Raw genomic sequence first — 288,358 nt, forward strand, 5'->3', positions numbered from 1 at the left:
CATAAGGGCTCATAGAATATTCATCTAGACGCCCTCTCTGGAAAACAGAAGAGTACACAGTTTTACCTGGCTCAGGATCCAGGCCCTCACCAGGCTGCAGAATTCTCACATCCTCAGCTCTGGTTGTTTACTATTAGGAAACACACAGTGCTCCTAAAGGCCCTTCCCTTGTTCTAGGGAGACACGGTGGAAACCGCGGCAGAAGGCAGCCCGATAGGCTCAGGCCCTGCAGCCTCCAGCAGGTTAAAAAGTCTCCTGGTAGAGGGGACTGAGCAAGCCTTCCAGAAATTCCTTGGCCCAATTTACAGAGCCAAGTAGATGATGTCCAAAGGATGAGCAAACCATTGGGAAAAGAGCTTAACCGAAGTCTGACAGAGCTCAGACCTTAGCTACCCGCCCCGGGAATGACGTGCTTGGCTTTATGTAAATAAAACTCAAGGACATCTGAACCCAGGACAGAGTCTGCCAAGGTCTTCACTTCCTCTGTCTGGGGTACATCCCTCTCTGCCACTTCCGCTCCCCCTGAGATCTGTGCCTGCTTTCTGTCCACCCCAGTTCCTTTCTTATCCAGGCCGAGCAACTCGTCCGAACAGCACTTATTGACTATATGATTATTGTATGCCTGCTGTGCGTTGGGCTGCCAAGACCTTTCCCAGGTTTGGAGAAAATAGCAATAAAGTTAACAAAACCCCACCTTTAAGGGCATCCATTGTGGAAGAGGGAGTGGACAGGCGGTATGTGTCTGCGTCAGAAAGAGATCAGAAGGGGGAGGCTAAAAAGTTAAGGTGTCGGGGCTGGGGATTTAGCTCAGTGGTTAGAGTGCTTACCTAGGAAGCGCAAGGCCCTGGGTTCGGTCCCCAGCTCCGAAAAAAAGAGCCAAAAAAAAAAAAAAAAAAAAAGTTAAGGTGTCATTTTGTAAAGGGTGTAGCAAGTACAGCTTGTAGGAGAGGAACCAAGACTGGACCACACTGGCTAGGAGGCAACTGGGAGAGGGCAGAGGCCTCTTTCAGGGGTGGATGCCCCAGGGCCCTCTCCAGGGCAACTAGGCTGGAGCTCAGAAAGGCAGCAGGCCAGTGGGTGCGGCTCTACAGCGCCCTCATGAGGATGTAGGGTTCTTTCGGACCCCGATATGGGGGACTGGGAGGGTGGGAACCACCGCTGCTCCCCTGCCTCTGCGCCCCGGGGGCGGGGCCGGGTCTCACTCGCGTCACCCTTGCAGGCCCCTGCAGAGTCGCTGTGCAGTGCAGGTGCGAAAGCGCGGACGCCGCCCGGGCCGCCCCGCAGCGCGGCTGGGCGAGCGGGGCCCGAGGTGGGGTTCCAGCGGCGCCCACGCGGCCGCGCCGCCGCCCAGCTGCCGGATAACGGGCATCAGCCTTTCTGTTTTAAAGCAGATCGACCCTTCTGAGCAAAAGACTCTGGCCAATCTGCCGTGGATTGTGGAGCCGGGGCAAGAAGCCAAGAGGGGCATTAATACCAAGTATGAAACCACGATTTTCTGATACCCGCCGCCCCGTCCTCGCGGTGCCTTGCTCGCCAAGCAGTCCCCGCAGCAGGCTTTCCTTCGCGCCTCCGTGTCCACCCACCCCGGGAGGAAGACCGCTCCAGCTCGCGTGGCCTCGTCACGGGCGGAAGGGCGACGGCCATCCCTAGGGAGCCTTCTGCCAGCGAGACTTTGACGCCCCTTAGAGGCGCGAGGGGGGCTGCGCGGGGCGCCCCAACTCCGCTACCACCGCCTCCTTCGAGGTACTGCTCAACTGCCCCGTATTTGCTTTGCTTTAGTTGGGGGGAGAATACCTTTTTAAAAGTGAAGGGTGGGGAGAGGGAGGGTCTCCAGTACTGCCTAAAAGTCTAAACATCTTGGGTTAAGTTTTCACTGTCAGCCATTTCGAAGGGAAAGTCAGAACAGTACTACACACCCCTCCAACCCCCCCAAAAGCATCTGTAAAATCATTGTATTACTGAGTACAATTTCATGCAAAAAGACAAAGCAACCCTCACCAGGAAATTCTGCCCCCACCCCACCCGATTTCTATATTTGTGGATTTTATATGTAATCAACTATGTCAGATAAAGGAAACCTTTATTGAATGATTCAAAAATTTAAAAAGTGATTTAAAACAGAGGAATTTATTATGCACAGAAAAAATGTGTCTTGTATTAAATATTTTTATTAAAAGAATGTTTCATTAATGCATTCATATGAAAACTAGGTTTTGTTGTGCGGGATGTTTCTGGTTTCGTTTCAAATGACTACATTCCTACAGCTACTTGCCCTGAGGACCTGGCTTAGTTGTGGTGAAACCCTGTTGTCCTTGCCTCCAGAGCGGAAGAAAAGGCTAGGCTCAGGGGTGACCCGAAGTGCTGACTCACCCATAGCCTGCATAAGTGGTTTTTTTGGGGGGGTTGCTTTGGGTTTTTTTCGTTTTGTTTTGTTTTGTTTTAGCCTTTGAGGTGTTTTAATGAACATGTTTAACGAAAATAAAAGCTAGGGCTCCTGCTGTCAAGATTTCTGTCAAGGAAACCTTGTTTGAGAACGGTGTTAATAAAATTCTATTGCAAAATTCTTTTCTAGAAAAAAAAATAAATAACACAAAAAAGAAGAAATTCCAAAGTAATAAAAACTTTTCTTGAAACAGATTTAAAAAAAGATGTTTGCTTACTATTTGATTAAATAAATTTACTTACGTTTCTTTAAGGTATTTTAATTTTTTTAATGTCTCTGTGGAGTATTTGTATGATACCATAATGTATATTTCTGTAGAAACAAATTATATAAACAGTATCAATATCATTATAGAAAAATAACATTTTAATGTATATTGTTCTAACCAATCATATTGTGAATCATTTTGAAGTTCATTATAGCGATATTGATAAATTGTGAACTTGTCTTAATGTTTTTTTTTTATTAACCAATATCATTTTAAACCTGAGATTATCACATTCATCAGGTGGTGAGTTTTAAAGACAAACTAAATTTCATTTCAACTGACAAATGTATATGGTTTTAGTTCAGTATTGAAGAATTTTAATACAATATTAAATTACTTGAACTGAATAGTTCCTTGTATATATTTTGCCTATTCCCTGTTGATATGTATGTAGTAAACAGAGAAGAGAATAACGTTAAAATATGGTTACCAAAAGGAACTTGTATAGGAGGAGCAAAGCAGCCAACAGCTTTGCTGGGACACAAGCATATGTGTAAACAAGCTTGGGCTTCCAGATATAAATTTTGTAATTTTTGTCATTATTTATATCCTATATTAAAAAAAAGCACACAAAATAAAACAGAAGTTGTACAGTGGCTGGTGCCTGGCATCGTGTTGTGAGCACCTCCTCTCTTCCACTGAGGAGCAGGACCAAAGGCCCAGCCCTCTTCACAGATAGAGACTTGTTTTTCAATTGGCGACATCAGTGAGGGGGGAAAAGAAAAGGCTTGCTCATTTCCAAGTTCACGCAGTCTGAAAAAGGAATACTGTCTTCCGAAGCTTGAATCTCAGCCATAAGCCACCAGGTCTTTGCATTGTCTCTTTAAAAGTGGTGTATAAGGGGGAAATTGGCAAGACAGACATTTCTAAACAGAGGGGAACACAGACAGACAGACAGACAGACAGACACACAAACACACACACACACACACACACACACACACACACACCCCAGACTGCGTATGTGGCATAACATACAGCTTGCATGGGAAGCAGCCCCCTGCACATTGCTTATACATCCTCGAGTCCTTTCATCTTTTTTCCTAAAACGTGTGCACCCGCTATAAAGTGGGTGATGGGCTCGTCAGAGCTGGGCTGATTCTGTGGCCGGTGACCACCATGCCTCAGGTCCCTCAACCTCCATCACCCATGGCCCAATCCATAACTGCCACCCTTGAAAACCCAAAGCAGTCTGAGGGTGCTCTCTGCCTGTCACTCAGAGGCCTGGGACGTTGAACCCAAAAAAGCTAAACTTATGAAAGCCGGGCTGAAATGGGGCCCGGGGCCTGGGATAGCTCAGGCAGGGGTTTTCCACTCTGATGTTTCCACTGGGCCAGTTTGTTTCTTTGTCTCTATTTTCTCTGTTCATCCCGCTGAGTGTTTGTATCCATGATGATTCCAGCATGAAGTACGTAGCACACTCCAGTTAGGAGAAATTTTTTAAAGATACAAGACTAGCGTGGTGGTGAGATGAGATAGTCTTCTCGTGCTCGCAGCAACCTGAAGGGGCAATAAGGACAAAGAAGGCCATGTGGCAGGGTTAGCCCCCTCCAGACCAGGGGTACAACGGACAGTTGTGGTGAGCCTCGGAAAGGCAGGGGTAACCTTCCCTCTCCGTTCTTCACCCATGGCCAGAGCAAGGCAGGTAGTGAAAGGGATATGCCTGATGCAGAAAAGCCAGCTCAGGCATGGCAGGTGGGATTTATAGCTGGTTTTGTTTAAAGCGAAGGCCTGATATTTGATAAATGCAGTAACCAGCGGTTGAGAGTGACAAGCCCTTAAATGCGAACATTAATCAAAGGAGAACTTAAACGGCCCCCTTTACAGAAGGACTTGAATTCAATCGATCCATTTAATTTTTTTCTTATTAAACCGTGCTCTGTAATAAATCTGAGTGAATGGACCCTATGAAAACTCTGCTGGGCTTATTAATAAGTCATGGAAGTGGTTTTTCTCAAGTCGGACTGCTTGGGAATGTTGCCAGCCTATCTGATGTTTGGATGAGACGGAATAGACGTTTAAGCATAAAGGGCATATGACCACAGTCTCGAAAATCAGTCAACATTTGCACTTGGACTCCAAGTAAATGTTACTCCTACTTCTAAAATGAATTGAAGATTTGGGGAGTAGTCTAGTTTCCGGTGAGCTAGAATGTAACGCCTACGTTCAGAAATCTGTACTGGAATAAAAGCCTCTTTGCTGACATTGCATCTCTAAGCTCTCTTTGTCTACTGGCCATTCAATGAGTTAGCAACCTTTCCTAGGAAACACAGCATGGTGGTTATAAGCATCGTCTGAACAGAAACAATGACCAACAACACAGGCCAGCAGCACCTCTTCAGCCAGACCCAGCTAGACCCAGCCAGACCCACCCAGCCCCTGCCAGCCCACCCACCATCAGGCTCCCCACATTGGCCTCACACATATTTACAGCAATTGGCCCCAGGAGCAGAGCCGTTTCCCACAGAAGTTCTCAGACAAAGCAGAACTTGTGTATGGGGTCAGGCCTGTTGCCTAGTTGCTGTCCAGCGTACAGACCTGTTTCCCTGTACCCACAGGACTTGACTGAGTTTTTCTGGCTTCCTCTCAGGTCACTCTTCTTACTGGGAATTCACACCTTTTTCCTGTCTCCTGCTCCATACATTGCTCACTCCGGACTGAGCACACTGTCTTCAGTGTGTACCTCAGAGATCCGTAGCAATATGTCACAGCTACCCACTGTCAAAAACAGTTTTCCCTTTCTTCTCCAAGCCCCGCCCCCCCGCCCCCCAGAGACCTGTGTTTATAAAAGCTGTCTGGGCCCTGAACTTTCAAGGCGCAGGGAAGGAGGGGAAGGAGGAGAGGGAGACATAAGGCTAAACCATCCCATGCTGCTCACCTCCAGTAGGGGCACCCAGCTGTCTCCTGGAGCTGCAGCGGCTTCATGAGTGGCCTTACTTGATTCAGCCACCAGAGAAAGGTGGAGTCAGCTGATTGACATGCGAGGTCCCCAGAGTTCAGAAAACTTCTACATCATCTTACTGACCTAGTGGAAAAGCTGAGACAAGGCAGATCAATCTCCTCTGTGCTAAGAACTTGGTCTGAGAACTTGGCCTTGGGGGTCGTGAGTCGATACTTTTCCCTTCAGTTATTCTTCTCCATCCTAAGTCTCCTCTATATTCTTGCACTGCCAACCTGAGCATGTGGCCTCTATCCTCGGGGAGCCTTCAATCTTACTGTGGCCCACACAGCACTGTTCTGAGTGTTCACATTCCGGGCAGGAGAAAAGACAGCAGGACTAAAGAGTGGCATCGTTGCCTTGATGACTAAGCTTTTAAGAACTTTCCAGAAAGTTCCACCTCCAACTTCATAAAGTTCACTGGCCACCCCACCCCCCCAACCCCCGTTACTAGGAAGCAAAAAAAAAAAAAAAAAGATAGTTAAGCAACATAAGGGTTGTTAATGAAGAAAGGGGAGGAGACTGGATTTGGTGGCGACAGCACAGGAATAGGTAAAAGGCAAGCTCACACAGGTAAGAGGCTGGGACAGAGAAGGCAGGACTACAGGGGGCGCTGGTGAGGATCCTAGCAGAGTTGCTCCTTGAAACCCAACTGGGAAAAGTCCTAAGCCCCGCCCTGTGCTGACGCACACCTGTGCTGCCTGGCTTCCGGGGCTGTGAAGGCAGAACAAGTTTAAGGAGCAGCTCACACAAGACAGGAGCATTCGGCTGTAGTGCCGAGGGGACAGGCCTGGTCAAGCATCACCGCCAAGGGCAGGAGGGATCCACCTTGACCTCCACTATATACCAGAATCACATGGGAACTTTGAAAGCTATTGCCTGGGTCTGGTCTCCCGGGGCATGGTGACGATGTTGGGTTGGGGATGACTCTAGATACTTCAGTGAGGGAAATGAGAAGAAGCAGGACTGTCCCAGAACGGGCCGACACCCGCGGTTCCCACCGAAGCAGATCCTTAAGAATGTTAAACCATTTGCTGGGGTCACACAGCTGAGAAAGAACATTAGTACAGACAACACTGGCCAACACTAGCCAACCTAGTCAATCTGTGCTGGCACCCCCAAGCCATGTGCCAGGCAAGCCCAGAGTCTTGAGCGCCCCTCATTCCCAGCCCTCCTTGACTGCTCTGTTGAAGTGCACAAAGCCCAAAGGGAATGGAGTTTAGAACAGTTGGCAAGAGGGCAGATAACAGCTTTCCTGATGAGCAGAGGCTCTCTGGAAAGCCAACAGCCTCAATGGGTAGAAGCATGAGCTGCTTAGACGAAACTGTGTTTCCTGGTATAGAAGCAGCAGGAGCCTAACCCATAGATGAGGAATCCTGGACAGGACAGGAGTGAAGTTTGCAACATCAGCAAAGAGAATTACTGGGTCATTCATCATGACCTACGTCACATGCCTGACACGTTCTTTGCTTCCCGCAAGTCCTGTATCCCTGGCACATTTCCTATCTGATGGACGAGGAAAGCAGGCTCTGAAAGGCTGCAAACAGAAGGAAAAAATAAATAAATAAAGCGGGAAGTTCCAAAGCAGAGGCTGGGGAGAGGGCTCAGCTCATAAAATGCTTTCCTTGAAAGCTTTGAGGACCTGAGTTTGTGCCCCAGAACCTAGGTAAACTACCAGCCATGGTGAATTAACCTGTAATCCCCCTGTAGAGGAGGGAGGGATACATAGATCCCTGAGAGGTCACTGGCCAGGCAGCCTAGGCTTGTTGGCAAACTGAGAGAGAGAGAGAGAGAGAGAGAGAGAGAGAGAGAGAGAGAGAGAGAGAGAGAGAGAGACCCTGTCTCAAACAAACAAATAAAAACTAGATGGCTGGAACCTAAGAAAGGACATTTGATACTGATTGTCCCCTTGCCTATTCATTCAAGCATGCATGCCCATGTGCATATATGCTGTGCACACAGGAACATGTGCACACACAGGTTTCAAATTAGAAACAGACCCCTCAAAGGGAGAGCCAGGGTTATGGCTAACAACTCCCCATCCTCAATGTCACAATGACCTGAGCACCAAGAACAGACTAGGTAGGTGTCAGGTGCTGGCAATTCCAAAGCCTCTGTTTTGGCTCCTATCAGAGTGGTCAAAGAGCATCCCAGTGAGTGCCTAGAGGGGGAAACCTGACTACTGGAAACTCCTTGGGAACAGGAAAAGTCATCTAATATTGACTGTAGGAGCAGGGAGCTGACACATCGCTCCTGCTGCTTGGACAAGCGAAATGCCCGAGTGCAGAACTGAAATGATACTTTAAGACCCTCCTGCCGCACCCCAGCTTCTGCAGGAGGGCCAGGCTTGAGTTATCATGGGAGGCAGTTAGATAGCCAACCTCCTGTGCCCCATGTGCAAGCATGCATGTGTACACGTGAGCATGCATGTGTAGCGTGCATGTGTACACGCGTACTTGCACGTGTTTCCAGACAGGTAACAAGCGCCTTGCAACACTGTCTTGAGATTCCGTTAGATGGTGTGTGGAGACCACCCTGCCCCCAGCAGAGCGCTGAAGGCACTCTCAGAAAGTCCCGCTATCCACTCCTTCTTCCTACACTGTATTTGTTAGTCTCGGGAGTTGGTCCACATGGCTGGAGAGATGGCTCAGTTGATAGAGTGCTTGCCTATTATGAAAGAAGTCCCTTTTTTAAAAAAAATAAAATCTCTAGTACTGCATAAAACAAGGATATATACCTGAAATCCCAGCACTAAAGCAGGAGGTTCAGAAGTTTAAGGTCATCCTGGACTCTGTGAGTTCGAGGCCAGCTTGGGCTACTGGGCTACATGAAACCCTGTCTTTTAAAAAGCGGTATGTTTGTAGATGATGAGTCCGTGGTGAGGGGAATGGAACCACTACAGTTCAGGGTAAGGAGGCTAGCATCCCAGTCCCCAGATACTGAAACTCAAGCCTGTGCCCACACCTACTCCCCACGCCCAGGCTAATCATCTCCACGAAACCCAGTCAGGTCCCACCTGAAACCACAGATGCTCAGTCCAGTGGAGCTGGGCTTCCCACAAAAAAAAAAAAAAAAAAAAAAAAAAAGGAAAGCCAGGGTTGGATGCTAGCCCCAGCTTCTTCGCTGGCACCTGGGGTTAGTTCCTCTTCCAAAAGCTGGATGATGTACCAATGTAATTCCCAACATGGATGATAGAAGCAAGAGAATTGGGAGTTTGAGAAAGGCTTGGAATGAGTCCTTGTCTCAAAAAACTGGACGTGGGCAGGGGAGTGGATAAGGAATAGCAAGATGGCTCAGTGAGGAAAGATTCTTGCTACCAAGCCTGATGAGAGAAGTTCTAAATTCAGTACCCAGGACCCACTGGTGGACTGACTCCTGTCCTCTGACCTCCACACTCACCCACGGCATGAACACACACACACACACACACACACACACACACACACACACACACACACACACACACACCGGTTAGCACACATGCACACATCCCTGCAGGAGCACACGGGCACACACACCAATACATAAATTTAATTTAAAGACTGGGGATGTTTAGCTCTGTGGAGATGAAGTGAGGGTGGTCCATGCCTGGAGTGAACAGGAAGTGCTTCTGAGGGCAATAACGTGATGCTCTTTAACACCTCAGAGTATCTGCCAGCCCCCAGCCAAGTCCTCCGCATCTATGGAGTGCCCTGAAGTCCGCTTGGCAGCTCAGACTACACACCCAGAGCCGGGCCTTGGATGCTCCTAGTCCCAGGTGATGGAAAATGACAAGAGTACATCCTCTATTCACCTGTACACTGTGTGCCATCTGCTGTATTCCCAGCTCTGACATGCTGACCTCATACATGAATTTACAAAGGACGCCGGCAACTCACTTTCTGGAATTGTAAATGAAAATTCCCCAAGTTTTAGTTTCCTCATACTAGCAAGGAGACCCAGGAGCAAATTGCCGTCCAAGTGACTTCAAAGCCCTGGTCTCTGATGGGCATCACCTTTGATCCAATTCTTCAGCCCCTTCCCTTTGAACAGATGCCTGGAAGACTATTTCTTCTGCAGTTAACCTCATAGCCCCAGAGTAACAGGTTCTCATTCAGGTATCTTAATAACTGCTTAGCACATCCGCAGACCTGCAGGGAGGAGATGTGAGCAAGGAATCTTTCCCAGTGACCATCTTCAGAGACTAGGAACTATTAGAAAGGCAGTTCTCCTTCTCTAAAGGTCACCGGGAAAATTATAATATAGAGCATTTGTTGAATAATAGATGGCCTCTCCTGCAGGCTTCGACACTCTGGGGATATGTTTATTCATTCCCTATAATTTAATAGCAAACCTCTTTTATCCAAGTGAAGTTTTACAATCCCCTAATGACGTTTCACAGGAAAAGGATAACGCAGGACCATAAAGAAAATTCTAGTGCTGTGTTACAACACAGTTCATCACCTTTGCAATAACCTCGTGGATGGGGGAGCACAGAGACTCTCTTGCGCATCCAGGCACTTGGGAGCGTCAATCATGCAGCATTCACTAAGGCTCTAATTGCAGGACAAGCTACATTAGATCCCGGTGTTAAATAAAGCACATCTGCCTTTTGAGAGTGTATGATCTCACAGGGGGCCCAATATTCAAATAAGCAACATCAGAATGAAGTGATGACAGAAAAAAGATGTCGAGAGGTGGGACAGACCATCAACCTTTGAAGGTTGTTTCAAAGGATCTACAAAAGATGATGTCAGGAAAAACTAAAGTAGGGGCTTGGAAGGGAAGAGGGGATGAGAGAAGAAGAGGGAGAGGGGGAGGGGGAAAGGAGGGGAAGGGGGAGGGGAAGGGAAGGGAAGAGGTGATGAGAGGAGAGGAGGGGGAGGAGGAGGGGAGGGGAAGGGAGAAGAAAGGAGAGGAGAGGAGAGGAAAGGAGAGGAGAGGAGAGGAGAGGAGAGGAGAGGAGAGGAGAGGAGAGGAGAGGAGAGGAGAGGAGAGGAGAAGAGAGGCCACACAAAGCCATTGAACCAAGAGAGCACCCAGTACACAGGCCCAGGGTCACAGATTAAAGTTTATTCAGAGATGTTTAAAATTAAGATTAGGAAATGCCATGGAAAAGAGCACAAATGGGGGCCGGGGGAGATGGCTCAGCAGTTAAGAGTGAATACTGCTCTACCAGACAGTCCAAGCTTGGTTCCCAGCTCCCATGACAGATGGGTCCACAGAGAGCATTCTGTACTGTGTGTGTAGAGGAGAGCTTCCATGCAGCAGATGTTCCTTGCTCTCTTCTCGCTGTGGACACAATGTGACCAGCTTCTCCAACCTCCTGCTGCCTTGACCTCACCACTATGGTGGACTATACCCTGAACAGTGAGCCAAAGTAAACACTTAAGTTGCTTTTGCCCGTATTTTCCCACAGCAACAAGAAACGTAACCAATACCGGCTAGATTCAGTAAGAGGGGATTCAAGTCAAGGAGGAAAAGGAGTCTCAAGAATGAAAAACAGATTTTTGGATAAGAGTTTGTGCCAGCAGAGAGTGTGGGCATTTGCGATGGTTTGTGTATGTTTAACCCAGGGAGTGACACTATTAGGAGGTACAGCCTTGTTGGAGTGGGCGTGTCACTGGGAGTGTGGCTTTAAGACCCTCATCCTAGCTGCCTGGAAGTCAGTCTTCTCCTAGCAGCCTTCAGATGAAGATGTAGAGCTCTCAGCTCCTCCTGCACCAGGCCTGCCTGGATGCTGCCATGTTCCCACCTTGATGACAATGGACTGAACCTCTGAACCTGTAAGCCAGCCTCAGTTAAATGCTGTCCTTATAAAATTTGACTTCGTCATGGGGTCTGTTCACGGTTGTAAAACCCTTAGACAGCAGTGCATACTAGTGGTAGGCAAAGGCTCCAAGAAAGATTTCCCAGGGTGAACAAGCTAAGGGACTGCCTCATGCATAAGGAAGCACTGAGGTCAGAGAAAGAAAATAAACAATCAGAGTTCAATGCACAATACGCACATAGAAAACTAAGCAAAAGATGGAAGTCAGAGGTGTTGTGGCTATTCCTGTTGTCAACTTGACTCTATCTGGGATGAACTACAATCCAGAATTGGAGGGCACACCTGTGACCCAGACCTTGAGGCTGGAAGATGCAAGTTTCTGACCTGGATTTTGACATGAAGATCTTGAGGCACAGTGGCCATGAAAAGCTTAGGCCCAGAAAAGGTAGTACATTCCTTTAATCCCAGGAGACTGAGGCAAGGCTCTCAGGATCTCTGAGTTCAAGGTCAGCCTGGGACAAAGCAAGTCCCAGATCTAGGCGAGGTGGTGCACGCCTTTAATCTGGGCTACACCTTCTGCTGGAAGAAGAAAACTTCTTTACCTGCTTTACTTGCCAGCACATCTGTTGGAACCTATTTCTGCAGGAGACCAGCTTAAACTATAGCCTCATGGGACTGAGCATCTACTAGACTCTTGGACTTCCCACTCACGGCTGACCATTGTTGGGTTTTTTAGACTACTGACTGTTAAGTCATCACAATGAATTCATTCAAAATAGAGAGAGATTCCATATGTTCTGTGACTCTAGAGAACCTTGACTAATACAGGAAAATAAATATACACATGTGTACACACACACACACACACACACACACACACACACACACACACAGAGTATAACTTTTTCAAAGTCACAATGTTTTTGTTTTCAGTCACAGTGTTTTTACAGCCCAAGAGCCCGCAGTTCTAAACCAGGGGAAACAACTGGCTGGTTTCTACGAATGTGGTTTAACCCTGGCACAACTATGCAAACCCTCTAAGCTCCTACAATAGCTAAACTGTTTTAGAACTTCCTTTTTGACTGAAGACTCAAACAGCGGAAATACCTCAGCTTTCAAAGTCTTAGGCCCAGCTCTCTTAGACATAAGCGTGGTCTTTTATTTCCCTCCGTACAGAAATCTGCCTTTATTTCTCTGCTGGGGGTGATGTGAGAACCCCTGGTCCTCAAAAACATCTCAACAGCCTCAACCACTTACAGAACAGGAAAATGGCTAAGAAGTCGTTTTGGAAATGTTCAGCATCCTTAGACATCAGGGAAATGCAAATTTAGACTACACAGAGAGTTCATCTCACCTCAGCACCAGAAGAGCTATGTTCAAGAAAACAAATAGGAACAGATGCTAGTGAGGATTGGGGAAAGGAGGGTTCTCGTCCACGGTTGGTGAGGGTGCAAACTGATACAGCCACTGAGGAAATCAAAGTGGGGCGTCTCAAAAAAGTATAAATAGAACTTCCATATGACCCAGATTTACCACTTCTGGGCATATATCCAATGGATTCTATGTCCTATAAAGGAGCTTCTTGCTAAGCCTTGTTGGCTGCTGCTTTATTCACAGTTAGGAAATAGGAGTGGCCTAGGAATCCATCCATCAACTGACGGATGGGTCACGAAAATGCTCATATAAATGCACAGTGGGATTCTTTTTCATTTTCATATTTTAAAACTTCATTTTACACATACGAGTGCTTTATCTGCATATACATCTGGGCGTCACATGTGCGCCTGGTGCCCACAGAGATCAGAAGAGGGTGTCGGGTCCCCTAATGCTTACGTGCTGGGAATCAAATGAAAGGCTTACGTGCTGGGAATCAAACGCAGGTCTTCTCAAGAGCAGCAAGGCTTATAACCATGGAGCCATCTTCTCATCTGCGAACTAGAAGTTTACTCAATATAAAGAGAAATGGAATTACTAAACTCACAGGTAAATGGAGCTGGAAATAATCATTTCGAATCTGGTAACCCAGACCCAGAAAGACAAATACCACATTTTCTCTCCATGTGGATCCAAGCTTTGAAAAGTTCAGAGGAGGAGAGACAGGGAGAGACATGTGGAAGGATAATGACTCTTTCAGACATCACAGCTTATCAATCAAAATGTCCAACACCAGGGCGTGCGACTTCCCCCAGAGTTGTTGGTCAAGGGGATTCCATAGAGTCCCCAAACAGCCCATCAGAACTTCATGGTAAGATCACTTACTTACTTGAGTCACATGACATGAAAAAAAAAAAATCCAGCTGGCAGAGACCTGAAAGTTTCCTCCCTACTGTTAAGAGTTCACAGTACTGGGAGGTGCTATGCAGGTTTCTGGGAAGGCGGAAGGGTTATTAGTAGGGGAAAGGAAAGAGAGAGTCAAACAGTCTCACCAAGGTGTAGACTGCAGGCTACAGTCATGATAACATAATAACTCGTCTGGCATGCCAGACATTGATACCATAGTGACATGGAATGCTGTAGGATTGGCCAATGCTTTCTAGTTGGGTCTCAGAACTATTCCACAAGACAAGAACTCATGCTTGGTACTGTTAACTGAGCCAAGAACCCTTGGTTAAGTAGGTCGAACCAACTATTCTTTGGCTAAGTGAATCAAACCATCTTCTAAAAACTTACCTTTATACTCATAGATTTGTATATTCATTCCTATTGCAGCTCTCAACCCTCATCAGCAAAGGTTCCTTCGGCAGAGGTTGGTGGTTAATATAAAGACCATAGAGTGCTGGGCTCCAAGTGGAACGCATACATCATGCTCACCACCTGCAAGACTCAGAGGTCATGAGAAAGTGGCAGAAAGATTGCAAGAACCAGAGGTTGGAGAGAATTTCTGGACGTGACAGTGCATTTGCACACATGAATTACCAACAGCTGTGGTTGCGTGCACAAGACCTGCACAAGAACAAGACAGTCAAAACCCTAGCATGGCTGGAACACAGGCTCACAGCGCCCCATCCCTTACTGAAGTGCTGTTGGCAGGTGATTGCTGCTGGGGGAGGAAGAGTCAGTTTTTTTTGTTCTGGAATGTGGCCCCCAGTAAGTTGCCTATGTTCTCGAGCACGGCCCTGAACCCATGCACATACTAGCAGCTCTACCTAGGTTAGGTGGACTTTAGAAAAAGTATATAAAGCGGGTTATAGTGGCACAGGCCTTAAGTCTCAGAACTTGGGAGAGATCTCTGGGAATTCAAGGCCACCCTGGCCTATGAGCAAGATCCAAAAGAGCCAGGAAGACACAGTGAGACCCTGTATCAAAATGAAATGTAGGTTAAGTTAGGGGAGGGACATGGTAGGGTGGTTTTGGTAAGAGCTGGTTGGGAGGGAGTGGGAGTGGATTTGAGTAAAAACATTATATGTGTCTATGAAATTCTCAAAGGATTTTTAAAATTTTTTAAAGTACTTTGGTCGGGCTCACAGGAGATTAGGATATTTAGGGTTCTGACTTTCTGGTTGGAATAAGGAGATGTACTACCATAACTTTTGCAAAGCAAACTTAGCTAAATATAAGTAAGTTATAAGTGTTCCCAAGACTGTATTCGATTTTTAGTAAGTATTATTGGTTTATAGTGCAAGAAGTATTAAAGGTATGTTAATTAATACAGAAAAGGGTTTCATAATTCCCTAACGTGACCAAGCAAAGACAATGATTCTCCTTCAGATTTTTTTTTTAAGATATGATTTAAAATGTTTTCTTGGGAACATGGACTGTTTTTTAACTTTATGAATTATTCATCTGAAAATCAGTTTCCGGTTGCCATTTAGGGCTCCAGCAATAAGAATGCCAAGAAAATACATGTCATTGTCCTAATTCAGTGTTTGATCTTTGAAATGTTAAGAAAATGGATAGTAATATCATTACTTCTGGTAGTTTTGTGATATGCATTTGAAAATCTCAGAAATAAAGGGAAGATACCAAAGGGAAATGCACACAACAGGAAAATCCTTAATATTACCACTGTTTATGAGTAAACTGAATAAGAAGTACCCACCAGGGAGAGAGAATAAGCTAAGAGAGTCAGAAAGTGGAGTTCAAGACTGCAGAATGGCTAACAGGGACAAATACCACTAAAAAAAGAGAGGCTGAGGAAGAATAATATCAAAAAGAGAAAAACTAGAGGGAGAAAAACAGGTTGCACAATAAGGAACATGTCAATAGATGGCCCTGGTCACAAAACTGTATAAAAAGACATGAATCTGAGAAAGGTATTTGTAAGGATGGGGTGAGAGAGGAGGGAGATTTAAAAAAAAAAATGAAGCCAGGAGGTGGTGTCCATGCCTATAATCCCAGCCCTTGGGAAGCAGAGGCAGGCAGATCTCTGAGTTGCAGGCTAGCCTGGTCTACAGAGTGAGTCTACATAACAGCCAGGATTACACAGAGAAACCCTGTTTAGAAAAATCGAAAACAAGCAAACAATCAATCAAACACCCAAAAGACAAAAAAAGAAAAAAATAAAAGAAAGGAGAACAATCAGAATGCATATTTACCTATGTTTGAAATTGTCAAAGAACAAACTTACCTAATTTTTTTAAAAAAGGAGTCAAAATAATACTGAAAGTATTTTTAAAGGAGACACAAAGTAGGGTTAAGAAAGACAAAAATAATACAATCATCTCAATATATTCAGACTTTTCATTTGATGAAAACCCGGGTCTTTCCTCATAATAAAGAAATAAATGACAGGGTAGGAATAGACGAACCAGGCCTCAACACAATAAAACATGTCAATGACATTATATTATACATCGTCATGACACTGAGAACCGGGAGTAGGCCTGTGAGACTTAAGAAGAAACACATACTCGGGTCATTCGTCTTAAGAGAATGCTGTCCGGGCTTTACTAAGATCTCCTTATATACAAGAGGCAAAAGCAGTGGAAAAGTACTAGAGTAGGTGGAAAGTCCCCAACCAGGAAAACAGGAAAAATCTGTGTCCAAGAGCAGCTGCCAAAGGGGTAAACAACTTCTTACTACAACAAGCTGAAAGACTCAGGGAGGGGGGAGGGAATCATGGAAAGTCCCAGCCCCAAATCAGGGGCCCCTGAGAGCAGCTGCCAAGGGTGTAAACAACTTCTTGCCATAGCAGGCTAAAAAGCTCAGCGAGAGGTAAGGGAAACACCCCAAGGTAGGGCCCAACATGGGAGAAAATTCAAAATATGTCTAACAAAATCAGGACCTGAACAGGGGTATCCGTTTTCTCTAATTCACTGTGGTGCTTGACGTCTCGGCTGGAGCAATAAGACAAAAGAAGAAAGAAAAAGGGATACAAATGGGAAACAAAGTCAAAGCACTCTCATTTGGGAGTGAAATAACTTCACCAGAAAATTCTCATATCTAATAAACACCTTCAGCAACATGGAATGATACGAGATCAACGCAAGGATTAGTAGTCTTCCTCCACACCAGTAATAAATGAACATTCATGAGACATGAACATGAGAAAGAGATCATGGAATGATTCCCATTCGCAATTGCCTTAAAATAAAGAGAGAAGTAAACAGGCTAGTGAAATGTACAGTTTTCAAAGAATGAAATATGTAACCAATCCGTATATAAAAACGGTCAACCCTGTCAAAACACTATCTGAGAAAGGAGTCGTGTGAGAATTCTCGGTGCTTGTGAGGAAACTCTGAAAGAGCCAGAGTTGGGTCAATGTAAGGCCAGTGGGAAAATTCCACCACAAACCTCCAAGCACAAAGACCCCTCCCTTCCAGGGAGGATAGGGCTAGTTTGGTTCCTGGAGCCAAACTGTCAAACAAAGCCACCTGTGACTCCCAACTGACCTCCCCTTGACTCCTAACCGTCCCCCACCTTGGAAAGTCCAAAATGGTCCACTGACCATGAGTCAATGGTAACCTTGCCTAGTTACCATTGTTTGAACTCTGCCCAAATTGTTTGCAAGGTATATAACTCCCTGTTAGTCTGCTCAGGGTCGTCTCCCCTTGAAATGGGAGGACCCCAACATGTCGGAATTAAACTCCTCTTGCTTTTGCATCGATCACCACCTCCATGAGTTTCGCTCAAGAGGTTCTGGAAGAGGTTCAGTTTGGACCTCACGACTCCAAGAAAACAAGAATCCTGAGACCTCAGTTTCCTCAGGCACCCAAAATTGTTCTTGAAGTGTGCTCGCGTGCCCCTCCCAGGTGTAGCGGATAGAACTGAGTTTACTTCAGACTACTCATTACAACTGACTGTCGGTATCTATTCATGTGCCTCCCGTTCATGCCACGTGTGGCTTGTCCGTGTGATTAGTCAGTTTACACATGTGACCTTTCTTAACCCCCAGAGTACACACTGTCTGATACTCTGCATAAAGTTATCTATTGCATGAGACTTCAGCCTGCCTCATCTATAGGCTCCACTCTCTCAGGTACCACCTTTAGATTGGTGACAGTCTCACTAGCCATCAGAGAAAGAAGATTTTTAAATTTCAATGAGATTCTGCCTCATTCCCAGTCAGAGTGACGACTATTAAGAAATTCTAAACAACACACCAGGTGTGATGGTGCAACACCTTTAATTCTAGCATTTGGTAACGAGGCAGGTTAAGTCTTTGTAAGTTCAAGCCTAGACTACACAAGGAGTTCCAGGGCTACATAGCGAGACCCTTGATCTAAGGCTAAGCAAAACAAAACAACAAATTCTGCTGAGAATGTGAGCAAAAGAGAACTTTATACTCAGCTGGAGGGAATGTAAACTAAACCAACCACTATGGAAGATTCTCAAAAAGACTAAAACAGTAGGTAGGTCACAGACCAAACCTAGATGTCCAAAAACGAAGTAGATAAAGAAAATGGGGCTATGGAATTCTTCACAGCACCAAAGAAGGAAAACTATGTTTATAGAAAAGTTGATGCACCTGGAGATAATCATGCTAAGTGAATTAGTCTCAGGGCAAATGTATGTTGTCTCTCATTGTGGTACCTATATTATATATGTAATGTATATGTATATGTACATATATAGACATTATATAATGTAGATATAAAGATAGTAAATATATTTAACGTGCTATATATTTGCATATATGTGTAGAGATAGATAGATCGCAAATCACGTATGTAGCAAATCCATAAATGGCATACTAGTTCTAGAAGAGAAACTTCATAAAAGAATGAAGACGACTGACATGAGAGAACAGAGGTGGTGAAGGAAGGGCAAGGGGTCTGCAGTGAATGTTCAACGCACACTGAATACTTGTATTAAAATGTCCTCGGATAACACAGCATCAATTATAATCAACAAACATGACCACGATTTCCATGAACTCTAGAATATGACTCAAGAGACTGACCTAAGAATACAAGGAGTAAAAGTTGAGATCAAAAGCAGACAAACAAAGCAAAGTATTTAAAACACGTATTTCATCTATAGAAAATTCCCCAAACCTAAGGAAACAAACGATGTTCAAGCACCAGAGCCATTCAGAACTCTAAACAGACATGACCAAAGAACAAAGAAACATGTGAGAGAAAACAGCTCACACAGGGAACCCAATCAGAACAAGAGCTCTCAAAAAACAAACAAACAGAAAAAAAAAAAAAAAAAAGCTAGCACGGAACAAAAGGCCATCCAACCAAGACCGCTTCATTCAGCAAGGCTGTGTTTTATAATTGATGGAGAAACAGAGACATCTCCAGAAACACACAAACTAAAGCCATTCATGGCCACCAAGTAGGGGAGGTATGTGTGTGTGTGTGTGTGTGTGTGTGTGTGTGTGTGTGTGTGTGTGGGTGTGGGTGTGGGTGTGGGTGTGTGTGTGTTAACATGCAGGTATGTTCATGTGTGAGTGGAGACCTGAGGACAATATCAGGTGGTGTCCTTGGTTGCATTTACTTTACTTGTGGAGACAGTGTCTCTCTGTCAACCTGGAGTTCCTCGAGCCAACTACACTGGCTGGTCAGTCAGCAAACTCTCAGATCTTCCTGTCTCACCCTTACCAGGGCTGAGACTTGAGACTGTTCTGTGTGGTTCTGAGAATCCAACAAAACTCCTCATGGTCTTTTGATTGCTTGCTTTGGGTCGGGGTGGGGTTGCTTGTTTGTTTGCTTTTGGAGGGCTTTTGTTTGTTTGTTTTGAGATAGGGTTTCTCCCTGTAGCCCTGCCTGTCTTGGAAGTCACTCTGTAGACCAGCTTGGCCTCTTAACTCAGAGATCTGCCTGCCTCTGCCTCCAGAGTGCTGGGATTAAAGGTGTGCACCACCACCTGGCTATTCCTCAAGTTTGTAAAGACTGCTCCCATCTCCCCAGCCCACCCCTGAAGGCTATTATCAGTCTCCAAACAGCAGGGGAAAAAAAGGCTGAAACCAAAATGTTTTTCCAAAGATTTCAGGAATTTTATTTTTGTTTTTAAAATTCATGTTTAAAGTATTCCAAGGCAAAAAATAATAATACATGTAAATTATAAATACAAAGTCTTCAAAGCACATAAAACATGATACAAAACCATCTTCACATATACAAAGTCCAATGTAATCTTTCACATAAAAAATTCAGCAAGGAACGGGCCACAAGTGGTCATCCAGGCTACAAGGGCTACAGGCCAGGCCTTCCTGGTCAGCCCTGAGAGCTGTGGTATGAGCCACAGCCGTCTCATTCCTCAAATTACTTTGTCTTTCTCTCCACTTTAAGACAAAGACCAAGACTTTTTAAAAACTGATGGTTACTGGTTCACTTCAGCCTCTAATATCTGGAAATTGAAGTCTGATTTATTCTCAGCAAGTTCTAAGCAAGACATACTTCTTTTTTTTTTTTTTTTTTTTTTGGTTCTTTTTTTTCGGAGCTGGGGACCGAACCCAGGGCCTTGCGCTTCCTAGGCAAGCGCTCTACCACTGAGCTAAATCCCCAACCCCGACATACTTCTTCTAATATTTATTTTATAAAATTAAGATTTCCACTAATCACATTGGCTTATATCACAGTAAGTAGGTAAAGTGGTTCCTCAACCTAACAAAAAAGGTTAGAAAAGAACAAACTTCCTGAACTCTATACAAGATTTTGTTCACTCTATTTACAGCTCCTGAAAACGCCCTGGGAATATCTAATCTGAAATCCACCTAAGGGCCAGGAGTGCAGCCGGGTGGTAGAGGGCTTGTCTAGTGTGTGCAAGGCCCTGGTTTCAATCTTCAGCACCATAGAGAAGTAAACTCTAAAACACACTTGTGCTTCCTTCCCTCTGCCCACACCACAGCTGGCAATATGCACGACCACACAAACAGCTTCACTATCGACTACTATTGCTAAGACACATTAATTCCTATTGCAAAATGAAGATATTTGATTTTTTTATTTATATAAAAACTACATCTACTACTAATTTATCTCTATTGCCCTTAGTAATATTTCAGGGGACAGTGATTAAACAAGCTTCAATTAAAGACCCTAAAAGGAGGTTTAAAAAAAAAAACTTGGTAGTGGTGTTGCACAGTTTTGTTTTGGTTTGGTTTTTTTCTGCATCAAAAGACACCTCTCCCAGATACTTAGGAGTCTGATGCAGGAGGATCAAAATCACTGCATAACGCAATGAGCTCTCATTTCCCAGGGAGACATGGGTGTATGGGGGGAGGGTTTTCTGTGACTCTTGAAAGTCATAAAGAGTACGGCCTTGGTGATGACATACAAGGGATCAAAGGGGAATGTGTGGTACTATTTCACTGGCTTACTAACACCTAGCTATGGAGAAGAGGTTAAAAGAGGTCAAGCTTAGTAAAGTAGTAAGTATAAAACTGAGAGAGAAAGGCAGTGGTGGCCCATACCTTCAATCCCAGAACTCAGGAGGCAGAGGCAGGCTGATCTCTGAGTTCAAGGCTAACCTGGTCTACATATTGATGCCAAGATAGCCTCTCTTTAAAGACCAAACAAAACAACTAAGGGAGTGCAGGGTGGTGTCCAGTTCAAAGACTCTGAGGGCCAGAGTCCAGCCAAATGCACAGCTACCTTGTGGTACAGAGAGATCTCTCTAACACATGACTCGCTCAGAGAAAGAACTGGGTTATCAGAAATCATGCCGCAGACTGTGCACCAGGATGCAATACCTTAAAGCAAATTTAAAGAGTGTGAAGACGCAACACAATTGACTGATTTGGAAAGCCAGACCCCTGGGGTAAGCATGGGTCAAAAAACCCACCCACCATACTGACCACTATCACCCTGCGGCATAGCCTGCATAATGACAGCTTCAACATATAGAATCCTTCAAACAATTGGCATTAATTTTGCCAACCAATCTGAATGCATCAAAGAGTTTACCCATAGCCTAACAAGGTACATATTTACATTCATTTGCATGTTGAGGACAAACTGTTAATAACAATGATTGTATTTAAAAAACAGTAAAAGCCTGTGTGTTTGTGGAGATATACTATTATACTATATGCATTATTGATCCGGCTGTAAACAATGTTTGCAATACTGCAGTACAATTCACAGCTTTATCGAAAGTTGATGCACAGTTTCAATTTTTTTTCAATTTAAAATTAAGGGGCTGAGCTACATTAAGGCTCAGTCACTTTACTCTAAAACCTGTAAAATATATAAAATACCAAGATTATCAACGGTCACATATGTTCTGAAGTCAGGGGACACATGTATTTTCTTGAGGTTTGTTCCATTGGTGTAGAAGGTCTGTGAGGACTCCCCAGTAACAACATTCCACCACTGTTCAGAGAAAAAGAGAACTTTCGTTAGACTGGTGATTCTGCTGCATGGTAATTTGGAAAGCCAGCTTTATCCTTTAGCAACCATTCCCGGTTCTTAGGCCAAGCAGTAAGCAGGGAATGATACCTGAGCAGGATTCCAGTCGTTCAGCCTTGGTGATCAGCCCTGGTGATGACCTCACGGCCAAGTCTGCTCCCAGAGCCAATGCACCCAGGGCCACTACAAGGCATTCAAGAGAGACAATAGCCACTAGAGGCTGGTTACACAGAGTGCATTGTGGAGGGTCTTCTCCGTGGCATGGGCATGTGACTGCTTCTCTTCACTAAGAAGCCCTTTCACTAGGAGTCACAGAAGTTATTTATGAGGTAATCTATGCTGAATGCTGATCACATCAAATGAAGCAGGTGCTCTGACCACATCCTCCCTTTCCATCACTGAATTCATCAAGAGTATATAACACTACTTTTACCAAATGGTGCTCAGGGAACTTATGATTCTATCCCAGAGCTAAAGTGGGGGCAAGAGACAGTGCACACAAACTTGGTTTAGAAAGGCTTACAAAGCACTGAGAGTTTGAGCACTTATGTGCTCAGGACAGAGTCTTGCCTGTGAGACAAGGTTCAGTTTTTGTCTTCGCCCTTTGGAGTAGAATTTGATAGAACATATATAGCACCGAGTTTGTAAAGCTCACTAAAGCAGCATGCACTTCCTGAAACTGCACCGTAACCAAAAGCATGAAGAACACATCCAGCCCAAGGAGACTCATCTCAGAGACTAAGGCTTGTACAGTTCATCCCCTAGGACAACTGCCTCATTTTAAGGAACCTGGGCTCCTGAGAGAATCAAGACTTAGGGGACAGTGGAAGTGGACAGCAAAAGTGGGACATATCTGAGTCTCAAATGCAGTTTCTCCCCAACACACACACACACACACACACACACACACACACACACATATACACACACCATTATCTGGAAAAACTACAGTAGCCAAGGGATCAGTATGAACTGTAAACACACGATTTCATAACAGCAGCTAACACACAGTTTTCAGGGTAATGAACTTCTCAATATGACTCTACAGCTGTAGATACAAGTTATCAGAGATTTATCCAAACTCACAAGATCTATCCGTTGTAACAAATGTGAGTATCTGATGCTGATAGTGGAAAAAGCCCAAGTATGCATAGAAGCAAAAGGGATATAAATATTCTATGAACTATGATACCATTATCATGACACCCATCTTACAGATGGAAAAACTGAGGCAAACAGAACAAACCTAATGAGTGGCAGAGCTGGGACCTGAACTCTGGCAGTCTGCTCCCACTCCTAAATCATGACAGTGCTCTTCTGCCTCTGATATAAAATGTCTTCATTTATGATCACGTGTTCCACATGCTAAATTAGCCTTTGCTTTCCGGTGTATGAATTATTATAAACCTGTCATTCTAGCAGCCTAACTGATAATATGTTTTCATTACAGTAATTTGAAAGGTAGGAACATTTTAGCTACTCAACACCTATTTTCTCTTATAGGCACTCAACTTATACTGCTCAGATTTTAAAGTAAACAGACCCAAAAGGCCTAATTTCTTGGCCATTCTAGCAGCTGTTTCTTCTTACTCCTAATTTGTTCTGTGCCTTTGTATGGTCTCATTAACATGCTGGAGAGTAGCAGGCTGGGTTATAACATAATTAGTTTAACCATGCTAGTAATCAAACCAGAAGGCAAAGCACTGATTGTCACTTCAATATACCGACCACACGGACAGCCTATGGCTTCCTCCACCCTCGACATAACCTTTACAGTACAGTAGCAGATCCAGCCTGCTACTTTATTTCAAGGTTTGCCAAGATCTCTGAAAAGCTGATCTTGGTCTTTGAAACATCATAACAGCAGACACGGTTATGTGGGGCAGTCTACAGAGCCCAGAGAATATAGAAGCTTGGTGTCAAAGCTGGGCAGTTAAGCTTTTAGCAATGAAGGACTCTCAGCTTCCAACACAAACACAGCAACGTCTCTCCTCTAAGCGCCATCTTTAGAGCCCAGAGTTTTTATCTTTACACTAATGGGGGGAACTTGGCATTAATAGTCCAGGAACTCTTGAGGACTAAATGAAAGTGTGCCCCAAAAGGTATACATTACTGCAACATTAAGAGACTTCATTTCCAATGCAAGCTGCAGAAGCATCATTTCACACATTAGAAGCATCCCCTCACTTATCTTTTATAAGCTGGATATTTATGTTGAGTAAAACTGCAATAATGTGGGACCCTCAGAACCAAAGACTTTGTACAAACACAGCCGAGCAGCCACACTGTGAAACAACGCGAATCAGCTTCACCCAACTGTTTCCAGTGAACAGCAGCCAGCTCGCAAAATCTGATGGAATCCGATGTAAATGACAAAGCTTACCGAATGCCCAAGTGCCACCCCTTCTACACTTTGCTCTTGCAAACTTCTCTCAGGCTCCTTCCACACTCTAGGCACTCTGCTTCCCATTTGCTTCCTGTATGAAACATTAGCCACCACCGGGAAGGGACAAACCTGAATATGTGCCCCAGCATACAACAGGCTCTAAACTCTGCCTTACTGAATGGATAAATGGGTCAGTAAATGACCTTGGTGTCCTATAACATGCTTAAGCCTTGGCCTCGCAGTCACCATTGAGTATGAAGAAGCCAACTTGTTAGAGACAACTGAAGAAACAGAAGACCTGCTGTGAGACTTGGCACTCGCAGTTACTTATCACAACGTTTTAGGAAAGTTAAAACCATCATGAAAACCACTTTTGCTCATCTATAACTCAAAGGTAGTAAAACTTTGGCATGAGAAAGCTGATGAGTGGGCTAGTAGAAATAAAACTCTTCAGATTATAGATTAATATACTGCTACTATTATTATCAAGAAAGAAAATTTCACAAACACATTTTTCAAATAATTCCAACCAAAACATTTACTAATGAGTGCCATTGTAGAGGAAGTTGGGTCGTGGAGGTTCTGATGCGAGAAGAGAGCTCTCACATGGCTACCACCATCACCAAAGACTCTGAGACCTGGAGAAAGTGGCCTTGCAGACATCAGCCTCACCACTGCAAAGTAGGGGTAACAACAACGTCTCTTCTACTCTGCTGGGTTATAGAAAACCTGAAGGAAAAGCAGTACGTGAAAACTGCTTAGATATGACAGAGATTGCCCTTTCACACTCTGGAGTAGCTTACCTTAAGGTATCCTCCGGCAGAGACAAGCATTTTTCTGTCAGGAGAGAAGCAAACATCAGTCACCCAGCCTCCGTGGGTAGCCGTTCCTTCTTCTATGGAAATCGGAGCACACAAATGAAGAAGCTGGCCATCTGAGACATTCCATATCTACATAAACATAATACATAATTCATTAACAAGGTAACCCTGAAGGTTTACCAGTTTCCAAGTACACATACACATCATCTGCGGTATATCCGGAAAGCTCTCTTTAAAAACAAAAGGAAGGGGCTGGGGATTTAGCTCAGTGGTAGAGCGCTTACCTAGGAAGCGCAAGGCCCTGGGTTCGGTCCCCAGCTCCGGAAAAAAAAAAAAAAAAAAAAAAAAAAAAAAAAAAAGGAAGAGTGTGCTGGGTCAGTGTGCTATCTATCCATTTCCAATGAGCTAAGAGAAAAACGCAGGCATGGTGGTGAACACCTGATTTTAGCTGCTCCGGAGGCAGAGGCAGAAAGATTTTGAGTTCAAATGACAGGTAACATGCACTGAAATTCTCGGCAATGTGTGAATGAGACAGATCAAGAATTATACGACTATTCCTGGAAAGCACAACAGAATCTCTACTCCCACACATCCAAACTCTCCTACTTCTCTGCAGTACACCTACCCCTCTCCTAGGTCCAATGCCTCTGCTGAAAAGCAAACAAAAACAAGAAACCCACCACCGGAAATAAAAATATTCTCCTCAAAAATACTGGTTACCAAGGCTGCAGAGATGGCCCAGCAATTAAAAGCACTGGCTGCTCTTCCAGACGACCCAGGTTCGATTCCCAGCACCCACATAGTGGCTCACAACCATCTGTAACTTCAGTGCTGGGAGACCATACACCCCTCTGACATTCTCAAAAATCCAGGTATAATTTGAACCTCAGTAAAGCTTCCTTAACAAGGACAGACAGTCCAAAGAGGACTGTGACAAACCCAGGAAGAAATGCTGACTAATACGTAGAGTACTAAAAAGATCTCTACTTTGAATGATGAGAAAAATCAGAATTTGCAATTCATTTGTGACCCAATGGTTAACAAAATAATTAAGACGAATCATTCACAAACTAACAGCAGGGAACCAAATGTAAATATCTATTCACAAAAACATAAAATGTCTACCTGACATTTATTTTTAGTTTTACTTGTTTAGTTAGTTTGTTTCTTTATTTATTTGAGACAGGATCTTACTATGTAGCCCTGGCTAGCCTGGAACTCATTTTAAGTGGATCAAGGTGGCTTCAAAGTCAGAGCTGCGCCTGCCTCTGCCCCCAGAGTGTTGGATTAGAGATGCGCGTTGACACAGCACCTGACTTATCTGTCCAATATAAAACGCAATCTTTCCTGGGGTGAATGAGGTAGCTATGAATACAGTGCACACAAGAAACAAGAGTACAGAATGCTCTATCCAACCAAACCCCAGAGCCTGTGCATTCCTCCCAAGAAAAGAGGTCTCTAATGGTAAGGTGCTGTGATCCCAGCTAAATCAACAGGAAGGGCTGGAGTCAGGCCTATGAGTGAGGCCTATGAGTTGAGGCCAGCCTAAGCCATACTGTAAGACTGTCTTTCAAAAACCATCAAATGGGGGTTGGGGATTTAGCTCAGTGGAGAGTGCTTGCCTAGTAAGTGCAAGGCCCTGGGTTCAGTCTTCAGCTCCAAAAAAAAAAACAAAAACAAAAACAAAAAAAAACCATCAAATGACCAACCTGAGTATGGGGAGGATTGCCAGCCCTAGCTAACAGGGAAATGCTACCTGAGTCAGCACACGCCTACCCTGATTTCTCCATTGTCATCTCCAGTTGCTAACAGGATGCCATCCAGCGAGAAGGCAGAGCAGCGGACACAGCTGTTATGGCCCTTCAGCTCATGAAGAGGGGAAGGGAGTTCAAAACTCCAGATCTGGAAAGCAAGTAGGATTGTTTAGGAATGGTAAATACTCTAAACATCTATAAGACCTGCCCCGGTGCTACACAGCCAAGATGTTCATCACGCACAAGTGAAAACGTCTGGTGGTGTGTAAGCCTTCACAAGATGCCCAATCTCTACCCCTAACCTTGTTAATTTGGGGGCTTTCCCTTTAATTAATTACGCAGGTTAAATGTAGCTCCTTTGTACCTTTGTATTCATGTTTAACAGGAGGAGGAGCGGAGAATCAGGGTGAGACAGAAGGTCCACTCTACTGAACAACCAGCAACTCAGTTTCTCTAGCTTCAGTTTCTGCACTTGTAAAACGGGGACGGCTCCCACAGTGTGGTGGTTACGTGGGATTACAGATGAATGCTGGCACAGGACACGACACACAGGCAAAGCTCTGTACAGAGTCGTCACCACACTGCCCTACAATATCACTGCTGGGCAAATGAGGTTTTAGGGGGGAGAAGGGGGAGACAGGGCCCCAGGCTGGCCTTGAGCTCACAGAGATCCTCCTGCCTCTGAAGTAGTGAAATACTGACCTGGCTTGTTGTCTCCCCCCCGCCCAATATTCTCTCTGTGGTTCTGTTATCGCCATTTAGCCAGGACCCACTGAAAACTACAAGGCACTCCCAACCAAAAAGTTACGGGATGAGGTGAAGCAGACATAGTCCCCTTCCTTGACTTTGAACAGAAAGCAGGCTCAGGAATACTGTGTGAGCACCTGAAGAGCTCTGAAGAGCACAGAGAAAATGTAAAGAAAACGCTAAAACAGAGCGGCTAATGCTGCCTGAGAGTCAGGACGGACTTCACTGAAGAGCCAACAGGAAACAGAGGTCTAAAACGTACAACCAGATGGAGGTGGGAACAGGCAGAAACAGGAAAAGGCTAAAAAGGAAGCGGCGATGGGTCACAGAGCTTGCCCCCACAGCATCACATGCTGGGGGCTCCGAGCAGCCCTCCGTGATGACAGAGAGGGTAAAGTGAAGGCGGTGCCCACCAGTCAGTAGGCACGGCCTTTGGGGACAAGGATGAGCAGCTGGAACCAGAGCACTGAGCCATGAGCGAAAGCACAAAGACAGCTGCATAACGATGTTGTTAACCAAGATGGAGGGACACAGAAGGAAGTGTAGTGCTGGGAGTCCCCAAAAGTGTCGGCTTATACCAAGTGAACAAACACCGTGTTTACTTACACCCCTTTGTATTAAGAAATTGAGAATTTGAGAAATTAAGAACTATTTCTTAATTCTCTCATAAAGAAGAATCACAGTTACTAAATATTATTTATTTAAACACCAAATGAATGCTAATGGGCATTCTCCAAAAGCATGTGACCTAAGACAGCTCATCGTCCTCTAGCTTTAGTTTCTATATATGTGGGATTGGAACAATGACACCTATATACTTCTATATTCTGCAGGGACAATGACACCTATATACTTCTATATACTGCAGGGACGATGACCCCTATATACTTCTATATACTGCAGGGACAATGGCACCTATATACTTCTATATACTGCAGGGACAATGGCGCCTATATACTTTTATATACTGCAGGGACAATGGCACCTATATACTTCTATATACTGCAGGGACAATGGCACCTATATACTTCTATATACTGCAGGGACGATGACCCCTATATACTTCTATATACTGTAGGGACGATGACACCTATATACTTCTATATACTACAGGGACGATGACACCTATATACTTCTATATACTGCAGGGACAATGACACCTATATTCTTCTATGTACTGCAGGGACAATGACACCTATATTCTTCTATGTACTGCAGGGACAATGGCACCTATATACTTCTATATACTGCAGGGACAATGGCACCTATATACTTCTATATACTGCAGGGACAATGGCACCTATATACTTCTATATACTGCAGGGACAATGACACCTATATACTTCTATATACTGCAGGGACAATGACACCTATGATGTGATCAAGATTTGAGAGAGTGAAATTCTTAGCACTGCATGTCCTAAAATATGAGACAGGCAGGGCTGGGACAGAGAGATATGACTCAGTCAGAGCCCTAGCCTCACAAACCCAACAACTTCCTGTAAAGAGCAGATGGGTGGCCTGCATCTGCAGCTACAGCACTCCTGTGGCAGGGAGGTGGGGACAGGAAGACCACCTGGAAGCCTCTGACCTGGAGCACACAGCACAGCAAAGGCAGCAGAAACAATGAGAGCCCTGCCTCAACAAGGCGGAAGGAAAATCCCACTCCCCAACAGTTGTCCTCTGACCTATACACATGCACAGTGACTCACACAGGCGCCCCCTCTCTCTCATGCACACAAAAATAATAAACAAAATCTTAAAAATACATGATACAGGTATGTAAACCAAACCTGTGATCTCCTCCCTTATACGTTATTTGTACTCATAATAAGAACCAACGCTCTAAGTCTTACACATGGGCACTTCAAGAGACTAACTGACCTTGGCGGTCTTATCAGCTGAGGTAGATGAAAACTTGGTGGCATCAGAAGAGATAGCACAGGAAAGCACTGTGCCCTGATGACAAGTAAAGTCTCTTTCAATTCTTCCGGTAATGACATTCCACACCTGAGGGGGAAAAGTTAGGTGACACTTTAAAAACATTTTTGTCATGCATGATGGAACACAAGTGTAGCCACAGGTAAGGGGAGCAGAGACAGGGGACACCAGGTTCACGGCCTGGGGGTATAAGGTGCTGGCAGAACACCTGTTTAGAGTGTGCAAAGCCCAAAGTTTGATTCCCAGAATCACAAAACAAGGGGAGGGGAGGAGGAGGGAAGGAAGGACGCCTTGAACAGAGAAGGGTCAGTGAGAGGGAACTAAGAGGCTCAGTGGCCAAGAGCACTGGCCACTTTCCCAGAGGATCCAGGTTTGGATTTCAGTACCAACAAGGTGGCTCACAACCACTGATCTCCAGTTCTAGGAGATCCCGTGCTTTCGGCTCCCACAGCCGCAGTGCACAGACGTAAATGCAAGCAAAACACCCACACAAATAAAAATTTTTAAAAGAAAAAAATCAGCTACAAAACATGCCCAAAACTCAAGTTTTAGAACAGTAGCTGTCCTGATCACTTAAACTTCCTTTAACGTAAATGCTTACAAACACACAACAGACGAAGGTGACCACACTGAATAGAAAGCAGGCATAATACTGATTTTTTTTCATTTAATTACTTAACATTCATGTGCACTAAAGCTGTCACACTATAATTACTGCAACATCAGAATGTTTTCTTTAAAAGAACAATCTGGGGCTGGGTATGGTGGCGCACATGCCTTTAGTCTCAGAAACTCAGGTGGATCTCTGTGAGTTCAAGACCAGCCTGGTTGGTCTACATAATCAAGTTCCAGACCAACCAGGGCTATATAGTGAGACCCTGCTTCAAAATAACAGACAGATAGACAGATAGGCAGGCAGGCAGGCAGACAGACAGACAGACATTTATATCTGGTATTTAGGTCTGGAAAGGTGACCTACTAACTGTTCTTCAAGAGAACCTGAGTTCAGTTCTCAGTACCCAGCTCACCAGCATCTGTAGTTCCAGTTCTAAAGGATCTGATGCTCCCTGCACTCTTCTGGCCTCTGAGGACACCAACCACACATACACAGGGTGCACAGACAAATTCATGCAAGACAAACACTCATACTTATAGTAAAATAAAATATATTTAAAGAATATTTTCAAAATAGTTTAAAAAACAACAAAACATTTTTTTTAAATCTGATATGCAAATTACCTTCACCGTTCCATCGAATGACCAGGAAAGCAATCGTGAATCTCTCAGGAGTCTGAAGTCCTTTACTGTTTCCTGATGGGCTTGCAGAAATACATACTCCTCTGTCTGCCAATTCCACACCTTAATATCAAAGAGATAAGTCTGTCACAAACCTTCCCCAAGAATGCCCCAGGGGAAAGAGTGTGTATTCTGCTCTCTAGGCTTTTATCGTCATACAAACAGAGTAGTAACAAGACTATTGTCTCTGTGTTCTACAAAGAGAGAAAGTTGAAGCTAATTAGCTTGAGAGGGGGGCAAGATAAAACACTTTCCTCCTAAATAAAATTTGTTTTCTTCAGTTGCTTAGAGAATAGTTAATTAAACCACAGGATAGAAAAAACCTACAATATGCCAGTGAGCTCACCATCTGATTAAATTTTCCAGGGAAAATTGTCCCAATTATGTATTTGCAGATTTTCAAGCATCGGGTAACGCTACAGACTGTCACCAGTAAAGCTGCTCTACTGCCCAGAAAGGTCAGTGAGCCAGAGAAGTGCAAAACCAGGTCATGGAGCTTCTGAGCTTCCAAAGTCTGAGATAGCCCTTAACGTAGTTCTTGGTATAAAAGAAGAAGCAGTAGGCACTGTTAGTCCCGTGCAGCTTGGGAAAGACGCTCTTAGCCACAAGGGAGAGGGGAGAGTTGAAGCAGTGCCAGCAACTGGGACAAAATAACAAACAAGAACGTGTGAGGCACAGCAGTGAACAGAAATTTCTATGTCGTGTCAATAAGCGGCACGTCCATTACTAAATCCAAGCAACAGTGTTTGCCGGCTTTTAAATCCTTAACTTCAATTAATTTAATAAACATGTCTCCAAGTAAAGCAAATGTGAATCAAACAAGGGCCTACCATGAACAAACCTAAGAAATAAGACATAAAAAAAAAGCCTTCACCAAGACATTAACTACTGAAGTAAAAGCATATTGTGAAATTCAAAATGGTGATTCCTTCGAGGCTATTTGGTGAGGCCAGGACTCAAAGGAGTTGGGGTGGAAAAGTGAGTCCAGCAGTTAAGAGTACTGGCTGTGGGGCTGGGGATTTAGCTCAGTGGTAGAGCGCTTACCTAGGAAGCGCAAGGCCCTGGGTTCGGTCCCCAGCTCCGAAAAAAAGAACCCAAAAAAAAAAAAAAAAGAGAGTACTGGCTGCTTTTGCAGAGGACTTAGGCTCCATCCCCAGGCCTACATGATATTTCACAACTAATCCCATCTCTAGTTCCAGGAGATCCAATGCCCTCTTCTGACTTCCAAGGGCACCAGGCACACACAGAATGCATGCATATATATATATATATATATATATATATATATATATATATATATATATGTATATATATATATATATGTATGTATATATATATACATACATATATACATATATATACAGACAAACACTCATAAAATAAATAACTTTTTAAAGTTTTTTTTAAAAAAAATTCACAAATGAGAATGCATACTGCATTCACAAATGCAGTGACTGAAAAAAGCTGGAAAAAAATTGCAAGAAGCAGTCTTGAGAGTCAGAGTCCAACTGATACGGGTGATCAAACAGCTTGGGAAAGAATATGAAGGCTTAACAAAGCACCAGCTACCACACAGTATATATATAATTAGCATTCTGGCTCTGGTCTGAGCAAATGCAAGCAGTGGAAGCCCTTTCCTATTGGGTTAGGCAAAACTAGAAAAACAATGTCACGCCTTATTTGCCTTTAGGCTCTACCACACACACACACAAGCCATCTTCCCCACAAGGTCTTGGTTTGGGATCTCTTCCTGTCTTCCAGCTTGGGGCATTCATTCAAAGAAGCAGGCACACTAGGAGTAGGAGCTGCTGTGTGAGAGTCACTGTAAAAGAGGACCTGGAAGTGACAGATGGTGCTCTAGAGGAGCATGGGTGGGTGAGAAAGTTCAGTAGTCTAAGAGCTCACTGATATAGAGGAGTTGTGGTGTGATGCAGTCTTGTGGGCTTTTCTGCCTTCCCAAATCATACTAGAAGGTCAATGCACCCTGTATGGCAAGGCATCAACATACTAAGCCGTCAATACCCCAAGCCATTTCCACTAGGAATATGCTGCCTCCCTCCTTCACTTTCTGGGCTTGAGCAAACTTAAGGATCAATGGCTACTCTTAACTCTCTTCCAGTCTTAATAGCCTGGGCTGTGCCTGATTCAAAGGTCATCCTGACCGAGGTTCTTGCTGCCTTCTACCTCAGGAAATCAAGAGAGCCTTACTGAACATGTGCTACAAAGAGTCTCCGAAAGGCGATGACAATGGTGTTTTTGATTGGACTCAACCATACGGTGTTAGTTGAATCATGTCGGTATAATAGATAAAGTTCTCGTAGCATTAATCAAATGCATTGAAGTTGAACTTGCAGATGCCTACATGAGCAATCATTCTTGTGAGTAAACCTACTACACAATTTCTTCAGCTGCATAAATACAATTCAAGTTTTTAGGAAGCATGTCTATGGTCCCAGCACTGGAGAAGATGAGGAAAAAAGATCACGAGTTTGAAGCGAGACTCCAACAGAAAACTACAAAAGCGGTAGTAAAGACTTAATTTCTCATATCTATAAGAACCAACATATTTTTATGCATCAGGTAAACACAGCTAATACATGCATGCACTTCATTTACCTCAGGGAAGAATGACAAAAGCTACCAAAAACAGAGCAGTTTTCACAAGATTCAATGCTATCCTTGGGTGGATATATTCTTCTAATTCTGGCAATAACTTTAGCTGGACAGAGATTGTCTCAGGCTGGTGATACAACCTGCAATACTACCCAGAACTGGGGCAAAAGGGGCAGAAAGATTAGGAGTTCAAAGCCAGCCTTGGTTACATAGTGAGTTCAAGAACAACCTAAGCTACATGACAAACAAAACTTAACAGACTTCACAAAAAACACAACAGGCAAAGAAAGATAAATCAAAAGTCTCAATCCATCTTTTTTTTTTTTAGAAAGAAATGGCTTCTTTACATGAAACACTAAAACTCTTTACATGGTGCTTGCTTTGGCAACACACATACTAAAATTGGAACTATCCAAAGATTAGCGTGTATCCTGTGGAAAAATGACCGGCAAATCATGAAGCAGTCGATGGTAGTCTTGGAACTCACCACTATAAACAAGGCCGGCCTCATATCTACCCTCCCCTGCTTCCCAAGTGCCTGGATTAAAGGTGTGCACCACCACACCCAGCAGCGGCCCATATTTTTTAAGAGAAGCCTTTCTTGCACACTGTACTCTGACCCCCACATGACCCCATAAAGTATGAGCGCCCACATAAGGGAAGCACATTTTAAAAGCACTGTACATATAAAAATCATTCTGTACATATAAAAATCATTCTGTGCATATAAAAATCATTCTGTGCATATAAAAATCATTCTGTGCATATAAAAATCATTCTAAGCAGTCCACAAAAAGAAGACAAAGCATAACTTGTATTTTTTTAAAATAACTCCTATTCCAAAAATATTTCTAAAAATTATTTCTCCCTCTGGCTGAGAATACCTCCAGACAAGTCATAAAACCCTATGAATTTAAGTTCCCACCATATAGAATGTCCCGACAGGATTTAGCTGATGTAGTTAAATTTCCTCCATTTCAAAGACATCTGGAGAGGAAGAAATGTGACTACTATATGAATTTCACAGTTAATAAAGAAGCATCGTGGGAGCCTACAATAAAGTGTTTGTATTAAAGCCAAATTTCATCTCAGTCCTACACCTTCTCAAAGACACAACACAGCAAAATTGGTTTTCTGAGATAGTCTTTACTGGGATAGTTAAAAGCTGCTATCGTTAAGAAATATGAACTAAATAAAACTAGGAGTGTAGGCCAGTAGAACACTTGCTAGGATAGGGAGGAGTGATGCAGGCCTTTAGTCCTGGGGCTCAAGAGGCAGAGACAGGTGGATCTTTCTGAGTTCGAGGCCAGCCTGGGCTACACAACGAGTTCAAAGTAAAGCCTGAGCTATATAGTGAGAGCCTTATCCCAAAAACAGGGAGGGAGGGAAGGAGGGAAGAAGGAAGGAAGGAAGGAAGGAAGGAAGGAAGGAAGGAAGGAAGGAAGGAAGGAGGAGGGAGAGAGGGAAGAAGGAAAGAAGGAAGGGAGGGAGGGAGGGAGGGAGGGAGGGAGGGAGGGAGGGAGGGAGGGAGGGAAGAAGGAGAAAAAGAAAGAAGTTCTTGGCCATTACAACTGATATGATAGAGACAGAAAAAAAAAATCAGTAAGAGGGTTGGAAATATAAAAGCTGAAGAGAATTCTGGAATATAAAGCACAGTGTAGAAAGTTTAAACCCAGGGGAGAGACTACAAGTGCTATGGTACATGCCTAGCCCTAGGAAATGGAGGCAGTGGTCATCCTCAGCCACGTAGTAAGTTCAAATCCAGCCTGGGCTATAAAGGACCCTGCCTCAAATAATAAACCAAAACCAAGGACAAGAAGATTAGCCTGGGAACCAAATATATGACTAATGAGTTTGACAAAAGGAGAATCCATGTGGATGGAAAAGGAAAAAGAAAAAGAATAAATAACGTTAAGCGAAGTCTGAATAAAGAGTAAGTCTCCTTGAAAGAGACCCCCGAATGAACAAAATAGACAGCAGCAAGTGCACACAAGGCACACCATCACGAAATCTCACAGCTCTGAGGCCACAGGGAAGATTTCAAAATCTTCCACAAAGATCTAAAGACATGAATGGTGGCGCGTGCCTTTTGTCCCAGTACTGGGAGGCAGAGGCAAGAGAAGTGCTGTGAGTTCAAGGCCAGCCTGGTCTACAGAGTGAGTTCCAGGCCAGGCAGAGCTACAGAGTCAGATCCTGTTCCAATAACAAACAAACAAATAAACAAACGACTTTAGACTTCTCAATAGAACTTAGGGCAAAAAGTGAAGTAATACCGTTAAAGTTTTAAGGTAAAATAATTTCCAGTCACACGTATTTCAAAGATTGAATTTTTCTAAACTATATTACGACTGGGTTTCCAACCATGAGATAGGGGTGTGTGTTTGTAATCCCAGCATTCAAGAAGTTGAGGCAAGAGGTTAGAGTTCAAACCAGTAAGCATATGCCATAGAGAGAGGTTCAGGACAGCCTGGCTACATGGGAAGAGCCTATCTTAACATAAAAATGAAAGAAAGAAAGAAAGAAAGAAAGAGAGAGAGAGAGAGAGAGAGAGAGAGGGAGGGAGGGAGGGAGGGAGGGAGGGAGGGAGGGAGGGAGAGAGAGAAAGAAAGAAAGAAAGAAAGAAAGAAAGAAAGAAAGAAAGAAAGAGGGGGAGGGAGGGAGGAAACATGGGAAGAGCCTATCTTAACATAAAAATAGAAGAAAGAAAGAAAGAAAGAAAGAGAGAGAGAAAGAAAGAAAGAAAGAAAGAGAGAGAGGGGGAGGGAGGGAGGAAACATGGGAAGAGCCTATCTTAACATAAAAATAGAAGAAAGAAAGAAAGAGAGAGAGGGGGAGGAGGGAGGGAGGAAACATGGGAAGAGCCTATCTTAACATAAAAATACAAGAAAGAGAAAGAAAGAAAGAAAGAAAGAAAGAAAGAAAGAAAGAAAGGAAGAAAGAAAGAAAGGAAGGAAGAAGGAAGGAAAGAAAGAAGGAAAGAAAGAACGAACAGACAGGAATTGCATTCATGAAACCCTTACGTATTCTGTCTCCTTGGTCACGGTGATGATATTGAGGAGCTAAACCTCCCACCAATTGTCACAGCGCTGTGACGGCAGGTCTGATGAATGGCTCTGGGCGCGTGTATGCATGCACGCGTGTTGGAGACCAGCAAGGTGGGAAGAGGGCAAACGCTGAGCCCTCACTATTGGATTCAGCAGTTCTCCAAGTGGGAAATTAAGACGAGCTGGGCAAGCATGCCATATGGAGGCATGGAGGTAAACATCGGAGACACGAACTCTTAGATCTAAAGATACCTAAGCATCTAAAACCTACCAGGGGTGGTTCTGAAGAACAAGCGGTGGGTGGGTCTGTTCTTCTCGGCGAGCCTTGTAATAAGTGGCATATTAACTTGAGTGTGTGGACTAGGACTTAACGAAAATTAAACGAAGTTTAAAAGAATATAGAGTAAGCTCAAAGTCTCCATATATGTAATTTTTTTCTTTTTGGCAGAAGTTTATCACCACAACAAGTGTTATTCTTAATAGGACAGGATAAATGATGTAAACTGGAGCCGGGCACAGTGGTCATCCATGTCTGTCATCCCAGCACTCACATGGCTGAGACAGGAAGATTGCCAAAGGTTCAAAGAAAGCCTGGTCTGCACAGAGCAAGTTCTAGGCCATAGAGGCCAACAGAGCAAGACCTTGTCTCAGGAAAGAAGAATAAAGACACAAAAAACAAAACAAAGCAAAATTTAGGACAGAATTCAGTTATGAAAATAAAAGAAATTACATAAAAATGGCAAAAATATGTTTATACATACAAATATCAATAGCAAGCCAGGATAAATACATGAATGGACTCTGTAAAGCGCATGCGTACAGTTGGAATGTAGACCAAAATACTGTCTTTAAGTGACCAAGCTTTAGCACAGAAGTGTTCTGTTGCTCCTCTCTCCAACAGTACAGTGTTAGTTCGTATTCATCCACTACCTGAATCACAGAGTCTTCAGAACTTGAAATCAGTGTCTTCCCATCAGCTGTGAACTGGATGTGCCGTACAGCTTTCTTGTGCCCAATCCCAGAGCTGAAAACTCTGTTGTTTGGAAGTTCTATAATCTTCAAAACAAAAAAAGAACACAAGAAATTAGCACAAAGAAATGAAGCAACACGTAGGTACTCTATCACAACAATGTATATACATGTAGATGCTGTATCCCGACAATGTGTATACATGTAGATGCTCTATCGCAACAATGTATATACATGTAGATGCTCTATCCCAACAATGTATTTACATGTAGATGCCGTGCACACGCCTGCCCCCACCCCCAGCCCCAATCAAGTATTCACTGGAAAGGCCAAATGCCAAGAGGAACCAATGGGTCTATTCGGCACTCAAGTCATAAGAGCAGTTGACAGTCTAGGCTCAGTGTCCATAATAAAAGCGACACTTTGGGGGCTGGAGAGATGGCTCAGCAGTTAAGAGCACCTGACTACTCTTCCAGAGGTCCTGAGTTCAATTCCCAGCAACCACATGGTGGCTCACAACCATCTGTAAAGACATCCCATGCCCTCTTCTGGTTTTTCTGAAGACAGCTACAATGTACTTATATATAATAAATGAATAAATCTTTAAAAAAAAAAAAGGCGGCACTTTATGGTGAGCGAGAAAGAACAAAGGACAAACTCCCTGGACAATACAAGGCAGCTCTTCAGGAGAACAGAAATGAGGAGAGACAAAGGGCACCAGGAGCACAGGAGTGTGGAAGGCTGGAGAACAAGTGGGGACTCAGAAGGTGATCGCAGGCCTGGTGAGATGGGCCGGTGGATAGGTGCTTGCTGCATTAGCAGGGAACCTGAGTTTGACTGCTAGGATTACATGGTGGGAGGAAGGAACTGACCCGTCCCCCCAAAAGCTAGCCTTAGCTCTCCACACCAGTACTGTGGCCTGTAAACACACACATAGAAAACGGTGTTGTAGCACAGACTCAAACCAGGGTGACTATACCAAAAATGCTTTCAAATGAACTCATATGGGTGTGAGGATGTGTGTGTGTGTGTGTGTGTGTGTGTGTGTGTGTGTGTGTCTATTTTTATTTGCCCAATTAAAATAATATAGAAGACGGTGCTGTAATTTAAGACTCTAGAAATCTAACCTCTAAAACGGATCCTCAAAAAGCAAAGAGAAATGTGACTGGGGCCTTCTCAGAAGAGTGGAATGGTCAATATCTCTACAGGGGAGGCAGAGTGGCACTGACTGCTGAGCAGTTCATTCAGAGACCTCCATTGGAATGCTAGGCTCTGCCACTTATGAGAGCTGTGGGACTTAGGAGAGCAAACATCTGTAAAACAAGAATCACAGTACCCAACATCCAAGACATTGGATATCTGAAAGGATCCAGAACAGTTAACCAGCAGCTACTGGGGTGGACCATTTAAAATTGCCATTTTTAAACACTAAAAGACTTTTAAAATACATAAATGTTGGCATTTTTAAATAGTTCGATGCATCTTTATATTACGTGAGAATTGCGAGGAAGGTAAGGACGTAAAAAAGATAGGTACGGGTTTGTTTGGTTTTCTTTCTTACTTTTTAAAGGTTTGCTTTATTTTACATGTTTAAGTTTGCCTGCATGAGTGTTAAGTGTACCACACGTGTGTCTCATGTGTGTGGAGGTCAGAAAGCAGCCTTAGATCCTCGGGAACGGAGTTATAGGGGGTGGCTTGTCATGTGAGTGCTGGGAACCAATGAACCAACAGAAACCATGGACCCATTCAAAATAAATAATACGAAAAGACGGGGCTGGGAGAAAACTAAGGAAACATCTAGTTATATGACAATCCTGTGCTTAACCACTTGCTCGCATGTTAGCAAAGACTCCACAGTTCTTAGCTGACTGCACCCTGCTATTAGCTGCTAAGGGAGACCTAGCAGCACTGACATCACTCCTTCCACACTGTGTGTGCAAGCCTTTACTCCCGTAAAGTGATGTGACCTGGAGACTGTGTGTGTAATCCCTTATGAAAAGGGCCCCACGGTAAATAAACGTGGCTGATGCCATGGTTCCCAAGAGCCTAGGAGAGGAAAGGGGAGAAGAGCCAGTGTTCCCTGAGTTCCACAGCTGGACGCCAGGGGCTCTTGTGATGAACTCGGCATGTGATGAAGGTCAGGTATCTACATACAAAACGATTTCCACTGCGATAGCTTTTCTGCATCAGTGTCTGAGTCTTCGTTTGTACTGGTTGTGCTAGAGGAGTGTAGAATGTCTCGTGGTGACAGCTAGTGTGCTAGAGGAGTGTAGAATGTCACTCGGTGACAGCTATACACCTAACAGTAACTGTAGGAGAGCAGTGGGCAGAGGGTCCTGGACTGACAGTCTCGAAAGTCTAGAAATGACATCACATGGCTAGTTCTAAGAGAGGGGATGCTTTTTGTACAGTGGGCTAAACATGTTTAGCTTGTTACTATGTATAAAACAGCAAGACAACTAGATAATGACAAACACAGAAAGCCCGAGAAGCTGGAGTACCATGAGAAGACACTAATGGAGGTCTATGGAACGTGACCAGTAAATCCAGAAAGATCTGCTTAGTATACGGGTGTGCGATGCCAAGCAAATGGTTAGTCAGCTCCCAGACTAGAACTGAGTACCTTAATGGCTCCCTCTTCATCTCCAAATGCAACGTACTCAAGATGTGGACTTAGGCAGCAGCAACTCACTTGGGCTTCAGGCAGGTAATCAATCTGGCCTGTTTTTCCAGCAATGAGCTAATGAAAAAAAAAAAAAAACAAAAACAGGCCAGTCAGTTATTAGGTTGTGTATGCATCTTTCTGTTGTTATTCTTCAGAGGAGACGCACAGAAAATAGCCAAGAATTCTCGGGGAGACAACGAAAACGGATCCTAAACTCGGCAGCTGTATTTAGCACTTTACGGTTTCATCTTCTTTCACTTATGTGGCTCAAATCCATTTTCATAAAATAAAACAAGCTTTAAAAAGGTCTGAAAAGTAGCTGCTGTGCCCCTCCACCTGAGACACATCTGTCTGATACGCAGTCCCACAGCTAGCCCCACATCCTGTCTTTTATTCCTTCTCAAAGCCTATTTTAATAGGGTTATCATTTGCTATAATACGCTTTTCTGAAATCTTCAAAGGGACTGTGAAACAGGCCAGAGACAGACATTACACACAATGATAACTCAAAATTGAAATTTATATACTCCGAGAATCACTCACAAAGCAGGATAAATTAAGATTCTTTCCTTCTGAGGGTAGGAAAATAGATCTTACAGAAGAAAGTTGAAAGCATAATTCGTGTCACTGAACTTGTAATACTTAAACTAAGATTATCCAACTTCATAACCTCTACCTAATGCTAATGGTTTTTTTTTAAATAAAAAAAGGGTACCTCAATTAAAAGATATAACCTCAGGAAATAATTCTTAAGCTTAAACCAATTATCAGATACCTTTCTAACTTATGATCTAAAAATCTGAATTATTTCTCAGCATGGCACACACAATGAAATTATTTCCACTACACTGATTATAAGGTTAATTAATAATATGTAGCTTTCCCTTTATAACAGTTTGCCCAAAATTCTCGGATCTATTAGATATTTAAAATCAAGACTAAATTACTTCAGGCTGAGGGAGAAGAAGAGTAGTTCATGCTCTTACCTAACTGTGGCCACTTCATGATACAATACAGACCTGTTAAGTAGAATGGCTTCTATCCGGTGGCCTAAAGATGCTTGTATTCTAATGCTAATTTGGGGGACCCAAGACTGGGCCCAGAGAGCAGAGAATCAGCAGATGCTAGGTAAGTGGCCCTGTCACCACTTAATTGTGATTGGTAAATAAAGATGCCAACAGCCAATGACTGGGCATAAGAGACAGAGGTGGGGTTGAGGTTTTGAGGGCTTTAAGGAGGAGGAAGAAAAGGCCACCATGAGGTAAAAGAAGAAAGCGCACGCAAGAGAGAGAGAGAAGATGCTATGGGTTAGCTGAGTCATAAAAACATGGCCCTGAGGGCTGCCCAACTGGAGATAAGGGCAGCCCAGATGGAGCATAACAGTAAGTAATAACTCAGAGCTATCGATAGGAAAGGAGATTCTCACAGCTTGAAGGGTAGGCAGCTACCCAGCTATTGTGCTGGTTAAGGCTTGTTGGAAATATAAAGGCTATGAGTGTGTCTTCATCCAGGAACTCCATAACCAAGGTGGTGCAGAAGCCCTGGGTTGGGATTTTAAGTATTTACTACAACAGATAACCAAGCTCTTTCGATTGGGTTTATGGATTGGTCCATAAAGGGAATTCATGCTTGGTACTGGAAACCTAGTGGTCAAAACCCCACGGCTTAGGAGGTCACGGGCTCTAAGCAGGAACCTACCTACTGTTATTTTGCTAAACAGAAGTGTTGTCAAACTGCCTTCCAAATAGTCTAAATATGTATTTTTATACCCACACCTACATTTCCTCCTCCAAGGCTCAGAAAACACCATGGACTACAAGAGTGTAAAAGCTAGATAATAAAGAAGTGCGTTATAAAACAGTGTCTCCTGGATATGATGTAACTGTTGCATGCATGAAATTACAGTAACTATGGTCACCTCCATAATCCCTCTACGTGAGACTAGGCCCTTTAACAAATTCATTAATAATGGGCGAGGGCCTTAGGAGGTACTACCCCTCCATGAGGACCTGTCAGCCAGTTAATGAATACTGGGAGAGAGGAAGTCACCTTCTTCAGCTGTGTCACCACTGACTGATTGCCATACCCCAGTAACTAACCCCTAATCCATACTAACCTCAGTAGGACACACACATGACACACACGGCACAGTAGGTAAAAATCTGTTGGAAAAAGGAGGGGTTCAATCGAAGTGTAAAAGAGACGAGAGACGGTAACGGGTATATACGGTCAAAAGGGTCTATTCAGCTTACACTTCCACTTTGCTGTTCATCACCGAAGGAAGACTGAACTACTGGAAACTGCTGATCTTCCTCCACAAAAATCAAATTCAACACTTCTTTTAATCAATAAATTAAAAATTCTGCATTTACTCTAATGGAACTACAATTGTCGGTTAAACTGACCTCTAAACTCTTGACAACTGTGACTGACATTCAACAAAATAACATTTTTATAATCAGGCAACCTTCGTCATCCTCTCGTTATGACAACTATCACTGAAAGGTTGTATAGGTTTGATTTTAATTAATACAAGCAAGGATACAGTGATCTTGGAAAGAACTATGATAGAAATATCCCAAGCAAAAGACTCTGTCTATAAAAAAAAAGTAAGGAGGGAATTCACATTCAATTTCCTGTCCAAATTCATACCATAAATACAGAATATTGATCAACGTATTGAGAAGGTGGTGTGCGAACTTATGAAATACAAATGAAGACAAACTTAGAGATGTTTTATAACTTCACTCTGAAACCAGAACAGTGGAGGACAAGTTCCTAACATGTTCTCTTCAACGCAGACTGCGCCTTAGCCTGGATCAAGCTCACACACTGCTGAAGGTGGAAGGTGACAAGTGAGCTTCAGAGAAGTGACATGTTTCAGTTATCCTCGCAGACCCACTTGTCTTAGTCAGGGTTCCTGTTCCTGCACAAACATCATGACCAAGAAGGAGGAAAAGGTCTATTCAGCTTACACTTCCACTTTGCTGTTCATCACCGAAGGAAGTCAGGACTGGAACTCAAGCAGGTCAGGAAGCAGGAGGCAGGAGCTGATGCAGAGGCCATGGAGGGGTGCTGCTCACTGGCTCACCTCCCCTGACTTGCTCAGGTTGCTTTCTTATAAAACTCAAGACCACCAGCCCACAGATTTCTTAGTTCCAGCCAACCAGCATCAATAGTTCCAGTAATGCAAAGGTTTCACTTTAGTAGTTCTGGTATCTTATTAATCACAGCTGATTCTTCAGCCCCAGCTAAACCACAGAATCTTCACAATCAAAACAGCAATGGCCCTGATAAAAGTCTTTAATCTTCCCTCTGAAATTTCACAAGCCAGGCCTCCACCGTTTGCATTGTTCTCAACAATTGTTCTCTTCCAAGCTCCTACAGAACATCCCACAGAGCTCTTAACACCCAATGGCTCTTTAGGCCAAAGTTCCAAAGTCCCTCCATAGTCCTCCCCAAAACACAATCAGGTTGTCGCAGGAATACCCCACTCCTGGTACCAATTTGTCTTAGTCAGGGTTTATATCTAAGCTCAAGTACACTGGGTTCTCTGTGCTATACCAGCCTGAGTGCTGGAGCTTTAATAAACCAGCTCTGCCTGCTGTCTGCTGGTCTTTCCCTAACTCTCCATGTATGTGTCCTCTCCCGCTCCTACCTCACTTTTTTGTCCCACCCTTCACATGTTCTCTTGCTCCCTATATTAAATAAAAACAGATGTTCAAGAAAAAATAAAATCTGGAGCTAGAGAGATGGTTCAGTGGTTAAAAGCAAATACTGCTCTTGAAGAGAACCAGGGGTCAGTTTCCAGCACCTACATGGTAACTCAAAATGGTGTGTAACTCCAGCTCCAGGAAATGCAATGCTGGCCTCTGTGAATACTGCACACAGGGGTATTTAGGTAGACACACACGTATATATCAAAAATAAACAAAAAATTGACAAAGGAAAAGGAAATCCAACAGGGAAGATTGCCAGTGCTAAATCCTTCCCTAGAAACTCGTAAGGTCTTGAAAAGGCTGGGGATTTAGTTCCGTGTTCAGAGTATTTGCCTCACACGCACAAGGCCCTGGGTCTGATCCCTATTACCACCATGGGGGCAGGAGGGTGACGGATATGACATTAATACAGATTGTTTTTTATCTAAGTATTAATGAAAGGCTCAAAGATAACATAAGAAATCATCCCAAGAATTATTAATCCTCAGCTATGACAGGGTTTCTGTCCTCTCCAGGCCTCTCTCCCTCAAGAGAATCTCAGGAGGGAAGGGGATCATTGGCTAGTTTATGTAAGAGCCACACTGAGTCCAGGGACATATTGTCTCTGGCTGCTGCCCTTACCACCCCTCCTAACCACAACTCAGTCACCCAGCTCCTCACAACAATAACTGCAATGAAGGTCTAATGACCATTCTGTATGGCCTAGCCACCATAAAGACAATGGCTTGTATCAAGTGAGCACTCTTCTTGCTGCCAGCACCTCCAATGCTGCACCTCCTTCAGTTCAGAGGCCACTTTACTTGGGCCACCCACTCAGTGGTGGTGACCTGCTAATGGCAATGTCCCTTAGGGTATCTGCTATTATAACCACTCACAGGCTCAAAGATACTGTTCCTATCAGAGGATCTCTGGGACTATTGTCTGAAGCCACAGGGAAATCAGCCTCAGGTAAGCTGCTTGGATCCCTAACAACATAGATATTCTAATATTATTAACACAGCCCATTCCTTCTCCAGGACTAGCAAGTATTCCAAACTCTTGAACAAATGTGTGACTAAGTGAATTAATAAGCAGGAATGACTCAGTATGTACAGTCTAGCTCCCTGCACCTCAGCTCTGATGACTAAGACTCCTCCACTTAAGATGATTTGTGTTCCTAAAGACACTATTTTCCTTTCCCTGAAAAAAAAAAAAAAAAAAAAAAAAAAAAAAAGCTTCAGTTAGTATGTTCAGTTGGAGACTGCGGTGAGCAAGTTCAAGCTTGTCTTTGTGGAGGGCCCAAGATCCTGTGCAAATCAAAAGACGTGATTGCAGACAGTCTCAAGAGAGAAACGAGGTTAAAGAAGGGGAGGTAGCACCTTAATTCTAAACTGGCATACTCAATTCTCCAAACCTCAGCCCAAGAGCCACGCAGTTACTCAGTTACCATAGGCACCTGGTAGGCTCACACAATTATGCCTGATTCTAAACCCAAAACAAACAGGAAGAAAAGGATGAGTTCACCCAAACAATGTTTCCAATACTTTTTAAATTATACTCACTTGTAGGCCTCTTATGTTGTCAACTGCAAGGACCATCATTTCGTTTTCTTGAAACACGACATCTATTTCCTGCTTTAACACAATGGCAGAGTTCTTGCACACCTTTCTTGTCTCCCAGACCTGAGTAAGAGATAAAGGAACTAAAAATAACTGTGTGCTATCAGTCATCCCTGAGATATTGTACAGACAACTTAGCCTTAAAGCAAGATAACAAATGATGAGTAACATTTAATGCAGAAGATATAAATATTCTTAGGCTACAAAACAACAATAAACATGTATTACTACATCCTATACTAAGAAATAGTTACTATTACATGAGTTGTGGGCTCTGCAGTCAAAATGTCTCGGTGAATTCTACTTTAACAACACCAACAAAAAATAAAAAAAACAAAACAAAAGAGCTGTGACATTAGGGAGCTTAGCCCAGGCTCACACCCATCTACAGTACAATACAGAGTGCACAGCAGAATATAAATCATAAGTCACTAAACAACCTGTGCTTTGGCATAGTTTTCTTTCTTTCTTTTATAAACAAGACCTTCTTGATGAGGGAAGCCGTGAGTTGATTTATATTCTAGGTCAAGTCTAGGAAGACAGTACATATAGAAGTAGTCTAGGAAGACAGTACATATAGAAGTAGTCTAGGAAGACAGTACATATAGAAGTAGTCTAGGAAGACAGTACATATAGAAGTAGTCTAGGAAGACAGTACATATAGAAGTAGTCTAGGAAGACAGTACATATAGTAGTAGCACTGGCCTTTCTGGGCTTTTCCTGCACCCAATGTTTCATGCTCTTTTCCTTTTGTGAGAATTAGTAAGTCCAACATGCACAGTACTTTACACAATGTGTGACATATAGTAACAATTATTTTGGCTATGATTTGTATAAAACACTGTATTGGATGTTACCAGCACCAACTAGTATTTCTGGATTCAAACAGCTGCATGTAATCCTAAAATATACAAATAAGTCAAGGGGCAGTGGAACATTAGACTATGGAAAAAATCATATTTATATTTTAAGTCAGATTTTGATAGGCATCAATCAAAAGTGACACAGAATTATATAACATGAAAGGAGACAGGTATTCCCCTAAACAAAGACGGCCTGAGTAGACCTTAAGATGGTGAAGGTTCTAAGTAGAAAGCCAAAAGTAAGGTTCACCAAACATAAGGAGCTACTTAAGAACAGAACAAGCAGGGTGTCTGGGAATGCTATCTATGGGAATAAACTGAAGGACAGTCTGATCGTATGGTGGAGGAGCTGGACAGCAAACTTAGAAGAGTCTATTAACTGGGATGAGCAAAGAAGCTGCTGTCTGTTTTGGAGCAAAAATGACATAATAATCCCCAACACCAATAAAACAAAATAAGAGTGAGACTGTAGTGTGTGTATTGTGTGTGTGTGTGTGTGTGTGTGTATGTGTGGTGTGTGTGTGTGTGTGAGTGTGTGGTGTGTGTGTGTATTGTGTGTGTGTGTGGTGTGTGTGGTGTGTGTGTGGTGAGTGTGTGTGTGTATATTGTGTGTGTGGTGTGTGTGTGTGGGTGTGTATGTGTGTGTGTATTGTGTGTGTGTGTGGTGTGTGTGTGTGTGTGGTGTGTGTGATGTGTGTGTGTGGTGAGTGTGTGTGTGTATATTGTGTGTGTGTGGTGTGTGTGTATTGTGTGTGTGTGTGTGGTGTGTGTGGTGTGTGTGTGTGGTGAGTGTGTGTGTGTATATTGTGTGTGTGTATGTGTGTGTGTGGGTGTGTATGTGTGTGTGTATTGTGTGTGTGGTGTGTGTGGTGTGTGTGGTGTGTGTGAGTGTGTGTGTGGTGTGTGTGTGTGTGTGTGGTGTGTGGTGTGTGTGTATGTGTGTGGTGTGTGTGTGTATTGTGTGTGTGTGTGTGATGTGTGTGGTGTGTGTGTGTGGTGAGTGTGTGTGTGTATATGGTGTGTGTGTATGTGTGTGTGGGTGTGTATGTGTGTGTGTATTGTGTGTGTGGTGTGTGTGTGTGTGTGGTGAGTGTGTGTGTGTATATTGTGTGTGTGTATGTGTGTGTGTGGTGTGTGTGAGTGTGTGTGTGGTGTGTGTGTGTGTGGTGTGTGGTGTGTGTGTGTGTGGTGTGTGGTGTGTGTGTATGTGTGTGGCGTGTGTGTGTATTGTGTGTGTGTGTGGTGTGTGTGTGTGTGGTGAGTGTGTGTGTGTATTGTGTGTGTATGTGTGTGTGTATTGTGTGTGTGTGGCGTGTGTGTGTATTGTGTGTGTGTGTGGTGTGTGTGTGTGTGTGGTGAGTGTGTGTGTATATTGTGTGTGTGTGTGTGGTGTGTGTATTGTGTGTGTGTGGTGTGTGTGTGGTATGTGTGGTGTGTGTGTGTGGTGAGTGTGTGTGTATATTGTGTGTGTGTGTATGTGTGTGTGTGGGTGTGTATGTGTGTGTATTGTGTGTGTGGTGTGTGTGTGGTGTGTGTGTGTGTGTGGTGTGTGTGTGTGTGGTGAGTGTGTGTGTGGTGTGTGGTGAGTGTGTGTGGTGAGTGTGTGGTGAGTGTGTGTGTGTGTATATTGTGTGTGTATGTGTGTGGTGTGTGTGTGTGTATTGTGTGCGTGTGTGTGTGTGGTGTGTGTGGTGTGTGTGTGTATTGTGTGTGTGTGTGGTGTGTATGTGTGTGTGTGGGTGTGTATGTGTGTGTGTATTGTGTGTGTGTGTGGTGTGTGTGTGTGGTGAGTGTGTGTGTGTATATTGTGTGTGTATGTGTGTGGTGTGTGTGTGTGTGTATTGTGTGCGTGTGTGTGTGTGGTGTGTGTGGTGTGTGTGTGTATTGTGTGTGTGTGTGGTGTGTATGTGTGTGGTGTGTGTGTGTGTGTATTGTGTGCGTGTGTGTGTGTGGTGTGTGTGGTGTGTGTGTGTATTGTGTGTGTGTGTGGTGTGTATGGTGTGTGTGTGGTGTGTGTGTGTGTGGTGAGTGTGTGTGTGGTGTGTGTGGTGTGTGTGTGTGGTGAGTGTGTGTGTGTATTGTGTGTGTGTGGTGTGTGTGTGTGGTGAGTGTGTGTGTATTGTGTGTGTGTATTGTGTGTGTGTGGTGTGTGTGGTGTGTGTGTGTGGTGTGTGTGTGTGGTGAGTGTGGTGTGTGTGTGTGGTGAGTGTGTGTGTGTGTGTGTGGTGTGTGTGTGTGTGTGACTGTGTGTGTGTGTGACTGTGTGTGTGTGTGTCCCGGCCACATCAGTGAACGGGTGAGACATGAATAATGGAAGGTGAGACACATGAGCTCAGAGAACTCTCATGTAATTATTATGAGAACCCGAGAGGAAGACGACAAGACGTCCCGGAATCCGTGCCCGGCTCAGCAGTCGCTGAGATGTCGGGATGAGGGAGACATGACTCACGGAACAGCACATTTCCAGGATACACATGCACCTAGTAGCTCTGTGTTTGACCTCCCTTAGTACTTCCCAAAACTTTTCTTTCTCTATAAATTTAGTTCAAATGTTTGAAATGAAAAATCTCAGTATTTCTCACCCTTATTGTTTGGTCATCAGAAGCTGTCAAGAACGAGGAGCCATCAGGAGAAAACATCACACCGTGGACCCAACTTAAATGTCCCCTGCAGTCAGCCACCTTTACCCGGGAGTCTATGTTCCACAACTACAGAGTAAGCAGAGAGCACAGGAAGTCACATTCACAAACACTTGAATGTGGCAAACATACCAGAAAGAACGATAATGACCCAGTGGTACTATTCTACAGATAAAGCCCCAAAACGCATTATCAAAATTTAAAACTGCATTATACATAAATGATTCATTATACAATCATAGTTTTAATAGTAAATAAACAGAAGTAACAAGAATTGCTATGTTGGTACAGGTCAGCTGATACATTTTATATTTAGTGAGCACACAGCCCTGGGTACACACACACACACACACACACACATACACACACACACACACATATTCTCTCTCTCTCTCTCTCTCTCTCTCTCTCTCTCTCTCTCTCTCTCTCTCTCTCAAAAAAAAATTATAGAGTGTTCATAAGGAAAGTACCTAAAAAGTGGTAGGAAAACTAACAGAATATACTATAAGTAGTCACATGCAAAATGAGATGAGAAAAACATTCCCCAAATAACTAAGCTCTATGATAACTGTTAAAAGAAAAAATAAAGAACATACACTATTTTCTACTTAAGAGTTAGATGTAGGAAATGCTCAAACAATAAATCGAAGCTTTTTTTTTTAATTACAAAGTCTGGGGGTGTGGTTTGGTTGGTGGCAGAAGGATCAGAAGCTCTGAGTCATCCTTGGCTACATAGTGAATATGAGCCTAGCCTGGGGTTAACCCCAGCACCAAGTGGGAGACACAGAGACCCCTGACCAGCCAGCATAGTCAAAACAGTGAGCTTCTGGTCAGTGTGAGATTGTCTCAGAGCAGTAAGAAGGCAGGGGATGGAGGAAGATGCTCTCAGGTCTCTGCATGTTCACTCTGTCAGATGTATATACCACACACACATCTACACCAAACACACACACACACACACACATCCGAGAAGGCAGCTTGTATCTATACCGCTTATGAGGTATCACATGTCTATACATGCATCAAAGTGCATGCATGAAAATTAACAAATTGTATTATTTCATACAATACATAGGTATTACTTTATATGCCAATTTTAAGACATTGGGTGGAGGGGACAAGGGAAGGGGCTCAGTGAGTAAGAGCATTTTCTCATAAGCATGCGGACCTGGGTTCAAATGCTCAATACCCATATAAAAGACCAAACATGGCTGTGTGTGCCTGTTATCCCAACAACTAGGGGCAAAAGTGGACAGACAGACTGACACACACACACTTACAGACACACAGACAGACACACAGACAGACTGACACACACACACACACACACACACACACTTACAGACACACACACACACACACACACACACACACACACACACACACACGGAAGGGGTTAAAACGAAAAGAAATGCCTCAGAAACCAATGATCATTCCACAGTTTCCTCAGTCCTAAGCACACACTAGATATTCAATAAATGCAGGCAAACGGTCTTGTCCTCCCATCATTGTACAATCACGTCTTCACTCACATTAAAATAACAAAGCTAGTCATATAATTGGCTACCCCAAGCTTCATGTTATCAGGCTATGAGGGAACACAATTTTCCGAGAAAGGCGGCCACTCTTGTCACCCTTGGATCCCTGGGGACCCAGAAGGCACTGAATTCAACTACTCACCTCCACACAGTACTGAGACAGGGCAATCACTGCCAAATGGTCGTAGGGGGAGAAGTCACAGTACTGGATGGTGCTGTGATGACCTGTGTGGATCTCAGTCAGCAGGCCACTAGTATGAATATCAAGAAGCTGTCGAAATAAAGAGATATCTATGAAAAACAAAGCATTGTAAATTATACCTGGCTGAATCTGAACTTATTTTTAAATAGATGCTCCCCTATCTCAAATATAAACTACAAGTCCTGAAATCCTATTGTTAGCTGATGGCCGCATGGATGTTGACAGCCATAAATAAGATGCAGGGACACCCTAGGCATCGTTTTAAAATATAGCTCATCTTGAAAGCTATCTTCTGTAGAAGAAAATTCATCACAGATGAGCTGGCCTGAAGAAAGCACAACCTTTGTGCGTGCACGAACGGGCCAGTCAAGTTAACAGGCAGAACAGTTCTTCTCCCTGACGCTACTGATTCAAGAGAGAAAATGCATACTCATGAGCAAAGGTGCTCAAAACAATACACAGCAAAGCCCCGCCGAAACGAAATCAGCTGAGTCAGTTCCAGTTCTCTCCAGGGCGGCCAAACTACTCCACTAGAATTAACCATAAACAGCTAATTTTTAGTAAAACAGCCTTCACTTCAATTCTTCAAAGATTATCACATATGGAGTATGTTCTTTCAATGGTTTTGTCAAACAGTAAGAGTGTATATGCTTCATATGCACATGGTAAGTTGATTCGGTCTACTTATTTAGGACTGTGGCAGAGACAGTCTTCAGGGCGAGAACAAGGGCTTCCAGTGGGAGCTACGATGAGGTTTAGTGAGTGCACAGCGCAGGGACACACACAGAGGCTCAGCAGCAAAGTAGGGAAGGCCGGAAACCAAGCACAGGAAGTCATATTTAAATGTTTCCTGGGGAAGGTTGTTCTTAAGAGTGTTGGGGGAAAGAAATGGCAAAAGTGAAATAGAAAACCATCCCAGTTGGGGAATGACAACAGAGAAAATGACCGAGGACAGGAGGAGGACAGGAGCAGAGAAAGAAGAGCAGACAAGAGTGAAGCAGACAAGAGTGGGCCGGCCACACACGGATGAGGGGTCCCAATGTCACTACCTCAGCAGGCTACACAGGATCCTCTATAGGGTAAGGGGATCCTAAGGTCTCTAATTCAGCAGGCTACTTAGGAATCTGTCTATAGGGTTTTAAAACAAGGTGTTTTATACAATATGTATTCTTTTCCTTTTCCACCAGAATAGATCTTCTGAGTGCTTTAAAATGATCTTCCCCTGGGGTTGGAAGTTTACCTTAGTGGTAGAGTGTGTGCCTAGCACTGGGTTCCATTCCCAGCACTAGCCAGGGAGAAGGAGATGCTAATCTGGAAAATGTAAATGAAGCCACCGCCTCACACCTACTTCAAAGGCTATAAAATTTTAATGAAAAATAAATAAAATTTTAAATGGAAAAATAGCGGTCAGTGCTATCGGGGATGCGGAGACACTGACAACCTCATACTCCTGCTAGTACAAATGTAAAATGGTGCCAGCCACTGTGGGAAAGTCACCCCTCCTCAAAACCATGACACAAGTTCACCGCAGCGTCCTTCACAATAGCCAAGAGGTGGGGAAAGCCGGCAGCCTGTACAGAGGAAGAAGGTGCTTTTCAAATGTAGTGACTACTCACGTACACATACGGGGGGAGGGAGGGGGAACGGGACAGGACATGGGACAGAAACAGAGAGACAGAGAGAGCAAGACTGTCTAGTTCTGATATATTCTATAACTCAAGTTAAAACAGTATGCTCAGTGAAATGAGTCAAGCATAAATAGACCGGCATTATATAACAGCACTTGTACAATTTCCAGAGCAGACAAATTCATACATCATGCTATTAGTCACCTGGGCGTGGGGACAGAGAACGGAGAATTATTAGTGGTAATGGAGTTTCTCTGTGAGTGATGGCATTTTTTAAAAACATAGAGTGGTAGCCAGGTTGTGGTGGCACATGCCTTTACCCAGCACTCAGGAGGTAGAGGCAGGGGGATCGCTAGTTTGAGGCCAGTCTGATCTACAGAACAAGTTCCAGGACAGCCAGGGCTATACAGAGACCCTCTCAAGAAAAGAAAGGCAAGGCAGGATAGCTGGATGGAGGGACGGAGAGAGGGAAGGAGAGAAGCGGGGAGGAAGGAACAGAGGGAGGGAAGACGCACGCAGTGGTAACGGTTGCGCTGTGTTACGACTATGATTATAATGCCAATGGTGTGCATTTAAAAACTGGGAACATCTTTAATTCCGGCTACTAAGGAGACTTCTGGAGTAAGAGACTGCAAGTTTGAGGCAGGCCTAGGCTACACTAGTGTGTTCAAGGCTGGCCTAAGCAATTGAGCAAGATGCTATCTCAAAGTAAAAATGAAAAAGAGCTGCGGTTGTAGCTCAATGGTAAAGTGCTTGTCTATATCTTATAAGACCCTAAATTCACAGCCTAGATATCAGAGAAAGCAAAAAACACTTTAAAATGGCAAACTGTACATTATATATATATATATATTTTTTTTTTTTTTTGGTTCTTTTTTTCGGAGCTGGGGACTGAACCCAGGGCCTTGCGCTTCCTGGGTAAGCACTCTACCACTGAGCTAAATCCCCAGCCCCTACATTATATATTTTTATTGCAACAAAAATCAAGTGTTGAATCTTCAAATTTTTACAAATTCAATTGTTTATATTCTATTTTTACAGACTTTAACATACTTAAAACAAAAGGACATGCTTTTCTTCTTAGTTTCCTGCTAGAGGGGCCTAAGTCCGCAAGTAACCAAAAAGTCAGGTTCGCAATTACTAAATCAGGAAACAAACCCATACCCAGTCCCTCGATGACTTTATATATAAATATGATGGTACCACTGACTTATAATACCTATGTGTCATGCCTTTTAAAACGAGAATTAGGGGGCTGGGGATTTAGCTCAGTGGTAAAGCGCTTGCCTAGCAAGCACAAGGCCCTGGGTTCGGTCCCCAGCTCCAAAAAAAAAAAAAAGAAAAGAAAAAAGAAAATAAAATGAGAATTAGGACAGAATGTCCATGAACTACAGGATTTGGTTCTCGCAATCCAGCTTTGAACAAACCATTGTGTCTCTCAGAGCCCAGCTTCCTGTTAGACCACAACATCATTTTAAATTACACATGTCGGGGGCTGGGGATTTAGCTCAGTGCTAATCCTTGCCTAGGAAGCGCAAGGCCCTGGGTTCGGTCCCCAGCTCCGGGAAAAAAAAAAAAAAAAAAAAAGAACCAAAAAAAAAAAAAAAATTACACATGTCGATGAGTACTCAGACCATGAAGACAGCGTGAGACCTACCATTTACTTTTTTGTCTATCTTTGTTTACTTTATGAAAATCTCGGGGTTGGGGATTTGGCTCAGTGGTAGAGCACTAGCGGGCGCAAGGTCCTGGGTTAGGTCCCCAGCTCCGGAAAAAAAAAAAAAAAAAAAAAAAGAAAGAAAAAAAAAATCTCACTGTTTCATTCAGTTCTTTTTTTTTTTTTTTTTTTTTTTTTTTTTGGTTCTTTTTTCCGGAGCTGGGGACCGAACCCAGGGCCTTGCGCTTCCTAGGCAAGCGCTCTACCACTGAGCTAAATCCCCAACCCCTCATTCAGTTCTTAAGGAGTACTTCTCTCATAAGAACCATCAAATTGTCAAAGGGATTTAAAAAATATATTCTGAGAGGCTGAAGAGATGGGCCCGGCAGTTAAGAGCACGCACGTCCTTCAGAAGGACAGAAGTTCGTTTCCCAGCGCAGGATCCCAGTCACTGTAGCTCCAGCTTCAGGGGAGCCAATGCCTCTGTCTTTAGCAGGTTCCTCCACTCTCTCATGTGCGAACACAGACGCAACCCATAGACATAACTAAAAACAACTTTAAAGGTAATTTGAAAATCACCAAAAATCAACCTATTTTAAACGTGTGTAAGTGATGAAGAAAGTATTCTCTTTTAAATAATCTTTGGGGTGGGGTCAGAAACACGTCTCAGCAGGGAAAAGCAATGGCTGCTCTTCCCGGAGGACTGGGTTTCCACTCCAAGTACACACTCATGACAGCTCACAAGCACAAGCGTCTGTAAGTACAGTTCCAGGGTATCTATCCAGCGCCCTCTTCTGGCTTCCACAGGCATCAGATATGCAGTACAGACATCTATGTAGCCAGAGCACCCATGCACATAAGATAAGAAGTTGAAAATCATAAACTGGAGGAACACTGGACTTGGCATGCCAGTCTGCTTCTGTCGTGTGCAACTTTACTATGCTGTTTCACACCGTGTGCCTCGGGAAAGTACAAAGTCTTTCTGACTAGTGTGACTGTGACCTTTCTCACAAGGCCTCCCACCCACATCCCCCAGAGAGCAGTTAGGAAGCCCACTCCACATCACAGAGCTAGACTAGAGAGGAAAAAACGTAACAGAGGTTGAAACTTTGCGTCTTCAGGGTGGGTTAAGATGGCAGGACTTACGAGGACTTTGTTTTTTGCTGCCACTATTATTCTGTCGCCATCTGCAGACCAGGAGCAACATTTCACGATCACCTCCACGTCCTCTGGTGGGTCTTCTGAACTCAGGAAGAAGCGCTTCACATTAATGCTTTTCTTCTCGTTTGCTGATCTCACATCCCAAAGCTGTTTAAAAAAAAAAAAAAAAAAAAAAACTAAAATTGCTTTACTCCCAACACACACCTCTAGAATTCCAACTAGATTAAAGGCCATGCAAACACGCTCCACCTAACGGATGTTCTTTGTAGGCCTGACTTTTTGATTAGTTTTTAAATTAAGAAATCCAGCTTCCTGCAGGAACGAAACCTAGGTCCCCTACGCACTTGTAGCAAGTGCACGGCTTGGTCTTCATGTGGGTCCCTAACAAGCACATCGGGGGCTTAGTCTCTGTTCCCTGCCACTGGATCCCCTTCCTCTACCTGCACTGCCTGAGGCTGGGCCTCAGTGGGAGAGGGTGTGCCTAATCCTGCTGGGACTCGATGTCTGAGGGTGAGGCGGTACCCAGGGGGAGCTCCCTCTTCTCTGAGGAGAAGTGGGGGGAGCAATGGAGGGAGAAATTTGCCAGAGTGGAACTGAGAGGAGAAGAGAAAGGGGACTGTGGTGTGGATGTAAAGTGAGTAAGAAAAAAAGAAAGAGAGGGAGGGAGGGAGGAAGAGAAAAAGAAAGGAACAAAGGAAGGGAGGGAGGGAGAGAGGAAGGCAGGGAAAGGAGGGAAGGAAGTGAGGAAGAAAGAAAGCTTCCATTTTGCAAAAAACAAGCAAACAAAACCCCACAGTCAGTAAAATTAAATAAAAAGTTAAGTGACCTGCACAGTTTGACACATTAGAATGCTAGTACTTTTCAGCTGAGGCAGGAGGATCAGGTGTTTGAAGCCAGCCTGGGCTACCTGAGAGCTCATCTCAAAAGAGAGAGAGAGGAAAAAAAAAAAAAAAAAAGAAAAAACTGTGAACTGGGCCTTGCAGCGTGTGGAAGAGGCTAAAGATTTGTGTGGACAGTAAGGACGGGCGTGGGAGGGACTCACAGCTGTCTGCTGCTGCCCTCTGCTGGGACAAGCCGGGGACGCACTTCACATCTCCCTCAAGTACAGCAGGAAACTGTGCTGGGCCGGGTGCCTGCTGGGCATCCAGTGATAATGAGACCCCTAAAGGAGAAACTATACTGAAAGCTACACTGGGAGGAACATGGCTTCCGCTGTGACAGCTGAGGCTTGGCAGCGCTACAGAACTAACCAGCTCTGAGGAATGGGATACGAAATACTCTAAGCCTTACTCTGGAACAGCCCCTGAAAAGATGTGCCCTCACTCTCTCAGACCTGGAGCAGTGTTCTGGCTGCCATGCCCTGGAACATGATACCCCCAAAACACTCCAAAAAAAGCTGCCAAACCCTAACACGTTCCCCTTGGGACAACTGTGTCTACACTGTGTAAAATAAAGAGGCAACAGGAACTAGCATGGCTAGCCTTCTCTGACACAGAAAGAAGGCAGGCACGATGGGTCAGTGGTCAGTGGTGGGTGAAAGCATCTGCCACCAAACCTGGTGGCCTGCATTCAATCTCTAGGACCCACATGATGAAGGGCTAGAGTAACTTGGCCAACTTGTCCTCTGACCTCCAAACATGTCATGAAACACACACACACACACACACACACACACACTAAATAAAGTAATTTCCAAGTTTTAAAAAGAAACAACCAAGTATCGGACTCTTTGGTCCTAACATTCAGAATCAATGGGAGATCATACTGTTAGTAGGACAAACTCAGGTTTAGGAACTAAAAGCAAGCTGACACAATCTAATTTTACTACACCTACCAACCCTGGATGTGCTTCTGCACCTGACTGAGCCCCTAGCAAGCAACAATAAAGTTTCACACATCAGGAGATGACTCAACCACACCACTGCATTCTGAGGAGGAGGTCACTGCACTGTACCCAGGGCCCCTGTGCACCCTAAGCCCTTGTGTGCTTTAAGTAACAATCTTTAACTAAAATGCTTTAAGATCATTTCTCTCTGAGGTCCAAAAAAACCGCATGCTTATCTACATGATATCCTACAACAAGCTTAGAAAATCCCAGAGCCTTTGGGGCATAAATAATTTTACAGCTCTTATTCTCTCAGACGGTAAAAGCCTTACAAGGCTCTGACCTTGACACTCTGTTATCTAACATCATTTTGCAGGACCTCTATTTTCCACATGTCGCTGTGCAAAGAGCCAGTGACACTGGCTTAATAGCTCTGTGGGAAAGCCACCATCAACACCATCCCTGAGTGGAGTGATGCCTGTCCCCCACTGCTAGTGACCAACATGACACAAATATTTCTTAGCTCAGGACTGTGCAGTGGCCACGCCACTGGCTGGTAAACAGAATGAGCCTGAGTCCATCAGCTGAAGACTGGTAATAAAAGTGTCTACATAGTCACCATGAAATGACGGGGAATGCAGAGACCCATGTCTGACAACGCGCTGGGAACAGTGATGTCCTAAACAAGAAAGACATTCATACCGTTCGTCCAAGGCCCAGACAACACCACAGCTGAGGGTGTGGAGAGGATGCACGGGCTAGAAGATAGGAAGATAGGCAGCAAAGCGCCATCTTCTGGGCAAGCTAGGGCTATGCTCTATCACACACTCACACCCGCTGGACTGAAACCTGAGTGGGCCCCGAGGGCTAATGAGACGGCTCGGCAGGGAAAAGCACAAAGTCTCTGGAATCCACCACAGTAGAAGGAAGCAGAGATCCAACTCCTGCAAGCTGTCCTGGGGCTCCATACTCATGCTGATCATGTACACACTCACATGCAAAAAATGACACAGACAGACAGACAGACAGACAGACAGACAGACAGACAGACAGTGTAACTTAGGAAAGGGAACCTGGAATCGGCCAGCCATAGATGGAGAAGAGGCTCAAGGGGCGAAGCCCTCACTGCTGAACTACTGATACTGAGTTTCAGAAGGAGGAGGAAACATTGCCTTTGGTTTGTAACAACTGGCAATCCACAAGCATGGTCAGTCATACACAACGTTACACATACGCATTTAAAAATAAAATCTTTAAAATAAAAAGAAGAGAAATCAATCTTGCACATAATTTTGTCATTCTGTTTATCCACTTACCACCTCCCTAACTTCACTCTCAATAACCAGACTATGGAGCACACTTTTCTCTTCCAGTATTTAAAACCCTAGGATAGGGTTAAAAGCCTAGTATAGTACCTAACACATAGTGAATGTCAAATGCACAATCTTTAAAATCTTATAAGTGAAAATACAGATTGTGTAGAGTTTTAAGCACAGATGTATAGAAAGTTACTAAAAGAAATAAAGCTTAGCTTTATTTACTTAGGTAAAAATACATTCACCTGAATGCCCTTCCCCAAACCCATGTAAAACAACAGTAAAAGGATTTTTTTTTCTTTAGCCATAACCCACAAGATAAAGAAAATGGTGAAGGGATAACAAAAGTGTGGTAAAGGCTGGAAAGAAGAAAGGTAGGTGGGCTCCTAAAACCTGAATCCTGAGCCCGCAATGGGGTATCAGCCAAACGAACTCATAGCAGGAATCTAAGTGGATCTGAAAGTGCAGGCCAGTTCCTTCTAGAAAGAGAGTCTAAATCAGAAGGGCTTTTTAAAGATCCACTGAGACCCCCTTCTCCCTCTGCAGTCCAAGAAGGACATAAACCTAAGAGTGAAGGGTCTATATGCCAGACACTACGCTTACCCCAGTTAGGGCAGGGTCAGTAACGAGGAAATGAGGACATTAGGATAAAGCACATATTCCATCTGCCGTCTCTGCCTAGATACCACGGTATGTCCCAGTGACTCTTCTCAGGACAACCAGAAAGTGGAACAACGTTCTCAGAACACTCAACATGATCAGGACAAAAGATTACCACAGGAGTTCACCCTCAAAGCATGAAAGCCGAGCCTGCAGACGGCTGGGGGGGGGGGGGGGCTGGCTCCTGACCCCTGGGCATTGTCCTCTGTCTCCACATGCACACCACGGCACCGCCACTCTCGTTCTCATGCACAAAATATTGTTTTCAAATACAAAAAGAGGAGACACAATACCACGTCAGCGTCTCGGTATTACAGTGCCACCCAGGAGCAGATAGCAAGGGATCTGATACTGAAGACAGATTTCTAAAAGGTATGCAGAAACTAAAAATGTATTCATATTGGCAAAAAGAAAAAAATATAGTCATGAAACAGCAGTGTAATATTTAAAAAAAAATCTAATTCTAAGCACAGGTACTGAAAAATCTGAGAACAAAGTTTTAAAATACTGTTGTGTTTAAAATACCAGGAAATGGAGCAAAAGAAACTTCCAGAAAGGGAAAATGATGAAAGGCGAGGGAAAAAATAAAAATCCAAAACCAAATATTCCAGAAAAAGAAAATACAGGAGAAATGAAACCGTTTGAGAAGACCCCAAAGGTGACAGATAAAACACCAAGCACACCCCCTTTCCCGCCACTGTGGCGTTCCCCAGACTCTTCTATAAGACTAAACTAAAAACAAGACCGGGTTTTACACCCTTCAGGAAAGCCAGAAGCAGAGTTAACCTGCCTCTTGACTACAGTTCTAAAAACACAAGATGAGTACATGTTTAAGACATAATATATGCTTAAAGTTAAGAATTTAAACTCTAGTTATAAAGCATTCGAAACTAACAGTATGACAAACATATAAAATGCTGCCACGGTTTAGATCTTGGAACTCTGCAAAGGGCTTAGGAACTGAAGGTGTGCTTCCCGGTCTGTGGCACAGGCACAGTAGGTTTTAGGGCAATGGTTCTCGACCTTCCCAATACTATGACCCTTTAATTCAGTTCTTCATGCTATGGTGACCCCCAACCATAAAACTATTCCCTTGCTTCTTCTCAACTGCAGTTTTGTTCCTCTGTTACTTTTGGAGACAGAGGTTTGCCACCAGGGCCATGACCCACAAGTTGAGAACCAGTGTTTTAGAGCCTCAAGGATAAGGGCCTAGAGAAGCCAAGTTAGGCCATTAACAGGTAACCCTTGAAGGGAATAGTGGGACCCCAGTTCCTTCCTATGTCCTGCTTTGCATCCGAGACACCATTAGGTAAGCAATTTCTTTCACCACACGCTCCTTGCCACAAGACACTTGCCTCGGCACAGGCACAGAGACAGGGTCCGCTTAGAACCTCTGAGACTGCGAACAGAAATAAATGACGCTTCCCTCTGTATAGGCTGTTTATCTCACGTTTGTATCACGGCTTTGGAACACTAGTCACACCGACAGAAACTCCTACTCACCCCAAACCATAAGGGCTTCTCCAAAGTTGAAGCCCTCTGGCTCTGCTCAAAAGCTTACCTTTAAAGTCCCGTCGGCTGAGCAACTCGCCAAGAGCTCATCGTCTGGTGAGAACCTGCAGTGGGTGACTGAGTTCGTGTGACCGAACATGGTATTTCGGCATTCTTTTTGATTCAAATCCCAGAGCTATTTGGAAGGGGGGAAAGAAATGTTAAAAACATCAAGAGGCAGCACTGGAGACTGGGAGGTGAACACCTGTAGCTCCAGGTACTTTGAAGGGTGAAACCGAAGGATCACTGAAGCGCAGAGGTTCTAGACCAGCCCGGGCATGGCCCCTCTGAAACTGTAACCAAGATGGAAAGAGGAGGTGCAGGCTGGGAATGGTGGGACCAGGGAACGTGAGAGGGAGAACTGGGTTGGAGAGAATCAGGATACACTGTATATGTAAATCAAACCGCCAAAGGGTATATTTTAAGATCTATGCTAAACGGGGGCTAGAGAGCATCTGCTGCTCTCCCAGAGACCCAAATCCAGTTCCCAGCACCCACATCAGGTAGCTCACAACTGCTATAACTCCAGCTCCAGAGAACGTGTGGCTTCCATGGTGACCCACACAATAGCATACATGCGCACAGACACAAGCGATACATAAATAAAGACTGATTTAAAAAAGGAAATTAACCTAAGCTAAACGGGAAAAGTGAAACTCATGCTAAGTTCTTCCTTTTCGTTTGCGCTCCTGGTTACAGAATGATCTTCAGTCCATAGTAACAACGTTGTCAAATACGAAGATAAGCCTGTGATGAGTGACAGGACAACCTTCAGACCAGCGCCTCAGTCCTAAGGGACTTGACTTCCCCACTAGGCTTTTATTCTGAACACTCAACTAAGTGAACAATTGTTGCTTACTTTTAACTGAGTGGTTTAGAAACACAGTATTTAAATAGCTACAAAAATCAGTAATATGTAAATTATCTCCATATTTTTTACAAAAATGGTCCAGGGAAGCTTTTAATTTTTCTAAGACTTCCCAAACCTTGAGATAAGTAATTGTGTAAAAGCTATTAATGGCCTATAAAACTCAACGACCTCCACTGATAGCAGATTACAGGAACCACAGCTCAGGTCAAAGAGCAGTCCAGCCACCATCAAATCAGATTGGCATAGTCGTCGGGACAAGCAACTCTACTTTCTAGTAAACCAACACCATGAGAAGGAAAAGGGAGAAAAAGAGAGTTTTTAACAGAGTAAAAGAGACAACCACCAAGAGCCAAGTTTTTTTCGATTCTGAATCTAATAAACCTATGGGTTTGAGACCACATATGGGAAAATTAACACAAGCCAGGTACTTTGGGTGGCTGAAGTATTTCGGGTGAAATGACATATATTGATTTTTGCAGTGCTGAGGATTAACCCTGGAGCCATTTACACACCAGGGTAGCTCTCTCTAAGGCAGGGTCTGCGTGCCTTCTGAGACGTCATAAAACAGCATTTGTTTGAGCCACAGTTTTACTCTGTGGCCCAGGCTATACAACTCGGGCTCCTCCTGCCTCAGTCTCCGGAGAGCTGGGATTCCAAGTATGCATCGCTCTACTCAACAGCCTGGAGTTCTCTAAAATGTTTCACATACACCTCCTAAAACTCTGGTATCCCACTGTAAAAGTGGTACGACACTGGATCAACGATTTGAAACAATTAACTTTTTAAAAAAAAAAATCCAAAAGAAGAGAACATCTTTCTAGAACACCAGAGAATTTAATCTACCTATACTTATCTACTTAAAGAGACTTAAGGAGTAGATGCAATCTTTTATAATTCCTAATTACAAGTATTATCAAATATACATGAGGTGAACACTTAGGTTTTGCTTACATTCCTACAAATACCTTTTCCTCCTTCATCTGCGTCTGACAGCAGCACCTTCTTCTGAACTGTTACAATTCAAACACACCAGGCCCGCCTCCCTTTCTCCCCTTTACACCATCACACTTGTGATCTGTGCCCAAGCATGCTGGCACTGCATTTACGTAACAACGAGTCTGAACTGAATGGGGAGAGGTAGGGACTTCTCTGAAAATCTCATCTATAAGCTCTGGGAAAGGTCCAGTTGCTCTTCCTCTGAGAGTACAAGCTTTGGGACAAACCTGGAGCTGCAGTATCTCCTGTCATATAAAGACAGGTGACTGGAGCATCAAAGACAGCAGAGACCAATGACAGAGACGGAGGGAGGGAGGGAGGAAGGGAGGGAGGGTGGACGGGCAGGCCTGAGAACACAGCTGACGTATCTGGAATGCCAGCAGCAGGGTCCATGCTCACTGTGAACTTTGCAGTTATATAAACTACTGATGTCTCTTTTTCCCTCCATTTTCTGCTTATGGATATGGAATTCAGAATGTGGGCATCTCAAACGCTGCGACGATAAACCAGAAAGGAGCTGGAGATGCAGCCCAAGGATAGAGCATTTGCTTAGCGAATGTGAGGCCCTGGGTTAGTCCCTACCACAGGGGTTAAAATAGGTGAAGAAAATAAACAGCCAGGTGCACATGACTTTAATCCCAGGACTTGCGAGGCAGATGTAGGTGGCTCTCTATGTTTGACACAGGCCTACAGGTCTACAGAGTGAGTCGTGGGACAGACAGAACTACATAATGCCCCCATCCCCCAAAAAAACCCTGATAATACAATACGCATGAGGAAATCAAAAGAGAGATTCTATTGTCTCATGGGTTCATCTGTGAAATGTTCGACACCCACACTTACCTTAAGGAAGGAGTCATTTGACCCGGTGGCCAAAAGAAGGTGGTTGCTCTTATTGGTGAAATGGCAGCAATTGACCTGCTCTGAGTGTTCTTCGTAGGTGTGCACTAGCTTCCCAGTCCCAGAATCCCAAATCTGAAGAGAACAAGAAAATAAAAATGTAAGCAGCCGCTATTTCCACGGAGGAAACAGAAAGCAAGTGTTCATCACTGTGCGGATGCTATCTGTCTCCTGTGAGGACAGACTTCCCTACTGAGCACGACTCTAATGCCAATCCACTCCCTAGTCTCTAAATACAGAAATTCTGCCTCACTTTAGAAAGTTAAGCCCAAAGAGTCGGGCATTGTGGTGCCCACACACCTTTAGTCCCAGCACTCAGGAAACAGAGGCGGACAGATCTCTGTGAGTTCCAGGCCAACCTGGTCTACACAGTGAGTTCCAGAGCAGCCAGGGCCACATAGTAGGACCCCATCTCAAAAAGACAAACAACAAAAGTTAACCACAAGATTTCCCATGTTTATATAAATGACAGCACAGAGAAGTGGTGTTCAGAGGCTAGATCGGAACTCTGTATACTGTCAGTAACCCACGCTTGAAGCTCCCAAGGTCTACTTCCCTGTTTTTCTCTTAGGCCACTTCTGCCTTTGTCAGAGCACTTATGAAAATTAAGAGAATCTCCACGAGATTCGAAGAGGTTGGCGTTGTGAGCTCTTTAGTGAGTATTTCCGCCTCCTGCTTTACGTTTTCAGTCCTGAGAAAGAGACTTGTTTCTTAGGGTAACCCTCGTTCACTCTGGTCATTCTGACGTTAGAACTTGGGACTGCCCAGCAAGGCCAGCCTCAACACTGACTCCAAGTGGAAGACACAGAGTAACTGTTGCCTGGAACACCACTGAGCCTAAAACAAAAGGAGGGAAGACGGGGAATCAGGGGGACTGGACAGTGGGCAAGGGAGAGGAATGGGACTATAATAAAAACATCTGGGAGACAGATGTTGAAATAAATTATGTACATTATGAAATTTTCATGATGGAAACAGTATTATATAGTTAATATACACCAATAATTTAAAAAAGAGAAGGTTGCTATGGTTTGTATATGCTCAGCCCAGGGAGTGACACTATTAGAAGGCACATGTTGGAGTAGGTGTGGCCTTGGAGTGGGTGTGTCATTGTGGGTGTGGGCTTAAGACCCTCTTCCACTAGCAGCCTTCAGATGAAGATGTAGAACTCTCAGCTATGCCTGTACCATGCCTGCCTGGATGCTGCCATGCTTTCTGATGATAATGGACTGAACCTCTGAATAAGACTTGCATTGGTCATGGTGTCTCTTTCTAAATGAAATCCTACGCCAATAGTTTTATCAACATCTTAGTCTTAGTCTAGTCATCCCACAGACCTCTTTAGGGGCTAAAATTTCCTGAAGAAAACCAAGCCAACCCTTCTTGCACACTCCCTTTACCCAGATGCACTACTCTACACCTCTGATGAAAAGCTTTTGGTGAAGTAGGGTATGGTAGCACATGACTAATCCTAGTATCAAGATGCCTGGGTTAGTCAGACCCTGTCTCGCCCCCTGAAAATAGAACACACACACACACACACACACACACACACACACACACACACACACACACAATCTATCTACCTACTACCTATCTCACACACATAGCCTGAAGTGAGGCCTCCCCTCTACATATTATTAACAAAACATCTCTTTATCTTTCAGTTTCTCTTAAATTCCTCATTAGTAGAAATGTTCCAAATAAAAAGTAAAGTTTAGAGGGAAGTCTCAAGAAATAATAACAAACAAGGTTGTCCTTGCTTATTTTTTTATACCAGTGACCTTTGCACTGATTATATAAATCAGCCTATAAGGTTAAAATAGAATTAAGCTAAAATTGACAAATTATATACTTTATGATAAGAATTATATCATTTTAAAGTATTACTTCTAATCAAAGATGTCAACTAATATAAATATTATGGACCTATAAGTAGGTCCATAGGTCTATCCATTGATGACAGGCAAATTCATTAATTTATCTAATTTTCCTTTATTGTTGGCTAAATACTTCAGGCTGATCAGCTTAAGCATTTTTTTTTCTTTTTTGGTACATAAATATTATAAGAAATAAGGATTTGGAACTCCTGTCCAGGAACCAGGGAGGCTGACTGCAAATCTACACTTCTCTGTCTATTCCACCAGATCCAATCCCCCAGTTTCATAGCCAGCTCTGTAACAGAACACCTGCTGTGTCTCCCTTTCATCTCTGACATTAACCACAACAGGTGGATCTCTGTGAGTTCAAGACAATCCTTGTTTACAAAGTGAGTCCAGGACAGCTAGGGCTTTGCTACACAGAGAATCCCTGACTCGAAAAACAAGCAACCAACAAACAAACAGATAAATAATAACCAAGCCACAATACATAGACCCAAAGGAGTTAGGAAGGAGGCTCATGGAGCTCCCTGGGAGAAGAGAAGAGAATAGATTTTATGGGTGACCTGGAAGGTTGGAACTGAAGGATCAGGTAGGGAGGTAGAAGGGATATGGGGTTGAAGGACAGAATTCAAGGAAAGACAGCTAGAATTGAGAGACATCTGAGGGATGGTATGGAAACTTAGTTCAGTGGAAACTTTCTAAAATATATGAAGGTGATCCTAATGAAGTCTCTAATAATGAGAAGGTTGGAGTTCCACATGGCCATGTCTTGCATCAAACTTTCTTCTAGGACTAGGACTGGGTTATATCCAATCAAGTTGGCCAAAGGAGTCCCATAGATATCCCCAAACAAGGCCAGTCAAGACAACAGGTTGTTCTCCACAAACTGACCTCAAGGCCCCATTGCCAAAAATGGCAGCCACACAACTCATTGAACACAGAGAGGCCAAGCTGCTGCCTATATAGAACCTTCATCCCCATGTTTTAGTGTCTGAGGACAGGAAGGTACTCTTCAGGCTACCAAAAAAAAAAAAAAACATGAACACCAACCCAGGCACACAACCTTTGATCTACAATCTGTTCTGCCTGCAAAATATGCTAGGGCACAAACTACAGTGGCACCAAGCTCGTAGGAGTAACTACTCAATGTCTGTTTTGACTTAAATCCCATGCCACGAGATAGAACCCACACCTGACACTGCTTGGATGACAAGAACCAGAGACGAGATACCTCAGAGACCTAGAGCAAAACCAACTACTACTGAACTCAAGTAAATAACAGTGAAACGACTCATAACGATGTTCTGCTCTACTCGTAGATCATCAGAGAGGCTTCCCCCCTGGAAAAGATAGGAACAAATACAGAGGCCAGACATTACACAGAGAGAGAGAGAGACCTTGGAATGCACATCTCTAAACAGGGTGTCTCCATCGAATCCCACCCCTCAGAGCTCACAGAAGGAGGGTGGGAATGGAGGACACCAGAAGAAAAGGACCCTCCAAATCAACTGAACAGAGCACATAGGAATGAACTCATGGAGACTGAGCTTACAAGGGTCTGCACCAGGTCCTCTGCACATAAACATCACAGCTTTCAGTTTAGTGTTTCTATGCACTCCTGAGTGTGTGCAGGTCTGATTTTGGTGCCTGCTCTTGGACCCTTTTCCTTCTGTTGGTTTGCTTTGTCCAACTTCAAAGGGTTTTGCTTTATCTTATCATATTTTATTTGTTAGGTTTTGCTGTTATCTCTTAGAAGCCTGCTCTAGTATAAAGAGAGACAGAAGAGCAGTGGATCCAGATTGAAGATAAGGAACTGAGTAGGTTAGAGGAAGGGTAACTGTGATCAGGACACACGGTATCAGAAATAAGTCTATTTTTAGTAAAAGGGGGAAAACATTCTTTAAACAGTAAGAAAGAAAGAGAGAAAAGGAAGGGCAGACGGACGGATGGACTTGGGCTTAATGGTTAAGAGAATATAGTGCTCCTCCAGAAGGCAGGTCAGTTCCCGGCACCTAATTTAGGAGGCTGGAAATACCTAGTGACTCCGGCTCCACGGGACCCAGCACCTTTTCTGGATTCTGCAGGCACTGCATTTACACTTGCACACACACACAAGCACACGTGCACATATGACTAAATAAAAAGAAATCCTTTATAAAGTAATAACGGAAATAAATAAACTTTCCAGATAGTGTTCACTTATAATGCTATTTATATGTGTCCAACCTCAACACAGGATCGGAGTTCTCAACTGGAAACAGGGCTATCTGGAAGGTGCATAATAAACACACACAGATGACTTTACAGGGACAAGCTGACGGGAATTCTTCAAGGCTTGAGATTTCGCTTGTGCGCTCTCTCTCTCTCTCTCTCTCTCTCTCTCTCTCTCTCTCTCTCTCCTGTCTCTCTGTCTCTCTCTGTGTGTCTGTCTGTGTGTCTGTGTGTCTGGTGTCTGTCTGTCTGTGAGTCTGTCTTTCTCTGCTGGCTCGAAGCTTGAGGCTGCACACACCCTGCTTTTCCCCTGTGTGCTTTTCTTTCTTGAACTCCCACACACCTCTGTGTGTTTCCCCTTTCACTCACACAAACACATTCTTCACACACACCTCACACATACCACATGCACACACACTCCCTCCTCACATTCTCTCTTCTTTCACTCACACACACACACACACACACACACACACACACACTCTCTCTCTCTCTCCCTCCGTGTTCCCCAGTCTTTAACTTGCCCCAGTCTTTTATTGATTCTCCAAAAGCAGGTTAAAAAAAAAAAAGACATTGTATAATCATGGACAAGTCAAATTTAAATGAATAGCCACATCTCATCAAGAATTAAGAACTAGAATTGTTCCCCAAAGTTTCAAGCTTCCCCTATTCCCAGGCCTGTGGCCAAAACAATAATAATTGCAAACTTATCATTATTTAAAACTTTAACCTTTGACTTATACTTCAGAGCTCCGAACTCTGAGGTCAGCTACTTGCATTTTCCTGTGAAGCTCTAATGATAAAGGACATGGGCAAAGCTGCCAGGCAGTGACCAGAAAGAATCAAGTTAACCCTTAATTCAGTAGTTCTGCCAGCTTTCTGCTTCTGCACATTGTACACCATGGCTCTCCTAAGAGTCCCAGTGTTTTGACTTAGTTTTACTAGTATATAATTTTATGTAGTCTATACTTTCTTGTCCATACATACCCAAAGGAGACCAGGAACTACTCTCAAATGTTGTCAAAACTCATTTCATAACTTCAATAGTTTTTTCCTTTCTTGGGGTCCCAATGTTGGCTTTAATTCATTTTCTAATAATTTCTTCAAACTTTCTTTGCAAGTCAAGAAATAATCCAAAACAACCATTGCATTGTTTCCAAGATGAGAACGCACAGCATGCACCTGGGCCATTAGTGCTGTGCTATGCCTCAATTTTTAATTGTTTAAGAATCATTACATCAAGGACCATTTAGTTTCACAGAATTCGCCAGAGCAGGAGAAGGGAATAGGAAAGTCTAATATAATAGAATAATTATTATGCACACCAAGGCCAACTGAAAGGCAGTCACGCACAAAAAAATCTATACAGCTGTTGTCCAGGGCTAAGGTTAGGAGAAATGGGAACAGCTTTTTTTTTTTTTTTTTACAAAGAGCTGCCACAGGCCACTGAGATGTGTCCATCCTGGCCTACTGCGGGCAGTCTCTGTCACGGTTGCTGTCCCCCGCAATAATGGACCAAGTTAGTAGATCATCAGGCAAGGATCCTTTAACCCCACTCACTCCTGCCTGTTACAGAAAAGAACTGTTGTGATTTCAACTCATGAAGAAAATGTTTCCCTACCTTAATTTTTTTTCTTGATGTATTTTCTTTTCTTTTCTTTTTTCTCATTAAACTTGTTTTAATGGGTCTCAAAATTCTGCGATAGTGTTTTTGGTCAAGTTGTTTCCATTAAAAAGTACTGATTCTGGGGTTGGGGATTTAGCTCAGTGGTAGAGCGCTCGCCTAGCAAGCGCAAGGCCCTGAGTTCGGTCCCCCCCCCCACCAAAAAAAAAACAAAAAAAAACAAAAAAAAAGTACTGATTCTGAAAACGAATAACTTAAAACTGCCACACACACAAAAAAAGTGGTCCACAAAACCTTCTTTCCTGCTGAAGGTTTTACAATGCATTGTTATCATTAACCAGTCTTTTACTATTAAACTTAAATGGCCAACTGAGACAAGCAGTTCTGAGCCCGCTCCTCCACCGCTGATTAAAACCGGGGTGGCAGGCGTTAGGGATAATATTCATTTAGCCTTCCGAGCTTTCTGGGCAGCCCTGGTGACTTTGCCAGCTCCTGCAGCCTTCTTGTCCACGGCTTTGATGACACCCACAGCAACTGTCTGCCTCATGTCACGAACATCAAAACGACCAAGTGGAGGACAGTCAGAGAAGCGCTCAGCACACATGGGCCTGTGAGTATTTTGCCTGAATCTACGAGTGTGCTCCAGGAACACTGGGTGTTGACAGAGGTCAGAGATATGTGTTGGATGCCCTGGAACTGGGGACGTAGGGGTTGTGTGCAGCCACACGGGTGTTCTGAGGAGGGGTAAGCGCTCTCTCTCAAGCACCGAGCCACTGCTCCAGCACCTTACCTTAACTTTCTTATCCACTGAGCAGGTTGCTATGTAACTGTCATCTGAGGAGAACGCACAGCAAAGCACCTCATCTTCATGAGCTTTAATGTCAAGAAGTTTCTCTCCTGTCTCGGCTTTAAACACCTGCATGACAACAGCAAAGTCTTTCTTACTATACACCACCTACCCATAGGACACCATCTAATCAAAATACATCTCTGAAAGTTCTTTTTTTTTTTTTAAGATTTATTTATTATATAAGTACACTGTCACTGTCTTCAGACACACCAGAAGAGAGCATCAGATCCCATTACAGATGGTTATAAGGCACCATGTGGTTGCTGGGATTTGAACTCAGGACCTCCGGAAGAGCAGTCAGTGATCTTAACCACTGAGCCATCTCCCGAGCCCCTCTCTAAAAGTTCTCAACCACTGTTATTTTCAAAACAAAAATGAAATTTAACAAAATGACTTGCAAATCAGAACTTGTCAGATTTCCTAAGTGTTTATGTAAGCATAAACAGAGAAGCGCCCACTGTTAAGGCTTGCTAAGTCTCACCAAAAAAGAAAGGTGAAATGCAGCTTCATTTCTTGGGATTATATTGACAAATTCTAAACAGCGAATATACATTCTTTGGGGGCTCCAAAACCCCAAATTAAGGCTGCAGATATAGTTCAGGGGTTGAGTGCTTGCCCAACATGCACATGACCCTGAGTTCAATCCCAGCACTACTGGGGGAATTAAGGCCAAGATTCACGTAATTAGTAATCAGTACTAGAGAAATGAGTATACAATTAGGATCTCGGAAAGATTCAAATATCCTAAATATAAAAGTATGGTGAAAAAGTACTCTCCGAACTTCCCAAAACCACAGTGAGAACGGAGGTACCTTTGGAACCAATCTATCCGATCCCCACAGACAGTCAGAAATCTCTCGGCCTCTCACAACTTGTTCAACCATTGTTTCTTCAGCAGCAGCAGCAATGCTTGTCCTGCATGCTGGAGTCTGCTTGTCTGTTAACGACTGCCATTTTCTCGTCACCCGTCAATGTTAGATGGATGGACAGTAACTGCCAAGGAGAGCTCCTCGATGACCCTGGCAAGTTTGGACTACTGAAAATAGCTACATCTTTAATATGCTACAGAAGCATCTACGAACGTTCAAGGGTTTACATTTCTTTACTTCTAAACCATCGTTTTCCTAAATTTTAGTATTTAAACATATTCTAATTTGCAAAAATAGGTCATGTGCCTCTTCCAGTGTTTTCCAAGAGATAAACCTTACCTGCAAGGTTTTATCAGCTCCACAAGAAGCTATTCTCTGACCATCCTGAGAAAAACACGCATGGTACACGGCGTCTGTATGGGGGCGAACGACTAAGCGGGACAGATTCTTGATGGTTTTTTTGTTGCTAAGTACAAGTGAAAGATGAAGAGAAATTCAATGATGGAGGATAAAAGCAACATTTCCCTTCAAATAATAAGTCTTTTAATACGGCTGTATCTCTCCCAAATAAAAAACTATCGAACTACTAACATGCAAATGACAGTAGAGACCGCCTAAAAAAGTAGTCTAACAAAAGTGACATGGTATCTTATATCAAGCCACCTAGCATGTGTTACATATGTCACTGAGTTAAGAGAAATCTACTTAATCACTTTCTATTTTCCCTTTTAAAAAAAAATGCATTTTTATATGTTTTGTCTCACATGCATTAGGAGCACCATGTTATGCAGTGGCTACAAAGGTCAGAAAATGGCGTGATATCCCCTGGAACTGAAGTTACAGATGGTTGAGAGTCACCGTGTGGGCGCTGGGAACTAAGCCAGGTCCTCATAGCCAGTGCTCTTAGCCACTGAGCCATCTCTCTAGCCCCTCTATTTTTTATATACATTAATATAACATATTTAAGCGTATCTTTTTTTAAAAAAATACAATTTTAAGATTAAAGAAACCACTGCAAAAGAGAGCTTACACTACACATGATATTGCACCTACCACTAGATGATATACTTTTAAAATGTTCTCCTCTAACGCTACTCAAAATGGGAGTGGGGGATGGGAGACGGGGATAGATAAAGCAATATTATTCTTCTCCTATATGAATTCTATAGACTGACAACTATGCCACGAGTAGGGATATTGTATTATTACCCGTAGCGGGTTGGTCTGATGCTACTTATATCCTAATGCTAAATTCTGTCTCCTCAAGATGTGGCTGTACCTGACATCAGATCCTCGTGCACTGGTCAGTAGAAGGCTAGAGCCTGTGACTGGACAGGGGAGGGAGACGATGGGGTTGCAGATGGAGAGAGAGGGAAGAGAAGAAGATGGAGAAGCTGCCAGGGAGCAGAACCGCACGGACAGGAGAAACGGCAGGTAACACGGGACTTAATAGCTGGGGAATGCTAGCACAGCCCTAGCCCTGCCCGATCTAGGCTTGTACGAAAAATACCTGGATGGCGTGTGTTTTACATGGGCTTGTTTTACATGAACTCCTACAATAACTGCCCTCAGGCCCAAGGGTAAAAGACTATACATGCTCTAAAAACAGGACCAAGTACTGGAGAAAAGCCTGTGTAAAAACAACTACACTTCACTATTAGCAATAAGGAGGCATCACCCAAGAAAAAAAATTATGACAATCCGTAAGGACATATGTGAAGGACATATGTGTTACTTGCAAAGTTAAAAGGGCTACGTTAAGACTACAATCTTTCCATCTAGATACAGTGGCACACACGTCCCGTGATCCCAGATAGCTGGGAGCCTAAGGGTAGAAGGAGCACTGTCAAGCCCAGACTGTACATCTCAAGGTGCTCTGTCTTTAAAACAAGGCAAATAAAACCTGTCTTTCCTTTGATCGTCGACTCCAATTCCTCAGAGTACAGAGGTAACAGATGGATGTGTGAAAAAGCCACTGCTTTGAAAATTTACACTCAAATTTAGGTTGATGCCAATGAGAACCTTTTCCATCTAACGGGGACGGTGTCTGGCACTGAAATAAATCATTCTTTAATGGTCTGGTCCAAGCAAGGTAAGGAAAAACAGAGCAACAGCTGACTAACCGCTCTGTGACAGTGTCACAGGCTGGAATGTTGCTGGTGCAATGGGAGAAAAGACAGCAAAACATAGTAAAAATGTAGCATCTCATGGGGTTGGGGATTTAGCTCAGTGGTAGAGCACTTGCCTAGCAAGCACAAGGCCCTGGGTTCGGTTCCCAGCTCTGAAAAAAAGAAAAGAAAGAAAGAAAGAAAGAGAGAGAGAGAGAAAGAGAGAGAGAGAGAGAGAGAGAGAGAGAGAGAGAGAGAGAGAGAGAGAAAGGAAGGAAGGAAGGAAGGAAGAAAGGAAGAAAGAAAGAAAGAAAGGAAGGAAGAAAGAAAGAAAGAAAGAAAGAAAGAAAGAAAGAAAGAAAGAAAGAAAAAAAAGGAAAAATATGTTGCATCTCAGTAACTCCTGAGGGAGAAAGAGCTGAGTCTTTGATCAGACCAAGTGTTAAGAGTCCATTTAAGAGCCTGAGACAGGGCCCTGTTGTTGAAGTGCTTCTGACACAAACATGAGGACCATGGTTCAGGTTTCCAGAACACACATAAGTCTGAGTGGCAGCTTACCCGTAATCCCTCCACTCAAGAGGCAAAGTGGAGGTAGGATTTTCCTTAGAGCTAGCTAGCCAGACTAATACTACTGACCAGCTCTGACTTCAACTAAGAGTAATGGGTAAGGTGGAGAGATAAGGAAGACTTCAAATGTCAATCTCCGGTCTACACACACACACACACACACACACACACACACACACACACATACACACACACATACACACACACATACATACACACACATACATACACACACACATACATACACACACATACATACATACATACACACACACAAACACACACATACACACACACACACACACACACACACACAATGCAAACAGCATACACACATCCAAACATGATTCCACAAACAATACCAACACATGTTTAAAAAGGGTTTCATTCAGTCACTAAGTGGGAATTTATTCAACGTTCCTGCTATGCTATGAGCATGCTATGATCTAGGATAATTAGGCAAGAGAAGTTGAATAAGTTTTCCCTAATGATACACAACTGTACCTGAGAGCTGGAATTCAAACCCAGACGATCAAGGGCGAGAATCTTATTCTAATCCCCAAACTATTGTGCACTACAGAATAGATGCAGTAATACAGAAGAGAACTGAGTAAAGAGATGGATGAGAGAGAGGCTGAAAGGTGGTTAAGAGAAAAAACAAGGAGTATTCTAGACCATCAACAGATCTATCGGAGCCTCCACAAGTCAGAAAGGCTGCTACCCTCGGTGGAAGCAAACTTCCATGCTGCCTTAACGGAAGTAAAACCTCACTTCTGAAGAAAATGTTAAAAGATAGTTGAGTCTGGGAAAGGGGGAAGAGGGAGTATGAACTTTCATTTTACATCTCTAATCTTTTAACTAAAAAAAAAAAATGTAATTAATGCGAGTCTAACAGTGGGTATGTTCATGATAGTGCACTGCCCAGAAAGGCCAAAGACACCAAATGCCCCTGACGCTAGAGTCACTGGGGGGTTGGAAGCCACCCACTAGAAACTGAACCTGGTCCTCAGTAAAACCAGTAAGAGTCATCGCAAGCATGTGACGAGCTGGCACGTCTGAGGACAACCTGAATTCAATCCCAGGGACCCACACAGCAGAAAGGGAACCGATTTCTGCAAGTTGTTCTGACACCACAGGTATACTGTCGCATATCCACCTACACCTAAAAACATACAGACACAAACACATAAACGCCAAGTAAACGGACAAAGGTGATTTTCAAACATGAGCAATCTCTCCTGCCCTGTGAACAGCCTTTCTTTAGGACATGGAAGAATGGGGCTGAAGAGCTGTGTCAGCAGTCAGAGCACTCACTGCTCTCACAGAGGACTCTCAGCACCCAGATCAAAAGGCTTACAATCACCCGTTAGTCCAGTTCTAAAGGTCCAATGCTCTCTGACCTGTCCAGGCACCTACATGCATGGATACACATAAACTTAACCAGACATACACCACACATAAATATGTAAAACATCTTTAAAAAAATTATAGGATCAGCCTGGGGAAATGCCTCAGCAGCAAGATGGCAGGAGCTTGGATCCCCGGAGCCCATCTAAATGTTAGGTGGGCATGGCTTCTTAGGGCTTCCACATCGTCATAACCACACATGCGTGCACGCTGCACACCTACAATTCCAGTCTGAGAATGCAGAGACACACAGGAGATTCTCCAAAGCAAGCTGGTTAACAAAATCAGTCATACTGGGGAGCCCTTGCTTTGACTGAGGGATCCTGCCTCAAAGAATAAGCAAGGAGAGCTGTCATGGAAGATTCCTGATATTAACCTAGGGCTCCCACATCCACATACCCACACATACATGTGCACTGTACACATACTTACAAACATGCATACATACAGAGGTGCCCACCATACACATATAAATATGAAGAGAAGAAAAAGACTGTAAAATGCTTTTTTAAAAAAGACACAGAAGAATTAAAATTCAGTGGCATTAAATAAAATCTCTATGGCAAAGCAAAGTAAAAGTGACTTTATAGACAGTATTTCACGTAAATTTTCACAAAAATAGTATTTACCTCAAAAAAAATTATTATTTCCGGGGTTGGGGATTTAGCTCAGTGGTAGAGCACTTGCCTAGCAAGTGCAAGGCCCTGGGTTTGGTCCCCAGCTCCGAAAAAAAGAATAAAAAAAAATTATTATTTCCATTTCACACATAAGGAAGTAAAGTACAGTATGTTAAAAAAAATCATTAAAAGTCTAAGTTTTAATATGGAGACTCAAACCTAGGACTATGGCTCCAAAGTCTGTGGTCATCACTACTATATTAGATCATAGTAGCATTTGATAATATTGAGGATGGATTGTTTGTTTCTATGGACTGTGACGATATAATTATTTTCTCCTCTGCTTACTTCTCTAGAACTTTCTACCGAGTAGGTGTGGTGGTTTGAATACGTTTGGTTTGAAAATGTGTCACTGTGGGTGTGGCTTTCAGAGACCCTCCCTCCTCCTGGCTGCCTGGAAGCCAGTCTTCTCCTGTTTGCCTTCAGATGAAGATGTAGAACTCTCAGTTCCTCCAGTGCCTGTACTGACACAAACATGCTTCCCACCAAGACAATAATGGACCAAACCTCTGAACCTGTAAGCCAGCACCAATTAAATGCTGTCCTTATAAGAGTTGCCTTGGTCATGGTGTCTGCTCACAGCAGTAAGACCCTAACTGAGACAGTGAGAATACTTTCTATGTTTCTAAAGTCATTAAATCTCACCGTGTGAGCTCACTGACCACCTGGAAAGGAACAGTTAATAACGGAGTCTCTCTGGTCTCTCTAGCAACTCACATCCATTCCAGGTAAAGCCGCCCGGTATCCACCTCCTGCTTGGCCTGCAGCTTTGCTTGTTGATAAACTTCGGAAGTCTCTGGTTCACAGAGGCCCAGTTGCACAATGTTAGGAAATGGCTGTCGTCCAAGAAGGTGTCCGTTTAAAGATAAAAACTCCTGAAAATTCTCACAGACTGCACAATCCTAAGAATAAACTGAAATTTGTTAGACACAGAGCCAAAGCAAAACCTGACATCTCTTTGTTTCTGTGATCTTAACATTTTAAAGCTTAAGTGAAACACTCTACATGAACTAAAATGTAACAGTCAACTACTAGGCAATAAATACAGTGTTCTCATTCTCTCTCTCTCTCTCTCTCTCTCTCTCTCTCTCTCTCTCTCTCTGTGTGTGTCTCCCTGTCTCCCTCTGTCTCTCTGTCCTCTGTCTCTCTGTCTCTCCCTCCCTCCCCTTCCTCCCCCCCCCCCCCCCCCCCGCTCTCTCTCTGCTTCCTAGCTGTTGTCTCAACATGCAAGCTCATAGCTACTGCTTCCGTGGCCAAGCCAGCTTGCATGTTACCATGCTCCCCACCATGATAGTCATGGATATATCCTCTAAAACTGTAGGCAAGCCCCCTGTTAAATGCTTTGTTTTACAAGTTGCCTTGGTGTCTCAACAAGAGAGAAGTAGGTAAGACAGAAGTTGGTACCAGGACTGGGGTACAAGAATATGCTGGCCCATACTTGTTTTTTTTGTTTGTTTGGAGGTGGGGGGAGGGTGGTGTTTACTTTGTTTTTGTTTTTGGAGAAATATGGAAGACATTGGGACTTTGGACTAGAAAAGCAGCTGAGTTGTGTAAGTGGGGCTTAACAGGCCATCCATCCTACCAGGACCTTGGAAGACACAGAGCAGCGAGGACTACGGAGGCCCAACTCCAGAGGTTTCACAGTAAAACAATATTAGCAACTGGGTTGGAGACTAATTGTGTGATATTTTGGCAAAGAATGTAGTTGTTTTGTGGCCATGTCCTATGAATCTGCCTAAGGCTAAATTAAAGAGTTTCAGATTAATTTCATTAACAGAGGTGACTTCAAGAGAAAGAAGAATAAAAAGAAATGCTAGATCCATAGATAGATAGATAGATAGATAGATAGATAGATAGATAGACAGACAGACAGACAGATAGATAGTAAGTAGCTGGGTAGACAGACAGACAGAGGAAGAGACAGAAATCCTCTACTGACTTTTAGACTCAGGTTAAAGATCTCATTATCACCAGGTCTACCTTTTATGCCAGCACTTGCAAGGCAGAGGTAAGCAGATACCTGTGAGTTTGAGGCCAGCCTGGTCTATATAATAAGTTCCAGGATAGCCAGAGCTACATAGGGAGACCCTGTCTCAAAAACCAAAAATCAAATAAACAAGAATATCTCATTACCTACCACATTTCTCTGCACATACAGGAAAAAAAAAAAAAAAAAAAAAAAACACTGAACCAATTTTTAAACTTCAATCCTGTTGTGTTCTCAGGGGGCCAGGAAGCAATTAACTAAGATCAAAGGTCAGAGCAAGACGATCTCTATTCTGCTCATTCCCACCACTAACCTCAGAAGTAAATGTCAAAATGAGACACTTGATAGATCACACTTTTCATCCAATGCATGCCTAAGCCATAAACTCACGAGTCGGAGGAGACCTCCCTGAAATACTGAGCTTTCACACTAAGCTTTCACACTGAGCTTTCACACTGAGCTTTCACACTGAGCTTTCACACTGAGCTCTCACACTGAGCTTTCACACTGAGCTTTCACACTGAGCTTTCACACTGAGCTTTCACACTGAGCTTTCACACTGAGCTTTCACACTGAGTTTTCACACTGGTAGATACCTTTTCATCCAGTATATGCCTATATTCCACGAACTCATGAATCAGATGCGCAGGGCCGACAAGTTCTGTTTTTGCTTTAATCCAATCCAGGGAAAACATTAAAGCACAAAGTTCCTTAAAAATAAAGAAGAATAGTAAGATGGGGGTACTGTGTGAAAAACGAAAATCAAAAATTTCAAATAGAGCAGCATCATCTGAAAATCACTTTGCAGATATCTAAAATTTAAGAAAGGCAGTAAAATAAACACATAATTCAAAATAAATATAAAATAGGGCCCACTTCTTAACTCAAAGTAAAACATCAGTTATACAAAAGATTTAAATATAAAACAGAAAACTTCCCCGGGTTCGGTCCCCAGCTCCGAAAAAAAGAACCAAAAAAAAAAAAAAAAAAAAACAGAAAACTTTTTAAAAATATAAGGAAATCTTTGCAACCATGACGAAGTAAAACAAGCAGATGTGCATGTGCTCACATGTGTGATCATACACAAACATACATATACATGTGCATGTGCGATCATACATGAACATACACAAACATACATATACATGTGCATGTGCTCACATGTGCAATCATATACACACCAACACAAAACACATAGCATATACACATTTAACTAGATAAAAATCCAAATACCCTATACATTAAAAAGCAGCATCTCTAAAAGTTTTTGAAATACAAAAACATTACTGTAAGACATAATTGAGTAGGGTTTAATGTGATCCTTTATAGAAAATCATAGTAGAACTAAAACAATAAAAAGATAAACTCCAACAAGGAAAAAGAAAAGATAAAAGCTGAGAGGCCTCAGATGTGGTGGCGTACACCTGAATTACTAGCACACACACGAGGCTGAGGCAGAAGGACCACAAATTCAAAGCCAGTCTGGGTGGCAGAGAAGGACATGGTGTGGCCAAAGCAAAAAGAAAAGAATAACAAAATACCAATAAGTAAACAAAATATCTCATTACCAACCACATTTCTCAGCACGGAGAAATAAAAAACCACTGAGAACCACTTTCCCCAATTTTTAAACTTCAATCCTATGTGTGTTCTCAGTGGGCCAGGAAGCAATTAACTAAAATCAAAGGTCACAGCAAGGTGATCTTATTCAATTCACAAAATAAAAGCATATGTAGCCAATAATCACAATTTCACAAGTAATCAAAGTGAAAGATTTACCACTCTTATGTTGGCCTGCTAAGAATAAAGGAATGGTAATACTAGCTACATGGGGTTGGGGATTTAGCTCAGTGGTAGAGCGCTTGCCTAGCAAGCGTAAGGCCCTGGGTTCGGTCCCCAGCTCCGAAAAAAAGAAAAGGAAAAAAAAAAAAAGAATACTAACTACAGCTGGACAGTGGCAGCATACGACTTTCATCCCAGCACTCCAGAGGCACTGAGTTCAAGGTCAGCCTACAGAGTGAGTTCTAGGACAGCCAGAACTACACAGAGAAACCCTGCTCAACAAACAAACAAATGTCCTCATCCACTAGTGTTAGCGACATATTAGAGAGCATTCTTCTACAGAATGGTTCATTTTTTAACACTAGATTCTTTTCAAAGTGTCCTGCATCTATACATGTATCTCAATCATGTCCACTTCCCACTCCTTTTGGGTGTCTATAAACTCATTTGTTCTACCTTCTGTCCTCTTTGTTGTTGTTGTTGTCCTTAACTAACTCACTAAATCCAATGAGTCCTGCCCATATGGGTATGAGTATAGAGCAACCCACTGGGGTACAGGCAACCTACCAGTGGCCATACCCCCAAAGAAAAGGGACTCTTTCTCCCTGGCAGTCATCAGTTACCAAGAGCTCCTCGGTTAGGGGTGGGACCTTGTTAGCCCATCCCTACCCTGAGATGAAATTTCTTTTTTTTTTTAAGATTTATTTAATTATTACATATGAGTACACTGTCACTCTTCAGACACACCAGAAGAGGACATCAGATCTCTTTACAGATGTTTGTGAGCCACCATGTGGTTGCTGGGATTTGAACTCAGGACCTCTGGAAGAGCAGTCAGTGCTCTAACCACTGAGCCATCTCTCCAGCCCCCTGAGCTGAAATTTCTAAATGTCTTGCTCTTGTGCAGGTTTCATGTAGGCAACAGCCATGTCCTATCCAGTAGCCAGCAGTGCACAGTGTTGTAGGAAGTCAAGACTTCAGACCCCGTCTGTGTACTGATCCTATTTTTTATCTTTTGTCCACAATTCTTAAACTTCCACATCTATTATCCAGCAGCTTACTCCGTGTCTGAATCAGATGTTTTAGTAGCTGTATTAGGGTTGAGATAACAATGTCAACTCTTAACCTTCTCTTGCCTTGCACGTTCCACGGCACACGCCTGCAGTCGTCTTTGACTTCTCTCTGTGTCACAATGCACATCAAATTTATCAGAAACTCCAAGGCACTCCCTTCTCATCCCTTCCGACTCTTTCCCAGTCTCTCTTCCCTAAGAACATAAGCTAAACGAGAGAAGACACTCCGGCTACGATCTAGACTCAGGACTCAGGAAGTCCCGTTTCTCTGGCACCGTGGTTCTCAACCTGTGGGTCTCCCCCTCTTTTGGAAGGAGGGTCCCATATCAGATATCCTGCATCTCAGACAGTTACATTATAAATCACAACACTAGCAAAATTACAGTTATAAAGTAGCAACGAAGTAACTGTACGGTTGAAGGTCACACAACATGAGGGAATGTACCATAGCATCAGGAAGGTTGAAAACACTGCTCTAACAAGTACTCAATAAATATTCAATAAGTAAATTAATAAATATCCTTTCCCACCTTCCACCTCCACAGAGAACATACACAAATCCATACTACAGATAAAGGAAAGTTACAGCAAAGAGGAGAAACTGACTATTTTCCACAGTCACTAAGACTCCCCACCCCCTTTCTTTACACAAGATATATTTTCACTAACAGTCTAGCCAGGCAGTGGTGGTGCACACCTTTAATCCCAGAACTTGGGAGGCAGAGGCAGGTGGATCTCTGATTTTGAGCCCAGCCTGGTCTACAGAGCGAGTTAAAGAAAGAAAAGAAAGACCTCAGTTGCCAACAAGATGAGTCAGATGATGCCACCAAACCTGTCATCCTAAATTCCACCCAACACACAGAGTGGAAGGAGAGAACCAACTCCCACAAGCTATCCTCTGACTTCCACATGCATAGCATGCCATGCACACACCCACACATAAGCAGACAAAATAAACATGTAAATGTAATAAACAAAATTTTCCAAAATTCTAATAGGATAAAGCATGACACCAAAGAAAAATTTCACGTGCCATTTAGCTATGTAAAAATTTAAATTTCTGGTAAAGTAGAAAGTAAGATTAATAAAACTTAAGGATGGGGTTGGGGATTTGGCTCAGTGGTAGAGCGCTTGCCTAGCAAGCGCAAGGCCCTGGGTTCGGTCCCCAGCTCCAAATAAATAAATAAATAAATAAATAAATAAATAAATAAATAAATAAATAAATAAATAAAACTTAAGGATTATCTCCAGGGGGCTGGAGAGATGGCTCAGCAATTAAGAGCCTGGCCTCCCTGGGTACAGCACACACCTGGTTACATACATACACACTCATACACAACATTCATACACATAAAATAAATAAAATCATTAAGAAAAATAAATAAATAAATAAATAAATAAATAAATAAATAAACCCAAAGTGGGGGAGGGGCGATGTGTACACTATATAGAAACAGGAAAGTGAAGTAAAAGAATTTTCCAGTGTGTCGCCTTACTTTGTGCATACCGGCACTGGCCATATGATAGGCCAGGAAGTTGTACCAGTACATGCAGTCCTCCTGACCTGGAGACAGCGTATGCGGCTGGTGATACCTCTGAAATTGAGTGACCATCTTCCTGTGCAGATCCTGAAACCCACACCAAGCACATCAGAGGACACGATAGGACAACCTGAGCAGCACAGTATCCCCCACTTCTAAAGCTCTCACGAAAATCTCCCCCACAAGCTGCTTATGAAGGGGAGAGGTGCTTTACAGTGGAGCGATCGTGGAGTACCCTTAAACCAATAGTCAACATCTACATTACCCAGGAGACACATCAGTCCCTGATAGGGTGTCGTAAAGGCACGGCATCGCTTCTGTAGAATTCTTTAAAAAAGTGTGTGTGTGTGTGTGCGTGTGTGTGTGTGTTAGTGCACATAGAATCCGGGTACCCAAAGGGGCCAGAAGAGACTGTCAGACCCTCTGAAACTGGAATCACAGACAGCTGTGAGCTGCCTAGCATGGGTCCTCTGGAAGAACGGCAAGAGTTCTTAACCACTGAGCCATCTCTCCAGCCCGTGACAAATAGGCACAACCTCAACCCACTCAGGAGACACCAGACAAAACCAAATTCGGGAACTGTATTTAAACTAACTGCTTAGTGCTCTTCAAAACTACGGAAGCTGGGCTGGATATACAGCTTAGTGTAAAGCACTTCCTGATACGCGTGAGGTCTGAGGTTTAATCCCATTAAAGACGAGCACCGAGAATTTTCACAAATTTGAGGACAACAGGGAAACCACAATTAGGGAAATCAGATGCCGACATCACCAGATGCTTCGTGGGATCCTGCATTGGATCTGGACCACAGAAAGAACATTGGTAGAGAAGGTGGTAAGTTGTGGATTATTAGCTCATAATAGTTCATCGATGGAAATTTTCTAATTTTGACAATTGTATTATACTTATGCAAGATTTACACAGAGAAATTCTGCGGTGTATTTTTATATAGCAAGCCTAAAACTGTTTCAAAATCAAAAGTAGAAGCACATATGACATTTAAATACCTGGAGCTGACTTCGATTCTTCTCTGTAAGGAAATCTACTTGAAGATCGTGTAAATAATAACAAAATGACTTCCCATTCCGATTACAGAATAAGAGAGACTTATTAACGAACTCCTGCAAGATGTCTTCAACTTCTTCCGTTTCCAAGTCCCAGAGAACACACAGCACCTAGAACCATTTGAAGCACTTAGTAGAGCGTAGAAGTACAATGAGCAGTAAGTATGGGAGACCAAGTGTTTGATCAGTACGATACTTCAAGGATGTCTCTGTGTTTTAAGAGGTTTAACTAGGGGCTGGACAGGATGGCTCAGTGGTTAAGAGCACTGACTGCTCTTCCAGAGGTCCTGAGTTCAATCCCCAGCAACCACATGGTGGCTCACAACCATCTGTAAAGAGATCTGATGCCCTCTTCTGGTGTGTCTGAACACAGCTATAGTGTACTTATATATAATGAATAAATAGATTTTTTTTTAAAGGTTCAATGAGTTCTCAAGATAAAAAAAAGAAACTGGATGCTTCTTTAGAACCACTTCCCTAGAACCACTGAGAAGTAAGAAACGCACAAGCTCAACACAGAGCGTCTTATGGAGACCAAGCACCTCACCTCTCACCTCAGTCCAATTATCCAAGTCCGCATGCCATAAACACCCCGTGATAAGGAGTGTGGTCGGTCCCTTACCTTCGTAGGCACCTTGACATCCTTCTGAAGGATGGAGAGGTCTGTGTAGTAGTCCTTGATGTCTTCTCTGAGCATCTCCACACTTATGGACATGGCTTCATCCAGAGCCTCGTAGTCATAAGATGAAGATTTCCTTATTCTCTTAAACTGCTTATTCTGAAGCTGCCTGAGGTAGTATGCCCAGCGATTGGGAAAATCCCGTAAAAGCGCACCAACTAAAGACACGACGAGAGGAGAGCCTGGCAGGGGAAGGCGACTGTGTTAATACCATCTTACCATAGTTCAAAATCACCACTCGATGACCTTATTTCATTGTTTTAAATCTCTCCCTTGGGGCTGGAGAGATGGCTCAGTGGTTAAGAGCACTGCCTGCTCTTCCAAAGGTCATGAGTTCAAATCCCAGCAACCACATGGTGACTCACAACCATCTGTAATGGGATCTGATGCCCTCTTCTGGTGTGTCTGAAGACAGTGACAGTGTACTCACATACATAAAATAAATAAATAAATCTTTAAAAAAAAGGGGGGGGGGGTTGGGGATTTAGCTCAGTGGTAGAGCACTTGCCTAGCAAGCGCAAGGCCCTGGGTTCGGTCCCCAGCTCCGAAAAAAAGAAAAGAAAAAAAAAAAAAAAAAGAATTAAATAAGGGACATGCAGTTGGTAAACACTGCAAAATTGGTTATTCACGAGCTGTCTGGTAAATATATCTGTATTTGTGGTATCAGAGTGATCTGTGCTGTCCAAGTCTACTAAGAGAAACTAAGTCTGAGATTGTGGTTTTTTTTTTTGTTTCCCTCATCCTCAGAACAAGTAAAAATTTTGTTCCACACGTGTTGGAAGATAACAGCACTTACTTACCAAACTGAAACTTTAATTTTATAAAAGCCCACACCAAGTAACTTTAAATGATGTTCATGGTATGTTCCGCTCTTCGACAGCCGAGGTCTTAACTTTATCAACCCTTCTCCTGAACATACTCTTTAACACGTGGTGGGTGCATGCGACGGTGTTTGAAGAGTTAATAAATACCAAGTGTATTCGCTTAAGGTATCGAAAGTGCCTAACCATAACCACCATGAAGCGGGTCCTAGCGTTCGTGTGCCAAGTGACCACGGTCATCAGCTTGCTTTATACCAGAGCGTCAGTGTCCCCCACAGCGCCCCATTCGCAGGCAGCCATACCTTTGCACTCCTTTATAATACTGTGAGCCTCCACTGGCAGATCTTCTTTCTTCATATTAACAAAAAGTGACAAGATTTCAAGTCCCTTCTCTTTCCCTAGACCACTCTCCACAGGGATAACATACTTAGGACCTGAAGCAAAATCATGGCACAAAGTAAGCAACTTGTCATGTCACATGTGTACATGTCCCGGTGCCTTCCGCCTTGATAGCTTCCCCACAGCATTAAAAAGTCAGTCGACACTCCTTACCCATTACTGAATCGGTAACACTCTTATCTCTGGTGGTAAGAAGAATCTGACACTGGTTGTCAAAAGCCTTTAACACCCAAGGATCCCAAACGTCATCCAAGATCAACAGAGACCTAAGAGAGAAAAAAATAAGACTAATGACACTTATTTTTTTTTTTTTTTTGGTTCTTTTTTTCGGAGCTGGGGACCGAACCCAGGGCCTTGCGCTTCCTAGGTAAGTGCTCTACCACTGAGCTAAATCCCCAGCCCCTAATGACACTTATTTTACACTTCCTTTAAAAAACATCCTGAGACAAGAGTAAACTGGCAGACTAGAAGTTTCTTCCATGTATCCATGGACAAGAGTCAGGGTAGCAAAGAAGAGATGATAGTTTCAAGAGAAAAAGAAAGAAAAAAAAAGTGAGGAACTGAGGTGGTCTGAATAAAAATGGCTCCCATGGGCTCATGTATTTGCATGCTTAGTCCCCAGTTGATGAACTGTCTGGAAACAATTAGGAGGTGTGGCTTCGTTGAAGGAGCTGGGTCACTGGGAGTGGACTCTGAGGTTTCAAAAGCCCATGCCAGGGCCAGTGCATTGTTCTCTGCCTGCTGCCTGTGAATCAGGGTGTAAAGCTCTCAGCTACTTTCCCAGTGCCATGCCTCCTGCCAAGACGATGACAAACTCTGAAACTGTAGTCAAGCCTCCAATGAAATGCTATCTTTTTTAGGAGCTGCTTGGGCATGATGTCTCTCCAGAACCTTATCTAAGACGGTGGTCAGTCAAGGTTGGCCACTGTACAAAAATAAATAAAAGTATGTATGTGTGTGTGTGTGTGTGTATATATACACAAAATAAATTTAACTTAAAAAAATAAAATAAAGTAAAACAGGACTGGAAAGATGGCTCAGCAATTAAAAGAACTAGCTAGCCACTCTTACGGAGGATCAGGTTTGGCCCCAGAACTCACAGGGTCGCTAACAGTCTGTAATTCTAGTTCCAGGCAAATCCAAGCCCTCTTCTAGCTTCCAGAGGCACCAAGCACACACATGTTGCACACACAGTATTTACAGGAAAAATACTAATACACATAAAACAATAAAATAATTTTTCAAAAGAGCCAAAAAAAACAAACCAAACAAACAAAAACCAGAAGGTTTAACACAGAGACAAAAAAAAAGGAAACAGTCCACATTCCAACACAGCTTCCTAGGCAGGAAAAGAGACAAATCACGAGGTAAGCCAGACAGGCCTCTAGATAAGACTGCCAATCAAGAGTCAAGGGAAGCCCACAGTTTCTCCCAAGCCTGAAAACTGGTATAGGGATTCGGTGTAACAGCGACACACCACAGAAGGCTGGCACTGAAGAAACTAATCCTCTCATTCTCACTAACGTATGTGCTTATGTGCAGCGATCCTGCTATGTCTAGAAGAACTGTGTGTGTGGTGTCCTTCATTATTCTCAAAGGCTCTTGCGATCTCTGTTCCCTCTTCCACAGAGGTCCCTGAATCCTGAGGGGAGGGATTTGATGGATACACCCCATTTAGGAATGAGTGTTCCAGGGTCTCTCTCTGCTGTGTCTCTGCACAGTGAGTCTCTGATTTTGTTCCCATCTGCTGCAGGAGGAGTCTTCTCTGATGATGGCTGAGCAAGGCACCGATCTGAGTATAGCAGGTCATTAGGAATCATTTTGCTGCTATGTTCTTGGAGCAGAACGGTAGTATTTGATTTTCTCCTAGGCCCCTGTCCTGGGTGCTTGGTCATCTAAACAATGTCAGGGACGGGTTCCCTGCTTTCTTTTATAAGGGCTGCCTAAAAGAACTCCTAAAAGATGCTTGGTTACAGTTTCAGAGAGTTTGGTCACCGCTCAAACGGGTGTGGCACTGGGAGAGTAGCTGAGAGCTTTACACCCTGATTCACAGGCAGCAGGCAGAGAACAATACACTGGCCCTGGCCTGGGCTTTTGAAACCTCAGGTCTGGACCTTAAATCCAATGAGCAGTGGTCATCCCCACGGGCACCACTAGTGTCACTAGTGCACCCGTGTACCCTGCAGGCAGGTCACCCCTGCAGACCAAACGCTTTGTAGCTGGGTCGTTCTCCCTTGTGGTGTGTTGATTTTCTTTCCAGTTGCTGCTCCACCAGTGAGTGGTGTGCTTTTGCATGTTTCCATGAGACAGTTATCCCTTCCCATCTAGTGCAGGTCTGCCTTGAGAAGCTGTCTTGTAGGGCCAGTCTGGTCGTGCTAATAAAGTCAGTTCACTTGGAAAGAATCTGTCTTTCATTGCTGAAGAACGGCGTCTCTAGGAAAGTTCTTTTTCTTTTTATTTTTAATACAGAGTCTCTCTACGCAGCCTTGGCTGTCCTGGAACACTAGACCAGGCTGGCCCACCTGTACGCCGCCTTCCAAATTCTGGGATGAAAGGCATGCACCAACCATGTCTGGCTTCTTGTTCCTTTCTGAAATCAGTTTAGCACATTTTTTTACTTAACTATTTATTTATTTGTTATATTTGTGTTTACTTAAAATCATTATCTTAATTCATTTTCAGAAATTTGTCAATTTCATTTTCTCCTGTGTCTGCTGCTAAAAAGACATGGTGGCACGCCTTGGAGGCATCATGTCACCAAGCGTTTTCATGGCTTTTGTGCACCTAAGTTGGTATTTGTGCCACAGTATGCACATAAAAGTCAGAGGACAACTTGCAGGAGCCAGTTCTCTCCTTCCGCCGCGTGAGACCGAGGGATCAAATTCAAGTTGTCAAACTGGGCACCAAGCTCCTTTAACCACTGGGCCAAACCTCATGACCATTTTACCTCTGCCTTTCACAGTCTTGCTATACAGTCTAGGCTATCCTCAGACTCCCATCCCCCATCCTCTGGCATCTGGGGTTACATGTGTGCGTCATAACAGCTGGATCTGCCGAGTTACTCCGAAAGACTGAGCTTGAAGCTAAGAAATCCTTCTTTCTGCCTGATACAGTTTGAGACTCTCAATTGTACCTTCTTAAAGATTTTTTTAAAATTTATTTTTACTCCATGTGTGTTGGTGGTGTTTTGTCTGCATGTATGTCTGTGTGAGGGTGTTGGATCCTCTGAAGCCAGAGTTACGGACGTTTGTGAGCTGCCATGTGGGTGCTGGGAATTGAACCTGGGTCATCTGGAAGTACAGCAAATAAGCTGTCTCTCGCAGCCCCCTCAGTTTTATTTTTAATCATTTTATTGACTTCAGTGGATTCAACACTATCTTCTATCTATTACATTTCTTATTCAGATCATGTACTTATTCTTAATTTCTTAATTTTACTCTGTATTCTCGCCTATCTCGCTGGGTTTCCTTAGAATGATTATCTTTAATTCATTTTCAGGAATTTGTCAATTTCATTTCCTCCTGGGTCTGCTGCTAAAAGGCTGTTATATCCCTCAGGAGGCATCATGTTACCGTGCTTTTTCACGGCCTTTCTATGCCTAAGTTGGTATTTGTGCCTCTGGCAGACCAGCTGCCTCTAGCAACTTTTACAATAGACGATGTCCTCCTGTGTCTTCCCGTGCTAGCCAGGTGGGCTACCCTGCCTCTGCTTCGTGTGGATTAATAATGCAGCGTGTGTATAAATGTCTTCAGCTATAATCAAACTCTGGACACATCTCCATAACGAAGGTTATAGGGTATGGTGGGTTAAGTGAGAATCACATGTTTGAATACTTAGCCCCTAGTTAGTGGGACTCTCTGTGAAGGATGAGGTGTGACCTTGTGGAGTAGGTGTGTCACTGGAGGCCACCTGTGAGGTAGCGAATTGTAAATCCCACTGTGCCGCTGTCTCCTGTTTTTGGTAAACTCTCAGCTGTGCCTTCTGCTATGCCTTGACTCTGACGTCGTGGACCCTAACTTCCTGACACTGTAAGCACTACAAGAAACTCTCCTCTACAAATCACCTTGCTCATGGAGTTTTATCACTGAAACAGAAAAGTAACTAGACCAAGGGTCTGTAGGATTATTGTTCCTACAAATACTAAGATAGAGCAAAAGGGATGTGACCACTGGGATCTGCCAGACACAGCCCTGGCCAGACAAACTACACGACGTAGGTTCTGTAAGAGGCGCTGCATCGTGGTAATAAGGCACAGAGCTCGAGAGGAAGACACCCCACAAGTGCCTTTGACCTCCTCATATGCACATATGGGTACATATGTACACACACGCATACACCACACACAGTTCTCAGGCCAGTGGGAGGACTCAGACCTGAGTTCAGATCCCAGAAGGCACGGGAGAAAGAAAGAACCAACTCCTGAAAGTTGTCTTCTAACCTACACACAACCGTAAAAAGACACACACACACACACCCTACACACAACCCTAAAAAGACACACACACACAAAGACACACACACACACACACACACACACACACACGCACACAAATACAAATGATAATAATGGGTTTTTAAATAAATCCTTTTTGCATGGGATATGGCCCAGTGGCAGAACATGTGCATAACATATATGAAGCCTGTGTTCAATCCCTAACCCCACAAAAAGGAGAAATATTTCCTTCTTTCCTTTCTCAATCTTTATCTGGTTGCTTAGATTTTTTTCCTTGTTCTATATTTATCCAGAAGAAATAGGATATTCAAATCGGAAAGTTTGTATTTTCTAACAAAGACCACTCACCAACTATAAATTGTAATTCTTAAAACCGGTGCAGTGGCCCATAAGAAACAATGCAACCAATAAGATGCAAAAACAGGCAATTTAGACCAGGTGGTAGCCACTTTCTTTTTTAAGTTACGAGAGAGAACCACAGGAAAGCAGTGGCTCAAGGGAAAGGGCACACTGCTCTCAGGATGCCAGCCAAGTCCTGCTCACCCTCCATTTGATCATCCGTACCTTGGGTGTTTTCGCAGCATCAGAACACGGAGACGGTCTTTGGCCTCCTCAATGTTAAGCGGGAGCCTCTGAGAGAAACTCTCTTCTTGACCCAACCGCGTGCAAAGATTCTGCAGCTTCATTAGAAGCCCGGACTTGTCTTGTTTTCCGATGGAAACCCAGTGTACGCCCCCTGAAAAACAACCTGAGAAGGGAAAGACAGAAATGTGAGGCCTCTGAACCAGAACCCCTCAGAACTGTTTTACTGTTAAATGCCGGCCTTCCATGTCATATCTTTACCTTCTCTGGAGTCAAGCTATGGATTCTGATAGGCATTCACTGCCGAGCTACAAACCTGAATCTAAAAAAAAAAGGTAAAATTGAAACTGATGATTTTAAGTTAGGACTGTATCTGAGGCTTTCAGGGAAGTGGTTTTTCTCTACCAAGCAAATTCTCATAGTCTTTGTTCCCAGAGATCACTGCCAGGACCAATCTCACAGTCAGTGTCCTTGATGGACAGATGGGGCTGAGTTATTTGTTGGGAGGGATTTTCCCATGTAAACCAGGATGATTAATAGGCTCCTGGTCCCCACTCCGGGCAGGATACTAGTAGGATTCTCCCTATCAGTACTGATAATCGAAAACATCTTCAAACCATGCACAATACCCCTATAGAGAGTGTCCAGTTAAGATCAAATGACACCAAGGCTGAAGAGAGCTGGCTCGGTGGTTAAGAGTGCTAGCTAGCTGTTCTTACAGAGGACCCAGGGATGCTTCCCGGCATCCACATAATGGCTCATAACCTTCCTCAACTTCACTTCCAGGGGCTCCGACTCCCTCTTCTGACATCTGAGGGGTAGACATGTGGTACATACACGTACAATGTAGGCAAAACACACAAACATAAAATAAAAACAAACATTTTTTTGAAGAGAACACAACATCCATGAGCATAATGCCTCTCTAAGGTTCTCTGAGGGCTCTCAAGTGTGGCTCCAGTGCTTACCAGGTCTGTACTTCCGGCACACATTTCTCAGTCCTCTCTGTTACACTGGAGTGACACTACTCTACCTACTGCAGAGCTGCCTAGAGAAATCCAAAATATAAACGATGATAGACATGATGGCACAGGCATTTAAACCCAGCACTCAGGAGGCAGAGGCAGGCAAATGTCTGTGAGTTTGACGCCAGCCTTATCTACGAAGGAAGCTCCAGGACAGCCAGGGCTGCACAGAGAGACCCTGTCTCCAAAAAGCTAAATAAATAAACAAATAAATAAATAACTGAATATCAGGCAGAATTAGTGGTTACACTTCTGAAAGTTCCTTATAAATATAAAGCTTTAAACTAGTAAGCACTTACAAAAATGTCTGTGATTATTATTATTACTTTTAGAATTATTGCTAATTAAACAACATATCTTAACGTATGTATTTTATTTCTATGTATCCAGAACAAAAAAAAAAAGTCTTAAATCTTTATAGAGTATACTTAGGTGATTAAATTTTTTTTTTAAGATTTATTTATTTTATGTATGTGTACACTGTAGCTGTCTTCAGAAACACCAGAAGAGGGCATCAGATCTCATTACAAATGGTTGTGAGCCACCATGTGGTTGCTGGGATTTGAACTCAGGACCTTTAGAAGAGCAGTCAGTGCTCTTAACCGCTGAGCCATCGCTTCAGCCCCAGACTACATAGGCTTTTTAAAAAATTAAAAGAGGCAGGAGAACTACAAGTTCAAGGCCAGTACAGACTACATCGCAAGATTCCATCCCAAATTAATTAATTAATTAATTAAATTTAAAAATTCAGCTGGAGTGGTGGCTACCGGCTATTACATGATTCCAGGGCTTGGGAAACAGGACACACAGAGAAAGATGGAGGAAAGTCAGGAAGGCACGCCCGTGCTGCCACTGTGGAAAACAATATGGAGTTCTGTACCACACAGTACAGTTGTACCACATCTGGATACACACCTAAGGATTCTAAGTTACCACCCACAGAGACACTTGTACATCCACGCTTACTGTTGCATTATTCACAACAGTCAAGATATGCAGCCAGCCCAGAGATCCATCAACACGCAAACTGGCAAGTAAAATGCAGTACATATGCCAGTGGAATCATTACATTATTATTACAGGAAAATCCATGAAACTGGAGATCAAGATCTAAAGCAAAATGAACTCAACTGAGAAAGACAAATACTACATTTCTCCCTCACTTACAAAAGGCAGATTTAAACGTATAGATGATGAGATGCCTCGGTGGGTGAAGATGCACACCACAAATCTGATGACCTGAGCTCAATTCCCAGGCTCCACAAGATAGAAAGAGAAAAAGAGGGGTTGGGGATTTAGCTCAGTGGTAGAGCACTTGCCTAGCAAGCTCAAGGCCCTGGGTTCGGTCCTCAGCTCCAGAAAAAAAAAAAAAAAAGAAAGAGAATAAGGTTGTCCTCTGCCCTCCACATGCACATGAGTGCTCCCTCACTCACTTTCCCCTCTCTCTCTCGCACACGCTTACACAGACAAGTTGAAGGAATTGAAAAAACTATTTCATGTGTGTGTGTGTGTGTGTGTGTGTGTGTGTGTTAGAAAGGAGGAGAGCAGAGTTGGGGATTTAGTTCAGCGGTAGAGCGCTTGCCTAGCGAGCGCAAGGCCCTGGGTTCAGTCCCCAACTCCGAAAAAAAGAAAAAAAGAAAAAAAAAAAAGAAAGAAAGGAGGAGAGCTGGGTAGTGCTGGCACACGCCTTTTAATCCCTGCACTTGGGAGGCAGAAGCAGGTGGATCTCCCAGTTCAAGACCAGCTTGGTCTACAGAGTAAGTTGCAGGTCAGCCAAGGCTACACAGAAAGATTCTGTCTCAAAAAGCCAAGAAGGGAAAGGAAAGGGAGGGGGAGGGGAAGCGGAGGGGACGGAAGGGAAGGAAGAGGGAGGGAAAAGAAAGAGGAAGAGAAAGAAGAGAGAGAGAGAGAGGAAGGAAGGAAGGAAGGGAGGAAGGAAGGAAGGAAGGAAGGAAGAAAGGAAGGAGAGAGGGAGGGGCTGGAGAGATGGCTCAGTGGTTAAGAGCACAGACTGCTCTTCCAGAGGACCTGAGTTCAATTCCCAGCAACCACATGGTGGCTCACAGCCATCTGTAATGGGATCTGATGCCCTCTTCTGGTGTGTCTGAAGACAGCAATAGTGTAGCCACATGCATAAAATAAATCTTTTTAAAAGAAAAGAAAGAGTAAGGGAAAAAGAGAAAGAGAGAGAGAACAGACAAGTAGAAAGGAAAGGGGAAGAGCTCTGGAGAAGGAAAGGGAAGAATAAAAGAGGAATGGACTACATATGAAGTGAGAGAAAATAGGGACTATTGAGGAGAACGAGGCCAAGCAAAGCACGAGAGAGGGCAAGGGCAAGGACGTTGAGAACAAAATGGAACAGGAGGGTACGTACACAGGACAGCACCCACTGCAGCTCAGTACTTTGGCCAGACGGTGCGCAGGTCAAAGTGATTAACTCACAGCGCGGACAGCCTGAGTTTGATCCCTGAAACTCACAAGGGTGGAAGGAGAGGGTGAACTTCACAGAGTTGTGTTCAGACCATCGCATGTGCACTGCAGCACACACACACACACACACACACACACACACACACACACACACACACACACACGCTAATAAAATAATCTGATGTTTTTTTAAAAACTGCTGGGCGTGGTGGAACGCACCCTTAATCCCAGCACTCAAGAAGGACAGATCTCCATGAGTTCTTCCTTAGTTCAAGGTTAGCCTGGTCTGTACAGTGAGTCTCTACCTCAGCATAAACAAATAATTCACTAAAAATACTTTTTAAAAGAAGCTCACTGTAAGCTAAGTTGTAAAAAAAAAAAAAAAAAAAAAAAAGGCAAGGCTGAAAAGTATGGTTTGATACATTAAATCTTAGAAGAAGGTAGAGAAGAAATCCTACCACATTACTTGCAGAAACCTCCAGAAGTTCTCCACTAGGATGAAGCAGTAGGTCCTAAAGCTGTGGTCTGTGTATGTGTATTTGGAAACACACGGAAAGTACTTTTAAAAATTCACGCCAAGTTGTTCGCCAGGATAACCTTTGAGGTGAGATTTAGAATTTAGGAGCTGGGGGGCTGGAGAGATGGCTCAGGGGTTAAGAGCACTGACTGCTCTTCCAGAGGTCCTGAGTTCAATTCCCAGCAACTGAATACATGGTGGCTCACAACCATCTGTAATGGGATCTGATACCCTCTTCTGGTGTTCTGAAGACAGCAGTAGTATACTTACCTACATAAAAAATAAATAAATATTTTTTAAAAAAAAAGAATTTAGGAGCCGGGCAAATGAAGACAGCTTTTATTTCTTTTGCTACCTCTCTGTTTGGTGACTGACCTCAGGCACTATGTATGCCAGCCCAGCACCTACCCACCGAGCTAGGCCAGCCAGCTTATGGGGTGTTTCTGAGACAGCCTCTCACTCTGCAGACTATGTCAGCCTCACCCTCCCAATTCTCTCACCTCAGACTCCTGAATACTTAGCTTATTTTTACTTCTTTTTGAATAAAATAATTCTACCTTTATAATACTTCAATTTGTAATTCTAAAAAAGTGTGTTTCCCACTTTTTTAACTTTTTTTTTAACTTTATTATTTTTTAACTTGTCCCAGAATTTTAAAAAACTAAAACTATGGGGTTGGGGATTTAGCTCAGTGGTAGAGCGCTTGCCTAGCAAGCACAAAGCCCTGAGTTCGGTCCCCAGCTCCGAAAAAGAAAGAAAAAAAATAAAAAAAAAATAAAAAATAAAACTATCTAAATGAGCTAACAGGCAAACTTACCCACAGTTAAGTGTCATTTTCTTAGGTTAAAGCCTTCCTATCCTAAATTTAAGACTACACTGGGGCATTACAATGCTTATGCAAGAAGAACCAAAAGCCATAAATGCTCTCCTGATCCGCAAATCTACCACAACAGCACAGCGTTTAGTTAACAGGCGAGCTGTTACTTCTACATTTTAAGAAGAATCTAGGGGTTGGGGATTTAGCTCAGTGGTAGAGCGCTTGCCTAGGAAGCGCAAGGCCCTGGGTTCGGTCCCCAGCTCCGAAAAAAAAAAAAAAAAAAAGAAGAAGAATCTAAACATCTTAACTATGGGCACAAGAGGGAGCAATTTAGCCTTGAATGAGGCCTGTACATATATTCACTCAAGAGAAATTTATTCAAAGAAAAACTGCCTTTATTCAGAGGGGGAAAAAAAAGAGGTCTCATTCTATTTTGACATGAGGTTTCGTGCTGGCAGTTAATAATCTAACGGCATCAAGGAAATGTTGGAAAAGACAGAAATAAGTAAGCAAGCACCTTATAGAAAAGGCTTTCAAGTTTTCAAAACAGGAGAGGGCTGGCAAACATAGTTCAGTGAGTAAGGCCCAAACCTGACAACCTCAGCTCAAACCCTGAAGTCCATACAGCAGGACAGGCACCGTGGCACACACACACATGAAAACACACACACATACACACTACTGTAAATGGTTTAAAGACATGCTGACATTTTATGTATAAATTATGTGTATGTGTGTGAGTATGAAACCAAGAGTTAAACTTTCAAAAGAAAACTAGTCTACTAAAAAATGAATCCCAGCATTTGGATCTCATAAAAGTATGTGAGATATGAATTACGTTCAGATGTACAGAAGAGTTACCAGTGTATCTGGGATTTTCCCAAAGCAAAGTGGCTAGAGACAGGAGAGATGGCTCTGTTGGTAAAGTGCCTGCACAAACATCAAGCAAGAGGACCTAAATTTAATCCTTAACACCAATGCAAAAAGCCAGGCGTGCCAGGGTGGAATTGAGCATGCATGAAATCTGAGGAGAAAGGCATAGCCCTGTGACTGGCTGGCCAGCTAGCCTAGCTCAGTCACGGAGCTCTAAATTAAGTGAAAAACCGTCTTAAAATATGAAGCGGAGAACAGCTGGAGAGGATACCGTATGTTGACCTCTGGCCTCCCCAAGTACATGTATACACACATGCTCACACACACACATACACATATACACACATGTTCACACACACACACACACACACACACAGTAGTTAAATTATATATTTCCTAAGTTACTAATCAATAAGTTTTTTTTTTTTTTGGTTCTTTTTTTCAGAGCTGGGGACCGAACCCAGGGCCTTGCGCTTCCTAGGCAAGCGCTCTACCACTGAGCTAAATCCCCAACCCCTAATCTATAAGTTTTAATTCATGTTTAACCTCTAAAATTGGAAGTTCATCATCATATAGAGCAACTTAAATGAGGTATTCTTTAAATGCATACTTTTTTAAAGTTCATCGTGAAATTGGAATGAAAACATAATTCTTTACAAAAGAGGAATCTTAAGCCCATTTTATCCTGAAATATCCTTAGTAACCGATTCCGTAGTAGTTTACGGTTTTGTTTTGTTTTAGACAGGACCTCACATATAGCCTTGGCTATCCAAGAACTCACTATTAGATGAGGCTGGCCTTGAACTCAGAGATCTACCCACCACTGCCTCTCATGTGCTGGAATTAATGGTATGAGCCACCAGTACCTGGCAGCTGAAGAGGTTTAAAAAAAAAAAAAAAAAAAAGTTCCAAGGCTCTGGAGAGTTTCAAGGAGCTCTTAAGTCCCAAGAAGTCTCTCATAACAGAAAAGAAAAACTAAGAGCTGAGGGCTGGGCGCCCTGTCAAAACTGCCATCAATATTGCCAAGAAAGGCTAAGAAGCTGTAAACTAAACCCTCGTGTGCACAAAGATGTGCCCTAGACTCTACCTTGCTAATCTCCCACAGGCTTATTACTTCATCCACTGAATGTGTCATTTAAACCGCCTCGGTCCCTGATTAAGACTTATTTTTTAAAATGACCACTGCAAGTCAGAAACGGTCTCTGAATTCCCCGCAAGTGTTAAACAAATAGGACTCGATGAAAACTGAAGGAGCTGGTGAGACACGAGGACACTAACAGCCAAACCTGATGGCCTGAGTTTGGAGCCCCAGAACCTACATGATGGAAAGAGAACCAAATCTCCCTAACCATCCTCCATCCTTCACACATGGGACACGGCACGTGCACTCACATGTGAAGACACACACATGCAGCTATGCATACATAAAAATGAATATTGTTAGAAACCATAAAAGAACGGAGTCAAAGAGTGGGGTCGTTGTACATTTATTCATGACGAGTATCGGCAGAACCCTGCCAGGCCAATCCGAACCTTCTTCTGCCCACTATGCTTACACCTCTCCACCGACCTCACATCACCCTCCCTCCTTCCCAGCTCCTCCACCCACCTCTTCCTCTAGACAGTAAGCATTCCTTCCTTCTATCTTTGTACCACTGGTTGCTCTCCCAGAGGCTCTGAGTTCAACTCCCAGCAACCACATGGTGGCTCACAACCATCTGTCATGGAATCTGATGCCCTCTTCTAGTGCGTATGGAAACAGAGCACTTATACATATGAAGTAAATAAATCTTTTTAAAAAGGTACACCCATCACATACCCTATATTTTCTACCTTTCAGTCTCTCATATATGCGGTAATTTGATCGCATGTCTGTTCCCCTACTAGTGAATTCCTCAAATGTACAGCCTTCCTTTTTTGATCTCCCATGCCCAAAACTATCCATCACACGGTTGGCTCTCAAATATCGACTGCGTACATGAGTATCTGAAGAAAGCAAAGTCATTGTAGTGGTTTGAATATGCTTGGCCCAGGGAGTAGCACTATTAGGAAGTGTGGCCCTGTTGGAAGAGGTGTAGCCTTGTTAGAAGAAGTATGTCACTGTGGGGCTGGGCTTTGAGACACTCCTCCTAGCTGCCTGGAAGCCAGTCTTTCGTTTGCCTTCAATGTAGCGCTCTGAGAATCTCCAGTACCATGCCTGCCTGGACTCTGTCATGTTTCCCATCATGACAATGGACTGAACCTCAGAATCTATCAGCCAACCCCAATTCAATATTATCCTTTATAAGACTCGCCTTGGCATGGCAGCTCTTCACAACAATGGAAACCCTAAGATAGTCAGTGACCACATTATCAATGGGAAAAGGGGAGGCTGAGGAGAGGGCCCAGCAGGTAAAAGCACTTGCTACAAACATGGTGACCTGTTCAGACCCCCGGCACTCAGGTACATACCAAGTGGTGGAAGTGGCTCATTTATGATCCCAGTCCTCAAGAGGCAGAGACAGGATCCCCAGAGCAAACTGACCAGTTATACACGCTTACCCAGTGAGCTCTGGATTCAAGTGAGCAACCCTGCCTCAGCATATATAGTGAACAATGACCAAAGAAAACCAATGTCAATCCCTAGCTTTCGTACACACATACACACACACTCACACAGGTATACACATGTGTATCCACACACATGCAAACATACACATATGAACACACACACACACACATATAAAGATATTCATGTGCTGGATAATTTAACATCAACTTGACACAAGCTAAAGTCATTTGAGAAGAGGAAATCTCAATTTAAAATATGTCTCCATAAGACATACATGTGTAGGGCATTTTCTTAAGGATTGATGGAGGAGGGCCCAGCCTGTGTAACATAGGTCATGCCACCCCTAGGCTGTTGGTCCTGGGTTCTATAAGAAAGCAGGCTGAGCAAGCCATGAGGAGCAAGTCACTAAGTAGCATTTGTCCACAGCTTCTACAAGAGCCCCTGCCTCCAGGTTCCTGACATTTGCATTCTTGTCCTGGCTTCCTTCAGTGATGAACAGGAAGTGAAAGCCACATAAACCCTTTTGTTCCCAAGTTGCTTTTGGTCATGGTATTTCATCACAGCAACCCTAACCAGGGCAATGCATGAAAAGAAAAAAGAAGTATTTATAGAAACGGAAGAACTGAGATTGGAGAGTAAAAGTGCTTGCTGCCAAACCTGAGGACTTGTGCTTGATCCTGGGACACGATACGGGAACACATATTGTGGAAGGAGAGAACCAATTCCCACAGAGCGTCCTCAGGCCTCCATGCGCACGCTGTGGCACACAAATCCTGTAGTACACCGCTTTGCCCACAAGCAAATGAGTAATACAATCTTTAACTTTTTAAAAAGTGAAATAAGTGGAATTAATTGTGTAAATTAATATCAGCTACCAAATACATGTAAAAACCATTCACCAGGAGAATCACGGATAGAAATGAGCTTCTAAGACGTTCTTTCACAAAGCATCATATGCCAGAATAAGAAGGTGTAAGCAGGGGTTGGGGATTTAGCTCAGTGGTAGAGCGCTTGCCTAGCAAGGGCAAGGCCCTGGGTTCGGTCCCCAGCTCCGAAAAAGAGAAAAAAAAAAAAAAAAGAAGGTGTAAGCAGAGTCCTGCCTTTTTCGACCCTACAACCCTCCAAACTATTACAGTGTTAGAGAACTAGCTTCTCTCCAGTGACACTGTACCGTCTGAGACCTCTGGACGACAAGCAGGCTGCACTGTGACAGATAAGGCAGAAGGCAATTCCTAATTTCATACGCCCATGTTGGGCAGAACCATGGTCTCCTAAAGACGTCCACATCCCATCCACGTTTTGGTAAATATTTTACCGTACATGGTAAAGGGGACTTTATAGGTTCAATAATTAAGGATTTGGGGGTGATATTATCCTGGATTATAAAATAACCCCAACGCAATCACAGGGCCCTTATAAAGAGGGAAGCAAGTCCAAGTCAGAAAACAAAATGTGGCCCAGTATGAATGTCTCTAATTCCGCCATTCAGGAAGGAGAGGTACACAGATCTTTGTAAGTTCAAGACCAGCCTGAACTACAAAGCAAACTCTAGGACTGCTCTGTGGAGAGACCCTGCGTCAAAAACAAACAAACAAAAAGTTGGGTAGTGGTGGCGCACGCCTTTAATCCCAGCACCTGGGAAGCAGAAACAGGTGGATCTCTGAGTTCAAGGCCAGCCTGGTGTACAGAGTGAGCCCAGGACAGCCAGGCTACACAGGGAAGGAAACCTTGTCTCAGGAGCAGCGTGAGGAGCGGGAATGAGCTGTAAAGGTAGACTCGGCGGTAGAACGTCTGCTCACATGCGAGAGGCCCTGGGTTGGATTCCCCAGCACCTACGACTCACCTTGAAAAGCACACAGAAAAAAATCAGGACAGAAGCAAATCAACATCACAGAGAAAGAGGCAAAAAGAGATGCTCTGCACTGCTGGTTCTGAAGGAGGAAAAATGAGGTAAGGAAATGCAGAAACGCAGGCTCCTTCTGGGAGACAGAAAGTCCAAGGACAGAAATTCTCCTCAAGAGCTTCCAAAGGAACTCGGTTCTAACACTTTGATTCCAACCTAGTTATTTAAAACACACATACACACACACACACACACACACACAAACAAAAAACAAAAACTGGGCTGGAGAGATGGCTCAGAGGTTAAGGGCACTGGTTGCTCTTCCAGAGGCCCTGAGTTCAAATCCCAGCAACCACATGGTGGCTCACAACCATCTGTAACAAGATCCGGTGCCTTCTTCTGGTGTGCAGGCAGAACATTATATAAATAATAAATAAATAAATAAATCTTTTTTTTTTCTTTTGGTGCTAAGGACCAAACCCAGGGCCTTGCGCTTGCTAGGCAAGCACTCTACCATTGAGCTAAATCCCCAACCCCACAAATAAATCTTAAAACAAGGCAGAAACTGTATGCTGTTTTAAGTCACTACATCGGTAGTACTTCATTACCAGCAGCAACAGGAACATCAAAAAGCAACAATAACTAAAAAACTGCAGCGCTCAAATAAAAACGAGATCTTGAAAAGCGGAGTGCGAGCGACCGCGATCCACTTACCTTCTAGGAGGGCATGGTCGCGAACAGCTTCCGCAGCTAATACAGACTTGCCACAGCCTGCCATTCCATAGATGGTGACCCACCCTGGCTCCCCATTCAGTTTCCAGAGCTTCTGCTGAATCGCACTGACCAGCTTCTTCCTAGTGACAAAGATGACTGGCCTCTGTGGCACTCCACCTTCACACAGCACTGTCCTTACTGCAATCCAAGACAAGTGTGAATGAGCCAAGCTTTGAAGTGACCACTTTCCGAGTGATCCTTCCATGAAACCCAGGCAAGCAGGGCTTGAGGGCTTAGCCTCCAAGTTCAAAACACGATGACTAGAAAATGAACTCCACCCTTCTGCCGGCTCAGAACGCAAAGGACAAAAACAAGCGTATATTCTTCAAGATCACCAAAACCTACGGAAGGCTCCATCTAGTCCGGCCTTCCACACACCACTGCTCCCTGACCCTCCAGCCTCTTCTGTCTTTGTTGAATACTGGGAAGGACTAAGGGTCTACAGCTCAGTGCCTGAGTTGGCTTAACATGTGCAAGGTCATAGGGTTGATCCTAAGAACCACAAAAAGAAGCTAGGGAAGGGGGTAGTACAGTGGCTCAGCAGGTAAAGGCACCAAATGTAAATGTAAAGGCTGCTAAGTGTAAGGAACCGAGTTCTAATCCAGTTGCCTCCAGACCCATGTATGTGCCATAGCACACACTATAAATAAGTGTGTTTTTAAAAAACTTTGTAAGACTGGGACAGATGTAAAGGGGACAATGTTTATGAAACTCCTTTTAAAAACACAGACTTCGGGGCTGAAGAGATGGCTCAGTGCTCTTCTAGAGAAGCCGTTTATAACTCCAGGACAGAAGAACCACAGCCGGAGAGATAGCTCAAGGGTTAGGAGCACTGACTGCTCTTCCAGAGGTCCTGAGTTCAAATCCCAGCAACCACATGGTGGCTCACAACCATCTGTAATGGGATCCGATGCCCTCTTCTGGTGTGTCTAAGGACAACAGTGTACTCACATAAAATAAATAAATGTTAAGAAAAAAAGAATATAAATGTCTAAAACTTATTTTCCTGTCCTATAAACTCTATATAAACACGCAAATAAAAATAATTAAGGCCCTATAAAAGCTCTTATTAGCTCTAAAATTAAGGACATACATACATTACCTCATCAGTAAGTAGTTCACTGGGCAAGAAAAAGATGGATTTGGAGACAAATAAATATTTAAATTTGAACTTAAAACTATCTAGGCACACACGTGGTTCTAAAAACTGAAATACACTCTCCAGCAATTCAACTACAGCCAGAGCGGCAAGCACTGTTGTCATGAGCCTGACAATATGACACAAGGTTTCAGGGATACAAACCAAATGAAGTGTTTCCACCGTCTGTGTCCTTGCCGCTGGAAGAAGACACAAGAGGAAGGCCGCTATGCAGAAGTCCAGCAAGGTCTTTATAGCCCTCGTGTAGTAGAGCGTTGTAGAATGAAATGTAGGCATAATTGTCTTTATTAAGTATCATTTTAATTAAAGCAGCTGCTCGTTGATATTGAGTGGCCTGAAAAAAAAATTAAATAACTTAAGAATATACCAGCGAATAGGTTTGCAGCACAGATTAGCAAAGACTGGTGTAAATTCAATTCCCAGCAACCGCATGGTGGCTCACAACCATCTGTAATGGGATCTGGTGCCCTCTTCTGGTGTGTCTGAAGACAGCTACAGTGTACTCACATACATTAAATAAATAATCTTTTTTTTTTTCCGGAGCTGGGGACTGAACCCAGGGCTTTGCGCTTGCTAGGCAAGCACTCTACCACTGAGCTAAATCCCCAACCCCATAATCTTTTTTTTTTTAAAAAGTCAAAGCATAGAGGGCCTTTACCTGACTTTTGACCTTTTCCTCCTCTACTACTGTTAAGACGCCATTACTGATCATGTGATCCATGATGTAGGATGTTTTGATGTCCTTTTCCAGAGCTTCTTTATGTTGAAGCAAACAATTTCGGGCCTTTGCATCCATTGTCCCTCAGCTTTTTTTCTCCCCTCGCCGTCGAGCATGAGCTAGAGGGAAAGCACCAAGATATTTGTCATAATGAGCAACAGGATATGTAACCGCATGGGTATTCAAGACATATAAGGAAAACAAGATTTTTTTTATTATTCTTAGGGTTTATATATAAAATGGAACATTACGTAGCCATTTAAAATCAACGCAGAACATGGGTTGACATGGAAAGTTACTTCTGATACTGCTAATTTAGAAATTAAAAATAGAGCCTCAAATAACACAAAATGTGTTATGTCACACTAACATATTAAGAAGATACTCAAGAGTCTATTCATCCAAGTGTTTGGGAGACTGACAGCAAGATTCTGGCTTTCTTCCTTTGCAATTTTATAATGTTTTGTCATTTTTCTAATACATACTTTTTTTTACTGTAAAAATTCTTCCTTTTCTTAGGTTGAGGTCCTGTAAAAATTACTGTAATACTTAAGTCCTAACGCCTTAAAACGTGTTTCCTTTATCCAACCTAAAAACCAAGTGGCATGGCTGATACTGGCTTCTCCAAGTGGAAGCCAGGTCCAGATCTTCATTAGTAAGCACCTCAGGAAATCCCCTCTGATGTCACTTCTTGGACCAAGATAACAAGCAAAGAATATTATGCTGTACAGAAAGGTACTTTTCATTTCCTAACAATAAAAATATTCCATGGGTATAAAGTTCAGTTTTGAATGCTTGCAAGTTGTAAAAGCACTGACAAAACTCCATCCAATGTAGTAAAGTGGGAACGTCTTAAATAATTGGCTTAATCATTCCTTCAATATGAGGGGTGTGTGTGTGTGTGTGTGTGTGTGTGTGTGTGTGTGTGTGCTGGGTATTGAACCCGCTGCCTTACTAAACATGGTGGACAATCTACCTTTAGAGCTGCATTATCTCAGCCCCCATACATACTGAGACCTCCCTGAGACTAGAGAGCATTAAGTCATAGCCCTAAATTTACAACCTAGTAAAACAACAAAACAACAACAAAAGAGGTAATAAGAATGTGACTGTCCTAAATTCAAAAACTGAAATAAGCACAGAGTAATAAACAGAGCACGGAAGAAGGGTATCACTCAACTTCAAAAAAAAAAAAAAAAACCAATTTTTTAAGTCATCAAATGTAGCACTTGCAAAGATTAAAAAAAAAAAAAAAAAGTCATTCGTTTGTGCGCCCAGGACTGGAATGAAAACTAACTGAAGAAAAAGGAAAAAATCAAAGGAAAAGAAATGATCAGAAACAAGACTAGCATCTTTAGTCTCCTAAAGCTTTCTCAACTGACAGTTAGGAAAGGATTTTTAGTTATGTCTAATAATTTAAAAAATACTAAGTTCCAATTTTCTCTAGCCTTATTGAACTCAAATAAATAAATTTTAAACAACTCTTTGCAAACTTTCCACAAACTGGAATACTGTGGGCAAATTCTCACGGCCACACCTCTTTTTGTAGCCACTTCAAAACAGAAAGTCAAACTGGTTCGAGATACAGACCACAAAATAAAGGCTAAGTTCTGCCCAGGAAGACAGTAATAGTGGTCTACTTCCTCCTTAGATACTTTCTCTTCCTGGTACAGGAGCAGGAGGACATCCCGCGTCCCTAGATCTTTCAGTCCCTGGGGAGCTACAAAAAAAAACTTGCAAAGAACCTGTCCGGAGGGGTTGGGGGAGGCGGTAAACTTACCCAAGCCTTTGCACCGGAGTTGTCCTGGGAAGAGCAGCCGGGGGAGGATCACAGATGAGATTCGATAGAAAACAGCTCGGGGAGGGTCACAGATGGGAATCGATTGCCAAAAAGCAGCCGGGGCTCCCGCCTGGCTTCCGGACACCCCGCGCCCCGGGCAGGTCCTGACACCTCAGGTGCCTCACCTGGGTATCAGCCGCTCGGGGCGCAGGGGGGATGCCCAGGATTTCCGAGCGGCGTCGAGGAGTGATCACCTCGATGGACTTGCCTCGGGCAGCACCAGGGGAGGGAGGGTACCCGGATCCAGGACACAAAAGCACGGCCACTCCAGCCGCCGCTTCACCCCTCCAGCCGGAGCTGCCCCGGGCGGGAAGCGGATGCGGCTCGGAAAGCTGCGGCGACTGTCTCAGCTCCTCGCCGGTGGCTGACTGCACACACCTCTAGCTGCCGACCCCCACACACTCCTCTCACACCCTTCCGCGAGCGGAGAAAGCCGTCTACCCAGCTCGCTTCCTCCAGGTCTCTGGCTCCCAGGACCGCGGAGCACTCAAACACAGCTGGGCCCGCCCCGTCCACACATCGCGCGCCCGCGCACGCAAATCCATCCACCTAGGGCCGCCGCCGCTGCCGCGGGCGCACGCACGCGCCCCGCCCGGCGCGTGTCCGCAAGCCCTGGTTGAGCGTCCTCGCATGCGCGGTGGGGAGGGGCTAAGCCGCGGGCGCGCGCCCGGCTAGACGTGGCACTCTCGGCCCCGCCCCCTCTCCGTGCCTCCCCTCAGCCTGCGCGCACCCGCGAGTTTGAGTTTCAGTCTCCTAGCGGAATCCAGAGGCGGGGCGAGCAACTTGGGGCGGAGCACCGCCCTGAGGGGGCGTGGCCTTCCGAAAGCGGCTCTGCAGCCACGTCCCACGGTCCCCCTGTAAAGCCATCCTGGCTTCGAAATCTTCAGGGCTCCAGACATGTCTGAAGTGAAGAGCCGAAAGAAGCCGGGACCTAAGGTGGCTGCCCCTGAGCCAGAGAAGCGGAGTGATGGCAGGAAAAACCCCGAGGCGCGAGGGGGCGCGGGCTGGGCGGACCCCCGCACGGGGCTCAGCCTGCTGTCTCTGGCGACAAGCCTGGGCCTGGCCTGGTAAGTGCGCGATGTTGCAGGCCACGGGACGGGCCTCTCGAGGGCACTTAGCACCTCGAGCAAACCCACTCTCACTTGAATACGCTCATTTAACTCTATTCTGATAGCATGCTCCTGTCGCTGCCCGCTAAAACGTGTCACCCAGGACTCGGCCCACGCTTTATTAAGCATCTACTGCACGTCACAAGTTTGCACATAACTAAAGACCGCTACTTCCTGTCCACTCTGCAGCTTTGCAAATGAGTTGGCTTCGCCCTCCCCCGAAAAATGCAAGGAGTAAAATGTCTGCAGTGTAAGAGGAAAAAAAAGTTCGTTGTTGCTGAGCAACAAATGCTAATGAGGCTTTCTCCTATCCAGAGCAGTGCCTACCTTAAAACTATAGCCCTCTTTTCTTTTTTTAGATTTTTTTATATGTATATGAGTGTGTCAGTGTATTTGTGCACGTGTGTGCAGGTGCGCAAGGATCCCGCAAGAGGGTGTCAGATCCAAGGAGCTGGAGTTACCAATGGTTGTTAAGACACCAGACACGCATGTTATTAACAGCAGACTACATAGTCTTATTCCTAAATTACAGGTAGAACTGTATGTAACGCTGTAAAGAATATTTCTTTACCCTTAAGACTAAACATTCGTAGTGTTTTGTTATTGTAGTTGTTTCCGTTTTTTGATACAGGGTTTTTCTGTGTCCTAGTGGGGACCTCCACCCCCACCCCACCCCACCCCCGCTTAACATTTGTAGTTTTGTAACCAAGCCTATATTGGTGATATATTAGTGTAATGTGAAATGAGAGAGCTAATACAATTCAGAAGAGACTCTGGATATCTTCCGGACTAGAGCATTTTTGAAGCTGATATATTTCCATTTTAGTTTATTGGGGACACCCTGAGTCCAGAGGTTTGGGATGGCTTATGGTTGAGTGATTGGTTTGGTTTTTTGAGACAGCCTAGGTTGGATTAGAACTCGCTATGTAGCTAAAGGTGGCATTGAACCCCTGATCCTTCTGCATCCACCTCCCAATGCTAGGATTACAGGCATTTACCACCATACCCTCCTGGGTTTTGTTTTAAGTTAATTAAAAACTTGTTAAACTGAAATGTGAATCATTGTTCTCTTTAAAAAGAACTTTAATGATGGTGCTGGTATTCAAGGAATATATTAATTTTGATCTAAATATTTTGGATTCATTTTTTTAAATAAACTACCCCTACCTTAAAATGTATGGCCTTTTTTAGGTAAGCGGGGATATGGTACTTTGTGTATTGGGAAAGAATATCGCTGAGTTACTCTTGGTTCTCTCTAGGGCAGTGTTTCTCACCCTGTAGGTTGAGACCGCCCCACAGGGGTCACATATCAGATATCCTGCATATCAGATATTTATAACAGTAGCAAAATTACATTTATGAGATAGCGATGAGAATAATGTTATGGTTGGAGATCACCAAAATGTGAGGAACTGTATTAAAGGAACGCAGCATTAGGAAGGCAGAGCAGCGCTGCCCCAGGGCTTAATACAAGTGGTTTTAGTTGCTAAATTTATCAGTGTAGTTCCCATTAGCTCAACAAAGCCTCATAATTCATTAAGTAAACTATGTCACAAAATGTTCCGCTTTTTTTGGCAACCCAAGTTCAATTCAGTTGAGACAGCAGGTAGGTACATGTGGTAAAGGCGTTTGTCCCGCAAAGCCAAAGGACAGCCTATGCTATCCCCGGCCACCCTCACGGTGGAAGAAGAGACTGTGTCCCAAGAGTCATCCTCTGAACTCCATACACGCACCATGAAACATCTGTGACCACACACACACACACACACACACACACACACACACACACACATAAAAATAGTAATAAGGTGGAGAGCAACTGAGAAAGACAACCAATGTCAGTCTCAGACGTGTACACACACATACACACACACACACTACACGCACCATGACACACACACACTTTAAAAAGTCATGCTTCGTCTCAGGGATTTATATGTTAGGGAATAGAAAGACAAAACATGTTAAGGAGGAGGCCACACGGCAACGACTATGCCAATCACTCTCCACCTCACGCCTTCGAGAGAGAGTCTCACTGATCCTAGAACTCACTGGTTGGCTAGACTGACTGGCCAGAAAATTCCGGTGATCCTGTTACCTCTGACCCTCTGTCCTCATGTGCTAGGGTCACAGACATGGACATACACAGCTTTTATATATATATGTTGAGATAAGGCCTCAGGTCCACTTGCTTGAGGGGCCACTGGGCCATCTTCCAAGTTCCCCAAAAGCTCTTTTAACAAGGAATGGGATTCAGGGTTTTTTCTCTCATCCAAATCTTTTTTTTAAAGACTTATTTATTTATTTTATGTATGTGAGTACACTGTAGCTGTCTTCAGACACACCAGAAGAGGGCATCAGATCCCATTACAGATGGTTGTGAGTGGGCTGGGGATTTAGCTCAGTGGTAGAGCGCTTACCTAGGAAGCGCAAGGCCCTGGGTTCGGTCCCCAGCTCCGAAAAAAAAAAAAAAAAAAAAAAGAACCACACACACACAGATGGTTGTGAGCCACCATGTGACTGCTGGGAATTGAACTCAGGACCTCTAGAAGAGTAGTCAGTGCTTTTAACCATTGAGCCACCTCTCCAGCCCCCTTTATAAATCTTTTAATATCTTAGCTAACTCTATTTCTAGGGGTTTTTTTTTGTTGTTGTTGTTGTTACTAGTGTTCGTAGAGTTTAATATAAACTATGGCATTATACTTTAAACACTTAATGGTTTTTGTTGGGTGATTCAAGTTTTGGTTTTTGTAGAGATTGGGTTAGCTCTGGCTGGCCCAGAACTCATATGTAGGGCTCCCAAGTGCTGGGATTGAAGGTATGTGTACCATGACTGGCCTTTTTGGTTTGAGTTTTGGTTTTTTGAGACGGGGCTAGCCTCAAACTCATGGCAATTCTCCTACTTCTTCTTCCAAGCACTAGGATTACAGACATGGGCCGCCACACCCAACCTTGCCCTGGTTTTAGATAACAGAATATAGTAATGTTCCCTTGAACATTAGGTAGCTGTAGATGTATGAAACAATGTTAAATAGCATTGACCCTGGGCTGGGGATTTAGCTCAGTGGTAGAGCGCTTACCTAGGAAGTGCAAGGCCCTGGGTTCGGTCCCCAGCTCCAAAAAAAAATAGCATTGACCCTAATGGTGACCCTGTAATGAACCGTGATAACTGCTTCCTGTGGTTATTTGCTCTTTCTCAGTACTAAGTTGAAAGAAAGGCAGAGAAATCCTCTAAGTCCTCAGTCAGCTGTCTGCCAGCATGTAAGACTCCCTTAGAGGTGGCGCTGTGGGCCAGTCATTAAATTTGCTTGAGGCCTGGATAGACCACAGTGGCTGTGAGGGAATGAGAGTGCTACTAAAAGCCAATTACCCTCGTAGGTCCCTTTCTTCTACATCTAACACTTTTTTTTTCTTTTTTCTTTTTTTCGGAGCTGGTGACCGAACCCAGGGCCTTGTGCTTGCTAGGCAAGCGCTCTACCACTGAGCTAAATCCCCAACCCCGTTCTATGTGCTTTTAATGAGACTTTTATTTCTCCAAAACCCACAAGATACTATCATTCCTACTTTGTAGATAGGAAACGGTAGCAAAGATAAACTGTTTAATTTGTTGAAGATGGGGGCTGGAGAGCTGATTCTGTGGTTAAGAGCACTGACTGCTCTTCCAGAGGTCCTGGGTTCAATTCCCAGCAACCACATGGTGGCTCACAACCATCTGTAACAACATCTGAAAAGAGTACTCTTCTGGTGCGACTGAAGACAGCTATAGTGTACATATATAATAAATAAATAAATAGATAGATAGATAGATAGATAGATAGATAGATAGATAGATAGATAGATAAATAAATTTGTTGAAGGTGGTTGGTTAGTAAATGCAGAGTCAAACTAGTCTAGGTATTTAACCTGTGTAATATGTTGCCTCCCCTCAGTGTTAATCCAAAATAAGATCAAGTTTCAGAAGCATAGGGTAATGGCTCATGCCTTTCATCCCAGCACTGAGGAAGCAGAGGCCGGCATATCTCTGGGAGTTCCAGGCCAACCTAGACAACATAGTGAGTTCCAGGACAGCCAGGTCTACATATAACACCCTATCTTGAAAGAGCAGACAAACAAACGAGCAGAAAATCTGGGAAGAGAGAGTACTTACTGCCCTTGTGGAGGACACAGGTTCTGTCCCAAGTACCCGTTTAATGCCTCACAGCGTCTACCACTTCTGACGCCCACTTCTGGCTTCCTCATGGACCGGGCACACATGTGGTACATATACATACGTACGTTTAGGTAAAAAAGTAAATAAGGGGGTTGGAGATGGCTCAGGAACTAAGAGCACTGGCTGCTCTTACAGAGGACCTCGGTTCAGTTCCCAGCACCCGTATAGCAGCTTACAACTGTCTGTAACTCCTGTTCCAGGGCATCCAACACCCCCACACAGACATGAATGCAGTCAAATCATCAATGCACATAAAACAAAAATAAATTTAAGTAAGTAAGATCTTAAAATCGATTAATTCTAAAGATTCTGGAACTAGAGATCCCCAACACCTCAGCCCTGAGTTGGTCCTTTCTTCAGCTAGAAGCTGCACCCCTTACTAGACTCTAATTTCAGATCTTCGGCAACCTCATCTAAGCAAAGAGACTGGGAAGTGCTCCAGTCAGAAGCAGTTGCCTCTCAGTCATTAAACAGGGTGAAACAGCTTGGACATAAAGCTGATGCCAGTTTAAGAACGTGATTCCTCAGGGCTAAACAGAAAACAAACGATCCCCTTCCTTAATTTCAAGTGAGTTAATGTTTATGAAGTACTCACAGATGAGAAATGAAATGCAGTATAACTCATCAGCTCTGTATAGACCACGTCTCTTTCTTTTTCTTCTCTACCACTAAGTCAGAGAGGCACGCTGCTTTTTCTTGCCTGTATTATCCACTGGTAGCAAGGGTGAGTGACTGAGAGGCTAACCTAAAGGCCGGGGGAGGGGTTGAGGAATAACAACAAAGTATCAGAGGTGTTTCCACTAAGCTGACATTGCTTAATGCTTTTCAATTTGAAGAGAAAACCAGCAGGAGACAACATTAAAATGTCTAATACAACCAAAAGCTCTCAAATAAGCTATTTCTCTCTGTGTGCCTATGTATGTTGTGCATCTGTGTGTGTATGTGTGTGACTCTGTGTGTGTGTGCACTGGCACATGCGCCCATTCCCCTGCACATCTGCCTGTGGATGACATTGTGGGGACCTGAACTTGGGTCTTCTGGAATAGCAGCAAGGACTTTTAATCATTGAGCCATCTCTCCAGGCTCAGCAAGTATTTTTATAATGGATCAACTTTTACTCAAAGTCTCCTAAAGTAACATTTTCACTCTGAGTAACCTTGCTCCTCTGTAATTTATGAGAATAAATTCATGAACTAACACATGCAAACAACAGATGATAAAACTAGTCATTGAAATTAACCCATTTTTAAAAAGAAAAAGTTTAAAATTCATAATATGACAAACAAAATTATGGGGATATAGCTCAGCAGTAGAGTACTCCCTCAATATGACCCAAGTTCTAGGTTTGTTCCCAGCAACAAGACAAAGGGTTTTAAAAAGGTGGAGGGGAAGAAAAAAATGTCTTACCATCATCCATCTTTTAAAAATTAAGAAAATAATGCTCTTTAACCTGGGTTTTGTTTGAAAGTTCATATTAATACATAAAAGAGAAGCTGATCTCGACTAATTTTATAACCTGTGACTCTATGTGTCTCCTATGATAGACATTAGCATGCGTCATCAAAGGAAATTCACTTCATCCAGCAAAGTAAATATTCGTTTAGTAAAAGAATCCATTTTTGCTTCATGGTCGTACAAGTCGTTAACCCTGAGATACCATTGTTAAGTTCAAAACACAGCTCAGCTGCACTTTGAGGGGCCTCTCGCCTCTCTACGAAGCTTTGGAGTCCTTCGTCTTCTCTGAGAAAGTATAAGATATGATCAATGAGGGAAGCTCAGCTCGCCTGCAGAGTCAGACGACCTGGGAAGCTATTAGAATATCCAATATCCGAGCCATATCCATGACTAACTAAATAGGAGTCTCTGTCATTGAGACCCCAGGCATGGATGTGTTAGCGCTGTCTGGTGACTGGTTCCAATGCTTAGGGAAGATTTGCAGTCACTAATCTGGATCCTATGACTTAGGGACCTCTCATGATTCTGCTCCGTTGCTTTCTGATGGCTCAGTGCACAAAACATGTGGAACCCAGAGAACTGACTTACTGTAGATAAACAACATGTTATTAAACCTAAGATTTCTTCTGTGCCTACTCATTTCAAATCTTCTCCAAAGATATGTTTATTTATTATCCCGAAGATTGGATAAGGGGGTCTGGCTAACTCATTCAATAAAACAACAGATTATTTTTTTTCTTTAAAGATTTATTTATTTATTTTATGTATGTGAGTACCCTGTAGCTGTCTTCAGACACACCAGAAGAGGGCATCAGATCCCATTACAGATGGTTGTGAGCCACCATGTGGTTGCTGGGAATTGAACTCAGGACCTCTGGAAGAGCAGTCAGTGCTCTTAACCGCTGAGCCATCTCTCTAGCCAAGGTTAGCTTCTTTTTTTTTTTTTTTTTTTTTTTTTTGGTTCTTTTTTTTTCGGAGCTGGGGACCGAACCCAGGGCCTTGCGCTTCCTAGGTAAGCGCTCTACCACTGAGCTAAATCCCCAGCCCCCAAGGTTAGCTTCTTATGTGGGTGCTAAGGAGCACACTCATGCTTACATGGCTATCGCATTATCAACTGAGCCATCGCCCTACACCCTAAGCCCCCATTTCACAATGACATCTACACCATACCTACGAGTATACTGCTGAGTACAGTCAAATAGAGTTGTCACACCCTGCTTTGCGTAGGGCAATGGCTGTCTGTATTTCTGTCTCTTCTTCCTCTTTCTTTCTGAGTCAGTCTCCTGCAGCTCCAGTTGGCCTTCAAGCCTCCGACTCACTGTGCGATAATGGAGGATAACATGACCTAGAACCTATAGAACCTCCCTGAATAATTACAATTATAAGCACTCATACCGTAGTTTGGACAATAGTTTGGGCGATGATAGCTTGGTATGCTGGGTATTGAACTACTGGCCTATATCCTCAGAAGAGATCAAAGTTTTTATTCCAAATAGTTCAACCCTGGATTCTTCCAAAATATTTCTTTTTCTTACATCTGTGAGGGATGCTCCTCGGCCTCCCTCCCTGAGCCAGGAGCTCTGAAGAGAGGCGGTGTTGACTCATCTTTGCATTGAGCTAATGCAGTCACCTCCCACACAGCAGGCCACCTGGATGGTGAAGTCATCTGACTAATTCTGCCGCAGCTATCCGGGGACTACATATTGTTCTCACCAGGAGTGAGTGATAGTCATGAAGTTTTTCTTTTCCAGGCTTGTATTTCAACAGTCAGAAAAGTTTGCGAAGGTCGAAAACCAGTACCGGTTACTGCAAACAGAGAGCAGCGAGTTTCAAGGACTCCAGAGTAAAATCAGCTTAATTTCCAACAAGGTAATGTATTCATTAATTTGTGTGGTAGAGATACTCCCCTTGCTACGAATACCATTCTCCTACTTCAGGTCAAAGCGTCTTTCTTCTGCCTTCAAACTATTACTATTTTAACTCCTAAGTGGACTTTCTCCTCTCGGCATCCTCCCTGTGATCCGAGTTAGTTCCCAGGAAGTGTTGAAAGGATGGTTGTTGCTCCAGCTGGCCATGATATTGACGCCTTCAATTCCAGCACTCTGTAGACTGAGGCAGGCAAATCTCTGAGCTCAACGCTGGCCTGGACTACAAAGCAAATTCCAGACCAGCCAGGGCTAAACAAAACAACGAAGGCATGCTTGATCTTTAGATATAAAGTTAGAACATGGGACCAGCCAGATGGCGTAGTGGGTAAAGCTCTTGTTGCCAAGATGAATGTATTCAGCTCCATCCAGTCCTCACCCAAACCTAACACTATCACTAGTTAGTTACAAGTGCTTCTCTGAACTTCTGTTTAGATGAACTTCTAACTGTGGTGTGGCTGCATGCGTGAATTAAAATGGCTTCTGGACATTTCTAAGTGGTCTTCTTTTATTACCTAGTTCTGTTATACACGTGCCATCTAACACCCGGATAGCACTGTTTCGCCTACTAGATAGATCCTTCGTTCAGATGGTCCCAGAAAGCAGTTGGCATACTGAATCCCCTCAGGGGTTTTCTGCATCTCCCTTACATCAGATACTGCCCATATCCATCAAGACGTGTGTTCCGGGAGCTGGAAAGGTGGCTCAATGGTTAAGAGTACTGGCGCCTATCAGAGGACCCAGGTTCAGTTCCCAGTACCCACATGGTTGTTCACTACCATCCCTAACTGCAGTTGCAGGAGATCCCAAGCCTTGTTCTGATGACTGTAGCACTACATACATGTGGTACACATACATTCATACACAGAACTTTTACGATTTCTAAATGTTAAAAAAAGAAGAAGAAGAAGAAAGAAAGAAAGAAATGTGTTCCGGAAACTCTTGATATTTTGGGACAAAAGCCACCACAACAAAACCGGAAGGAATGGAGACCCTCAGCTCCTCACCGTGCCTTAATCCATCTGTTGAGGCGATTTCAGTCACATTAGGCTTCCCCACTTTACTCTCCTGCCTTACCTCTCCTCTGAGCTTTCACTGTGCCCTGTGTTGAGTCCGTCATCACACTAATGTCACCAGTTACTAATTTGTTGTCCCCCACACTTCCCTTTGGAACAAACACGCATCTTCTCTCTGTGTCTCTCTAACACCTAGACACGAAGCTAGCTCATCGGGGATGAGCAGTAACTCTTATCAGGACCCTGGAGTGTTGGATACAGAAGAGTCAAAGCATTTTCTGCTCCATCGAGTTGATATTGTTAAAGATTTATTTATTTATTTATTTATTTATTTATTTATTTATTTATTATATATAAATACACTGTAGCTGTCTTTAGACACACCAGAAGAGGGCATCAGATCCGATTACAGATGGTTGTGAGCCACCATGTGGTTGCTGGGAATTGAACTCAGGACCTCTAGGAAGAACAGTCAGTGCTCTTAACCGCTGAGCCATTATCTCACCAGCCCCAAATTGGTATTTTTATAACTGGCATCTTGCACAAGGTCTGAGCACTTAAGGAACTACATGTAGCAACTAATAATATAACTGCAGGATGTCCTGACCTGACTAAGGCTATGGACTTGTCTTACAAGTATCAGGAATCATCTCAGGTTTTTTAATGGTGTTGCGTGACATGCTTGGCAGTTTTCAAAGCCTTAATATGGTAAGTAGTGGGTAAGGTGGTTTAGAAAGGACGGGATTATTAGATGGTGCTTCTGAAGGAATTTACTTGGTCCCTGAAGTCCAGGTCAGGGCTCCGCTAAGTGCTTGCATGTGTCCCCCTTGTTCGAGTGCCTGCAAATTGCTTCCTACGTAAACCACTGAAGGGCAGAGCTGTGACTTGTTCAGTGTCCTGTCACAGAACAGTGCTGCAAACACTTCATAGCTTATTAAGCTAGGTTCTCGCTAAAGCTTGTATCATGTGAGGATGGAAACTAGGTAAGTCCCTGGCCCTTCCAAATATCCCAGGCCCGTTCTAAGAGGCCCTAGAGGCACATCCTGATTTACAGACAGACGTTCTGCCATTTGATGGTATGTGTCTCAACTATTTTTATAAAAGTTCATTCTTGCCCTTTTTACAACCCAATTCTAGTCCTTCCTCTGTAAGAGGTTAGCAAAAAGAGTGGTAAGGATTCAACCAGAAACTTTCAAAGTCATAGGATTTAGGGAGGTGGCGAAGTCTACATTGTTACACTTTCCCAAGCCAAATAGCCATAAAAATGACATCTACTTACTTTCAATGTTTTGAAAAAAAGAACTGCAATAGACTTCAAAAAATTTGACATCATTTATTTTGACTATGCATGCCCTCGTGAAAGAGATCTGTTAAATAACTAGGGTTATGAGTTCAGGTATACATTCTTCTAACAGTTGGTTTATAAATCTGTCATCTATTAAATTTGTTTAAGCTATTTAATAATAAATGTTTCTGTCAATGTGATTCAGATGTGCTTAGATCTTTTAGGCACCTTCAGAATTTGAACCTTGTATATGACATGCTCTTGATTGCTGAAGTATGTTTCTCTAATATAAAAGTATTAAGTAGCTCAGGGATTGTTTTGTGTTATAAATACAGCTTGAGTCTACTGAAAATACCCTGCAGGAAGCTACATCATCCATGTCTTTGATGACCCAGTTTGAACAGGAAGTAGCTGGCCTCCAAAGATCCATACATGACATTGAGAATAGTGAAGAGATGCTCACACAAAAGTTGCAAAACCTTAATGAGAAATTCCAGAACATCACAGATCTCTGGAAGAGAACACTGGTGGAAATGAGCGATAACACGGCCGTTTTCAAATCCGAAGCGAAGAGTACACATTCTGAAGTCACCCTGAAGATTAACTCAGCCGAGCAGGAAATAAAATTGCTCACCGAGCGCCTGAAAGATTTGGAAGACAGCACACTACGAAACATCAGAACAGTGAGCAGGCAAGAAGAGGAGGATCTTCTGCGAGTAGAGGCGCAGCTTAGCTCGGATACAAAAGCAGTTGAGAAGCTAGAAGAAGAGCAGCGCACGCTCCTAGCCAGAGATGAAGATTTGACCGATAAGCTTTCCAGCTACGAGCCCAAAGTGGAGGAGTGCAAGGCGCATTTGCCAACCATAGAGAATGCCGTCCACTCCGTTCTCAGAGTCTCTCAGGATCTGATAGGGACGGAAAGGAAGATGGAGGAACTGACTGTGCAGATGTTCAATATGGAAGACGATATGCTGAAGGCAGTGTCTGAAATCATGGAGATGCAGAACACCCTCGAGGGAATTCAGTATGACAACAGCTTATTAAAGATGCAAAACGAACTGGTTGTTCTCAAAGGAAAAGTTCACGATTTCATGGCATATTCAAGTGCAGGGGAAAAGGGGACTTTGGAAGAATATAACCTAGAAAATAAGGGAACTGATGATTATTAAGTTTACTGCACATCTTCTGAAGGGCCATGCTACTAAGTAGGAATCAGTCAGTCCTGCATTTTTTAATTGTTGTATTCTGCCTCACTTTACCCAAGGATAGGAGGAGTCTGCATCTAATCAAACTTTTATCTTTTTAAGCTCTGAAACCTACTTTAACTATTTTCATAGAAATAGTTCTGGGCTGGAGAGATGGCTCAGCGGTTAAGAGCACCCGACTGCTCTTCCAGGGGTCATGAGTTCAATTCCCAGCAACCACATGGTGGCTCACAACCATCTGTAAAGAAATAGTTCTAAAATATATATTGCTCCACTTTTTAAGCAGTATATTTAATATTTACACGTCTTCCAATAATTAATAGACATCATTATGAATTGTATTATTGTATCTATCCATTATGGGGATAGAGATACAGAAAATCTATGGCAAATATTAAAACCTTTTACCATTTCACTGTGGCCCTCGTTTTACGATTTCTAAGCTATGTCTGTTTCTCACAACTGTTTCTGTCACTTGCTCTTGCAGCCAGTTGGCAACATACCTTCCTCTCCCAGGTTTTCGGTTTTGGTTTTTTGTTTTGTTTATTCAGACAATCAAGTTCATAGGAAGTGGATGTAAAATAAAGGATAATCTTCCTGCAGGAGAACCAGGGGGCTCTCCTGTGAGGTAATGCCACATTATGAGAACTGAAAAGTATTTTCATTTTTGCAAAGGTTCTAAACTGTGTGACAGAGACTTGTAAGAGGTTTAAAATGTGAGTAAATATGTTCTTATTTTGCCCTCATTAATAGCCTTTTTCTATTAGCTGGTTATGTTTTAAAATATGAGTTTATGGAGTATCTTAAAATATGGAGTATTTAAAGTTTATTGTTTACCTGGACTTTTATTTCTAAACTTTGAACTGTGTGACAGTAGAGTTTACTGAATGCAATTAATAGGTACTGAAAATAAAAACATGTTGATAAGCCTGTGCCTATTTTAAAGATTAAACAACATAGCGATAAATTGTGACAACAATGACATATTTATGTCATTATTTTAAAGATTCTTTAACGTTTGAAACTAAATTTGTCTCACATTATTAATTTAAAAAGATTAGAGCTGGGGCCAGGCATGGTAGTGCACACCTTTAATACCAGCACTCCAGAGGCACAGGCAGTTGGATCTCTAAGTTCAAGGTCACCCTGGTCTACGTAGTGAGATTGTGTCTCTAAAGGGGGAGGGGGCTAGGAGATAATTCAAGAAATGAGGAGCATGGTGTGTAAGCACAAGGACCTGGGTTTGATACTAGACACTGACATAAAAAGCTGGGTCTAGCATCACCTGCCTGTAGGACTAGCCCTGGAAAACAGAGACATGAGGAAACTTGAATATGTGTGTCTGAGTATTCCTTTGCTAAGAAATTTGCTCTGGGGCTAAAGAGATGGCTCCGTGGTCAAGGGCCCCGGTTGTTCTTGCAGGGGACTTGGGTTCGATTCCCAGCTCCCACAGGATGGCTCACAAGCATCTGTCACTCAGCTCCCAGGATCTCCAGCACAGGCTTTTGGTTCCTGCATATACCATGCATGGCGTGCATGTGGTACACAGACATATATACAGGCAAAATATTCATATGCATAAAATAAATATATCTTAATGTCCTATTTAGCAGAGTTGTCATTGTGGAGATCTAGATACGTTTAACGAATTTTCCTTTGTTTCTTTTTTTGTTTGTTTTAGGGCTTTTTTTGTTTTGATTTTGAGACAGGGTTTCGAGATGTAGCCCAGGTTAGTGTTAAGACACCATTTTCCTGCTTCTGTATTTCAAGTGGCAGGAAACACAAGTGTATCCATTTTGTTGTGCTTTATGGCATGTCACCGGTATTACAATCCACACTTTTGTATCTCTGTAATTGATAATAAATTTTATATCCGTTAACATAGAGAGAGTACTGTCCGTTTATTTAAAACATTCCAGCACACACAAAGCAGTTTTACAGCCAGGCCTGGCTCTAACTCCCAGTTGTAGCAAGAAAAGTCCAAGTTCGTGGCCAAGCTGGGGCACCTAGCAGGACACTGACAGCAAAAGATTTGCAGAGCGAGGGGCTGAAGAGATAGCTCGTGGTTAAGTGTGCATTCTGCGGTTGCAGAGAGCCAGAGCGAGTTCCCAGCATCCCCTCAAGGCTGTTCCCAATCACCTGGAACTCCAGCTCTAGGGGATTCAGGGCCCTCCTCGGTCTCCACAGGCAATGGCACTTACGTCCACAAACCCACACACAGATACAAATGCACGCGCATAATATTTTAAGAAACAATAAAATAGAGTAAGTTTCACAAAATGAGCACCTAATTATTTTTAAGCTTTTGGGTGTGAAGTTCTAAAATGTATTTCTAGCAACATTTGCATCAGGAGCTGGAGAGCCCCCCATCATTATTTTCTTTTTAAGATTTATTCATTTATTATATGTGAGTATACTGTTGCTGTCTTCAGACACACCAGAAGAGGGCATCAGATCTCATTACAGATGGTTGTGAGCCACCATGTGGTTGCTGGGATTTGAACTCAGGACCTCTGGAAGAGCAGTCGGGGCTCTTAACCGCTGAGCCATCTCTCCAGCCCCCAAGAGCACTCATTATTTTCAAAGGGAACCTGAGTTCAGCTCCCAGCACCCACACGGTGGCTTACAGTCATCCCTAACTCCGGTTTCCCCCACAGGCATCGAGGCACACACATGGCACACATACCTCCCGTGGGTAGGCAAAAGACCCACACACATAAAGGTTTTCAATTTTGTAATAAAACTTTGCAGGCACTGCTAGACATGGCCCACCCCAGAGGCTGAGGACCACCCACATGCTACGGGCTCCACAGCCTGCTACTGCCCAGCCTGGGGCGTCAGAAATCTCTCAGTAGAACTTCTCTGTGACTGTTGTCAGTGGCTTTCTTGAGAGTCAAGAAGGCCATGTATGAATCAGCTACACGTATACTTACACCACAAATAAGCCAAGCTGTAAGTTCTGTAACCCTGCTACCTGTGCTCAAAAATTCTTTAGGGTTTGACATATGAAGGAATCAGTGACTGTTGGAGGAGAATCCTCAAATTTAAGAAACCAAGGATAGGGAATCATAAACCCAAGGGTAACTTGGGCTACATAATGAGCTTCAAGCCAGAGTGAGATCCTCCAACCCAGTTTCTGAGGAGAGGATTGGCCCACATTGATGTCCACACGGAAGAATGAATCGCTCACACACAAACACCACACACAGAAGACTACTTTTCCTTATAGAAACTTTATCTTTTACAAAGATTGTCTCAAGTGTGTGTGTGTGTGTGTGTGTGTGTGTGTGTGTGTGTGTGTGTGTGTTTACCTGTGTGAGTGTCTGCTAGGACTGTGCCAATGCCTGTGGAGGCTGGGAGATGATGTGGGAGCCTCAGAAGCTGGTACAAGGGTTATGAGCTTCCTAACCTGGGTGCTGATTGGAACTACAGTGCTGTGCTTGCAGATACGGACATGTTAAAAGTTATTGGGGCGGGGCTGGAGAGGTGGCTCAGGGAACAAGAGCACTGGCTGCTCTTCCAGAGGACCTGGGTCTGATTCCCAGCACCCACATGGCTGCTCACAACCTGTAACTCCACTTCCAGGGGCATTCAGTACCCCCTTCTTACCTCCACAAGCACCAGACATGGAACTGGTGCAGAGACACATGCATGGGCAAAACACACCCACACATAAAATACTAAAATAATTTTTTTTTAAATTACAGGAGGGGCCGGAGATACAGCTCAGCTGGTAGGATGTCTGCCCAGCATTCCTGAAGCGCTGGGTTCTATCCCCAGCACTGCATAAACCCAGGCCTGTTGGCACAAGCCTGTAATCTAACACTCGGGATATGAAAGCAGGAAGTTCATAAACTCAGAGTCATCCTCAACTGCATAGAGACCTCAAGGTCGTCCTGGACTGCATGAGACTGTGTACACACACACACACACACACACACACACACACACACACACACATATACATACATATATACACACATATATATATGGGCTGCAAAAGACTACCTCTACATACACATACATATACATACTGGATGCATGACATACATGCACACATACAGGCTACAAGAGACTTTGTTTCTACATACATATACACATACATACATACATACATACAACTCAACAATTAAAGGGATAGCTAGGGACATAGGTCAGGAGAGTGGCTGCCTGTGGTGTGCAAGGTCCTGAACTTGATCTCCAGCACTGAGAAACAAGGAAGAGAAGGAGAGGGGGGGAAGGACATTTGTAGTCTGTTAGCGTATTGTACTGAGTTTCCATTTTTCAAGTTCATAATAAATCTTCTTTCAAGCCACCAAGAGAAACGAGGCAGCTTCCTATGACCTCCTAAGAATAAGCTCTAAGATGCCTTCACCGAGCGCTACAGTTAAGCTATGCTTACCCTAAGGCAGGATACATCAGCAAATGCCAGCCTAGTGACAAAATAGACAGAAGCAGACCTTTGCCCTCTCACCTGTGGAAAGCTATTTCAGCGAATAAGTGCGTTTCGAAATGTGATCCCTAAAAATGCAGCCTTTTGCAGTTGCTACTGATTTCCTTCCTGTTTGTAGCTACTGGTTAATGCCATGCTCTACATAACCTTCTCACAAGCTGACTTCCCTACCAGAGAGACACACTCTGGGTCACCTACTCCCAGTCATCGATGGCGCATAGAGCTACCGAAGAGGAAATCCTCAAATATTCACTGTCACCAAATGTGTGGTGGAGTCAAGACGGGGTTTGCTACCTCAGATCAAAGTAGTCATTGTAATTCTTCTGTCACAGTCACTGCCTTTAAAATCTGCATTCTAAATACTCTCTGGGAACCAGGGAGATAGGTCAGCAGGTAAAACTGAGAATCAGAGTGGATACCTACTTACAAGCCACAGAAAGTTTGGGTATAGAGGAGTGTAGATGGCTCAGTGCCTACATGGAGCGTGAGCGCCCACTTGGAGGCTCATGACTGCCTGTAATTCCATCTCCAAGGCCCTCCCCCAGCCCACATGAGCTCCTGATCTATGTAGTACACACAAACACACAGGTGTATATACACGTTAAAATTTTTAATGTTTTTCAAAAGTTGGTATAGAGTGCATACCTGTAATTCCAGCTCTTGATGGAGACAGGATGAGCTCAGGAACCCACTGGCCAGCTAGTCAGCCAGTTGGTGAACTCCATGTTTATCGAGAGACCTTGACTCAAAAAAATAAGGTGGTACCATGTACGGTGGCACAAGTCTTTGATTCCAACTCTCGAGAGGCAAAGGCAGATGGATCTCTGTGAGGTCATGGCCAGTCTGATCTACATAGGACCTTTCAGGCCAGATGGCAAGACCCTGTCTCTAAAAGAAGAAAGAAACAAAGAAACAAAGGAAGAAAAGTGGAGAGCAATAGTAGAAGTCACTCCAGACACACATTGATGTCCACACAGAAGAATGAATCACACACAAACACCACACACAGAAGACTACTTTTCCTTATAGAAATTGTGTGTGTGTGTGTGTGTGTGTGTGTGTGTGTGTGTGTGTGTGTGTGTGTGTTTACCTGTGTGAGTGTCTGCTAGGACTGTGCCAGTGCCTGTGGAGGCTGGGAGATGGTGTGGGAGCCTCAGAAGCTGGTACAAGGGTTCTGAGCTTCCCAACCTGGGTGCTGAGAATTTAACTCAGGTCTCTCTGGAAGAGCAGCAGTCTGAACACTGTGCCATCTCTCCAGCCTCCCAGCTATAAATAATATTAATAAAGCATTAATACTAATTTATTATTAATAAAGCATTTCTAGTTAAAAAGCCTGTGCTATCTTGATAAAACTATTCTTTTTTTTTTAAACTGAAGAATCAGGAGTTTCAAACCAGTCTGAACTACATAACGATACTCAAAACTTTAAAAAAAAATAGCATCTGGAGATTTCTTCTTTTCTCTGGCTACAAAGAAAACACCCTGTCTCCTTAGCTCATTCTATTACTATATAAGGGACCAATGATATAAGAGCCATCAAAAAAAGTCATTTATGCTTCTTTTCCAATTTTTTTTGTATGTGTGTGTGTTTCTTTTTCCTTCAGTCCTGGTATTTTAAACCCAGAGCCCCACAGCCCAAGGCTTGCTTTTTTTTTTCTTTTTCTCTTATAAAGATTTATTTATTTATTATATATAAGTACACTGTTGCTGTCTTCAGACACACCAGAAGAGGGCATCAGATCCCATTACAGATGGTTGTGAGCCACCATGTGGTTGCTGGGATTTGAACTCGGGACCTCTGAAAGAGCAGTCAGTGCTCTTAACCGCTGAGCCATCTCCCCAGCCCAAGGCTTGCCTTTTCAACGCTATATATATTTTACCTTATGCTTTTCCAAAGAGCAGTCAAGTCGTAAGGGAGAGAAACACAGGAAATTTGGATTTTCAGTGTTAAGTTTTGGCTCCTTTAACCACTGTGGTGTTCTATCTCCTTATAGTATCAGAAATGCGAAGCCCTCTTGGAGCAACTGAAGGCATTTCAAATAGTGGCTCATCTCAAGCTCCTGCAGGAAGAAATTCACGGGATGAAAACATGGTCTATCGGGATAACCGAGAAGCAGAAGATACTGAATAACACATTAACAAGTCTCTCTGAAGACATCATAAAAGTAGACCAAGGAACGGCATCCGTGGCCAAAGACATGGGCCTCAAGATTACAAGTGTGAAGACAGATGTACGGCGGATTTCCGGTTTAGTAACTGAAGTCGAGTCGTTAACAGATGCCGTGCAAGCACTGGAAAATAAAGTCAAAAAAGTAGAAACAGCCACAGTGGAGAGCATCGGTGATCTTCTCTCGAGCAGCATTGACCGAACAACAGCGCTCCGAAAGACCGCAAGCGAAAATTCAAGAAGGATCGACTCGGTCACCAAGAGGCTAGCTGAGCTCCAGGGCGACTTCGACGAACACACAGATCGGTTTTTGAGCTTGGAAAGTGAGAGGGCTAAAGTTCTGAAGGCCGTGAGTTTTGCGAACGATCTCAAGCCGAAGGTGTATAACCTGAAGAAGGATTTCTCGCGTTTGGAGCCACTGGTAAACGACCTAACGCTACGCATTGGGAGGCTAGGTTCCGACTTAATGCAAAGGGAGAAAGAAATTGCTTCCTTAAAGGAAAAAATATCTAATTTAACAATAGTCCAAGCTGCGATTAAGGACATGAAAGATGAAATAACACATATTTCAGGCTAGTTTGATAATTAGGTAAACTAGAGATAGTTTTGTTTTTTTTTTAAATGAGATTGCTGTCGTGAATAGACTGATAGGAAATACTGATATTTTGGAATAAATGCCATGTTGTGTTTGATGCTATTTTGTTCCGTATTTTTTTTTTTTTTTTTTTTTGGAGCTGGGGACCGAACCCAGGGCCTTGCGCTTCCTAGGTAAGCGCTCTACCACTGAGCTAAATCCCCAGCCCCTTGTTCCGTATTTTTAACTTACTCTTATGTATATGTGGGTGGCTGCCTGTGCAGGCCAGAGAGTGTACTGGATCCCCTGGAGCTCGAGTGACAGACAGTTGTGAGCTGTCTGACGTGTGTGTGTCTGTCTGTCTGTCTGTCTGTCTGGGTCTGGGTCTGGGTCTGGGTCTGGGTCTGGGTCTGGGTCTGGGTCTGGGTCTGGGTCTGGGTCTGGGTCTTCTGTGTCTGTGTGCGCACTGGGAGCAGAACTCGGGTCCTCTAGCCAAGGAGCAAGAACTTAAGTGTTGAACAATCTCTCCAGCCTCCAGTAATAAACTGAAACAGACTGAACATTTGAATTTACAAAGTAATTATGGTGAAAGTTGCCACGTGCCCCTGGCAGACAACCCTCTGAGCATTTCTACGAGGGCATTTCCAGAGATCCATAAATAAGTTGGGAATATCCACCATGAAGATGAACCACCCCGTGGGCTGGGACGAGGCACTGAGGAGAAAGACAGAAGTGAGTGGAGCAGCGGCACTCATCTCTACTCTGGACCTCACACTTCCGCCAGCTACGCCCTTCCTACCAGGACAGACTACACCTGCCATGAGTGAGCCGAAGCAGACCTGTCCTCTCATGTCAGGTACTCTGTCACAGCAATCAAAAAGTAACTCTCACACTGCCAGCCAGCAATGGGAGCATATACACAGGGCAAGCTCTGGCTCTACTTGCCACTCTGGCTGCCGGAAGCACATGTGTGGTTGCATCGTTGCTGAAGAATGCCCCCGTGGGGAATCACAGCTTTAGCATATATTACCCAATCAGAGGGAAAGACACTACTAGAAAGGTTACTGCCAGGGAAAACATTCTAGTACCAGTAGGTCCTTCCTGGTTTTAGGAAATAGAAAAGGAACAAAAGTGTCTTACTGTGAGCTGTTATGTAAGAAATACCAAGGGGTTAGATAGATGGTTCAGTGGTTGAGAGCACTGACTGCCCTTCCAGAGGACTCCAGGTTCGATTACCAGCTTATACATGGCAGCTCACGACTGTCTGTAACTCCAGTTCCAGGACCTCTGACTTTCCCTTCCAGCTTCTTCAGCTACCTACCAGGCATACACATGCTACACAGATATAGATACAGGCAAAGCTACCCATACACATAAAAAACAATAAAATCGTTTTTACAAAAGAAATAACAAAAATCAGGGTAACCTAAAAATAACAGAAATCTGTTCCTCGATGTTCTGGAAGCTGAAGAGTCCAGGATCAAGGCTTGGGCGGGCGCATGTTAGGTGAGGGCTTTCTGGTTTGTAGAATGTCTTCTCACTGTGTCCTAGCATGACAGCTCTTTGGGCTTCTTTTATGAAGGCGCCAATCTTGATCTTGAGGACTCCTCCTTGAGAACCCAGTCATCTGCCAAAGGCCTCACAGTAGTCGTTAGATATGGATTTTAGAGAGATAATAGTCATAGCAAAGTGGTCACCTAAAATAGTGTCAGAAAGTAACATCTAGAACAGTGTTGGTGGTATAAACCAACATGGTGCAGAGGCCTTGCCACACTACAATGGCTCTGCCTCAGAAAAGCATGACTCTTGTGGTGATGTGAACAGACATAGCCAAAACAACCTGAAAAGGAGAGCCCACATTTAAAGTGACCTTAGCTGTCGGTGAAATGGCTCAGAGGCACTTGCCACCAAAGTCTGGTAACCTGAATTCAAACCTGGAATCCACATGATTGGAGGAGGGAAGTGTCTCCCACAAGCCGTCCTCTGACACCTACATACATGACATCACACGCACACACGCTCACACACACGTATGCCTGCGTGCATGGTGAGGGTAGGTGAAAGACAAGGCTAGAGTCTGTGATTGGAGGGTAGAAAAGGAGGGTGGGCTGAGTGCTGAATTTTTGAGAGGTGGAAGAGATAGGAAGGGAGGAAGGATGGAAGGAAGATGGAGAAAGAAAGGGACGACCCAGTTCGATGTGACTTTAAAAGCCACAGGTAGCTATGAATATCATTTGAGGGATAGATTATTCCAGGACAATTTGTCCAATCTAAGTGGGCAGCTTATATCAGTATCAGTTAGCTCTGAGTTTATTGTGTGTTCGTTTTGTGGGTTGAGAATTTACTGATATAAGTCTGACTGATAAATTACAAGCCTCTAGAGTTTTGATTTTACTGGATTACAGGGATCTGTGACAGTTAACCATGAGACGGGTGGTCGCTACATGGGGCTAGCCATGGAGGCGGCGAGACCACTGGGGCCAGAGAATAGCCGGCCAGTGCTAACATGGGATGGTGCCTCCATTTTTATTATTTAACACAACATACACACACTTAAAAAAATAACTTTAGTGGGCTAGAGAGATGGCTCAGTGGTTAAGAGCACTGACTGTTCTGCCAGAGGGTCTGAGTTCAAATCCCAGCAACCACATGGTGGCTCACAACCATCTGTAATGGGATCCGATGCCCTCTTCTGATATTTCTGAAGACAGCTACAGTATACTAATAAATAGATAAATAAATAAATAAATCTTTTAAAAAATGACATTAGCAATTCTAATTACAGAAACTTTGAAGTAATCTATAGTGTGGTAAGAAGTACAGTGATGGATTAGTGTTCTTATCCGCTGAGCATCTCTCAGCCTAACCTACCTGTCCTTGAAAAGGCTATGGGATAAAATCCATTGGACAGTAGTTACTTAGTGTTTAACCTTCCTTAGTGTCTCTGTCCTTCCTCAACCAAGTGTTAGGTTTCAGCTACAGTCTGAGCAGCTGAACAGTGCCCTGTCTTTCTCTGGCTCAGCTGGTTGTAACTACCTGCTTCCCATTCCTGTCATTTTACCCTTATCCTTACCCACTTCGTTCATTTGTTCAAAAACATGTATGAATCCAAACACGGTGGTCCATGCTGGTAGTCCCAGCATTTGGTAGGCTGAGGTTGGAGAACCTTTTCTAGTTCAAGGCCAGCCTGAGATACGTAATGAGAGCCTGTCACCAGGCAAAGCAAAGAACAACAGAAACAACCCACTAGGCATGGCATCAGGGCAGCCAGAATTATAGGACACCTCGTCTCATAAAGAGATAATCAGGTCCAATGACTTAGGAGGTAAAGGCCTCTACCTGCCACTGACCTCAGTTCAACCCCCAGGACTCACCTGGGAGGAGAGCCAACTCCCACAAGCTTTCCTTGGATTTCCACACACGCATGTACTGAGGCAGACACAAGTCCACACGCATTCAGACACATGCTCGTATATATAAAATATGAATTAATAAAATACGATCATTTTAAATGAGTAAGTAAAGAAATCAGCTATTTAAAAATCTGAGAATACAGCTCAGTATGCATAAGGCCCTAGGCTCAATTGTCAGCACAGACAGAAAAAAAAAAAAACAAATAGACATTTGAGATTCATTTTTAAAAAAACACCAAGCAGTTGTGGCACATGCCTTTAATCTCAGTACTTTTGAGGCAGAGGCAGACAGACCTCTGTGAGTTCAAGACCAGCCTGGTCTAGAGTGAATTCGAGGACAGCAAAGACTACATGGTAGAAAACCTGTCTTAAAAAGACAAAAACAGGGGTTGGGGATTTAGCTCCAAAGAACCAAAAAAAAAAAAAAAAAAAAAAAAGAAAAAAAAAGACAAAAACAAAAATATGATTAAAAATTAAAATTATAATTAAAAATAATAAAAAGACAACCCCAAACCAAAGCCATCTTGTTGCGGTAATTATTTTGTTTGTTTTCTTTGGGTTTTTTTGTTTTGTGTTGTGTTTTGGCTTTGTGAGACAGGGTTTCTCTAGCTGTCCTAGGACTCACTCTGTCGACCAGGATGGCTTCAAAGTCAGAGATCCACCTGTCTCTGCCTGCTGATAAAAGGCTTGTCCCATGGCTGGAGAGATGGCTGGCTCAGTGGTTAAGAGAACTAGTTGATCTTCTGAAGGACCTGGGTTCAATTTCCAGCACCCATATGGCCACTCACAACCATCCTAACTCCAGTCCAGGAGATCTGACACCTTCACCCAGACACATAACAAAATATGCGGGCAATGTCTGGCCTTAGTGGGAGAGGATATACCTAAGCCTGCAGAGAATTGATGTGCCAGGGTGCAGGTTACATATGCTCAGCCCAGGGAGTGGTACAACTAGAAGGAGTGGCACTGGGGCTGGGGATTTAGCTCAGTGGTAGAGCGCTTGCCTAGCAAGCACAAAGCCCTGAGTTCGGTCCCCAGCTCCGAAAAAAAGAAAGAAGAAAAAGAAAAAAAAAAAAAAAAAGAAGGTGTGGCACCTATTAGAGTAGGTGTGTTGCCATGAGGGTGGGGTTTAAGATCCTTATCCTAGCTGCCTGGAAGCCAGTATTCTGCTGGCAGCCTTCAGATGCAGATGTAGAACTCTCAGCTCCTCCTGCACCATGTCTGCCTGGATGTTACCATGTCACCACTGCCTTGATGATGATGGACTGAACCTCTGAACCTGTAAGCCAGCCCCAATTAAATGTTGTCCTTATAAGAGTTGCCTTGGTCAGGGTGTCTGTTCACAGCATTGAAACCCTAACTATGACAGGGGGATACCTAGGGGAGGTAAGAAGAAGAAGGGGAAGGGTGAGTGGGGAGTGACTCTGTGAGGGGAGACCAGGAAGGAGGGTAGCAATTGTGATGTAAAAGAAATTTTAATTAATTAAAAAATAATAAAAATAGGGGTTGGGGATTTAGCTCAGCGGTAGAGCGCTTGCCTAGCAAGCGCAAGGCCCTGGGTTCGATCCCCAGTTCCGAAAAAAAAGAAAAGAAAAAAAAATAATAAAAATAATATGCAGGGGCTGGAGAGATGGCTCAGCGGTTAAGAGCACCCGACTGCTCTTCCAGAGGTCACGAGTTCAATTCCCAGCAACCACATGGTGGCTCACAACCATCTGTAAAGAGTTCTGATGCCCTCTTCTGGTGTATCTGAAGACAGCTACAGTGTACTTATATATAATAAATAAATAAATCTTTTAAAAAAAAAATAATATGCAGGCGGGGCTGGGGATTTAGCTCAGTGGTAGAGCGCTTACCTAGGAAGCGCGAGGCCCTGGGTTCGGTCCCCAGCTCCGAAAAAAAGAACAAAAAAAAAAAATATATATATGCAGGCAAACATCAATGAACAAAAAATAAAAGTAAGTTATTTCTTTTTGTAATAGCCATGTGCCACTAAGCCTGGCTTTTGTTGAAATTCTTAACATTATTTTTGTGAAGTAAATATTAAAAACATTCCAAAAGTTAAAGTAAAAAAGGATGAAATAAAAATAAGTATTAACATTCAAGTATTTTCTTCTCCTACTCTTCTTCTTGTTATTTTTTTAAGGATTTATTTATTCAAGCAAGGCAGTTGTGGTGCATGCCTTTAATCCCAGCACTCAGGAGGCAGAGGCAGCAGATCTCTTGAGTTTGAGGCCAGCCTGGTTTACAGATTGAGTTCCAGGAAAGCCAGAGCTACATGGAGAAACCTTGCCTCAAGTAAGTAAGTAAGTAAGTAAGTAAGTAAGTAAGTAAATAAATAAATAAAATGAACAGATATCTCTTCTCCTTTGGTTCCCCCAGATCCAAGCCCCCCAGTCTCCTTCCAGATTTTCAATAGAATACCTGTGGCAGCCTTCCCCACCCTACTCCCATCTCCTGTGGATCCCACAGGTCTTCCCCACACTGTCTGTCTTAGTCAGGATTCCTATTCCTGCACAAATATCATGATCGAGAAGCAAGTTGGGGAGGAAAGGGTTTATTCAGCTTACACTTCCACATTGCTGTTCATCACCAAAGGAAGTCAGGACTGGAACTCAAGTAGGAGCTGATGCAGAGGCCATGGAGGGATGTTTCTTACTGGCTTGCTTCCCCTGGCTTGCTCAGCTTGCTCTCTTATAGAACCCAAGACCACCAGCCCAGGGACGGCACCACCCACAATGGGCTGGGTCCTCCCCCCTTGATCACTTGTTGAGAAAATGCCTTACAGCTGGGTCTCATGGAGGCATTTCCTCAACTGAGGCTCCTTTTTCTGTGATAACTCTAGTTTGTGTCAAGTTGATACACAAAACCAGCCAGTACACTGTTCCAGCCCCCAAACCCGTTAGGCACCAGCTGCTAACCCAAGGGTCGCTCCTCCCAGGACAAAGGCCAGATCCACACCTCCTTTTTGCTCCTCCAACTCCAACACCCCCACCCCCAACCCCGTCGCATCCCAGATCTGTAGCAGAAGATCTGCTGTGGCCCGGCCAGGATCGCAAAGACCTTCTCCAACCCTCTTTTCCCAAACTCATTCCAGTACCCCAGCAGGCGCACCAGCTCAGCAGGGCAGGAAAATAGTCAACACCCATCTGCAAATCCAAAATGGAAAACAGAAACCAAGGAAATTTTAAAACACCTACTCAACAGAGACAAATCCAGAAATCAGCACCCAGACCAAAAATCCTGCCAAACCCAGACGCCTAGACACCAATAGGGGCTGGGGATTTAGCTCAGCGGGTAGAGCGCTTACCTAGCAAGCGCAAGGCCCTGGGTTCCGTCCCCAGCTCCGGGAAAAAAAAAAAATCCATTTAATAGATTCAAGATGGCGCTGGTCTCCAGAACCAGTACCGAAGGGCCACTCGGAGGAGACTGAGAGACCCAAGGAGGTTTCACGGTGAGACTCGTGGAGGATATCTCCAGGACAACTAAAAAAGGCAGGTCTCATTGGAAGATGCTTTTAAGAATGGTTTCATGGAATTGGAAAAAAAGATAGCACACGGTGGAGAGAAGCGGAGCAGGAGACACCACTGAGGTAACAGGTGTGGAGCATGGGAGGACAAAGGCTTGGGCCACCACCTGCCCCACCTTGCCCTGTCGCTGCCGACTGGCTAGGCATACAGCCGCCATTCACACTGTTAATCCTCCTTAAGGAAGAAGAGTGCCAAGGGTCCGAGGCAATGCCTGCAGGCTGCAATCAGGATGTCATACCCAGGATGCCAGCAGGACAGTGGGCAGGATGGTTAGCGCAGCATGGAGCTTACATAGGTCCTGCCCCAGGACATACTGACCTCCCTAGCTCTAGCAACAAGATACCAGAGATGAAGAATGGTTCCTTTCTGCCTTACATCTTCCCCAAAGACTTCTGTGGGCATGCTACCGCCACAGGCCAAGGAGATACCCATGGCCGAACTGATGTCGGGTGGTCTGCGCTGTAGGAAGCTGCTATGGGCAAGGGAGCTTCTTTTGCAGTGGTATTGATGACTGCAGACGCGTAATTGAGAATGAGAGATACCAAAGGCTTCTGTGATGGCCCCCTCCCAAGAAAAGAAAAGAAGGAAGGGAGGGAAGGAGGGAGGGTGGAATTTCAAGCAGGAAGCTATTGAAGAGTCCTTAAAAATCATGATAGAGATTCTGAAATGTAGCTTTTCACAGCTGATGGCTTCTGGAGAGGGTTAGGGTGGGGAAGGACTTAAGTTCTCTTAAAGGGGCTGGCCACTGGGAGTTTGACTATGCTCCAATGAGTATATGGTCGACACAAATTGGACTTGTGGGGTTTTTTTCCTTTGCTTTTTTTGGGGGGGGCGGGGTGTGCAAGGGTGGGAAGGTGGCCCTGGGAAGAATAAGAAGCTTGTGTGATCAGGGTGCATTGTATGACACCCCCAAACAATTAGTAAAAATATGTTGGGGTAAAAACACACAACAGCCTGGGCAGTACGTCTCCACTGCAGCCCAGTTGTCGTACCAAAGCTGGGAGGGGAAAGACGATACAGCAGAGGGAAAGAATGTGGAGAGAGACAGCTGGAACCGAGGGGCATTTGGGGGCTAAATGGAAACCTAGAGCGGTGGAAACTTCCTAAAACATATGAAGGTGCTCCTAATGAGGTCACCTAATAAGGGGGGACATGGAATTTCAACTGGCCATCTCTTTTCAGCAAACCAGGCTTTCAGTGTCGGGACTGGGTTGCATTCAGTTGAGCCGTTGGCCAAGGGGGGGCGTTCCATGAAAATCTCCAAACAACCCAGGCTGTTGTTGCTCTCTGCAAACTGGAAGGTGGGCAGATCACTGCCAAGGACAGCACCCACATAACTCATTGATCATCAAATCCAGCTGGTGCCTACATGGAGCCTTCACCCCTTCAACATTCTAGTGTCTTTGTTTACTGAAGGTAACCTGCAGGCTACCAAAAGGGAAACATCAACCCAGCCACAGAACTTCTGACATATAATCTGTCCTGCCTGCAAAATATGCTAGGGCAATGGTGACACAGAACTTAGGGGAGTGGCCAATCAATGTCTGGTTGATGATTTAAGGTTCACTCTGTGAGACAGAACCCATACTCAACACTGCTTGGGTGACCAAGACCCAGAGACAATATAGATAGCCCAGAAACCAAATACTACTGGTCTTAAAAAAAAAAAAAAAAAAAAAGGGGGGTTGGGGATTTAGCTCAGTGGTAGAGCGCTTGCCTAGCAAGCGCAAGGCCCTGGGTTCGGTCCCAGCTCCGAAAAAAAAAAAAAAAAAAAAGATATGACTTCTAATGATATTCTGCTATATTTATACACCAGTGCCTTCATCATCATCAGAGAAGCTTCTGCAGATGGAGATACAGAAATACAGAGCAGACATTTTACTTCAAGAGCCTAATTGGGATTTCTCTATCAAATCCTTCCCCTCAGAGCTCAGGGAACCCTTCAGAGGTGGCAGAAAACAAGATGGGATGAAAGACAACAGGAGGGGCTGGAGAGATGGCTCAGTGGTTAAGAGCACCCGACTACTCTTCCAGAGGTCCTGAGTTCAATTCCCAGCAACCACATGGTGACTCACAGCCATCTGTAAAGAGATCTGATGCCCTCTTCTGGTGTGTCTGAAGACAGCTACAGTGTACTTATATATAATAAATGAATAAATCTTAAAAAAAAAAAAAAACTAGTTATTTAGGGGGTTGGGGATTTAGCTCAGTGGTAGAGCGCTTGCCTAGGAAGCGCAAGGCCCTGGGTTCGGTCCCCAGCTCCGGGGGGGCGGGGGGGGGAAGCCACCATGAAAGACAACAGGAGAGCGAGGCCCTTTCAATTAGCTAAGCAAGGTACATTATGAACTCAAAGACTGAAGCAACAAGCAGAGCCTGCATGGTCCTCTACATATATATTATAGCTTTTAGTTTTTCTATAGGACTATATATGAGTGGGTCTTTGATTTTTTTTTTTTTTTTGGTTCTTTTTTTTCGGAGCTGGGGACCGAACCCAGGGCCTTGCGCTTCCTAGGCAAGCGCTCTACCACTGAGCTAAATCCCCAACCCCTGATTTTTTTTTTTAAGATTTATTTATTTTATATATGAGTACACTGTCACTGTCTTCAGACACACCAGAAGAGGGCATCGGATCCCATTACAGACAGTTGTGAGACACCATGTGGTTACTGGGAATTGAACTCAGGACCTCTCGAAGAGCAACTAGTGCTCTTAACCGCTGAGCCATCTCTCCAGCCCAGGTCTTTGATTTTTGTGTGTGTCCTTGGGGCTCTTTTCCTTCTTTTGCTTTGCCTTGTCTAACTTCGATATGATGGGTTCTGCTTTACCTTATTCTATTTTACTTTGTCGTTTGGTTGTCTTGGTAAATGAAAATGGCTCCCACAGGCCCATAGGGAGTGACACTATTAGGAGGTGTGGCCTTGTTGGAGTGGGTGTGGCCTTGTCAGAGGAAGTGTGTCACCGGAGTGGGCTTTGAGGTCTCAGATGCTCAAGCCAGGCCCAGTGCCTCACGGTCTTCCTGCGCCTGCAGATCCTGATGTAGATCTCAGCTAACTCTCCAGCACCGTGGCTGCCTGCATGCTACCATGCTTCTCGACATGACAATAACGGACTAAGCCTCTGAACCTGTAAGTCAGCCCCAATTAAGTGTTTTTCTTTGTAAGAGTTGCCATGGTCATGGGGTCTCTTCACAGCAACACAACACTAAGATAGTTGTAATCTCTTAGACTGTTCTTTTCTAATGAAAAGACAGGAAGTGGAACAGGAGGGGAGGGGAAGTGGGGGTAGAGGGCAGGGAAACTGTAATCAGGATATATTGTATGAGAGAAGAATACTTTCAATAAAAAAGGAAAAATGGGTTAAAAAGATTTATGAGTCTTCTGCTTCCATGCATGTCTGGTGTCCTAAGTGGTCAGAAGAGAGAGCTGAATTTCCTGCAATTAGAATCATGAATGGTTGGTTGTCAGCTGCCATGGGTGCTGGGAATCAAACCTAGGTCCTCTGCAAGGACAAGTGCTCTTAACCATCAAGGCTTAATTTTTAATTTTATGCACATGGGTGTTGTGCCTGATCATAAGGGAGCTAGGAACTGAACCCAGGTTCCCCAGTGCTCTTAACCTCTGGGCCATCACACCAGCCTTTCTTCCTTTTGCTTTATGCACTGGTACCTAAATGCTATAAAGAAACACAAACTTTCAAGTTTGGTTTATGACTGTTTTGTTTGTTTTTGGTAGAATGAATGATTCTGTGTCAGAGAAAAATTACTGTGACACATCTTGATATGGTATTTGTATCCATAGTGATATGCTAAGGAAGTATTACGTAACTCCCAAGTTAACAGCAAGACTTTGACTTAAATCAGCACACTCTGGACCCTTGTCTAGAATCACAGAAATGTTAATAAGCCCAGTTAAAATATAGCCAAAACAATTCTTTAAGTTTTTAATGTACTCATAAAGCCACTTGTTTATCAGTTTGATTTGGGTGCACCCAACAGGGCAAACAATCTAGCAAAATCTGCCTTTGAGATGTAATCGCTCTTAGAAGTGACTATACGAGAAGCTTCTGGAAATGTCATTTGTCTTTCAATTTCAATAGAACCCAACTCAACTGCCAATCCCATGCACTCCTCCCTCATGGATGTCTTACTCACGTCTATATTAGACATGTAAGATGTAAAAAGCCAAAATATCCAACATATATAGACTTGAATACTTATTAGTGTGTTTATTAGTACATCTGAAACCAGAAGTTCTCGCACTAGCAATCCTCCCACCCCTATCTTTTAAGTGCTGGGGTTACAGGTATACACCTATTTAATTAAATTTTCAGGGGTGGGTTTTCCCAGAGACGGGGTTTCATGGTGTAGCTCTGGCTGCCCTGGGACTTGCTCTGCAGACCAAGCTGGCCTCAGACTCCAGGAGGCCCACCTGCCTCTACCTCCTGAGTGCTGGGATTAAAGGTGTGCATCACTACTGCCCCGCTGAATTAATACATCTTTAAGTGGACATTTACTTGGATTGAGGAACAAAAGTTTGTATAGCAATTAGGAATGGCCTTGCACTCTTAACTGGAGAGGGCAATTGTCAACAGCTTAAACACAACATACTTTGTACCAACACCTATAAATAACACCTGTTCAAGGGAACTTGAAACCTTCACATGGCAATAACAATGCCTCAGCAGCAGACAGCGAACTGTGCCCTGAATATTTAGGCCCTGATCTATTTTGGGTTGGCGGCACCAATCTATCTCCAGTTCCGCTCGTTCTTTTTTTTTTTTACATTTATTTATTTATTATATATAAGTACACTGTAGCTGTCTTCAGACACACCAGAAGAGGGCATCAGATCTCATTACAGATGGTTGTGAGCCACCATGTGGTTGCTGGGATTTGAACTCAGGACCTCTGGAAGAGCAGTCAGTGCTCTTAACCGCTGAGCCATCTCTCCAGCCCCAGTTCCGCTCGTTCTTACCATCTGGCTCTACCATGCTAGCAAGAAATTCAGTCTTACGCAAGGTGTGACGCACACCAGCAACAACTCCCGGGAAGGAGACTCCGAGGTAGAGACCAGCCACGAGTGTATGATGAGGGCCTGTCTCACAATCTTTTACTTTCCTTTTCCTTGTGTTCCTAGGTAATTATTGTATGATAGAAATTTTTCAGCCTTGCTTTTACTGGAAGCCTTAAAAGCTAACCAAGAGGGCTGGAGAGATGGCTCAGCGGTTAAGAGCACTGACTGCTCTTCCAGAGGTCATGAGTTCAATTCCCAGCAACCACATGGTGGCTCACAACCATCTGTAAAGAGATCCGATGCCCTCTTCTGGTGTATCTGAAGACAGCTACAGTGTACTTATATATAATAAATAAATAAATCTTTAAAAAAAAAAAAAAAAAAAAGCTAACCAAGACCCAGCTGCCCTAGAACCACCATGCAAAATAATATGCTAATAGCCCAGGCAAATGAAAAGATGTGAGACCCAGACAGTTCAACAGGCAGTAAGGAATTCACACTGCCACGGTTACTAAGTATCACAGGGACCATCTGGTTAGAACCAGAAACTGACTTCCCCAGAAGTTTCCCCTAACAATTTCAAACCTAATGACCCTTCCTTTCTCTTCAGTTCAGGTGTATTTAATATGCAGCTAACTAGATGCACAACTCTTAAACTTAGTTCAATGATCTTAGAAAACAGATTTGTAATGAAAAAGAGCATTTCTCTCTATTGGAATCCTTGCAGAAACAAGCTGTAGTGTCGCTTATCTGTAATCCCAGAAAGCTGAGGCAGGAGGATCACCTGACTAGCCTCACTGTGGTAAGCTTCAGACCAGCAGCCAAGGATACAAAGGGGAGACTTTAAAACAGAATTCTTGGATTATCCAAGCCCCTCCCACATATGTATGGACACATACATACATTCTTTATATAATATAGAGACTGTTAGCCCTTCAAGGCTAAAATCAGGAAAACATAAACTGGGCCCTTTGTATTTCTGAATAAAACAAGCAGAAAACTGAACATCAGTGTAATGTTAAAAGGCAGGCTAAACCCTCCCACTAAACCCCAGGAGTATGCATGAGGCTGCATCTCCAGATTCCCTCGGTTGTCTAGCAGTCTCTCTCATTAAAGAAATCCAACAGAAAACAGCTGGCAATCCATTCAGTCTGGCTGTGTGAAAAGCAGGTCACCTTAGGTAATTTTTAGCAATCCTTCTTTGGTCCTTAACTTCCTAAGAATGAACCTAATTTGTGTCCCCTTTTACAAAGACAGGTCAATAAATCCACTAACATTAAAAAGGAAACATGGGACAAAAATTTGCTATGCTAAAATTAGCTTGTCAAAAAAACCCCAAAAACCAACAATTCAGTGTTTATCCATATTTAATGAACTATGTTTCTGAAAACCCAAGACTATTCCTAATACAGGAGCTTCTTAAGTAAGGGGACAATTTAAGAATAGCACCAATGGTTAGCTTACACTTTTTTCCTAGGGGAGGGTACCTTAATTTTTTGATTTTAGGACTAAATCTTTTTTCAATACTAGTTTTTAAAATAACAAACTCATAGACATCATGAATAGATGGGTTTATTTAGCAGTAAGTTTGAAACTCTTGCTTTAAGCAAGGGTACTACAGTAATTGTATCAGGAACAGACATTTCCTACATTGTCAAATATATAAAAGTTCCTTTGCACTTTCAACACTGATCAACAAGCAGATTCAGTCCATGTTACTTTGATGTATATCTACTCAGTTAACCCAAGCTTCTTCTTCAGAGACTCTGGCATCTCAGGTGGAGGAGGGCGAGGGAGCCTGAAGTAGACCTTCACAGAGTCATAGATGAACCACTGCAGTGCCGTCAGAGTGCCAATCATGATGATTCGGGCGAAGAGCCCCTTCCATACACCTGGTTCAGAGAAGAAAGGTGAGCGTACAAACCAGCGCCATCTACCCAAGCAGTGCCAGGTCCCAGGAGAGCCTAACTTACCTCTAAAGCCAAGCCTCTGCAGGACCTGAGAGGCAGTGCTGCCTTTCTCTTTATTCAGCACAGAGACCACAGAGTCAGCAGGGTGAGAGACAATCGCACAAAAGACTCCGGCTGTGGGGAAAGGGAAGTAAAAAAGAAAATCAAGATACTCTAGTAAAATTCCCGCCTCAGCATCCCAAGTGCTAGGATTACAAGCATGTGTCACCACACTGGCTTCAACTTTACTATTCAAAACATGAAAACTTAGATCTACTCATTACATGCATGAGTGTTTCCCTGCATATATGTTGTGTGTACCCATGTGCATGCTTTGTATGCCCACACAGATGAGAAAAGGGCACCATGTCACCTGGAAACAGAGTTACAGATGCATTGTCAAGCGTGATGGGTGGCATATACAGAACTATATAGAAAGATTTTTAGAAAGTAATGAGTATCTAGAATCCAGCAGAACATAAAAACAGGAAGATAAAAATACTTCCTGGACTTTGGAAATTTTCCTTCACAAAGGAACCAAGAATGGAAGTGATATAATTTGTATATAAGTTCATGAACAAGTGTGTTCTAAATAATTCATTCCAGCCAGGGTGTAGTGATGCACACCTTCAATCCCGTACTTGGGGGACTGAGGCAAGTGGATCTGTAGCCATCCTGGTCTACACATTGAGTTCTAAGACAGTCAGGGTTATAAACTAAGACCCTGAAATATATACATGGACAAATGGATGGATGGATGGACAGATGGACAGACAAGTCATACCTATGTAACCTGCCACAAATGTCACAACCAGCTGCTCTGCCTTTGTACATTCACTTCGGGGCTTAGGAACCACAAATTTGTACAAAGCTTCAACAGTCCGTTCAAAGCAGGCGAACTTCATCATGGTGTATGGGATCTGTCTCATCCACAGAGGAGCAACACCCTTGTAGAACCTAGGAAATAAGGACACTAATTTAAATAGGTGCCCAAGTGAATTTAGCAGATATTTTCACCGTCTACAGAAGTGTCCGCACACCAGTCGAGTCCTGACAGTAACACATGACAGCATAACGCGTGTCACTGCCGTCAGAACCTGAGGACTAACATGCAGGTGTATTAGTCTCACATGCCAATGACTCAAGCACCTTTGACTGTACAACCAACAAAGTTGCTGGATGTTTCCTGGACTGGAACTACAAGAAACAAGAAGTTTACAGGTAGAACTCAGTTCAAGATTCATCCACAAAGGTGGATCTAAGGAAGCATGTTGGCATCCAAACCATGCAAACTGACTGTGTACATCAGAAATGTCCTAACAAGCCCATCCACCTGAGTCAACAGATATATAGATAAGTATCAAGCCATTTTCAGACAGACAAAAGGACCTGATCTTAGGTCTCCCCCGTGACTAGATTTAGGAAATGCTCACTCACGCATTTAAGCCTTCTTCTTTATACATTTTGGGGACAGCTTCCCTCAGTGTGTTGGCATAGCCAGGCTGGGTTTGAATTCGAACTTTAGCAGCTTCCATAGGAGCCAGGGCAATGTCAGCAAAGAACTCAGCACTGGCAGAAGCAGCTAGATACAGTGATGTACGCCACAGATAGGTGTTCTCCTAAAAGTCAACACACAGGAAGGACAGATATGAACTGCTGCCACACCGGCCTTTTCCATCTAACGTCCTTGACAATGTAACTTCAGAGACTTTAAAAATATTCCTCTCCCTGTTTTTGGTTTAAGTTCTAACTTCATCAGTCTATCCCAGTTTAGCCTTGTTGTATGGGACAGTCTGGCTTCAAAAATAACAATATAGGGATTGGGGATTTAGCTCAGTGGTAGAGCACTTGCCTAGGAGTGAGCAAGGCCCTGAGTTCGGTCCCCAGCTCCGAAAAAAAGAACCAAAAGAAAAAAAAAAAAAACACCAAAACAATATAGGGCTGGAGAGATGGCTCAGTGGTTAAGAGCACTAACTGCTCACATATATATATAATAAATTAAATCTTAAAAAAAACCCAAAATATACCTAAATGCTAGGAAACAAATGTACGTTAGCCACCTGACTTGTCTGAACTACTCTTATTACACAGTTCATGAATAACACAATATCAGAATGAGTTTATATTGTCTCTCAGCCTTGTGAATACAAGGTATATGCTCTCTGAATATGCATATACAGTAATCCTATACTACACAAAAGGAGCCCCACACTGTTCTTACACTAGCACACATACCGACCATTCTCAGAAATTCAACAGAGTACATTAAGACATGTCGTTCATTATTTCTGGGGCCATTTCATCAGCCATAAAACAAGATACGTCAAACAAAAAGCACTATATTCTTTCTCAAACACTTGGGACATTTAATGTCAAAATAAAATCACATACCTCACCAAGTATGTTGCTATATAAGGCTTTGAAGACTTCATAAAAGCCGAATTTGCAGAGCCCTTGCATGGAATAGCCAATCAAAGTTGGGGCCCATCCTTTAGCCAAACCACGAACGCCATCTTCTTTCAATGTAATGGAGAAACCATTAAATATGCCCTTGTACTTCTGAGGGTCCACCTTTAAAATGGGAAAATGTCAATATAAAAGAAACAGCTATGTTAATCTAACTGTACAATGGTTTTTTATTTGCCAAGATATTTACAATGAGTTTTATAAAAATAAGATTTAAGAATATCTAACACTTTATTCTACTATTGTGCTTTGTTTTAAAATTTAGCTACAAAAAAAGGTATATGTAAGTTCTTAGCTTAATATAAGCTAACACCTATGTTTTAAAAGCTGGTGTGGTGTATTCATGTATACATGCTTCTGTGTGCATTTATGTGGACACAGACTAGCTGGCCAGTGACCTCCAGGGACACTCCTACATCCATCTTGCTAGTGCTGGGATTAGAGACATGCATGACTGTTTTGACAGGTGCTTGGGAATATCGCCTAAGTTCTTCATGCTTACCTAACTAACAAACACTCTTAACTGAGCACTTTTCCCAGACTGGAAGGATTTTGGTGGTTAAAACAGGGTCTCTATTTCAGATTGCTCTCAAACTCATAGTGCGCTTCCTGCCTCTCTCCCAGAGGCTAGACTATAGGCATGAGCCACGACTTCCAGGCTCTATTTAGGACTGTTTTTATAAACAACTTCTACATTAAAGTCTAGCTTCCTTTAAACTATACTTAATTCTTAGATAGTCAAAACTATAAAATTCCAACACAAAAAGTAAGAAATAAAATAGTTCTTAAGATGTAAGTATGTATTCCTGACCCTGGAGTCCTTTAAGTAGATTGTACTACACCATGAGCAGCGTGAACATTAGATAACCAAACTAAATACAATTTTAACATGTACAGCATCTCTTGTGAGGTACAGAATTGCTTTACTTCTGAAATTTACTGCAAAGACGCGCATGTCTGAGGACTTACACTGGTATCTATTGTCTAAGAGCCATGTGGGTAAGGGAGCTTATCTCACTCTTCCTGCAGGTACTAGAAGGGTTGGTATACGTCACCTTCCTCTCTCCCTCCTAATATTTCACCTTCCTTTCTCTTTTAGGTAAGGAGACTTCTAATCCTGTTTGGGACAAATAAATTTTTAATGTTTGATTACTTTTCTTTCAATAATTATGATATTCAAATTATAAAAGACACAGAAGAGGCAATGCTCACAACTTTCCTATAAAGACAGTAAGAGCTTCTTTGAGAAATAAACATGTTCTTTGCCTCAGTATTTAGGGACAGGAAGTTACTTTACATAAGATGACACACAAGACTGCCCGTGTTAATACATAAAATACTTATGCAATGACTACTTGGGGTCTTGAATTAGTAGACCTTGAAAAAGACCTCTGGCCAGAACTGAACTGCAGCAGTTAAGATCCACTTAGAGTGAGAGCAGAACAAGTAATGATCTACTGTACATGTGAGAGGTGCATTAGAAGAAAGCTGGAGAGAGCTCAGTGAAAAATACATACTGTTCTCTTCCAGAGCTCAATTCCCAGCCCATAGCTACTCGTAAGTCCAACTCCAGGAGACCTGAAGATCTGACACCCTCCCTGGGTACCCACATATAGAAATAAAAATAGCAAAATAAATAAATAAATGGAGCTGGGGCTGTTTCTTGCTGAAGTCTGTAGCAGTTGGGATGTCTCCATTTCTCATTTGTGATGCTCTTTTAAAAAGTGGGAGTTGGGGCAGAAGAGATGGCTCATCAGTTAAAAGCAGTGGCTACTCCTCCAGAAGTTCTGGGTTCAATTCCCAGCACCCATACAGCGGCTCACCACCATCTATAACTTAGGTTCTAGGGAAGCAGATGCCCTCTTCCAGGCACACCGTGCACAAATATACAAGCAGACAAAATACCCTCACACAGGAAGTAGAAATAAACCTTTTCAAATGTAAGCAAAGCTGGAAGTGTAGCTCAGTGGTAGAGGGCGCTCCTAGCACACATATTCAAGGCCTTGATTCCAGCACAATATGTAATAATAAGAAATGAAGCGGGGCTGGGGATTTAGCTCAGTGGTAGAGCGCTTACCTAGGAAGCGCAAGGCCCTGGGTTCGATCCCCAGCTCCGAAAAAAAGAACCAAAAAAAAAAAAAAAAAAAAAAGAAATGAAGCCATCAAGTTGAGAGGGTGGGAGGTGGAGGCATGGGAGGGGGTTGTTGGGAGCAAACGGATGAGAAGTAATATAACTGTATTTTAGTTTAAAACAACTTTTTTATTAGTAAGATAAATCACATACACAAAACACATCAGGTCAGTTAACAGGCACTTGCCTGCCAACCCGCCAGAGCCTGAGCTCCATGCTTGAGTTTCCCATAGTTTAAATATAGAATCACCTCCCAAAAGGTGTCCATTTATCTCCACATCCACCCACCCACATAATATATATTACTTATATAACAAAAATGCAAATAACAAAAGTAAATAAAAACCACTCATGCCAATACAAACCTGCATGCGGCATTTTACTAAATCCAGAGGAACAACAGCAGTGTGTGTCAGCCCACAACTTAAGACCCCACCAAAGCCACACAGTGCATAATACTTCATGGAGCCAAATTCACAACTGTACTCTGTAATAAGACAAGACACACCGTGCATTTTAATACAGACTTGTATTAGTGCGCATCCACTTACCTCCTGGGTAGTTAGACCTCCAAACAGCTCGTTAGTAGTATAAGTTGTATATCTTACAACTTGTTTCAACAGTATGTTTTAGTTCAGCATGCAACACAAACCTGCATTCTGCATTTAACCAGATCTAGAGGAACCAATGCTGTATGTGTTGTGCCACAGCTAATAATTCCTCCGAGTCCACAGAGGATAAAGAATCTGCCAGATCCATATTCACAGCTATACTGCTCTGTTTGAGTGAAGAAAAAAGATCAATTATTTCTTCAGAGCCTACGGGAAGTCTAGGGGAATAGAAGAAAACTCAATTTCCTTTTCCTATAGCACTACCACTACTGTGCACTTTTAGCCACCAGGCACAATTGGGTAGAAAGATGAGTTTTCGTAAATTATATGAAAGTCACTGTCAAATCATATCGCTGAAATTATTAGGATGTGTATCTGTGAGATACTATTTTCTAAAACTTCCTGCATTGGTACTTCAACTAAAAGCAGTTTACTAAGAGCATCCTCCAAAAACAGCCCAAATTCAAAAAGGAGCACTTAACATGTACAAAGCTTGCTAACTTTAACGTTTACTCCAGCTATTAACCAACTACCCACTTATGAACTAAACCACATATGCCTAGTTCCCCCAGTCAAAAACATACAAAGGTTTGTTTTAGCTTTTGAAATCAGAGGAAAATGATATAGTGATAAAGAGATAGTGAAAGTTTTCCAATCACCCCATGAATAACTGGTGTGTGTGGTGTGTGTGTGTCTGTGTGTGTTGGATTTCTGTTTTATAGGCACAATGTAGGTAACGTTCTCTTGAGGTCTATAATTCAGCTGTCTGGTTTCCCTTGTACATATGTTCCATAGGATTTAAAACATACAAAAACAGTCAGCTACTTCGAATCCCAAAACATAAACTCAAAGGAATGCACGCACGCCTCTTATAATCTTCAAGTCACCTTCTGCACCATTAGCACCAAAAGCACCCAATCCCATTACCTCAAATACAATCAAATGAAAAGATTATCAAAAAAACTTGGAAAAGGAGATCAAAGGAGACTTTTCCAGACTTAAAAAGAGGCAAATCAAATAAGACTTTATGGAGTTGCAACTGTGACAAACTAGTGATTAAAAAGGACACTTTACCCAGTAGACTTGGCTGACCAAGCGGGCTCATGGGTTGGGGGTTAGATAAAGAAGTTGGTTACCACCTCTCTGCCTCTACTCCCTTGGGGACACGGAGGTCACTGAGTGGCGCTGGGCCTGGGCCCTTCCACGCCCTTGAGGGAGGGCCAAGGATCCGACAGCGGCCTAGGGCGTCAGAGCTGACATCCCAGGGTCAGCTAGAGACCGGTTCTCAGGTCCAGGGCTGGAGCGTCCTTCCTCGACCTCCCTATCCGGCCCAGGTCTCGTAGGCAGAGCGGGGAACAGCACGAAACCAGTGCTCGCACAGGGCAGGGTGTGACCTCACCTTCCACGGCGGCGGCAGCCAGGTGGCGGGAACGCCGGGGCGGACCTGGGGGGCTGCGGGGACCCGACACATCGTGCACCAGCTGCAGATGTGGCGCGTTGAAGGGGTTCGCCCGCGCCAGGTGCGCTACGGACGAGAACATCCTCCTGCGGGGGAGACAGAGGGTGGAGGTGAGAGAGACCCGGCGCCGGGCAATGTCAAAGGAGCCCCGCGAGACATGCCGGGCTTTGCGCCCTTGAGGAGGTCACAGCTTCTTCCCCAGGGACGCCGAGCCCGGCCAGGCCCACGGCCAAGGCGGCGGCCACAAGGGACTCAAGGCTCTGCACCCCGCACCCTCCGCGGCGAGGCCCGGCCGCGTTCACTTGCCTAAGATGGCGAACACCCAACCGCTCGCTGGGCAAGGTTGCGGCTCACAGAGGCCGAATGTCCTCCCCGCCCGAAGATCCGTGCCCTTCGCGCAGCGTCACCGTGACGCACGCAGAGCGTCACTGCGCCGCGCGCTGCCCATTTGCAGAGAGGAGCGCAGAGCCTGGACGTCATCGCGTCCTCCTAGCAACCTTATCCCCGCCCCCGTCCACCCCCAGCCCTTCCGGCCGGGCTAGTGCGCAGGAGGATTCCTACTACGCAGGCGCATATCCGGAGCGGGTGGGCCCCCCCTTTTTTTAAATGTGCAGTGTTGGCCTTGGACTAGCGGGCGACCTACCCACTCTGTCCCTTAACCTTCGGGTGTTTCTCTTTGGCGCCAGGAATTTTTACACGTCTTTAAGTGATTGTCGGCATAAACTTTTTTTTTTTTTTGGTTCTTTTTTTCGGAGCTGGGGACCGAACCCAGGGCCTTGCGCTTCCTAGGTAAGCGCTCTACCACTGAGCTAAATCCCCAGCCCCCGGCATAAACTTTTTAAGACAGGAATGCTTAAGTGATATTTTATTCAGGGATTGAAGTTACGATATCGCTATAAGATCTTATGCCGGAATTCCTGCCATCATCGGACGTTTTTAGAAAAAATTCCACTCACTGACTTTAGACTACAGGCATGTCTAAATATTCCACCAAGTTCTGGTGGAAAGGATATACAGGAAGAATTCATACAATACATAAAACTGCTTCTGCCTCACAGCAACGTCCGTGGCGCCTGAAAACAGTCCATCAATGCTTCGTTCCTGCAGGCACAGGCATGCGCTGAAATGAAAGGGACCGATGGATTGTGTGTGCTTCAGACATTTAGAAGATCATTACTCTCATGTCGACAAGCGGGGGCCTAGTCCCATGAGGGAGAGTTTAGAAGGAATCAAACCTGTTATAATTCTTACTTTTAACATTTTCCTGGGAAATTTGCCTCATCTTTATCAAAATACTTTTAATTCAACCCAAGACACCACTAGAGCTGGCATGTTGTACTGACTATTGTAGTAATACTAGGTCAACCTCTGCATTCAATGCCCTGATGTGTCATTTTAAAAATTCGTAATACTTAAAAAGAAAAAAAGACCAAGACACCACATTGTCTTTCCTCTTGCCCTAGGTCCTTCAAATTATGAAGTTGATCCTGGATGGAAGAAATACTTTCAGGGTTTATGAAACATCAAAAAGATGGCTAAACGTTTAAAAGAAACAGGGTCAGAGACATAGTGCTTGCTACTCTTTCTGAGGTCTGACACTTGATTCCTAGGATTCACCTTGAACAGCCTGTAATTCTAGCTCTGGGGGATCGGACACCATCTTCTGGCTTCCATAGGCACCTGCTCTCATGTACACATATTCACACACACACACACACACACACACACACACACACACACTATTTTTAAAACCTTTAAAAATAAAATTTATAAGACATTTTTCCATAAAAACTTAAGAGGTACATTAGTTATATTTCTGCCGCCGTGATAAAACATCGTGACTAAGGGAACTTCTTTTTTTGTTTTTGGTTCTTTTTTTCGAAGCTGGGGACCGAACCCAGAGCCTTGCGCTTCCTAGGCAAGCGCTCTACCACTGAGCTAAATCCCCAAGCCCCCAAGGGAACTTCTAAAAGGAAGGTTTTATTTTGGCTTATACCTCCAGAGGGGTAAAAGTCTACCATGGTGGGGAGGCATGACAGCACACAGCACACGCTGGTAAGAACAGGAAGCTGAGACCTCACAGCTTCTATGACAGACAGGAAGCAGAGAGGGCAACCTGGAAGCAGGCACGGCTTTTACATCTCAAAGCCCGCCCCCGGGTACAAAATGCTTCCGGCAATGCCGCAAACCTCCACCAAGGGACCATGTGCTGGGGACTAACTACAGGGTCCTAACCACCTTAGAACTGGAGACCTAGCCGGGTGATACAAGAGGCTGTGAGTTCCATTACCAGCACCAAAATAGGAAAAGGAAGTGAGCATCCAGATAGCCTAGAGAAGAGTGCTTGCACCAAGCCTTCATCATCATCTGATTTCTGCATGTGCACCATGGTTCACATGCACCTACCACTCACAAAATAAATTTCTAAAATATATATCTAGGAAAAATATTAAAAATCTAACTTCTTGAAGTATTTATTATTGTGTTTGTCACACACACACACACACACACACACACACACACACACACACACACTCCATGTACATGTAGAGGTTAAAAAACAACTTCCAGTTGAATTTCTCCCTCTACCATATAGATCCTGGGGATAAAACTTGGGTATGTACTGCTTGGTGGTAAATACCTTTACCTGGTGAGTCATCCCAACAGCCTCCTAACTTTTCCATTTAACTTGCTAACACCTAACTATAGGTGGGTATATATTAAGAGAAAGTTGATCCTTATAAGTAAGGTCCAACGACACATACAAAAATGAGGAAGATAAACTTAAGACAGAGATGAAATTTTCATTTACTTATTAACATTGAGCATATAATAAGGAACAAATAATAAGAAACATTGAAAGAATCTATTTCTTCAAGAGCGGTGGACTGCTTGTCAATCAAGTTCTACCACTAAACAGATGCGTGGTGTCTGGCTCTCCACAAATGTGACAGCAACCCAGCTAAGTCCTGACACACAGGTAGGACTTAGATATCAGGAGTGTACGGCAAGAGCTGGCTGTCCAGTGAGATGGCGTTAACGGACAAGCCACTTCCACTGGCCAAAGAAAGATCACAGAGTCACTGCTGTCTCCTAGCGACCTTGTAGAGCCCTCTCCAGCCCTGTTACACTCCCTCCTTCCAGACTGGCATGAGTCTCAGGAAGAATTCATCAATAGAGGATCTAGGAAGGGCAGTTATGACAAATAAAGTAATAAGGACCCACACCCCTGTTTGCCTCAGGCCCTCACTCAGGCCTGGCTCATCCACATAATTTGATCTTGTGTAGACAAAGGTTCATAAACTCAAAGGTTTATAAAATGATTCTTAGAGTATAGTAACTACTTTTTAATCTACTCCTGCCTTCTCCCAACACCAGACAATACTGTTACAGTTGGATAAAGCTGGTGCCCTTCACCTAGGCACAACATGTGTATCTGACTTTGAAGCTGGTAGGCGAGATCCAGGGCTCGCTGGGAGAGCTATGTGTTTATCTGTTCTGTCAACAAGGTGACCTTCATGTGGTAAAGGCTGCTGCTTTGCCTCCTGAGTGCTACACAGGTTTCTCCTATACTTTAACCCCCGAATCAAAACCGCATAGGGAAAAGAAGTCTGGGAAATATAGTTGCAGCTTAACCAAAGAGGAGAGACGTCACAGGGCTGGTTTGACAGCTCAGCAGGTAAAGGTGCTTACTGTGCAGGCTTGAAGACCCAAGGTCAATTCCTACAGTTCCCATAAAAATGGAAGAAAAAAAAAACCAACTCTATGAAGTTGTCCTCTTCTCTCTCTCTCTCTCTCTCTCTCTCTCTCTCTCTCTCTCTCTCTGTGTGTGTGTGTATGTGTGTGTCTCTCTCTGTCTCTCTCTCTGTCTTTCTCTGTCTCTCTCTCTCTCTCTCTCTCTCTCTCTCTGTCTCTCTCTCTCTCACACACACACACACACACACACACACACACACACACACACACACACACACGAGGAAGTAGTCAAGGTCACTGAGGACTGTGATACAGAGCTGGAGAGTGACCAGCTCTGAGGAGAGGTGGCGATAAGACGTAGCTAGCTTTACAAGGTGAAAGTACAATGTTTTTAAAGGTCCTTCCCAGCAGGAAGAAAGAAGAAGCACTCACCATCTCAATATCTGCAAACCAGGAACCAAAGAATACTCCTCATTATTAACTTTACAATAATCCACAGAACACAGTCCAGCTGAACTGGACATGGTAGGATTCATCAGCCCACAATCTTTAGTGTTTTGTTCTTTGTTTGCTCTGTATTTTGGGACAAGTTCTTACTATATAGCCTTGAGTGTCATGAAACTCATTGTGTAGGCCAGGCTGGTCTCAGCAGAGATTCACCTGCCTCTGCCTCTAGAGTGCTGGGATTTAAGGCATATGTCACCAGGCTTGGCTATCCCTGCATCTTTAAAGTCCTTGAAGTGGGTAGATTAGATAGCTTTAGATAGCTTAGTGGTTAAAATCACTTGCTGCTCTTGCAGAGGCCAGGGTTTGGTTCCCAGTACCCACATTGGGGGGTGGGGTGTCTTAAAACCATCAGTAACTTCAGTTCCTGGAATCTAGAGCCCTCTTCTGGCCTTTGATGTGAGCATCAGAAATGCACAAAGTATACTTACAGTCATGCATGCAAATTACATATATTAATTACAAATGAGTAAATCTTTAAAAAAAAAAAAGTCCTTAGCCAGGAGCATATCTTTAATCCTAGCACTCAGGAGGCAGAGACAGGCAGATCACCGAGTTCAAATTCAGCCTGGTCTACAGAGTGCATTCAAGGACAACCAGGGCTACACAGAGAAACTTTGTCTCAAAATCAATAAAGAAAACGTCCTTGACTATGGCATTGATCTCTGCAGGAATGTAGCATTGCTTAGGCGTAATATTTTGGGATTCTAGCAACTTCCTCTGGGCCTTTCATGTGATAACAGCCCTTGTCCCACAGACCAGAGGCCCAGTGTGGACACTGTGTCAGTGCTGAGTTCATACGTTCCAAATGTGCACTTAAGAACTGGAGAAGTACTGCAAGGCTAGTGGGGAGAGACCCAGTGACACAGACTTCATCCATAGACTACTGACTTCCAGACTTCCCAAGTCTCCCTTCAGGCTGTTTGACCTCCATGGCTTTGTAAGTTTCTAAGAATTGATGTCAATTCAGAGATAGCATCTGATAATACGTTTGGAGGATTTTTTTTTCTTCTCTTCTTCATTGAATAGCTAATCTTGTAAATGAATACAAGTCAATTTGGGAAGCAGCAGGCGTGCATTAGCTGAGGCTATCTACTACAACAGAACCAACAGGATAAATATATTTCACAAAGGAGATTTTAGATTGGCTTACACTACATGGGCTGGGCAGGCCAACAAGGGCTGTGTGTGTGTAATGGAGAGGCTGTAATGCAGAGGAGAGATCCCAGGAGCTTGCTCAGTCTGTTCATTGAGACTGGATGCCTCAAGAATCCCAGAGTGGCACTGAAGATCTGGATGATTCCTGAAGAATTTCTGTTCCTTCGTCAATTGAAATCCAAAGAAACTAGGTTACCTTGCCAGTGAGGGACAGCGGCGGCAGCAGCAATAGAGCAGAGGCACTCACCAGCAAGGAATGGCAGAGCTTAGGCAAAAGCAACACTGCTTTCTCCTCAGACTTCCTTCTATCTAGCTCCTGCTAGAAGTTGCTATCTACTCTGAGGGATGGTCTTCCCTACCCAGTTCATCCTCCCAGGAGGCACCCTCAAAGGTATTAACACCACACCCCCAGTGGTATTAATGGATGGAGAAATAGGCTGGGCAGTGATGGTGAATGCCTTTAATCCCAGCACTCTGGAGGTAGAGGCTCTAGTATCTCTGTGAGTTCAAGGCTAGCCTGGTCTACAGGATGAGTTCCAGGACAGCCAGGGCTACAGAGAAACCTGTGGTGTTTTGAATAGGAATGGCCCCAGTAGGCTCATATATTTGAATGCTTGTTCATTAGGGAGTAGAACTACTTGAGAGGGATTAGGAGGTGTGGTCTTGTTGGAGTGGGTGTGGCCTTGTTGGAAGAAGTGTGGGAGGCTTTGGGGTTTTAGAAACTTAAGCCAGGCCTAGTGGCTCTCTCTGTTTTTGCTGCCTGTGGATCTGGATGTAGAACTCTCAGCTACTGCTCCAGCACTGTATCTCCTGCCTGTTGCTATGCTTCCTGCCATGCTGATAATGGACTAAACCTCTGAACCTGTAAGCCAGCCCTAAATAAATGTTTTATTGGGGTTCCTATGGCCATGGCGTCTCTTCACAGCAATAAAACATAGACTAAGGCAAGGTCCTTGAGGTGATTATGTGGCAGAAGAATAGACCAGAGAGAGAAAGACAAAAAAAGATAAAGATATAAAACCTAAATAATAGAAAGACTGGAGCCCTTCCCCTCTATGGCTACAGGGAAAAGAAAGCAAGAAAAGCTGCAGTATCCGAATTCGAAGTGACCCATAAAAGGTGTGGTGGTTTAAATAGGTATGGCTAGACTCATGTGTTTGAATGCTTGGCCCATAGGGAACTAGACTATTAGAAGGTGTGGCTTTGTTGGAGGAATGCGTTACCAGGAGGACAGGCTTTGAGGTCTCCTATGCTCAAGCTACATCCAGTGTGATACACAGTCTCCTGCTGCTGCCTGCAGATCAATATGTACAACTCTCATGTCCTTCTCCAGCACCAAGTCTGCTTGCACAGAGCCACGTTTCGGCCATGACAGTAATGGACTGAACCTCTGAACGGGTAAGTCAGCCCCAATTACATGGTGTCCTTTATCAGAGACGCCATATCACGGTGTCTCTTCACAGTAATGGAAACCATAAGGCAAAGGGTCTCACAGCTCCTGTGATGACAAGAGCTTCTAAAGCATCGCAGCTGTCTGACCCACTTCTGCTCTCAGGAACGTTTTTCTCTTTCTTAATAAATGGCCTGTATTTCTGCCACTATTCATGGATCCCTCGGCCAACTCTTTGTTCTAGGACAAAAGCCTGGGAATCTCAGCAGGTGCCCCCAACCTCTGATCCGTGTCTATAACAAGCAGGCCTCATGGATAGGTGAGGTGTGTTAGTGAAAGGGCTTGGGGTGGTTACTTTGTGCCATTTGCCTTTCTAGCTATGCCAGAAGATGCCATTTTGAAAGCAGAAAACACACCCTCAATCAATCACTAAATCTTCTGGCTTTCCTGCCCCGAGGACTCTGAGAAGTAAGTTGTTCTATTTATAATTACTGTCTTAGTTAGGGTTTTACTGCTGTGGACAGACACCATGACCAAGGGGCTGGCTTACAGGTTAGAGGTTCAGTCACTGTCATCAAGGTGGGAGCATGGCAGCGTCCTGGCAGGCCTGCTGAGTGTTCTACATCTTGTTCTGAAAGCAAACAGAAGATTGGCTTTCAGGGAGCTAAAATGAGGGTCTTAAAGCCCATACCCACAATGACACACCTCCTTCAACAAAGCCACATTTACTCCAACAAGAACATACCTCCTAATAGTGTCAAGGGCCAAGTATATTCAGATCAACACAATTACCCATCCTAAGGACTTTTGTACTAGTATACAAGCACCAGGAAAGCTCAGCTGCTCTCAACCTTAAAGAGCCTTCCGATTAGGAGTGCTGGGATGCACCAGTTCAGAGTGTTAGGCTGGAACCTCTACTCATCCCTTGCACAAGCTGGGAAACCCCCATCTCCCTTCCTTCCTCCAACCCCACCTGCACAGAGAAAACTCCCAGGCCCACTTAGAGAAAATTTCTCTGGGCTAATATGTCATCTCTCCAAGTTCTGGCCACCTGCCCAACTGCCTGCCCAGGCGTTCAGGTTTTGACCTTGTATAGACATAAGCCAAGCTCCTAACTGACAAGTAATCACCCCTTGCCTAAGCTCTATAAAATCCACTTGCTTTAGCCTGGATGTGTGATCTCCACCTATGTGGTTGGTGGACCCACACTAGAGCTGTCTCTTAATGAACCTGCCTTCATCTACTTTTAATGTGGTGAAATCTGGCCAATATCTGCATCACAGAAGGAAAGAAAAGGCCTATTGAAGAGGTCTTTCTGTTCTCCCTCAGGCCTGGAGTTTACTTCCCAGCACCCATGTGGGATGGCTCACGATTGCTGGAACTTCAGTTCCATAGGATCTGACCCTTCTGGCCTTGCCTTGGTGGGCACCTGCACACACACACACACACACACACACACAAACAAACTTCTTTGAATCTTTTTATGTGCATGAGTGCTTTGCCTCTATGTATGCCTGTGCACCACATGCATGCCTGATGCCTAAGATAAGAAGAAGTTGCCAGATCCCACAGCACTGGAATTACACACAGATGTGAGCCATAGTCTGCGTCCTCTGGAAGAACAGCCAGAGCTCTTAATCTTAGAGCCACGTCTCTAGCTGCAATCACATTTGTTTTAATTTGCAAAAAGAAGATGATAAATAATGAACACAAAATAAGGCATTAAAGTTATCTCAAGGAGTAGAAAAAGTTCTTTATGTCCGTCTACAGGCACAAGGGCCCGTAACCTACTTTCAGCTCATGATCTGGGCCACTCTGATGTGAAATGTATTATGCATTTGTTTTAATTTGAACCCCTTACCTCTTATGGTACCTTTTGGTTGTCTGTCAACAGATGGGCACACTACAGATGCAGCCAGCCATGGCAGCCGGCTGCTGTGCATTTGCAACATGACAGAACCTCCAGAGAAATCCATTCACTTGGCCCTTGTATCTCTTTACTTGAGAGGCAGTCAGTTGGGATAGAGCATCTTCAGAGAATCCAAATATTCTTTTTTTTTAAACATTTATTTATTATGTATACATCATACAGCTTTCTTCCTGCATGTATGCAACTACAGGTCAGAAGAGGGCACCAGACCTGATTATAGGTGGTTGTGAGCCACCATGTGGTTGCTGGGAATTGAACTCAGGACCTCTGGAAGAGCAGTCAGTGCTCTTAACTGCTGAGCCATCTCTCCAGCCCCTGAATCTGCTGCTTTCTAAAGAATATTTGGGGGGCTGGAGAGATGGCTCAGTGGTTAAGAGCACTGACTGCTCTTCCAGAGGTCCCCAGTTCAATTCCCAGCAACCTCATGGTGGCTCACAACTATCTGTAATGGAATCTGATGCCCTCTTCTGGTGTGTCTGAAGACAGCTACAGTGTACTCATATAAATAAAGTAAATTAAAAAAAAAAAACCCAGCAGCCTCAGACATTATTTGAAATGGACTAACATGCTTTAATCTTTTGAGAGAAGCTGAACACTGCTGACAGTTGCATGGTTACAATCAGCCTATACGCCACTAGCAATTAATTCAATATTTCCACAGTCTGTGCTGCTCTGAAACACTGTAAGAAAAAAAAAAAACAAAACAAAACAACCCTCCAGTATTTATCCTTTTGATTTTCAAGAATTTCAGATTTTAAAAATATTTAAATTATTACTCATTTAAATTACAAAATAGGGGAACACAAAAAATCAAAGTAGACCAGTTATCCAATTTATTTAAACAGGGCAGTTTATGCATTTGGATAATTTTTTTTCGTGTTAGAATGTGTTGCTGTAAAATTATTTAAAAAATAATAAAATGCTGTCTTTTATCCTGCACTAGGTCCCGCACCATGGTGCCCCCAAGATATCTGATAGATATCTTAATCTCAATCTCAGTCAGCAAAGCCTCTCACCTGCTTTGCTCCATCCCACATCACACTGATGACGGCCTCTCTCTGAGTCTGGCTGCAATCTCTCCACCCATCCAGTTCCCAAGGCAGGCTGCCACCATGCCAGAAACACACATCCCAATTCTGTGGTGGCCTAGTGTCCCAGCTGTCACATAATCTCTTAAACTTAAATCGCCACATGAAAGAACACACAACACAATAACCTCTGATCTAATTGATAAGATATAACTGCCCACCTAAGCATACAAAGCCTTGTACGCATCCATTCCTTAAGAACATTCATAACAACCTGTAAAGGTACAGAGTGGAATCTTAACGTCAGCCTCCATGTTCTCTTGGCAGCTTATCCTGCCTTCCTGTTCCAGTCTCCTCTTCTTCCTCACACTTTTCTCCCGCCCATCCTCCCTTCTCATCCAATGACAGGCCTCGTTCTATCTTGTACCTGCCTTCACCTGTATGACATCCTACAAGAATGATCAGATTGGAATTGGAAGTTAAATGAACAAACTTTTACTACATTTATTACTTAAACCATACAGCCAAAAATCTAAAGATGAATTTTCTGTTTTATTTGTTTGTTTTTGAGACAAGTCTCACTATGTATCCCTGATGATCCTGGAATTCACTATGCAAACCAGGATGGCCTTGAACTCACAGGGATCCACTTGCTTCTGCCTTCTTCTCCACCCCCCCCCCCCACAAGTACTAGAATTAAAGACAAGCACCACCATGCCTGGCATTACATTTTCTACATTTAAGAAAATATGATAAGTTGGGTGTGCCTGATAGTGCATGCTTGTAATCCTAGCTATTTAAGAAGCTAAGGCAGGGGGTTGGGGATTTAGCTCAGTGGTAGAGCGCTTGCCTAGCAAACGCAAGGCCCTGGGTCCGGTCCCCAGCTCCGAAAAAAAAAGAAAGGGAAAAAAAAAAAAAAGAAGAAGCTAAGGCAGGAGGATTACAAGTTTGAGGACAGCCTACAGAACCAACTTAGATCCTATCCCAAAATAAAACAAAAGTATTGTGCCCTCAGCTTGGAGAGGAGTGTTTGGGAACTGTGAAAGAATAACTCGAGAATGTATGTGGATAATATTTCTCTCTCTCTCTCTCTCTCTCTCTCTCTCTCTCTCTCTCTCTCTGCTTTATGCTTTATGCTTAAGGTAAAAAAAAAAGATGTGAGCTCTCAGATTATTGCTGCTCTGTCCATCATGCTTGCCTGCTGCCGTGCCTCTCACAGTGATACTGATAACCTTATTCCTCTGGTATCATAAGCCCAAATAAACCCTTTCTTCTATAAGTTGCCTTGATCATGGTATTTTATCACTTTATTGTGACTAATACACACCATAACCAAAAGCAACTTGGGTTTGGAAGGGGATTATTTGCCTTACAGCTTATAGTTCATCATCGAGGGTAGAAGTCAAGGCAGGAACTGAAGCAGAGACCATGGAGAAATGAACGCTGTCCTTGCTCATTTTGCTTTCTTATAGAGCTCAGGACCACTTGTCCAGGGGTGGCACCACCAAGCGTGGGCTGTGCCTTCTCACATCAATAATTAATCAAGAAAATGCCCCCACAGACATTCCCACAGGCCAAATACAACGGAGGCCATTCCTGAGTTGTGGTCTCCTCTTCTCAGGTGACTCTAGTTTGTATCAAGTTGAGAAAAACTAGTCACCTCCCTTGTGTAATGATAAAATCCAAGATTCCCTACACTGTGTCCTTATACATCTGTGGCATTACATGTACCAACTTTGATACTGACTTTTGAACAAAGCTCTTTCTTGCAATTTGGATATGGCTTGTATGGTCTGTGATGGTTTGTATGTGCTTGGCCCAGGGAGTGGCATTATTAGAAGGTGTGGCCTTGTTAGAGTAGGTGTGTCACTGTGGGTGTGTGTTATAAGACCCTACTCCTAGCTGCCTGGAAGATAGTATTCTGCTAGCAGCCTTCAGTTAAAGATGTAGAACTCTTTTTTTTTTTTTTTTTTTTTTTGGTTCTTTTTTTCGGAGCTGGGGACCGAACCCAGGGCCTTGCGCTTCCTAGGCAAGCGCTCTACCACTGAGCTAAATCCCCAACCCCAAGATGTAGAACTCTTAGCCCCTCCTGCACCATGAATGTTGCCAAGCTCCTGCCTTGATGATAATGAACTGAACCTCTGAACCTGTGAGCCAACCCCAATTCAATGTTGTCCTTATAAGAGTTGCCTTGGTTATGGTGTCTGTTCACAGCAGTAAAACCCTAACTAAGACACGGTCTTTTTGTATTAGTGTTTTCATAGCTCATTACATAAGTGAATTTCCTTCTGAGGAAATGGTTAAGCCTCAGAAGAATTTTCAGGGCAGTCTGTTGCCTCTGAACACTGAATCTGTGAGCATCTAGGATGCCTCGTGGAAGCTGAAGTAGCATCTCCCAGATGGTCTCTCAAAGGAGGGCTGCTCCCAGATGATGAGCACCTGCGGCTTAGCCACCAGAGCAGCTGCACCATCTGCAGTTCGCTCACCTGCTGCTGCTCCCTGGAAACCAGGCCTGGCATCACAGATGGCACCACTGCAGTTGGTGTGACTGTGAGCTCTGTGGTATGGCACACCTTGTGTCACGCTATCGCTGGGGCCTTCAGTGGAGGTGGTAATGCTGAGCCTGCAAAACCGGGCATCATTTACCAAGAGCCTGAGTGGAGAGCGCAGGCCAGCAGTCTTGTGGACCTTGCTCTCTTGAGATCAAGCAGTTTCTAGAGTGTGCCCACAAAGAACTAGAATGACATCAAGCTCTGTGATGGCTTCAGTAAGGTGCATGACAGTGCAGAATTGCAAATGGTTTCATCTAATTAAGAAATTTGAGGGCTGGAGCACTGACTGCTCTTCCAGAGGTCCTGAGTTCAAATCCCAGCAACCTCATGGTGGCTCACAACCATCTGTAATGAGATCTGATGCCCTCTTCTGGTGTGTCTGAAGACAGCTGTAGTGTACTTACATAATAAGTAAATAAGTCTTTTAATAAAAAAAATTGAACTGAAGAAATGTAATTGGCGCTACATAATTGATAGTGCAAATGGGGACCCATATTTCTAATAACTCCGTTGCTTCAGGATGACCATAAAAGAGTTATAACTATAGCTGATCACTGAGGCTTGCAGGGTGGTCACTGGGCAAGAGTTGGGCCTCCTTGAACTAACTGTATTGTGCTTTGTGAGTTAATAAAAATAAAGTGGGGGCTGGGGATTTAGCTCAGTGGTAGAGCGCTTACCTAGGAAGCGCAAGGCCCTGGGTTCGGTCCCCAGCTCCGAAAAAAAAGAACCAAAAAAAATAAAAAAATAAAAATAAAAATAAAGTGGTTTTATTCTGGGGGAAAAAAGTTTCTCAGGGCTGTAGAAACGACTCAGTGGTTAACATTACTGGCTGTTTTCCAGAGTACCTGGGTTGAGTCCTAGTACCCACATGGCTCATAACTGTCTGCGACTCCAGTTCCAGGGGATCTGACGCCTTCTTCTGGCCTCTGCAAGCAGTAGGCATGGTCATGCTCCCAACCGTGCAAAACATTCATGCACATAAAAATAATTTTTTAATATCTAATAATTCTGAGAGGAATAACTCATGCCTTTAATCTCAGACTCAAGAGGCAGAAACAAGTAGGTCTCTGCAAGTTGGAGGCCAGTCTGATTTATATTCAGGGTTCTAAGCTAGCCAAGGTTACATAGTGAGACTCTCAAAACCCATAGGACACAAGTCAAGAAAAAATAAATTTACTTGTTTGTTTGTTTGCTTGTTTACTTATTATTTTGGTTTTTAGAAACAGGGTTTCTTCTGTGTTGTCCTGGCTGTCCTGGAACTCATGTTTGGACCAGGCTAGCCACAAACTCAGAAATCTACCTGCCTCTGCCTCCCAAATGTTGGGATTAAAAGAGTACACCACCACTGCCCAGCTAATTTTTAAAATCTCTTTTTTTTTAAAAAAAATTATTTATTTTATGTATATGGGTACACTCTCGCTGTCTTCAAACACCCAGAAGAAGGCATCCAGATCCCATTACAGATGGTTGTGAGCCACCATGTGGTTGCTGGGAATTGAACTGGGGACCTCTGGAAGAGCAGTCAGTGCTCTTAACCACTGAGCCATCTCTCCAGCCCCCTAAAATATCTTTTTTTAAAAATGCCCTACTATGGTATATAAGCCACGCCATGCGGGCGCGCGGGGCTCTCCCTAAGATTTCAATAAAAGGTTTGGCTGCCGCAAAAAAAAAAAAAAAAAAAAAAAGCCCTACTATTTACTCTTAAGAAATACTGTGAAGGGACAAACTAAACTAGGTCAAGGCAAGGTAAAAGATGTACATCAAAGAATCTGACCTGGGCATGGTGGCATACAGAGGCAGAGGCAGGCAGATCTTTGAGTTCAAGACCAGCCTGGTCTACAGAGTCAGTTCCAGATCAGCTTGGGCTACACAGTGAGGCCTTGTCTCAAAGAAACAAACATATAAGCAAAAAGAACATGCTGGGCTGGGATATGGCTCAGTTGGTAGACTGGTGTCCAGCATGCACAAAGGCCGGGGTTCGATCCCTCACCCTGCATAAAACACAGTGTGGTAGCTCTCATCGGCACTCCCAGAACTCAGGAGGTGGAGGTGACAGAATCAGAAGTTCATGGTTATCCTCTGCTACGTGAAAGAGCTGGAGGCCAGCCTGGGGTAACTGAGATCTTGTCATTGTTTTTGTTTTTTGAAACGGGGTTTCTTTGTGCAGCCCTGGCTGTCCTGGAACTTGCTCTGTGGACCAGGCTAGGCTGGAACTTAGAGATTCATCTTCCTCTGCCTCCCAAGTGTTGGGACTAAAGGACTGTGCCACTATTCCTGGCAAAATGAGGAAGTGAAAGTTGCTTTTTCTACTCAGGAAGACCACATCTCATTTAGCATTAACTTCCGTGCCGTTTAGTTCTCTCTGCCCTAGAGCAGTTCTTTCTTCCTCGATTATGGCCTTAGCATTTTGAAAAAACACAGGAGCCCAGAGCACACTGCGGAGAATGCTAGCCCGTTCAGGTTTCCCTGACATTTTCGGAATGATGTGATTTAGATTGTGTCTGATGGTTGGGATGATACCTGGTTCTGGGTGACTTGCAAGAAACACCAGACACTGATTTGTTCCATGACTTGTGAGGTGAACTTTGATAATGAGGCCTCTTCATTATGGCGTTTGCTTTCCCTCTGTAACGGTAAGTGATTTGTGGGGGAGGGGATTCTGGGACCGTGAAATATTCTGCGCATCGACCCGCCTCTCACTAATTTTCATGTCATTAGATGACTCTCTCTTTTATTTTTTTCTTCTTCCGGAGCTGGGGACCGAACCCAGGGCCTTCCGCTTGCTAGGCAAGCGCTCTACCACTGAGCTAAATCCCCAACCCCTTTAGATGACTCTCGTTTTGTTGTTTTGACACGCGTGTTTTTCTCTATAGCCCATGCTGGCTTCTCAGTTATGGTAATTTCTACCTTAGCTTCCGGAGTGCTGGAATTAAGATGACTCATGCCTGACTGCCCATTCAATGACTCTTACTCAATCAAAATCATTAACTGTTGTCTTAAGGTTTCTATTGCTAATAGACACGGTGACCACGGCCACTCTTAAGAGTTATATTGGGAATGGCTTACAGATTCAGAGGTTTAGTCCATTATTGCCATGGTGGAAAGCATGGCGGCTCACAGACAGGGTGCTGGAAAGTTCTACATCTGAGTGGGCAGGAAGCAGGTCTTCCTGTGACTGTGAACCACTAACCCTGGGTCTGAAACTTCTGGGACCTCAAAAGCCTGCGTCCTAGTGACCCACTACCTTCAACAAGGCCACACCCACTCCAAGACCACACCTACTCCAAGAAGACCACACCCCCTAACAGTGCTACTCCCTGAGCCTGTGGGGGTTATTTTTATTCAAACCATCACAACTGTGCTAGTTGACAAGTTGTGATTTTATACACATATCGCCTCTGACTTGGTCAGTGTAGACCTTTGAGACTGAGTCTTTCTGACAAGTCCCTGTTATTTCTGAAGCACTTCCTTATTTTGTGGCACATCACGAAGTCACAGGCTCTCAGCTTATCATACATCTGCCCTCCTCACATCTTCTCTGGTGACTCTTCCTGTGCCTGGAACTCTCCCAGAATTCTCTCTGCCTACCAGATGTCCCACCTTCTAGTCTACCCTTTCCTACAGGCCATAGGCTTTTTTTTTTTTTTAAGATTTATTTATTTATTTTATGTATGTGAGTACACTGTAGCTGTCTTCAGACACACCAGAAGAGGGCATCGTATCCCATTACATATGGTTGTGAGCTACCATGTGGTTGCTGGGAATTGAACTCAGGATCTCTGGAAGAGCAGTCAGTGCTCTTAACCACTGAGCCATCTCTCCAGCCCCAAGGCTTTTTTTTTTTTTTTCCTTAAATTTGAGGGGTTGGGGATTTAGCTCAGTGGTAGAGTGCTTGCCTAGCAAGCACAAGGCCCTGGGTTCGGTCCCCAGCTCCGAAAAAAAGAAAAAAAAATTGACCGGTGATACATCTCAATACAATACTCAAGATGTTCTCTCTATAAGGGCTTTAACTCCAGCTGGACAGACTCTGATGTCTCTTCTGGCCTCTGTGAGCACCTGTTCTTACTATAAATCCCCACAAAAACACACATACGACATAATCTTAAAAAAAAAAAAAAGGAAAACAAACCATATATCCTACAAGAGTTGGTTTTGCTCATCAGAGGATTCTCATCACGTGTACAGAAAGTGTTCCATAAATACCGTCTGAATGAGTAACAAGCACACCTCAGAGACACTGGAGACATCACTGCAATTCCACGTCCAAGGGTCACCACAAAGCAATCTCAGTCTGCATTCTTCTGCTAGAGCCACTTATCACATCACTGACTCAGCTTAAAATAGATTTCTTTGCCCTGCAGTTTACCGATACTGGATTAGAACCAGGCTACAAAGATTTGTCTGTGTCCCTTTTTGAATTTAAAATTTGTGTGACTGCACAAAGCATACACACACACACACGCACACACACACACGTGTAAAGGTCAGCAGATTTGTAGTAGCTGGCCCTCTCTTTCCACCATGTGGGTTCTGGGGATCAAACTCTGGCCATCAGACTTGGTGGGAGGAATCTTTACCCACTGAGTCATTGCTCCAGTTCCAGTGTCCCCTTTTCCAAGGTGCTGTGTTTTCTAAGTGGTTAAAAAGTGAATTTTGTAACTGTGACTGTTTTGACCATGACACTACCAACCTCCCTATAGTTTGAGACTCCCCCCTGCCCTTGTGAAGTTCCATGAACCCAGCATCTTCCCTTAGTGCCTTCTGTATCAGGGGCATCGGCTGCTGTCTTCAGTTATTGCCTCTGAATTCTTTAACCCAGTCCTCCCGTGTCTATTTAACCAATTCCCTTAGGAAACATTTTGTTTACAAGTAGCACGATATAATACTTACTATAAAGGAATTAAATAATTCAAAATGTACAGTTAAGCAGAGCACCTTTTTATGTTTTATCTGAAAAAAAAATCTAGATTATAGTCAAGGTCAACCAAGTACATTCTTCATCGTTGTCCTTGGTAGTGAGCCTTCTGGCTGCATCTTCCTCACACCGTGCAGATTTCTAGAGAGCGGAGAGCAGTCCTGCCGGGAGTTCCGAGCATGACTTGGTAATAAGGGTCCCTGCGAACAGTTCAGGGGTAAAAGACGAAAATCTGAATTTGCTGTAGGGAACCTATGTTAGGGTAGAGAGCTTGCTCTCTGGAACTCACATAAAGGAGGAGCAGTTCAAGGAAGCTGTCCTCTGCCTTCCACACCCATGCAATCTTCACACACACAATAATACATTTTAAAAAGGAAAGAACTAGCTGGGAGGTGGTGTCACGTGCCTTTAATCCCAGCATTCAGGAGGCAGAGACAGGCAGATCTCTATGAGTTCGAGGCCAGCTTGGTCTACAGAGAGAGTTCCAGGACAGCCAGGGCTACACAGAGAACCCTGTTTCAAGGGGCAAAATAAACCCAACACACAATACACACACACACACACACACACACACACACACACACACACACACACATGGAACCAGGTGGGCTGGCCATCTCTTTAAGCAAATTTGATGATGAAAATTTTGTATCTTGTCCATTGCAAATGTGAAACCAAAGCCAAGTGTTTCCCAGGTTTTATTGTGTACTGTCACAGGAACACTAGGAACGCCATGGGCATTTGAGTCCCCTAATGGTGATGGTACAATCGCCTTGTGTCTAACCCAAGCAGACCGTTCCTCTGCAGCTCAGGGCAGCACCCCTCCTCTTCCCAGTATCTTTTCTTTGGATTCCATCCCTCCTTAATTCTTTGCAAGTCTAGCTGCCTTGTAGAGTGTTCATTATTACAAATAGAAACAACGTGATAAAAAGTTGGTTATTTAGGATCAAACTGTCCTGGGTCTAGCTCTCTAGACCAGATTGGCCTTGAACTCTGAGATCCACCTGCCTCCGCCTCCCAAGGGCCATCGGTGTCCGGCTCAACTGACTTTTATACTAATCTACTTGTGCACCAACTTTATGGAAAGGACATGAATATAATAAAGTCAAATAATTTCGGCTTTTTGTTGTTGTTTGGTTCTGGTTCTGAAATAGAATCCAGCTATACAGCCAAGAATGGCTGAGGGTTTGCTATGGAGCCCAGACTGAGGAATCTTTTGCCTCAGCCTCCCAAGACCTGAGACTGCAGGCCTGAGTTTTAACAGTACGTTTGATGTCTTGCACAATAAAAACAAAATTAACAGGAACTCAATTCTTACTTACAACTGATTGACTATATCCAACAAGGCTTCCCCTACAGAAACCGGATGTTTGCCCACCATGCAGAGTTATACAGTGACACCTAGTGTACCCTTTTGGTAAGATCCTCTAGATTACAGTTTTGGATGAGAAGGCACTCTTTTTCCTGTATTTGATTGATGAGTGTGTTTGTTTGAGACAGTGTCTTGCTGTTGTAGCTCAGCGTTGCCCCAGCCCACAATCCTTTTGCTTGAGCCTCCCAAAGTGCTAGAATTACAAGCGTTTGCCACTCAGCTCTCTGTGACAGAATCTCACTCTGGCTGTCCTGGGATTTACTTATGTAGATCAGGCTGGCCATGAGCTCACAGAAATCCATCTGCCTCTGCCTCTGCCTCCCGAGTGCTGGGATTAGAAGCGCGTGCCACTACAACCCTGTACTTTGAAATCCTGATGCAAACACGCTACCCAATCAATGCTTATGAATCCTGATTTTTTAGCTTATGGTGCATTCCTCACCCCTGATCAATCATGATGTTGGGGATCCTCCCATATGCTTCAGGGATATTTGTGTGCTTTCTTTGGGAAAGTGTAAACTCAGGTCCTATCCAAAAAAAAATCTTTTGCCTTAATCTTTGGACAATCTGTTACCCAGAGTGTCCTTGAACTCTGGGTTCAAAGAACAAGGTGAGACTACTGAAACTTGCCCCTGGTGCCCAGCTCTTTGTTTAGTATTAAAAAAAAAATGCTTTTTAATGATTTACTCTCATTAAATGGGCATCGCTGTTTTGCCTGCACATGTGTGCGAGGGGGTCAGGTCCCTTGGGACTGGAGTTAGAGACAGTTGCTGCCGCCGCCTACGACCTTCTACTTTGGCTGTAAGAATGTGGAATTATTTTTTGACTTGGAAATTAATACACCAGGAGGGATGGTTGACAGGATTCAACAGCTCATAGACCATCGGCTGCATAGGTCTCGAGTCGGCCTCTGCTAAAACTCAATGCCTGTTTCACCAAAGGGAGCCATCTTTTGAAGACACACCCAGATGCTGAACTTCCCCCTCCTGCACAGTGCTGTACACTATCTAAGCGGTCATTAGCAACTCCCTCATGCTTGTCTCCATGATCTACAGTGGGTACTTGGTACCACGGTAGCATTGGGGCCAGGCAGGGACGGGGCCCTTTCTCTTTGTCTGGAAGGCTGTGGTACTGCACACCACAGAGCACTGACATCAACACCAGCCTTTTTGCAGGAGAAAGCATTTCAGGGCTGGACAACAGGATTCCTCTTCCACCATCCCTTCTCGCCTGTCACTTTATACTCACACACCCACTGAATAAAGGCTTCCTTGGTTTTGAGACAGGGTTTCTGTGTACCCCTGGCCTTCTTGGAACTTGACTTGGAACTCGAACTCAAGAGATCCACCAGCCTGTCTCCTGAGTGCTGGGATTAAAGGTGTGCATCGCCACACCCAGCTTAAGTAGTGGTTTTCTAATGAGATTGACATTTCTCTTGTGAAGCCTCCTGAGGTATCTTCTCCCCCATCATCCTGATCCCTGCCTAATCCAGGTAGCTTCCTACTTAATTTATCTGCTTCTCTTGTGTGCGTGCATTTTTTAAAAGAGCCTGGGTGTGTATTTGGTGGGTGGGCTTCTTGGCCAGTGATTTAACTGAATTTTAACTTCAAACAGGATTGATGGCTTTTAGGGGCATTCTCAACTAAAGCTTAGGTTTTAATGTAGTAGTAAATGGGTAACCACTGCACCTTTCTCTCGGTGTGATGTTACACTGAAACACTGGTGGCATGCGGAGGGTAAAGATTGAATATGGGCCCAGAGTGTTTGGTTTCTCTGTGGAGCCCTGACTGTCCTGGAATAGGAGACCAGGCTGGCCTCAAACTCAGAGATCCGCCTGCCTCTGCCTCCCCAGTGCTGGGGTTAAAGGTGTGTGCTTAGTGTGTTTTGTGTACTGTTATATATTTCTCATTTTTTTTTTTTTTGGTTCTTTTTTTTGGAGCTGGGGATCGAACCCAGGGTCTTGCGCTTCCTAGGCAAGCGCTCTACCACTGAGCTAAATCCCCAACCCCTATATTTCTCATTTTCATTGCTAACTTCACTATTTGGAGATACCAGAATTTATCACCCACTCAAAAAAGCAATGGATGAATATGTACTAGGGACTCTCCTCTTCAAGGAGCCTGAACCCACTCAACAATCCAACCAGGGCTATTAGATCACACTGGTGAAGCAACCAGAGACAAATTCTGCATCTATGTATCTGTCCTATGCTTCATACGGGCTCTCACTTCTGCCCTACCAACAACTCTTCATTCTATTGTCTGCTACAAGTTGACAGCAGCTTGAGCCATGGAATGAATGGTTGGGCCTGCCAGAACCAGTAATCAAAGTGCTTGGAGAAACCGTCCTGGGGAAACGGATACCCCCAGACCGTGCTGTTCCACTCCCTGTGCACCCTCTAAGGTGGGGGTGCAGTTTAGCAGGTTCTTCCTTTATTCCTGAGTCTAACTTCCAGCTCTACTCGCCCATCACATACGAATACATACCTATCTAGCTTTCTTTGGACTATTTTCAAACAGGGTTTTATTGCACAGGCCCGGAACTTGCTATGTAGATGAGGCCTGCCTTTCTTTCCCAGTGCTGAGCAATGGCACAGATCACCACATCTGGCTTCATCCCACGATGTTTTCTACTATTCACTGTTCAGTTGGATCTTTGGTAAGCTCAGCTTGGGCCCTATTAGTTTTCAGTCTTAGGCTTCCCCAGGAACTTTTTGTTGGATTCCAAGGCTTTTCATTCTCTTGATCCCTTTTGGTTCTCAAATATACCACAAAAGGGTTACTTACAAAGGAGTGTGTTTGATTTTACTGACAAGAGATCACAGCAGAATCACGGCTTTGTGCTAAGCACTAGTTAGTTTTGGAGTAAAAGAATGAATTGGAAAGAAACGAGTGGGGGCTGGTCATTTATCAAGCTGTGCATATCTTTGTTTTTTTCAAGCCAGGATCTGGGTAGCCCTGGGTGTCCTGGAACTCACGTTATAGACCAGGCTGGCCTCAAACTCAAGAGAAAGTCCTGGTTTTGCATCCCGTAACTAATTCTGAGGTCATTTTATTAAAAACCTGGACTATCATTTCTGTCAAACTTACTCAGAATTGTCAACTCCTTTTAAAACACTCTTGATGTGCTCTAGTTTTCCAAAACCCAACTACTGAGCTCTTGAGTCCTTTTAAAAAAACAAAATCTGTAAGTTGGAGAAACGGCTCAGTGGTTAGATGCACTGACTGTCTTCCAGAGGTCCTGAGTTCAATTCCAGGAACCACACAACCATCTGTACTGGGGGTCTGAAGATAAAACACTCATAAAAAAAAAAACAAAAAAACCAACAACAAAAAACCCCGACTCCATTTCAAAAGCAGTAAGTCTCTTAACTGCTATGAGGCTTCTGCATGTTTGGTGCCTTAGTGTCCATTGTAAGTGTGAGATGGGTAAAGCTGGGATTAGTTCAGTCAGAGTCTGTTGGATCATAGCTGTCTGGGTGGCTCGTGTGCCAGTAGCCTCAGCAACCTGGCTGGTGTGTGGCCAATCACCAGCTGTGTATGTCCTGGTGGGTACCAAGCACATCACAATAGTTTGAAAGGTTTTTCCTCTGAATTTGGTGTTCCCAGAGAATTCCTGCCCACCTTCTAGCAGAATGAGTTATTAAAATAACCACATAACCTCTAGGTCCAGATCTAACCAAATATACCAACCAACTGCCTTTGAAAGACTTGAGTCTACATACCACCAACTGACTCAAACGACTCAGATCAAAGCAAACACTTTAGACAACCAGCTAGAGTAGTGCTTGGGAGGCCAAGGCAGGAGGATCCGAAGTCTGAGGCCACCTCACAAAAGTTTGTTCTAGGACAGGAGTGGTGGTACTTGCCTGTCCACATGGGAGAGATATGTAAGACAGACTCACTGTGCAGCCCTAACTGGTCGTGAACTTACCATGATCTTCCCATGTACCTGGACTACAGGCGTGTGCCGATATATCTATTTCACAAGAATCTGACTCACTGAAGCAGTAACTAAAATGATCTCTTACTGCTCTATAACATCTAAAAAGTTGGGGCAGTCAACTGACACAAGCACGGAGGATCCCACCTCCTGAGACCATGGGAAGCTTAATGAGAAAACTCAGGATTTCAGACTGATGACTCGTTAATAGCCTTTTCCTGCCGAGAGTTTATTACTAATAAAGGAAGGAGATATGTGTAAAAAGAGGAGGAAGAATGCGATAGCAAAAGAAAAGATTAAAAAAAAAAAACCTGGAAGACATAAAACATAAACAGAGCTCCTTAACCCTGAAAAGCACATAAGGGGCTTGGGACTTGAGGAACTATCAGAGCTAAAGGAGGAGCAGGGCAGAACAAGACCTATAGTTGTACATAACACCTATCAATTTTCTTCTTTTTTTTTTAAAGATTTATTTATTATATATAAGTACACTGTAGCTGTCTTCAGACACACCAGAAGAAGGCATCAAATATCATTACAGATGGTTGTGAGCCACCATGTGGTTGCTGGGAATTGAACTCAGGACCTCTGGAAGAGCAGTCAGTGCTCTTAACCGCTGAGCCATCTCTCCAGCCCCCCTATCAACTTTCTAAATACCCCTAGGCATCCGCTTTGTCTCTGAACGAGAAAAATACCTACCCTATGGAACTATCATGAAGTCAAAAGTACACACACATCAAGGGCCCACAACAGCTCTCTGCACAGTTAAGAATTTGAAGAATACACTGAGATTCACAAATTTAAACGAAGTCACCACAGAGGGACATGTGAATGACAAAGACAAAAACAGCACCCTCATTTCACAAATGCAGGCTGTAAGCAGGAGCCAATACGACTGCACTGCTCTATCGGGCACTGAGGAGGCAGGTCTCTGTGAGTGTGAGGCTAGCTAGTGTCACACAGTAAGTCCCTGCTCAAAGGGGGGGGGGGGGGTGCGGGTTGACCATAAACACAGAGGTATGGTTGGAAAGGACATATGGACTGGAGGAGAATAAAAAAAATCACTGTGTTACAGGAAGGAAGAGGTTCTTTGGGAGGTTCTGAATGCCATTCTCTAACAGGACCCAACAACTACAATAATCAGAGAGCAGAATAGGTTAAAACGAGGACTAAAGCTTAATCTATAAATAAATACTACATAGTAAGTGCTATAGCGAAATCTTAAATTTCACGCTATCTGAAAATCATTTATTCAACAACAGAACTAGAGGTTAATTACTTTATTATTGAATTATATTGTAAAGTCTACATCTACGAATTAATAAATGCTTTGCATTTACATCAAGGACACATTTACTCTAGTGGAATAAAACAGACACAGACAAAAGACCAAATACACGCTTTTAAAAAAGAAAATGGCATGTTTTACCTGGTCCGACTTTCGCTGTACTGGACCACACTTCCCTATCCAGAGCGACCTTATAGAAATGTGAAGCCAGATTAACCCCCACCCCTGTTTTTAAACATCAAATGGGGCTTCTCACAATTTTTAATTATAAACAGATGACTGAAAGCAATATGAGAAGCTGTGTCTGAGAACAAAGAAAGATGGCTGTCACTGTAGAGAGGGAAAGTTGAGTAAAACATGCCCCTTGTGGCTTGTCTTTGAGAGGAAAGCACTTCAGATCTAAGTCAGCTCCCCACACGCCCTCACGGACCAGGCCTACATGTTCTGGTCTCTGGGGCAGAAGTTTACTTCAAATGCCTACGACATATCTATAAGCTAAACACAGTAAACATTAAGTCAAAGTTGTGTGCTGGTCTAGATATTCATATTCAGCTTCCTCCTTTGTAAAAATTAAAACTGTCTTTACATTCCGGATGTTATTAAAAATAATTTACATTTTTAGTGTGCTTTGTGGTCAATGACTGTAAAATTGCAACTTAAATGATTTAGTTAAAAATGTTTATGCTGTACTTGATTTTTACCAAAATTTAAATCGACTGCAACATCATCTAAGCCATACATGAGGTAAATTTCAGCTAAAAAAGACAACCATAAGGATATCGTTAATCACTTCAGGAATACACAGAACCATAATGCCCACCTTATTTGAAATTACAAATTAAGCATTAGCTACTATATATGTGATTTAAAAGCAAGTCAGTTATACTTTTAAATCAAATTACATCAGGAATTACATGCCTAAAACAAACAAAAATCTCAACACCCCAACTCCATCTAAAACAAAGCAAAACAAAAATCCCTGGCCAGGAAAACTTTTTTTTGGTTAAAAGACGACAATGGAATCGGACTGAAGTGGAGGGGACTGGTGTTTAGTTTCTAACTCTAAACAAACACCCCCATGCTTATTTACCTACAGAACAGTCTGATGAGCTGGATGGACGGGATAGATGCTTTGCCGTAAATACAAGCACAGGATCCCAACGGGAGCTTCTAGCTAGCCCTCGGCTCTTAGACGCGCGCAGCCAGCTAAAGGCTCCCTAAGCAGGTATCTATGTTGCTCTCCAAGATCCCAGTGGAAAACTAAGTGTACTCAGGGCTTTAATGACGTAGCACTTTCATGATATGAAAATATTCTAGTGAGCAGTGTGGCAGGGCTGCGCCAGCGACACCACACGAACGACAGGAGTCCCAGAAGAGCTTATTGCTGGACCTTCCACGGACAAACCGCTGCATATGGAAGGAAGCACAACTGCGTGACCGCTTCTCTTACTGAACGCCATTCACATTTCTAACATTTTTACTCAGCAGAGAATAAGTCATAAATCTTTTCTGTAAGAATTCCAAGTATTTAATGTGTAGCTTCACATTACATCACCATGTTTTGCCTTATTTTTCAAATACACAAAACAATGCATTTTCCCCAAAAGTGAAATAAGATGTCCACATTAAAAAAATAAAGCCTACAAAAAAGTTCTGGAGCTAAAAAAATTATTCATATGGCACAGTGTGATCTCCAAAGTCCAAAACATTGAAATGAGATCCAGGTAAGCTTCCTGTCTGCTTTCCAACGCAGCGCTACCTTTACTGAGGTGAAATCACAATTTAGTTCTTCGGCCAACAAGTGGACACAGATGCTTTTCTACAGTTATTAAAAACAGGAGATCGAGTCGGATGTGCCGAAATGATTTCTTCAGTTGGATATTTTAGTATCTTGAAGAAAATTAGTGAAGGGGTTTCCTTGGTTGGTTTCCATAGCTTGATAGACCAAAAACAAAAAACCCGCCACGAGAGCAAACAGCAGCATTTTTATCCACATGGGAACGGAGCGTCCCTTCTTTGTCTTTTCCGACTTGACGTCTGCCAAGGGAACGTACTTCGGGACGTACTTAGATGAGAACGATTCTTCCATCCTGAAGTCACTGAGCTCGAGCGGCCGGCCGGCAGCACCTTTGATTGGTCTGCGGCAACTAGCACTGTTCAAAGCGAAACAGACAATTCCGGATGACTGAGTCAGCAGCAGAACCTTAGTGTGACTCCCAAGCAACCGCAGAAGGCAGCAGCACACAAGTGACAAACGAAAGCAGGGCCCTACTTATTCATGCTCTGCAGTACCTACTGTCTCTTCTATGGTGGAGCTGGGAGGGAAGGCAGGGCCTCGCATGCTCGCTAGGCATTCTTATTATGGAGCTCCGCCTCTACCTTAAAACTTAGTTTTGGGGGGCTGGAGAGATGGCTCAGCGGTTAAGAGCACTGACTGCTCTTCCAGAGGTCCTGAGTTCAATTCCCAGCAACGACATGGTGGCTCACAACCATCTGTAAAGAGATCTGCTGCCCCCTTCTGAATATAGCTACAGTGTACTTATATATAATAATAATAATAATAATAATAATAATAATAATAATAATAATAATAATAATAAAAAAACAAATCTTTTAAAGTCATTAATTTTTTTTTCTAAATTAGTTTTGGGGGTTGGGGATTTAGCTCAGTGGTAGAGCACTTGCCTAGCAGGCACAAGGCCCTGGGTTCGGTCCCCAGCTCCGAAAAAAAAAAAAGAAGAAAAAAAAATTAGTTTTGGGCTGGAGAGATGGCTTAGCTGCTTAATGGCCAGACTCCAACCAAAAGGCTAAGTTTGGTCCCCAGCACACAAGTTGTCCCTCCAGCTGCCTTTAGCCTGATATGGTGGTGCACACCTTTGATCCTAGCACTTGGGGAACAGAGGTTGGCAGATTGCAGTGTAAGGCTAATCTAATCTATAGAGCAAATTCCAGAACAGTCAGAGCTGTTATAGAGCAACCTTATGTTTCAAACACTCCAACGTTAGCTGCATCATTAATTATAAAATAGTGCTCAGGAGAAATACTCGCTAAGCCTGTCTTAAAGGCCGAGTACTGGACATGTGCCAGTGGTAGCAGCACTTGGGAAGTGTGTCATTTGATCTGCCTTGAATACATGGTAAATCCAAGATCAGCCTGGTGACTGGAGAACTTGTCTCAGAAAGAGAAAATAAAACTTAACAGAAGCCAGAACCAGTGGCGATGAGATGGCTCGGTGGGGCAAGGCACTTGCCACCAAGCCTAATGAACTGAGAAAACCAACCCTGACCTTCGGGTGATATAGCTTGTACCTGCCCACACAAAAACACAAAAAAGGTCTATTTAGATTCAAAGTGGGTGTTTGAGTGTGCAAAACCTGGATTGCAGCGTATACCTGTAATCTCAGGGTTTAGGTGAAAGCACAAGGATGAGGGGTTCAAGACTATCCTCAGCTACACAATGAGTTCAAAGACAACCTGGACTACATGAGACCAGGCAGGACTAGGACAACGGCTTGGTCCACAAAGTGCTTGCTGTTTAACAGGAGGACATGAGTTCAATCCCCAGTGTACATGAGCATCTGCACACATTTTTGGCTTAGCCAGTGAGAGAAAGCATTTACTGCTTGTCTACCAAGTTTGATGTCCTGACTTCAATCCTCGGCACGCAGGGTGAACTCCCAAGAGTTGCCCTCCGACTCACATATTACTCACTATTAAGTTGGAGGAGGCAGCAAGTATACCTCTGGAGAGGCAGGAGACAGAAAGATTGCTGGGGGCCTATTGGCCGGTCAATCCAGCTGAACTGTTACACTTCAGGTTCACTGAGTGACCGTGTCTCAAAATATAAGAAGGGGACTGGCAATGGCTCAGTGAATCAGTGGATAAACTCTTCTGGCCACATCAACAACCATCGGGTTCAGCAAGAGATGCTGTCTCCAAATAGTGAGTGGGGAGTAATAGAGGAAGTCACGTGACACCTACTGTCTGCCTCTGTTTTCCACAAGTGAACATAAACACCCAAAATAAACAAAGTTAAAAGTAAGCAAGTGTGTGTGTGTGTGTGTGTGTGTGTGTGTGTGTGTAACTACACTATTGTAGAGAGCTTGCTGCAGTATGTATGGGGCCCCGGATCTGACCCCAATTACCACCAAACCCTGTCCCCACTCCTGTAACAAAAATAAATTTCAAATGATTCAATTTTCATTGATGTGAACCACTGAATTCTGAGAACAAAGCTACAACAATGTTGTGACCAAGAACTAACAGTTCTCTAGAACGTATTTATACTTGATTTAGTCTATCCAAGTACCTAATTCCGGTTGGAGTAGAGGCTTCATACGGGAACATTTCCTTCAGAATATCCCTTTCTACTCTTCTTTCCTCTGTTTTTTCTCCCACCTAGTAAGAAACAAAGAAACAAACACAAATTAAAATTTAGTATAAATGTGTAATAATTTAAATACTTAAAACATCTTTAAGGGAACTAAGTGCCCTCTGGCCTAGTTTTGGTTATTATCTAGGTATTGAGAAGCCTCCAAGACTCTTCATCACTGGGATGGCATCTTAATGTGGTTATTAGAAAGAAATACCCAGCAACCCAACAAGCCATGTAAATTCCCCCCAGGAATTTCCTTGTTTTGCATTAAGAATGCACTGTTTCTTCCTGTTAGGAATCTGTGCTATGTAAAGGACTAAATATAGAAGATACCTAATTAATGTAGACCTCTATCTTGTTTTAAAAGTCAAACCACTCCAGCTTAAAACAATTGCTTAAGATTAAAATTATAATAAGCCATGCAGTCAGCTTGGTTACACAGGCGTCTACTACACAAAGGTACTTGAAGGTCTTTCCCCTCACAGCCCAAGCAGCATTCTAAACTTGGACCCACGACAGGAGGAGCCCATTACAAGCAGCACACCAACTCCCCTGCAACCAGGAACTGAACAGCCACACAGCAGCGGGAATGTAGTATATTAGTCTGCCAGACTGTATTAATTTCTATTTTTCACAACTAAGTTTCTAGTCTTTTAACCATATATGCACACGTGTACACACACACACACACACACACACACACACACACACACACACACACGTATAAATAAACCTCCCAGTAAATTCTGTCTCTCCCCACTTAAAAAAACAAAAGAAAACAAAACAGAAAGATGAAGGACAGCAGTGGGCTAAATTGTATCCATTTACTTCAGCTCTTGTCAATGGTTTCTTTGGTGTTCTTCTGGTTATGTCTGAGAATTCAGTGATTGGCAGAATAGAAGATGCATGCTTGAAATTTCCAGTCAACCTATTGGCCACCTGCCAAGATTCAAATTATTCAGACTCAGAATTATCCAAATATAGCAAAGACACTTAAAATGAAAAAAAAAAATTCACTTCTGCAATTATTTAATTTACCCCTAATACAAATTTAGGTAGAAACACATTCAGCGTTTCACACGTGAAACCTTAGACTTCTTTAAATATCCAGTAAAAAAATTATCCTCATGATATTTAGGGTTGTTATGTAATTAAATTTATAAAATGGCTAAATTCAAATATTCAAAAATCCAGAAGTTTAAAACATAGTATTAAATTTTCCATTTGCCAAAACTAACCACCTCCCAAATTCCAACTAAGGGGTCATTACAAAGAACAGCACTTAGACAGTGTACGAAACATATTTACTAAGGAGTCGTTGCTGGAAGCCTTTATAGTCTCAGCTATGGGAGTACTCTCTGAAATTACTGCACCATCTACACGAAAATGCTGTGAGGGTTCCACCTGTTAGTTTGAAAACAGAACAAAAACAATCAATGTGAAGCAATCACTAAGGCCCTACCAATCTGCAAACCCGACTCAGCGGCAAGCCCTGCGTCACCCTTCTCCTTGGAGTTCTTCTCGACCCTCTCGTGGACTCCCTAGTTAATGCCTGCAGAGGTCCGCCTTTTGAAGATCCACTTGTCCATTCAGTCTCAGTTACTCCAGCTTCAGAATAGCTCTAGTCAAGCATCGACACGTTAAAAAGTCATATCCTAACACAAACCCCCTGACAATGACCATTTTTAGCACACCAGAAACCAAGAACTCTCTAGACATCAGCAGTTACAAACGATGCTACACCCTCAGACTATGTCTAACTAAAGGTATTGATTGTGCTGCCTTGTAAGCACCAGAAAGTAAGGGCAAAAAAAAAAAAAAAAAAAAAAAAAAAAAAAAATACACTCGCCTGAGGAGAACATTAATAGCTAACACTGGCTTCTCCTGTTGGTAACTGACCTAGCACTGGAGCTGTGTCTCTGCGTTACACAGAAAGCTGACGGATCATGATTTATATACGTGTCTTTTATTATCACTCATTTCCAGGAAGGAAGGAAGGAGGAAGGAGGAAGGAGGAAGGAAGCAGGATAGAAAGAAACCACTTTGATGGCAATAGTTTAGTGTTAGAGACCTTATTTACCATGTGTTAGGTCCTGGGTTCTATTCCCAGCAAGGCAAAAGAAAAAAAAAAGAAGAAAAAGCAAACAACAAACTTCTATGGTTGTTCATAAATCAGACATTCTTTCCATGTGACTTAATTATTTTAGTAGACTCTGTTATAAACTGTAATTGTACTCTCTCCTCCCTATACAGAAAGTAGACTGTGGCTGCCTTCCAACCCCAGATTAATTTTTCTCTGGGAAAACACAAAACAAAACTGACTTTCCCTTCATTTAAACCTGAGTGGCTATGCACAGGGGTACTACATGTGTTGTTGTCTTAGCTTCAGGGAAGCAGAGATAAGAGAATAGCCACAAGTTCTAAGATGGCCCAGGGCACATGAAAAAAAAAATAAAAAAAGAAAACAAAAACAAAAACAAAAACAAAATAACCCCTAGGCCTCTCACACGCTCAACTCCCCTCAACCAATCCAGTGTGGGCAGCTGTTTCAGGCTATCAGCCTTATATGTGGTTCAGTACTTTTTATTGTATGTGTATGTCTGTACACACACACATCAGAGGCCATTAAGAGGGTCCCCTGGGGCAGGAGCCACAGAAGCTGAGTCATCATGTGGGTTTGAGAATTCAACTCAGGTCCTTGCAGGAGCTCTTAACCACTAAGCCGTTTCTCCAGCACCGGCATCCTAAGGTTTTTGACTCCCAATCTGAATCTCAGGACTCTATCCTGCTATTAGTTAGGGAATCTCTGCTGAACGTAAAATTAACGTCAGAGGTCATTACGTAAATGAAACACTATGCTAACTTGTTATCAACAGTCAAACACACAAGTTAGACACAGCACCAGTCTGTGCTCTCGATCCTGGTGACATGCACCTGTCACCCCTGCCCTGGCCTCCAGCTCCTAATCCTCCTGCGCCTGCCTCATAGTGCTACAGCTTTAAGCACACACTGCCACTCACAGCAACTGACTTTGAGAATGTAAGTAAAAATTAATGAAATTATCATTCAATGGCAGACTTTGGAAAGATGCACCAAGCACACAGAGGGCTATCTATCTCAACAGCATGGACGTGATGTGAGTATTCTATGCTTGGAGGCCGTGAGAGTCACAGTCCTACTCATCATCAGCAAGGTGTTCCCTAGAAAAGTCCTGACTTTCTTGGTGACAAGCAGAAGAAACGAATCTTTTCTCACTGAGTTCTGATGAGGAATAAGTTGGAAGACATTAAATAGCTGAGGCACGTGAGAATACAGGAGCTGGACTATTAAATCCAAACGCAATCGAAGCTCCGAACAAACAAAAACCCACACTAAATACTTTACAGTAAGATATAAATAAACAAGCCTTGCATGGTGCTGCTGGGCCACTAGGACGAGAAGCCTGAGGCTCTCATAGCGAGACCCTTTCTCAAAGTAGGTACACAGCATGTAAGAGCTCCTGGATTGATTCACAGGACGGAGGGAGGGAGGGAAGGAGAGAGAATATGCAAACACGGAATGAGTGAAGACAAAGAGCTAGCTGTATTGCACTCACAACCTACAATTGTATATAAACCTCCATAGAGGACCGGGATGTAAAGACATTTGTAAGGCGTTGCAAAAACTGTAAAGCACTTTCACTTACACACCAACAGACTAACAGACAAAATCCTACCCGCAGAAGGCTGCTTGTCTGGGCATAGAGAGCTCACAGTGAAAACAACTCACACATTCACCACAAGGAAAACAGCTGAACAGAGTAGAGCACGTCCACAAATCTCAACGTGCAGGGCGCAGCTGTACTAGGAAAGGGGACAGTATTTTGATTTGGGAGGGAGTGAACTCTAGGACAGATGAAAGGAAGGAATGTTTGGTGCAACGGGCAGAGGTGCAAACAAACAATCTACGGGGAGTATTTCCTACGTAACATAAAACTCCAGCAGAACATTAAACTATTGCCTAAAAAAAGCAGATATATATATATATATATATATATATATTTTTTTTTTTTTTTGGTTCTTTTTTTCGAAGCTGGGGACCGAACCCAGGGCCTTACGCTTCCTAGGCAAGCGCTCTACCACTGAGCTAAATCCCCAACCCCCAGATATATATTTTTTAAAGATTTTGTTTATTTACTTCATGTATATAAGTACACTGTCACTGTCTTCAGACACACCAGAAGAGGGGATTGGATCCCCATTACAGATGGTTGTGAGCCACCATGTGGTTGCTGGGATTTGAACTCAGGACCTCTGGAAGAGCAGTCAGTGCTCTTAACCACTGAGCTGTCTCTCCAGCCCAAAAGCAGATATTTTAAGCACAATATTTTACTTTATATACTAGTAAAACATCGGATTGCACTTAGCAGCCTCAGCGTCATTCTGAAAGCTATACTTAGAAGGACCAAGATGCTCATGAATCATAGGTAAGAGTCAGAAGTTTACGACCTGTACTTCTTTTTTTTTTTTTTTTTTTTGGAGCTGAGGACTGAACCCAGGGCCTTGCGCTTGCTAGGCAAGCGCTCTACCACTGAGCTAAATCCCCAACCCCACGACCTGTACTTCTAAGTGTGAAATGTTATGTGCCCACAAATTCTCCTTAGGAACAGAGGAAAGAAGGGACACAAAGGAATGACTGAGACTCTAGACCCCACCTATTTGTGTGCAAATGGAGCCCAGCAGTAACACCACTGTACAGCCTGCAGCAGGTTTTGGGAGTGATGAGAGCAATGACTGTATTACACTTGATCGGGCATATAAAAACCATACCCTAAATTGGGCAGTGGTGATGCATGCCTCCAGTGCTCAGGAGATAAGAGGATAACTGTTAAGTTCAAGGCTAGCCTGTTCTACAGAGTAAAATCCAGGACAGCCAATATTATAGAGAAATCCTGTCTCAAAAACAAAACAAAAACATAGGGTAAAAGAATTTATTATCCAGTGTGGTTGTGCACACCTTTAATCCCAGAATTTGGATTGGTGGGTATGAGGCCAGTCTGGTCTACACAGCAAGCTCTGAAACAGCCAAGGCTACACAGAGAAACCCTATCTTAAACCTGGCCCCTCAAGGGTAGTTTTTCCTAGTCGTCATGTATGAACTACTTTAAGGCAACGAAGGAACTCAGTAAGGGAAGTTTCTCATAAAGTAATTAGTTATAGATATCTAATAACATGGCTGAGGAAAGCCATCATTTTCTTTTCTTTTCTTTTCTTTTTTTTCGGAGCTAGGGACCGAACCCAGGGCCTTGCGCTTGCTAGGCAAGCACTCTACCACTGAGCTAAATCCCCATCCCGAAAGCCATCATTTTGTAACTTTAAAAAATTACAGATTTAGGCATTATTATCTACAGCTGTTAAAACCTCTAACTGAAAAGACCAACATCTAAATTATTGATTAATTTTAATATTTTTGAAGGAAATTCATGTTTTCTGAAATTATCAATAGGAAGGCTACAACATCATTTATTCTTGTCAAAGAAACTGAATCCAAATACAGACCAACCTTGTAGGTCTGCGCTATCAATACAGTAGTCATAGCTACATACTTCTATTTAAACAGACGAGGGGTTGGGATTTAGCTCAGTGGTAGAGCACTTGCCTAGCAAGCACAAGGTCCTGGGTTCGATCCCCAGCTCCGGGGAAAAAAAAAAAAAAAGAATCTCACTATTTAAATAGACGGTCCATAGTCCAACAGTTACAAAAGGCTACTCCAGAACTGACAAACATTGTTATTGTGACTACAACAGAATAAAGGTCTAGCCTCCACTATGCCAGATCACACAGGATACCAAGAAACACAACACTTGAAAACTACCTCCAGAAAGCAGGAAATACCGATATGGCCAGCTACAGACAGAGGAACAGCCATGGTGTAAATTAGTACAGACTTATTGTTCAGACTTGTCCACAACTTAATTATGCAGTAAACCTTTTTTTTTTTGGCTAGGATCTGTGCTACACTCCTGTAATCCCAGCATCTGTGAGGTACAGGCAGGAGGGTCAGGAATAGTGGGCCCTGCCTCTCCCTTCCCATCACCCGGAAGAAAGTCAGCAGGACCCGGTAGTGAACACCAGGAATCCCATCTCTCAGGAAGCAGGAAGCTTTACAAGAGGCCAGCCTGGGCAGGCGTGCCAAGGCTTCTCTGTGAATCACTGTTTCAAAAACACCACAGAAACCAGAGGCAGACAGACTGTGGGAAGGATAGATGAGTAACAAAGTAACAATTTTCAAGTGATGAGTAAAGATGAGGAAAAGAACCTAGGGTGCGGGGCCTAAATCAGAGCCAGTAACTTCCCTCTGCAAACTAATGTATTTAATTAATGCCTCATGCTAATTCTCTCCCCAGTTTCCTTTTGAAAACTCTATCTTGCCCTTCCTGTCCCATCCCCCCCCCAAAGGAAACTGTCATCTTAAACAATGTATCACACTAGCTTCAAAGTGCAAGAAGCTACAAATAAAGTAAATAAGATTGAAAAATCTAGACACAAAGACAAATAAGACTTTCCCGAGATTTCAAATAAGTTGCATCAAAAAAAAAAAAAAAAAAAAGGTGCATTTTATCTTCTAAAACAATCCTCAAGAGGAAGCATGAGGTAGGGGGACACTGGCCTGAGACCCCAGGTTCAAAACTGCTACACCCAAACTAGAAACCGGCACCTTGACTAATGCTGGACAGCTTAGCAGGACTACACACCAGAGGCTATGCTTGTGACACATCTCACAAAGCACGTGCCCCATGCCGCTCAACTGGGAAACCGAGTCTGTGGCAAGCGGCACTGTGTGCACCAACTATTTATCAAAGGTCAAGACACGGGTCAGGTGACACACTGGACATGGTGACCATAAAACTACAGATACCTGATTGTGCTCAATCCTCCTTTGCTTGAGTGTTACTGGAGTCTTTGCTCTGCCCTTTAGCGGCTCTCTCTTCTCAAGCTTGAGCTCTATTTTAGAGTCTGGAAATAACATTGAAGAAATCATTATTTGCTAGAACGAGTAGGTTACATTCTACCAATATTAACTCGGGAACCCGGCTGTAGGCACATCAGTACAGGTGACCATCTTGTTTAATACCTCAATGGATAAAAACTGTTTAGTAAAACAGAACAGCCTGAACTTGTCCTTTTTAAAAAAATCCTGTACCGCTGCTTAATCTGGTTTCTTCTCCTTACTTATTCCTCTCCATTACTCCCACCCCTAGAATGGGATCTTTGCTAGGATCAAAGGGGTTTCCGAACTGCTCCTGGGGAGACCTTTCATTGAAAGACAATGCAAATGTGGAAGTGACTATTGCTTTGTCCTTGTAATACATTACCGCTGTATAACAAGGGTTACCTATTAAAATATCACAAAAGGGAAAATTTAAAAAAAAAGATTGTTTGGCACCAGTCATTTAATAATTAATGGTAATTTCCAATGACGTGAGTGTAATGCTTGAATGTTATAGAAGTCTGTCCTTAATTAGGGGCTGTAGCTCAGTAGAAGACCATATGTCTGGGGTGCTAGGCTCAAACTCTAGCATCAAAATAATAAAATTAAACTCTTATAATTATTAGCCCAATAATGTATGCATAAAAAGGCTGAGTATTCCAATTTAGCCTTGGTTTTACCATAGTTTGAAGATCTATACAAACTCTTTAAAAAAAGTAGAACTTCAAAAAAACAAAAACCCCTCAACAGCCATGACAGTTAGCAGCTGTAATCCTAGTACCTGGGGCTGCGGCTATGAGGATCTCTAGTCCAAGGTTAGCCTGTGCTACAGAGCGAGACTGTCTCAACTCTTAAAGCTTAGTTTTATGCCAGCTTAAGGTGGCCATGCTTCAAGCTGATCAAGGTAACTTTGTGCCTTGCTGGCCTTTCCAGTCTTAACCTAGTCGACCATATATACCTGCCATTCTCCCTCCTCCAAACAGTGATTTTTAACCAAAATAGTTCAAACAGGTCAATGAAGACCGAGCAACCAATCCTATCCCCAACGCTGTCACGGGATCTATGAACATTATCTCTGTACACTCAGCATTATAGTGTCTACTTCTGTTCTTTCTTAACTCAGAATCTAAGAAACCTTAGACAGCAGAGCAAGATAAATAAATAAAAAATATCTATTAGCAAGCAGGGACTGACTAGATAAATAAGCTATATGGTTACAAATTAAATTCTTGCTCAAATTTAGATTTTAACAGCCAATTAAATACAGTCCTCAAATAGTGAAAAGGACATGTGACAATTAGAAAATTCTCAGTCACTAATGGAATGTTTCAATGATGAAACGGAAAAGGTATGTTCATCCACATATATTCAACTTGTTCAAACTCCGAGAATAAAGCACACATAAAACATGTTTCTGGAGACCACACAAAACTGTTCAAATTTAACAACTTTATTGAATTCGTAGAGGCATTCTACAGGCATACATTGTTTTAAAGAAATCACACAGCACTTAACAGGTACATGTATGCATGTACATTTTAGAAGACATAACAGCTGCAGGGATGGAGTGAGTAGCCTAACAACACGGGGTGCTGGACATGCACACCAGGGCTGCATTTGATTATACTGCAGACTATCTTCCAGACTGGCTCTGCAACTGGAACCTTACCTTACAGCCATACAAGTGACAGCAGGGCAATACATTGCTTCATACAGACACAGACATTGGGGGAGAGTAAAAATTCTCAAGGTTTTTAGAAAATACCTCATTGGTTTTAGCATCCAGATATGTAATTTAACTATGCAGGACATACAAAAATATCTTTAAATACATGTAGAAAATAAAAGCCCCATCTTTGTAGTGTCATGTTGAGCGACCATGAGGTACAGCAGATTCTACTTATTTATCATCCCCGTGTTCCTCAAATGTGGCCCATGTACTTGTGTAACCAGGGACTGACTACCTCCTCTATCAGACATGAAGCTACATTGCTTTCTATTCCTTTACTAAAAATGTGCATAAATGTGTTATACAGATATGCAATCTACCTCTTATCAGTTGCTTACAAAGTATCTCTAGATCTAAATGCTCATTAAACTGTTTTAAGTGGCTGTGAACTGAACTCAGAGTCACATGCATGTGAAGCTTATGCATCTCACCACTGAGGAGCAGTGCCTTTCCCTCTGATACAGGCACACACGTGTCTGAATCAATCAGTAAGTTTGTTGCACTGGTCTAGAATTATAAAAGTTCTCTGCAGACAGAAGTATGAACAAGAGTGCAGACAGATGTGGAGTGTGTAGATAGATGCTTGGCTAAAAATTCTGGTACAAAGGTCAGCTGTAAGATGTCTGGCAATGTACTGAGTGGACAACAAAATGACTATTAGCAAAACAGATGTACGTAATGAAGGCAGGCGGCACAAAGCAGAGCAGACTGAAATCATGCCTATGCACTAGACTTCCCAAAACCAAACTCCTGTGAGCAGGGAAAATAAAAAACAAAAGGACTAACAATGTTTAACTCCGACCTACACATAAGGAAGGATGTGAATGGCATACTAAAGCAAGTGAGGGTTCTACTGATTATTTCAGTTGCTGGGACTCCGTGTAAACCCAGAGTGTCATATAAAATAGGAAGCTGTACATTCTTGTGAGACAAGTGTGATGTGATCTATCAAGCTTCAATGGTACTAGGTCTTGATATGTGCCGTTATACTATAACTTGATGAGTGGGAGCTTAACACCTTGAAATCGGCTCCATTAGGAGACTAAATCCATAGAAAGGTCCACGAATTCTCCAAGTCAACATTTCTGTCTTTGTCCTTAATCTTATTACTGCTTATTTCCACGCTTTTTAATCACTTTGTGTACTTCCCCTCCAAATAACGCTCCACCCTTAAAGGGGGCAACAGTTAGTTTATTCTTAGAAGCTGGACTGATCTTACAGTCCTTCAACCACAGATACCGCCGACCCATGGTAGAAGACCCCATGGTGCAGGCACACATCCTCGCTTCATCAAATGCAGCGTCACAAAGATAGGATGCTGCATCATAGGCTCTGCTCAGAATCTCCAGGGCCTGCAGTGCATCATTAGGATCGGAATTAATCATCTGTGCAGCCTGACTTATGTCAGCTTGCAGAGACTTAGCCACGAAGGCGGTATGGGCTGCGATCTGCAATGCTGATGCTGCAGCTTCGTAAGACCTACAGAGAGCCAAGTCCAACTGTTTATCACAAGACTCAGTGGAGGATGCCTGAGTGGCTGCTCTTGGGGTGGCTTCAGAAATAAACCCCAGGATCTCATCATCTACTTTTGGAACTGATAATATCCGGGTTGCCTCGCTGGAAGAAACTGGATATTTGCATGCCACCATCGGCAGCTGCCTATCAATTTGCTGCCACTCCTCTTCAATGACCTTTACGATAGACTCATGGAGAGGGAACGACGGTTCTGAGGCATCTATTTTATCCCGCCGTGGCTGTTCAGACACTTCTATTCCCAGAGTAGTAAGAGAATGAGAGACAACACTTTTGCCCAAAGAAGACCTATGTTCGGATCCAGGTGTATTCTGGAATGCCACACAGGAGCCAGAGTCCCCTCCCTTTACTGGCTTCTCACTGAGCCTAGGGACTTTTCGGGGAGGGGACAGGGATTCAGATTCTGGATGGCTGGACTGGCTAAGTCTCTTACATATGTTTTCTACATCCAGTGTAGGTACAGAATCAGAAGTCCCAGGCAAACTGCTGACCCCACCCTGGACCAACAGAGAATTGACATACTCTCGGATTGCCTGAGCAAGTGGAGGAGAAATGACCTGGGACCTCTCCGACTCTTGCAGCACTTCTCTTTCACTAGAGAAAACTGACTGATCTGAAACATGAGGCTCCTCAGCACGCGATGGCTGAGCTCTACTCTTCCCTCCACGGCAAATATTTTCTACTACGTCCTTACAGTAAGTAGTAGTGGTTTCTCTGATCAGTGAAGGAGACGCTGCAGCAGAGACCAGCCTGGCAGCAAATTGACGCTGAGAAGATGGTGAAGAGCTTTTCTCTACACATCTATCATAGCTAGACTCTGAAGGAATAAATAAGCTCCGTCCAGGGGCTAACTTCTGCGTCTGTCCCTTTCCAGGCAAGGCTGTATCAGCATGAGTGTCCCTAGGTGGGTCTCCCTTAGCAGTATGTACTTTTTTAGCTGCCTGCAGTTCAGTCCTGCCCAAAGGAGGACGGGCGGAGATTTCAGGGAAAGAAATACCCTGAAAAAATGCACCAGAGGGAGTAGATGCAAGTTCAGAAAAAGGAACACAATCCCTAGCGGACTTCACTTTCTTGTGTTCTTTCTTCTTTCCTGTAGAGGCAAAAGAGGCAGGAAGTTTAAGCATGACTGGTTTGGGCTGGTCTTACTTGCCTCCTTGCTAAAATAGTGTTGTTGAAGAAAAGGGCCCTATTCTTCACATTCTCAGCAACTAATCTGGTATACGGTGCCCTGGAAGGCACAGCCAAACTAAATATTTACAAACTCAGCAAATTAGGAGTTAAAACTTTTTAAATATGAAATTCTGCATTATTCTAACTTTAAAACGAAATATACTTCCTATTCTAGTCCCCAAAATATTTATAATTCTTTTAAATATTAACTCATATGCCTATTAATAGAAATATATTTAAATGTTAACACTGTATATTAATTATAAGGAATAAACACATAAACATGTAATATGGACCAAAAAAAATTACGTGGAACAAAATGGCACATAAAAGACTCAACCTAGTCGTTTATATAGAATTAAAAAAAAAAAAGTAGCAGTATCAAACTCATCATTAAATATAAGAATGAATTACATTAGTAAGATAAATACCAAACTAATCATTTCTTCTGTAGACGTGATAATGGAGAAAGAAAAGAACTTTCCCTTTACAAAAGTATCATTTTGAACCAAAAGTTAAATAGCTATTTAAACAGAAAGTTAAATTACATATATCTGATCAATATTGCTTTGAATGATACCTTCTCACAGGCCAACACTAAGTTGGGAAAAAGCCCCTCGTGTTTTCAAGCACATTCAAACGTTACCTTCGTCATTGTCACTGTATCTGTCAGAGTCATTACTTCCATTCTGCCTCGTGTTTTCTGCAGAGGAAGAGACTGTTGGGAGAGGAGTAGAGGATCTCGATTCTGCTCCCTGTTCCCTCAGCTTCAACAGCTTCTTCTCATACAGCTTCCTGGTGGTTCCTGTGTTAAGGAAAAGTCCCATTACACTGGCATCAAATTATCTTTGTGAGCCACCGATGTAAGCACTGGTCCTCAGCAAAAACAGTGCAAGCTCTTTAAACTGGGACCATCTTTCCAGCCTCCACAGAAAATCAGTTTTTACACAACATGCTTTCTGTTTCTAAAGTAATTAAAAAATAATACATAATGTACGCTTTTCCAAAAGAGCTGTTTCTCTGGGATGTTAATACACGATTATTGTTCACGTGAGTGGGAGCTTTGTTGGCACGTATGTCTGTACACCATGTCCCTGTGTAGGCCACATGACAGTGTCGTATGTCCTGTTACAGATAGTTGCTAGCCTCCTGGGTACTGGGAATCCAATACGTCTAACTGCTGGAAAGAGCAGCCAGTGCTCTTAAATGCTGAGCTGTCTCTCCAGCGCCCCAAAGAGCTTTCATACCAACAGATGGAGACCTTGAACAGAAAATGATCATACTTCAGAACACTGATCAGTATGCCTATGAACACTCACCAAGATATGGGTGTCAAATTCTATCAATCTTACCTGAATATCTTTAATTTTTACTTTACATTAGGTATATATCTTTCCTTAATTTTTGGATAAGAGGTCTTAAGACAACTGATATATTAACATGCAATTTAGCACATTTTCATGTAATATGTATTTTTTAGTGTTTCCAGAATTTCACAAAAGATATATATATATATGTCTGTTGGTAATTATAACTACACGTTTGTCTGTGAGTAGCCTATGAAGTGCACACTTTTAATTCCAGCACTTGGTTGGCAAGGCTAGGCAGGCTACACAGTGAGATCCAGACTCCAGACAGACAAACAAAAGATAAAACCAACTCATTGTTTCCAACTATAGCTGTAAGAAAACCCACCCAATCTCCATACTGTGTTTAATTTTCACATAATTGAAGTTCTGTGTGGATTTCTCAGTCTTGCAGTTAGTGCCTAAAATCTGTAAGAACGGCATGATCAACCTGGCAAACACACTGCTACCTGAAAAAGGCAACGATGGATCGAGTATTTAGTTCTTGCACACCTTCTGTTTCCTTTGTTCTTTAGACTTAGAACAAAACCCTTAATGCTAATTAGGAAATAGAACACTGTGAGGATCTGAGTACTTACACTCTACTCATTATTCTCCCTCTAATTCACTGATGCAGATGCAGACTTGACCAGATAAGATCCAAGAGGTCTACAGAATAGCCCAACATCACCCCTGAAGAGGACAATATCAGCAATTGGTAATTTTGCGTATTGTCTACCAAAAGTCTCCTTCTTTACTGAGAGTTAGGGAAACCACAGTGTTGATTGGTTAAGTAAATAAAGACAAATGGTCTCAGAAGATCCAAATTCTAACCATTAATAAGAGTAAAAAATGGGGGTTGGGGATTTAGCTCAGTAGTAGAGCGCTTGTCTAGCAAGCACAAGGCCCTGGGTTCAGTCCCCAGCTCCGAAAAATAGAAAAGGAAAAAAAAAAAAAAAGTAAAAAATGATTTGGGGTTTGCTCTTGGCAAAGGTATTGGACTTGATCAACTTACCCACAATGGGACCAGGATTCACTCCATATCTCACAAGCTGTTCCAGAAGTTCTTCGTTAGAGAGCTCTGTCACATCCAGATCATCTTTATCTTCTGGCCTGGGCTTATCAGTTTTCTTTGTGGCTTTCTGTAAATAAAGTACAATTATCTCCTCTACATGAAAGTACTCATTTACATGACATTCTCTATGCAAGGGACAAGGTGACCTATTGTCACACTACCACAGCAATCTGATTAAACTAAAACCCAGTATTTGGGGCTGGAAAGATGGCTCAGCAGTTAGGGGAACTGGCTGCTCTTCTGGAAGACCTGGGTTCAATTCCCAGAACCCACATGGCAGCTCACAACTCATGTTCCAGGGGATCTGACACCTTTACACAGACATGCGTGCAGTCGAAACACCAATGCACATAAAGTTAAAAAAAAAAAAAAAAAAGCACTGCTCTTGGGGGCTGAGGCAGCTCAGTGGTAGGGTGCTAACTGCCTAGCTGAAGAGAGTAATGGCATCTAGTGCCCAAACAGCGAATACAAGCAGAGTAAGTCAAATGAACTAAAGCCATGAACTGTGTCTGGCCCAATCAGATTCTTCAGTGTCAGGGGATCTGAACGCCTTCCTAGGGCACTGACACAGTGGTAAATAAGCACACATGCAGGCAGAGCACCCATATTTTTTTTGGGTACAATAGACATTTATTTAAAGTGAGGCATATGTAGAGCAAATAATTCTTAAATTGTGATTTGGGTTGAAATAACTTCATTAAAATATGGTGAGACCAGGCACATCCACAGATCTTAACTACAAGATCAGTTCTCTGCCCACTCTTTTCTCTCTCTTCTCCCCTCTCCTTCCCGAATATCCTCTTTCAGATAGGGTTCAAGGTAGAATTTGTCCTCCTCATATTTTGTCCACTGATCCTTAGGCAAGATCTGGTACGCCACAGTCAGGTCTAAGGCTCTTTTGATTCACAGTCTGTCATTTGACAGCCCTCAGGAAGCCTTCTTATGGCTTCTTTCACACTCTCAGCGTCATGTGTGGTTATCATCTCGCATTAACCCCGGTTTATTGGATCCTGCAGCATCGTAATACCACTTCTGAAAACCATCCGGCCACCCGCTTGGCACTGCAACTGCAGGTCTGCCCGCCAGTTTGACCTTAGAGTGAAGCATGCACTGCCTTCCGGCTAGAACATTCATATTGAATTCATGGAAAAAAACAAAACAAGGGCTGGAGAGATGGATCGTGGCTAAGAGCACTGACTGCTCTTCCAGAGGTCCTGAGTTCAATTCCCAGTAACCACATGGTGGCTCACAACCATCTGTAATGGGATCTGATGCCCTCTTCTGGTGTGTCTGAAGACAGCTACAGTGTACTTATATGAATAAAATAAATCTTTTTTTTTTAATCCTCAACCCCAAAATAAATCTTAAAAAGAGTCCTGAGTTCAATTCCCAGCAACCACATGGTGGCTCACAACCATCTGTAATGGGATCTGATGCCCTCTTCTGGTGTGTCTGAAGACAACTATGGTGTACTCATATATAATAAATAAATCTTTAGAAACAAAAACAACAAACAAAACACTTCTTATCAGAAAGGATGGGGCTGTTAATATTCTGGGTTCCTGTCTTCCCTTTAAAAAAAAGAAATGAAATAACAGAAGCCTCTTGAATTTAATTTCCATAAGTGAAGAAAAACACTTTGAAGCAGGCAATATGCTTGCACAAAATGGACCAGAAAGTTGGGGTCCATCAACAGCCTATTTGATATTAAAATTTAATCTGTGGGGGAAAGAGTTCCAGGAAAGTAACACTACCTAATAAATATTAAATTTAGTAAGAACAAGTACTGGGAAGCGGGTAGTCTGCTGTGCATTGTTAACAAGAATTAAGTACTGTGTAGAGGTCCCATCCCTAAGGCAGCCTTAACCATGTGCGTGCTGTCAGTACCTGTGGAGACCACAAGAGGGTGTCAGCTCCTGGAACAGGGAGTTACAGGTTGTGAGCAACCGTGTCAGTGCTGAGAAGCAAACCTAGGTTCTCTGGCCCAGCAGCCAGAGCTTTTAAAGACTGTAATCCAGGGTGACCTCCCAGCAATCCTCCTGCTTTCATCACAGGAGTTCCAGCACTAGGCATGAGCCAGCATACCCAGCTATAAAATATTGCATGGAACATGTTGTGTATCTACTTGTCTTTCATCCTTCTGTACTGTTTAGGAGTTAGGTCCAGTCTGAACTGTGGGATGGAAACCCTGTCTTAAAACCCAAAACAAAACAGGAAGAACCGCCCACCCACAGATCTCCAGCACAGGCACAGTGGGGCATACCTGAACTCCCAGCACAAGGAGCCTGAAGGGGTTCACTAAGTTTAATGCCAGCCTGAGCTATATAGCAAGAATGTCTGTAAGTAAATGAACAAATATGCATGCCTGAAGTTCTGGACTCAACCCCCAGCCAGAACAGAACAAGCTCCCCTGACAGGCTCACTAAGAATGTTACAGTGCCCCACTGGATCCCGAACAGCTAAACTTACATGCTTGGCATGCCCTAACAAAAAGGCAGATTGCCAACCGCACAAATGCTTGCTCTCGTACCCAATATCGAGGTGATTTTAACACTTAAAATATTGGTATCAAGACAGATAATTAAAAGCCTAAAAGTACCCCCCCACACACTAGAGCCCATCATATGCATCCAAGGTGATATTCTATGATGGTAATAGATATGAGACAATCTTATGATTTTATGAAATTATCCTTAGGACTTTGAAGTGGTAAATTAATTTCTAAATCACAACTCACTTTATTCATGTACTGATTGCCAATATTAATTTCTCAAGTAGTTGATATTATTGAGTCTAATCAAGGCTGTACATTTAAAGATATTTAAATAGTGCGGGTGGAGAATACAAACCTATGGTTGTGCTAGTGTGGAGAGAGCATCCATGGGATACAGCTTCTCCCAAGTGCTAGGCGCCAACACTACTAAGTGCACTCTAACTGCACTCTTGCTGTACAGCCTAGTCCCATATAGCACGTGCTCACGAAAAGGTAGGCTCTTCCGATGTGAAGGCGAGTTGAGTTGGGAAGAGGAAATACGACAATTTTTAGGGATAAAAGATGATAGATATGCAGAGCCCAATCTGCAGGAGTTAAGCACAGCTGGAGGTTCACTTACAATGTGAGCACTCGGGAGGCCAAAGCAGGACTACACCAGAGCGAGGAGACTCAATGTCAAAAATGAAATCAGCATATATCAGAAACTCAAACATGACAGCTAACAGAACTGGTTTTGTTTTGAGCTGAAGTCTTATGTGTGAAACCATAAAAAACACCCCACTATCTGGGGATAAGTTTAAACTCCTGACCCGCCAGCCTCCGCCAGGTGACCTGAGATTTAGCTTCACACAACCAAAAGCTCTGTGGCTTGGTCTTCTCGGCCAAACACTTGGATGGTTTAATAGAAAAACCTGTCCCACCATGTACCATCTGAAATGGAAAATACGTTTTATATTTTAAACTAAATACCAAGGTAGTTTTAAAGACTTGAGTGGCTAAAAGCACTGGTTGCTTTTCCAGAGGACTTAGGTTTGATTCTCAGCACCAACAAGGAAACTCACAACCATCTAACGTCAAAGGATCTGATGGCCTCTCTGGTCCTGGGGAATGAGAGCTCACATACACATGACGGGCATAAGTACACGCAGGACAACCATCCACCCATACACAATTAAATAACGAACAAGTTGGATGGAGAAAAACAGGCAAGGGAGGGATATAATTCAGTCCAGTGTGGTGACCTATGCCTTTAGTCCCAGCACTTGGGGGACAAAAGCAGGCAGATAGATCTCGAGTTCAAGGCCAGCCTGTCTACAAAACCCAGACACCCAGAGCAGTCACACCGAGAAACCATCCCTCAAAAAATTTTCTTCCATCCCCCCAATTAGGCTCTTGATGAGAGTCTGATTAGGCGGCCCAGGCTGACTAAAAACCCTTATGATTCATCTGGTCTCAACAACTTGAATGCCAGATTTACAGATTTGAGCCACCAAGCTCTGCTAGTAAATTTTACTTAAAGTGGTTGTGTGTGTATTCACATTCAGGTACATGTGTTTTCCACATCTAAGACATGCCACTGCTGTGCCCAGCTTTTTATGTGGGTGCTAGAGGTCAGGTCCTTGTGTTTGCATAACAAGTCGTTTCCCTACCCCCTGAATGGCTTTAAGCCCACAAAAAGCATGGAATCTGCCCAGACAGCCACCAAACAATCACTGAAGAAAATGTACATATACATAAAGGAGTTTTATTCATCTATAAAGAATAAAATCACGCCATGTACAAAAATGGATGAAGCTGAAAATTATGTTAAGTGGAATTTGCCACTCAGTGCAATGGTGGTGCATACCCATAATCCCAGACCAGGAAATCAGAGAAAATGCCATCCTGGACTAAGGTGAATTCGAGACCAGTCAGGGTTACATGACAACTCCCCCTCCAAAGACAAATATCCTACATACTCTAATATGCTGAATCTGGATTAAAACAAACAAACAAAACAAGTGACATGTAAAGTTGAAGGGAGTAAAAAGGGACTACTGTGAGGGGAGAAAGGGGTGGGTAGCAATGGGAGAACTTGATACTAAGTTAAAAAGTTAGGGTGAAACCCATTATTTTGTATGATTAAAAATACAGTGACAAGGGGCTCCAGACATGGCTGAGAGGTTAAGAACACTGACTACTCTTCCGGAGGACCTGGGTTCAATTCCCAGCAACCACATGGATGCTCACAACTGCCTGAAACTCCAGTTCCAGGGGATCTGGCACCCTGAGACACATGCAGGAGAAACACCAGTGAACATAAAAAAATAAAAATCTTAAAACACACACACACACAAAATAAAAATCCTAACACACACATATACAAATATGTAACATGTTTGTCCCCCAAAATCCACAAATAGGAGACCCCAAAGATAATAGGCGGATCAATCTTTACTTGGTTTTAGGATGAGGATGGCCATGGACTCCAGCTGGGAATAGAGCTGGAACTAGTGCTCGAACTAGTGCTTACTAGACACTGACTTGTGCCAATCTTAAGACACTTGAGAAATGAAAGCTCAGGGCCAAAGTTTTCTCAACTAAATCCACACATGCGTTTGACACAGCTTTCATTCTTGTTCGAGCAATCAGGAAAAAGAACATATTTAAAACAAAATTAACGTTAAACAACACTGTAAAACTTTCGAAGCAAACAGCTTGAGGTGTGGTCGCCCCCCCCCCCCGCATGCTAAGCAAAGAGGCTTTGAGTTCAATTCCCAGCACCAAAACGAGGCAAGCCGCGATCAGTAAATAGGGACACCAATCAAAACATTCACGTGTCTCTCAAAAGAGTTTAAGTTACACCAAGTCAATAGTCTTAACTTTTAATGACTTGAATTCTATTAACTCAAAATAAACCTACAAAGTACTATTTAAAACGTAGCCCCCCTCCCTCCCAAAAAAAAACCCAGCAACAACAAAAAAAAAGCAAAATGGTATACACTGGCGGGAACCTGTCTTACACTTTACTGATCTGAGGCATCAAATTGTAATATTGATACATCAGTGCGTCGTAAACTTTTTTTTTTTGCTTTACTTCCTCCGGCAAAATGATAAACTCTTACTAGCTGGGATTCTCCAGTACGTCTAACTCCAGTATGAAGTAACTTTTCCAAATGCAGCCTAAGGCGGTCCATTTACAGTACAGCTAGCCCAGCCCACTTACGGCGGGGCCTACTGACTGGAAGAGCAAGGCGAACGAGGAAACAAACGGTTCAAAAAGCCCTCCATCTGTAAAGACATAAAAAGGCGGGAATGCCTTTATTTAAAAAAAAAAAAAAAAAAAAAAAGGCCAGAGATGACTATGTCGCAAACTGCCCTCCAGGGAGCGCTCTGACACTGTTGCGAGTCACTTCAGTGCTAAAGCGGGAAAACGCTAGAACTTCACCTCGCGTGCTGGGGCCAAGCCTGTAGGGCTTTAGAAAACGGCTCCGAAGGCCGCGTCTACACCCACTCCGGACCGTGCACACGGATCCGGAGCCCGGCGGTGCATCGGGCCAAGCAGCAAAGTTGCAAAGCCGCGGCGGCTCGCACCGAGGACTCCCCACTCCGCGCCCTCCCCGCCGGGCCTCACGACTGGGGCGCCGCGGGCACAGGGTCCCCCCGCGCGGGGCCAGCCCCGCTGCCGAGCACGCGCCGCGGCCGTCAAACGCCCGTCTCCGTGGCCCCGACCGGGGACTCGCCTTACCCTGCCGACGGCGCCGCGGCCGCGACCCACGGAGGCCCCGGAGCCAAGCACTGGGGTGGGCTCGCGCTCCTCGTCGCTCGAGAAGTCGGGCGGCCCTTTGCTGTTGGCTCCCGCGGCGAGCGGCGGCCGGTTGCGCGCCGTGAGGTGCTGCAGGTAGAGCTGCACGTACACGTCCTTGCGCTGCTCGCCGGCCGGGAGCGTCACGTTGTTGGCGACCAACTCGCTCTTCAACTTGTCTTTGGTCAGGACCGAAGGGTCCTCTAGGAACTCCGGCATCTCGTCCCCCTCCTTCTCTCCTCCTCGGCCCCTCGCAGTCGCCACCGCTCAAGCCGGCGCGCTCGCTCGATCGCTCGCTGGTCCCGGGGGCTGCGCACGCCGCCTCGGGAATCCCTGACCGGGAGAAGCGCCGCAGGCACGGAGCAGAACTCGGACACAAAGCCCAGGCCGGCTAAGCCACAAAAGCCCCGGGCGCACCACTGGTGAGCAAGTGCGGCCAAGCCTGGAGCCCGCAGCGAGCCTAGCCCACACACAAGCTAGTGCGTGGGGTGGGGAGGGGGAGCCTGTCTCGTGCACGCCCCAAGAACACGCGCCGCCATTGGCGGGCGCCCGGAGGAAGCGCGGCGCGGATTGGCTGGGCGGCTCGCGCGGGTTCCAGCCGCCGCGGCGCAGGGCGAGAGGTGCAGAAACGCAGTTTAAAAGGCGCTCGGGCGGGAGCTGGGGCGTGGGGGCCGCTGTTTCCTCGGCTCTCCACCCTTCCCCTCGGACGCAGATAAGGCATGGGCGGTACTGGTTTGGCGCGCTGTTTCCTCTCCTGCTCCCTGCACCGGAGAAGCCTCGCACCGGCCTCGGTCGCCTTCTGATCGGCGGAGTTCTGCGCCAGCTTTTGAGGACCCTTTGCCGGGGCCTGGCTCCCTCTCGGGACACCGAGCCCCCCAAGAATGGCGGCAGCCTGGCTTTCCATCGAATTCTGGTCCCGAAGGGGAAGCGGGGAAACCAGGCAGACTATGGATCAGGGAGCGTAGGAAGTCAAATCTCCTGGGTTTGCAAACGCTTCTTTTGTCTGGAATCTAGGGAAAGCCAGACTTCCACAGCCGAAGGTTTCCATACTGCTTCAATTTGTTACAAAATTGCATTTTTTAAGTCTCCCATTCGCTTCTTACCCTTTTACCAAACGCTTTGGTTTCAATAGTTCCTTGAGGCTTAAAACAAATCCCTTCTTTGTATTTTTGTTAAGTCGTCTAGGTTAAGACCCGCACCCCACCCCACCCCCAAACATCCCTAACTTCATCAAACCTAATGTTTGGTAATGAAACAAGACGAAACGCAACATTTAGAAACTCCTCAATAGTCAACTTTCTTTGCATGTAGTCGTTCATACTAGATTTTTAATTTTAGAGGAAGCCAGGAGTCCTGTAAAACTCATGCTGTTGACCTGACGCAATCTCAAATATACCACAGTTCTGTTTCCTAGAACACAATACTGACCACAAATGTTTCCCAGTAACAAATTGCATATATGGGCAAACATGATCAGAGTTCACTATACATGTAAAAAGTTGCAATAAGACGTGTAGTTAGTAAATGCCAATGAAAATGTATAATGTCTCCACTGTACATATGTTTTGGGACAATGTAAATGTATACCCACACAGGAAATGTTTCAGAATACTTCTCCGGAGAGGAAGTAGCTGACCTCAGATTCACAGTATCTTAATCATTTCCTCAGTGTCTAAGCTCGAGAGTATCTTCTATAAAAAGTCTTAAATTTTAAACATGAACAAAATAAAAAATATCAATGGAAAAATACTTGAACAATGTTTACCTATTTATGGTTATATTGAAAGGAATTGAAAAGCATAACCTTAAGTTCTTAAAAATGGACCTTTAAATTTAAAGATACGCTTTATTTTGTATTTTCAAGAAGGGTCTCTATGTAGTCCTGGCTGTTCTAGAGCTCAGTATATAGACCAGACTGGCCTCGAACTCAGATCTGTCAGCCTCCTCCTGAGTGCAACAGAGGTCAAAGGTGTGTGCCACCACGGCCTGGCAGAACATTATTTTAATGGTAGGTTATTTTCCTAGAGGGAACTTTATTGTTAGTTCCCCCCTTTAAAATCTCAGCATTGGAGGTCCTGGGCTATGTTGGCACTACATTAAGCCCAGTAACAGGGAGGCAGAGTCAGGCAGACCTCTGAGTTTGAGGCCAGCCTGATCTACAGAATGAGTTCCAGGATAGCCATAAGGCTACAGAGAGAAACCCTGTCTCAAAAACAAAACAAAAGACCCAGAAAACTCTCAGTATTCACATGTGTTTAAGCATCAGTATTATTAAGCTCAGTAATGCAAACTAAAAATAGTGTTCTAACAAGTTTTTTAATAGATTTTTTTTTTATACCTTGTAAAAGATCCCCCTAAGCTTCATTGGGTACACAGAGAAGTGTTTCATTTTTCTGTGGAATTGAACTAATCACCAAAAGCATGATATTGCAGACTCTTAACCCTAATAAATCCATGTGGGGTTGTCCCAATGTGCAGTGTATCTTACTTATTTTTTTCCAGTCAAACTGTGAAATTATTACCAGGGCAAGTACATAGAACTTATAAAGTCCAGAACTTTCTTCTCTCTGCCAGGCCACAGAATCAACAGGTTTATTTTATGGTCTTCGAATTAGCAAATAATCCTGTAACCTCTGTAATTGAAGAATTTGACCGTGGTCTGTGCTTTAGGAAACAATCGTTGCTATCTGAAATGATTCAGTTACCAGGGCTAGATAGGAGGGAATGCATAGTAGAATTCAGGCTAAATGTTGTCCCGTTGGGTGAGACTACCAGTGTAGCTAGGTTGATGAAGCAGCTCTGGAGAAGGAGGTATCAACTTTGATTTTTAGTTTTTCTTCCTTAGGGCTTTTGCAGCAGAAAATTTCCAGGGAGTTTAACCCTTAGAGACAATAACACATTCTATTTTTCCCACCATCCTTCCACACGCAAAGACCAAAACCATATACAGGAATTCACCTTTTGAGTCTGATGTTTTAATTTATATTATTTTTATTACTTATATTTTGGAGATAGGATTTCCCTGATTAGCGTTGGCTGTCCTGGAACTCACTCAGTAGACCAGACTGCCCTTGAATTCAAAGATATCTGACTGCCTCTGCTTCCTAGGGGCTGGGATTAAAGCATGCTACCAACACATTTATTCTCATTCCTTTGTTTCTTTTTTGTTGTTGTTGTTTGTTTGTTTGTTTTTCGAAGCTGGGGACCGAACCCAGGGCCTTGCACTTACTAGGCAAGCGCTCTACCACTGAGCTAAATCCCCAAACCCCCCCCCCCCTTTTTTTTTTGAGACAGGGTTTCTCTGTATAATCGCCCTGGCTGTCCAGGAACTTGTTTTGCAGACCAGGCTGGCCTTGAACTCACAGATACCTGCATGCCTCGAGTGCTTTTTGTTATTTTGTGTGTGTGTGCGCGCTCGTGCGTGCGTGCGTGCGTGCGTGCGTGCGTGCGTGCGTGCGTGTGTGTGTGTGTGTGTTTTGGTAGCTTTTTATTTTTGTGTTTTCTTGGCATGTGTGGGTATATGCAGGTTCCTAAGGAGCACAAGGGTGCTAGAATCTACTGAAACTCGATGCACAGGCAATTGCGAATGGCCAGATGTGTGTGCTGGGAAGTGAATTTAGAGCCTAGAAAAGAAATGCACAGTACTCTCCACCTCGAAATCATCTCTCCAGCCCTAGAGGTCGTTTTAAACCCTGTACGTAGCATGCCCAACATTCAATCCCAACATTCAGTCTGTGATTCACAAAGAATTGCACTGTGGATGCCTGCAATTGTTCCCTAAGCAAAAACTTCACTTTGTCTGTTGGGTTGCCCTCCCCCACTTTTTAAAAAGAGTTCCCTAGACACTAGAATTCTTTAACTAAATTTCTTAGGAGACATGATTATTTTCATCAGCTATCAAAAACTTTGCTTTTCTAGACTTTTCTCACCAAATGGTAATTGGAGATGCCCCATGTACCCATGCTTCCAGAACTTAGTGATTAAAGTAAGTTTTGTTTTTAACTGTTGTAGAATTCCAAAGTCGAGAATATTTATCTCTCACATTCTATATACGGTAAGGGCAGGAGGTTAGGCTAGTAAATCTGTTCCTAATTACGGCTTCCAAACTTGCCTCTAAAAAAGACATATGTTCAGCCCTGGCTGTCCTGGAACTTGATTTGTAGACCAAGCTGGCCTGGAACTCAGAGATCCATCCACCTGCCTCCTGGGTGGTGCTGAGTAAAGGTAAGCACCATCAATGCCAGACACCCCTGTTCGCCCCCAAACCCCCACGTCCCCCCACTTTTTTCCTACTTTCCTTCCCTCCTTCCTTCCCTCCCTCCCACCTTCCATCCATTCAGTTACAAGATGTGGTTTGTCATTTGAAGCCCTGGATGTCCGGGAACTTGGGCTGTAAACCAGGAGCCTCTTTCAGAGACTGGGAGCTCCTGGCTCTAAGTTTCCCTCTGAGCTTCCTATTAATCTGTGCAGTCAGCATGGGTGATTTCGGAAGCATCTGTGACTCAAGTCTTACCAGCTTGCCGCTGTATTCGGCCTCGTTGCTTCAGTTAGATTCTCAAGCTGCCCTTCTCAGTCTCTACTTCAGGACCCCAATCGTTAACCACTAAGCCTTTTGCTCACCTAAGTTTTAATATTCGCCCTTTCCTAATTAAAACTTCCAGCACATCTGGGAATGGTCATCTGTAATTCCAGGACTGAGGAGCCTGCTGAGGCAGGAGGATAGCAACTTTGATGCCAGTTAGAGCGCAATAGTGAGACCTTGATTTAACAACAAAAAACTTAGTATCTTATTGTGGGCCTGCGTACTGGAGGCTTTCCCCGGAGATCTCTGGTTCAGCTAGGTGCGCGGGTTCAAGTGAAGGGGAGAACTCGGGCAGGGAGGGAGAACTGCCTCCGCGGCCGCTGCTGCTTCAGTTGCTCCAAGAGGAGGTTAACCAGCCCGCTAGGGGTACAGGGGAGCATCTGGCGGTGGTATCCGGAGGACAGATCTCTTTCCCAAGCAGCCCTGTTACAGCTCTTATGACAGAAGCTCTCAGGAGACAGAGTAATTATTGCACACCTTTAATCCTCCTGGATAGGATTCTTCTATACAGTTTCAGGGTGGGTCAGAGTCTGACAGTAGGTGCTTTCTATTGGCTTGACCTGAGAGCTTGGGAGTACCTCATCTACATATGGGAGGGCGTGGTCCTTCTTCTACTTGACTGATGGCCACAAGCCTCTCTACAAGGGCTGGGGGGGGGGGGGGCGGGGGGCTGTAGCTATGTGAGAGGGGCCCAGCCTCCTGGGAGTTTAGGGAAGCACCTGTCATCCCTTAGGGTCACCAGGGCTTCAACCTTATCTCGACGGGGAACCAGGATACCTTTTACAGCCCACCACCCCACATCTTATTACCTAAAATAGTAAAATATATTTTACATTGAAATGGGTACTAAGAAAAACCTTAAAATACAAATGATGCCTAAAGCCTTGAAAATCAGTAGAAAAAATATTTTAGATAACGAAAAGGTTAAAAAAAAAAAGAGACCTGGTGCAATTATTACATCAGAAAACTTATTTTGCTTATTTTCTGTTGATGTTGGTTGAACTGAGGTTCTGTGAATTCCATCTATATATTCCCATTCTTGAATCTTTATTTTTTTCAATAATTTGGATAACTGCCCCCTTTCTCATACTATTAACTTGCACCTGACTTTTTAAGCCTGTTTCACATGGGATTGATTGCAAATTTAAGGATATTACATTATTCATCTCTAAGGGCTTATTTCTACCACCAGGTCCCATGTCCCACAGACTTAAGAGCCTTCTGAGAGTCGACACAGACAGGCCCAAGCCTCAAAACTAGCGTGTGGCGTGCATACTTCCCGTGCTTAAACCATGACAGATACCTTCCAGCATATCCATAAGAGGAGATGCTGCACGGCCATGACAACAGTGACATTTACTTAGAATATGTGGTAGGCAGTGGTGTCGCACATCTTTAATCCCAGTGTTGGGGAGCCAGAGTTACGTAGGTTTCTGTGAGTTGGAGGCCAGCCTGGTCTACACAGTGAATTCTAGGATAGCCAAAGCTATACAAAGAGAAATTCTGTCTCAAAAAACCAACCAACCAACCAACTAACCAGATGCATGCACGCGCACGCACGCACGCACGCACACACACACACACACACACACACACACACACACACACACAGAGAGAGAGAGAGAGAGAGAGAGAGAGAGAGAGAGGTGTGCCAGGTATGGTGTTTCATGCCTTTAATATCAGCAGTAGGGAAAGAGAAGCTAGTGGATCTCTGTGAGTTCGAGGCCAGCCTGAACTACACATTGAGTTCCAGGACAGCCAGCGCTACATAGTAAAACCCTGTCTCAGGGAAGGGAATAGTAACACACTTATTTTTTTCTTTTTACATGTTTGTATGTAATTTTCACACTTGGAAGGCTGATTGTGAGTTCAAAGCCAGCCTAGGCTACATAGCCTGTATCAAGAGAATCAAGCAGTCTGGCGGGACGGTCAGTGGGTCAGTGTGTTTGTTCCCCATGCAGAACCAACATAAAGGTGGTAGGGGAGAAACGACTTCACAGAGTTGTTCTCTGACCTTTCTGTGTTCCCCCACATGAGGCATGCACCTACACAACAACAGCAATAACAACAACAATTCACGGACCGTAGGGATGGTTTGGCAATTAAGAAAAACTTGCTGCTTCTTCAGAGGATTGGAGTTCAGCTCCCAGCATCTATATCCGGCAGCTTACAACTGCCTGTTACTATAATTCACAGGGACCTGGTGTCCTCTTCTTCTGACCTCTGTGGGTAAGTACTCTCATGTACAAATCCACACAGGCACATACGTTTAAAAATTAAAAATTATACATATATATGAAAAGTTGATAGGCATTCTCTGACGAAATAGGTCAATTCAAGCCAAATTAAAATAAAAAGGCAGGTTCATTGGGGGCAGAAAGTTCACGTAGAAGGGGATCAGTGAAGTCAACATGGGCGGGGAGGCAGGAAAGAGAGAGAAAGCACAAAAGTGCATTGAGAAAGAGGGGGGGTGGAGGGGAGGGAGAGATAGACCTAGGAAGGGAGGGAGGGAGGGAGGGGGAGGGAGAGGGGAGGGAGGGAAGGTCGCCCCTGGGCTGGGAAGTTCAGGGTAGAGGGCTGGTATGCCAGCCTGTCCTGTGGACTGAGGGATGCTGGGAGAGCCTGGAGGCCAGGTTGGATTTGGTATGTTAAATATGCACCTTAGTGGGGCTGGGGATTTAGCTCAGTGGTAGAGCCCTTACCTAGGAAGCACAAGGCCCTGGGTTCGGTCCCCAGCTCCGAAAAAAAAGAACCAAAAAAAAAAAAAAATATGCACCTTGGCTGCTTATCCTCATCTGAAGCCCAACATTAGTCATTTGCTGTCGGTTTGACCTTATATCTGAGCGTATCAGTTCAGCACTCGAAAGGTCCGTGCGGCCTCACACTTCAGATTTCTCTCTCTGTGACCAGCTGACCCCATCTCTCCTAGGCCTATGACAAGGCAGAAACATTATCACAGAAATGCATGGTGGAGGAAAACTCTCACCTCACAGCAGCCAAGAAGCAGAGAGAGACAGAAGTCAGGAGGGACAACGTATACCCCTCAGAGGGCTGGAGAGGCTTTCACCGGTTAAGAGCATTTGCTGTTTTTGCAGAGGGCCTGGGCTCAATTCCCAGCATCCACATGGTAGCTTTACAACCATTCTTAACTGCAGTTTCAGGGAACTTCTGATCTCTGAAGGCACCAGGAACAAATGTAATTCACAGGTCTACAAAACATTCTTACACATAAAGTAAATTTAAGAAACAAAAAATCCAATATATATCCATCTACTAGGCTCTACCACCTACTAACCCATTCGGTATAAAGTGATCTATGGATTAACCCCACTGATGAAGTCAGTGCTTTCAATGGGGCCAGCAGCTGTGGCCCGAGCTTCCAACACATGGACTTTGGGGAACATATCAGCACCATAAGAAACACTAGATTAGTACTGACCCTAACGTTGGTAGTACTCCAACTGAGGGAAAGGGAGCACACACCTTTAATCCCAGCACTCTGGAGACAGAGGCAGGCAGATCTCTGTGAGTTCAAGGCCAGCATGGTCTACAGAGTGAGTCCCAGGCCAGCCAGGCTACACAGAGACCCTGTCTTGAAAAGCAAAAATAAACAAAGATAGCACAGTAAGTTCCTGATGCCTAGAACCCTCAAGACGGAAGGAGAGAGCTGCCTCGGCACACTGACCTCTGACCTCCAACAGCACCCCTTGGCTCATGCACCCGAAAAAAACAAAGCAGTTCTACTGGGCAGTTCTTCCTTTTCTATATTTTCCAAGATTTCTATGATCAACATATATGGGCCTATATCATAAATATTTTTCTTTTACATTCCTGTGAGAGGGCTGGTCAGATGCCTGAAGGGATACAGCACTTGGCGGACAAGCTGACAGCTCAAGTTCCATCCCCGGGACTCCCATGGTACAAGGAGAGAACTGATTTCTACAGGCTGCCTGCCTTTCACTTCCACATGCATGCCTCCCCACCCCCAAGACAATGAGATGTATGTTAAGAAAAACTAGTGTGAGAACTGGAGCATCAGCAGACAGCTGAGGCGGGCAGAGGAAAACCAACCACCCACCCAAATCTAATCCCCCCTCCAAAATAACCAGTATTCAAAGTCTTGTCTTCAAGGTTCAAATCCCATTTAATCAGCTCATTCAGGGAGTATCTGTTTTAGGTAATTGACTTCGGAAGAAAGGTTATTAATTAGGTGACTATATAACCAGATTATACTGTATTAGTAGATAAATCCCTTTTTAGGATAAAAAAATACTACTTTTGTTTTTTTTTAATGAACAAGCAAAAAGCCAGAGAGCTATTATGTGGAAAATTCAAGGGTTGGTTGGAGAGAGGGCTTAGCGGTTAAGAGTGCTTGATGTCCTTCCAGAGGTCCTGAACTGTTTCCAGAATCCATGCGAGGCATTGCACAACCTGTCCCTCCAGATTGAGGAGTCTTGAAGCCTTCTATGGCCTCTAAAGGCACACTTCCCTCAAATACACACACAGAAATTTTTTAAATAAGTAAATATAAGTAAATAAACAAAATGTGACTGAAGATTCAAATATGAAAGTTGGATTTTAGTGTTCTTGAGTTTCTCTCTACATGTCATCCCTATAGAGTAAATATAGACTAGTTAAAATGCAGTGTCAGATTGCTTCTAAATTATACTAACCCACCCAGTTAGCCATTCTAAGAAATTACACAGATCAGCTTTGGGGAAAAAGCTAGAACCTTTGAATGGAAATTTAGGGGATCGGGGTAGTAATTGGCCAAATGTAACATATCCCTTTAATCCCAGCATTCAGGAGGCAGAGGCAGGTGGATATGTGAATTCGAGGCCGGCCTGGTCTACATAGAGTTCTAAGACAGCCAGAACTACACAGTGAGATCTTGTCTCAAACAAACGAAAATGGCCAGGCCAGCTTTGTCAATTTCACTGAGCCTAGGGTCATCTGAGAGTCTCATCCAGTGAGGAACTGCTCGAATCAGATTAGCCTATGGAATTGCTGGGAGGAACTGCCTTGTTAAGGGGTGGAGGGCAGCCCACTGTTGGTGGTTCCATTCCCTAGGTGGTCCTGGGCTGTGTAAGAAATCTAGATAAGCCTGAGCCTGAGGACTCCAGCAAGCAGCATTTTTCTGTAGTTTTGCTTCAAGTTCTTCTCTTGAGTTCCTGCCCTGATTACTCTCACTGATGTACTGTAAGTTGTGTTGAAATAAACCCTTGCCTTCCCCAAATTGCTTTCAGTCAGTGTTTTATTACAGCAACACAACCAGAACAGAAAACAGAACACTACTGCTTTACAGCCTAGATAGTATTTTGCTATTTTTGGCTTTATTCGTTCCTCTTAACTTGTATGGTAAACAAGACCTCAAATTTTATCTTCTATATTGTCAGGGTGCAGTCCAGAAGAAGTCTAAGCTAGGTTTTAAGTTCTTTATGATCTTGCCAAAGTTGTGAATAACAAAAACTAAGGATTATGGTGACCTCTGCATTTCCCTCAGAAGAATTAGAAGGAAAGTCCTGTATGACCTGCCTCTCTCATTTACCTCACCAGCCGGTCTTCCTTTCTCTCTAGAAGCAGGCAACCCTCCCTGTTTTCATTTGAGGGTGTCTGCCTTCTTGTTCTATCCGGAACACCAACTTTCTATATGCATGTGTCCTTGACGTGTGTCCAAAAGCATGATGCCAGTCAGATGGCATCAGGACTCTGACAGCCTCAGTTTTACTTACTCAGCTCTTTAAAAGGCCTGTCTCCTAAGAGCCACATTACTGAAGATGGGGGTAGGAGACAGGACTCCAACATGAAAAGTTTGAATATACAACTCAGTATACCTTTCTCCCATTTTGCATCTGGAGCATCTAGAGTTACAACATTTCTTTATCTTAGCTTGAACCAAACATATTTCCTTTGAACAAAATCTCACCTTTTTTGATGCAGACAGAACACACTGCACCACCTTGTGATGTACTATTAAGGACCCACCCAGGGCAGAGCAGTCGTCTCTGTTGTGTAACTCCATTCCAGTTTATGTTACTTTCACAACACTTACTCCAGCATTTGGCACCCACTGGCTTACAATGTAACTTTTCTGCTGCTCAAAACCGGTTATCGTTTAATAAATTGTATATGATCTCGCTTTCAAAAGGCAAATAATGGGTCAAAGCTGTTTTTTTTTTTATAAAGTCTGTACCCCAATATTATGTAATTGCTGTGAAAAAAATCACAGCGGGTTCAGAAACCCAATGCAGAGCAGAAAGACCAGTTCCCAAGGCACTGCATGCACAAAAAACAAAACGGAACAAAACAAGCCACCTCACTTTACAAGGCCTAAATCTAGACTTCAGGCGTTACAATATTTGACAGGCCTTATTTTTCAGCAATTAAAGTATGACTGTAACTTCTGAACGAAGCTTCAGAGCACAAGAAGCATTTTTTAAAAAGTGGCGGGAATACACCACAGTCCACAGTTGATTAGTGAATTTGGAAAAAAAAAAAAAAAAAGCTTATGACCCCGACGTGATTCGAACACGCAGCCTTCTGATCTGGAGTCAGACGCGCTACCGTTGCGCCACGAGGTCCTGCTGGGCTGTGGCTCGCGCGGTTTCTTAGGAGTCCGAAAACATGGCGGCTGAAGCATGCATCCCACACTTATTCCCTGCCACTCACTCGGGAGAGCTGGCAGAGACCAAGCGGGTTCACTCGGCGCCCGACTTTCCCTCTCCGTCTAAGTTAGGTAGTAAAACAGCGGAGGCGGGAGACTAGCTGGCGTCTAATCCGGTCAGCGGAGTCGAAGGAAACCCACTCTTCCTCTCCTTTCCGGCAGCCACTTCCGCTCCGGCCGCCCCGCCCCCGCCCGTTAGGGGCGGAGACGCCGTCTCCCCTCCCCCACGCTATCTGCGCGCGGAGCCAGTGACCTCCCTTTGTAATCTGGCGGGATCCCACTGCGCACGCGCGGGCCTGTGCCAAATGGCGCCGGGACACCATAGTTGATCCCCGCTGAGCGTGCGCTGCCTGGGCCAAAAGCACTAGGCGTTTTCTCTCGAACAGAGTTTTTTGTCTCACAGGGAACATTGACACTTAAAAGCAATTGTTTTGAAGAAGACAGTTTTGGGTTTACAAAGGATTCCTCAGCTTTTCAAACAGAGATATCAAGTCCTTGATATCGGCCAGAGAAAAGAAAATGTTTACAACCTCCCCGTCGGGGAATTGAACCCCGGTCTCCCGCGTGACAGGCGGGGATACTAACCACTATACTAACGAGGAGCTGTGAGGAAGTCTTTTTCCAGACCTTACTTAAAGGAGAACTAAGTTGTTTTTCTTTTTTTCCCCCTAGGTTGCAGCGTCTCGTAGCTGGAGGATTCGAAATTGGACTTCTTGGGATGGGCTGCTGTATTTCTTTATCTGGACATGTCGCTGGCTCTGTCTCTCTGTAGAATAAACTACACTCCCAAGCCAACGTGAGCGAACTATGTGAAAATATCTTAGCAGAGCAGAAGCTTTCCAGATGCTTCGGTCTTTTGTGTTCAATCGTGACGAAGGGTTGAAATGAGTTGAGATCCTCACAAATTCGTCTTTTCTACCAGAAGTTGAAGTTCAAGTGTATCCTATGGTGCCAGATCTCTAGTATGGTCAGAGATGTTCCGAAGCTCTGTGTGTCTTCAGACGATTCGTCAGCGTTTGTGACACAAAAGGATCTGTGCTCTTGATGAACTCTCTTAAAATGAAAACTTCACTGACCATCTGACTTTTCCTATATCCCCGTCTAAAGGTGTCTACAACTTAAAAGGAACAGAAGCAAGTTTTAAATGCATTATTAAGTAATATTGCACTTAAAGAATTAAAAACCAAAGGCGTTCCATCGGTTAACATAGAGCTGTGAAAATACAGCAACAGGACCAATAGGATATATTCATATATATCACAATTATTGTGATATATTAAGCCGTTTCATAAACAAGATCGAGCCATTTCCCCGAAGGGGAACAGGGAGGACCTCGTATAGAAACTTTGATTTGTCACCAAGAACATTTACACAGCTATAGATAAACACACATCACCGACCGGGATTCAGAAGATATTTGGAACGTACCGTGTACCAGACATTGTATTAGATGCAATGGGAGACCTTCTTGGGTAAATCCCAAATCTTATGCTATGTTATAGTCGGAGTCAGCCAGCTAGTTCCAATATCAATATTAAAACTTTCACTCGTGTATCTCAAGGGTGCTAACTATTGTATTTTTATGGTCATAGATTACACGGTGATTTTTTAAAAAAATCTGGTGGCAGGATTATTTGTTTAATAGAGACAGAAATGGCAATTTCAGAGGTGTGTTTTGGCTCCCCCCCCCTTCCACCTCTAACTCTATTAACCTCCTACCTCCCACTCCCCCATATCCTGTAGCTTCTGATAACTTCTTACTCTCCAATAACTCTTCTGAGGTCCAAAAGTCCCTGTGGTAACTATGGTGATGCCCTTTTCTGGGTGAGTTTTAAAGGGCTTGCCCTAGGTCTTTTAGTTGGCAGAGTTACAAGGAAGCTGGAACCCAGGTCAAATGAATCACCTGTTTGCCCTGCTCCTTATATGGGAGAAGAGGCGCTCACTGCCTGCTTCGCCCTGTCTTAGCAGAGCCATGCCTGTGTTCTGACACATATGTTACTACTTACTCCCTGGGGACGCTAAGCAGGAGCCTGAGTCAGCTGAGATCAGGGAGCGTGCAGGCAGCTCAGCACCTGCTGTCTGTCTTCCTAAAATGGAAAGGGGAAAAAGACTGGTATTTAACCTGAACCGGGTGTGGGAGATTCCTCACGGTCAGCATTGGGAGAGAGCGCAGGTTACAATGCTGACTGGCAGTCCAAAGGACACTCGGTGGAGGCAGATAGCAGAATGGTTGGTTGACTCTGGAAGCTTCGAGTCTTGGATAGTAATCATGTCTCACAAAACTATTCGCGCTCATCTCAGCAGCCTGTGAGGTGAGGGCTGAAATAGAATCGTACGCAGAGTTACGGTCTTAGGGTTTCTATGGCTGAGAGGGAACACCATGACCCCCTCCCTCCCCTCCCCCCCCAAAAAAGCGAGTTGGGGAGGAAAGGTTTTATTCGGCTTACACTTCCATATTGCTGTCCATTATCAAGGAAGTCAATGGACTCGAACAGAGCAGGAACTGATGCAGAGGCCACAGAGGAACGCTCAGCCAGCTTTCTTAGAGAATCTTGGACCGCCAGCGTAGGGTTGGAACTACCCACAATGGGCTGGGCCCGCCGCCCCCGTGAATCACTAAGAAAATCTTACAGCTGGATCTTATGGAGTCGTTTTTCTCAATTAAGGTTTTCTCCTTTCAGATAACTCTAGCTTCTGTGTCTGGCTGGCACAAATCTAGCCAGCACAGAGTGAGGAAAAGCTGGTAAATCATATAAGCATTGGCAGCCAGTCCTCTGCAGTTTCCCTTAGATGCTTAGATCCATGTGCTTGTACGTTAAAAAGTAAATACCAGCCACGAAGGGGAAAATTTATTACTAGTATGTGTGTTTATACGATGCATGTGGCACGCTCGTTTTTCCGTTATTGGTGCCTAATCAGCTATCTTAGTTGACAGGCAAGGCCTGGTTACTTAGCCATGTGCTGAGCTTACAGTGTGTCCGACATTATATTACACGCATTGGGATATTTCAATGGGTAAATCCTGTTCCTATGGTGCTTGTATTTGTATTGCCAGGCAGACAAACGGTAAACAATATAATAACATGTTAGACATCTTAGACATTGGTAAGAGCAGAAATGCAAAGTAATAGAGAGTGGCTACTTAAGCAGGCGTGATACGTGGAAGTCAGCATGGTTAAGAAGTGAGTCCTCGAGCTGGCGAAATGACTCTGTGGCTAAGAGCACACTTTGCTGTAGCAAGGACCCAAGTTTGCTTCCCAGCACCCACATCAGGTAACTCAGTCATCTGTAACTTCAGCTCCCGCTGTTCCATTGGCCTCTTCTGGTCGTTGTGGGTACTGCACTCATGTAGACACAACCCTCTGTGCGTGCATGGGCACAAACACATAATTCTAAGAAAGACAAACATATCTTAACAGCAAGACATGAATCTTTCCCAAGGCTCAGAGAGCATCCCAGAACATGGAGGAGGAGAAGGAGGAGGATGTGTCGATTGTCATAAATGTGTGTTCAGATGGGAAACGAACTCACAGCAGTTGCGACTACCTGCACGGAGCTGGTACGGACAGAGGCCACCTGTGTTCCATCATGGATCAGGGAGGGGCTCATAAGGCCCCATCCGTCTGGGAAAGAGAGTGCTATTCCTCAGTGGTATAGACACCAGTAGGTGTGTCCCTGTCCAAGTAAATGACCCTCCACCCATGCTTATGCAAACAACCCTAAATCAGGGTGCAGGTGGTGGGGGGGTATAAACGGAGAAAGGAAGGAAGGAAGGAAGGAAGGAAGGAAGAAGGGGTTTGGCGGGATAATAGAGGGCGATAATATCAAAGTACTTATATATGTGTGTATGGAATTGAATGGAGTTGAAAATGAAAGAGCTTTTAAAAAATGATTATTCGCACAAAAGTGAAGAAAGTATGTCTTGTCAACATGACTGTTTCTAGGGCATGAGAGCCTTGGAAGAGGCCATCTTAGGATTTGGGCTTTCATCCTGAGTGAGGTGGAAAGATCCAATAGGGGGTTTTAAAAACTTTTCTTTTTTAAAGATTTATTTACTTTATTTATAGATAGGTGTGAGCCACTACGTGGTTGCTGGGAATTGAATTTAGGACCTATGGAAGAACAGCCAGTTCTCTTAACCACTGAGCCATTTCTCCAGCCCCGGTTTTTTTTTTTTTTTTTTTTTTTTTTTTTTTTTTTTGGAGACAGGGTCTCTCTACAGCTCTCTACAGGACAGCTCTTGGCTGTCCTGGAACTCACTGTGTAGGCTGGCCTTGAACCTACAGAGATATCTGTCTGGTCTTTTCCCCACCTGTCGATCTGGGATTAAAGTCAAGTGTCACAGAGTTTGGAGTAGAAAATGACATGGTCTGACCTCTGTTTTAGTGTCTTTGAGCCAGGTTTAGTGGTGCTAGCCTATACTCTTAGGCAGGAGGCAGGAGGATTGCCAGCCCTGGGCACAGTCAGATTGTGCCAACAAAGAAAAAGAAACAAAGACAGACAAGAGAAAAGAGGCAAAAGGTCAAAGGGGGTTGAGAGGAGACTGGAGGGAGATAAGAACAAAGGCAAGATGGTTAATGAAGAAGTGGTCCTGTGGTAAAACACTTTGGTCAAGGGGTTGGGGATTTAGCTCAGCGGTAGAGCACTTGCCTAGCAAGCTCAAGGCCCTAGGTTCAATCCCCAGCTCCGGAAAAAAAGAAAAGAAAAAAAAAAAAAAACCACTTTGGTCAAAAACAATGCACTAAAGGGGGCCTGTTTTATCTTACATATCCAAATGATTGTTCCTCATTGAGGGAAATCATTGAGCCTGGCAGCAGGCTCTAAAGCACAAACCGAGGATGAATACACTTCACTGTCCCACCTACCTAGAGATGGCCCACCTTCAGTGGGCCGGGCCCTCCCACATCAATTTTTAACCAAAATCTCTCCTAGTCGGCGTCACAGGACAATCTGATCAAGGTCATTTTTTTTTTTTTTTTTATAAACCGGATTCCCTCTTCCCAGGTAATTCTAAGTCTGTGTTATGTTGACAGTAAAAAAAAACCAACATCAAAATATAACATGATGGTTTATATATTTATCTTTTAAAGACATTGTTGCATTGTTCTGCTTGGGTTGCTTTTCCAGAGGGCCTGGGTTCTATCCCCAGAGCTTACATGGTGGCTCATAACTGTCTGTAACTCTAGTTCTGGGGATCTGATGCCCTCTTTTCTTGTCTTGTGTCCAGTCTTAAGGCAAACCCAACCCAATCCTGATGCCCACCCCAACTGAAATGAATGAATGAATGAAACAAATCACTCTATCCTTGCCTGAAGAAGATCAGAGGTGCTGGTAACCCATGCTCTCTTCCCTGACAGACTGGGGGTGGTGGTGGTGGTGTCAGTTTTCAAGTTGTTGGGAAAGACAAATTCATTTTGGGCATGTGGGGGTGACATGGAATAATGTCTACTTACCTTTGCTCTTTAAGTGTTCCTTTTAAAAGCAAAGCAAGAAAAGGAGAACAAAAACAAACAAACAAGCAACAACAAAACTAACCCTGCTTTGTCCCTGCTTCTGATGCAAACCTCGAGCAGTTTTCGAGTGGCTTTTGTGGATCTAAGAAAAAAAGTTGTCTGTAGCATTTTTGGGCTTATGTCCTCTTTTATCAGCAAAGTGTTCTCCTAAGAGTCCACCCGTGATCAGCGAGGTGTGGTGACTCACATCTTTAATCTCAGCATCTCAGAGGCTGAGGCAGGAGAATCGTCTGAATTTCAGGCCACCGTGGCTACAGAAGGAGAACCCATCAGACAGAGATAAATGAGCGAGCGAAAACCCACCCATAAAGTAAGGCACACGACCTAGTCAGAAAATTACCACGCGGCCTCACGCTTTACGCATTTATAAACACTGGGAGAAGTTGGAAAGAAAGAAAAGAAGATCTGTTAGAATGTGCCGATCCGGAAGCCGGGTGGGGGTGGTGCACACCTTTAGCCTGATGTACATTCTTAAGTCTAGGTCAGCCAGGGCTACACAGAGAAACGCTGTCTCGAAGGGCACGGTGAAGGGGCGGGAAAGAAAAGAAAAATATGAATAATGTCGGATTAAAAAAAAAAAAGAAGGAGGGGTGGGGGAAGGACATGACTACTCCAAGGTATGGTTGAGGAGGTTTATTTTAGATGTGAAGGCGAGCACAGTCTGAGGCATCTGGAAGTGTCCGGACTGAATTGGGTCAGCAGAGTGAACGGGGTTATAAGAGGAATGAGAAGGGAGGAGAATGAGAGAGGGGAGGAAGAGAGAGAGAGAGAGAGAGAGAGAGAGAGAGAGAGAGAGAGAGAGAGAGAGAGAGAGAGAGAGAGAGAGAGAGAGGGAGAGAGAGAGAGAGAGAGAGAGAGAGAAGGGACCGGGAGCCAAGAGAGCCAAGCCAAGAGGGCACGAAAATGCCTGAGTTATATAGTGAAGAAGAGCTGGAGGAAGGGAAGCCAAGCTCAGGTGCTGGAGGGGTTTAGGGTCCCTGATAGGGGGGCCAGGCCTCTAGGACAAGTAGCAGAGGTGCTAAGAGGTGCTAGGAGAACTGGGCGGCTAGCACCCGTTTTGATACATTAATAGGCACCTCAGCCGTTTATCCAGAGTTTCTTTGAGGACCTAAAAAAAGTGCCGATCTGTATTTCCGAATTCTCCACCAGATGCTTGTTATTACCCTGAACTGAATAGTTTAAGGTTACTAATATTAGGTAAAACAGCTCAGGTGTCCTTCCTTAGCTGTTTTGTTTTCTCTCTTTGTTGTCTTTTTAAAATTCTACTGTGGTTCTTGTTTCCTCATTACTGCGCAGCTTAAACTGTTTTCCCAGTCCTCGGCCTGGCAAAGGAGTTGGGGGTAAGGCTTTGGAATTGAGTCCAACACAGGGCGGGAGGCTTTTCCCGGTGTCCCTTTGTCTCGGAGCCCAGTGTTCCCGGTCTTTTGTTCTCCCGCAGCCAGCACGATTTGAGATTTAAAGAAAAACAAGAGCCGATTCTCCTCGCGCCCTCTGGTGTCCCAACGCAGTATAACCAGATAAAATCCACAAACAAACATCGCGGCCATTTCACAGACCGGAGATGTCCAGAGAGAGGAGAAGAACGCCTGGAATCTTGGATGAGATTGGATACCAACAGAATTTCTAAGTGTGGAGACGGATTAAGACGAGCTACAACAGCAGCAGCAACAACAAAAACAGCAGTGCCTGTGGTGCAGATACTTAGGAGAATTGTAGGAGCTGGGATCCTACGTAGCTTTTACCTTTAGCATGTGCCAAGCAGCTCTGGGTTTGAGCCCCACTAACGTTAAACACAAAACAGAACCCAGAACCTAATAGTTCAACAACTCAGTTCTCAAAGTAAAAGAATAAAGATTTTAAACTATCCCCCACTGACCCTGCTGTGAGGACAAGTGCACCTCACAGCAAAGAATAACATAACATATTTTGGGGATGTAGCCTGGCTATAGCCACCACAAACCATCTGGCCTCGATAAGGCCTGACTCAACAGTCCTGAGAAAAACGAGAATTAGGGTCAGCTTGCCCCAGAAGCAGGGCAGCCTAGAGTTGAACTGAGCCCAAGTTACAAACCAATGAAATTGCTTTGTGTGACTGTTGTCAACTACCTATGTAATTTTCCCTGTAAATCCCTTCCCCTAATTGGGCTCGGGGTCGACTCCTCTGTCTCCTGTGTGAGATACCTGTTGTCCCCAGAGCTCTGGTTCCTCAAATACACTTCTTGTTTATTACATCAAGACTGGTTTCTCCTGAGTTCTTGGGGGTTGCATTGTCTCGAGATTTGAGTGGGGGTCTTCCCCACCCCGGTGGTCTTTCAAAAGCACTTGGCAAAAGCTTATGGGTACTAGAACCAAGAAAGTCAAGAAAATCCAACGTAATCACTATTTTAGTTTTTGGTTTTCTCCCTTTTTTTTGTTTGTTTGTGTGCCTCCCCCACTCCCCCCGCAGAGTTTCTCTGTGTAGCCCTGGCTGAACCAGAACTTGCTCTGTTGGCAAGGTCCTTCTGCCTCTGTCTCCCCAGTGCGAAGATTAAAGCCACGAACCATTATGCTCACTGCAACCTTTTTTCTTAAGCCAGCGACATCTCTGAGCTGTGTATTTGGAGTAGGAATAGAAGCAGGATTTTTTTTTTCTCTTGATTTGTTTAGGTTTTTGTTCGTTTGTTTAAATTTTATTTGGGGAGGAGAGTGGGGTCTAGAGAGATAGCTCAGTGGTTAAGAGCACTGACTACCCTTCTAGAGGGCCCAGGTTCAATCCCTGCACCCACATGGTGGCAGACAAATGTCTGGACTCCAGTTCTAACAGACATACACGCTGGCCAAAACCAGGTTACACATCAGATTAAAAAAATAAATAAGTCTGAAAAGCTTTTTAAAGTTTGGCTGTCCTAGACCAGGCCAGCATTGAATTCACAGAGTTCTGCCTTCGCCTGCCTCCTGAGTGCTGGGATCAAAAAATACACCATCACTCCTGGCTGGCAAATTTTTGGTTTAAATGTTGGGTAGGTAAAATTATAGCAACTAATTGGTACCATAGTTGTATTTGGATAAGCAACACAATACAGGCGTAATGAGATTCAAAACGTACCCAAAGGTATGTAGGTAAAACTTTTCTCCTACAATTCTTTCAGCTGACGTTAAGGTTGGCTTGACAGTTCCCGGAGGTCTTCCGAAGATTACAATTTGTCTTGGTTTACCTCTTTGTGGCTGTGATAAAACACCCTCACCAAAAGCAACTTGGGAAGGAAAGAGTTTATTTGGCTTAGAAGTTATGGTCTGTTGTTGAGGGAAACCACAGCAGGGGCTGATGTAGAGGCCATGAAGGGGTTGGTTTTGCTTACTGGCTTGCACTCCACGGCTTGCTCAGCCTGAATTTTATGCAACCCAAGACCTCCTACCCAGGGGTGGCACCACCCACAATGGGCAGGGTCTTTCATATCAGCCATTCATCAAAGAAATGCCCGATAGGCTTGCCCATGGGCCAATTGGTGGAGTCTGTTCTTGCAGTTAACACTAGTTTGTGTGACACCAACAAGAACTAACCAGGAGGCCTTTCCCCCTCATTCTTCTGGTTCTTTTCAACCTTTAGCCTACCAACTTCTCCTTTTTACAAATGTCATTTGGTGGTCACAATGTAATTCCTGCAGGCAATGAAGCCACTCTTTCAAGGTTGGCACTTGAGTGAAGAGCCAGCCCCAGCAAACTTTCTAAGTTCGTCCATTTAGCAGCAAGGAGGCTTACCCCAGGGTCCTGGCCGGTGTCTCCTTGTTTGGTTAGACTGTTACTGGGTTCCAAAGAGATTCAGTAGATGATAATGAAGTAAAAAACCCAAGAGATTCTAGTAGTTTTTCATACTCTAGAGCAGCAGTTTTCTACCTCTGTGGCAGTCAGGTATCAGATAGTTACATCACGATTTGTAACAGTAGCAACATTACAGATATAAAGTAGCAACAAAATAATTCCATGGTTGGGAGTCACCACAGCATGAACTATATCAAAGGGTTGCAACATTGGGAAGGTTGAGAACCATTGATTTGGAGCTCTGTGTTATTTTTAAGAACCCAAATCTATGGTATAATCTGTTTTTGCTTTGAGCCCATGAAAATAATTTAATCATTTTGTGTTGGGGGGTGGGGTATGCCCAGAGGAGTAAATACCATGTAAGTATCTTAAAGTCCCCCAAGCTTTATGAAGGAGTCTGTTTATATTCTTACTCTTTCTCCAATTCTCCAATGATTTAGATCTTTTTAGTAATCTTATTCTAACTTCCCCCATTTTTTAAAAATAATTGGATTTATTTCCTCTTATTGAAAATATATTTTTAAAAATATATCCTGACCACCCCTCACACCCCACTCTTCCGGGTTCTCTCCCCACCCGCCCTCCAATCCAGATTGATCTTTTCTGTCTTTCATTAGAAAACAACCAGGCACTTGTGAAGCAGAGGCAGGCAGATCACTGTGAGTTCGAGGCTAGCCTGGTTTACAGAGCAGGACTCAGAGACACTTCCAGGACTGCACAGGGAGACCTTGTCTCGAAAAATCGTAAACAAACAAACACAAATAAAACATGAAAGAAAACAAACAGGCTTCTAAGGGATGATATTAAAATAAAATATATTAAGGTAAAATAGAGTAGGATGGAAACAAACAAACAAAACGGGAGGAAAAGAGCCCAGGGAAAGGCACAAGAAACAGATATAGATGCAGGGACCCACTGATTCGCTCGCTCAGGAATCGCATTGAAAACCCTAAACTAGAAGCCATAACGTCTACGTGAAGAAACTGCTCCTCTGGTCAGAATGCAACTTCTCTCATTTTTAAAAAGGTTGAACATAGTTTCGTGTTTAACTGTAGGATGGATTTTCTCCGGAGCCAGTTCAGGTAAGGGTTCCCTTCCAGGGTTCCCTGGCGGAGTGGTTTTAGTATGGAAGGCATTGTTCACAGCAGCAGCCGAGCCGGTGTTTTTGTTTTAGGATTATGAAGGAGAACTATTTTCTAGTCTGTACTAATCCGAGTTTATGCTGTGTTGCACAGACTTATCACAGTAGCATTCACTCAGTTCCTTCTCAAAAACCTCGGTCCAGAGGAAAAAAATGATCTTGCCCCTTCTAATTTGAAATATATCCATCGCAAAGTATCTTTGTTACGGTTCGTCCACCCCTCAGCCAGTCTGTGGTGGGTTGTCATGAGGCTTGGCTCTGGTGTCCTTCCTCGGGTGTGTCTTCGCAGAGCACAGAGCAGTGCCTAGCATCCAGTAAATGCTTTAGACCTATAAGTAATCAATACATAGACACATTGCTGGGTGCTTGGCTCACGGCCACCTGAGCAACTGGGTTCTCTTAGCAACAAATATGAAGGAATGGGTTTGGGGTATACAACTCACGGTGCCTGCCAAAACACACATCTGAGGCTTAGCTAGATGTTGTCAAGTTGTTCCCCGCAGGGGGCGAAGCGGTTTACACTCCCACCAGCAATATGTCTGAGCATCTGTCTCCCTAACCTTCACCCACATGGTGTTATCAAAATTTCTGTCTGTGCCAATCTAGAAGCTTTCATTTGCATCTCCCTTATTATAGAGAAGTTTGAGCATATTTCCCTGTCTTAAAGCAGTGTGCAATTTATTTCCTGAGAACTGTTTACTTTTTTATCCTTGGCCCATTTTTTTTTTTTTTTTTTTTGGAGCCCAAAATTGGCCTTTTTCTTACCAATTTGTGGGAATGCAAATAGTTACCAGATTTTTATGTGTTTTGGGTTGGTGGTATTACTAAGCAGAATTTTTAAAAAGAACTTATATTTAGCCATTTTTTTTTCTTTTTATAGCTTCTAGCTCTCGTGGCATGCTTAGAAGTGCTTTTCCTATTTCCATCTACCAGAATAATTCTCCTCCATTTTCCTCTTTTACTTTCAGTTTTGAGTTTTCTGGGTAAATCTTGATCCGAATGGTATTTTTGTAGTTGTTTACATATTTATTTGTGGTGCTGGGGATTAAGTCTAAGGCTTTGTGTATGTTAGGCAAATACTCCATCACTGGATTATATATCCCTAGCCCTCCATCTTGAATTAATTTTGGTGTGATGCTATAATGTTACCAAATATTTCATCTTTTTTCCACTGAGGAAAACTCTTCCTCACGATGAAAATCATATTCCTGATTTTCAAAGACTGCTTACTATGGGACATTTAACATGTCAAAGGGTTACAAAAAGCACCATTTAAACTGAGTGCTGGTGGCACATGCCTTTAATTCTAGGACTCTGGAGGCAGAGGCAGACAGATCTCTGAGTCTGAGGACAGCCTGGTCTACTGTTGGGAGCTATGCCCTTAAAACCCTCCATTATTGATGTTAATATTGTAATTAGAGTTAGGTATGACTGGGTTCATTAAGAGGTCAGGACACGGAAAATCCCCAGCCAGCTGCAGAAGGCTAATATAAATCTGGTGGTCAGGATGCCTAATGATATGACAAACTTGTGACCTTTCTGACATCCTGTTGACATCAACTGATTGCCTGTCTACAAGAGCACTGTGTCCTTGGCTGGCGTAAATGTTCCTCACTTTCCCCCTCCCTCTGTTACCCCTGCTGTGGTATAAATTCTACCTTGGGAAAAAATAAAATTTGTCACTTTGATCAGACTCTTTGTCCTGGCATCCTTCTTCGCCTCTCTTGTCCTCCATTTTCTCCTAGGTGGTCCCCAACCTCTGCTGACTGCCCTGTGGGCTGGGGCAGTCTACGGAGCGAGTTCTAGGATGGAGAACCCTGCCCAGAGTTCCACCAAAAAAAAATCCCTGTGTCTAAAAACAAATAAAAAAGAATGTCACTCAATGGCTAAGAAGCTGGGAGAAAAAATTAATTTGTAATTTCGTGCGTGAAACATGGAAATGTTATTTTTATTGGTTTGTTTGTGTGTATGTCTGCATATGGGTATGTGTTCATGCATACAATGCTGGAGAAGGCCAGAGTCATCGGATGCCCCTGGAGCTGGAGCTTCAGGTGGTTGTGATTTGCCTAATGGGGGATGCAGGGAACTAGTTGGGTCCTTAGGAAGAGCAACACATGCTCCTACCCGCCAAATCACCTCTGCAGCACCTACATCCTTATTTTATAAGAACATTGACTTTTGTTAAAGGTTTGTCGAGTGTAATACACCTGAGTAATCGTATCAGAACTATGCAGAGCTTAAGGGCTGGTGTTAAAATGAACGTTTGTGTCTATTGCACTAGCGACCCAGGCTGCAGCATCATGTGTTCTCCTGGAATCATATTCTTCTTCTTCCTCCTCAATGTGTAACCTCTTTGATAATTATTCCTTAAACCTGTTGTATATTTACAACCTATATAACTCCTTTTTTTTTTTTTCTGGAGCTGGGGACTGAACCCAGGGCTATGCGCTTGCTAGGCAAGCACTCTACCTCTGAGCTAAATCCCCAACCCCCTATATAACTCCTTAAATACTATATTGCTTGCTTTGTGAGATAGGTTTTCTCTGTGGAGCCCTGGCTGTCCAGGAACTTGTCCAGAGATTTGAGGCTCTGTTCCGCCTGCCCTAGTGTCTGCAGTGGCAGAGCAGACGGGGGACTACAACTCTACCTACAGTGGGGCTCTTTCCCTGTTTCTTTCAAGCTCTGTATGGTGTGTGTGTATGTGTGTGTGTGTACCTATGGTGTGTGTGTATACCTATGGTGTGTGTGTATATGTGTGTGTGTGTGCGTGTGTGTACCTTTGGTGTGTATGTGTATGTGTGTGTGTACCTATGGTGTGTGTGTATGTGTGTATGTGTGTATGTGTGTGTGTACTTATGGTGTGTGTGTATTTGTATGTGTGTGTGTGTGTGTGTGTGTGTGTGTGTGTGTGTGTAGAAGTTAGAGGTCAAAGTTGCATATCTTCCTCAGTTGCTTTCCGATTTGTCCCCTTATTCACTTGTTAATCATTGAGTCAGGGTTCCTACCTGAAGCTGGTGCTCTCTGCTTTGGCTAGATTAGCTGACCAGGGACCTGCAGGGCTCAGTCAGCCTTAGCTTGATTTTCATGTTGTACTTTTGAGAGCTTTCTACACATTTATATCCTGGCCTCTATTTTGATTTTTTTTTTTAAATCTGTTTTCACGTTGTAAAAATTCATAAGCTCATTCTCACATTGAGATCCTACTTTCAGTATCATATTTGGTTCTTGTTTTATGGAAACAAAAATACTGTCTTGTCTTTTCTTGCGGGGAGTGTTAGAGAGTGTGATCTGGAACATCTTCTCTCCTTTACAGTTTCTGTTTTCTTCCAGGAAATCTCTTCCTCCTCTCCCACCTCCTCTTTTTTTTTTTTCTTTCTTGGAGGTAGGGTTTTACTATGTATCCTAGGCTGGTCTTGAACCTATATCCTCACTGAGTGTTTAGATTGCTGGTATGTAGGTAGCATTATACCCAATGACGATTCTCTTTTCTTCTATTATTTTTTTCTTTGATTCTTATAAATTTTTTTTGTTTTGTTGGCAGGTTCTCGTTATGTAGTGCTGGCTACTCATGCTGTAGACCACGCTAGCCTCGAACTCAAAGATCTCCTGCCTCTGCCTCTTGAGTGCTGGGATCAAAGGTGTGCACCGTCACACCTGGCACTTGTGGGATTTTTAAAAAGTCCTTCATGGTCACAAGATAACTCTCTACCACATCTCACACACACATGACCCCATATAGGATAGGAAGTACCAATACTGACCTTAGCTCTCTTAAACAGGAAGCCAAGTCATAGTGGTTTAACTATCCATGTATCTGGCCTGTCAGATATTTGTGCCAGTCACATTCCCACACTATTAGAGGGTAAAGGATGAGGCTTTGGGGAAGGACTCACAACTCATAGTGTGTTTCTTCTTTGTGCAAGCACAAATGTGGGGTTGGTGAGCAAGAGATAAGGTGGAAATGATTGATTGCCAGCAAGGCAGCTAATAATGCTTGTTTTGCTCTTCACAAAAGCATCTCATGCCTTACGTTGTACTGTCGACAGCTGGCGGGTGAAATCAGACAGAAAATGTCCTGAACATCTCACAATTGTGTAATGCTAAAGATTGGTTTGAATTTTTAAATTTTGTGCATATGTGTGTGTGGGTCTGTGCAAACGTAAGCGTAGGTACCCAAGGAGGCCAGGAGAGGGAGCCAGATTCCCTGGAGCTGGTGTTAGAGGTGGTTGTCAGCTGCCCAGTGTGGATGCTGGGAACCGAACTTTGGTTCTCTGTGAGAGCAGCCGATGCGATTAACCACTGAGCCATCTCTCTGGACCCGTAGAATGTCACTGAAAGAACGATGGTCAGTCTATCTGAGCGAAGGTAGAGAATGAGGGGATTTTGTAAGACTCAAACAGCTGAACAGAGTTAGCCAGGGTGTTAGGACTTGGCTCGAGAAATAAAGTTAAAATAATGGAACAAGAATTTGATTAAATTCACAGTAATAGTAAGATATTGCGCATTAATATTAACATCGAAAGGGGCAGAGAAGGAAAGCACAAAGAGGAAAATGTTTTTGAAGGTTTTTTTTCTTCTTGTTTTTGGATTTCTGCTCATGGAAGAACTGGTTTCCAGCCGATAAAAAGCTGTTGAAGATGGTTTGTTCTGCCGCTTTTGATGAATTATCAGGAGACCCAGGAAAAGTTATGTTCACTGAAAACAACTCCATCAATAATAAAATAATTCAGTTGACTCTGGTTTGTGAAGAAGAAGAAACAGGTATTCTCAGTCTGTTTGAAACGTTATTTTCTGTGTTCTTTGGGGCTGTTTCACTCGGGTTCTTAGTGGCCCATAACGGAACTGTCAGCTGGCTTAAACAGAAGCAAAATCTACTACGGTCTGACAGGTATCATGAGAGAATTCTGGGAGAGTCAGAGTAGGCTTGATGGCTTCACAGCCAGAAACGAGTCACTTTTAGACTCCAGCAAAGACTCCTGAACATCAGCTGTTGAGGACTTGGCTGGAACGTCCCTGAGGACCAATTGACACAGAACCGGGCTAGACGCCTGGAAGGCTGGAGAGATGGCTCAGTGATTAAGAGCACTGGCTGCTCTTTCCAGAGGACTCAGGTTCAATTCCCAGCATCCTCACAACTGTCTGTAACTCCTATTCCAGGGGAATCTGACACCCTCTGTACAGGCAAATCACCAAAGAACATAAAAAATAAAAACAGAAGAACCAGGCTAGAACAAAGCCCTCCCTGCAACAGACTAGTAGGTCCCCATGTACTGCCAATTTGTTTGTGAGCCTTGCACCCAAGATTTTCATGTGGGAGTAGTTAATTAGTAGAGTCTTTATCGTATGCCTCATTTGCTTCCCACATGTGAGGGAGTGGCCAAGTGTAGAGAATCCTCTAAGCACAGACATTATGTGTAAAAGATGCTGGGTAATGCTAATAGGACACACAGAAAATGGAAAGAGAGACCAGGTTAAAATCGCCTTAGTCCACCCCCCCTTGCTTAGCTACTAGACCTTTCTAAACCTATTTTCTCTGTCTACAGAACGAGTGTGATTCTTGGGGCTGCCACTAATATTGAGCAAGGTAGCATAGAAGCATTTAGCCTGCTGCCTGGTGAATACTCGCAGATCACAAGCTCATTTTGCTCCCCATCTTGTCTGTCTTGTTGACGTAGAACCTTCAAAGGCTGCTGACGATGCACTTCGCTATGTACAGAACATTAGCTGTATCTTGTCCCAGGTAGGAACAGTTCAAATACTAAGTTTCAAATATCAAATTCCCTTCCTGGCTAAAAGGAAACCGAGAGAGGTTATTACCCAAATTCTGAGAAGTTGTGAGTGCTTGTCTTCTTAAATCTCCCTGTGCTGTCTGTCTACCACCACGATCGCGATCGCGATTGCCAGTGACATCAGCGTGTGCCCTGGTAAAAAGCAAATCAGAAAACAGAAGAAAGCCCAGGTCAGTGCAGGGAGGTAAATCTTGCAGCAGCCTCCCAAACGCTGGGATTTCAAGCATGGGTCACCACACCTGCCTTCTTGGAATGGATTTTTCAAGGCGAATGAAGTCACCAAAGGAAGTGTAAATGCTGGTTTAGTTTAGAGGCAGCTCTTGGTTTAGGTTAGCTTAGAAGTTTTAGTTTGCTTAGTGGGTGTACTCGCTGGTTTTGTATGTCAACTTGCTACTAGCTGGAGTTATCGCAGAGAAAGGAGCCTCCCTTGAGGAAATGCTTTCATGAAATCCAGTTGTAAGACATTTACTCAATTAGTGATCAAGAGTGGGAGGACCTAGCCCACTGTGGGTGATGCCATCCCTGGGCTATTATTGGTCCTGGGTTCTTTAGAAAGCAGGCTGAGCAAACCAGGGGAAGCAAGTCAGTAAGCAGCACCTCTCCATGGCCTCTGTATCAGCTCCTGCTTCCAAAATGCAGCCCTGGTTGAGTTCCTGTCCTGACTTCCTTTGGTGATGAACAGCAATATGGAAGTGTAAGTTGAATAAACCCTTTCCTCCCCAATTTGTTTCTTGGTTGTGATGTTTTGTGCAGGAATAGAAACCCTGATTGAGACACTCGATCAGTCTTAGGTCAGAGATATCCTGCGGTGTGTAGTCCGGAATGTTAAGAGGCTCTGTTAGGAATTTGGATCCAAGTCTGTATTACAGACTTGGTTCATAGAATCTGGGAGGGAAGGAAGGGAAGCTGTTTTCTTGGCTGTCTCATCTCAGTTCTTCTGCCCAGATTGTTCTGACCGCCAGGATGGTTGCTTTGTCTAGGGTAGTCTACTTAGGGAGAGCTTGTCATTTCAGGACAACCAAGCGGAGACAATTCAAGTCTTCTTGAGAATGTATCAGCTGTCAGCTCTGGGAAGGGAGTGTGGCCATGTGTTTACTTGTGGTTTTGATTTTGTGTCTTAAGCCAGTTTAGCTACTGGAAAGTAAACCAAAGATTACATAAAGACAGGGACGGAAGAAGTTTCCGGGTGGCTGACATCAGTACAAATACCAGGATCTAAACTATGGAGGTCATCTAGAAATGAATGCTTAGGGGGGGCAAAAAGTTCACCTACTTTTCTTAAACAAGCCTGCTAGTTCTGGATATCCCCACTCTGGAGACGTAAGACAAACTAGGGCTAAGGGAAATTTTTAAATAACCAGGCGTAGAGTGACTCAGGCCTGTGTATTAAGGAAGCAGAAGCAGAAGCAGGGAAATTGGTAGTTTGAGGCCAGCCTGGGATACATATTAAAGTTCAGGGCTAGTATGAAATGTGTAGTGAGGTCCTGCCTCCAGAGGAAAAACGAAATTAAATAGCATTTTAGTTCCAAAAGGTTTATGTTGATTTCTTTTTCTTTTTTTTTATTTTATTTATTTTATGTATGATGAGCACACTGTAGCTGTCTTCAGACACACCAGAAGAGGCCATCAGATCCCATTACAGATGGTTGTGAGCCACCATGTGGGTGCTGGGAATTGAACTCAGGACCTCTGGAAGAACAGCCATTGCTCTTAACCACTGAGCCATCTCTCTAGCCCGATTTATTTTTCTTAAATTTTAGTAATTAGGGCAATAAAAACATTTTTATTATTTTGTAAGTTATTTATAAAAAATATAAAAAAAGGTACAGAGTGAAATGGTGTAAGATTAAAATAATTCTATCATCATCATCATCACCACCACCATCATCATCACCATCACCACCACCACTGTTATTATTGAGACAGAGTCTTGTCATATAGTCCCAAAAGGCCTGGAACTCTTGCTATAGCCCAGGTTAGCCTTGAGCTTGTGATATTCTTCCGTTTCTGCCTTTTAGTCTTGAGAATCACAGCTTATATCACTGTAACCAGCTCTGAATTATTTTTTTTAATATTCACACCTTTAAAAAAGACCTTTTTATTGTTTTTTTGTGAGTTTCACATCATGCACCCCAGTCCCATTTATCTCCACATCCCTTCGTATCCGCCCTCCCTCTGCTCTTGTAACCTCTCCCCCAGAAGAAAATGAAAAACAAAACAAACTAAAAACCCAACCAGTCAAACAGTAACAACAGAGCAACAACAGCAAAACCCAAAACAAAACAAAGCACAGGAGACATCTTGTTGTAGAGGCTGTGGTCTGTCACAGTGTGTCCCACAGTGTGTTCCCTTTCTCTACACATCTTTACTTGCAAATGTTTATTGCACCAGTCACTGGTCTGATCCGGGGCCTTCAACACACCTTCAATTTTGGATCCTCACCAGAACTTCTCTCAGTTACCCTGTTGTTGGCCTGTGTCATGGAGATCCTGTAGCTTTGGATCTTAAGGACTGCCCCTTTCACATGCTCCAACAGTTCACAGATGAGGTAGATTTGGGGGGAGGACAAATTCAAAGCCCTGGAACTGGGCCTCCATGGTAGCTGAGTTGGTCAGTCCACCAGTAATCCTGCATCCACATCACCAGGGCCAGCTCTCCAGCACTGCCCAGCTAGCTCATGAGACAACACTGCTGTGGGCAGGGTCAGCTGTCCAGCTCTGGTGACCTCTGGGTCAGCTCACCCACACTCACACCACCAGTGCCAGCTTTAGTCTGCTGCCCAGTTGAGGCATGGGGCCCACTCTCCCAAATGCTGCAGCCTGTGAGGGGCTGGGCCAGCTCTCCTGCTCTTACACCCTCAGGGCCAGCTCTACTGTGTTGCCCAGGTGAGGTGCAGGGCCTGATCTCCTGAGTGCTACAGTGGTAATTCATATACCTCTTGAGCGTGTAACGTTATTGGAAAAAAGACTTTAATGAAACACTTGTGAAGCATCTGCATTTGCAGTGAAGGTCCCTGCTGTGATCAGGATCTTTATGGTCCCCTAGAGACTTAAACAAAAGGCAAGGTCCCTAGGCAGTGTCAGAAAGTGTTGGGATATTTATGAGATGAGGCCTCCTGGAAAGAATTTAGGCTGTGGGAGGTGTACTTACTCCCTTGAAGAGACAATTGGGACCCCAGGTACTTTTTCTCTCCTTGGCTTTTTGACAGTCACAAGGGACCAGGTCAGCTCTACTATGAGCTCTTACCATTAAGATAACATGTCACCACAGGACCAAAGATGCAGAACCAAGTGACCACAGATTGAAACCTCTGAGATCTTGATTCACTGTGAACCTTTCCTTCAAGTTGGTTATCTCAGGCATTTTGTCATAGCAACAGAAATCTGACCAGTATAGCCTCTAGTGGAGCAATCTCGCTGAGATGCCTTTTGCTTTTATTTATTAATATATTATTACTGTTATTATCATTTTGTGTTTCTGAGAGGTCTTGTGTGGTCCAGGCTACATACGTTGCTATATAATCAAAGATGACTTTCAATTCTTGATCTTCTTGCCTTCACCTCCCAACTGCTGGGATTATAGATGTATAGCACAGTGACTGGTTTATCTCTAAAAATTTTATTTATTTATTTATTTTATATGTATAGGTGTTTTGTCTGTGTTATGTCTGTGTACCATGTGCATGCAGTGCCTACATGCCAGAAGATGATGTCCCATTCCATGGAACTGGAGATAGAGATGATTATGAGCTGTCATGTGGGTGCTGTGAGTCAAACCTAGGTACTCTAGAAGAACTGTCAGTGCCATTAACCACTGACCCATCTCCTCTGGCCCTCAAATTTCAGTTTGTTCCTCCCCTCCCCCAAGACAGGTCCCTTTTTGGCACGACCATTGTTTCTTCTTCTTTTGGTCATCTTGGAGCCAAGACCCGAAAGAGGCTTATTTTAGTTTTTTAATTGAAAATGTTATATATGGTATCCAACATGATATATGATATATATTCATATATATATATGTATATATATATGAAATGACTAAATCAAGCTAATAAACACATTCACCTTGTGGAGAAGGAACTGTTCCCTGTTTTTTTTTCTCCTTCTGTTACAACAGTGTATGGGTGTGTGGTGTGTGTGTGTGTGTGTGTGTATGTGTGTGTGTATGTGTGTGTATATGTATGTATATGTGTGTATATGCATGTGTGTGTATGTGTGTGTCTGTGTGTGTGTGTGTCTGTGTGTGTATGTGTGTGTATATGTATGTATATGTGTGTATATGCATGTGTGAATGTGTGTGTGTATGTGTGTGTGTATGTGTGTCTGTGTGTGTATGTGTGTGTATATGTATGTATATGTGTGTGTGTGTGTATGTGTGTGTGTGTGTGTGTGTCTGTGTGTGTGTGTGTATGTGTGACAGATAGTTCTTAGGTATCACCTCCCAGTTTGCCAGTGGGTTTCTATGTTTCATCAGTAGGTTATAAAGGAAGGATTCCCAAACACAATCAATCATAACAGAGCAGAGCCCCTGCTGCCCAGGAGATAACTCTGTACCAGCTATTTGAACATCACAGCCACCTTTCTCTGTGCAAAACGCAAAACAGAACGGAGGGCAAGAAGGAAAGGATTGGTTACTTTGTCTCTTTGACTTTTTGTTATACTTGAACTGAAGACAAGCCATTGTTCACAAACTATATATATATATATATATATATATATATATATATATATTCATTCAGTTCTAATGTGAAGCCCAACCAGGAGAAAATACCTCGGGACACTGGGCATTTGGTCAGCTTTGAGTCTTTCTCTTTGCTCCGTTTCTGTTGCTAAAATAAAGATAAAGTAGCCACAGAGAGAATGGATGAGAAGATGCAGGGATATCAGTTGTGCTATTTGGGAGCCATTTCCTCTTTTGTTCTGGGCATGCGCACTGACCATTTTCCCACAGTCTGTAGTTAGATAGGATCACATGACACATTCTGCTTCGAAGAATGTGAGCGGAGGTGCTGAAAGCCATTATCGGAGCTGATCTAGGAGACCTATTCCTGGGATAATCCTGAATGCTTGGAGTGGGCTGACCCCTGGCTGACACGATACAGATAGTGGAGCTACAGGAAGGAACTCAAGTCCCAGAGGACAAGTATGGAATAAATTGTCCATCCGTTATCCTCCCCTGATCTGCGATGTAATAAATAAACTTTATTAAAATGTGACGCTGAGTTGAAGGTTTATCGGCTAAAAACTGCAGAAGGCTTGTTTTATTGATCCTTGTGTCCAGCTGCCTGGCAGGCCCTAAGTAATCAATAAAAGTCTAATTTTTAAAAATGACAATGGTTGTGGTGGCGCATGCCTTTAACTCTAACACTGGAGAAGCAGAGGCAGGTTAATCTCTGCGAGTTTGAGGCCAGTCTGGTCTACAGAGGAATTTCATGGCAGTCAAGGATACATCAATCAGACTCTGTCTCAAAAACAAAAACATAAACCAAAATAAGAGTCCAGAGTGGCCCATACCTGAAATATCAGTATGGCGGAGGCTGCATAGGACGATGGTGAATTAGAGGTCAGCCTGTGTTACATAGTGAGCTTCAAGCTAGGCTGGGCAACACAGTAAGACCCTGCTGCCTCTGCCGCCGCCGCCACCACCACCACCACCACCGTCGCCACAGCCGCCACAGCAGCAGACGACAAGATAGCTGTACTCCTATGTCTCTTGTAATACTACATGCCTGGGTGCCCGTGTAAAACTGGTTCTGGGTTTTAATGGAAACCACTGAACTTTATTTTTATTTTCTTCCCTAAATTATTTATTCACTTCCCATCCAGATCGCAGCCCTCTTCCCAGGCCCACTCTCGCACCCCTCCCCCATTCCTAAGGGAAGGCCCTCCCATGGGTACCAACCCACCCTGGCACATCAAGTCGCAGCAGGACTAGGTACATCCTCTCCCACTGAGGCCAGACAAGGCAGCCCTGCTAGAGGAAAGGGATGCAAAGGGAGGCAACAGAGCCAGAGTCAGCCCTCGCTCCAACTATTAAGAGCTAGGGCAGGCTTAGCTTAAACTTGAACTTCTAGGCTCCAGAGGTTACTCTCGCTTAGCCTTCAAATAGCTGCGATCACAGGTATGCCCTACTACATGGGCTGAAGCAAGCCACTGCATTTTGATTATGAAATTTAACAAGTTCCTGAGTGCCTATCACTGGCATTTAAATGAGTTGGATGTATGGGCCAGATATTTTGGATCTATGCACATCTTTGTCCCTCATGGGTCAGCTTTATTAAAGGCTATGATGTAAAGAGAACTGGGGCTGCATGAGAAGGAATCAAAAACAGGGCTGTGGAAGAAAGTTCATTGGGAGGACACACACATCCCCCCCTCACTCTCTAGTGGGGCTTTGAGGAACATAATGAGTGTCCCTGTTTTCCTACCATGTTGGTCATCTCCTTCTCCCTTCAGGGGTTGCTCCTATCCAGAGAGAGGGGTGGCAGGGGGGGGGAGGGGATGAGTTCTGTATAATTCAGCACACAGTAGAAGCTTCTGTCATTTCCTAACATTTAAAATTTAAAGTAAATATAGCCAGTACATAATTTTTATTTGTTTGTGAATAAATCACACTGTAAATAGAGCTGACGAGATGTAGCTAATTGAAGACTAGCTTAGTTATGAAGGTTTTTACTTTTTTTTTTAATGCTGAGAAACTATAAGATTATTTTACATTTTGTAAGATGATAATCTTGAACTATCCTTTAGACTTCTGTCAATTTTGGGTTCTAAGTCATCCTTTTAAAAGGCAATAGGTATATATTTACCAAAGTGCATGTGTCTTTAACGTGCCTCTATCCCAGCACATGGGAGGCAGAGGCAGAGACAGATCTCTGGGAGTTCTAGGCCAGCCTGGTCTATGTAGTAAGTTCCAGGACATTCAGGGATACAGAGACTCTGTCTTGAAAAAAAGCCAAAAAAACCCTAACTGAAACTGACCGAAAACAAACAAACAAACACCCAAACAAAAAAACAACCCCCAAAACAAACAAAAAGGTACACATAGATTTGAAAGTCTGAAAAGGCCTTTCTGCACAGATAGCTGTCCTCAAGGTTCTGTGGAGTGTAACATGTGGCCCTTGCCAGTTAGCCCCTATGCACTGGTTAATGTTAATTCAGAAAACTTACCTTTTAGCATGTTTACTGGCTTAGATCACTGCAAATGTCCAGAGGAAGAGTGGCCTTCAGATTTGACTTGATGTCGAAGCTCACCAATGCTACTGAAGACTTAGTTGCAAGAAAAGCTTCCTTCCCTAGCGCCAGCTTTATCCAAAGTCTGTTTGCGTTCGTGGGTGCAAGGTGCCAGAAACAGCTCTGGGGTCTATATGCTTTCAAATCAGAGGGAAAACGGGACTTTCTCACCCATCAAATAAAATACAGGGCCATGCTCAAATTAAACCAGTTTAATTCAAAGAATTAAAAAATATCATTTTTTGACCCAATTAACAAGACACAATTGCCCACCCAACACACAAAGCCCAGCACCATCCATCCCCTGAGAACACCAACAACAACCTGCAAATACACAGAGCAGAATCCCAACACCACCCGCCATCTTGTCCTGCCACGGCCTCTCCGCCCCTCTCTCCCTCCCGTCCCTCCCTTCTCAGTCTCCTCCTCCTCCTTCAAACCTATCCCCCACCCATCCCTCCCCTTCCTCCAATGACAGGCCTCCCTCCCCCCTGCACCTGTCCCCCACCTGTACTCCACAAACCCAATGGAGAGGTGGCCCTGGCGAAGCCACCCGAGTTCCGAGTCCTCGACTAGGCAGCTGTCCCTGGGGCAGTGGAACCAGCACCAAAATAGAGACAACCTCAGGGCAAACCACAACACCTCCCCTCCCTTGTCCAGCCAAAAAGCCCCCCCACCCATATACAAACTGAGCACAATCACCACCACTCCACAATCCACAAAGCATATGATACACTCAACACCCAGTCCATCACTATATCAGTTAGACAGAACATTTAGTTATTCATTCCAGCTTGAGAAAGGCTTAAAATCTATATTATATCTTGTCTAGCTTGTATACCATCCGATAACCATCCAATAAAATATGTATATTCAGAGCTATACAACCTGATAGGCCATGAGACTATAATCAGTCTTTAACCCCATCAGAAATCTGAGAATGACCAAACATCCACACACAAAGGAAGCCCAACACGGCCCCCAGAACTGAGAGGCTGCAGAGACAAATCTCCACCAGCACAGCCCCCCTCCTCTCTGTACTGTTGTCTTTATATCTTAATAATATCTTCAAAGCATTCTCACAACGTCAGTAATATGTTTGCTATTTGGCCCTTAACTCAGATGTGTAATCAACTCTGAAGTCTGCAATGACATCAATAGAAGGATTGGCTCCAAACGCTGTACCTCCAAACTCTTTTAACAAATAAATTCTATACCCAAACAAAGATATGATTTAAGCTCAGTTACCAAATGAGACCATGACTGTACAACTCAATCTAGCCAATTCCTCCCTCTAAATTCCTCATTAAAAACAACTTTAGAATAACCACCTTCAGCCTCCCAAAGTCCAGGGAATTGGGACAACGACTCCTCCATAACTTCCTCAAGCTGTACATGGGCATTTGAGTTATCCTTAGGGGTAGGGGGTAGGAAGAACGAAGCAAACGCTGTAGCAGGATGGGTCCTGACTGGACCCAGCTGAAAGTCCTTGAGACCAGGAATCCAAGTAGGCACACTCTGCAAAATACAACTCTCAAGACAAAAGTCCAGAATTGAGATATCTTTTTGTTTGATTCTCCCGAATAAATTTTTCAGGCGGTCTACCTCTATCAAATCCGATCAGCATGACTCTGTGAGGTTTCCAGAGCCCAATCACATTTTCCAAAAGCACAAAGACAAAATCGTTCTCCCAAAATACTGCATTCCTTAGTCTGTAACCAGAAAAGCCTGCATCCTGCACTCCCTCCCAGAGTAACAATACAACCATAAAACTCAAAGTCACACCTAACATGAAGACCAAACAAATCTTCAAAAAGGAAGTAAGCTAAACAATGAGCCTGACAGGCTCTTGCACTCTGTGATATCAGGAAACTAACCCAAAATTCCCGTGGAGCCCACGTTAAGAGAATTCGAACTTCCTGTTGTGGCAAACATCAAAAGTAACCACAAACCCTCGATAGCCAGCATCAACGAGCCACACGGCCCTTAGCGGGGCAATTCATAAAACAAACCAAACACCCCCTATCAATTCCAGTATCAACAAGCAACACATCAAACCAGGACTTTTGCTCAAAATATCTCAATCTGTCAAGCTCTCTACCCGGAGCCACAGACCTTCACCCAACCCCAATAACTTCCATAATATATGTCTGTATTCATTCTCCCTGGTGTTATAGACATTTAACGTAACTCTCTACTTGGAGTCAGTGACCAACCCCTCCCTATCTAAGTTCCGAACCGTGGATGAAAATCCCCACCTGATTCTGGTAATCTCTTTACTCTCTTCTTTCTAAAAACAAACTCAATCACCTTTTAATAATACATGTAATTAAGAAGTAGCCTGTCCAACTAGGATTTTAACCCAAAATTCCCGGGGAGCCCATTTCTAGTTAATGTCCAGGTCGATCAAACTGATCGTTACAATGCAAAAGGGGACAGACAGGACATGGAGGTCAGAAAAATTAAGGTTAGGGCGCTGGAGAGATGGCTCAGCAGTTAAGAGCACTGACTGCTCTTCCAGAGGTCCTGAGTTCAAATCCCAGCAACCACGTGGGTGGCTCACAACCATCTGTAATGGGATCCGATGCCCTCTTCTGGTGAGTCTGAAGAGAGCTACAGTGTACTCACATAAAACAAACAAATAAATAAATCTTTTTAAAAAACGTTTAAAAATTAAGGTCAAGAGCCACAAACTACAAGAAGAAAGGAGGAGTTGAGAAGCCGAACACAGTCGCAAACTCAGTGCAAGTTCAATGGGCAACCCTGGGATTAACAACCTAGAGTCCACTCGGCATCAGCTCCCCTGAGGGTTTCTGGAGTTGAGCTCTTTTGTGATTAGCTGTGAAGAGCTAATAACACTTCTGGCTCCAAACTGTGAAAAGTCCACGCCAGCCACCATGTAAAGAAGTGTTCCCGGTACCTCAGTGCCAGCCAATAATGTACGCTCACCCCAAAAACCCCTACCAACTTCTCAACATTTATACATCCCTTGTTCCCCCCAATAAGGAGAGCTGTTTCATTGAGAAGCATCTCCAGAGAAGGCTATTTTCTCCCACACTTATGCCTACTGAGATCCTGTCTAACCCACCCGCCCATTCAAGCTTCAATCCTTCTGGTCCAGCCTGATATGCAACTGTGCCTGGATATCCTGAGGGGAAAAGCAGACCTGGCGGGCAAAAAGCAGAATGACTTTCTCTCTCTAGTAACCATCTACTGCAGATAGCTCTCCTCTAACAGGTGGAGTCTCAGGGGGAGTGCTGCTGTAGGAGATTGCCTTGATTTTGCTAATTAATGTGGGCAGCGCCATTCCTTGAGTTTTGGTCCTGGGTTGTATAAGAGAAGGTGAGGTGATTAATAGGCACTCACGTACTCCTCTTTATTCTTGACTAGGGATGTAAACTAGCTGCTCCAGGTTCCTGTTGCCTTGACTTCTGTGAACCAAATCAACCCCCTCTCCCTTATCTTTGCCTCTCCAAGCATATTTTAGCACAACAGGAACACTGGGGTGGTTTGAATGGGTATGACCCTCCACAGACTTACATGTTCGAACGCTTAACCCACAGGAAATTGCACTATTAGGAGGCATGGCCTTGTTAGAATAGGCGTAGCCTTGTTGGAGGAAGTGTGTCACTGTGGAGGGAGGCTTTGAGGTCTCACACGCTCAAGCTATGCCCAGTGTGGCACACAGACTCCCTCTGCTGCCTGAGGATCAAGATGTAGAACTCTCAGCTCCTTCTCCAACACCAGGACTGCCTGCCTGTCGCCATGCTTCCTCCCGCGATAATAAACTAAGCATCTAGGGCTGTAAGCCCCAATTAAAAGTTTTCCTTCTTAAGAGTTGCCTTGGTCCTGGTGTCTTTGCACAGACTAAGACAGACACCAACCTACTCTTCTGATTCCATGTATTTATTTGAGAGGTTTGCTCACCTTAGAAGGATGACTCTAGGAAAGGAGGAAACACCCTGGATCCATTTTTCCCTTCTCAGAGCGATGAGGCCACAACAAAGAACTCTTCCAGAGGGGCTTGCGCTACTAAATTTGGTCTATTAGGGTGCTGGTTGTTGAACCCAGACCCTTGTGCATGCTAAGTGAGCACTCTGTAAGCTGAACTCACAAAGTAGCCCAATACTTTTGATTTCGTAACTATCGATACACACCGGGTGTTGATGGCAAACCCTTAATCTCAGCACTCGGGAGACAGAGGCAGGCCGATCTCTGTGAGTTCAAGGCCAGCCTGGTCTACAAAGCAAGTTCTAGGAAAGCAAAGGCTACACAAAGAAACCCCGTCTGAAACAGACAAACAGACAACGGAGGAGCTTAATTAAGTATTTAACTGATGATGCTGAAAGTGCCATTTTGAATAGCTATGTAGTATAAAATGTCAGATTGTGTGCTTCGGGCCTTTTCAGAAACTGTTGGAAATCCTGTCTTAATCCCAACCCAGAACTCAATGAATAATTTCCCAGGAATTATTAAGCAACCCAAACAGCAAGTTTTAAAAGCAAACACTCAAAGATGGTCCAATCCAAGTTGATACTCACATGGCGAGGAATGATGGTATGGGCAAATATGAGCTGTAGAAAGAGCAGAGAACGGAAACCGTTGCATGTATAGTTAAAAACACCGAGATTCATAGCACACGATGAAATCAAATCTCAGCCAAGATATGCCAGGCAGAATTTGCTGGTATTGAATGGCGGGCTGTCCTGCTAGTGCAGGGTTCGGAACCAACGCCACTTGGACGTTGGATGAAGAAAGAGCACAGGGCAGCTGTCACCAGAAGCACTCCAGACTCACTGCACCTTTGATTTAGATCATCTTTTGGTCACTGCTCCTTCGGAAATCTTTCACTGTTGCTCATTTCCTTTGTAATCCTCCCGCTTTCGGTTACGAATGCTCCCGTGGGGCTGCGATCACGATTGAAGGAAGCTGGAGACTACAACGGTCAGACTCAGGTGGTATGTGGGGGTACACTCCTGAAATCCTAGCTCTAAGCGAGTGGAGGCAGGAGGATTGCGAGTTCCAGGTCAGCCTGGGTTAAATAAGGAGACTCTGTTTCAAAAACAAAAACAAACCAAAACAACAAAAACGAAAAAAGAAAACAAAGCTGGAGAGATGGCTCAGCAGTTAAGAGCACTGACTGCTCTTCCAGAGGTTCCGAGTTCAAATCCCAACAACCACATGGTGGTTCACAACATCTGTAATGAGATCTGATGCCCTCTTCTGGTGTGTCTGAAGACCGTGACAGTGTACTCATATAAATAAATCAATCTTGGGCCGGAGAGATAGCTCAGCAGTTAAGAGCACTGACTGCTCTTCCAGAGGTCCTGAGTTCAATTCTCAGCAACCACATGGTGTAATTCCCATTGCACATGGTGGCTCGCAACCATCTGTTAATGGGATCTGATGTCCTTTTCTGGAGTGTCTGAAGATAGCTATAGTGTACTCATATAAATAAAAATTAAAAAAAACAAACAAACCAAAACAAAATACACAAAACAAACCAAGGAGACACAAAAGGACAGGAGTGTCAGAGCCTCTGAGAAACATGGCACTGTCAGGCAAAAACCAGATAGTGCTGTACATGGAAGTCAACTGGTTTTCATGACTCTAGTTCAGCATAGGCAAGGTTCACAGGGGAACCAGGCTGTTAACCCTGAGGACCATGAGCACAGAGGGAGGGGAAAGTTTCATAGATGATCTGAGGCTCGTGGGTAAGCAGGCACTGGAAACACACACTGTCTGTGAAAGACACACAGTTCCCAACACTGCCAGACCAGGGAGAACCAAGGCCAAGAAAGAAAAGAGTGTAAGAAATAAAAACCAAAACCAACAGTTCCCTTGGTGAGAACAGTGTCTCCCAGCTTGGGTGTCAAGCTTTGTCATCCATTCATAGTTGACGATCTCTCATCGAGGCCTTGAAGATAAAGCACTGAACAAGTTGTTCCTGACCACACAGGCAGCATAGTGTGTGTGGTGGCACGTGTTTGTAAAAACTTCATTTGGTTTTGGAAGCCAAGTGACCTTGCAAGCATGTAGGAAGGCAGGGATAGCTTTCGGAGCCTTACAGCGGGAGAGCTGAAGCTGCCTTTACGAGCGTTATTATTCGCATGATGGTGCTTCTGGGGCCAGTTTGGAACGTTTCATTTCTCAATTCCTCACTGGAGAATCTAAAACCGAGACAAGAAACTGACTCAGTTTGAGTAAATCAACTTAGCTGACCACCGGACATGGATTATCACAGTCTTCATGAATGCAGTTTCCAAAGAAGGGCAGGATAGGTGAACCGGAAGCCCACATCTGTACGGACAGGGAGGTAGAGAGGCAGCCAGCAATTGCAGCCAGTGTCTTGAGGCACAGAGCTATAGGAACATGTATGATGTATCTGGAGGCAAGGCCTAGCCTATGCGACAGTGGGGAGAGGTGAAGGCAGGTGGTATGGGGGTCACTGGGGGTAACGGCTGCAGCGTTCTCTTTTCCTAAGACTCCAGCTCCTCTCTCTCACTACTAGAAACAAATCTCCTTTCCTGCTTTAGTTACAGAAACCTCAGAGAATGGTTCTTACGGGTTGTGGTTGGCTTTTAGGTTGAAATCCATTACTCAATCAGTGAGCTTTATTGTAGAGAGATAGAGCAACATATAGATAAATTCCACACTCAAGCGGCTTGATAAGTGACAACAATGGCTGAGAGCCCATGGAGTCAGAGCCCTGTGAGGCTCTACCCTTCCTTAACAAGTTAGAGGCAATTAATGTTTAGTACCAGCACAATTCCTCCCTTAGGCTATAGAGACAGTTGATGATTTCCGAGGAGAGACATTTTCTTCCGTGGCGTAAGAGACTCCTGAAAATAATCCCTCTCTCATACTCTGTTGAGCAACCCCAATGAAACTCATTGTGTCATCAAAAAAAAAAAAAAAAAAAAAAAGAAAGAAAAAATAGAAGTGAAAGCAAATGGGAAGAGGAAAGAAAGAGAAAGTGGGAGCAAAAGGGGAACAAAAGAAGTGTCATGGGGTGAATATGACAAAAATGTATCAAAATGTATCAAAATATATCATACACATGTTACATGTATCATACATGTGTTACATGTATCAAAATGACATAATGAAACCCACTATTTATAACTAACATGTGTTAATAAAAACAATCAAACGAAAGAAAGTGACTATTATTAAGTGCTTTAGGTGAGTAGCACTAGACTAGGTATCTATTGCTACACAACTAATTGGCCCCAAACTTAGTGGCTTGGATAATAATAAAATGTTATGCTGTCACATCATCTCTGTGGTTTGATTTGGTTGGGCCATTCTGACTTGGGATGTCTCATGAAATAGTCTAAGAGGTATAGGTTGGGGTTGTGCTTGTCTGAAAGCGTCATTAGGGCTGAATGGTCTGATTCTAAGATGGCGAATGTGCTTTCTCAGTTCCTTTCAGTGGGAGGCTTGCCCCAGGCAGCCTGTGTCCTCATGACAGAGCAGCTGCCTTTGTTAAGGATGCCCAGTCCAAGAGGGTGCAAGGTGGAACCTGCAGTGTCTTTAAAGGTCTAGTCCCAACACTCACACTTTATCAGTTCTGCAATCGGAATTGATGATGCAAGGCTGGGTATCTCGGGAGGGAAGAATTGCTTGGGCCATCTTAGAGGCTGGCTACCATACTCTACCCCTCAACACACTGTGTAGGATGATACAGCAGATATCGTTATATAAATAATAGGTTTACAGCCAGGCCAGCTTGAGAAAAGTTTTGTTAAACCAAATTAAAAAGATGCCCTTTTTTTCTTTCTCTTTCTTTTTTCATTCTCTCTCCCTCTCTCTGTCTGTCTCCCACTCCCTCCCTCCCTTTCTCTCCTTCCTTCCTTCTCCCTCCCCACCACCCTCTTTTTGAGACAGAGCCTTTCTTTCTACATATCTCTGGTTGTCCTGGAATAAATCATTGTAGAGCAGGTAAGCCTTGACCTCACAGAGATCCACCTGCCTCTGCCTTGCAAGTGCTGGGATTAAAGGCGCGCGGAACATGTCTAACTCAAGGCCTCCCACTTTCTTCACTCTTTTCTTAGAGACCTTAATATCTGAGTCCGACTTTGACTTTCTGGAAGGCAGAGAGGGAGTAAACTGTAGCAGTAACAGAGACCCCTTTCCCTCCTGGATCCCTCTGAAAGTACCCCAGGGCTGCTTGTCTCCTGCTAAACATTCAGTTTCAGGCAAAGCAATCTATGTCCATTTAGAGCTGGTCCTGCTGATTTTGGGCACCGCACATCATGAAAGCGTAGAAGTGATTATAAAGTGTAGCAACATGTTTTCCCACGAGGTGCCTATCTGATTCGGAGGGAATTCTGCAAGAGAATTTTTACAAGGCTCTCTGCTGGCAATGGTAGGGGGTGATGGTCTCAATGGAGGCACACACTGTTCGAGGTCAACAGTCATTCCAGTGTAAAAGTCCAAGCTGCTGTTGAAGAGTATGTCTGCAGGAGAAACACAAGATACAGGCTAGTCACATCTTGTGTTTAGACCATTTGCCAACAAATATTGAATTTTCGGCTTTGGGGATTTTTGCCAGTTTCCTCTTATCTTAGTTTTCTCTTTTTTTCCAATGGCGACAAACTGATTCCTTTGAAGTGTTGGTTGCCTCTCTGTGATCTGCTTACGCCATCTTGAATTATTTAACTTAGTATAAAACACTGAGGTGGTATGCGTGTGAGAGAGCCTACACCATATGTGTTTATAGATGTGTGCTCCCCGATGAGCCTTTTCCAAGGGTAGCATCTGTTCTTGTGAATATTTCATAATATTTTGTATCCAGCCTTTATAAAAATCAGCCTCCATTATCTGATGATTTCCCATTCACGACAGTTTCTTCTCTAACACTTTTGGTCAATTACACTTTTCGATATAGGGAGTAAATGAATCAGTATCTAAATTAAAATAAGAGATATCAATAAAACCAACAAAAACGGTATTCGGGAGATTTTATGTTTCCATTACACAATGCTTGTTTTTCCAAGAAGAGCTGGGGGCTGGGAGGGCAGACGGTTGTTAGGTCACTTGCTCAGCACGTGCAAGGGTTTCCTCTTCAGAACAGGGGCAAGCAGGAGGAGGGAAGAAAACGTCTATGTAGGTGCCTCTGGAATATTTAAGTCTACTGAGTATTATCGCAAGTAGAAAACCCAAGTTTATCCAACCCGAGTTTCGGAAAGGAGGCTTAGCGGTCGCAGAGGCTGGTACCTCTAAGCTCTTCTCTAGCTGAGATTTGGGCTTTACTCTGGGTTCCCGTTTATTGTGTTACTCACAACTTCTTGCTTCCTTGCACAAGATGGAGTTTCACAATGCCGGGTTTTTGGGTTTATTTTTGAATTGCAAATCTACCTTGTCCTCCCTCCTCTGCCAGAGAAAACTCCATAAATGCCTAAGTACAACCACTGAGAAAATAGTGAGTCTGTCCTCTTAAAATAGTACTTGAAACCTTACAGGATGGCAGCGCTTCCTGAGTTCTCCAAACAAGAGCACCAAGCTTATTTAGGAGACCTAGACTTTTACTTCCTCTCACACCTACTGGTTTTAATGTAACAGAGGAAGTACAACTATTGTCTGTGAAATCTGACGCTCTTAAAGCTGGAGGAGCGGCCCGCATGCCTCAGAATGTCGATTGCGACAAAGCCTTTCTCCACACAGTGCTTTGCAAACCACTGACTGTCAGATGCAAGATGATTTCAGGCGGTGTTTGGCGGAACTTCAGAGAAAACTGCCCCCAACTCTAAGATCAAACACAAGCCTGTTCCCAATAAACGGGCACACTGTCATTGAACCCTGGTCCAAATTATAGAAAGTGTAATCATGAGTTACTTATCAAACTGGATTGGGTAGTTTATTGGTTTGTTTTCTTTTAACCGTGATAAAACACTGTCCAAGTTTCGTGGAAGAGTTTTGTCTTACACGTCCTGATCCCAGGATATTCGTGAGGGAAGCCATGACAGGAACGAAGGCAGAGCGGCGACTTGGAGGTAGAAAATGAAGCAGAGGCCAAGGAGAAATGCAACTGACTGGGTCATTCCCTGTAGTTTGCTCAGCCTGCTTTCTTTTTCTTAAGATTTATTTATTTATTTATTTATTTATTTATTTATTTATTTATTTATTTATTTATTTATTTATTTATTTAATGTGAGTGCTCTATCTGCTTGTACACCTGCATGCCAGATAGAGGGCATCAGATCCCCTTAGAGATGGTTGTGAGCCACCATGTGGTTGCTGGGAATTAAGCTCAGTGCCCCTGGAAGAGCAGTCATCTCTCTGCTCCCCAGCCTGCTTATATAAAGTAGGAACATCTGCCTAAAGGCGGCACCACCCACAGGCCAATCAGTGACTTGCATCAAGTTCACACACACACACACACACACACACACACACACACACACACACACACACACACACACACACACACACCCAACACACCAAACACCCTACCCTCTGCCCCTTAACCTAGTAGCAAAACTCTCCAAATCCGTGTTCATTTAGTGGCTCAGAAGCAGCCATACCTAGATATAAAGTCTGTGTTCGTATCATTTTCAAAGAATCGCTGGGTCAGGAAGAATGTCAGAGTGAGAACACAGTCCAAGAATGGGTCGCGCAAGGGGAATTCTGAGTACGTGTGAGGAAACTCTGAGAAAAAGTACGAGAGTCTTGAGAGAGACCTCAGTTTCCTTGAGAAGCACAGAACTTCTTTTGGAACGTGCTTTTTCGGCCCTCAGATGAATGAGTTGCTCATGTGACTCAATGGAGAAACATGCTCTGGCCACCCGGTGCAGCTTGTTTATTCCATGTGGCTAGCCCTCATGGCTACATACTTTACTCATGTGATTCTTTTTAACCCTTGGAGAATAAAATTGCTCGATGCGCCGAATAAAGCTGCCCACTGCCCGAGACTTTAGTCTGCTGTGTCTGTCGGCTCCGTTCTCCCAGGTTCACGCTGCCAACTGGAGCAATGAACAGTAAGAGGTAGAAGCTAGAAATGCTGTGAACCCTGCATGTGACATGGCACTGCACTCAGGAATTCACAGCCCTCATGGTTTCCGCCAAAAGAACTATCCGAACACCAAGTCTGTCCATGTTCCAACATGGATGAGGGAGGATCACAGGAGGGGCTTTGGGCAGGAAATCGCCCATGATCCAGGAAGTGGGTTCCTGACCAATGGTTATGCACATGCACATCCCTGCTTAGGCATTTGAATGTACAAGGAAGTCTTGGTTGTTTCTGATTGGGAAGTGAGCCCTGCATCTTTATTGCTCTGACCATTCTACCTACCTCAGAGTTCACTCTTTTTTTTTTTTATTAACTTGAGTATTTCTTATTTACATTTCGAGTGTTATTCCCTTTCCCGGTTTCCGGGCAAACATCCCCCTAATCCCTCCCCCTCCCCTTCCTTATGGGTGTTCCCCTCCCCATCCTCCCCCCATTGCCGCCCTCCCCCCAACAATCACGTTCACTGGGGGTTCAGTCTTAGCAGGACCCAGGGCTTCCCCTTCCACTGGTGCTCTTACTAGGATATTCATTGCTACCTATGAGGTCAGAGTTCAGGGTCAGTCCATGTATAGTCTTTGGGTCGTGGCTTAGTCCCTGGAAGCTCTGGTTGGTTGGCATTGTTGTACATATGGGGTCTCGAGCCCCTCAAGCTCTTCCAGTTCTTTCTCTGATTCCTTCAACGGGGGTCCTATTCTTAGTTCAGTGGTTTGCTGCTGGCATTCGCCTCTGTATTTGCTGTATTCTGGCTGTGTCTCTCAGGAGCGATCTACGTCCGGCTCCTGTCGGCCTGCACTTCTTTGCTTCATCCATCTTGTCTAATTGGATGGCTGTAATATATTATTTTAATGGTTGTGAATTTATAGTGTGTTTTATATGGAATCTCTTCTTTTTCTAAAAACATTTTGACTATTGGGTATTTCTCACAGATTAACTTTAAAATTAGCTTGTCGTTTCTATCAAATATGCTATTAGAATTTTGACGCAAATCGTGTCACATTTATTACTTGATTTGGAGAGTATTAATAGATTTACAGCAGTGGATGTTTTGTCAGGAATATCTTTTATGGTCATCAAGATTATGTTGTTTTCTTCAGAAACTTCCGTATTTAATTTTTTCCTTAAGGAGCTCAAAATTTCATAGGAATTAAATATAGCTTTCTTCTACATTATATTTTAAAATTGATTTTACAAGTCTTGTATTATTGTTTTTGATCTTTTGAAAGACAAGTTCTCTCTTCTTTTTTTTAAAGATTTATTTACTTATGTATATGAATTCACTGTAGCTGTCTTCAGACACACCAGAAGAGGGCATCAGATCTCTTTACAGATGGTTGTGAGCCATCATGTGGTTGCTAGGAGTTGAACTCAGGTCCTCTGGAAGAGCAGTCAGTGCTCTTAACCGCTGAGCCCCAAAAGATAAGTTCTTAAGGCTGGAGAGATGGCTCAGTAGTTAAGAGCGCTGACTGGTCTTCCAGAGGACCTGAGTTCAATTCCCAGCACCCACACGGAGACTCATAACTGTCTGTAACTCCAGTTCCAGGGAATCTGACATCCTCACACAGATGCATTTGCAAATGAAACATCGATGCACATAAAATAAAAGTAAATAAACCATTAGGGACATGCTCTGACTATATAGCTCTGCCTGGCCTGAAACTCGCTATGTAAACCAGGCTAGTCTCCTGCTGTCTGCTTTCAGAGTGCTGGAGTTATTGTTATATACCAAGATGCCTGTCCCCAATCCCTTTTAACAAGAGGTAGTTTATCATTGGAGTAACAGTGTCTCAGAAACCTAGCAAACTGCTGAAAATCCAGAAAGGAATACTTAATGTATTTCTGTTAAGAGTTTTGTGTGTGTGTGAAACAGATGTAATTCATGGCTTACATGTTATACTGTCTCTGTTCCTTCTCTAGGGATGAAGAGTATATCCCTCCAGCTGTTGGGAGTCAACTTATTGTTGTCAACTAAATATTCTCCAGACGTCAGCCCTTTCCAGGAACTGGCCCTGGTTGAAGAGAACCACATTGCTCCATGTTGGGGTTTTATCTGAGTTTTTAGATGCGTTAAATGATCGGCCTTTGTGGTGGTGTGGAGGCTAAGTGCCTTACTGGACTCAGGATAGGTTGAAGGTCTGCCCCACCTCCAGAGCATGCCATGGATCGGCTGAGGCTGGGTGGCTCATGTTAGTCAATGTAAATGGAGTTGACATGTTAGGTGTTACTCACCAGGGAAATGCTTATGAGGTAATGAGTGCTTCACAGTGTCCTATCCTTTCGCCCTGGGACTTGTGGCAGAATTGGGCGAAGATGGAATATCTATCAGACAGGGCTCTTGTTCAGAACGCTAAACAGAATTTCCTGCTACATATTGGTGGTATGGAATGAGAAGTGATAGTTATTGTTGTCGGTTCCATTTTGGCAAACTAAGTTATTTATTCTGACTGATATATTCTCTCCAAGATACTGAAATTCAATTAATTTGACCTAAAATATTTCAGACTTAAGAGTTCTACTTTAAAGGAAATCTTGAACATCAGTTGGTTGCATGCAAACACAATCACCAAGGAAACTAAATTAAAACGTAGCTAAATCCTTATCCTGATGTGTAATGATACCAAGATGGTCTTCCCAGAACCCTGAGCTTCACAGAGTCCCTGACTGGACAGGGGTATTTGAAGAAAGGAACAAGACAGTGGAAACACACAAGTGTGAAGGGAAAATTGTGGTTTCTGCCTCACCAGGGTAAGTCCACGGCCAATCACGATAAATGTAGAAGATTCTTCCTTAGGAGATCAATGGTAGAATAGCTAAGGAGCTAAAGGCATATGCTTGTTTAACATAGCCTATGGAAAACATATGTATGCATATATTATTATGTCTCGAACCCAGGACAAATGGCTGAGTGCCTATTTAACATATCAGAGTGACCTGGCCACCAGGGTCTCCCAGCATTCCTCAGTTCTCACCCATATCTGGGTACGGCTTGCTTGCACATCCCACACCCAATCCATAACTTCTCCAGTCCAGGGGCCCAGTTGCCCTTTTCCGAGCTGCTGTTTCCTTCCCTATATAACTCAGCCATTTTTCTAGACCCATCTTTTCTCCCCCTTTTTGGTCTACCATTTAATTCCCTGGCTCTCCCCTCTCTGCTCTCCTTACATGGTCTGGATTAGGATTGCATTCACGCTGGACTCTCTCAGATGTCTCTACATGCTTCCTTTTATCTCCTCCACCATTCTAGGAGCAGTTCTCTCTCTCTCTCCCTTTCTGTTTTTTCTCTCATTCAGTTGTCTCAGAGACAGGCACATGTGGAATTTACAAAAGTGACACACTCAGACAATTATCTGAAGAGTGTGTGTGTGTGTACAGCTTGTCTAGCATGTGCAAGCTCATCTTGCTTCCACCTCAGTCTTGGTCTTTCCTCTCTGTCATTTCCTCACATACTGGTGTGCTTATCTGATGTAAGACTCTGTTCTTTAGAGTTGTTTCCAGGTTCTTCCTCTGATGTTCTTGAATAGCTTTGTCTCTAAGTTCTACCTATCCTAAGCAATATGTTCAAAGGAGAAAGCATTTCCCCCCAATGATTAATAATGTAGTCGAATGGTGTAGTTACACAACTCTCATAGTATGAAAACAGCTTTTTTTTTGTTCTTTTGTTTTTGTTTTTTTGTAACATTGTGGTGGTTAGAATGAAAATGTCCCCACAGGCCCCTAAGAAGTAGCACTAGTAGGAGGTTTTTGGAGTAGGTGTGGCCTTGTTGGAGGAAGTGTGTCACTGGGGGCATGCTTTGAGGTCTCAGATGCTCAAGCCAGGCCCTATGTGGCATTTTCTTCCTGCTGTCTGCTGATAATCATGTAGAACTCTCAGCCACTCTCCAGCACCAAGTCTGCCTAGATGCTGTCATGCTTTCTGCCATGATGACAATGGACTAATCCTCTGAAATGTGAACCAGCCCTGACCAAATGCTTTCCTTTATAAGAGTTGCTGTGGTCATGGTGTCTCTTCATAGCAAAGAAATCCTAACAAGGACAAGTATAATCTTTGATCTGGTTGTGCTTGCTTAGGTCCTGCCAGAAATAACATCTCAAAAATAACAGTAAAAACTGGTTCTATATTTGTAAACATTAGCTAAAATCTAGCAGCTCACAATGATCAATTGTCCTAAAAACCCAAATGCTCAAAACCACCCTCCTCCCCTTGTCTTAAGCGCATGACATTTCGACTGGTTCATCCTCTTAATCTTTTTTTTTTTTTTTTCTTTTCATTTTTTCGGAGCTGGGGACTGAACCCAGAGCCTTGCGCTTGCTAGGCAAGCGCTCTACCACTGAGCTAAATCCCCAACCCCCTCATCCTCTTAATCTTGAAAGACCTCCTGATCAGTGAGAAGAGCGCTGTGTGTTGAAGGGCGGGAGTGATGGTTAAACATCTGGTTCCTTCTCTTACATATTGAGTTCAGAAACAGAAAAAAAATGATGGTTCAGGAGATAGAATTGGGTGTTGAAGGGGTGGTGGTGCTGGAGATGGAGTGGGACCCAGCATTAAGTCTTGTCTTAGTCAGGGTTTTCTATTCCTGCACAAAACGTCATGACCAAGAAGCAAGTTGGGGAGGAAAGGGTTTATTCAGCTTACACGTCCACATTGATGTTCATCACCAAAGGAAGTCAGGACTGGAACTCAAGCAGGTCAGGAAGCAGGAGCTGATGCAGAGGCCATGGAGGGATGTTTCTTACTGGCTTGCTTCCCCTGGCTTGCTCAGCTTGCTCTCCTATAGAAGCCAAGACCACCAGCCCAGGGATGGCACCACCCACAATGGACAGGGCCCTCCCCCTTAAATCACTAATTAAAAAAAAACACCTTACAGCTGGATCTCATAGAGGCATTTCCTCACCAGAGGCTCCTTTCTCTGTGATAACTCCAGCTGTGTCAAGTTGACACGCAAACCCAGCCACAAGCCTCTTTTGCAAGTTTTCGATTTGGGTCAAAGTCAACCCTCACAAGGCAGAACTGAACAGTTTAGAGCAAACTGCTGTGTCACTGCTGCAAGCCCCAGGAGTGTGAATGGAAAAAAGACAAGATGGGACACTGGTTCTTTAAACATTCAAACTAGACTGGTGGCATTGCCAGATCTGTTTCTGCCCTTGGGGTATCCAGGCACTGGCACACAGGGCTGGACTGAAAGGAATAAATATTGGCCTCTTGGTCACCGTGAGTTCAGGAGATATAGAGTTTTCCACAGACAGTTTTCAGTGAAAAATAGCTGTCTTTATTGGGGAGAATGAGAGCCGTATAAACACGGGAGCGTAGGTAGGAATTTTCAGGGTGAGGGTACATCATTGGCTGGAGCTGAGGTGTTGGGAATGCTTCATTTGCATGTAGAGGAGTTCCAGGTGCTTGCTGGACAGGTCATTATAGGGAGAGAGGAAGTTTAACCTGTAATGGCCACCAGACTACGTGACTCCCTGAAGGGCGGCAGAAGGGGGGGGGGTCATAAGGCTACATGGGCTGGGACATGCAGGTCCAGAGCAAGGAGGAAACAGTCCTACTCCTGATGGTCTCAGGGTGAGGTTTTTGGGGTTTCCATACTACTCAACCTCACCCCTTATCTGGCCTGGCTCCTCCTCCGGTTGCACAACTTCCTGGACCCACAGAGGAGTTCTGCTTTTGCTATGCTTCCTGTTCCTTGAAGTATACTAAATAATCTTTCTTTAAAGGTAAGAGAGAAATATAGGAGATTTATAATTTTTGAGCTCTAAATATATTATTAAAATGTAATATCTCTAGTGACATTTTGTAATACGCAGAAATTAGGGAAATCCAAGTCTGAATCACTCTAGAACTCTACTTATGTTATTTTGTGTTTCCCCATAGAAACATTGGCTTTGGTCCTTTGCTCAGTATTGAATGTACAGGAAGGAGCTGGAGAGATGGCTCAGTGGTTAAGAGCACTGACTGCTCTTCCAGAGGTCCTGAGTTCAATTCCCAGCAAACATACGGTGGCTCACAACCATCTGTAATGGGGATTTGATGCCCTCTTCTGGTGTGTCTGGACAGTGACAGTGTACTCATATACATAAAAAATATATACATATATATATATATAGTACAGGAAGGCTTGCTGATAGCAGGTGAATCTCCAAAGAGGAATCAGTTGGGTCTCTTTTGACTGTGGTGTTTTAGGACAGATAGTTCTATATCAAATGCTATAATCTGTGTGACAAATTCAAAGCTAATTATAGAGTATGACTCACAAAACAAATTGTTTATCTTTTTTTGTGGTGTTTTTGTGCACACACTTGTGTGCACATATGTGGGCGGAGGCTTGCAGATAACCTTGGGCATTCTTCTTTTTTTTTTTTCCTCCATCTTTATTAAATTAGGTATTTCTTATTTACATTTCAAATGTTATTCCCTTTCCCGGTTTCCGGGCCAACATCCCCCAACCCCTCCCCCTCCCCTTCTCTATGGGTGTTCCCCTCCCCATCCTCCCCCCATTGCCGTCCTCCCCCCAACAGTCTAGTTCACTGGGGGTTCAGTCTTAGCAGGACCCAGGGCTTCCCTTTACACTGGTGATCTTACTAGGATATTCATTGCTACCTATGAGGTCAGAGTCCAGGGTCAGTCCATGTATAGTCTTTAGGTAGTGGCTTAGTCCCTGGAAGCTCTGGTTGCTTGGCATTGTTGTTCATAAGGAGTCTCGAGCCCCTTCAAGCTCTTCCAGTCCTTTCTCTGATTCCTTCAACAGGGGTCCTATTCTCAGTTCAGTGGTTTGCTGCAGGCATTCGCCTCTGTATTTGCTGTATTCTGGCTGTGTCTCTCAGGAGCGATCTACATCCGGTTCCTGTCAGCCTGCACTTCTTTGCTTCATCCATCTTGTCTAATTGGATGGCTGTATATGTATGGGCCACGTGTGGGGCAGGCTCTGAATGGGTGTTCCTTCAGCTTCTCTTCTAAACTTTGTCTGCTTTACTTTTTGAGAGAGGATCTCTCACTGGCCTGGAGCTCACAAACTAGGCTAGTCTGGCTTGTTCCAGAGTCTCTAAGGCTGGGGTTACAAGAGCATGCTACCACATGTGGCATTTTTATGTGGGCCTTCGGCATTGAACTCAGGTCCTTATACTTGCAAGGCAAGTGCTTTCCTGACTGAACTATACCTTCCTTTGAGGCAGAGACTCCTGTTTGACTCTGTGTGTACTACCAGTCTTTCTGTCCTGGAGGTTCCAGGGATTCTCTTGTTTCTGCCTCCCATCTTGCTATCAGAACCTTGGAAGAACAGAAGCAGGTTTCCATACCTGACTTTGTTTTTATGGGTGGGGGTGTCAGAACTCAGGTCCCCATGCTTGTCTGGCAAATGCATTATCCACTAATCTCTCTCTCCAGCCCAAACCTTTTGTCTTTTTAAATTAAAGATTAAAAATTACTTCTTTACTACAACAAAAAAACAGATTAAAAACAATTATAATATTCTTGGTTGCAAACTTGACTGGGTTAAGATGGCTAGAAATTTGGTAAAGCATTTCTGGATGCTTACAGAACATGTAGGTGCGTGGGTCATGAACTAAGTGAGAAGATAACGTGTTGAAGAAAGGAAAAATATTGTTCTGGGTGGGGTGGGTCTGGACGGAACAAAAAGCTAGAGTGCGCATGCTCAACGCACTTTGCGCCAGAATCCTTCGGCGGGTGCGAGTCCCTGTGGGTGACAGATGCTCCAGGTTCTTCAGCCTTTCAATGTGAGTGATTCCCCTAGGAGACCAGCTCTAGCGATTTCCCAGGGGACCTCAGGCCCTCAGAGTTGAACTGTACTCTGCCACTGATCTGTCTTGCTCCCAGGCTTCCGTCTTCTGGGACTGAGGTGTTTTGGCTCTCCTCTACAGCCAGCCATTGTGGGACTATTTAGCTTCTGACTGTATATGCCGCTGATCTAACAAACACCCTCTTAAAATTAAATATGAATTATTAATTATACTGTCGTTTTTGTTTCTCTGGAGAATCCTAGTGAAACGACCATGACTAATCTGCTGTATTCATTTCAATTTTGGGATTTTTCGTTTTGTTTACCACAAGGTTTGCGTTTTCCCATGATAAAATTAATGTTCATTTCACTTACAGCACCTTCTACTGTTTTAATTTTTAGAAAATTACCACTCCTGTAGAGATTGGGTTTAAATTCAGTGTCAGAAGCCGAGTGGTGGTAGCACACGCTTTCCAGCACTCGGGAGGGAGACAGAGAAAGGCACGTGAATCTCTGTAGCCTGACCACAGAGCGGATTCCAGGACAGCCAGGGTACACAGAGAAATGCTGTCTGAAAAACCAAAGATCAAACGAAACCAAAAAACCCAAACAGTGTTAGACCCCATGAGGTCCCTATCCTGAGGTACGCTGGGAACTTGATGTTAGTATGATGTGAGTAAGAAAACCAGAACTCAGCAGTTGACCTTCCTGAGATTGACTCAGCTACAAAGCTAATGACTTCAAATCTGACTCTGGTGCCTGGCTAACTTGGGCATTAACTTTAAGCAAGTATTAGTATCCAAACAAATTCAATTCCTTTTGTCACTGTCACAGTTTTAGTTCAGACTCTTTTGATATCTTCTTGGGTGTCTTTAATTAATTTTTTAAAAAAGATTATATATATATACTGTAGCTGTTCAGACACACCAGAAGAGGGCATCAGATCTCATTAAGATGGTTGTAAGCCACCATGTGGTTGCTGGGATTTGAACTCAGGACCTTTGGAAGAGCAGTCAGTGCTCTTAACCACTGAGCCATCTCTCCAGCCCCAATTTAATTAATTTTTAAAAAAGATTTATTTATTTTATATATGTTGAGTACACTGTTGCTGTCTTCAGACACACCAGGAGAGGGCATCAGATCCCATTACACATGGTTGTGAGCCACCATGTGGTTGCTGGGAATTGAACTCAGGACTTCTGGAAGAGCAGTCAGTTCTCTTAGCCTCTGAGCTATCTCTCCAGCCACTTAATTTTTTTCCTGCACCTCTGTGATTTCTCTTTTGTGTTAGGTGAATATAGGTGGAACCTGTCTTACCTTGAACTCACTATGATGCCAGGCTGGCCTTGAACTCCCCATCCCCCTGCCTCCGCCTCTCATCTCTCAAGGGACATAAGCATGAACTATCTTTCCTATACCTCCCTCCACTTCTCCCTCCTCTCCCTCCCCTCTCTCTTAACTGAAAATCAGAGTACCATCTTTCTTTACAGAGATCTGTTATACGCCTAATATACAACACGTGATAAACCTGTGGGATGGCTCTAGTACCATCATGCTTCTATGGGAAAATACCTTTCGAATAGGACACTCACTTACAAAGGCCTCTTGGGACACCACACTGACCTAGGGAGGCTACTGCTTAGACTTAAGCAAGCTGGGAGAGACAGTACCCCACTGTGAATAAGCAGAAGAGCTGGAAATTCTTAACAGACTGGCTTTATCTACAAATGATGCCCCGGGAACTAACAGATAAAATACAGCAAGGGTCCATCCTCTTTAAGGATGATTTTGGCAAATGTAGAAACTGGTCAGGAACACGGTATTTTATAGCAAATTAAAAAAAAAAAAAAAAAAGGGTATTTAGCGGGAGTCCCAAACCGGTGGATCCCTGCCCGCAGCAGCTCTCTGCTCCCAAACCCCGTGGGAGAGAGACCTCACTGCCTGGTCAGGTGGGCACTCCTGAGGCTGCAGAGAGGAAGAGACCACCAACACTGCCCACCCCTGCCCACATCCCTGGCCCAAGAGGAATGTGTATATGGCCTCTGGGTTCCCGTAGAGGAGGGCCCAGGAGCAGCAGGACCACTGCGTCTGAGACACCGCTGGAACCTGAAGGGACTTACCAGATAAACAGTTCTCTGCACCCAAATCCTGTGGGAGGGAGAGCTAAACCTTCAGAGAGGCAGACACGCCTGGGAAACCAGAAGAGACTGCACTCTGCACACATCTCGGATGCCAGAGGAAAACACCAAACGCCATCTGGAACCCTGGTGCATGGAAGCTCCCGGAAAGGGCGGCGCAGATCTTCCTGGTGGCTGCCGCCACGGAGAGCTCATAAGCAACACCCCACGAGCAAACTTGAGCCTCGGGACCACAGGTAAGACCAACTTTTCTGCTGCAAGGGACCTGCCTGGTGAACTCAAGACACAGGCCCACAGGAACAGCTGAAGACCTGTAGATAGGAAAAACTACACGCCCGAAAGCAGAACACTCTGTCCCCATAACTGGCTGAAAGAAAACAGGAAAACAGGTCTATAGCACTCCTGACACACAGGCTTATAGGATAGTCTAGCCACGGTCAGAAATAGCAGAACAAAGTAACACTAGAGATAATCTGATGGCGAGAGGCAAGCGCAGGAACCCAAGCAACAGAAACCAAGACTACATGGCATCATCGGAGCCCAATTCTCCCACCAAAACAAACACGGAATATCCAAACACACCAGAAAAGCAAGATCTAGTTTCAAAATCATATTTGATCATAATGCTGGAGGACTTCAAGAAAGACGTGAAGAACTCCCTTAGGGAAACACAGGAAAACATTAATAAACAAGTAGAAGCCTACAGAGAGGAATCGAAAAAATCCCTAAAAGAATTCCAGGGAAACATAAATAAACAAGTAGAAGCCCATAGAGAGGAGTCACAAAAATCCCTGAAAGAATTCCAGGAAAACACAATCAAACAGTTGAAGGAATTAAAAATGGAAATAGAAGCAATCAAGAAAGAACACATGGAAACAACCCTGGATATAGAAAACCAAAAGAAGAGACAAGGAGCTGTAGATACGAGCTTCACCAACAGAATACAAGAGATGGAAGAGAGAATCTCAGGAGCAGAAGATTCCATAGAAATCATTGACTCAACTGTCAAAGATAATGTAAAGCAGAAAAAGCTACTGGTCCAAAACATACAGGAAATCCAGGACTCAATGAGAAGATCAAACCTAAGGATAATAGGTATAGAAGAGAGTGAAGACTCCCAGCTCAAAGGACCAGTAAATATCTTCAACAAAATCATAGAAGAAAACTTCCCTAACCTAAAAAAAGAGATACCCATAGGCAGACAAGAAGCCTACAGAACTCCAAATAGATTGGACCAGAAAAGAAACACCTCCTGTCACATAATAGTCAAAACACCAAACGCACAAAATAAAGAAAGAATATTAAAAGCAGTAAGGGAAAAAGGTCAAGTAACATATAAAGGCAGACCTATCAGAATCACACCAGACTTTTTGCCAGAAACTATGAAAGCCAGAAGATCCTGGACAGATGTCATACAGACCCTAAGAGAACACAAATGCCAGCCCAGGTTACTGTATCCTGCAAAACTCTCAATTAACATAGATGGAGAAACCAAGATATTCCATGACAAAACCAAATTTACACAATATCTTTCTACAAATCCAGCACTACAAAGGATAATAAAGGGTAAAGCCCAACATAAGGAGGCAAGCTATACCCTAGAAGAAGCAAGAAACTAATCATCTTGGCAACAAAACAAAGAGAAGAAAAGCACACAAACATAACCTCATATCAAAATATGAATATAACAGGAAGCAATAATCACTATTCCTTAATATCTCTCAACATCAATGGCCTCAACTCCCCAATAAAAAGACATAGATTAACAAACTGGATACGCAACGAGGACCCTGCATTCTGCTGCCTACAGGAAACACACCTCAGAGACAAAGACAGACACTACCTCAGAGTAGAAAACAACTTTCCAAGCAAATGGTTGGAAGAAGCAAGCTGGAGTAGCCATTCTAATATCAAATAAAATCAATTTTCAACTAAAATTCATCAAAAAAGATAAGGAAGGACACTTCATACTCATCAAAGGAAAAATCCACCAAGATAAACTCTCAGTCCTAAATATCTATGCCCCAAATACAAGGGCACCTACATACGTAAAAGAAACCTTACTGAAAGAATCAAGTCTCAAATAATGCCTTTTAAATTGTATCCTCTAGTATTATAGATGTAGGACAGTACTGTATCATACCTCTGTGGATGTAAAATAGCTTGTACCTGCTTTATGATACGTAGTAGTGACCGTGCTTTATCAGAGCTGTTTTTAATGATGTTGCTCAGAATGTTTTCTTTCCAGATGATGATTGAGAAGCTAATTTAAAAAAAAAATGGCTGGGGCTGGGGATTTAGCTCAGTGGTAGAGCACTTACCTAGGAAGCGCAAGGCCCTGGGTTCGGTCCCCAGCTCCGAAAAAAAGAACCAAAAAAAAAAAAAATAAATAAAAAAAAAATGGTGCCAGGTACCACAAGAGTAACAGAACTGTGCTGTTTTCTCGGGTTTTGTTTTTTTACTTTTTTTTTTTTTTTAATGGAGTGTGCTGGATGTCTCTACAGTTTTGTTCAGATGACTGCAGAACCTGGAAAAGCTGTTGCTGCTGTTGATGCATAACACACTGCTATTATTGGTCTTTTTATATAAATATAAATATATATATACAGATATATAATTTGAATTTTTTGAAACTTTAGCTCTGCTGTCAACTTTGGAAAAAAGTATCCCCGTTTACTGTGTTGAGTTGGCACTGTACAGAAATTAACAGCCATATTAGTCTAGAAATGTTGAACTTAAGTTTTTTCCATTTGTACAGGGGTAACACACTGTATTAAATATGTAAGGTCTTAAAAAAAACTTTTCAAAAAGGATCTTATTTGGAAATAAAAGACATCTGAAATATGGAGTGCCAAAAAAAAAAAAAAAAAGAAACCTTACTAAAGCTCAAAACACACATTGCACCTCACACAATAATAGTAGGAGATTTCAACACCCCACTCTCATCAATGGACAGATCATGGAAACAGAAATTAAACAGAGACGTAGACAGACTAAGAGAAGTCACGAGCCAAATGGACTTAACAGATATTTATAGAACAGTCTATCCTAAAGCAAAAGGATATACCTTCTTCTCAGCTCCTTATGGTACTTTCTCCAAAATTGACCATATAATTGGTCAAAAAACGGGCCTCAACAGGTACAGAAAGATAGAAATAATCCCATGCGTGCTATCAGACCACCACGGCCTAAAGCTGGTCTTCAATAACAGTAAGGGAAGAATGCCCACATATACGTGGAAATTGAACAATGCTCTACTCAATGATAACCTGGTCAAGGAAGAAATAAAGAAAGAAATTAAAGACTTTTTAGAATTTAATGAAAATGAAGGTACAACATACCCAAACTTATGGGACACAATGAAAGCTGTGCTAAGAGGAAAACTCATAGCGCTGAGTGCCTGCAGAAAGAAACAGGAAAGAGCATATGTCACCTGCTTGACAACACACCTAAAAGCTCTAGAAAAAAAAAGAAGCAAATACACCCAGGAGGAGTAGAAGGCAGGAAATAATCAAACTCAGAGCTGAAATCAACCAAGTAGAAACAAAAAGGACCATAGAAAGAATCAACAGAACCAAAAGTTGGTTCTTTGAGAAAATCAACAAGATAGATAAACCCTTAGCCAGACTAATGAGAGGACACAGAGAGTGTGTCCAAATTAACAAAATCAGAAGTGAAAAGGGAGACATAACTACAGATTCAGAGGAAATTCAAAAAATCATCAGATCTTACTATAAAAGCCTATATTCAACAAAACTTGAAAATCTTCAGGAAATGGACAATTTCCTAGACAGATACCAGGTACCGAAGTTAAATCAGGAACAGATAAACCAGTTAAACAACCCCATAACTCCTAAGGAAATAGAAGCAGTCATTAAAGGTCTCCCAACCAAAAAGAGCCCAGGTCCAGACGGGTTTAGTGCAGAATTCTATCAAACCTTCATAGAAGACCTCATACCAATATTATCCAAACTATTCCACAAAATTGAAACAGATGGATCACTACCGAATACCTTCTACAAAGCCACAATTACTCTTATACCTAAACCACACAAAGACCCAACAAAGAAAGAGAACTTCAGACCAATTTCCCTTGTGAATATCGACGCAAAATTACTCAATAAAATTCTGGCAAACCGAATCCAAGAGCACATCAAAACAAACATTCACCATGATCAAGTAGGCTTCATCCCAGGCATGCAGGGATGGTTTAATATACGGAAAACCATCAACGTGATCCATTATATAAACAAACTGAAAGAACAAAACCACATGATCATTTCATTAGATGCTGAGAAAGCATTTGACAAAATTCAACACCCCTTCATGATAAAAGTCCTGGAAAGAATAGGAATTCAAGGCCCATACCTAAACATAGTAAAAGCCATATACAGCAAACCAGTCACCTACATTAAACTAAATGGAGAGAAACTTGAAGCAGTCCCTCGAAAATCAGGGACTAGACAAGGCTGCCCACTCTCTCCCTACTTATTCAATATAGTTCTTGAAGTTCTAGCCAGAGCAATCAGACAATAAAAGGAGATCAAGGGGATACAGATTGGAAAAGAAGAAGTCAAAATATCACTATTTGCAGATGATATGATAGTATATTTAAGTGATCCCAAAAGTTCTACCAGAGAACTGCTAAAGCTGAGAAACAACTTCAGCAAAGTGGCTGGGTATAAAATTAACTCAAATAAATCAGTAGCCTTCCTCTACACAAAAGAGAAACAAGCCGAGAAAGAAATTAGGGAAACGACCTAATTTCTTCATAATAGTCCCAAGTAATATTAAATACCTCGGTGTGACTTTAACCAAGCAAGTAAAAGATCTGTACAATAAGAACTTCAAGCCTCTGAAAAAAGAAATTGAAGATCTCAGAAGATGGAAAGATCTCCCATGCTCATGAATTGGCAGGATTAATATAGTAAAAATGGCCATTTTACCAAAAGCGATCTACAGATTCAATGCAATCCCCATCAAAATACCAATCCAATTCTTCAGAGAGTTAGACAGAACAATTTGCAAATTCATCTGGAATAACAAAAATCCCAGGATAGCTAAAACTATCCTCAACAATTAAAGGACTTCAGGGGGAATCGCTATCCCTGAACTCAAGCAGTTTTACAGAGCAATAGTGATAAAAACTGTATGGTTTTGGCACAGAGACAGACAGATAGACCAGTGGAATAGAATTGAAGACCCAGAAATGAACCCACACACCTATGGGCACTTGATTTTTGACAAAGGAGCCAAAACCATCCAATGGAAAAAAGATAGCATTTTCAGCAAATGGTGCTGATTCAACTGGAGGTCAGCATGTAGAAGAATGCAGATCGATCCATGCTTATCACCCTGAACAAAGCTTAAGTCCAAGTGGATCAAGGACCTCCACATCAAACCAGATACACTCAACCTAATAGAAGAAAAACTAGGGAAGCACCTCGAACACATGGGCACTGGAGAAATTTTCCTGAACAAAACACCAATGGCTTATGCTCTGAGATCAAGAATTGACAAATGGGATCTCATAAAACTGCAAAGCTTCTGTAGGACAAAGGACACTGTTGTTGGGACAAAACAGCAACCAACAGACTGGGAAAAGATCTTTACCAATCCTACAACAGATAGAGGCCTTATATCCAAAATATAGAAAGAACTCAAGAAGTTAGACCACAGGGAGACAAATAATCCTATTAAAAAATGGGGTTCAGAGCTAAACAAAGAATTCACAGCTGAGGAATTCCTAATCGCTGAGACACACCTAAAGAAATGTTCAACATCTTTAGTCATAAGGGAAATGCAAATCAAAACAACCCTGAGATTTCACCTCACACCAGTGAGAATGGCTAAGATCAAAAACTCAGGTGACAACAAATGGTGGTGAGGATGCGGAGAAAGAGGAACACTCCTCCATTGTTGGTGGGATTGCAGACTGGTACAACCATTCTGGAAATCAGTCTGGAGGTTTCTCAGAAAATTGGACATTGAACTACCTGAGGACCCAGCTATACCTCTCTTGGGCATATACCCAAAAGATGCCCCAACATATAAAAAAGACACGTGCTCCACTATGTTCAGCGCAGCCTTATTTATAATAGCCAGAAGCTGGAAAGAACCCAGATGCCGTTCAACAGAGGAATGGATACAGAAAATGTGGTACATCTACACAATGGAATATTACTCAGCTATCAAAAACAACGACTTCATGAAATTCGTAGGCAAATGGTTGGAACTGGAAAATATCATCCTGAGTGAGCTAACCCAATCACAGGAAAACACACATGGTATGCACTCATTGATAAGTGGCTATTAGCCCAAATGCTTGAATTACCCTAGATGCATAGAACACATGAAACTCAAGACGGATGATCAAAATGTGAATGCTTCACTCCTTCTTTAAAAGGGAGAACAAGAATACCCTTGGAAGGGAATAGAGAGGCAAAGATTAAAACAGACACAGAAGGAACACCCATTCAGAGCCTGCCCCACATGTGGCCCATACACATACAGCCGTCCAATTAGGCAAGATGGATGAAGCACAGAATTGCAGGCCGACAGGAGACTGATGTAGATCTTTCCTGAGAGACACAGCCAGAATACAGCAAATACATAGGCGAATGCCAGCAGCGAACCACTGAAATGAGAACGGGACCCCTGTTGAAGGAATCAGAGAAAGAACTCGAAGAGCTTGAAGGAGCTTGAGACCCCTTATGAACAACAATGCCAAGCAACCAGAGCTTCCAGGGACTAAGCCACTACCTAAAGACTATACATGGACTGACCCTGGACTCTGACCTCATAGGTAGCATTTAATATCCTAGTAAGAGCACCAGTGGAAGGGGAAGCCCTTGGTCCTGCTAAGACTGAATCCCCAGTGAACGTGATTGTTGGGGGGAGGGCGGCAATGAGGGGAGGATGGGGAGGGGAACACCCATATAGAAGGGGAGGGGGAGGGATTAGGGGGATGTTTGCCCGGAAACCGGGAAAGGGAATTACACTCGAAATGTAAATAAGAAACACTCAATTTCATTAAAAAAAAAAAAGAGAGAGAAAGAAATGACTCGAGTGAGATGTGTGGTATAGATGTGTGCTATAGGTTGTAGAGAACAGAAGACCGTGTCTTTCAAAGTGTTTCCTCAAAACATAAAGTCCATGAAGCTAAGGCATTCACGTTATCGCACATTATCGTATCTGCAGAACAGTATGAAAGTGTTCACGTGCAGTTCCGGCCGAGGTGCTTCTATGACAGAAATGTCCCCCTTTCAGTGCCGTCCAATATGGAATCTACTGTCTACTCTCACACCTGAAGTGTGTCTAATGCAATAGAAGGTATGCAATTTTCGTAACCAAGATGGTCACGTGACTAGTCGTTATGGATGCTCCATGAGTCAAACCACGGGTTTATTTGGGAGGGTGACCTCTCTGATTACTGCTAAGAAGTTAAGGATTGGGCACAGACGTAAGAACGCTCTGGGTACATCTGAAAGTCTTCGTCGGTTTTGGAGATGAGGTTGGCACAACCTACAGAGGAAGGGACTTCTGGGGGAGAATTCAGTGTCATTGTCCCAACACCTGGCTAATGGCAGTGGGAGCAAAGGCTTTGGCCACTCAGAAGAATGCCAACACCTGTTTGAGGATGGGGCCACCACAGGGCCATCTGTGCCTGGATATTACTGATGTGAGGTGATAGAATGCTTATTTTCGGACAGGGTTTCCAGAGCTTGTGGAAGGTTTAGCGGTAGGAGGAGCTAAGGGCCCGGGCCCTTTCTGGTCACTGGCAGGCTGCGCAGCCCCTTTCTTTTGGAGGATTAAAATCTTGTTCTTGCTCTAGAACACTTTGCTGGGGTCCGGTTTGTTCACAAAGGTATCGAGCTCTTCTGTGAGCAGGCTTGTGTTGTAGGTGGCCTGTGAGCTAATGCCATAACTGGTAAAGGCATATCGCCACTGGGGCAGGCCCGGGCCGGTGATGAGCAGGCGGTAAAGGTATCTGTGAGAAAATGCCAGTATAATGCTCTTTCCAGGAACCATATCTCAGTGTCATGAGCTAATCCAGGTTTCCCATTTTTCTAGATGAGGCAAACTTTCCCATCCGCATTGCATAAATCCAGCTCAAATATCGCACTGCGACTGTCAAAGTGAGGCTTCTCTAGCTGGAGGTCCTCGTTGCCTTCGTGAGTATTGTCGTAGTCTAGGTCTGCCAGAGTTGGTGCGTTAGGAAGAGAGTACACGGAAGACTGAGTCAAGCATTGAAATGCCCTTAGTCGCCATGCTCCCCAGTGGAATGAATAATGTGGTCCTCTAACCTCACACTCCGGGTCATGTGGAAACCATTGGTCCTCAAGCAGAAGTTTCTCACATCCTGTTCCCGTGAAGAAATCACGTGACGTTCGGTAGGCAGCTTTCCTATTATGCTCAGCTCTGTCACTCCTGGGGAAGATTCCAGGATGTGAGTTACACCTAGGGTCAACTTCTCAAGGTGCGGTTTGCTGTGGAGGCCGTGCTTCCTCTCTCTATGGCAAGCGGGCACACATGCGCTGGGGGCGGGGGCAGCAGTGGCAGCCCTTCTTATTTTTTTTTTTGATGTTTTTGTTTATAGAGCCATTTGCTTTCTTATGAATATATATATATATATATATATATTTTTTTTTTTTTTTTAAGAAACATCCGGGTAAATGGGATAGTCATGTTGCAGCGCACCTCTTTAGGAGGCAGAGGACTGAAAGTTGGAGATCAGACAGGACCAGTTAGTGAATTCAAGGCCAGTCTGACCCAAACCCTAAGATCCTGTCTCTAGACACCAAGGTCTGAGGGTTTGGCTCAGTGTTAAGAGTGCTTCATGGGGCTTGGGGATTTAGCTCAGCGGTAGAGTGCTTGCCTATCGAGCGCAAGGCCCTGGGTTCGGTCCCCAGCTCTGAAAAAAAGAAAAAAAAAAAGAGTGCTTCATGTGCAAGGCCATGATCTTATATGTAACATTGGGAGGAAAAAACATTTTTTTTTTTTGCAAGATGAAAGTAAATAATAAAAGAGAAAAAGTATTATATTATATAATGATATATTATGTCACTTATACTTTTACCACTTTGAAATAAAGTTTACCTCTTATTATTGCCTTCTAAGCTTTTCTGTTCCTATTTCTATTTTTCTAACAAAGTTTATTCATTTAAAAAAATATCACCCGGAGTGAGGTAACCCAATCACAGAAAAACACACATGGTATGCACTCATTGATAAGTGGCTATTAGCCCAAATGCTTGAATTACCCTAGATGCATAGAAGACATGAAACTCAAGAAGGATGACCAAAATGCGAATGCTTCACTCCTTAAAAGGGGGAACAAGAATACCCTTGGCAGGGAATAGGGAGGCAAAGTTTAGAACAGAGGCTGAAGGAACACCCATTCAGAACCTGCCCCACATGTGGCCCATACATATACAGCCACCAAACTAGATAAGATGGATGAAGCAAAGAAGTGCAGGCTGACAGGAACCGGATGTAGATCTCTCCTGAGAGACACAGCCAGAATACAGTAAATACATAGGCCAATGCCAGCAGCAAACCTCTGAACTGAGAACGGGACCCCTGTTGAAGGAATCAGAGAAAGGACTGAAAGAACTGAAGGGGCTTGAGACCCCATATGAACAACAATGCCAACCAACCAACCAGAGCTTCCAGGGACTAAGCCACTACCTAAAGACTATACATGGACTGACCCTGGACTCTGACCTCATAGATAGCAATGAATATCCTAGTAAGAGCACCAGTGGAAGGGGAAGCCCTGGGTCCTGCTAAGACTGAACCCCCAGTGAATGGGATTTTTGGGGGGAGGGTGGTAATGGGGGGAGGGTGGGGAGGGGAACATCCATATAGAAGGGGAGGGGGAGGGGTTAGGGGGATATTGGCCTGGAAACCTGGAAAGATAATAACATTTGAAATGTAAATAAGAAATACCCAATTTAATAAAGATGGAAAAATTTCATACATTTTTAATTCAAATATAATTCCATTACTTTATCCCTTGTCTTTCCTACCTCCAGCCCTCACGAGACCTTTTTAACTTCTTCTGCGTTCTCCCTCACTCTCTAATTGGTAGCCCCTTCTCTCCCAGTTGTTATTGTTGAATGTATGTATTTCTATGCACACATATGGGACCATAATATATAATTCATAGCCTGCTCTTTTGAGGAACACTGTACACAGTGACCATGCTTTCCCGTCTGTTGCATATCTTACCAACATTTCAGAGTGTTCCCCTTACGATCCATTGTGAGCCATTATGCTATTAAAGTCAACAATCACCTTCAGTGGCTCCTTTAGCCTAGACTCATGGTTTCCAGAGTTTGAAATCCTAGCCCTTGGTCATCTGGCATTTTAAAACACATAGCTGCCTGGCTCCCATAGTCAGACACCATTATGTGCTTTTGTTCACTGTAAGCTAGGCCTAGGAGGGTTACAACGATCGATCGCCAGGTGATTCTAATCTGCAATGAGCTTGCGAATTACCAGCCCAGGGCAGACGCCTGCAAACTTTAGTTTGTTGGTTCCAGTCCAGCCTGCTGTCCATTTGTTTTTTGTTTTTATTTAATGACTCCATGTCATAAAAGTGTGTTTTAGATTTTTTAAGCGTTAAAAAAATCTTATTACATGAAAATTACACGAAAATTACAATTTAAGTGCCTCCCAAAAACGTATTATTGGCACAATAGCCACACCCATTCATTTATACATTGTCTGTGAGGGTTGTTTTTGTGCTACAATGGCAGAATGCAAGTACTGTAGACGGAGAACATATGGCTGGCACTGCCTAAAAGATTTACTGTCTTGTCCTTTGCAGATAGCAATTGCTGACCCCCAGCCTAGAGCATTATTGTGACATCACACAGCTCCTCTCTCTTTGTAACTTCCTCCTTGTTTTTTTTTTTTGTTTTTTTTTTTTTGTTTTTTTTGGTTTTTCTGTTTCATCTGGAACTTTCCAAAGCCAGGAGATGTCATTGCATGCAGGGTTTCTTTTGTCTGAAATGGCCATTCTTTCCCCCAAAACTCTACCAACTCCGTCTTTAAGGACGTCCTCTTCCTGCTTCTGGCTGTCCATTCCCAAGGGTCTGCCTGTGTCTGCTACAGTCTGAGTGCGGCTCTCCTCACAGGATGTAGTGACATTTAGTCTCTTCAATGTCTCTGGAGGGCAGGGTCTGTGAACTGGTGTATTCCCAGCCCCTAGCCCAGGGGCTACAAGAGTCATACATATTTATCCAATGTCCAAAGAAGTGAACCACCTGCTCGAGACGGCTGCAGTAGCTGTTGGGAGATTGGAACCATCATGGAGATGTGTCTAATCCCGTGTAAAAGAGTTTAAATAGAAGAACATGTAGAATCAGAGCTCGAATAGGATGGAAACTGAAAAACCAAACACAATGCTGTGTGCACTCCATGGTTAGAAGTATATAAGCGCACTTTAATTATTTGATAGTAATGGTGGTCACTACTATTTTAGTAAAGCGCCCACTACCTAACACAGTGGAGAGGCATTGCAAACAGACTCGGTTGTGTGGGACGACTCCTAGAATGGGCCGTCTTAGAAGGTCTACTTTGCACCAGTTGAGCTTGGCAAAAAAAGAAAAAAAATCAACAACTGGATGCACACTTCAGAGAACGTTTAGATTGGGGGGGCAGTTGGCTTGGGAGCTAAGTCTTTGGGGAAGTGATAATGAAGACTTGAAGCTTTCTGTTTGGGCTCAGTGTCTTGAGGGGCTTCTTCTTTTTTTTTTTTTTTTTAAAGATTTATTTATTTTATATATGTAAGTACACTGTCGCTGTCTTCAGACACACCAGAAGAGGGCATCAGATCCCATTACAGATGGTTGTGAGCCACCATGTGGTTGCTGGGATTTGAACTCAGGACCTCTGGAAGAGCAGTCAGTGCTCTTAACCACTGACCCATCTCTCCAGCCCTTGAGGTACTTCTGATACAAGACAATTTACAGGAAAGCACCAGGTGCTCTCAGGAGAAGTGTCTCTTAAGAGAGGAGCCCTGGACTGCTGGCCAGGGCTTATCACCATGCTCTGAGCTGTTGGAGAGGGACACAATTTGTGGTTGATGCTGGGTCACAGTGTTCAAGCATTTATTTCTGCTTCACCGGCCTCTGTCTTCTTGTTTTTGTTTTGTTTTGTTTTAAACCTTTCCAAGGCAAATAACCAGGTTGACTTTGGTCTGAAAATCCACACTCACGGTTCTGGCTTATGATGGTGGGAAAGATAGACAGTCAGGAGGCATAGGGTGGGAGGTGTGTGGGGCTGGAGTTTCCTTGGATGTTACCATGAGCCAGGCCTTATGCTACTCCAAGTTGTATGTCTGGGCCTAAGAGCAGAACGGTGCTTGACAAAAATATCCAGAAATGAAAGAAGATAGGCAGGGCAGCACATGGCAGGGCAGCACATGGCAGGGCAGCACATGGCAGGGTGATCACAAGCTCAGGGTCGGCCTGGCTACATCCTGACTTTAAGATCAGTCGGGACTGTATGAGACCTTGTCTCTAAAACCACCGTCTGTGGAATTACTAAGAAAGACAGTGTGAGATTGGGCGGTGGTGGCACATACCTTTCATCCCAGCACTTGGGAGGGATGGGGAAAGAGAGTAGATTGGGTATCTTTTCTGGGAGTAAGTGATAAAATCAGAATATTACCTGTCTATATTTCAGGTACTCAAACTTCCATAGGATCCATATGGATTCTAAGAATCCATAACTTCCTCCTCCTCCTCCTTCTCCTCCCCTTCCTCCTCCTCCCCTTCCTCCTCCTCCCCTTCTTCCTCCTCCCCTTCCTCCTCCTCCCCTTCCTCCTTCTCCCCTTCCTCCTCTTCCCCTTCCTCCTCTTCCCCTTCCTCCTCTTCCTCCTCCTCTTCCCCTTCCTCCTCCTCTTCCCCTTCCTCCTCCTCCCCCTCCTCCTCCTTCTCCTCCCCTTCTTCCTCTTCCTTCTCCTCCCCTTCCTCCTCCTCCTCTTCTTCTTCCTCCTCTTCCTCCTCCTCCCCCTCCCCTTCCTCCTCCTCTCCTTCCTCCTCCTCCTCCTCCTCTTCTTCCTCCTCTTCCTCCTCCTCCCCCTCCCCTTCCTCCTCCTCCCCTTCCTCCTCCTCCTCCTCTTCTTCTTCTTCCTCCATGTGGAGAGGTTTAATGAGAGAAGAAGGGTAGAAGAGGAGAGGAATAGAGGCTGGCCATGAGCACATGGAGGGAAGGGGGTGAGGGGGATGGGGAGAGAAGGGGTAAAGGGGAAGAGGGCAAGAGAGGAGAGCAGAGGACAGAAGAGAGGACAAGAGAACAAGAGTGAATCCATAACTTCTTACATTGCTTTTCTTCTGGACTGTGTGGTTCATCTGAATGTTCTTAGGCTTTCATACTTTTCCAGGGCCACCCGTGCCCTCTACCTGTTAAATCACAGTTCCTGAGAGGGTCATTGAGGATTTAGACAACAAATCACAAATCAACCTGGCTACTCTTCTCTGGCTTGTTTTCGCTTCTTTCTTTAGACAAATGCCAATAGCTCTATGTGCCGCTCTGGTTTGAATGCCATCTGTCATATTTGGAACCTTGGTCCTTAGTGTGGCATGAGAGCTGGTGGACAGGTGCCCGGGGCATTTGTGGGGCCCTGGTGAGTTCTTACGAGAAGGTTGGTATAAAAAAGATAACTCGCTGGTTTCTGGTATTACCGTGTGATCTTCTAGAATGTATTCCAACGGTGATGCCACCTGTTATAGAGTTCTCACTAGCGCCTGAGCTGTGAGAATGATGGGCTAAATAAACCTCTTTTGTTTATAAGTTACCTGGCCTCAAGTGTTTTGTTTTAGGGGTGGAGAATGGACTGAGATGTGCCAATGGTTCATCATAGACATGTCAATGCTGTTTACCACATACTGCAGCATTTACATACATACAGTTCTGCCTTCTTTATCTGGTTTTGAAGACTCTATTCTACATCAGGTAGCTTTCTTTTGCTTCCTAGATGGTTATGGTTTGGTACAGTCAAGTAATTCTGGTCTCTTCTACGATTGTTTTATAGATTTTCCCCAGGTCTGACTTTGTTGTTTGCTTTCATGACAAATGCTTTCCCCCTGGGATGTTTTCTTACACATTCTTGCTAAATGTAGATGCAGTTGGCAAGTGTCAGCACAAGTCTGACAACAGATGAAACAGATTAGGGGGCTGTGTGGGCTGTGTGGGCTGTGTGGGCTGTGTGGGCTGTGTGGCTGTGTGGGCTGTGTGGGCTGTGTGGGCTGTGTGGGCTGTGTGGGCTGTGTGGGCTGTGTGGGCTGTGTGGGCTGTGTGGGCTGTGTGGTTTTCTTCCTGTCAGAGACCACTAACATTGCAAAATTTCCTGACAAGGGTAAGACTCTTTTCCGTGGCCCTATTATCATGTGCCCTCACCCCTACTCCAGAGTTCCTACCACATGGCCTAGGAAAATTTTGCCAAAATAGTCTAGACTTTGTGTCTTAGTTAGGGTTTTACTGCTGTGAACAGACACCACAACCAAGGCAACTCTTATATGGACAACATTTAATTGGGGCTGGCTTAAGGTTCAGAGGTTCAGTCCATTATCATCAAGGCAGGAGCATGGCTGCATCCAGGCAGGCATGGTGCAGGAGGAGCTGAGAGTTCTACATCTGCATTTGAAGGTCTCTAGGAGAAGACTGGCTTCCACACTGGACAGAACTTCAAAGCCCACCCCCAGTGTGACGCACTTCCTCCAACAAGGTCACGCCTCCAAAAAGTGCCTCTCCCTGTACCAAGCATATTCAAACCACCATACTCTCATGGGCAGGGTTTTTGGGATGGAATCCTGACAAAGCTCTGGCTATAAAGATGATATTTAGTCCTCAGGTAATGTGACATCTTGTTCCATTAAATTCAGAGCGTGAATTGTTCTGACTTTGCTGTTTGTGACAAGCATCAGCCACTTTGGCCTGCTCTGGTGAGAACCACATACCCATTTCTGCACTTCCTAGATGCCAGGAACATGGCTAAAAAACCCTCTACCTCAGTCAGCATAAGCACCCCCCTCCAGATCTTTATTCTTTTGAATTTGTAAATTGTAAATTTGTAAATTTGGAACTGTGAACCCTTTCTGGGTTTTCATTTTTGTGACAGAATGCTTGAGACTGAATAATTTACAGAGATGAGTTCATTTCGTAGTTCTGGATGATGGGAATATAAGGTTCTATGGTTACATCTGGTGAGAGCCTTGTGCCATGCCATTACATGGTGGAAATGTGGAAGGCAGGCAAATGAGCTCATTTGGAAGAGACAAAACACTTTGTGTCTTAGTTAGGGTTTCACTGCTAGGAGCAGTCATCATGATCTTACTCTACAGGGGCATTACTCTATAGAAACCTGTTGTCTTGGTAACTCATCTATTTCCCCAAGAGACTCACTTCTGAGATCCACCCGCTCCAACAAGGAAGCTACTGAGATCTTTTAATGACATCATCATCCCTTTAAGGACCCACCTGCCAAATGCTGCTACAAACACAATCAGATTTCACCATGACTTTGGACAGGACACACTACAGCATTGCCTGGAAAAGGGAATTTGAGGTGGGAGATAGATGATTCAGGACTTTAACCCAAGCCCAGTCTAATCCTTTAACTACAGGGGTCTTTGCATGTAGAGAACCCATCTCAACTGTTGTCAGGGCAAAGGGCACGCCTAGGGAAGAAGAAGCAGAGACACGTGGAAAAAAGACATTCTACCTCTGCTCCCTTGGACGTGAATGAAGAAGTACGCAGTCTGGAGGTAATAGAGTGAACTGCTGAGAGTTGTCTTCAGAGATAGACAGCAAGAAAACAAGGGCTTCTGGGTCCAGATGGTGGCTCAACCAGTAACATGCTTGCTGTGCAAGCTTGAGGGCTCAGGTTCAAGCCTCTGTACCTACAGAAAAAAACTGGATATGACAGTGTGCCAGGGAGATAGAAGCAGGATGAACCCTGAGGCTTGCTAGCCAGCTTGTCTCATCTAACCAGTGAGCTTCAGGTTCTAAGGAGAGACCTTGTGAGATGGCTCAGCGATGAGGGTGCTTGCTGCTCAGATGAACGACTGAGTGTGATTTCTGGCACTCAGAGTGGAAGGAGAGAACAGGGGATACCTGGCTTGCAAATTGTCCTCTGATTGCTATATGCATGCTGTAACACACACACACACACACACACACACACACAGACATACACACAGAGACACACACACAGAGACACACACACAGACACACGCACAGACACACACAGACACACACACAGACACACATGCACACATATATATATATATATACACACATATATATATATATACACATATACATATACATACATATACATACATATACACATACATACACATACATACACATACATATAAACACATACATATACATGTATGTATATATTTGTGTATGTATACATATAAACATATATGCGTCTATGTGTACACATATACATATGTATATATGCATGCATATGTATATGTGTATTTTCGTGTATATATACATATGGATGAGTGCATCTGGAAGTCAAAGGAAAACTTGTTTGGGGTCAGTTCTCTTCTACCATGTGGGTTCTAGGAGTTGAACTCAAGTTGTCATTCTTTTTTTTTTCATCATTATTAAATTGAGTATTTCTTATTTACATTTCAAATATTATTCCCTTTCCTGGTTTCCAGGCCAAGATCCCCCTATCAAGTTGTCATTCTTAAACTCAAAATACATGTCCTCTGTATGAACTCTCCCATCCTGTCCTCCAATCCCAGGACACTCCTCCCCCTGACTCTCAGTTCCAGCTTTCTGGTTATAGCCCTCACTATTTCTTATATATAGGTTACAGTTTGGGAGTGGGTTTTTTTTGTGTGTGTGTGTGAATTCTGCACCTTATTTAAACTTCCCTGCTTCTGCAGTCACAGTGTGGATTCAGGAAAACTCTTACATTTGTTGGACACATTCACCCAACCTTGTCCCTTGTTTTGCTCTTAGTTGAATACATGCATGCACGCACATTTCCAAATCCCTCACTAGCTACATGAGTTGTCTCTGGTACGATAAGGAAATCTGGTACTTGAGGAAATCCCCTGTCCTCTGTCTGTCTGTCTTCTGTACTGGACACACCTTATTTGTATATTAGATTCTGTCCTCTTTTGGTTCTGTTCCCTGTTTGAGATTTATTTCTGTCCATCTCTCATTCTGTCTTGTGATTAATTTCTGTCCATCTCTCATTCTGTCTTGTGCATATTGCCAGCAGGACAGCATGCTTCATGTCCGAACCTTCTGGAACAGAGATGGACACTTGAAAGACCAGAAAGGACCCTAGAGGCTAGCTGGTTAACTGCTCCTTCTCCCACATCTGATCTTGAACCCTCACTTCTCACAGGTTATCTGGGACATGCATGGGAGGGACCTATGGGTGACAGATCCATTGTGCTGGTGGCTTTTCCCAGTGTCAGGGATTTACTTTCAGGTCCTGGTGGCAGAATGACCTTGAACAGGGAGCCTGAAGCCTACCAGGAACTCAGTGAATGAATGAACAAACGAATGAATGAATGAATGAATGAACAAATGAACGAACGAATGAATGAATGAATAAATGAATGAATGAAATTATCAAGACCCAAACTGGCTTCCATAAAGCAGACTTTGGGATGATTCTGAGGAATTTAACCCCTTCCTCAGCAGTCGGGCTTTTAAGTACAGGAAGCTCTCCTCTCCTAATTAATTATTCCTTTCTCATTTGATATGGTTTTAGATCCTCAAAGGTTATTTCTACAAACCTATTGTAACTCTCCTTGGTTTCCTTAATTTCCCAGCCTCAGAATGTTCAGCTCTCTGGAGCACTCTCAGAGCATGTGGGTAGGCCAGAAGCATCCGTGTAACTATTGCACAAAGGACTGTGATTCAGACAGTTCCAAAGGTCTTATCCCAGCAACCCAGGAATTGCACTCAGCCAGCAGACACAGCTATGATGTTCCCACCATGAGAAGTTGGAAGACAGGCCTGTGGAGGACCCAAAGCACATGTGGAAGGTGTTTGGGTCTCAAATGTAGCTGGATATCCAGTGGGAATTTTTATGGTGCTTTGAAATTTTATGGGAAGTCTCAGAGCTGTGAACACAAAGTGCTAAGTATCTTCAGATTTCAGAATGTATTCATGGTGGATGCCAGCCAGAGGCAGGTTCTCTCAGGAACTGGGAAGCCTGGTGCAGGGATTGTCAACCCCTACCATGTACCTCTAACTTAAAGAGGGGAAAGGGTCAATAGAGAGCCATCTGGGGTAGTGGACAGTGTCCTGGCACATTCTTTTCTCTTGTAGGGAAATTGTGGGTACTAGGGATGTCCCAGAATTGGGGGAGAGCAGGCTGGGAATGTAGGCTGGGAGAGTTCATTCAGAGGACATGTGTTTTTAGTTTAGGGCCATAAATGAATAGAAACTATGGCTCGTTTCCTGTCTGGCGAGCTGGTCAGAACTCTAAATGGGGGGAGTTCAGTGTGGGTCAGTTCGTAGTAACAAGAGTTGTCTGTTTCCCAGGAGCTACAATGGAAAATAGCTAGCTCTGAGGCAGGAGGATTTCCTACAGGGTCAAGTGACCTCAGTGAAAAAGCCCTTACACACTGTTCTTCAAGTCAGGAGCTGAGAAGTTTATGACAAGCCTCTGGGGGAAGAGGGGAAGTGCATTAGCATTGGGGAAGGTCCTCCCACCAATGGTGAGCCTTTGAAAGCCTTTTAAAAGTATCTCATTAAGGCCAGGGAGATCACTCATGGTAAAGTGCTTACAGCCAGAGCATAAGGACTTGAACCCATGTAAGAAAACGTGGGTGTGGGAGTCAGTTCTCTCCTATCTGCAGATCCTACAGACAGGAGTAAAGTCATCAGGGTTTGGTGAAAAGTGCTTTTTATTTGCAGTCTTCTTCCTGCCCCCTCCGCCCCCCACCCCAGTTCTTCTTTGTATTATTTTTTGGGACAAGCTCTCAGTGTAGTCCAGGCTGACCCAGAACTTGCAATCCTCTTGCTTTAGCCTCCTCAGTGTTAGGGTTATAGATGAACACTATCATGCTTGGCTTTTTGTGTGATTGAGTTTTAAGATTGGACGGAACATTAAGAGTCTTGTGGATAAACTAGCCTATGGCAGGTAATTGGAGTTTGATCCTTGGTACCCAAATGAAGATGGAGGAGAGACACACAAAGTTGTCCTCTGACCTACACACACACACACACACACACACACACACACACCACACACACATACATACACACACCACACACACACACCACACACACACACACCACACACACATACCACACACACACACACACCACACACACACCACACACACACCACACACACACACACCACACACACACATACACACACACACCACACACACACCACACACACACACACACCACATACACACACACACACCACACACACACACACCACACACACACACCACACACACACACACACACACCACACACACACACACCACACACACACACCACACACACACACACACACACACACACACACACACACACCATGGCACCCATGTACATGTACACTCACACATAAAATAATCAATAAAATAAATATTTAAAAATCAATTATTTTGTATATTCTATCTCCTATGTCTACAGACAATGACCACAATAGTATTTGGTTCATTTATATAAAGGTTGGTAGTCCTTGGTTTGCATATGTTAATTAGTTATTTTCAGTGAACTTCTGTGGGTTGTCTAGGCTCTTGTGTGATTGATTGGGAGAGAAGCTTGGGATCTTTCTTAAAGAAAACTCCTTGGGTGGGAATGTAGATAGAACATGGATGTTTCAATACAAGTCTGGATTGGCAGGATTTCAACTAAAAATTATGCAAATAAATAGATAATGGTTAGGTATGGGATACATACCTATAATCCCAGGACTAGATTGCCTTGAGTCTGAGGCCAGCTGGGTTATACAGTGTGTACCAGCACATCCATAGATACACTGCAGGGTTCTGTTTAAAAGAAAGCACACATATGCACACAAATGACACCCACATATACAAATACTGACACACATAGATATAACACAAACATTCATATACATAGACATAGACACAGATACACATACACATACACACACTGATACAGACACAGACACAACATACACAATCACACACACACAGCACACACACACAATACACAGAATGTACTCACTCACACACTTAACACATATACACTCACACAGACACACACACAACACACACACACAGACTCACACACACACTCATTCATATAAACACAGACACAACATACATACACATACACGTGTACATCCACACACAGACACACTCATATACAGTCATAGCCACAACATACACAGTCACACACACAGACACACACACTCCATACAACATACACACAATACACAGAATATGTTCACTCACATACTCATATACATATATACACTTACACAGACACACACAACACACACACACACTCACAGACACAGACACACACACATAAATACACCACACTTACATACACACTCACTTGTATACACACATACAGACACAACATACATACACATACATGTGTACACCCACCCCCCCATAACTCCCCCACACCCACACACACCAAGAGAGCTTCCTCTATTGAGAAGTCCATGCAAGTGGGTTGTGAAATAAAATGCAGTATTTTTGTAATTCTCCATAACTGGCTAGTAAGAAACAACAGCAGTAACAAACATACCTGTCTGTGTACCATGGCTCAAATGCAGACGACACTTGGTCTTCTCTCTCCCCTGTGGATATTGCTTACTGAAGGGCTGGCATATGCTTCTCCGTATACTTTCCAGAGTGGTAATTCGGGCTGCAGGAAGGAATTGGACATGGTACGTGCTGTCTTGGAGCCAAACCGTAGCATGAGTCTAAGTTAGAGTGCATCACATCTGTTCAGAATCAGAGAACAGCAGTGAAGACGGGCTGGTGCAGGATGAAACTCTGCTGAGTCCTGGGAAACGAGCCAAGGAAACATCCCCACTGCGTTCTCTCCAGCAGAGACGTTCAGAGTGGTATTACATCAGTGCCTAAGTAGTGAGGAAAAGAAAAGCAGGGCCTGCATGTTAGGAACAGCATCGTACACACACAGATGTGCTCTTGATGGACAGACACCTTTACACAATGCAGTCAAGACCACCCATGACCACCATGCCTCAAAACAGAACCAGGAGCTGTTCCTTAACAAAGAACAAAAACATGGAATGAGCCTCAAGATGCTGGATGTGTGCGTCTCTCAGGACGAATGACAGCCACTTGTCTACACATGGTCACTCTGGGATTGCTCTAGTTTACTTTCCTAATCTATAAGACCTGTAGGCTCTCTAACTAGGAACGTGTCCTTGGTTTCTGTAGAGGCTGAGTCCAGGGAGTTTTATTGCTTCCTTGGGACAACCCTCAAATCACCCTATGCCAGCTCTTCAAGTAGCCACAGTCCCATAGTGCATTCTGTCTCTCTGTGATTAGTAATGTACCCGACACGTAACAGGTGTTCTTTGTGAGCAGTGGGAAGAGTGTAGGGCACTAAGTAGTTGGAAAATGCCAGTAAGGATACTCTTTCTTTAGGATAAATGTCAATAATGGAGACAAAGCGAGGTCTAGGGGGAAATGTATTGCTGAATAAGGAAAAAGAAATTCTACTCAGCCTTGGGTACTACCACTAGATTCATATGCTTATAATTTCTGTTTATGTATAATTTGTCTCAGAGTTACAGGGCAACTAAAATTAGAGAATTAAGATCCAAATTGGAAGGATTAAAAAGAGCCTCACTCTTCAGCTTTACCTGAATGGCAGTGTCCTATGCCACTCAGAAGCTTTTCAGTTTCATAAGGTACCATTTATTACTTCTTAGTTCCTAGTGCTGTGTTCTGTTCAGAAAGTTTTTTCTTGCTCCAATATGTTCATCATGTTTAGTATATTTGACCTTGTATTGATGTCTTTGATTCATCTGGACTTGAATTTTGTGCAGAGTGATAAATATGAGTCTTTTGCATTCTTTCACATGCAGACATCCTGTTTGACCTTTGCCTTCTTAACATGTCCCTAATGGGAACCCAACAAATATTATATTTTATGGTACATTTAAGTGTATTCCTCTGTAATTAATAATTCAGTGTAAACTGGCAACTAGATCTAAGGTACATAACAGATTGAAAATAAAGTTGAATATAGTTTTGGTCAAGCTAAAAAAAAAAAAAAAAAAAAAGAGCCTCACTGACATTTAGGGAACGGAAGACACAACATTGAAGGAATGTAAGGTTTTTTATCAAGGCTGGAAAAAGATGTGTGTGTGTGTGTGTGTGTGTGTGTGTGTGTGTGTGTGTGTGTGTGGTGTGTCCTGATTGGTAAATTGCTTTCTGTGTAAGCATGAGTAGCTGAGATGGGATCCCACACAGGCAGGGCACACGCACACCTACAGTTCAGTAGATGGGCAGGTGCACAGCACTGGAAAGTAGACAGGACAATGTTGGGGTTCATTGGCCAAGCTGCATATGGTCAGTTTCAGGTTTAGTGAGAGAACTGGTCTCCGATGATGAGGCTAATGGTAAGAAAGTACAAGGCTGGACAGATGGGTCAGCAGATAAAGATTCTTGCTGCCAGGACCGATGAGTTTGAAGGAACGAACTGATTCTCGCAAGTTGTTCTCTGATCTCTACACACATAGCACAGCACTGCTTCACCCCGCACAGTGCTTACCCTTAATATAAATGAATACATATAATGAAATTAAAACAGAAGGGTAGAGAATGATAGAAGAAGACAGCCAGCCTCTACCTCGGGTCTACCCTTGGGTGAGTGTGTGGGTGCGTGTGCCCACGTGTGCATGTGCTCTTGTGTGTGAGTGTGAGTGTGTGTGTGAGCGCGCGCACGTGTGTGCACATTAATATATAAGAAAAAATGAAAAGGATGAGTAAGCTCATCGTAGACATGACATAATTTACTAGAAGAACTGTTTGTAACAGAGAAGCAGTCCTGTTGTAGTGGAAAAAGTGTGGGCAACTCTGGACCGGCTTGTTCAATGAGGATTCTCGCCATCTAGTAGCGCGCAGAGGCTCCAAGAAGATAAGCCGATTCTCCTACAACTGTTCCCAGCTCTGAACGCAGTTTAGATTCTGCCGAGGTAGTGCATTCGAGTGAGATTAGCCTTAGAACCGAGTCACCTGGGTCGCGAGCCATCTCTTTTTCTGCTGTCATTGCAGAAAGCAGCAAAGGCAAATTGGGAGGGGACTTCCTCACTGAATAGTCAGCTTCCTGATGGCATGCCTGGCTAGGCAGTTAACCTCTGATTCTGTGGAGGCAGAAACGGTGGCTTCACCAACTGCTTGGTTCTTGCCTGAGCCCTGGGTGTTTGTTTACAGGAGCTCAGACTCCGGCGGTCCTGTGGAAGCTGGATGCAGCACACAAATGGATTTAAACATTTCCAGTAGCTTCAGCAAAAGGAGAGCAAGACACACCACACTTTTATTTCAATTAAAAAAAAATGAATTAGTTAATTTTTGGTTTCTTGAGACAGGGTTTCTCTGTGTAGCTCTGGCTGTCCTGAAACTCACTTTGTAGACCGGGGTTGAACTCAGGGTCTGCCTGCCTCTACTCCCAACCCCCTTCCAGTGCTGGGATTAAAGGTGTGAGCTACCACCACTCAGGTATAGTGGGGGGGGGGGGGCTGTGGGCTTTTCGTGGACTCGAGCGGAGAGGCATGGCTTTTCCAGCATTCAGCCTCACAGAAGCAGTCAGTTCCCAGTAGCTGCTCTTTCCAGCCCAGTTTTCTGAACTGGGGAGCCCCACTTTATTTTCCTAGTCTCAACCCACAAGCCTGATCCCCTGTGGGTATTGCTCTTCTTGTTGCTATGGAGACAGCGCTTGCTATGGCCCTGATGCTTGTTTATCCCCAGGATTTATTCTGCTCTGTAGTTGTGTCCAACCTCATTAGCCAGTGTTTATGTTACTTGTTAGTGATGCCCACATCAGCCCTGCCTATTAGCATACCGGAAGTTACCTTCTTGCCGCCTCAAGCTGCTTCTGACCTGAAGCCCAGTAGGTTGGTTGTTTCAATCCCATTTACTCTTCTGCATTTTATTTCCAGTTGAGGCATTTTGCCCTTCTGTAATTTTTCTTTCTTTCATGGAGCCTCAAACGAGGTACTTAAACTGACATCCTGACAAGGGACCGAACCCAGGGCCTTGCGCTTCCTAGGTAAGCGATCTACCACTGAGCTAAATCCCCAGCCCCGACAAGAAGGTTCTTAAAGATAGGGATCCAGGTGACTGAGAGGAACATCGGATAAAAAGTTCAAGACTGAGAAATTAGGATTGAACCCTGGGTTTGGTGCTTGGCACTGCATAGATTCCGGTGCGATGATGCCTCATCGTAATCCCAGCACCTCTCCTAGAGTCAGAGAGGAGAAGATGAAAAGTTCCTCTGTTGCATGCTGAGCTTGAGGCCAGCCATGGCTACTTTAGACCCTGTCTCAAACAAAACTATGCCACACCACAGCACAGCATACCGCACCAGCGACTGGGAACATTACAATATTAAAGGAAGGGAATGTTGAAACATTAAATAAAGTTTAAGTGGCTATAAAAGGTTACAAATATGAACAGGTATTAATGATAAATCTCATAAGTTGTAAGTTTATGTTAAGATAATTTTTATGATAATCAAATATTATTAAAATGTGCAGTATAATAATATCATTTATATTAAGATATTTTTATGATAATAGAATGTTATTAAAATATGTGGTATAATAACAAACATAAGATCGTTTTGCAGGTAAAGGTAAATAAATGCCACAAAATATAAATACTTACTATAATAGCATTCATGAACTTACAAATGAGGGAAAAGTTTTAAATATTTTAAATATCTCCTATCTATCTATCTATCTATCTATCTTTCTATCTATCTATCTATCTATCTATCTATCTATCTATCTATCTATCTATCTTTCTATCTATCTATCTATCTATCTATCTATCTATCTATCTATCTATCTATCTGTATTTTTGAGAGAGGAGAATTTTTTTTAAAAGAAGAAAACATTTAAACAATGTATTGTTTAAAGTAGAAAATTAAAAGTATAGACCACGTGGAGAATATGGAAAATGGAAAACTGGGAAGGCTGAGGCTAAAGTTGTTTTCAGCGGCACAGTGGAAACCTCAGGGGACACCATTGCTCATTACTCACTAAGAAAACATTCAGCCTAAGAAAAACACAAGAGTTGGCCAGAGTAGTACGAACAAAGTAATAACAAATCCCTTTGAATTAAGATAAAAACTTGGGACAGGGGAGATGGTTCAGTGGCTAACAGCACTGGCTGTTCTTCCAGAGGACCTGGGTTCAATTCTCGGCACCTATATATATTCTAACAACCATCTGTAGCTACAGTTCCAAAGGATTTGACACCCTTTTCTGGACTCCATTAGTACTGAGCATACGTGTGGTATACATTCATGACTTGCAGGCAAAATTTCTCTGCAAACAAACTAAATAATTTTTTTTATTAAAAAAGGAAAGAAAAATTAGAAGCACTATAGGTATACAGTTCAGTGATGGCTCACCAAAAATAAAACAAACAAATAAAAACAAACAAAAAACCCTCCCAATCTTTTTCTCCCCTTTTAGGGGAGTCTTTAGGAAATTAAAAAAAAAAAGAGAGAGAGAGAGAACAAAAATAATTGTAATTACAGACACAGAAAATATCAAACTTTTCTAATGAAGTTCTTTTCTGTGGGAGGAATTACTGGTTTATGAGGCGGGATGATTGGAAGTCTGGGATTTGTTAAAGATTACAGTGTTCTGGTTTAAAAGGGAGATTGGGGAATAGGTGAAAAATATTGACAAAAATGTTGATTATTGCTGAAGCTGGGTAATGCGTTCTTGGGGATCCAGTATGCTGCATGTCTGTCCTTATGTGTCTTTAAACCCTTCCATAATTAAAAGTTGAAACGTTTAGAAGAGGATGCCATGCTTAGCTCTGTGCTAGAACACCTGAAAATCCCCCTTGTGAGGTGGATGGTTTTCTGAAAAGACTCAGTACTAAATCTGATTCGAGATGGGGACAATCTGGGGGGCTGGTGCTTTCTGGGTTCAGAGCGCTCGTATTCTTGTGGGTCCTCTTAACTCCAACATAACTCAAACACGAGCTCAATGCAGATGACACAAAATTTATTGTAATCAAGTCACTGCTGATTAATCAGAGCTGCGAAGCAGACCCCGAGGGACGCCTGCACAGCATACTGAAAGGATGAAACCAAAGCAGGGTGGGCTGGAACATTGTCTAGTCACAGTTTGATGTAAGGGGTTTGAGCAAAGGAGTTTCCATCAACTGGGATAGGAGTAGGTTCCCCGGGCTTGGGAGCATGAACTTAGTTTGACCGTGCCAGCAAGATGGAGACGCTGTCCTTGAGATGTTTGGACGTAGACAACTGTTTCCTCACAAGAGAAGCTGGGCAGCTCTTGGGGAAATTCCCCAGCTCCTCTAGGGCCTGGGTCCTTGAATTTAGTTTCTCCCTGTGAGAGTCTGAAAAAAAAAAAGTGGTGGCATTTAGAATAAGCTTCTGTTGCTGTTCCCCACAGTTGTTTTCCAGAAGATCCAAGTTCAGTACCCAGCACCCAGGCCGAGTGTTTCATTCACATCTGTGACTCTGACTCCAGGGAGCTCCAATGCCTCTGGCCTCACTGCACTCACGTGTACCTAGCCCCACCCTACCCAAAGGCATACGTGTAATGAAATAGAAAAATGCAGACTGGAAAGGTAGCTTAGTACTTGAGATCACTGGCTGCTCTCCCAGAGGACCTGAACTCGGTTTCCATTATCCACACGGTGGCTTGCATCAGTCACTAACTTCAGTCCCAGGGGATATATCACCCTCTTTTGGTCTCTGTGGCCACTGCCTAGACAGACATACATGTAGGTAAAATACCCATACACATAAAATAAATGTAAGGGAGAAATATATATATAGAGAACGTGAACAAAAATCTGAGAGGATTCAGAGGGTAAAGCACATTTCCTGTAAGCCTGATAATGTGGGTTAAATTCTTGAATCCACACAGTGGAAGGAGAGAACTGACTGCTGTGAGTTCTCTAATGTCCACGTGGTGCACATGTACTACACAAATCAATCAATCAATCAATCAATCAATCAATCAATCAAAAAAAGAAGTGAGGGCATAGGGACCTAGGAGCAGTAGGGGCAGGACCTTTCCAGTTGCTGCCTTCACTGAGAGCTGAAAGCCAGCTGCCAGGAGTGACTACATGCCAGAGAGCAGAGGTAAGGCCAACTTTTCTGCTCCAAGTGACCTGCCTGGTGGACTCAGGACACACAAAGGCAGAAGTCCTCTGGGACCAGGCACTTCCAGTTTCTGGCTGTGGCCCGAACTTCTCTGATCCTGGCCCACAGCTCCCTGCTCCCAGATCCCATGGGAGAGAAAGCTGAACACCCAGGAGTGTGGGCAATCCTGAGACTGCAGGGCAGGACAGACTGCCACTTCTGTCCACATTTGCCCACATCCCTGGCCCAAGAGGAAACTGCATAGTGCCTCTGGACACAGGAATATTGGAGCAGTCAGCTGCAGGAGCCCCTCGGTCCAGATCTGCGCCTGGACCTGAACTGAATCAGTCAAACAGCTCCCAGTACCCAAATCCCCTTTGGGGTGGGGAGTGAGCTAGACCCTCAGAGGTGCAGACACTCCCGAGAACTCAGAGGAGACTACTCTCTGCCCACATCCCCAACCAAGAGGAAAACGCCCAGTGCCATCTGTACCCCCTGCACACAGGGACCTAGGAGCAATAGGGGCAGGCCCCTTCTGATTGCTGCCCTCGCAGAGAGCTGAAAGCCAGCTGCCCGGAGCAACTACATGCCTGAGAGCAGAACACTCTATTCCCATAACTGGCTGAAAGAAAACAGGAAAACAGGTCTACAGGAGTGCTGACAAACAGGCCCACAGGAAGGTCAAGCCACCATCAGAAACAGCAAGACAAGCTACCACCAGAGACAACCTGATGGTGAGAAGCAAGCACAGGAACCCAAGCAGCAGAAACCAAGTCTACTTGACATCATCAGAGTCCAGTTCTTCCACCAAAGCAAACACTGAATATCCAAGCACACTGGAAAAGCAAGATTTAGATTTAAAATCACATTTTATTATGATGATAGAGGACTTTAAGAAGGTCTCCCTTAAGGAAATACAGGACAACACAAGTAAACAAGTAGAAGTCTTTAAAGAGGAAACACAAAAATCCCTTAAAGAACTACGGGAAAACACAACCAAACAGGAGAAGGAAATGAACAAAACCATCCAGGAGTTAAAAATGGAAATAGAAACAATAAAGAAAGCACAAAGGGAGACAACCCTGGAGATAGAAAACCTAGAGAAGAGATCAGGAGTCATAGATGCGAGCATCACCAAAGAATACAAGAGATAGAAGAGAGAATCTCAGGGGTAGAAGATACCATAGAAAACATCGACACAACCATCAAAGATAATGTAAAACGGAAAAAGCTCCTAGCCCATAACATACAAGAAATCTAGGACACAGTGAAAAGATCAAGCCTAAGGATAATAGGTATAGAAGAGAGTGAAGACTCCCAACTTAAAGGGCCAGTAAATATCTTCAATAAAATCATAGAAGGAAACTTCCCTAACCTAAAGAAAGAGATGCCCATAAACATACAAGAAGCCTACAGAACTCCAAATAGATTGGACCAGAAAAGAAATTCCTCCTGTCACATAATAGTCAAAACACCAAATGCACAAAACAAAGAAAAAATATTAAAAGCAGTAATGGAAAAAGGTCAAGTAAAGGCAGACCTATCAGAATTATACCAGACTTCTCAACAGAGACTATGAAAGCCAGAAGATCCTGGACAGATGTCATACAGACCCTAAGAGAACACAAATGCCAACCCAGGATACTATATCCAGCAAAACTAACAATTAACATTGAGGGAGAAACCAAGATATTCCATGACAAAACCAAATTTACACAATATCTTTCTACAAATCTAGCCCCACAGAGGATAATAAATGGCAAAGCCCAACACAAGGAGGGAAACTACACCCTAGAAAAAATAAGAAAGTAATCTCCTTGCAACAAAACCAAAAGAAGAGAAGCACACAAACATAATCCCACCTCTAAATATAAAAATAACAGGAAGCAACAATCACTATTCCTTAATATCTCTCAACATCAGTGGACTCAATTCCCCAATAAAAAGACACAGATTAACAGACTGGATATGTAAAGAGGACCCATCATTTTGCTGCCTACAGGAAACACACCTCAGAGACAAAGACAGACACTACTTCAGAGTAAAAGGCTGGAAAACCACTTTCCAATCAAATGGTTCAAAGAAGCAAGCTGGAGTAGCCATTATAATATCGAATAAAATCGACTTTTGTTGGTAGCAGTCTCCAGATGTTGGAAGTAGCTTTCATGTTAGATTTAAAAACAGTTGTATTTTAGCCTTATTTTAGATCAAAGCAGCCATACCTAAGCCTGCACCTGCAGTTCTGCTTGAATTCAATCGATAGAATAAATCTGGTTGTCAGGTTGTTTAGCACCGGTGGTCAGGTCGCTTGGCACTGGTGGTCAGGTCACTAAGCAGTCCACCCTACTGTTCCCCCCGCTGACTGATTTATCCAGCCAATATTCTGGTCATCAAGTCAGGCCCATTCTTTTGTGGTTACCTAACCCCTCCCCACATCTTGCTTTTACCAGTATATCTTCTGCCTGAGAAAAATTAGAAATTATCAGCTTGATTAGACTTCTTGACTTGCTGTCTGTTCTTTGTGTCTCTTGTCCCCCGTTCTTTCCTAGGTGGACCCCAGGCCCTGGTCGACTGCCCTGCGGGTTGCAGCAACTGGCACCTGAACAGGGATCCTCTGGGGGTCACAGAGGAGAGAAGCCACTCACCAGTAGAGGACAGACCTGTCTGCCCATCTCAGAAGTACCAGAGAGTGTCTTCGGATCGTGAGGGTGCCACAGTACACCCGCTGTGAGTCAGTCTGGGAGGAGTTCATAGCGCAGCACAGATCTTAAGGTAAGTTTAAGGGACGGGACAAGCATTTTCAAAGCAGTCACTGTTTGTGACAGGCCTCAAGGAGTCACTCAAGGTGTGAGGGATTAGGGTTAAAAAGAAGGATCTAAAGAAATTTTTGGACTTTGTGGGAGATATATGCCCATGGTTTCCCCAGGAAGGAACAATTGATCAGAAAAGGTGGCTCAGGCTTGGAGATTGTTTTAAAGACCATTATTAAGTTCTCAGTCCTGAGAAAATTCCAGTCACTGCCTTCAGTTATTGGTCTCTTATTAATGACATCTTTAAAACATCCTCTGAGTGGCCGGACCTTCAGCATTTTGCCACAGAAGGAGAACGTTCACTGAGAGGAAGTTCATTAAGAGAGCTTGCCTCTCTCCCCTCAGCCGCTGACCCTATTTCGGGAGAGGAGTTGGTTTCTGGCGGTAAGTTACCTTCCCCGTTGGTCATTATTGATATGCAGAGTGCCATTGATCCTATCCCCACTAGACCTACCTCCACTGAAAAGACTATACCCAATGCCCCACCCAATACATCAGAATACCAACCCAATGAGCGCCTTTATCCTTCCCTTCAAAATTTAGGCAATGGTGGTGTTTTTCCTCCCAAGGAGGAGGCTAAATTAGAGGAGGCAGCTGCTTGTTTTGAGTCCAAAATGGCCACTATCGTGCTGGCCACAGCCAGAACTGGTACCCACTTTCCGTCATTCTTTTCCCCTCCACCTTATGGTACTCTAGACGCAGTCTTTGATTCAACCCTGGTCTCGGATGCTTGTCGCCAGCTGACCAATGACGTAGCATCGCTGAGACACATGGTAGAGACCGGAAAAGAACAGGTACAATTACTCAGAGCCCTTCAAGATTTAGAGACAGGATTGACAGAGCTGACACCCTCACATCGGCCCTGGCTTAAAGCTGCAGGTCAGGGTAAAAAAATCAAGATAAGAAACCCAAAGTTTTAGCCTCTTTCCCTATGGAGCGGGGCTAAAGTCCGTAGAGACCCCTCCACCCCAGGTACCCTAGAAGAGGAAGAAGATTTGGTTGTGGACAGTGATTCTGAGGAAGAGGCAGAACTTGACCCTGACTCACAGGAGCCGGGAGATAACTCTGGCTCCTTGGCAGCTAGCTGTGTCCCGTGCAGTCCACGCTGTGCCAAATCCTCCGCTATCACTACCAGCCCCAAGATTTCAAAATATTAGAAAAACTCAAAACAGCAGGATCAAATTATGGCCCTGTAGCCCCATTCACATTGGCACTCCTAGAATCCTCTACTGAGGGATGGCTCATGCCAAAAGAGTTTTCCCAGCTCGCCTGAGCTGAGCTGCACTCTTGGGCGGCAACTTTGTTCTTTGGAAATCAGAAATGGCTGAAGCAGCAAAGGAGATTGAAACAAAAAATTGTGCACGTCCCGATACCAGGTCACAGACAGCAAAAAAGATCCTTGGCTAACTGCCCTTTAATACTCTAGAGACTCAGATGCTATTTTCTCCTGGTCTTTTGGCTCAAGTCCATCAGGCTTGCCTAGCAGCCTGGAAAAGACTGCCTCACAAGTCTGGCTTCTCTTCCACGCTCACTAAGGTACTCCAGGGAGCTGACGAACCATACAATTCTTTTTTTTTTAAATCTTTATTAACTTGAGTATTTCTTATTTACATTTCGGTTGTTATTCCTCTTCCCGGTTTCCAGGCCAACATCCCCCTAGTCCCTCCCCCTCCCCTTCTACATGGGTGTTCCCCTCCCCATCCTCCCCCCATTGCCACCCTCCCCCAACAATCACCTTCACTGGGGGTTCAGTCTTGGCAGGACCAAGGGCTTCCCCTTCCACTGATGCTCTTACTAGGTTATTCATTGCTACCTATGAGGTTGGAGCCCAGGGTCAGTCCATGTATAGTCTTTGGGTAGTGGCTTAGTCCCTGGAAGCTCTGGTTGGTTGGCATTGTTGTTCATATGGGGTCTCAAGCCCCTTCAAGGTCTTTCAGTCCTTTCTCTGATTCCTTCAACGGGGGTCCCGTTCTCAGTTCTGTGGTTTGCTGCTGGCATTTGCCTATGTATTTGCTGTATTCTGGCTGTGTCTCTCAGGAAGATCTACATCCAGTTCCTGTCAGCCTGCACTTCTTTGCTTCATCCATCTTATCTAGTTTGGTGGCTGTATATGTATAGGCCACATGTGGGGCAGGCTCTGAATGGGTGTTCCTTCTGCCTCCCTATTCCCTGCCAAGGGTATTCTTGTTCCCCTTTTAAAGAAGGAGTGAAGCATTCGCACTTTGGTCATCCTTCTTGAGTTTCATGTGTTCTGTGCATCTAGGGTAATTCAAGCATTTGGGCTAATAGCCACTTATCAATGAGTGCATACCATGTGTGTTTTTCTGTGATCAGGTTACCTCAGTCAGGATGATATTTTCCAGTTCCAACCATTTGCCTATGAATTTCATAAAGTCATTGTTTTGGATAGCTGAGTAATATGCCATTGTGTAGATGTACCACATTTTCTGTATCCATTCCTCTGTTGAAGGGCATCTGGGTTCTTTCCAGCTTCTGGCTAGTATAAATAAGGCTGCAATGAACATAGTGGAGCACGTGTCTTTTTTATATGTTGGGGCATCTTGTGGGTATATGCCCAAGAGAGGTATAGCTGGGCCCTCAGGTAGTTCAATGTCCAATTTTCTGAGAAACCTCCAGACTGATTTCCAGAATGGTTGTACCAGTCTGCAATCCCACCAACAATGGAGGAGTATTCCTTTTTCTCCACATCCTCACCAGCATTTGCTGTCACCTGAGTTTTTGATCTTAGCCATTCTCACTGGTGTGAGGTGAAATCTCAGGGTTGTTTTGATTTGCATTTCCCTTATGACTAAAGATGTTGAACATTTCTTTAGGTGTTTCTCAGCCATTCGGCATTCCTCAGCTGTGAATTCTTTGTTTAGCTCTGAACCCCATTTTTTAATACGGTTATTTGTCTCCCTGCAGTCTAACTTTTTGAGTTCTTGTATATTTTGGATATAAGGCCTCTATCTGTTGTAGGATTGGTAAAGATCTTTTCCCAGTCTGTTGGTTGCTGTTTTGTCCTAACAACAGTGTCCTTTGCCTTACAGAAGCTTTGCAGTTTTATGAGATCCCATTTGTCAATTCTTGATCTTAGAGCATAAGCCATTGGTGTTTTGTTCAGGAAATTTTCTCCAGTGCCCGTGTGTTCGAGATGCTTCCCCACTTTTTCTTCTATTAGTTTGAGTGTATCTGGTTTGATGTGGAGGTCCTTGATCCACTTGGACTTAAGCTTTGTACAGGGTGATAAGCATGGATCGATCTGCATTCTTCTACATGCTGACCTCCATTTGAATCAACACCATTTGCTGAAAATGCTATCTTTTTTCCATTGGATGGTTTTGGCTCCTTTGTCAAAAATCAAGTGACCATAGGTGTGTGGGTTCATTTCTGGGTCTTCAATTCTATTCCATTGGTCTATCTGTCTGTCTCTGTACCAATACCAGGCAGTTTTTTATCACTATTGCTCTGTAATACTGCTTGAGTTCAGGGATAGTGATTCCCCCAGAAGTCCTTTTATTGTTGAGGATAGTTTTAGCTATCCTGGGATTTTTGTTATTCCAGATGAATTTGTATATTGTTCTGTCTAACTCTCTGAAGAATTGGATCGGTATTTTGATGGGGATTGCATTGAATCTGTAGATCGCTTTTGGTAAAATGGCCATTTTTACTATATTAATCCTGCCAATTCATGAGCATGGGAGATCTTTCCATCTTCTGGGGTCTTCTTCAATTTCTTTCTTCAGAGGCTTGAAGTTCTTATTGTACAGATCTTTTACTTGCTTGGTTAAAGTCACACCGAGGTACTTTATATTATTTGGGTCTATTATGAAGGGTGTCGTTTCCCTAATTTCTTTCTCGGCTTGTTTCTCTTTTGTATAGAGGAAGGCAACTGATTTATTTGAGTTAATTTTATACCCAGCCACTTTGCTGAAGTTGTTTATCAGCTTTAGCAGTTCTCTGGTGGAACTTTTGGGATCACTTAAATATACTATCATATCATCTGCAAATAGTGATATTTTGACGTCTTCTTTTCCAATCTGTATCCCCTTGATCTCCTTTTATTGTCTGATTGCTCTGGCTAGAACTTCAAGAACTATATTGAATAAGTAGGGAGAGAGTGGGCAGCCTTGTCTAGTCCCTGATTTTAGTGGGATTGCTTCAAGTTTCTCTCCATTTAGATTAATGTAAGTGACTGGTTTGCTGTATATGGCTTTTACTATGTTTAGGTATGGGCCTTGAATTCCTATTCTTTCCAGGACTTTTATCATGAAGGGGTGTTGAATTTTGTCAAATGCTTTCTCAGCGTCTAATGAAATGATCATGTGGTTTTGTTCTTTCAGTTTGTTTATATAATGGATCACGTTGATGGTTTTCCGTATATTAAACCATCCCTGCATGCCTGGGATGAAGCCTACTTGATCATAGTGGATGATTGTTTTGATATGCTCTTGGATTCGGTTTGCCAGAATTTTATTGAGTATTTTTGCGTCGATACTCACAAGGGAAATTGGTCTGACGTTCTCTTTCTTTTTTGGGTCTTTGTGTGGTTTAGGTATAAAAGTAATTGTGGCTTCATAGAAGGAATTTGGTAGTGCTCCATCTGTTTCAATTTTGTGGAATAGTTTGGATAGTATTGGTATGAGGTCTTCTATGAAGGTCTGATAGAATTCTGCACTAAACCTGTCTGGACCTGGGCTCTTTTTGGTTGGGAGAACTTTAATTACTGCTTCTATTTCATTAGGAGTTATGGGGTTGTTTAAATGGTTTGTCTGCTCCTGATTTAACTTCGGTACCTGGTATCTGTCTAGGAAATTGTCCATTTCCTGCAGATTTTCAAGTTTTGTTGAATATAGGCTTTTGTTGTAGGATCTGATGATTTTTTGAATTTCCTCTGATTCTGTAGTTATGTCTCCCTTTTCATTTCTGATTTTGTTAATTTGTATACATTCTCTGTGTCCTCTCGTTAGTGTGGCTAAGGGTTTATCTATCTTGTTGATTTTCTCAAAGAACCAACTTTTGGTTCTGTTGATTCTTTCTATGGTCCGTTTTGTTTCTACTTGGTTGATTTCAGCTCTGAGTTTGATTATTTCCTGCCTTCTACTCCTCCTGGGTGTATTTGCTTCTTTTTGTTCTAGATTCCACCTCACATCAGTCAGAATGGCTAAGATCAAAAACTCAGGTGACAGCAGATGCTGGCAAGGATGCGGAGAAAGAGGAACACTCCTCCATTGTTGGTGGGATTGCAGACTGGTACAACCACTCTGGAAATCAGTCTGGAGGTTCCTCAGAAAATTGGAGATTGAACTACCTGAGGGCCCAGCTATACCTCTCTTGGGCATATACCCAAAAGATGTCCCAACATATAACAAAGACACGTTCTCCACTATGTTCATAGCAGCCTTATTTATAATAGCCAGAAGCTGGAAAGAACCCAGATGCCCTTCAACAGAGGAATGTATACAGAAAATGTGGTACATCTACACAATGGCATATTACTCAGCTATCCAAAACAATGACTTTATGAAATTCATAGGCAAATGGATGGAACTGGAAAATATCATCCTGAGTGAGGTAACCCAATTACAGAAAAACACATATGGTGTGCACTCATTGATAAGTAGATATTAGCCTAAATGCTCGAATTACCCAAGATGCAATGCACGGACCACAGGAAGCTCAAGAAGGATGACCAAAATGTGGATGCTTCACTCCTTCTTTAAAAGGGGAACAAAAATAGTCATAGGAGGTGACAGAGAGGCAAAGTTTAGAGTAGAGACTGAAGGAACGGCCATTCAGACCCTGCCCCACATGTGGCATAATATATATATATATATATATATATATATATATATATATATATCAAAACTAGATAAGATGGATGAAGCTAAGAAGTGCATGCTGACAGGAATTGAATATAGATCTTTCCTGAGAGACACAGCCAGAACATGTCAAATACAGAGGCAAATACTACTAGCAAACCATTGAACTGAGAATCGGACCCCTGTTGGAGGAATTAGAGAAAGGACTGAAAGAGCTGAAGGGGCTTGAGACCCATAAGAACAGCAACAGCAACCAACCAGAGCTTGCAGAGATTAAACCACTACCCAAAGACTATACATGGATTGACCCTGGGCTCCAACTGCATATGTAGCAGTGAATAGCCTTGTTGGGGCACCAGTGGAAGGGGAAGCTCTTTGTCCTGCCAAGGTTGGACCACCAGTGTAGGGGATTGTTGGGGGGGTGATGGGGATGGATGGGGAGGGGCACACCCTTATAGAAGGGGAGGGGCAGAGGTTAGGCAGCTGATGGACAGGAAATTGGGAAAGGGAATAGCATTTGAAATGTAAATAAGAATTACCCAATTTGGGCTGGAGAGATGGCTCAGTGGTTAAGAACACCCGACTGTTCTTCCAGAGGTCATGAGTTCAATTCCCAGCAACCACATGGTGGCTCACAACCATCTGTAAAGAGATCCGATGCCCTCTTCTGGTGTATCTGAAGACAGCTACAGTGTACTCATATATAATAAATAAAATAAATCTTTAAAAAAAAAAAAGAATTACCCAATTTAATAAAAATGGAAAAAAAAACAAAGAAAAAAAAAGTGAGGGGGCTGGAGAGATGGCTCAGTGGTTAAGAGCACTGATTGCTTTTCCAGAGGTCCTGAGTTCAAATCCCAACAAGCACATGGTGGCTTACAACCATCTGTAATGGGAACTGGTGCCCTCTTCTAGTGTATCCGAAAACAGTATATATATATGTTCCAACAGGAACAACAGGTTCCAAAACAGTTTATGGTAATTGTGCTTGCTACTGTATTTGTGAAGGCTAATTAAATATTTATGTAAATGGATGTGATGAGTATTGAAAAATAATTGCTTCTGTGAAAGCCAAGTGGAATGTACTGAAAGAGCTCAGTGTGAGTGAGACCGCTAAAGTTTAATGAGGACGAGACAGTGGCATTAAAATGCTACACTCATTGTTTGAAGACCAGTTTACAAAGTATATATATATATATATATATATATATATATATACTTTGTAAAACAAAAAGTAGTGAACATTCTGAACAGAACAACAATCCTGGGGAAATTCTGCCTCTGAAAAAGAGTCCAAATCACATGTTCAGTTCACAAGTTCTTCAAGTGATGTATGTCCCAGGCTTTGTGACTTATATGGAAGTAAGGATAGGTGTGTAGCTCAGTGGTAGAACACTTGCCTAGCATAGAAAAGACCTTGAGTTTGAATCCCGATACTGGAAAAAGAAGCTCTCTGGGCTTGGTGGCCCACACTCGTAATTCCAGTGCTTACGAATTAGAGGGAGGAGAATCAAGAGTTCAAGGCCAGACTTGGCTACCTGGGATGCTGTCTTAAAAAGCAAAAAATAGAGGCTAGAGAGATGGCTCAGTGGTTAAGAGCACTAATTTAAAAAAATGCATATGGAGATAATAATATTATCAAAAAATTTCATAAAGTTGGTGCAACCTTACTACTAGGACCTGACATATAAATAAAGATATCAAAGTGGAGAATAATTTTGTATGTAAAGATACATGGGGAAAAAAAAACCCCAAACAATCCTAAGTGAAATAATAAGGAAATTAAACCCAACACATTCAACTGATCAGTGGTCACTAAAGCAATTCATTAGTGGTGTGACATATTGACTGATGTCCACAGAAGAATGGATGCTTGGGGTTGATTCCTCTTGTGTATCCTGGGAGCTCCGCTCCTGCAACAACAGGTTCCAAAACAGTTTATGGTAATTGTGCTTGCTACTGTATTTATGAAGGCTAATTAAATATTTATGTAAATGGATGTGATGAGTTTGAAAAATAATTGCTTCTATGAAAGCCAAGTTGAATGTACTGAAGGAACTCAGTGTGAGAGCGACCACTAAAGTTTAATGAGGACGAGACAGTGGCATTAAAATGCTACACTCATTGTTTTAAGACCAGTTTACAAAGTATAAACTTTAAGAAACTAAACGTGAAGAAGTGCTTATATACTAGGGTTTGACTTAGGTAAGAAAGATGGCAAAGCATTTCTTTTTCTTTTATTTCACTTTTTAAAAATTTTTTTAATTTATTTATTTTATGTATATGAGTACACTGTCACTGTCTTCAGATACACCAGAAGAGGGCATCAGATCTCATTACAGATGGTTGTGAGCCACCATGTGGTTGCTGGGAATTGAACTCAGGACCTCTGGAAGAGCTGTCAGTGCTCTTAACTGCTGAGCCATCTCTCCAGCCCCCTTGTTTCACTTTTTATTATTTGTTGTGAATTTCCCATCGCGCACTCTAGGCTCATTCATCTCCCTGTCCCTTTGAACCTGCTCTGTGCCTTTATAAACCCCCTCCAGCCAAAACAAAAGAAAACAAAGAAACAAAAACAAAAACGAAACACCAAACAACAACAAAAATCTTGCTGTAGAAGCTGTCGTGGGTCCCAGTGTGTCCCACAGTATACCCTTTGGTCTACGTACCTTTATTTGCAAATGTTCGATGCAGTGAGTCATTGGTCAAGTTCGAGGCCTCTGGCTTCCGCTATGTTATCAAAATTGGATCTTCACTGGTGTTTTACTCTTGGATATTCTGTTGTTGCCCGATGTCATGGAGATCCTGCAGCTTTCGGTCAGCAGAACTGGCCCTTTCAAATACTTCTGCAGTTCATAGATGGAGTAGATGTTGGGAATGGCCAACGCTTAGCCTCGGATCTGGGTCTGGGTGGTATTTGAGTTGGCTAGCCCTCCGGCTCTCTGGCACCAACATCACCTGGGTGAACTCTCTCTCCAGCACCGCTCCAGTTAGCTCACCCAGTGTTACAGCTGGCAAAGGGCAGGGTCAGCATTCCTGCTCTCATGCCCTTGGGGCCAGCTCACTCTTACCTATACCAGTAGGGCCAGTTCTAATGTGATGTCCAGGTGAGGTATAGGGCCTACTCTCCAGAGTGCTGCAGCAGGTGAAGGGGAAGGTCCCTGTGGGTTAATGTCAATATGCAGGTGAGGACAGGCACCAGTTAGGTCAAGGCCATGATTGGACAGTAAAAATATAAGGCGGGGACAAAGCTTTTGTAAGGTGGGAGAAGGAGAAGGAAGGAGAATCGAGATGGAGACAGAGAAAGAGGACCCAGGTCTGGGTGGTCTTGAATTGCTAGGGTAGTTGGGATGTATTTCTGTAGGCAAATTTATCTTATCTAGGTGGGCAGTTTATATCCTTACCAGTTGGTTGTAAGTTTATTGTGTGGAAGTATTGTGGATTGAGAATTTAACATATAAATATGACTGATGGGCTACAGTTTGTTGAGTCTTTATTTTAATGGGTTGTTGGGAACTTTTACCATTACTATAAAGGGGTGGATGTAAACAGAGCAGCAGCAGAGAGTTATGAGAGGGTAACCGCTGCTGGGACCAGGGTGGGGAGGTTGGGGTGGATAAGGTGGATGGGGTGGGTGGGGTGGATGGAATGGGTGGGGTGGTTGGGATGGGTGGGTGGGGTGGATGGGGTGGGTGGGGTGGATGGGGTGGGTGGGATGGGTGGGGTGGGGTGAATGTTGGAAGTGTGAACAGAGTCCACAGAAAGAGTGTGAGATAGGCGGTCTCTGGGTCAGAGAGTACTTGGGGGCAGCGGGGAGCCGCTGAGATAGCTTAGCACTAGTTCCAAAGGCCCGCTAGAGCCAGAACTAGCGGAACTAGCCAGAATGAAGACTGCAAGGGTGCGTGGGAACCGGTTCCACCCGTTTTTATTTTTACTGCAACACTATTGTGCT

The 288,358-nt window shown here is 43.6% G+C and overlaps 5 protein-coding genes, 2 long non-coding RNA genes, 3 other non-coding genes and 2 pseudogenes across 36 annotated transcripts in view; 4 read left to right on the forward strand and 8 right to left on the reverse strand.

Annotated features, from left to right (window-relative positions):
* Positions 1 to 4,916, forward strand: part of Anks1b (ankyrin repeat and sterile alpha motif domain containing 1B) — a 1,165,946-nt gene extending 1,161,030 nt beyond the window's left edge. For 8 of the 16 annotated variants that reach the window (XM_087557132.1, XM_087557139.1, XM_087557141.1 and 5 more), the window contains one exon: positions 1,389 to 4,916. In XM_087557132.1, the coding sequence (XP_087413258.1) occupies positions 1,389 to 1,499 (111 nt within the window). In that variant the 3' untranslated portion in view covers positions 1,500 to 4,916. Of the gene's footprint in view, positions 1 to 1,372 lie in introns of all 16 variants that reach the window. The other 8 variants (XM_087557137.1, XM_087557138.1, XM_087557140.1 and 5 more) reach the window with 3 other exon arrangements.
* Positions 4,917 to 19,757: 14,841 nt separating this feature from the next.
* On the reverse strand, positions 19,758 to 105,137 carry Apaf1 (apoptotic peptidase activating factor 1). 2 transcript variants are annotated; one of them, NM_023979.2, is made up of 27 exons: positions 104,562 to 105,137; positions 102,722 to 102,900; positions 102,208 to 102,397; positions 100,845 to 101,042; positions 90,057 to 90,240; positions 85,193 to 85,305; positions 84,943 to 85,074; positions 83,763 to 84,001; positions 83,084 to 83,251; positions 82,032 to 82,163; positions 78,277 to 78,390; positions 76,411 to 76,595; positions 71,274 to 71,400; positions 70,006 to 70,131; positions 63,441 to 63,572; positions 60,741 to 60,866; positions 55,364 to 55,525; positions 50,873 to 51,001; positions 49,136 to 49,261; positions 45,634 to 45,753; positions 40,332 to 40,448; positions 37,670 to 37,795; positions 31,026 to 31,145; positions 29,730 to 29,855; positions 27,121 to 27,246; positions 25,327 to 25,473; positions 20,210 to 22,101 (listed from the first exon to the last, which is right to left on the reverse strand). In NM_023979.2, the coding sequence occupies exons 2-27, from the start codon at positions 102,857 to 102,859 to the stop codon at positions 21,955 to 21,957; spliced, it is 3,750 nt and encodes a 1,249-aa protein (NP_076469.1). In that variant the 5' UTR covers positions 102,860 to 102,900; positions 104,562 to 105,137; the 3' UTR covers positions 20,210 to 21,954. The 2 variants fall into 2 exon arrangements, with proteins under 2 accessions (XP_087415299.1, NP_076469.1); XM_087559173.1 differs by lacking the exons at positions 100,845 to 101,042; positions 102,208 to 102,397; positions 102,722 to 102,900; positions 104,562 to 105,137 and adding an exon at positions 90,336 to 90,398 and having other exon boundaries at positions 19,758 to 22,101.
* Positions 105,138 to 105,461: 324 nt separating this feature from the next.
* On the forward strand, positions 105,462 to 124,143 carry Ikbip (IKBKB interacting protein). 2 transcript variants are annotated; one of them, NM_001412605.1, is made up of 3 exons: positions 105,462 to 105,688; positions 113,147 to 113,264; positions 123,274 to 124,143. In NM_001412605.1, the coding sequence occupies exons 1-3, from the start codon at positions 105,519 to 105,521 to the stop codon at positions 124,021 to 124,023; spliced, it is 1,038 nt and encodes a 345-aa protein (NP_001399534.1). In that variant the 5' UTR covers positions 105,462 to 105,518; the 3' UTR covers positions 124,024 to 124,143. The 2 variants fall into 2 exon arrangements, with proteins under 2 accessions (NP_001399534.1, NP_001009430.2); NM_001009430.3 differs by lacking the exon at positions 123,274 to 124,143 and adding an exon at positions 115,957 to 118,707.
* A 13,388-nt stretch (positions 124,144 to 137,531) lies between these two features.
* Slc25a3 (solute carrier family 25 member 3) lies at positions 137,532 to 144,995 on the reverse strand. 5 transcript variants are annotated; one of them, NM_139100.2, is made up of 8 exons: positions 144,898 to 144,995; positions 144,532 to 144,677; positions 142,887 to 143,008; positions 140,316 to 140,495; positions 139,362 to 139,543; positions 138,709 to 138,881; positions 137,949 to 138,059; positions 137,532 to 137,867 (listed from the first exon to the last, which is right to left on the reverse strand). In NM_139100.2, exons 2-8 carry the CDS (start codon positions 144,671 to 144,673, stop codon positions 137,707 to 137,709), a joined length of 1,071 nt encoding a protein of 356 aa, NP_620800.2. In that variant the 5' UTR covers positions 144,674 to 144,677; positions 144,898 to 144,995; the 3' UTR covers positions 137,532 to 137,706. The 5 variants fall into 5 exon arrangements, with proteins under 5 accessions (NP_620800.2, NP_001257717.1, XP_087411850.1 ...); NM_001270788.1 differs by lacking the exon at positions 142,887 to 143,008 and adding an exon at positions 143,174 to 143,298; XM_087555724.1 differs by having other exon boundaries at positions 140,316 to 142,435; positions 142,551 to 143,008; positions 144,898 to 144,949.
* Snora53 (small nucleolar RNA, H/ACA box 53) lies at positions 138,952 to 139,197 on the reverse strand. Its single transcript, XR_015626270.1, has one exon. It is a non-coding gene; the product is annotated as a small nucleolar RNA SNORA53 (small nucleolar RNA).
* Positions 144,996 to 168,343: 23,348 nt separating the features above from the next.
* Tmpo (thymopoietin) lies at positions 168,344 to 193,318 on the reverse strand. 6 transcript variants are annotated; one of them, NM_012887.2, is made up of 9 exons: positions 192,784 to 193,302; positions 186,503 to 186,629; positions 184,788 to 184,946; positions 179,638 to 179,735; positions 174,242 to 174,361; positions 174,049 to 174,144; positions 173,569 to 173,679; positions 172,675 to 172,763; positions 168,345 to 170,519 (listed from the first exon to the last, which is right to left on the reverse strand). In NM_012887.2, exons 1-9 carry the CDS (start codon positions 193,057 to 193,059, stop codon positions 170,237 to 170,239), a joined length of 1,359 nt encoding a protein of 452 aa, NP_037019.1. In that variant the 5' UTR covers positions 193,060 to 193,302; the 3' UTR covers positions 168,345 to 170,236. The 6 variants fall into 6 exon arrangements, 4 of the variants coding, with proteins under 4 accessions (XP_087411952.1, NP_037019.1, NP_001382644.1 ...); XM_087555826.1 differs by lacking the exons at positions 174,049 to 174,144; positions 174,242 to 174,361 and having other exon boundaries at positions 168,344 to 170,519; positions 192,784 to 193,318; NM_001395715.1 differs by lacking the exons at positions 173,569 to 173,679; positions 174,049 to 174,144; positions 174,242 to 174,361.
* LOC148004614 (uncharacterized) lies at positions 186,125 to 186,658 on the forward strand. Its single transcript, XR_015625221.1, has 2 exons — positions 186,125 to 186,205; positions 186,481 to 186,658. It is a non-coding gene; the product is annotated as an uncharacterized LOC148004614 (long non-coding RNA).
* Positions 187,212 to 187,787, reverse strand: LOC148004615 (cytochrome b-c1 complex subunit 7 pseudogene; annotated as a pseudogene).
* A 10,613-nt stretch (positions 193,319 to 203,931) lies between the features above and the next one.
* On the reverse strand, positions 203,932 to 204,003 carry Trnaw-cca1 (transfer RNA tryptophan (anticodon CCA) 1). Its single transcript has one exon. It is a non-coding gene; the product is annotated as a tRNA-Trp (tRNA).
* Positions 204,004 to 204,019: 16 nt separating this feature from the next.
* On the forward strand, positions 204,020 to 205,640 carry LOC134479859 (uncharacterized). The gene is made up of 2 exons (XR_015625222.1): positions 204,020 to 204,158; positions 204,759 to 205,640. It is a non-coding gene; the product is annotated as an uncharacterized LOC134479859 (long non-coding RNA).
* Trnad-guc1 (transfer RNA aspartic acid (anticodon GUC) 1) lies at positions 204,617 to 204,688 on the reverse strand. The gene has a single exon. It is a non-coding gene; the product is annotated as a tRNA-Asp (tRNA).
* Positions 205,641 to 256,136: 50,496 nt separating the features above from the next.
* Positions 256,137 to 258,713, reverse strand: Tpgs2-ps1 (tubulin polyglutamylase complex subunit 2, pseudogene 1; annotated as a pseudogene).
* Positions 258,714 to 288,358: the final 29,645 nt, after the last annotated feature.

Source organism: Rattus norvegicus, chromosome 7 (assembly GCF_021556685.1).
Source record: "Rattus norvegicus strain SHRSP/BbbUtx chromosome 7, alternate assembly SHRSP_T2T, whole genome shotgun sequence".
NCBI classification, from domain to species: Eukaryota; Metazoa; Chordata; class Mammalia; order Rodentia; family Muridae; genus Rattus; species Rattus norvegicus.

Excerpts from the sequence above, each read along its gene's own strand:
- Ikbip (NM_001009430.3), top strand. The coding sequence starts at position 105,519 with ATGTCTGAAGTGAAGAGCCGAAAGAAGCCGGGACCTAAGGTGGCTGCC. Across the intron at positions 105,689-113,146 it reads ACAAGCCTGGGCCTGGCCTG|GCTTGTATTTCAACAGTCAG; the intron begins GTAAGTGCGCGA and ends TTTCTTTTCCAG. Across the intron at positions 113,265-115,956 it reads TCAGCTTAATTTCCAACAAG|CTTGAGTCTACTGAAAATAC; the intron begins GTAATGTATTCA and ends TTATAAATACAG.
- Tmpo (NM_001395714.1), bottom strand. The coding sequence starts at position 193,059 with ATGCCGGAGTTCCTAGAGGACCCTTCGGTCCTGACCAAAGACAAGTTG. Across the intron at positions 186,630-192,783 it reads GCCGCGGCGCCGTCGGCAGG|AAAGCCACAAAGAAAACTGA; the intron begins GTAAGGCGAGTC and ends CTTTATTTACAG. Across the intron at positions 184,947-186,502 it reads GAATCCTGGTCCCATTGTGG|GAACCACCAGGAAGCTGTAT; the intron begins GTAAGTTGATCA and ends TCCTTAACACAG.
- Slc25a3 (NM_001270788.1), bottom strand. The coding sequence starts at position 144,673 with ATGTTCTCGTCCGTAGCGCACCTGGCGCGGGCGAACCCCTTCAACGCG. Across the intron at positions 143,299-144,531 it reads GGCTGCCGCCGCCGTGGAAG|AGCAGTATAGCTGTGAATAT; the intron begins GTGAGGTCACAC and ends TCACTCAAACAG. Across the intron at positions 140,496-143,173 it reads TGGTTAAATGCAGAATGCAG|GTGGACCCTCAGAAGTACAA; the intron begins GTTTGTGTTGCA and ends CCCATTTTAAAG.
- Apaf1 (NM_023979.2), bottom strand. The coding sequence starts at position 102,859 with ATGGATGCAAAGGCCCGAAATTGTTTGCTTCAACATAAAGAAGCTCTG. Across the intron at positions 40,449-45,633 it reads ACAACATAAGAGGCCTACAA|CTCATTGCTGGAAAAACAGG; the intron begins GTGAGTATAATT and ends TTTTTTCATTAG. Across the intron at positions 22,102-25,326 it reads CTGCCGGAGGATACCTTAAG|TGGTGGAATGTTGTTACTGG; the intron begins GTAAGCTACTCC and ends TTCTCTGAACAG.